The following is a 202,116-nucleotide window of genomic DNA, read 5'->3' as shown; positions in this document are numbered from 1 at the left end:
AATTAACCAGACTTCATCCCATGGGAGTTTCAAGCGTGAAACATCCAAATAAAATGATTTAGGACTGAAAGCTGAAGCTGAAAAGATGAAGAAAAGAAGATGAAAGAGAAGCCTTGGGGTAACCAGAGCTCCTGAGAAGAGGAGTGGCCCTGAGAGAAAGACCAGATTCTGAAGCTTTCAGTTCCCAATGGCCGGCCCATCAGCCAGTTGGTAGGTGAACACCTTGACTCAAAAGAGCCACACTAAAACCACCAGCTGCTGGAGACGGGACCATATACTGAGAGAGGCCTCAGAGGAATTGTTCCAGTATTGGTGTCAGCCATGAAGAGCAAACAACCAGCATGCTTCAAAGTACGCTACTGATGTGTAAAAGTCCGTGTCTACAGCTTAGGAAAGAATGTTCAAGAATGTGATGGTGAATGATGGGCGCTTTCTTCCCTTGAGCCAGGAGAGCTTCTTAGAACTGCAAAAACGCTTTCTAGTCAACACATTATCAAAACATTTATGGACGTTGTTATGTTGCTAATGTTCACATCTAACTAATCTATGTCTCACTCCTTTTCTATTGATGGGAAAGGTGACAGATAAACCCATTTTTAAGTATGCCGTATGGCACATTAAATAGCAAGCAGATTTTGGAACATTACTAAGAGGACTTTATGCATGTTTGAATTGAACAAAAAGATTGACATTGTTAGGAAACAAAGCACCTGCGAGAGGAAGAAAGTTTCATTTATACAAATAGCATCTTTTAGCCAAAGTCTCATAAAAACAACCCTAAATCAAACTCTTCTTCTGATGAACCGTCATGTAAAAATAAAAATTATCTTGCTTTTGTTTATCTGTCTGGCATTAACGAATCTCCAGAGTACTTCAGTAGTTTATAGAAACTATTTTAGGAATTATAAAGGGGTAACACATTACTTAATTACATATTCTCTAGGTATAGATTTTACAAGTGTTAGCATGCCCTGGAGCATAGGAGTGGTTACTCCTGGGCACCTTGGTGGCTCAGTCAGTTAGGCGTCTGACTTCAGCTCAGGTCATGATCTCATGGTCTGCGAGTTCAAGCCCCACATCAGGCTCTGTGCCCACAGCTGAGAGCCTGGAGACTGCTTCAGATTCTGTGTCTCCCTCTCTCTCTGCCCCTCCCCCACTTGCACTCTGTCTCCCTCTCTCTCAAAAATAAAATAAAAACATTTAAAAAATTTAAAAAAAAATAGGAGGGGTTACTCCTACACATGTTCATCGAGTACTTTCGACAGGCCAGGCACTGGGAAAAGCAGTGAACAGACATGGTCCCTGCCTTCGTGGAGTTTATAGACCAGAGAGGTCAAGCACTTAACTAACAAAACCAGGTGTATATTTACTTACATACTGAGGTGTCATGAAAGCCAAGTGAGAGAACATTTTGAGAAGGAGAGGAGGGCAAACGGTGTCCAAAGATACCAGATGTCACATAAAATTAAGGGCCAAAAAGTGCCCATAAGGTTAAGCAACAGAACATGGTTGGTGCCATTGGCCTGAGCTATTTCAGGGGTATTGAAAAAGGACTAGGAAGGGAGCACCTGGTTGGGTCAGTTAGAAGAGCAAGTGACTCTTAATCTCGGGGTTGTGAGTTTGAGCCCCATGTTGGGTATAGAGATTACTGAAATAAACAAACAAACAAACAAACAAACAAAAAACCGGGGCACCTGGGTGGTTCAGTCGATTGAGCATCTTGATTTCGGCTCAGGTCATGATCCCAGGGTCATAGTATTGAGCCCCGCATCAGGCTCCATGCTGAGTGTGGATCGTGCTTTAGATTCTCTCTCTCTCTCCCCACCCCTCATCCCTCTCCCAAGTGCTCTCTCTCTCTCTCTCTCTCAAAAAAAAAAAAAAAAAAGAGAGAAAGAAGAAAGAAGTGAAAGAGAAAGAGAGAGAGAAAGAAAGAAAGAAAGAAAAGAAAGAGAAAAAGAAAACCAAAAAGGACTAGGAAGTAAGGAGTTGGAGATATGGAACACAGACTCTTATTATCTAGGAGCAGTTTCCTACTCAGGTACAGAAGGTATCAGTTTGGAAGCTTTCAGCTGCAAGTATGAAAATAGCCCACGAACAGCAGTTTAAGCAATCAATTGTTTTAATAAATCGCATAGTGAGAAGTTTTTTTTGCACAGTAAGAAGATGAGAGGCAGGCTCAATGACACCATTAGATATCTCAGTTCTCTTTATTTCATTATGTCAAATCCTCTTCCCCCTAAAAATACTTTTTTAGGCTAAATCATTTGTTGTTGCAGTTATTGGTGTTTTGATGATCTATCTACTTCAAATCGGCGCAATTTTATTACTTATCTTTTTAAACATTGTGTTCCACATGGAAACTAATTTAGAGAAGCTCCAGTTACACCACTGGCCCTTACCGCTAACAGACTTAGCTGTGTGTGCTCATTCCAAGAGTAAGTTCTTTACTGCTGGAATCGTTCAAGCTCACTTCACGCACAGGTTGGGTCTTCATTCCCTGTGGACCTGGTTATCCCACGCTGAAACAGTGGAGCGCTTGTAAATACAAAGCAGCAGAAGTTGAGTTTTTTCCATTCTGTTATTCCATGTGATCACTTAGGGTTTCCATTGGTGTTTATTATGAAACAGAGGGCAAATTGTGAGGCACAATATCGTGTTGAGTGAGTGCAGATTTTAGTTCACACATGAAATACTTTAGTGGTTTTGAATACTATCTTTAAAATTCAAATTTCTTCTTTTTAAACTGTTAATCGTTAAAGTTAAAGACAGAACTAACAAAATATAGGGGCGCCTGGGGGGCTTAGTCCATTACGTGTCCGACTTCAGCTCAGGTCATGATCTCGCAGTCTGTGAGTTTGAGCCCTGCATTGGACTTTGTGCTGACAGCTCAGAGCCTGGAGCCTGCTTCAGATTCTGTGTCTTCCTCTTTCTCTGCCCCTCTGCTGCTCCTGCTCTGTCTCTCTCTCTGCCAAAAATAAATAAACATTAAAAAAACTAAAAAAAAAAAAAGAAAATATAATCATCAGTGGCATAGTTTATTAGTTACCTATGTTGTGACTTTTCAGTAACTTATTAGTTACTGGACAAATTATTTACATAAAATATTATTGTATCAGACTCTAATCAAAGCAGCAATACATAAAAATTGTGGATAAGGTAATTAACCATGCAGTAACAAAATCTCAGGAAATGGTCATTTATTCAGAATAAACAATCCAATTTCAAAGAACGTCAGGAGAAACAACAAAAGGTATTGGTCATACATTGCTGGAAGAAATCAGCCAAGCAGTATTTGAGTGCCTTGATCTTTTTCACCAATGATTGGGCTCTTCTTTTAAAGCTGCAGATCAAATAATGTCAAACTTTATTATCGTTCATCTGTTTGCTCTGATTTTAGCAGATGAAGAAAAACCATGTATAATACTTATATATACAATAGAATAGAAATATAATAATATATAATATATTTAAAAGAAATGTGTGATGAATTTTCTGAAGATATTTTAGTGGAAAATGTATAATATATATAATATATATAATAGAAATGTATGACGAATTTTCTGCTGAAAATATTTTAGTAGAAAATTTTTAATTGCAGGGATATTTGAAAACCTGTATTGTTGTCCTCAAAGAAACAGAGATAGTCCTGCCATTTCTGGAGTTTGCTGTGAAAGGGGATTTTTATGAATTTCTGTCAAACTTATTACGTTAAAGTCTTTTCCTAATTATTTGTACGTCTGTTGCTCATGTAAAACAAATGTTTGAAATTTAAAACCTTAAAATATGTCCTTCAATCAACTATGTGCAGAGTTAACTGGACAAATCTGGTTATACTGTCGATTAAACATTAATATATGAAGAAGATTAATTTCAGTGAAGTCACTGCAAAGTGTAAGGCTTAAAAAACAGAAAAGGTGACTTTATTATTCACAGATAGCAACCAGTTTATTATAACAGACCAATATGTTGGTATAAATACTTTCTTTTTTCAGGGGCATCTGGGTGGCTCAGTCGGTTAAGCATTTGACCCTTGACTTCGGCTCATGTCGTGATCTCACAGTTCGGTTCTTGAGTTTGTGCCCCTCACCCGCCTCTGTGCTGACAGCGCGGAGCTTGCTTGGCATTCTGTCTCTCTCTCTCTCTGCCCCTCCCCTGCTGGCTCTCTATCTTTCTCTCAAAATAAATAAAACTCAACTTGAAAAAAATACTTCCCATGGGGGCACCTGGGTGGCTCAGTTGGTTGAGCATCCAACTTCAGTTCAGGCCGTGATCTCATGGCTCGTGAGTTTGAGCTCCGTGTTGGATTCTGTGCTGACAGCTCAGAGCCTGGAGCCTACTTCACACTCTGTGTGCGTCTCTCTCTCTCTGCTCCTACCCCGCTCGTTGCTCTTTTTCTCTGTCTCTCAAAAATAAACAAACATTAAAAAAGGAAGAAAAAAACAACTTTCCTTTTCCAAAAATACATTAATATAATTTAAAAATATTACATTAATATACATTACTATAATTAATTATATATATAATTTAAAAATATTAATAAAAATATTATTTACTATAATATTTACTTAACTTCTATTTTTCCTATTACTTAACTTCTATTTTTCCTATTACTTTTATTGGCATGATGCAAAGTTTAATAGAAAATTCTCACTCTGCGTTTCTTTTCTGGTTAGTTTTTGTCTTATTTCATGATTATTACTAAAAAAATAACTGTGTCACATAAAAAGAGGCAGGGTTTTAAAATTTTTATTATTATTATTTTTAAATTTTTTAATGTTTATTTTTGAGAGAGAGTGCAAGCAGGAGAGGGTCAGAGAAAAAGACACAGAATTCAAAGCAGGGTCCAGGCTCTGGGGTGTCAGCACAGAGCCCGACGCGGGGCTCGAACTCACAAACTGTGAGATCATGACCTGAGCCAAAGTTGGACGCCTAACCGGTTGAGCCACCCAGGTGCCCCTTTTATTATTTTTTTAATGTTTATTTACTTTTGAGGGAGAGAGAGAGAGAGAGAGAGAATGAGTAAGGGAGATGCCAGAGAGAGAGGGAGAGGGCTGCCAGTGCAGAGCCCCACACATGGCTTGAACTCATGAAACTGCACGGTCATGACCTGAGCCCAAACTAAGAGTCGGACGCTCAACCAACTGAGCCACCCAGGTGCCCCAGAAAAACTTTTAATATTTAAATTTTATATATATTTTATTTATATATATTTATTTATATATATTTAAATTTTATATATATTTTATATATATACATACATATTTATGTATGTATAGACTATCTGTGGAAGGGTAACACTAATATCCCTGGACAGGGATTGAAACCTACTTCTCAATATATGCCCTTTTAATTTAACATATTAAAAATGATACGTGTTTCACTTAAAAAATTAATATAGGCCTATAAATTAGTTCCATTTTCTAATCTGGTAAGAGTAGGTTTTTATTTTTTTGTTGTTGTTGTCACACAACATGACTTTTTAATTTTTGAAGTGTTCACATTGGTTTGAGGTATTTAAGCATGGTTAGAAAGTACTGGTTTAGAACTACTTAATAAATTGATATGCAGTGTTCAGTACAGAAAAAGTGAATGCAATTCACTTGTTGTATACAGTAAATATTGTGCAAACATTAAGTCCCAGGCTGTATGAAAGGTAGAGGGAAGGAAAGAAGAAATGAGATAACATGCAATACCAACATCCTGTGTAGTGGTTACATGGGTGTTCACTTTGTGAGAATTCACTGACCTGTATACACTTCAGTGTGCTGTCTTAGTTTTTAAAAAAAAAAATTTTTTTTTCAACGTTTATTTATTTTTGGGACAGAGAGAGACAGAGCATGAACGGGGAAGAGGCAGAGAGAGAGGGAGACACAGAATCGGAAACAGGCTCCAGGCTCTGAGCCATCAGCCCAGAGCCTGACGCGGGGCTCGAACTCACGGACCGCGAGATGGTGACCTGACTGAAGTCGGACGCTTAACGGACTGCGCCACCCAGGCGCCCCTTAAAGATTAAAAAAAAAAATAATCTCTACACCCAACGTGGGGCTCCAACACACAACCCCAAAGTCAAAAGTTGCATGCTTTACTGACCGAACCAGCCAGGCACCCCTTAGTGTTATGCACAAAAAAATGCTATGCCAAAATCTTTTTTTAGGAGTGGCACTATTTTCCACTGTCTACTTTCATCTAGTCGGTTTTGAGGAGATAAGAGGTGATAAGCAATGGTAAAGATGAAGGAGTCAAGAGAGTTTCAATGTGAGTTGGCTATAGCTGTTCTTATCTAGACTATCAATTTCAGAAATCTGGAGCCATATATATATATATATATATATATATATAAAATTTATAAAATTTATAAAATATATATATAATATATAAAATATATATATTTTATATATATACAAAATATATAAAAAATATATATATATAATTATACTAGACCTAAGAGAAATCTTTCTTCTTTTTAAAATCTGACCCTTTTTCTTTCAATACATGTACATATATTAACACACCAAACAAAACCAACAATGAACGGAGGAGGCTTCTTATACGTAATTAGCTTCCTACATGCTTGATGATTCTTATTACAGTGATAGTAGTTAGCACTGATAAAAGTTAATATAACTTATAAATGTAAGTACTGGTGACTAGAAGAAGGGTGAAGACATATTAAAAACAGTCATCTGCTGGGTGCCTGGGTGGTTCAGTCGGTTGGGCATCTGACTTCGGCTCAGGTCATGATCTCCTGGTTCGTGGGTTCGGCCCCGCGTCGGGCTCTGTGCTGACATCTTGGAGCCTGGAGCCTGCTTTGGATTCTGTGTCTCCCTCTCTCTCTGCCCCTAACCCACTTACACTCTGTCTCTCTGTCTCTCTCAAAAATAAATAAAAAATTTAAAAAATTAAAAAAAAAGAAAAAACAGTCATCTGTAAGTCTGGTATATGACCTTACAGGCCTTCAAGAAGACCATCTCCCCCTCAATTAGATATGGTAGAAACAAAGTCATTCTAGATCAGTTTCCAAAACTAAATGTATTGCAAACATTATTTTTTATTTGAGACAGAGAGAGAGAGAGAGAGAGAGCACATGATGAGTGGGGGAGAGGGACAGAGGGAGGGGGAGAGAGAGAGAGAGAAAGAGAGAAAGAGAGAATCCTAAGCAGGCTCCATGCCTATGACCCTGGGATCATGACCTGAGCCAAAAGCAAGAGTCAGACACTCAAATGACTGAGCCACCCAGGCACCCCAAAGAGCTGACATCTAAAATAACAAAGTTTGGATATTCTTTCTGTTGTTCAAGTCTATCTCCTTCTGGACTATGTGGGGTATAAGGCGGCATTGAGTAATACCAACCACGGTTTACCACATTTAGTTAGTGAATTTCAGGTTTTCTATCTGAAGAAAGACTTCTTGGCATTCTTTACCTCAACCGTTACACATTTAGAGATAAAGTGTTTAGAAATGTTTAACCTTTGTATACAATGTTTATCATATTCAAAGATACTAAAATGAAACAGGTTGAAAGAAGGATCAAAACACAGGTATCCTGACTTCTCAGCATACCTTGTAGCCAGTTAGTACCATGCCAAGAACCTGGGGTCTGTAAACTGGAGAAATCGAGAGGCATGGCAAGAGCTTCTGTGTGACTTTCTTACTTCATGAGCTTGGAACTTTACAAACATGTTCATTGGGGAATATTTGTGCTTAGCACTCTGTTCTCAAAATGGATTTTACTTTTTGTTTAAATGTAAATTATGTTATTACCATTAATAATATTATTAGAAATAGATATATGTATAGAGTTAAAAATTTATAAGGCATAAAGGATATGTGGTGAAAAGTTAGTATTTCTCCTTTTCTGCAACCTGTGTACCCAAGGACAATCAAAATTATTATTTCTTCTGTTTCCTTGAGATACTCCATCAATGCATAAGCATCTCTCTCTCAATATATGAAAATACATGAATTTAGATACATATGCGCATCTATACATATATTTTTAAATGAAGGTGTACAAAGCATAATGTTTTTTTGCCTTTTAAAAATTAATGATATATCTTAGAGATTATTCCATATCATCCTTTTGAATGACTGCTTGGTATCCCATAATTAATTTGACTAAGCCTTCTTATTTGCCTTTTTTAAAAAAAAATTTTTAACGTTTATTTATTTTTGAGACAGAGAGAGACAGAGCATGAACGGGGGAGGGTCAGAGAGAGGGAGACACAGAATCTGAAACAGGCTCCGGGCTCTGAGCTGTCAGCACAGAGCCTGACACGGGGCTCTAACTCACGGACCGCGAGATCATGACCTGAGCCGAAGTCGGCCGCTTAACCGACTGAGCCACCCAGGCGCCCCCTTATTTGCCTTTTTCTAATAAAAGTAAAATTAAAATCACTATCTTCATGCATATGATATTTCTCACATTGGGTGTATCTGAAGGATAAATCCCTATAACTGGAATTGCTGAATTAAAGTGTATGTGCATTTTGAGAGATATGCAAGTAGATATTGTTCTCTTAGAGGTTATGCCAAATTTCACTTTTATGATGAATGCATTAGAGGGTTTGTTTCTTTTTTTTTTAATTTTTTTTAACGTTTATTTATTTTTGAGACAGAGAGAGACAGAGTATGAACGGGGGAGGAGCAGAGAGAGAGGGAGACACAGAATCGGAAGCAGGCTCCAGGCTCTGAGCCATCAGCCCAGAGCCCGAAGCGGGGCTCGAACTCACGGACTGCAAGATGGTGACCTGAGCTGAAGTGGGACGCTCAACCGACTGAGCCACCCACGCGCCCCGAGGGTTTGTTTCTTTATACCACACCCAAAGCAGTGAGTTATCACTAATACCAGTGCCTTATTATTGAAGTTCCAATTTGTATTTTTCCTCTTGAGCGAGGTTGAACATCTATTCATTTATTTAATGACCGCTTTTATTTCCTTTTCTGTAAGCTATTGTTATGTTTCTATATTTTGCCCATTTAAAAATTGATTGTTGGTCTTTTTCTTATTGACTTGAGGAATTAAGAGATTTAACTATGGGTTAAATAGGTTTTGTGTGGGATGGAATGCAAACCAGGTATTATGTATACTATCTTTTCTATGTAAAAAACATAGCCCAAGTTCCAAGTTCTCCACCTACCCCCAAATTAACTTTTATACCCATTGCTGAGTTGAGAGCTGCCTTTATTTCAGTCCTAATGTTTGCATCTTCTAACTGATTGGAATGGCTTTTATCAATATGATTATGTACTGGAAACACTCTTAAAAATCAATAATTAAACTCACACAAACAGTAAAATAATTCAGTATTTGGCAGAATATAAATTACCATGCAGTAACCTTCATGTCCACAAATAATAAGCAGTAAAAGGAGATAATGGTACAGAAAGCCCCATTTCAATAGCCACAGAGAAGATAAAATACTTGGGAATAAATTTAACAAGCAAAGCACAAAACTGGTATGAGGACAATTTTTAAAACTTCTACAAGACACAAAAATAGACTTAATAAATGGAAGATAACCTTTATTTTTAGATATGGCAACTTAATATTATAAATATTTCAGTTGTTCCTAATTTAACTTATGAATTTAATGCACTTCCAATAAAAATACCAACAAATTAAAAACATTTAAAAAAACTATTTATTTATTTTTGAGAGAGAGAGAGAGACAGAGTGCAAGTGGGGGAGGAGCAGAGAGAGAGGGAGACACAGAATCCAAAGCAGACCCCAGGCTCTGAGCTGTCAGCACAGAACCCGACACAGGGCTCAGACTCACGAATCACAAGATCATGAGATGAGCCGAAGTCAGATGCTCAACCGACTGAGCCACCCAGGCGCCCCCCAGCAAAATTTTTTTTAATGGAACTGGACATGTTGATGTTAAAGTTCATATGACAAAATAAGCATACAGGAATAACAAGGAAAACAGTAAAAATTAAGTTATGAGTCACTATTCGTATCATATGTTAAAACATATTGAAAAGCCTCTGTAACTGAAACAGTGTGGTACTGTTATCTGGACAGGAAACCAAGAAATAGACTCAAGTATATGAGAAAATTAAGCTTATAATAAATGTGGCATCTCATAGCAGTGGGGCAAAGATGGACTGCCTTTTTAAAAATATTTTTTTAATGCTTATTTTGAGAGAGAGCAAGAGACAGATTGCAAGCAGGGGAGGAGCAGAGAGAGAGAGGGAGACACAGAATCTGAAGCAGTCTCCAGTCTCTGAGCTGTCAGCACAGAGACTGATGTGGGGCTCAAACCCATGGACTGGGAGATCATGACCTGACCCGAAGGCAGCTTAACCAACTGAGCCACCCAGCTGCCCCAAGATGGACTTCTTTATTTTCTTTATGAACGGTGCTAGGATAACTGGGTAAGCATTTGGAAAAAGATAAAATTAGATCCATATTTCATATCATACACAAAAATAAATCCTAATGGATGAGGGATCTAAATGTGAAAAGTGAAGCCATACAAAAACTAGAAGAAAACATGGGTGAATTTAACTTTGGTATAAGGAAAGTCTAACCATGACTCAAAATCCAGATGCAATACAAAAAGAATTGATAAATTTGACTACATTAAAAAAAATGACGTTGGCATATCAAAAAACACCATAACAAAATATTTGACAGTTGGAAAACTGGGAGAAAATATTTGTGATACATATCATAGTATCATACTCTCTCAAAATGCACATACACTTTAATTCAGCAATTCCAGTTATAGGGATTTATCCTTCAGATAGACCCAATGTGAGAAATATCATATGCATGAAGATAGTTAAAGAGGTAACATCTCTAATATATAAAGAACTCTTAAAATTGAGGGGAAAAGGGGTGCTTGGGTGGCTCAGCTGGTTAAGCATGTGACTTGATTTGGCTCAGGTCATGGTCTCATGGTTTGTGAATTTGAGCCCTTTGTCAGGCTCTGTGCTCGCGGCACTGAACCTGCTTGGGATTCTCTTTCTCTCTGCCCCTCCCCCTCTCGAGTTCTCTCCCTCTCTCTCTCAAAAGAAACAAGTAAACTTAAATGAAAATTGAGAAAAAGACTGAACCTAGTCAAAAATGACACAATTCACAAAAATGATGTAAAAAATAGCTCTTCAAATCTCAAAAGATGTTTAAACTCATAAAGATGTTTACTCATAAATATGAAATGAAAAACTATCCTAAGATACCATTTCTCATATCAGATGGCAAAAAAATTTAGAGTATAGCACTTTAATGGCTGCTAACAATGAAAATTGGTACTACATATATGTGTGTGTGTATGTATATATATATATATATATATATATATATATATATACATACACACACACATATGGGGGAAAGCAGAAGAATTGGAGGTATTGACTATAAACTCATGGTTATATATCTGTACGTATGTGTCAATATGGTGTATATATACACTTATGTATGTGTGTGTGTGTGAATACATACATCTAGTTCCTATCTTTGTCTGATGAGAGATCCTAGAACTAATGACAGCCCAGAGGCAACCAGCATACCTATAACACAGACACTGGTTTCTAGATGTCATCCTCCACTAAAAGGAATCACAGTTCCTAGGAGAAATGTTAATTCCACAGTTAGGGAAGGAAAAATACAAGATGAATCTAGAATATCTCTTTGCACCAAAAAGTAAGAGAGTGCTCAGAGGTTAAAGAGGATATGCCAAAAGGACACAAGAGCTAGAATGAAGGGGCTCCCATTGGCTAAATCAGAGGAAATCGGAGGATTGAAATAATTATAGTAAAGTATTATAGCACAGTGATTAAAACAAGAAGCCATGATTTCGTAGTAATTTAAATAAGCAAATTAATGAGGGAGAAGGCAAACTTGGCAACTACTAAATATAGAAGGATGATGGAATTAGAAAATCACCGTTCAGCAACCATCCTAATAATAATAGATCAAAGCAAGAAGTATCACTGGGCACTAAAACTAATAAGCAAAACTTTTAGAAATAACAAAATATAAACATAGTTTCAAAGTATGTCCCCATAAAATAATGATCAGTTAAATATTAACTTTACAGCAGAGAAATGGCTACCTTAACAAAGTGATCAGGGTGCCTGGGTGGCTCAGTCGGTTAAGCGGCCGACTTCGGCTCAGGTCATGATCTCGCGGTCCGTGAGTTCGAGCCCCGCGTCAGGCTCTGTGCTGACAGCACAGAGCCTGGAGCCTGTTTCAGATTCTGTGTCTCCCTCTCTCTGACCCTCCCCCGTTCATGTTTTGTCTCTCTCTGTCTCAAAAATAAATAAACATTAAAAAAAATTTTTTTTTTTTTAAAAAACAAAGGGATCAAATAAGACATCAACATCATGTCCTTCTTAATATGAAGCAACAAGAAGATATATCACTGTTAGGATATTTTTGCACAAACCCATCACCTGAGTCTAATCATCAGGAAACATCAGACAAACTCCAACTGAGAGACTTCACAATCACCAACCTTTACTGCATATCATGTGTTCTATACATAGACAGAAAATCGAATTAGCTCTATTTGATTAACTCATTTGCACATTTCCAGAGCATGATTAGCATAGGTTTTTATTTGAAAATGCAGGCTATGAGAAATCTCAGTGCTAGTTTAGCTAGTTTCTGGAGCAGGTGGTCAATGGAGGGACTGTTTCTGCAGATTAGCAGCCATGTTTGGTCAATTTGATTTCTATCAGGAAGGGTAGAGAGAAACAGTTATGGGGAAGACATGCAAGGGTCATAGTGGAGAATTCTCAAGCCTTTAACATCTTGCAGGGTCTTTAAAGGAAAATTTCAAGTCTTCACATAAGAGTCAAACAACAATTAAAAATTATTCTTTTGAATTTAATGCTAAATTAAAATTTTTTCCTAAATTTCATTGACTCCACTAGAGATGAAAGTGGATGTGACAAACTAATCCACTTCATGCAAAGTAAAATAATTACATGCAAGAGGAACACAATCCATGTGTTAAAGGATAATTTTAAAAAATTTTTTAATTAATTTTTTTAATGTTTCTTTATTACAGAGAGAAGAGAGACACAGAGCGTGAGCAGGGGAGGGGTAGAGAGAGGGGGAGACACAGAATCTGAAGCAGGCTCCAGCCTGAGCTGTCAGTACAGAGCCCGAGGCTGGGCTCCAACTTATCAGCCTTGAGATCATGACCTGAGCGGAAGTCAGACGCTCAGCTCAACCGACTGAGCCACCCAGGCACCCCTAAAGGATAATTTTTAAAAAAGATAAAATCATGACTCTTGTACAAATATAAAAAAGAATACATGTTGAAGATTTTATTTCGTTCACTAATGAGGAAACTGGTAAGGTGTTAAAACGAATTCAAAGGACAATCCAAGGATCAGATCAGGAATATTACAATAAATATGCAAGTGGAGGCCGAACTGCTTTCATCCATGGTGGTTGGTGAGGATTGCCACTCCGCTGGACAGAATTCATCTGCATATGTATAAAGAATTGGTTTCCATTGTTATCAGTTATCCACAACTTAAAAAGCTGTGAAATAATTCCCATGGAATCAGACTCAGATAACCTGAAGGGATACAGTGCATAATTTCCCATATATAACTATAAATATAGTCTATCTCCAGACATGGAACAGGCAGAAAGTTTTGGATGGCAATGTACTAATCATAAGGCTAACTTCCCAATTCAATGAGCATGTGATTAAGGGTATTTTTTCCTTCCATCCACAGATGATTTCGGGCAAATAAGATACTTTACTTCTTTGGTTCACTAGTTGAGTGTCAGGGAGCCAGCCATGAAGGGGCTTCTACCTAGACAAACTAATGAGCTACTCAATGGTCATACGACACTCCAAACAATCCTCAGGCAGCCTCAGTAAAACGGCACCTTCAAAAGGGCACCCTGCAATCGGAGTGTGTATTTGGCTCCTTTCTGGGTAGTGAGGAGGAAGTGGCTTCACAGGCGTATACTATTCAAAATGAATCTGAAACATCACCTAGAGCTCTACATCTCTAACGACTTCTCACTTGCACAAGGCTGAGGTCTTTTGCCGGAAATGATTCCCCTAGGACCTTTAAAACATCACACAGCTCAGGATCTGAGTTCGGGTTAGGCTCAACCAACTAAAAGCTTCTTTATTGGGGGGAGTGAGGGAAGAAAGGTGCGTTAACTAAATTTCCAGTTGCCGAGGTTGTTGCGAAATTTAACGAAAGACTTCGTAAACTGCGAAGAGTTACTAAAAAGAACAAATCTGCTCCTCTTTGAGGATGCTACGATGCAATCGTGGCTCCTATCAAGCGAGTTTCCACGGAGCTGAGCTGCGGGAGCCCCGAGTGCTTCTCCGCTGGCTCCTCCCCCGTCATACCGGCCCGGGATCGGCGGGGGCTCGGGCGCCGGGTCTCTCCAGCCCGCAGTCGGCCGCGGGTGAAATCCCTTGCGGAGGCGGGGCAGGCCCCGGCCGCCCAGTTCCTGATTCTATAACCGGTGCCTGAGGCTGGCGGCGCCACAGGCTCGGGGACCGTGGGCCGCGAAGGATGGGCCGGCGCGGCGCTGCGAGCCTGCCCCGAGGCCCCAGCCCGCGGCGGCCGCTCCTCCCCGGCGTCCTCCCCTTGCTGCTGCGGCTGCTACTGCTGCCGTCCCGGCCGGGCGCAGGAGCCGGGGCCGACCGGCCGCCACATCTCGTCTTCGTGTTGGCGGACGACCTGGGCTGGAACGACGTGAGCTTCCACGGCTCGAATATCCGCACGCCGCACCTGGACGAGCTGGCAGCCGGCGGGGTGCTCCTGGACAACTACTACACGCAACCGCTGTGCACGCCATCGCGGAGCCAGCTGCTCACCGGCCGCTACCAGGTACGCAGCGCCCCCGGCGGCCAGCCAACCCTGCGCCGGCGCGGGGCTCCGCCCCTCCGGGAGCCGCCGCTATGCCTTCCTGCCCCAGCGCGCCAGACGGCCCCCGCAGCCTCTTGGAAGTGGGCCGGGAGGCCGGGGTGGGCGCTGGCTAGCCGGGGTCAGCTCCCCGAGCAGTGTCCAAGCGAGGGGACTGCTCACCCTGGCGGCGCCTTCTCCGCTTCTCCCAGGCCCGCAGGCCGCCGCGGCCTCTGCGCATGTCCGCTCCAAGGCCACCCGCAGCCCCGGCACCCCTCCTCCTCCGGTGCTTTTTCTGTCTTCCGTTTTCTAAAGGTCGAGGTGAAAGGGTGTCTGGCGTCTGGCGGAATGCTAGTTGCTGGGCCTGCGAGCCGGGAGCCGGTAGGCCGAAGGGTCAGAGTAGACTCTGCGGAGAGGTCCTGAAGAGGGCCGATGGAGAGGGAGCGGGCTGGGCTCCCCCGAGTGGAGCAGTGAGAGGAGAGGAGCGGGAAAGCAGTGACTGGGTGATGGGTTAAAGGAAAAGTGCCTGCAGTGGGTGCGATTCTGCTCCTTGTGAACGCTGCGGGCCTAGGTTAGGCCTGTCACCAGAGATTCATTTTTCCAAGTTCTCAGCACGATGAACTTACGCAGATTGATTTTTCTTGGGCTGCTGATAATTCCTTTCTAATTTAACTTGTGCTCAATGCCTCTGAGCATCTTTCTCTATTTATCATTAAAGTATAATTGACATATACTATCCTGTTAGTTTCAGGTGTACATGATAGTAATTAGATATTTTTATACATTATGAAATAATCCTCACAGTCTAGCTACCATTTGTCACCATACAAAATTAGGACAGTGTTATATTGGCTGTATTCCCAATGCTGTGCATTATATCTTCATGACTTACTTATTTTATACCTAGAAGTTTGTGCCTCTGAATCCTCTTCACCTTTTTTGCCTTCCTTCCAGCCCTTCTCCCTTTGGTAACCAACTGTTTCCTGTATCTATGAATCTGTTCCTGTTTTATTTTGTTTGTTCATTGTTTGGTTTTTTAGTATTCCACATATAAGTGAAATCGTATGGTATTTGTCTCTCTCTGACTTATTTCACTTAGCATTATACCTTCTAGGTCCATCCATGTGACAATGGTAAGATTTCATTCTTTTTTATGGCTGAATAGTATTCCATTGTATATATACTACATCTAATTTATCATTTCATCCATGAATGGACACTTAAGTTGCTTCCGTATGTTGGCTATTGTGAAGAATTCTGCAAAGATCATAGGGGTGCACAGATCGCCTCAGATTGGCTTACCATTTTCCTTAAAAATTTTGAAGTTTATTTTTTTTGAGAGAGAGAGCAAGCAAGAAAGTGCACATGAGCACACAAGTGGGGGAGGGGCAGAGAGAGCATTCCAAGCAGGCTCTGTCCTGTTAGTGCAGAGCCTGAGGCAGGGCTTGAGCCCACAAACCATGAGATCATGACCTGAGCCAAAATCAAGAGTCTGATACTTAACTGACTGAGCCACCCAGGCACCCCTGGCTGGCCATTTTCTTTGGGTAACTACCCAGAAGTGGAATTTCTGGGTTGTGTGATGCCTCTATTTTTAATTTTTTGAGGAGCTTTTGTACTATTTTCCATAGTGGCTGCATCAATGTACCGGATTACCAAAAGTGCAGGAGGGTTCCCTTTTCTCTGCATCCTTACCAACACTTGTTATTTCTTGTTCTCCTCATACTAGCCAGTCTGACAGGTGTAAAGTGTTATCTGACATTATCTCTTTAAAAGCTTTTCTTTAAAAACTTCTATGTAGTTAACAGAGATATTATACTTGTACAATGTGCACATATGTTAAATAACTAAGAATATCAAGAACATTTGCATGGTGCTTTACTGTTTTTAAAGTTAATTCTTGAAATAGCCCACGAGGTAGCTATAACTTCCAATCCCCCTTTACAGATGAGAAGTAAACTTGTAGAAGTTTGATAGTGTGTTAAGAATCACACAGCTAGAGGGACTCCTGGATGGCTCAGTTGGTTAAGGTCTGACTTTGGCTCTGGTCATGATCTCATGATTCGGGAGTTCGAGCCCCACATTGCTGAGCCTGCTTGGGTTTCTCTCTCTCCTCTCTCTCTGCCCTGCCCCACTCTTTCATTCTCTCTCTCTCTCTTTCTCCCCCTCAAAATAAATAAACTTAAAAAAAAAGAAATACACAGCTAGAAAGTATTTAAATTGGGTCTGTGCCTCTCCTGTATCCATTAGTCCTCTCAGGCCTATAAAATTATATCCTATTTGCCTAATCTGGATAAGATTGATGATTTTATAAGATCCTGATGTGATTATGACTATATTAAATACAATAAATGGTTACCATTTGAGAACACCAGCATACCTCCTTATATACGGACTGTTTATTCAACAAGCATATTTTGAGTCCTTACCATGCAAGTCATGGGATATGCTTGAAACTTCCCCTCTTAAGTCTATGTGCATGTAGCCTTTCAGATCAACTCTAGCCTCATGTTGTCCTGAGATCAAGAGAAGGGAGGGTTTATTTGCAATAACGATTTCCACAGTGATCTGAAGACTTGTAGAAACAGAAAAGATATAGTTAGACTACAGGCCTGAGAAGTAGCTGTAGCCAGGGTTTGCAATGGAGATAAAGGATGGTTGCCTTCACCATCAACCGTAAGTCCTTTCCACAGGTCTGGCTTGGGCTGCAAGGTATAATCAGGAAGCTCTGCTGTAAGGCAGATCTTATCCTGGACAGTTTGTAGTAAAGGAATGTTTGTGTAAAGAAGAAAGGAGAGAAGGCAAGGTCTGCCCAGAATAGTTCTGCATTTGCTCTGAAATAAGAGAACTGAACTCAAATTGCAGAAGAATGGGAGGGCCATTCATTTCTCTAACTTCCTCTCTTCCAACAGTCTTGAACAGGAAAGCAAATACCATACTTCAAAAAACTTGTTCATATAGGGGCACCTGGGTGGCTCAGTCGGCTAAGCATCAGACTTTAGCTCAGGTCGTGTTCTCATGGTCTGTGGGTTTGAGCCTGGAGTCGGGCTCTCTGCTGACAGCTTGGAGTCTGGAGCCCGCTTCTGATTCTGTGTCTCCTGCTCTCTCTGCCCCTCCTCTGCTCATGCTCTGCCTCTCTCACTCTCAAAAATGAATAAATGTTAAAAATTAAAAATAAAAACAAAACTTGTTCATATAATTGACTGCTTTTGTCCCCTAACATCCTCCTCTACCAGTCACCGCTCTCTGTCTTGGAGGAAAAAAGTACATGGAGTACCCTGTGGTTACGATGTGAAGGAAGGGTAGAAGCTGTGTACTCCAAAATAGTTTAGAGCCCACTCAGTGTAGCAAGCTAGCCTCCCCAGTTGACTTTTTTGCTTGACTTTTCTCCCGTTTTATTCTGGGTTCAGGAGACCCAATGGCAAATTACTTCAGATTAGCAAGCATCCTTTTTTAAAGGAGCCAACATTGGGGCACCTGGGTGGCTCAGTCAGTTGGACTCTTGATTTCGGTGCAGGTCATGATCTCTCAGTGGGTGAGTTCAAGTCCCCATATTGGGCTCTGTGCTGACAGTGTGTAGCCCCTTGGGATTCTCTCTCTCTACCTCTCTTTCTGCACCTCTCCTGCTTGCACGCGCGCGCTCTCTTTCTCTGTTTCAAAATAAATAAATAAACTTAAAAAAATAAATAAAGGAGCCAGCCTTTTGGGAACTAAGGAGCCTTATTGCTCTAAGACACAATATACTGACACCATTCTGAGCACTTTACATTAATTCATTTAATTGTCTCACAGTCTGATGAGGCGGCTACTACTTTTATCCCTATTTGATAACAAGGAAGACAAGGCTGTTTATTTATTTTTGAGAGAGAGAGAGAGAGAGAGAGAGAGAGAGAGGAGAGAGAGGACAGAGCCGGAGCGGGGGAGGGGCAGAGAGAGAGGGAGACACAGAATCCAAAGCAGGCTCCAGGCTCCGAGCTGTCAGCACAGAGCCCGACGTAGGACTCGAACCCACGAACTGTGAGATCATGACCTGAACTGAAGTCGGATGCTTAACCGACTCAGCCACCCAGGCGCCCCTTTAACTTCTTTCAATAATGTTTTGTAGTTTTCAGCTTACAAGTGTTGGAGTTGTTTGGTTATATTTATTCCTAAGTTTTTATGCATTTTGATATCATTATAAATAGAGTTGTTTTCTTAATTTCATTTTCAACTGTTCATCTCTAGTGTTTGGAATGCAACTGATGTTTGGTCTGTAGCCTGCAACCTTGCTGAACTTAACTAGTTCTGAAAGCGTGCGTGTGTGATATTTAGGATTTTTATATACACGATGCTGTCATTTGCAAATAGAAATAGTTTTGCTTTTTCCTTTCCAATCTGAATGCTTTTCATTTCGTTTTCTTGCCTAATTGCCCCGACTAGAAACTCCAGTACAATGTTGACTAGAAGTGGCAAGAGTGGACATCCTTTTCTTATTTGCGATCTGAGAGGAAAGCTTTCAGTCTATCACCATTTAGTATGATGCATTCGTTCATTCTTTCATCCAAGAAATATCTGTTGAGCAGCTATTTATGCCAGGCATTGTGCTATACCCTGGGGATCTCCTGGTGCTTATATTCTGTTGGAGGTGAGATGAGGAGATGAAATAAACATATAAACAAATGAGTAAGCGAGGTGAATTTATTTTATTTCTTTATTTTTAAAGTTTATTTTGAGACAGGGAGTGCGAGCAGGGGAGGGGCAGAGAGTGAGGGGGAGAGAAAAAATCCCAAGCAGGCTCCACACTGTCAGCGCAGAGTCCAATGCCGGGCTTGAATCACGAACCGGGAGATCATGACCTGAGCAGAGATCAGGAGTCAGGCGCTTAACTGACTGAGCCATCCAGGTGCCCCACTGGGTGACTTGAAATGGCCTGGTAATAAATGTAGAGAAGAAAATAAAGTAGGTCAAGTGTAAGTTGCTCAGGAAATTATCTCCACGCAGGTGTTGGGGACAGAGGCCAGAATGGAGAGGAATGAACCATTCAAAGATCCTGGGAAAGAGAATTTAACACAGTGGGAGGGACAGCCAGTTAAGGCTCAAGGCTGCAGTGAGTTCTTTTCAAAAAGGGGACGAGGCCTTTGCGATCGGAACTCAGTGTAGGTGGGTATGAAAAGCGCGGTAGGAGCTCACAGAGGGAGGCAGGGTCTCCCTGTGCTCATGCTGCCTGCTCAGGATAAAATATTAAATTTCAACTTACTTACTCAGGTTTTCATAATGATGTTACATTGAAGGCTACTGTATATTAAAGCATATTTCTTTTTGTTTTAATTAAAAAATGTTTGTTTATTTTTGAGAGAGAGAGCACTCCAGAGTCAGGGGACAGGCAGAGAGATAGGGGGACAGAGGATCCAAAGGGGATTCTGCACTGACAACAGTGAGCCTGACACGGGGCTCGAACTCATGAACCATGAAATCATGACCTGAGCCGAAGTCGGATGCTCTACTGACTGAGCCACTCAGGCGCCCCTATTAAAGCATATTTCTAATCTAACAGTGTTATAAGTAAATATATTTTAAGGAGCCACAATAAAGTGCTATGTGGCATTCTTTGTATACATGTTAGTCCAGTTAGAATTAAATTTTTTATCCTACTCCGCCTTTTTAAAGTAAGCTTATTTTTCATACAGAGAAAGACAGATACCATATGTTTTCACTCTTATGTGGATCCTGAGAAATTTAACAGAAACCCATGGGGGAGGGGAAGGAAAAAAAAAAAAGAGGTTAGAGTGGGAGAGAGCCAAAGCATAACAGACTCTTAAAAACTGAGAACAAACTGAGGGTTGATGGGGGGTGGGAGGGAGGGGAGGGTGGGTGATGGGTATTGAGGAGGGCACCTTTTGGGATGAGCACTGGGTGTTGTATGGAAACCAATTTGACAATAAACTTCATATATTGAAAAAAATAATAAAGTAAGCTTATTTTAAAAATTGTCTTTGGGAAATATATTCCAGGTTTCAAATATAAGACATTTAAATAGAGCTACATGTAAAAAAAACCCAAAAAACAAAAAAAAAATTTCTGTCTTGACTCTCAGCCTTCCTTTCTGTAGGGAGCCCCTATTTGTTATTTATTATTTACTAGTTTCTTAGTATCCTTCAGAGGCACATTGTGCATATAATGAAATAGATTTTATATTCATTTTCCCCTTGGTTGGAGTCTCAAGACTGAAATATTAATTTAAAAATCCTAGGGCGCCTGGATGGCTCAGTTGGTTAAGTGTCCAACTTCGGCTCAGGTCATGATCTCACAGTTCATGGGCTTGAACTGTCAGCACAGAGCCTGGAGCCTGCTTCGGATTCTGTGTCTCCTTCTCTCTCTGCCCCTACCCCCCTCAGAAATAAACATTAAAAATTTTTAAAAATATATTTAAAAATCCTTTAGAGGGTGGGAGGATAGGACATATTGTTTAAGGGTACAAACTTGCAACAAGTAGTAAATAAGACCTAGAAATCTAATTGTACAGTATCGTCAACCTAGTCAACAATACTGTATTAAAATCATCAAATTTGCAGGGCGCCTGGGTGGCTCAGTCGGTAAGCGTCTGACTTCAGCTCAGGTCATGATCTCACAGTTCTTGAGGTCAAGCCCCGCATCGGGCTCTGTGCTGACAGCTCAGAGCCTGGAGCCTGCTTCGGATTCTGTGTCTCCCTCTCTCTCTGCTCCTACCCCACTCACACTCTGTCTCTCTCTCAAAAATAAATAGCTAATAAAAATTAAAAAAATAATAATAAAAAAATAAAAATAAATAAAATCATCAAATTTGCTAAGAGACTAGAACTTCATGATTCCAACCACTAAAAAGAACATGGTAGACGTGTTAATTATTGCTACAATGGCAATGATATCACAGTGTATAAATGCGGCACACCTTAAAATTACACTGTTATATGTCAGATATATTTCAATACAAATACGTAATCAAGGTATTTGTAAAAGTGACCAGATAAATAAAAATGCATCAGCTTTTCTAATAGAATTTGTATAGTGCTTTTTAGTTCAAAAGAAGACCTGAAAATGCTGAGTTTCTGGGGTGCCTGGGTGGCCCAGTTGGTTGGGTGTCTGACTTCAGCTCAGGTCATGATCTCACAGTCCATGAGTTCGAGTCCCCCGTCTGGCTCTGTGCTGACAGCTCGGAGTCTGGATGGAGCCTGCTTCGGATCTGTGTCTTCCTCTGTCTCTCTGCCCCCCACCCCGGCTCGCACTCTGTCTCTCTCTCTCTCAGAAATAAACATTTAAAAAAAAATAAAAAAAAGAAAATGCTGAATTTCTTTATTCTTACACATTGACTCTTCAATATGAAATATTCATTTTACCTTTGCACTCTTAGTACACATTTTAAATGTGGTGGTTTGTTCTCTGTTGTGACTTCTCGGTAGGATTGTCCTGCTTGGTCCTGGCCCAGAGAAGCACTCAGTGTTGAATGTGAATGTGAAATGAACGAATGTGCTAAGAACTTAAACACCTGAGCATTTCCTGTGAGAGTTCACGATCTTCCCTGCTTATGGTATGGTTGGTCTGCCATTTCTAGTGCCCCCGCTTCCTTTTTAAGAATCTAAAAAGATTAAAGGGTAACTAAAGTCGTAGGCCTTAGTGGGAGCACTTCCTTCTAGGAAAAAATAAATAAATAAGAAAAGTAATTTTGGTCCTCAATTGGGAACATACTTACCTTGGGAACTGAGGGGGCCACTCCATTAAAACTCTGTAACCTTGGCAGAGAATAGAAGCAATGAAAGATGACTTCAAGGTTTTACTCTTAAGGGACCCAAGTCACATTTTTCTTAATCATGCTGATAAACAGACAGGACATCTCAGGGCTTTTCACTCACCCCTGAAGCAGAGCCTTGGACAGGAAATGTAGGACGGAGGCTGTGCAGGAGCATTGTGGGTGATTGTTGACTTTTGCTTTGAGTTTGCTTTAAGTTGCTGAGACCCATGGCTGCAGGTAGAATAGGGCACTGCATACTGGCATGGGAAGAGGAAGGGGTTCTGCCTGAGGATGCCCTCTCCTCCCTGCCTCTTTTCCTGCCTACCCATTCTTTATCATCTTGCCTACCAAGCATCCTGCCTACCCATTCTTTATCATCCCCCCACCTGCTTGCCTCTCAGTGGACTCTTGTCCCTGTTTGCCTCTCCCTGGGCTCTAAGACTAGAAGTAGGGCAAAGAGGAGTGAAGAGCTAGAAGTAGGTGGAGTGACTGGGGAAGGAAGGAGGTCACAAATTGGGAGGGTTAACAGGACCCTCTGGAAATGGCCTCCAAGGAGCGAGAGGCAAGAGGAGCATACAGTACGGGGGCCATAGGTGCCTCTGAAGAGAAAGCACTTATGAGCCTGTATTCTTGTGCTTCCTTAGGGGGAGAAACATAGGATGCTTTAGCTTCATAGTGACAAATAAGATGGCTCCCTACTAAAGCACATCATGGCTATAATGCAGGGAGCCACGGATGACCTGATCTCATGGATCTTTTGTTTTTGCTAAAGCCAGGTGTCTCTCCTAAGCCTAGCCAGAGCCAAGAGGCGTTTTCCCAGAAGGGTAGAGGCACCTGGAGGCCATATTCTGGACGTATGAAGATGTTTTAAAGAAACAGTTCCATATTTTACATGTTTTATTTCCCACGTAATTGGAAATGAGGCAATAAGGAAATAAGTTTGGGGCTCAGTGGAGTATGACCCATTGACTTACGGGATGTTTTTGCTGATTGATTTTTGAGGTTTGTTATTTCAAGAATCACCTTAAGTGTAAGTTGTTACTGTCTGGTAACTCTCTTTGTTTTTGTTTCTTTAATCTTATCATTTTGCTAAACATTTCTTTTCCTCCATATTTTCCTACCTTCTCATTGTGAGCTTTTGGTTGGCTTTATAATTTACACAGAGGAAGGCACTGAAACAGTTTTTGCCTTGTTTATTTTTACAAACAACATCCCTTTGTGGGTTTAGTCAGAGATTTACACTCTTTGCTAATCACCACCAAAATAAATAGACCCTTAAAACTGTCAGTGACACCAGCCAGTTCTGCAGCCCGAGTTCTGGAGGACCAGGCCAGATGGCAAAGTCAGGCCCCTAACACACATAATGTGTGTTCTGTAGCTCTTGGCTTCAACAGCATGGGCAGCTGACTGCATTTTACAAAGCTTAAGGGGGGAGGGAGCCGATTCTCCAGGATCCATTTGTTCTGTGGGGCAGCTCCAGGAATAAACCCTAAGGCGGCATGAGTGGTACTTGACCGTGGTTAAAACCTGTGGTGTACTGACTCAGACACAGGCTGGAAATTCTGAACTCCTGGCTGGCCACCAGCATGTTCTGTGATTGTGTTCCTGTCAGGAAGCGTCCGTCTTAGCTCTCTGGTGCATAAAGGGGAGGGTGGAGTTGCTCGTTTTTCTGAATTTTCAAGTACTGTAGCAGTACTTGAAATTCTGCAGCAGAATTTTCAAGTACTGTGTACAAATACTTGGGTACAGTGAGAATATGAGTTCATCTTGCACAGGTCAGATAGGACAGAATCTTCCTTCCATTCAACAGGATGTTATCCCAACGCTAATTACGTTAGGGGAGAAACCGCATTCATTGCCATACTGGTAGCAGTGGTTCACATAGCCTCTGGGAGAGTTTATTATCAGTTTGGTGGAAATATTGTGCTCTGAGCTTCCAGATCAGAGATAATAGAGTTCCTGGACCTCTTAAAGGGGGGATAAGTGAGAGGTTCTGATGTGGGAGCCGCCCTCCTCCCTCCCCCTTTTAAGTTCATGACACTCCACTGATAGTTCCTTCCATGTCTACACAGGACAGAATAACTCACTGGATCAAATACCTTTTTATATGCAACAAAATACACACACAAGGATTTTCATCACTTACCTCATGGAAGGAATCTAGAGACAAGCCAGGTCCTTTACTGATTATATAGACCCTTTGCCTTTGTGCAGGGAATGCTTGATGGTCCAGTAAAATCTTAGGAGAAGCTGTTTTTGGAGAGAGGATTTGGTTTAATGAAGAACGGATAGCCACACATGGTAGGTATAGAGTAACTCCTTTGGATTCTCATGTATTATCCGTATAACCCTCTCCATCTGTAATGCTCTCTGAAGACTGAAGATGGGTGCTAGGATGGAATTGTTTTACGTACTGTTGTGTTTACAAGGGGACACTTCTTTTTCTCTTGATTCCTATTGGTGCCCTGTTATCAGCCTGCCCCGTGATGCATGGTGTGGATCTGTAGTCCTGTGCTCTGTTGGAACCAGCTCCGCATTGGCCTGTTTACTGCTTCTCTACACATTACAGCTTCCTTACTTCCAATAGTGTTTGAACAGACTAAAAACATGTTTTTGGCTGTCATCCAGAGTTTGGCTTCCGCTTCCCCAGTAATGCCATAAAAATGCTCTGTCAAATAAATTCTCGGGAATTGAAGAGAACAAATTCTCTGCTCCATATGATTGTAGATAATAGAAACAGGCTTCAGCTGACCACCTGGCTTGATGCCCATGGTCTAGGAAAACCGAATCACACAGCATCCCTTGGCAGTGCTTTATAGCTATCAGAGTTAATTCTCTGCATGCGATGGATGAGCTTTCCACTTAAAGAAATCTGCACATAGCATTTATCTCCAATGAGTCTTTTGAATCCCATAAAATAATTACCTTTACTTTTCCTGCACCAGTGCCAATTCGTGTATATTATAAAATTTTGGAACCTAGGGTTTATTTTCTGTCGAGTAAATTTCAAGTGTTAACCATGGACAGTCTTTCTATGATTTGGGGTGTGTGTGTGTGTGTGTGTGTGTGTGTGTGTGTGTGTTTTGAGAGCAGTGTTTCTTGTTCCCTGCTGTTACAATAAGGATATTGTAACATCCTTATTATTCAGGATTCCAGCTGGAAGGAGCTGGCATAGCCAAATTAGGATATTTAGGGAAGTTTACTTATAAGGGGACTGTTTTCAAGAGTGTGAACTGGGGGAAGGGGACCCCAAGTAAAAGTGTATAACCCAGTGGAGCTGTTACTAGTCCTGGACTGGAGGGGAAGGAAGGAAAGAACCTAGAGACAGAGAGTGTCATGTAGAGAAGGCTGCCTTCAGGATGGCCTGCACAGAACTGGCCTGGTCTGGCAGTAAAGAACCACCTATCTCTTCTCTCCCTGTAATTTCGTGTCAGGGCTCCCCCTTGGCTGAACCCACTTAGAAGCCAGAAGGTGCAGAGTTCTTTGATTTGGTTCCCATAGGTCAGCTTCCCCAGGGCAGAGAGCAGGACAGAAGGCAGAATGTGGATTCAGAAAGCAAGTGGAAGGCATCTGGCACATATCCCAGTGGAGGTGTCCAGTGATTTCTAGGAAAGGCGTAGAAATCTTAATAGAAAACTTAAACTCACTTTTATTTTTAAATAGTTTTAGTGATGTGTGATTGACATACAATAAACCACATATTTAAAGTATAGAATTTGATTAAGTTTTGATATGTATCTACTTATCACCACAATCAAGAGAGTGAACGTATCCATCACCTTAAAAAGCAATCCGTTTTAATTTCATCTTAAAGATATTTTATATGGTTCTTTTAAAAGTGTATGGAAAGAGGGGCACCTGGGTGGCTTAGTCGGTTAAGCGTCTGACTTTGGCTCGGGTCACTATCTCACGGTCCGTGAGTTCGAGCCCCGCATTGGGTTCTGTGCTGACAGCTCAGAGCCTGGAGCCTGCTTCGGATTCTGTCTCCCTCTCACTCTCTGCCCCTCCCTGGCTCGCACTGTCTCTCTCTCAAAAATAAATAAAACATTAAAAAAAAACTTTAAAAGGGTATGGAAAGAGGAGTGCCTTGATAGCTCAGTGGTTAAGCGTCCGACTTCAGCTCAGGTCATGATCTTGCAGTCCATGGATTCGAACCCCGATGTCGGGCTCCGTGCTGACAGCTCGGAGTCTGGAGCCTGCTTCGGATTCTGTATCTCTCTCTTGCTCCCCTCCCCTGCTCACGCTCTATCTCCCTCTCAAAAACAGATAAAAATATTTTTAAAAAAGGGTATGGAAAATAGCAGGAAATGAAGCCATGGCAGGTGCAACTCAAAAAACATCAGTTCTGGAAAGAGACCCAAAAATGAAATTCAAATCAGTGTCAAAGCTTGCGAGAAAGCTTTTTTCAATAGTAGCTTATAATAAATGAGAAAAAAAAGATTGTGAGTGTGAATTTTTTTTTTTTGGCTTCGACTTTGTATCCGTTTATTGCCATGTATTTAAAATAAGATAAAAATAATATGACATAAAAATCTTTCTGGTCTGTGTAGTCAGTATTTGAATCTGAGAAAATCAGTGATTAATCAGTATTCAGTAGTGCCAATAAAACTGTAGATGTGAAGTTTCAGTGTACATTTTATCTGTTATTCACATGACCACAACATGCTTCTGGGGCAGGTCCAGGCTCAGGTGCGTATTCTCTATTATGCCACCCCATCTCTCAAGAAAGCGAATTGAAATGTAGTGGAGAAGGCATGAAATGTTATTGATAACAGGGTCACCTGCATGTTCAGTCGGTTAAGCATCTGACTTCGGCTCAGGTCATGATCTCACGGTTCATCAGTTCGAGCCCCACGTCGGACTCTGTGCTGACAGCTCAGAGCCTGGAGCCTGCTTCGGATTCTGTGTCTCCCTGTCTCTGCTCCTCACCCACTTGTGCTCTTTCTCTCTCTGTCTCTCAAAAATAAATAAAAGTTAAAAAAATTTTTTTTTAAAGAAATGTTATTGATAACAAAGCTTACAGTTATTACTGTGGCAGTTGAATGCTTAATATGCCCTTGGTGATAGAGCTGAGATGGGATTTAATTCCCTGAGCTTTATGCATTCTGCTTTAAATTATAAAAGCCAGTAAATCATTTGCAAACACATTTTTGCCATTTATTAATAGTTGCTTGCTACCCACCTGACAGCTAATGGAGGCCAGAGAGTTATGGCTTGGGTTGAGAACTGGCACTCTCAACCTTCTGTGTCCCCAGAGACCCATTTATGCTAGGGAAATCAGGAGTGGCTCGCCTTTTCTAGGGAAAGCTTGTGTCCAGTGCAGAGTTGAATGGGAGACCCCAGCCCCATTTCATATAAAGGAAAGTACCTCCCTGGCTAAGCTAGGAGCAGGAGAAGGGGTGTGAGGTTTAGTGGAAGGGAGGAGCTGGGCAGGGCAGAGCCCCCAGGGACTCCAGTCATGCCCCAGCAGGGGGCGCAGTGGCACTTATCAGCATAGGAACTGTGACGGGCCACAATGCTTCCATGCTGGCCTTCGGATTCTTCTAGCAAGTTCAGGGCTCAGGGTCTTTGCACTTTTTATCTCTTACGCCTAGATGATTCTTGTCTCAGCTTTTTCCAAGGCTCTGTCACTCTCTCCCTTGATTCAGATTACTGCTCAAATGTCTCCTTTTGAAGTTTCTTTTGCCACCCTCTCTAAAGAATCATCTCTGTCACCAGTGACCACTATTGGACATTATACATCACTTCTCAACCTTTTTGGTCTTAGGATCTCTGCATCTGCTTAAAAATTATTATGGAACCTAAAGAGCTTATGTTAGGTGGCTTACACCTTTCAAAATTCACCATATCAGAAATTAAAATGGAAGTTTAAAAATATTTTTGTTCACTGAAAAACAGCAATAATAATTCCATTATATGTTAACATAAATAACTGATGAAAAGTACCTATATTATCCCAAACAAGATAATTGCAAGAAGAGTGATATTGTTATGTATTTTTGTATGTGTCTTTTATTAATAGAAGATAGCTTATTACAATCTGTCATTGTTTTGGCAAAAGTTTATGAAGAAGATCTAGCCTTACAAAGGTGGGTGGAAAAGGAAGGGTAATTTTAATAGCCTTTTCATGTAATTGTGGATATTCTGTTTTAATATCACACCAAGACTCAATACGCGATCATTTCTTAACTGCTGATTATTGTGTGGTCCTTGTACCCTGGGCGTAATAGTGTGAGCTGCTCTTAACTTACAGGTCAGACGGCTGCTTTTTTTTCCCTTTCTTTTTTAATTTTTGTAAATGTTTACTCATTTTTGAGAGAAAGGGAGAGACAGAGAGGGAGAGATAAAGTGTGAGCAGGGGAGGGGCAGAGAAGGAGCAAGATACAGAATCTGAAGCAGGCTCCAGACTGCAAGCTGTCAGCACAGAGCCTGATGTGGGGCTCAAACTCATGAACTATGAGATCATGACCTGAGCCAAAGTTGAATGCTTAACCAACTAAGCCACCCAGGTGCCCTGGCTACTTTCTTTTTTTTCTTAAGAAAAGGTTGGTCCCTGACATTTGAAATTATCGTTTCCATAAAAGTAGAATAAGACATGCAAGTCATTATTTTCATTATATTTTCAATTAACCCTTAAAAAAAAATCACCTAATCTCAAAAGATTACAGAAGCTCCTTCTAAACCAAACACCAATTTCTCATGTGCCCAAAAATTGGAACACTTTTTCCTTGGTAGGTTCACACTTCATATTATGGTTACTTTTTTTGAGGTGGGAAGTGAAATGTTAGGTTAATGACTTCTAACATAATTCCTTGATAAATATTTATTGAAATATCTAATGTTATAGTGCTTTTATTCATTTTTTCCAATCCTGTTTATATGTTCACTACCTTATTTGAATAAGTGAGTAAAGAACCATGCAGAAATATCCTTGAGCTGGTACAGGAATTGAGTTAAACATTCAGGTCTACAGATATGTGCAGTACGTTAGGCATCCACTTTATCTACTTGTTCAGAATGTTTCAACATCATCGATCTATAATTTCGTGTTTATCTCTTTAAGATCCACACAGGTTTACAACACCAAATAATCTGGCCCTGTCAGCCCAGCTGCGTCCCTCTGGATGAAAAACTCCTGCCCCAGCTTCTAAAAGAAGCAGGCTACACTACCCATATGGTCGGAAAATGGCACCTGGGAATGTACCGGAAAGAATGTCTTCCAACCCGCCGAGGATTTGATACTTACTTTGGTAATGGAAATGCACATGTTTCTTTTACAACCTAGACTAGCTGCAGCCATCTCATAAAACACACCCAAGTGTAATCACATAGCTGGAAACTTGAACACAGAATGAATCATTCAGCATTGCCGTGGGGCAACTTTCTAATGCCACCTCCAGAAACCTGGCTCTCTGCTCAGCTCGTGGTGGGCAGCAGTCCACAGGGAGGCACTTACCTTTGCCAGAGTATTAAATGCCATGTTGGGGCCTTGAAAGAGTTTGCTACATCCACATCTGAGACCACTGTACTCTAGAGAACCTTATTACCAAAAGGGGATACACTTGCTTTTTAAAAAAATTCCAGGGGTGGCTGGGTGCCTCAGTTAAGCATCCGACTTCGGCTCTGCTCATGATCTCACGGTTTGTGAGTTTGAGCCCCACATCAGGCTCAGTGCTGACAGCTCAGAGCCTGGAGCCTGCTTCGGATTATGTGTCTCTCTCTCTTTGTGCCCATCTCCCACTCACGCTCTGTTTCTCTCTCTCAAAAATAAATAAGCATTAAAAATAATTAAAAATAAAACAATTCCAGGCAAAACCCAACACAAGAATATTTCCTTCACAAAGTTTCACACTATCTTTTTCTCTCCATGGGCTGTCCCAAAGATTTTTTTTCTGGCGACTGTGGAGGAGACTCCATTGGCATCCTTCTCCCCTTCTGTGAGGTCTGTTTTTGAAATCACTAGATTGGGGAAGACCAATCAAAAAAATAAATAACAAATAGTAATAGGAAGGTTAATAAGAAATCAGAAGTATTTTATGGACTGGATAGCTGATAAAAATGTGAAACCCAAAGTTAGTTTTAAAACTCACCCTCTTTTAACCTGTTACAAGCTGTGTCTTAATTAACAGCCTATTAATCTTACCAGTGGCTATGTATCTTTCTGACGAGTTCTTTTCATCTCGTGCTGTCTGGCGGTTTAGCTCCGTACTTCTCTCATTTGTCTCTTCGTTTATTTACAATCTATCACATCCAAAAAGGAACACACTGAACATAAAAAGTTTAAAAATAAATAGAATAGGGGTGCTTGGGTGCCTCAGTAAGTTGAGTGTCTGACTCTTGATTTCGGCTCAGGTCATGATCTCACTGTCTTGGTCGAGCCCCGTGTCAGGCTCCATGCTGAGTGTGAACTTGCTTGGGATTCTCCTTCTCTCCTTCTGCCCCTCTCCTCTGCTCATGTTCTCTCTCTCTCTCTTTCTAAAATAAGGTTAAAAATAGAATAAAATAAAATAAAATAAAATAAAATAAAATAAAATAAAAATGAGGGTGAGTAGAAAAAGATGGAATCGCAGCATGTCACCAACTCACAAAAAAACTTCCTGGCTGTAGGTGAACTTCACATTGAACTCTGCAACTTTAGATTTCTTATGTCTAAAAAAAAAAAAAATAATAAAGGAGATGGTTGTAAGAGTTGCATTATTTATAAGATAAATGGAAGCCAGATGTTCAGGAAGAGTAAAGCATTTTCTGGCTCTTAGACCTGAGAAATTTCTCCTTTGGGAAAAGGTGAGGTGGACAACATCGTCAAAAACAGCATTTTAGTAATATAGTGGTGGTTTTCTTGTACGTGTTTCTTGAAACATTCCTTTTTATTCAAGATAGGGCAAGAGTGCCAACCGTGCATTTTGATGATTATATAGAGCCCAAACAATGCAGTCGAAGCACACAGCTCTGTTGTGCCATGTTGGATCTGGGGTTAAAGTTGAGATGCAGGGATATCAGGCATGAGGCTGTATGCGCCTTGCTCCCATACAAGTTCTCTAGACATTGCTAATTAATCATGGCATTCTTTCTTGATGAAGCTGGATATATCCTCAGCATCCTGAAATAACGGTTAAAGTCAGACTTGGGTGTCAGACCTCTGTCATTTTCGAAATTCTAGAGGAAGAAACAGCCTGTATATCCTTTGACAATTTTTACTCAGGCCTTTGCTGAAAGATGGGTTAATACCTATACTCTGGCAAGAGAAAGGACTACAGGTTTTTAAATTTTTTTTTTACTAAAAGCCAAGTCATGTATTTAAAAATTCAATTGTACAGAAGAAAATCATATCCTTTTATGAGAATTGGGAAGCCTGAGGATTCAGATGAACAAATAGCCCACATTCATATGGATTTGTAGATAGGAGGGTTTAATGACTATACAGTTGTTATCACTGTTATGACTTTGATGTTAAGTTAAAAAACTAGTCAGATAATTGTGGGGCTGGTTGCACAACTCTGAATACCTTAAAAACCATTGAATTGTAAACTTTAAATGCGTGACTTAGATGGTATATGAATCATATTTCAATAAAACTGTTAAATAAAAAAGTCAGAGGGTTAGTTGTTCAAAATATATTTTCTGGGGCACCTGGGTGGCTACGTCAGTTAAGTGTTGGACTCTTGATTTTGGCTCAGGTCATGATTTCGTAGTTTGTAGGTTTGAGCCCCATATTGGGTTCTGCGCTGACAGCGTGGAGCCTGCTTGGGATTCTCTGTCTCCTTCTCTCTCTGCCCCTCCCTGCTCGCATTCTCTCTTCTCTCTCAAAAACAAATAAATATAAAGAAAAGTATTTTCTGATTTTTCCCAAAAAAGCATAGGTTGCCATCTTCTTTAGGCTCAGCATGTAAGTTCAAATCTGTGAATCACTGTTGTGATAAAAGCTGTATATGATTGTCATATGGTTGTTGGGTATCAGTCTGGCCAAGTATGTAAATAAATAGTTCTATTCCTGGAAATATCCTATTTGTAATATCTTTTTAATATTTATAGTTCATATATCTTTTAATCAAATATATGCTATGCTTATATTCTCCTAAGTAGTAGAAAACATTTAACGTTTACACAGAAATAACCTGAAGTGATTTCCTCAAGCTCTAATACCCAGGAGTTATTAAAAATCTCAGCTAGAACTCCAGTTTCCTGACCTCTCTAATTATCCATATAAGGGCTAAAATTTCTTTTGTGGATACATTTCTTTCTCTACTATATATTAATTAACAAACATATTGGATTTCCCTTTCTCTTACATACATCAGGAGAAAAGATTACTATTTAAAAGGTGTTCTTAACACCGAAGGTATTCATTGTATTCAGGACTTTGAATTTATTGAATCATGGAAAAGGAGGAAATTAATTAAAAATGAATTCATTTTTTAATGTAAAGTGTGTAAGGCTTTTGATTGTGATTATAGAGAATGTTCAGGACTGGGGAAAGGGCTAGACCAATTTTATCAACCTCATTTTAAGGTTAATAAGCATTGTTTGTTAGGAGATGGCTCAGAGCTTATTTCTTTTTAATGGTTGTATTGAAGTGTATTTCACACACCATATAATTCACCCAACTAAAACGTGTGCAATTTATTGATTTTTAATAAATTCACAGGTGGTGCCGCTGTCATCCAATCCAATTGCAGAATATTTTCATCACCCCAAACAGAAACCCCATCCCTATTAGCAGTCACTCCCCATTTTCCCCCACCAGCCCTAGGCAACTGCCGACACACTTTTTGCGTCTATAGATTTGCCTATTCTGGACATTTCATATAAATGGAATCATACAATATGCATGATTTTAATATTTTAGGAAAATAGAGAACATTTTCAGAAACAGCGATTCATTGAGAAAACCCATTTCTTTTCATGTTTAAATCCAAATCTTGAGATAGGCAGTTGGTACCATTCAAGTTTGGGGCAAAACTGAGATTGCTGTAGGTAGAAAAATCTACTTTCTTGCACCACATTAATTTGATCTTTTGGCTCTGTTAAATTATGTCTAGAGCTTCTGTTTGGAAAGGTTTGTATCATTCACCAGTGGGTGTCAGCATCTGACTAAAGATGATTCTGCCTAGAGCTGCTTCTATAAATAACCTTGAAGCCAGTCTCCCAAGGTCAATATCAACATTATTTGAATCCTGTGTTCATTTATGTGATCACCTCAGAGTACAAATTTGTAAGAAATCACATTAACCGTATGCTATTTTTGCCGTTAGATAGCTTTAAAAGATTAAGATTTTGTCACCTTTACTGAATTTGAGAGTTACATGACAGAGCCTTATGTTCTGAAGACTTGCCTGAAGAATGGTTTTGATTTTTTTTTTTGTAACATTTTAATGCCTCCTGCTAACACATATAGAGATGTTAAGAAGTGGTGCTCTGATTAGCCTTGTCATTTGATTAGCCTTGTCATGGGTAATCAATTGCACTAGGCAATTAAAGTCTGAAACATTAGTTTGTTTAACAAGTTTTATGCTATGCTGACTACTTTCATCTCCCATTCTTGTTGTAGGATATCTCTTAGGTAGTGAAGATTACTATTCCCATGAGCGCTGTGCATTAATTGACAGTCTGAATGTCACACGATGTGCTCTTGATTTTCGAGATGGGGAACAGGTTGCAACAGGATATAAAAATATGTATTCGACAAACATATTTACTGAAAGAGCTACAGCCCTCATAACTAGCCATCCACCCGAGAAGGTAAGTCTTGCTTCTTTGTTAATATCAAAATTGTGTTTAAGGTAGCATCTCTTCAGGTGAATATAGAAAAAGGCTGCTTGTTTAGGAAAAAAAATTCGTTCTAGGGATTTTTCAAATTTTGGAGTATACTGGAATCAGCCCGGGAAAGCTTGATAAAAATAGAAATTCCTAGAGCCCATCTCTAAGAGACTCATTCTTTGGGTCTGGGGAAAATCTGTACATCAGCATTTTAAAGAAACTCATCAAGGGTAATTCTGATGCCAAATGGGTCCCCAGATCACACTTTGAGGAACACTGTGTCTACAGTGTTTTAGTAGAAATATAGTTTTATTATTTTGGTGTATTTTGTGCATGTGCTATAAGCAATTAGTACATTGACTTTTTTTTAAATTTTTTTTTAACGTTTATTTATTTTTGAGACAGAGAGAGACAGAGCATGAACAGGGGAGGGGCAGAGAGAGAGGGAGACACAGAATCTGAAACAGGCTCCAGGCTCTGAGCTGTCAGCACAGAGCCCGACGCGGGGCTCGAACTCACGGACCGTGAGATCATGACCTGAGCCGAAGTCGGACGCTTAACCGACCAAGCCACCCAGGCGCCCTGACATTGACTTTTTTTAAGTGATAGGCTTGTGTACAAAGATGAGGCTATATTATGGCAAATTTCCTGTTGCGAGATCAACAAGCTTTAGGTTCAGGGCAAGTCCTCTTAACTTTGTATTTTAGGTATTCTAGATATTTTGCATTCCTATGTTAATTTTAGAATGAGCTGGTCAATTTCTACCAAAAAGTTCCTGCTTGGATTTGGATTTCATTGAATCTGTAGACCAACTTCATGAGAATGAGTATCTTAACAACATTAAATCTTTCATTCCCTAAACATGGTATACTGATGAGCCTGGTTTTTACATTTAATACACTGAAGTCACTGTGTATGTCACATAATAGAATCTTTTGATTTATTTAAAGGTAAAAATAGAGTCAGAATTGCCTTAAAAACTATTTTTGTTGTTGTTGTTGTTAATCTAGAGTTAGCTTCAGAAGCTAAATTCTCTGAATATACCTTTAAAATTGGGTCACATATTCGTGTTGTCAGATACTGGGCCCAAAATGTGGCTTCATTAAGAACTGCATTAGAGGGGCGCCTGGGTGGCGCAGTCGGTTAAGCGTCCGACTTCAGCCAGGTCACGATCTCGCGGTCCGTGAGTCCAAGCCCCGCGTCAGGTTCTGGGCTGATGGCTCGGAGCCTGGAGCCTGTTTCCGATTCTGTGTCTCCCTCTCTCTCTGCCCCTCCCCCGTTCATGCTCTGTCTCTCTCTGTCCCAAAAATAAATAAAAACGTTGAAAAAAAAATTAAAAAAAAAAAAGAACTGCATTAGGACACTGATGAAATTAGTCCTTCAATAAGACCCTGACGTAGCAAATTCCAGAATGTGCAGTATTATCTGGTGCTTCCAATTTTCTCCAGTTTTCCTCTTTGGCAACTGAATGTCCTCAGGGTAGATCACAATTTGGATTTCATTTTATATATCTGTTCAGATGTGGTACTTGGCCACTGACTCCCTTTTTGACATAGTTTCTTCTTGGCTAAACCTTTACCTATTCTAAGTGTTGGGGGTCTTACCTGGAAACTCTCCTCAGTTTTGCCCTGCTTGGGCTTTTTATCACTCTTACATGCTGACCAGTTTGGAGTGACTGTGCTAGCTATGGAACATGTAGGATCAGAACATTTGCTCCCATATGTGGACATATGTGAGTCCTAAATCTAGATCTGAACCAATATTCAGAGATGTGGAAAGATAACTGCTAGGTAATTGGCTTAGGTTCTCAGTTTTCCTCTGTATGCTTGGTGTTTTATTTTTTTAATTTATTTATTAAAAAAATTTTTTTTAACATTTATTTATTATTGAGAGACAGAGACAGAGTATGAGCATGGAAAGGACAGAGGGAGAGGAGGAGACACAGCATCTGAAGCAGGCTCCAGGCTCCGAGCTGCCAGCACAGAGCCCGACTCGGGGCTCAAACTCGCAGACCGTGAGATCATGACCTGAGTGGAAGTCTGACGCTTAACCAACTGAGCCACACAGGCGTCCCTGCTTGGTGTTTTATAGATAGTGCTAAAAACCCAAACAATAAGATAAAGTCTTAAGGGAATTATGGTTCTTACCTTGCCCTTTGAGGTAGGCACTGTTTTACAGATATAAGCAAACAAGTTAAGTTAACTTGTTCAAGGTCACAGAGCTACTGAGAGTCAGAATCAGAATTGAAACCTGCACTGACTCCAGAGCTAAATGCATTCAACAATCTTCCCTAGTTCACAGCTAATATCCAAGATCAAAGAATATTAACTCAACTGTGTGATTCAGCTTGGTGATTCCAGTCTTGACAGTGTATTGGGCTCATCTGGAAAGGTTGTAATAAACCCCAGTAACAAATATTATGATTTATTGGCGGTGGGGGGTGTGTGTGTACCACTGGTATTTAATTACCCCTCTGCTCCCACCTCCCACCAGTGATTCTGATGTGCAGTCACAATAATTGATTCCCTTCAAACACAGAGGGGCAAGCTCAAGCCAGCTGCCTTTTACAGGCTTACAATATAACACTGCCTTAATCATGCAACCACTATAATATGCCTACAGCAAAAATTAGTTCCCATTAGGCAACAATAGAGTATTCTCTCACAGTGCCCCTAACATTAAGCGGATAAGAGGAAGCAGCTGGGTGAAATAGTTCCTTGTGGGTGGCCTGCCTTATCTGGTGTGGCGTGGAAAGCACAGGAACTGAGGGAAATGAGGCCCGAAGAGCTCACAAGCTATCCAAACTTGTGTTATTAATATAGTGCTGCTCAGAGGTAGCATTACGGAAATTACCAGATGAGAGAATGCTCATTTTCCTACAGTGTCTGAAATATTCTGAAGCAGTGTCCAGCATTCCCAACATCCTCAAGATAAAGTTTCAAGCATGGACATAAATGAATGAAATAGTCAATACTGAGTGACAGTCCCAGAATGTTTGTTCGAGACAGCTAATGTGGATGTTTACATTTTCAATTCTCAGTAAAATGATGAATCACATAGTTCCAGGAGCTGCGCTTTTCATCATTTTATCCCAATGGTGAATCTAATTCTGTGCCAGTTTCTTAGGTGTTATATATAGACTGCAACATAGGCCACTTGTCCTAAGGTGGAAATCATTAAAGAAATACACATGAAGTATCCACAAGCCATCTTAAAAATGTGCCTATTTTAAAGAGCACTTGAGGGGAAAAGAGCATATGGAGCTGCTTTGTCACAGAAACACAGTTGGTGCTGGTTTCAGGGAGAGACTGCTAATAACCACTGCACATGTGTTGGGAAGGAATGTCTTTTTTTCTACAGGGTCATTCCTTTAGTACTAACACTGCAGTGTAAAAGTAACATGTCTATAAACTATCTTTCAGTTAAAAATAGCCCCCCTCAACACTTTGCAGAATAAAAATAAAAGTTTTCTCATAAATCTAACCTACTAGAAGCTTCTTAAAGAAAATGTGAATTTCTAGTGGTAGACACTTTTCCATGACACCAGTTGGACAGAAGTGTCTTAATTTGAAAGTCAACAATAGAATAACAATTGAAAAAAATTTTTTAACCTTTATTTATTTTTGAGAGAGAGAGAAACAGAACCTGAGAACGGGAGGGCAGAGAGAGAGACACACACACAGGATCGGGAGCAGGCACCAGGCTCTGAGCTGTCAGAACAGAGCCCGATGTGGGGCTCGAACTCACGAGCTGTAAGATCATGACCTGAGCCAAAGTCTGATGCTCAACTGACTTAACCACCCAGGAGCCCCAATAGAATAACAGTTTACAAGTGCATCATATTTTTTAAAATTTGTACTTTAGATTAGGAAAATCTACTAAAGAAATGAAAGTGAAGCTTTCTTCTTCACTGAAATCAGGTTTCTTAGCATGGTGAGGATATTTGGAGTATGTATCTTAGGAGTCGTATGGCATAATAAGAAAGGGAAAAGAACCCTCAGCATCTTATCAACATGCTAATAACTTTAGGTAATAATGTCATACTTTTATGTAATACTTAAACATTTGGTCATGATTCACATCTAGGATTTTGTTTTATATTCTTAAGAAGCCTGAAAGGGTTATAGTTAGGGTTGGTGTAAAGGTGACAGCTGTAACTGGCTTGGTCGGAGCAGAGATCAGGACCCAAGAAAGAGAAAGGGAGAGATCAAAACTCAGCTCCAGGACTACAGTGCTTTGAATCATGTCTTTAAGGTCAGAATGGGCCCATGGGTCTCCAAAGGCCCAGGCATGATGAGAACTCAAGTCAGTAGACGGCACAGTAAAACTGAGGCCATCCCCAGGATGGCGACTGCTTGCTTTAGGCTATCAGTGAGCTCAGCCCACATAGGCAGGTATGGGGAAATTGACTATGTCTGTTCACTGCCAGGGGTCTTCGAACAAGCGGCTGCAGGCAGGGTCCTGATTGTGATTGGACAACCCTAGAGCCCTAGTTAATTATCTTTTCCACTAGGCTATTGTGTAGTACAAAGAAGAGTACTCTATGAATTTTTTTTTTCATTTAAAAATAGTATTGAAATGTTACGCACCTAGCCTTTTGGGGGAATGAGTTGTTTCATGGATAAAGTTCACCTTGTGAGCACTGAAACTTTTTTTTTTGAATGTTTACAACATTGGCTGGAACTACTCTCAATTGTGTTGCATCTGGCCTCACCTTATTAAAGGAGTGGCCCTCTACACCATTTTGCCTCCTCCTGGTGAACCAGAGACATGTTGATGTGTGTGTATGTCTGCCCATACACTGTATGGCCCTAGATTACTGCTGGTGAAATGGGAAAAAAAAAAAGAGAACTTACTTTGTTCGAGGAACACTTTTATCTATACTTGTAAGTGATTAGGATGTGGTTGGGAGGTAGTGCGAGATCTTTGCCTGGCCTGTGACAGTCACAGGCCTCATCCTCAGAGGAAGTTTTTTACTCCCTCTTCTTAGCTTATGCTCCTTCTGTTTGAACTAACAGAAGCCTGACCACTGGAAAAATGGGGGAATTGCTGCCGTTTTATGACTTTGAGCCCTCAACGGTGATGGTCATATCTTTAGCCCCCTAAGGAATAATTGTGGGAAAGATTTTCAGGTGATGTTTTGCTGTGAGTAGAATGATTTCCATACTGAATATTTATAAGACTAATGATGGTCCAAGAATCGTTACTTCCGCCCCCTGATGTGTTCTTAAGAACTCTTCCCTACACCCTCCCTGGCTGTCACTTCTAGAGGTCACTTGCTGGCTGGGGATAACCTGCCCCCTGTCCTTTTTCCTTCCCAATGTGGATGGGTTGCCATGTTGCTGGTAACGACCTGATCGAGAGCATGGTCTCCTTGAGCAGTGAGCCCCTTCTCTCATCTCTCCAGCCCTGCCCAGAGAATCTAGACCAGGGTCACAAACTCTGGTGTTTACAGGGGCCAGGCTGCTAACCTGAATAAGTGAAGCCACTCAGAACAGTGGGGAAGCTGTAGAAATTGGAGCGCACTTGGGAGTAGGGCCTCTATTTCACGCTCCAGCCATTTGTTACCAGATGGAGCGTGGGCATGGAGTTGTTGGAGTTCTGATTTTTCAAGGAAATTTTTTTAAAAACCACAGAGTTTTATGTGATATTTCCTGATTTTAAAAACTTTATGTGGGCTGCAAATTGTTGTAGTCTTCCAATTTTAATCCTGTTCTCATCCAGACCATGGCTGATGGCTGGGGTTGGTCTGATCTAATGCTAAAGACCCAGACAGCTTTTCCAACAGCAGACCCTCATACCACACTGTGAGGTCATCGATGTCCCTGCACATCTGTTCCCCTCCAGACGTCTCAGCCCAGGCTCCTTCCTCACCACCTGGGCAGGGCATGTCCCGGGGTTCTCTTCACTGTGGTCTGGGAGAACTCAGAAGTTTCGGTGTATGTGTGCCTGGAGTAGAAAGTGTGCGTATTGAGGGGGAGTGGAGGCAGAGCTCAAGCAGTGTCAAAGATTTGAGCGTTGGCCTTTGGAGTTGCAATTTGGAATGTTTTTCCATAGAAGTAATGTACAAATGAAGCATAGGTTGTACATTATCATAGGCATCTTTCACTACCTCACTTCCTTCGTTAAATAGGTCTTAATGTGATGATTTCAGTATTTAACAGCTGTGTTTAACATTTTGACTTCGGGGAAAAGGTGTTTCTAAGTTCCAAGGATCTGAACTAAAAAATTTGGGTGTCTTTTTGAGTTCCATATGTGTATATTTCTTAGGCTATCCAGTAAGTTGTATAATATAGAATTTTTAAAAATTTATCAACAGTAATGAAGAATGAAATATGAGCCCCCTTCCCAGTCTGCTTTGTAACTTTTCCCCATTCATTTATGAGATTGAAATGCCTCAAATACTTTAACAGAATTGTATTATTATTCTTGGGTTGAACAGTTGTTGTCTCTTTGTTTTCAACTCATCAAGGAATTCTGTAGGAGCACAAAGAAGAGAGTGCTTTCAGAAAGGTTTATTAAAAAAGGAGAGGCTGACCTAGAATACCGCTAATGTCAAATGCTATAAATTGGTGTAAAAGGTAAACTAGAATGAGTGTATCACACTCCTTAGTTTCCAGGAATTAAATTGGCCGTATGTTTGATCTTAGATCAAAGACTAGCCAGGAATGGTGTTCACTTGTTTTCTCTTATGAAAAATCCTGAGCTCTCTCTTAAAAGGTGGGAACTTGTTTACTGGCTAAAGCAAAAAGCTAACGCATCTATTGATACATCTCTGCACCATAATAGTGGAGATTCCAATAGGAAATTGCTCTGCAATTAATATGAACATGGACAAATCATACAACCTTTCTGAGCCTCAGTTAACGTATCTGTGAAATGGGTGTAACATAGGCTGGATTTGAGTATTACATGAGACAGAATATGTAAATCAGTATCATAATGTCTAGCACATAGACAACATTTCATATATAGTTGTTATTATTGGTATTATTATTATTTGTTTAGATCAGAGTCTTCTAGGTCATTTTAGAACTCAAGCTTTTATTTTGAATTTTTTGTCTGGTGTCTTTTGTTGCATTTTTAACATCTTTATTGATGTTAATATTTCACATACCATAAAATTCACCCAATTAAAGTATACATTTCAATAGTAAATGCACAGAGATGTGCAAACATCATGACAATCTGAAGTTAAAACATTTTCATCATTCCAAAAAGAAACCTCATACCTATTAGCAATCACTCCCCATTCCTCTCCCCCCCACCCCCACTCCCTACAGCTCCTGGCATCTTTTGAGTATCTTTTCAGGTGCTTATTGGCCATTTGCATGTCTTCTTTGAAGAAATGTCCATTCATTTTTTGCCCATCTTCTAATAGGTTAATTGCCTTTTATTATTGAGTTGTAAGAGTTTTCTGTATATTCGGGGTACAAGTCCTTTATCAGATGTATGATTTACAAATATTTTCAAGCCATTCTGTGGGTTGTCTTAATATTACTTTTATTGACTGATAAATCTGGACTTCTGTCTCTGTATTTAATGTTTCCATGCCCTCTCAACTGATTTGCACAAACTTTCTTTCCAGCCTCTGTTTCTCTACCTTGCTCTTCAGTCTGTCCACGAACCCCTTCAGGTCCCTGAGGAGTACCTGAAACCCTACGACTTTATCCAAGATAAGAATAGGCATTACTATGCAGGAATGGTGTCTCTTATGGATGAAGCAGTGGGAAATGTCACAGCAGCCTTAAAAAGCCACGGGCTCTGGAACAACACGGTGTTCATCTTCTCCACAGGTAAGTCTGTCAATAGGAAAATCGTCTCTTGGCAAAGCCGAGGACATGGTGTTCGATAAATGGAATGAAGACAAATTGGAGCATTTAGCAGTACCTTATTAAAATAAATGTTAACTGCAAGAACGGAGACATGATAATAATGGGTAGAAAAATGGGTCTAAGGAAAGAATTATGGGTCTTCCCCCTCTTCCTTCAGATGTCAAAATATTCTGGGAGAATGCTTGAAAGCAAGCTCTCACCACCTGAGTAAGTATGAGCGGACATCACTCATATGCAGGGCAGCTGGGTACTGGATTCCTGGAGTGGCTTGTTCTCAGGCGGTCTCTCCAGCCTGGGCATCCTCTGTGAATAGAACTTCTGACAAGAGCAGTTCTGTATCAGTGTAGAGACAGATTGTGGCATTAAGAAGACAGATTAGAAATGGAGCCATTTAAATCTAGGCTAAAGTCTCCAAGTATGGATTTTTTTTTTTGTATTAAGATTGTTTTCTGACAATAAAATTCATACATGTTGATTGCAGAAAAAAAAAAGGTTTTTGAAAATAGTTTTCATTATGGCAATGCTTTTCTGATTCCTCATCTGCTATATATGTGATTTTTCCTCCCTCTTCTTAGACATGGTTTTCTAAAATTTCCCTACAATGTGCTATTGTAATAGATCTTGGTTTGTCCATCATGCTGAGTACTCAGAGAGCACTTTGTATCTGAAAGTGAAGATGCTTTTTTTATGGGAAGTTTTCTTGTATTATTTATTTCAGAATTTTTTGGCCCTTCAGCCTACCTTTCTCCTATTCTTTCTTTATAAAACTCCTGTTATTTCGATATTGGATCAATACTCTAATTTTCTTAGTTTTTTTTTCTCTGCTATTTTCTTTATTTTTCTTCTACTATTTGGGAAATTTCCTTATCATTATTTTGTAACCTTTTCTATTAAATGCGTTGCAGCCACCACATTTTTTAAATCATTAAGAACTCTTTCTTATTTTCTGATAATTCCTGTTTTATAAAGTTCTGTTTTTACTTTATATGTAATAATTTCCTTCACCAAAGCCTATGCTTTTAACTATTCATTTTATTTATTTATTTATTATTATTATTTTTTTAATATATGAAATTTATTGTCAAATTGGTTTCCATGCAACACCCAGTGCTCATCCCAAAAGGTGCCCTCCTCAATACCCATCACCCACCCTCCCCTCCCTCCCACCCCCCATCAACCCTCAGTTTGTTCTCAGTTTTTAACAGTCTCTTATGTTTTGGCTCTCTCCCACTCTAACCTCTTTTTTTTTTTTTCCTTCCTTTCCCCCATGGGTTTTATGTAGGTGTGAGTGTGTATGTAGATATGTGTATAAACCTACATATATTTGTATATGCGTATATATGTGAACCCGTACATATATTTTTAAGTTTGCTTGTACTCCCACCATTACATCTCTTCCTTCTAAGGTCATTTGTATCTTTTTTGGGCTGTCTTTCATGAAAGAGGCTTTGTTGAATCCCTGGTGATCCTTGGCTGAAACCTAAAAATTTGATTGGAAACTCCCAAGGGTGAGGACAGGACTTGTATTCTGGTGATTTTTTACTGTACAGTGACTATGTGAGGTGTGCAAAGTGACACGTTGAGGAATTAATCTGGGTATTCTATTCGCAGTTTTTTTTTTTTTACAGTTTTTTTAAAGAGCAGTTTTGTATTGCTTTTTTTTTTTTAAATCAGAGATTCCACCTTTTTTTTTTTTTTACGTTTTTATTTATTTTTGAGACAGACAGAGCATGAACGGGGGAGGGTCAGAGAGAGAGGGAGACACAGAATCTGAAACAGGCTCCAGGCTCTGAGCTGTCACCACAGAGCCCGATGCGGGGCTCGAACTGACGGACTGCGAGATCATGACCTGAGCCGAAGTCGGACGCCCAACCGACCGAGCCACCCAGGTGCCCGAGTTTTGTATTGCTTTTAACTAGGCATTGGTATTGAATCTGGCATTTATTGAGGGCTTACTATGTGTAGGACAGAGTTCAAAGTGCTTTATATGAGTTAGCTCAGTTAATCCTTACAATAGTTCTCTGGGGACTGTTATTATTCCATCATGCTGATGTGAGAACTGAAGCACAGAGAGGCCAAGTAACCTCCCCAAGGCCACACGGCCAGGCAGAGCCAGGCAGCAACCTTTTTGGCTCCACTGCAGGCTCCTGCCTCTGAGATGATGCAGATGATGACCTGGATGTTCTTATTGGACCTCATGATATAGCAGATCTTTCCCCATGGTTTGTTGCAGTATTGATCCGTTGAGGAAGCTGGGCATGGCCAGGAGTAGTGTTGTTCAGTTGCTTTAGTGCTATACAAATAGTACTCTCATTTTCGAAGTATGCCCTCCTGTGAAAAGGGTTGACCATAGGATAACATGTGTCGCCCCCTCAACCCCCCAAATTTACCCTTTTCAGAAAAAGGGGAGACATCTTATACTTGAGAGTGTTCTCAGTTTACTTTATTTTGAACAGCCTGGTAAAGCACTTTAATCAGCTCTGGAATTGAATGCTTATGGAGGTCACTAGAAAGAATCAATAAAAAAAGGAGGCCAAGGCATTTAATACCATTTAGTAATTATTCCCGGGAAATGACCTCACACTTGTAAGAACTGAAAGTTATAAGTTTATAAAACAAGCCTTTGTTGTAGAGATCTTAATTATACAATTTAAGGATAAATGATTTCTTGACATGAAAATATATATGGATTAATCTTATCATATGTAGAGAGAAAAGTGCTCAGACAGAAGTTTTCCTCTGGAAAACTTAAATATCTCAGAGTGGCTCCTGTGACAATGGATATTGCTGTCAAGTATTCATGGGAAGAGGTGTAATAATATTTTTTCATGATATGTGGCAGTTGGAAAAAGCAGTATTTGAAGATCTTTTATTATATGATTTCAAATGTGTTTACATAATTAAATTTTAAATAGTTGATCATTTCATAAACACCCACAACGTATTACTTATTCAAGTTGCCAAAAAATTTTTTTGGAAACTTTGTGATGAAATAATGGGGATTACCTTATAATAAGGCTGCCTTATATATATATTTTCAACGTTTATTTATTTTTGAGACAGAGAGAGACAGAGCATGAATGGGGGAGGGGCAGAGAGAGAGGGAGACACAGAATCGGAAGCAGGCTCCAGGCTCCGAGCCATCAGTCCAGAACCCGACGCGGGGCTCGAACTCACGGACCGTGAGATCGTGACCTGAGCTGAGGTCGGAGGCTTAACCGACTGAGCCACCCAGGCGCCCCGAGGCTGCCTTATATTTTAACACTATGGTATGTTAATGGATGAATTGATCTGGGGTCGTCTTTGCTTTTTGGGGCTAAATCCAATGTGATCATGTGTATATAAATTTTTATTAGACTGCTGAATTCAGTTTGCTAGGGTTTTATTTAGGACTTTTATATCAATTCAGAAGTGAAAGTGGGGTTGGTGGCTTCTTCTCTACCCTGTCAGTTTTGTTGTCTCAGTTGTGCTCACTTCACAAAATAATTTGGATGGTTTTTCCTTTATTTTTTTTTTTTTAATGCTCTGGAACAGGTTACAGATTGTTTGAAAGATCTCTCTGGTTCAGCTGGTCCCTGGAACCTTTTTTGGAGGATTTTTTTTTTTTTAATTTTCTCCATAGTTTAAATTTTTTGCTGAATTACATGTAGGTGTAGGTCTTTAAAATATTTAAAAATTAATTTTGCTTGAAATATATGAGCCCTTTGATCTGCATGCTGGGATTATTTTTCACTCTGGAAGTTTTCCTTGTGCATATTTTAGCTTATTGCTTTTGTTCTGCTAGATTTATTTGTCAAAAAATAGCTTCAATTAATAGGTTGAATCACTGATTCAGCTTTTTTGTCATTATTTTCAGTTTTCTGTCCCTTTTCTCAGTCTTCTGGATCTCCCCTGCAAACACCAGTTAGACATTGTTGCATCTCAGCTTCTGTTCTTTAGATTCCCCAATGTTGATTATTATTGGTTGTGTTTTTAGTTTCCTGTGGTCCTTTCTTTGCCTCAGTCACTTCCCTTTTCTTCAAAGCTCATTAGTAATAATAATGACTACTGTTTGTTAAATATTTACTGCATGCTCAGGCCCTGTTCTAGAGCCTTCCCTCTACTTTCTCATCGTTGGTCATGTTGTTAGCATTAAAGCTCAAAGCGACCTCGCAAAGTAGGTTTCTTTATCCCCATTTTGTAAGTGAAGAAACCAGAATTTAAAATGGATAAGTGATTTGTCCAAAGCTACTCTTATGGTCTGAATGTGTCTACCCAGAATTCACATGTGATGGTTAGAAGGTGGGCCTTTGGGAGGTGGTTGGGTTACAAGGAAGGGTAGAGCCCTCATGAATGGGATTTGTACTTTTATAGAAGCCACCCCAGAGAGGTCCCTAGCCTCTTCCTCCATGCGGAGACACAGCAAGAGGAAACCAGCTGTGAACCAGCAAGAGGGCCTTCACCAGGTGACCACACTGGTGCCTTGATCTTGGTCTTTCCAGCCTCCAGAACTGTGAGAAGGATATTTCTGTTTTTTCTATCTCCACACCTTCAGGACTTTACTTCAGGGGCATTTCCCAGGATACAGTGTGCCCCACTGTCAGACGCTTTTCTTCTCCTACTCATTGTTTTCTGGGACATGTGACCTGTAACTGCATATGAGAAAGGGAGGAAGTAATAATTCTCTGATCACATAAAAAATTAGTGCGGTCCCCTCCCAGGCTGCCTTCCTCCTCTTTTCAGGTAGGTGGACTGGCTCTGTGTCATGAGGCAGACAGGGTTTGCCAGCCCTCGTGTCTTCAGCCCAGCTTCTTTGGCCTTACTGATTGTGGAAATGTCTCCGAGATTCTCTTGGGTACAGCGGGTTGTCAGTCAGTCCTGGTTTCTCACATTGTGAGAAGTTTGCATCTTATTCTAACTCATCACAACATGCTATTACTCCTCGTGTTCTGTGTCTGTTATTTTAGTAGGATATCACTTAAGAGAAGCCGTGCTAGTGGCTGATAAGAAGATACCATTTTAACCTGGGCTTCTATCACCATGCTGATCTTTATAGTTGCTAAACTCCAGGAATCTTCACCGAAGTCTGACCCGGAGTAAAATGAGCTAAAATTAGAGTCAACTCTGGAGGGACTAGATCATGAGTTAAAACTAGGGAAACTGATTCTAAAGCCTTGAAGAGAAAGCGGTGATGGATCTTAACATCTTCATGCAACTATTATATATTTATATTAACTCTTAACAGAATAACCAGTTTCACTTACATATTGATGAGAGTTTGACTATAAGGAGAAACCTTACTGCACTTCTTCCTCTGGAGACTTTTTCTGTGTTCACTGACAGTTTCATTGCCTGAAGTAAAATTTAATATTGTGCTATAATAATGTGATTAAAACCCAAGGAAACAGGGCCTGGGTCTGGCTGATTTTAGAGTGGTGATTCATTTCTTCCAGATTTCCTACTTGACTTTGCTTAGCACTGCCCTACTTTGTAGGCATCAAAATACTGGGTACATCCAAACAAATAAACATTGAATCCATTAGTATAAGAAACCCTGAAATAGGGGTGCCTGGGTGGTGCAGTTGGTTAAGCATCTGACTCGTGATCTTGGCTCAGGTCATGATCTCATGGTTCGTGAGTTCAAGCCCCACATTGGGCTCTGCGCTGACAGCTCAGAGCCTGCAGCCTGCTTCTGATTCTGTGTCTCCTTCTATCTCTGTCCCTCCCCCACTTGTGCTCTGTCTCTGTCTGTCTCTCAAAAATAAATACATGTAAAAAAAAATTTTTTTTTAATAAAAAAAAGAAAAATCTTAGAGCAGACTAGGTACAGGGCAGGTGTCAAGAAGGAGACAGATAGGGAGGGGCGCCTGGGTGGCGCAGTCGGTTAAGCGTCCGACTTCAGCCAGGTCACGATCTCACGGTCCGTGAGTTCGAGCTCCGCATCAGGCTCTGGGCTGACGGCTCAGAGCCTGGAGCCTGCTTCCGATTCTGTGTCTCCCTCTCTCTCTGCCCCTCCCCCGTTCATGCTCTGTCTCTCTCTGTCCCAAAAATAAATAAACGTTGAAAAAAAAAATTAAAAAAAAAAAAAAAAAAAGAAGGAGACAGATAGGGAGAGACCAAAACAGAGAGAGAGACAGAGACAGAGACAGAGAGAGAGAGAGAGTTGATAAAAGGGAAGGGGTGTCTGGGTGGCTCAGTTGGTTAAGCGTCCAACTCTTGATCTTGGCTCAGGTCATGATCTCATGGTTGGTGAGTTCAAGCCCCACATTGGGCTCTGTGCTGATGGTGTAGAGCCTGTTTGGGATTCTGTCTTTTCTTCTCTCTGCCCCTCCCCTACTTGTGTGCTCTTGCTCTCTCTCTCTCTCAAAATAAAGAAATAAACTTAAAAAAAAAACACTGAAATAAACTAGCTTCATTTAGTGAAAGAGAGAGGCAAAGGCATATGTTTTTTAGGTTTAGATGTTTGGGAAAGCTAACTTTTTTTTCTTAAATCTCCTTTTATAATCTGAGGGTGATCCACAAAGCTTCTCATTCTTTATTGTCATTATCAGAACACTTGAGGTGGTTGTTCTTAGTTTGCCACCTGGGGACCACCTGAAGCAGTGGGGAGTTTGTTTAAAAATGCAATCTCTGAGGACATGGGTGCATGACATTGTGACTGTACTAAAATGTTGCTGAAATGGATATTTTATTTTAAGAAGAAAACATCTTTAAAAAAATTTTTTTTAATGTTTATTTATTTTTGAGAGACTGAGAGAGAGAGACAGAGGTAGAGTGTGAGCAGGGGAGGGGCAGAGAGAGAGGGAGACGCAGAATCCGAAGCAGGCTCCAGGCTCTGAGCTGTCAGCACAGAGCTCGACGTGGAACTCGAACTCCCGAGCCGGGAGATCATGACCTGTGCTGAAGTTGGATGCTTAACTGACTAAGCCACCCAGGCACTCCTGGACACTTTATTTTATTTTTTTTCCTTACCTACACATATTTTTAAACAATTTTTCAAAGTTTATTTTGAGAGAGAGACAGAGAGAGCGAGAGCGAGGCGCAGAGAGAGAGGGAGACACAGAATCCCAAGCAGGCTCTGTGTTGTCAGCGCAGAGCCTGATTCACTGCTTGAACTCATGAAATGTGAGATCATGACCTGAGCTGAAACCAAGAGTTGGTCACTCAACCAGCTGAGCCACCCAGGTGCACAATGGCCCCGTGCCCTTACTACATATAATTACAACCTTGATAGATTAATGCCACTCTTTTTACAATGTGTGATTATTCTTGCTGTTAACAAAACTGCTTGTCTCATTACAAACATAATACTCTGTTATCTTTGTACAAAGATGACCCTTCGAATCCCTCTCTGATAGGATATGATCAGCTTTCCTGCCAGTTAGTTACGTAGACTGTAGCCTCAGTTACATTATCTAGTGAATGCAGGTTGGCTGATCATTCATTTATTCACTCCGTCTCTTATTGTAGATAGAAAGATAAACAGGATGTAATGCCAGGCCTTGGGAAGCTCAGTCTAGCGAGGCAGACAAGCAAATGTATCATCATGATGCAGCGGAAGTGTGTTTTGATGCAGCCACAGTATTGTGTGTACAATGTAGGAGTGCCGACCAGAGCCAGGGATCTGGGAAGGCTTTCTGAGATTTAAAGGTTGGGAGTGAGTTGGCCCGATAAACAGTGTGCAGGTGGGAAAGGGATTGGACAGCATACTCAGCTCTGAAAGAGAAACATGAAGAAGGGCAGAGAGGAGAGAGCAGTTCTGTAGGAGGTTCAGTGGGGCTAGAGCCCAGAGTGCAGGATGGAGAACGGCCAGGGGTGAGGCTGGAGAACATGGCAGGGGAGTCCGTGCATCTGCAGGAAGGAATCTCAAAGGTACATTGAAAGCTGTAGGGAGGCATTGACAGGTTTGAAGCAGGATCAGATTTTCATTTTAAGATTGATGTGGAGCATAGTTGGAGGCAGGCATACCTTTTAGGAGGCTGTGACAGTGAAGGAGGTTGGAGGATTAGGAGGCGCTGAAGAAAGGCAGGGGAAATTGACAGTGATGAAAGGGCAGATTGAAGAAATACGCAGGAGAGCTTGGACCAGTTATCTTAAGAGTTCTTGTTACTGGGAGAGTCGATCGTTCTGTCATTCTGTGTTTTCAGACCTTTTGCCAGCGTCGGCAACAGCCTTGGATGGAGACGTCCCTTTTGTTGGCAGTGGGATGCATTTTCAGAGAGCTGGGGGAGTGGCCAGAGTGCCCACGTGGTCCCCATAGCAGTAGGTCTGTGGGTCACTTGAGACTGGGCTGGGGCTCTGCAACAGTGTTTAGAAATGTGCAGAGACGGTTGTGGTTGTCACCATGACTTGAAGGTGAAGTTGTCTGAAGGACAGGCCCCTGCGGTGCCGAGGCCAGCCACGCATGGTGGAGAAGTGTCCTGACACGGGCGTCAGCAGTGCCACCATTGAGGAACACTGCCGGGAGCCAGTTCAACAGAACGTTTCTACTTGAACAGCGCAACGTATTACAGAGCCTCAACTTTTAACATTTATTACCTGAGCTTTCACAAAATTCTATGGAATTTAGTATCTTAAACAGAGCAGTAAAGAATCTTAACGAATACCCATAAATCTCATGTCATCCTCATATATTGAATATTCTTAGAGACTGGTACTGGCAAATGGAGGACTCCTTCACAGTTCAAATGCGCTTATGCAGTTGGCACACTTATAAATATTATAGAAAGTCTGTGCCAGGAATAAAGTCATCTGACTGCTCGCATACCAATCTCACTAGGTTCTTTGAACACTTAAATCCATTTCTGACAAAGCGAACGAAAACCTGCTGAGGGGATAAGTCATACAGTGTGTCCACTCTGTCTTTCTCTTTGTAATTCTTTTTTTTTTTTTTTAAATTTTTTAATGTTTATTTATTTCTGAGACACAGACAGAGCATGAGTGAGGAGGGGCAGAGAGAGGGAGACACAGACTCCAAAGCAGGCTCCAGGCTCTGAGCTGTCAGCACAGAGCCTGACGCGGGGCTTGAACCCACAAACCGTGAGATCATGACCTGAGCCGAAATCGGTGACTCAACTGACTGAGCCACTCAGGCGCCCCTTTCTCTTTGTAATTATCCCTTTATTGAACACATCTACCACAGAGGGAAATAAGAACACATGGTTCAAAACTATGAGACTAGCATGATCTTTTCCCCAGCCAGAAGTCATTAATCCATTATACCTCTTTGGACTTGATATGTTAATGTCCATGTTCAAAGCGTGTTGGATCACCTGAAAGTATTATTAACAATAGTAATAATCATATAGATTTGTTGATTATTTTATTGAGAGAAAAATGATAACCAATACGTTTTAAAATTTATTTTTTTAACGTTTATTTATTTTTGGGACAGAGAGAGACAGAGCATGAACGGGGGAGGGGCAGAGAGAGAGGGAGACACAGAATCCGAAGCAGGCTCCAGGCTCTGAGCCATCAGCCCAGAGCCCGACGTGGGGCTTGAACTCACGGACCGTGAGATCGTGACCTGAGCTGAAGTCGGATGCTTAACCGACTGAGCCACCCAGGCGCCCCAACCAATACATTTTAAAGTCCCCCAGAACGATCTTGTGTTTGTATTCTCTGTGACAAACCATTAAACCCATAAGCTCAGAGTCTAAGGCAAAGATGCTTCTTATTCCCTAAGTTTATCGGATAGATATTCAAAGTTTTATTATACTGCTTATTATATGCTATAATATAATACTCTATTATTGACATTTGAGCTTTTTAGCTTGAAAAACATGAAGTAATCTTTATACTTAAAAAATGTTTTTTAAGTTTATTTATTTATTTTGAGAGAGGGAGAGAGAGCCAGCAAGCGTGCACAAGTGGGGGAGGGGTAGAGAGAAGGAGACACAGAATCCCAAGCAGGCTCCGCACCATCACTGCAGAGCCTGATGTGGGGCTCAGACTCACAAACTGTGAGATCATGATCTGAGCCAAGATTAAGAGTTGGAAGGCTAACCAGTTGCACCACCCAGGTGCCCCTATTTTCGTACTTCTACGAGAAGCTTTCTTTCCCTGAGTTTATGAGTAATGGAAGATGCATCGTGAACTGAGCATATTTATTGACTAAACTGCAAGAAGCTTTCCAATTGGTTTGGATTTACTTTCTCCTTATTTTTTTCATTCCATTTTTGGAGGCCACGTTTAAGATGGATCCATTTCTTATATGATACTCCTCTCCAAACTCGTTGGAGGCAAAACTCCCCGGGAAGGGGAGAGGAGTGTTAGGTGGACAGGCTGCTCTGGAGGATAAAGCAAGGTGAAAGCAGGCTCTGTATGGAAACAGTCATGTGGGAACCACAATCAGCAGGAGGAAGGGGCTGATATACAGTCAGGTCACCGCAAGCTGTGGAGACAAATACACAGCAGGCAGCTGGAGGGTGAAAGAGGGGACGGAATGGTTTAGGAATGATTAGTTTATGAATCCCCAGAAAGTAGATTGTATTTCTTTTCTTTTTTTTTTTAAGTTTTTTTTTTTTTTTTTAATGTTTATTTTTTGAGAGAGAGACAGAGCAGAAGTCGGGAGAGGGGCAGAGAGAGAGGGAGACACAGAATCTGAAGCAGGCTCCGGGATCTGAGCTGCCAGCACAGAGCCTGACACAGGGCTCGAACCCACAGACTATGAGATCACTACCTGAGTGGAAGTCAGACGCTTAACTGACCAAGCCACCCAGGCACCCCTAAAGTAGATTGCATTTCACATATTTTTGGTCTAGAATTTTTTTTAACCAATGTCGGTAATAATAGATGGAAGATACAAATTTAGGTTTCAGGGGCGGGCCAATAATTTCAGTTGAAAAACAAAAGCTGTGTAAGTTTTATATTTTGCATCTTCCAGAATATAAACGTGGGGGTTTACTCTGGAGGAGTTTAAGAAAACAACAACCAAAAGGAACGTGGCTAACTTTTCACTGCTAAAGAGCGCAAACAGTCTGATTCTTCCCCATTTTATTCTGCACGCGTGGGGTCTTCCGGGAGGCGGTGGAAACTGCTATGCGTGCGTGTGGACTGTATTTGAAAAGAGGCATTTACTCAAAATATGGGGAGCTCCGGGGCTTTTGCCTGTGCTCTGTCTCAGTTCCTCCCCACTCTGGCTTTATACAGTGACAGCTGTGCTTCTCTAACTTGGTCTGAGGGCCTTTCTTAGCGGAGGACAGTCTCTTGTCTTTCCTTCCCGGGGTTATGGAGACTTGCTTGTCTGCCAGGGCCTGGGAACCGGGGCCCAAGCTCTGTGTGGGAGATGGCCCCGCTGTGCTTGGCCTCAGACAGGCTGCATGGCCTCTGCTTTCAGAAGCATGAGATCCTCCTGCCAGGCCTAAAAACAATAATAAAAACATATTCGAACAAACCTCAATCACCTCTCTTGCTGACTTTGGCAGTTAGGTACAAAGCACCAACAAAGCGTGGTATACAGAAATTCTGCCTTCCAGGTTTGTTCCCTTCTTACAGAACAACCCTTAACCTTGTGGGGCTCTTTTTTCATGTTTTCTTAATGAGAAAATATTTCAGAGATTATTGGCACCACAGGTTTATTTCTTTCTGGCAGTTTTCACTCTTAACCAACTGTAATCTCTGGGATCTCTTCTCTATTTTTCTCTCACAGTATGGGCCACATCTAATCAACCTCCTCTAAGATGACTGTTTCAAGTACAGTGATTTTTTTTTTTATCATTTCCATCCCAGAGTACTTTCCTACTTGTGTGGATTTTTTAAAAAATAAAGATTGTCTCAAAAATTTGAACATGCCTTAAAAATGACATCCATGCCTATAGAGACTACCAAAAAAAAAAAAAAAAAAGCTGGACCTCTGTCCTCAAACACTTTGTGATCTGGTAACACATTCTGACAGACAGACACACACACAAATCAGTCAAAAGTGTAACAGAAATGGGGGTGAGGGGGAGAAGGGGGTACTGTGTTTGGACTGAGAATACCAGCTTTGTGGAGCCACTTTAAAATCCCACTTTGGTGTCGTATTTGATGTTAGAAAGTGCTTCTCAGATCTGCAGGTAATAGAACAGGCTGCATGGGGGGGCAGGGGGGGGGGCGGGGGGTTGGCATTGACAGTCCCATGTCCAGGAGTGCCCTATGTGCAGTACACAGAGTTCACATTGGTGAACTCCCTGAAGGAGTGGCATGAGTCGTGCCTGTGGCAGATTGTGGTCATCAGCAGGTCGACCAGGTGGAGAGATCAGGTTGCTTTTTGGTTACAAGAATTAGTCAATTAGAAAGCATGGTGACTATTTTTCATTTGAGACAATGTACTGGTCCTAGAGATAATGTACTGGAGACCTGAAGGTAAGATATGGTCTCTCTCTCTCTCTATTTTGTTTGATGTGAGCACAGAGCAGGGAAGGCACAGAGAGAGAGGGAGACATAGAATCTGAAGCAGGCTTGGAGCTGTCAGCAGAGCTTGACGCGGGGCCCGAACCTGTGAACCTTGAGATGGTGACCTGAACCAAAGTTGGATGGTTAACTGACTGAGCCACCCAGATGCCCCAAGATATGGTCTCTCTTTTTTTTTTTTTATAAAAATTTTTTTTTTCAACGTTTATTTATTTTTGGGACAGAGAGAGACAGAGCACGAACGGGGGAGGGGCAGAGAGAGAGGGAGACACAGAATCGGAAACAGGCTCCAGGCCCTGAGCCATCAGCCCAGAGCCTGACGCGGGGCTCAAACTCCCGGACCGCGAGATCGTGACCTGGCTGAAGTCGGACGCTTAACCGACTGCGCCACCCAGGCGCCCCGATATGGTCTCTCTTAAAGAACACCTACTGCGATGGGAATGGTCTTTAATTCAGATTCCCCTGGGATTGGGAATGGGGAGGGGGTCAGGCACCTACATGGTTTCAAAAAGCCCTTTCACACGTCCGCAGCTCTGACGCATCTCCTAGAAGGACTTGTGTTTATTCTGCGACCTCCAGGCTGGAAATCACTTCGTGTAGAAGAAATACGTAGCCTGTGGGTGGTCAGGAGGAGGACAACAAGTATGTGGAGCCACTAGTCCAGCTCAGTATCTAGCGTGGAACTCATGAAATGCTTGCAGGTGGAGACGTGTGCATGAGTTCTAGATATAACAGCACAGGCCATCTTTCTAGGTCATGTGGGTAGAACAGATAGAGAGATGAAGCTTGGAGGAGTGAGCCTCTGGATGGCAGTGGGGGAGGGAGTGTCAGGAGTGGCTTCATAGAAGAAATGGGATAAGAATTAAACGGTGCTTGAATGATCAGGGAATTATCAGTAGGTGAAAGGAAAGAGTGGGAAGGACATTTTGGGCACGGAGAGGCATGAGCAGACATGCAGGAAGAGGGGCGCCAAGATGTGTTGTGGGCTTGGTGACTAGGCCAGCCCAGGCTTACCATTGGTGTCCAAAGGGATACATAAAAACCATAGTGTAACAGGACATACCTTCTTGAAATGTTAATTTTGCTTGCATGTATGGAAGAAAAAATAAGCAACTTAATTGGTTAATAATTTAGAACACTTATTAAAACAAATAAGGGCAAATGTTGGAACAGAATACAATTTATGGAACTTTTAAAGTCCAAAATCTCAGGTTTCTACTCGTTTCTCCTGATCCTTTAATGGAAGAATTAAAAATTCTGTAAAGAATCAACTCCATTCATCCCCCCCCCCCCCAATATTGCCCAGTAATCCTTACTTAGAGCTTGAGGCAGGAGCTGGGGTTCCTCTTGAGTCATGTGGGAGGTAGGGCCACCCGGCTGAGGGTTCTGCTTAGCTGTTGAGAATGCCAGCTGGAGGCCCAGGCTCTCTGACACTGCATATCCGATGTGATGGCAACTCTTGATGGTGGTTAGCGCTAAGGGGGAGGGGAACCTTATAGGATTTGCCTCTGTCCCACACAACAGACATGAAATATCTCTGTGCTTAGGTCAGGGCGTGGAATCTGTACTCTTGCTGAGAACGCAGGGAGGCCTGGCTGCCTTGGTCTCCTAGGATAATAGATGGAATGAAGGGTCTTCAGAGGCACTTCCTGAGTCTTTGGTTTTCTTTTCTTCCTCACCTGCTGGTCCTAAGCCCTACCACATTCCAGTCTCTGCTTCTCCAGCCCCTCTGGCTCCCTGTGCTCCCCAGGCCTATGGCCCCATGCTAGTCCTTTGTTTTCAGTATGTTTGAGTTGTGAATCATTAGATAACTTAGATCGATCACGAGTTCTGCTTTTGCTAGGCAAAGGGCACCCCTCCCTTGCAAAGCTGTCTCTGGCTTTTCCCAGCTTTGAGAAAAGACCATATGTAGCCTGTCCAAGCTAGAATAGCGTCAGAGGCTAACCAGAGGCAGACTTGTTGGTGGATGAAAGAGCCTCTGGACCTGTGTTTACCATTTCTCTTTTAATTTCCATGTTTTCTGGCATCCATTGTTAGGAGATTTTCTTTCATACCAAACTCTGCCCAGGGTTATAAACATCTTTCTTGTATCATGGTCATCTACTCACAAGTTCAAGGGTTTAAGAAAAGTCAAGAAGCCTTCAGTTAATCCAGTACTCAATAGTGCACTGGCTTTCATTATTCGGGAGTCTAGATCTGTGCTGTCCAGCTGGTGGTCACTAGCCACAGGTGGTTATTGTGCCTGTAAAATGTGGCTAATTTGAATTGAGATGTGCTGTTAAGTGTAAAATACCAAATTTCAAAGACTTGGTAAGAAAAGGTTGTAAAATAATGTATTTTGTATATTGATGACATGTTGAAATGATAGTATTTTTGATATATTGAGTTGAATAAAATACTAAAATTAATTTTAACTGTTTCTTTTTAAAATGTGGCCACTAGAAAATCTTTGCCTATGTGGCTGAGATTATATTTCCATTGGACAGTGCCGCTCTAGACAGTAGCTTCATAATTATAGCAACTCCTACCTCTTGGGAGTATCCCAGGGATTGTTTATTGAAGGTCTTCTCTCTTAATGATCCGGCAAAGATGGGAAAGCACAGAGTAGACTGTCAGGTTCTACAAAGCAGGAGCTGGGGTCATTGTGCTAAGGAGACTCATCAACTGACTTTGAAGGAAATTCAGTAACAGTTTTGAGCATTGACAGCATCACTGAAATAAGGGTATTGCCTCCCAGTGACGCCTCTGAAAGAGATAACTTGGTTGCATAATCTGGGGTTGGAATGTTAAAAAGAAAAAAGAAAGAAGGTAGTTTCATTACTTGAAGTGTATACGTCGAGTGAGTTCAGCATGCAGAAGGGCACTGGGGCAAGAACATTGATCATATCTATTGTTATTTCATAAATGCAGAATGCAACATGACTGAGTTAGGAGGGAAAGAAAGCCTTTCCAACTATAGGGAAAACCCAAACTATCTTTGTTTGCTATGATATGATAGCACTTACTCCTCAGCGTCAGAAGAAGTATCGTTACAACACACAACAAACAGGATTGTGGGGATCCTGGATCAACATGTCCTTATTGCATAAATATTTTCCCTGAAATTTTCATCATTTGTATTTATATAGATCAAAGATACTCTCAAGACTGCTGTATCCATTTCCAGCAATCTTTTTCCTTTTTGAGATGATAAAGTTTATTTTGGACAAGTTCCCTATTAGTAAAGTATTTCTCCATAAAATAGAAATAATCTTTTCCTGAAAAGAAGCCTTTTTAAAAAAAAAAAGATTTTGTCATATTTTTGTAGAGCATTTTAGGTCGGCAGCAAAATTGAGAGGGAGGTACAGAAATTTCCCGTATACCGCCTACCCCTGTACTTGCGTAGCCTCCCCCATTACTAACGTCGTCTGTCAGGATGCTGTTGTTTCTAAGGTCTTTAAAAATATCCTTTGTTGTAGAGCTGTGCTATCTTCTCTAACTCTCTGAGGTAGATTAGAAGTAATCATCACCTTTTTGTAAATAGAGACATAATCACAGAGAGGTCATTTGTTGAGAAGCACAAGTGACGAGTAACTAAAATGGTTTGAAAATGTAGATCTTTTGCTTTCCACTCCAGCTACTGTATTCACCGTATCACATGGCTCTGTGAGTACAAAAGCATCTTTTGTTCACAGTAGAGCATGCTGTTCTGAAAAGTTTGGAGGTGTGTCTCATTTTTAGGAGTACTCCTTTTTGTTAAATTCTACACTGTGCTTTGTTTAATATTACAGTTATTTATGAAATGTTCAGAGAGCTAAGAGAGGTAAGGAAGAATTGAGGTCTCGATCTTGGTATTATTCCCTTCCTCCCAATACTGATAAAAAGGATTTAGGCATCCTTGCCAGCTTCTTGGAGGCAAAGTTGGTGGGAACCTTCATTATCACATTCTCTCTGCTTTGTCAGCTCATATTCTTAAGGAATTCAGTCAGACTTCTTGCAGTGTATGACTGAAAACCAATGGCATTTATTTCCTCTGCAGGAATTTATTTACTTTTTTCCTTGGGTGTCTGTCCCTTTGTTGATAATATTTTCTCAAGTCTTGAAGCACTAATTGGTTTTGGAGCTTCAGCAAGATCACTTGTTACACTGAATGCAGACACCGTGTTCCTGTGGATTTGTGCACAGTCTGTGTAACCATCAACGAGGGATCCTGCTGGGAATTGTAAAGGAGAAAGAAATGATGGATTATGTTAAAAAAAAAATGCTCCAACTCTAAGGGTTCAGAAAGGAGCAGACATCAACGGCCTCTTCCTGGGAGACCCCAGCCAGGCAGCCAGTGTTGGCTTTCTTAAGTAAGTCAGGAGTTGAATACGTTAATGTGTATGTAGAACCGTGAAAGTATGTTTGCAATGATCAGTGCATCCTTGTCCCTCTCATGTATGTACACAATATGTGAAGAGTAAGAAGTAAGAAACATATTTGGAAAAGAAGAGTCATTTTAAATATTGGTATTACGGGACAATGCTTTGCTTTGTTTTTTAACTTTATTTTTAAAAATATTTATCTGGTTTTGAGAGAGCTAGAGGCAGAGTGCAAGCAGGGAGGGGCAGGGAGAGGGAGACACCGAATCTGAAGCAGACTCCGAGCTGTCAGCACAGAGCTGACGCAGGGCTCAAACTCATGAACCGTGAGATCATGACCTGAGCCAAAGTTGGACGCTTAACCGACTGAGCCACCCAGGCGCCCCAATGGGACAATGCTTTGCTTTTAAAGTTACATGCTGTTATCTCAACTCCTATTCAGTCTGTTTTCTGAAGCACAATCTACTTCTTCCCCCTTGTTCTCTTTTACCATTCTTGGCATTGGGCGTCCATCTCTCACCATTGGAAGTTAGTAATGGCTCTTGATTTTCTCCTGACTCAAAGAACACACTAGAAATTGAGATTACATTTTAACTTCTGAAGGCTGCCCAAGTCACATGCCAGACAGAGTCCAGCTTCAGTCAATGCAGAATTCCCTGGAAAATTAATCTACTTGACATGCTGAGGACAAGGGGAGGATAGAAAACCATTTCCGGGTAAGGCTAGGAATAGAGGGCTGAGCTGGATATAGGACCTGCTCCAGAAGGTTGATGGCAAGGCTGGTCTATAAAGGCCCAGAATACCTAGCAAGTTTGAGACCCATCTTGAAGAGACAGTAGTTAAGACGGAGCCAGGGCTCTGATATCAGACAAACCTGAGCTCAGATTCTCATTCTTTCTACCACTTACTAACTGGGTGACTTTAGATAAATTTCTGAGCATCAGTTTGCTCAGAAATGGGGATAAAGCTTACTCACAGGACTACTGTGAGAATTAAAATAAAATTCATGTAAAGTATCTGATATCAGGCCTCGTGTAGGTGGGAATTTAATAATTACAGCTATTATTACTACCATCACTATTTGGACATTCACCATTTCGCATCGTTGAGGACACCAAAGCAGTAATCTCCAGACAATATGTTGTGCTATAAATATTATATCGTATTCAGGTTTCAAAGGTCCAGATTTCAGCAGGACCCCATTAAGCTGTGCTGCATGAGCAGAACCCTGTACCTGCTGAAAGAGGAGGTTCCCAGGGCTGGGTAGGCTGTGGGATGGGACCTTGTTTTCAGGAAACTGGAATGCACATTTGGAAACGAGGCAGAAGCCCACATATAACACTGCAGTTGGAGGTGATGTAAGGGTTAGAAGAGCTATATACACTCCGATATGAAGCTCTCAACAACCAGGACAGGCAAAAGCTGATGGCCCAAGAGTCCATTTCTAAATATCACTGAAGTTCTTAAACCACTGAATGGCAGGACTCTGGTTTTAAGCCTTTCCCTGAATACAAGGTAGGTATGTGATTCTCCACTTTTTAGATGAAGAGATGGGCCTAAGGGACCGTGATCCATAGTTAAAAGCAAAGCAATTGCCTCCTATGGCTATAGGCTTTTATTTAGAAACCACAATTATTCAGACAGTCTCTGTCATCCACACCTCAATGCATCATGGTGGCTCCTCATAGCCCCATGTCTTGCTCCAGCAGCTGCTCTGGTGACCAGTTCAGGGTAGGCGTTGGTCAGCTTCTCACAGGGCTACCACTGTGTCCTGCCCTGACCCCACATGTTGTCCAACACTGAGAGGCTTACGTGTACATACCCAGATGTGCTGAAGTTGATGCCCATGGGCCATGCTTACTCATTGGGAGCCAGTGCATAAATGTCTTCCCTCTAGCCTCCCCCCCCCCCCACCAGAGTGACAGTTATGAGATGAATTGCATCAGGATTCTCACAGGGGACCAGTGAGATTGAGCATGAGTCACCTGTGGCAGTGGCCAGCTTGATAACACAACAGTGTGTGGCTTCCTCTCATTCCCTGTTCAACAACTCCTGTCTCTCACTCCTGCTCCCTGGGATCATTTCCAAAATAAACTACTTGCACGCAAGTTGCTGGTTTTGGCTCAAGCACAGTGTCAGAAAGCGTTTATTCATAGCCCCATGTTCATACTGGCTTCCACTGTCTTCACCCAGTCATAGCATGTTGAAGTTAGAAAGGCTAAGAGCTTCATGTTATACATCGAGAAACTGAGCCCCAAATAGGTTAAGTTACATTCTGTGGTCACACAGCTGGATCGAGGCAGATGTGGGAGTAGGCCTCTGTTCGGATTTTTTTGGTTAATGATTTTTCTTTTGAGACTGTCACTCATTCTGTTTCTTCTGGTTATGTGCTAGTTCTCAAGTCATTTGGGCTTCTCATAGAAAGACAATTAGTGATGACAAAATTTGGCCAAGGAAACACTGATGCCACTGGTTTTTGGATACTTGACAGGCCATGGAAAGTTGAATTTAATGAGGTTGAATTTAATGAAAGGAGAGAAGGGCAAAGTTGTATAATGAAGAGAATATGAGGTACATGGGGGATGGGTGGAATAGGTAAAGGGGATTAAGAGTACACTTATCTTGATGCACACTAAGAAATGTATAGAATTGTCGAATTATTAGTATTATATGGATCACCTGAAACTAATATAGCGTTTTGTTAATTATACTTCAATTAAAAAATTTAAAACAAATGGGGTGCCTGGGTGGCTTAGGTAGTTGAGCTTCTGACTCTTGATTTCAGCTCAGGTCATGATCCCAGGGTCAGGGGATTGAGCCCCTTGTCAGGCTCTGCATTGAATGTAGAGTCTGCTTGAGATTCTCCCTCCCTCTCTCTCTCTCAGCCCATCTTCCCCTGCTTGTGCACTCTCCCCCTCTAAAAAAAAATTAAAACAACAAAAGAGGAGAGATTATAATGATGGACCATGCAGTATGAACTAGGTAAGGAGGGAAATTTAGGACTTGGTGGAGGGTTGTTAAGATGTGGTATAAAGGTGGTGTGATTGAAGGATTGTATATCCTGAGAGTGGCTGAAGAATTGTTGTAGTGATCAATGTCGTCTGATAGAAACATAATGCAAACCAGAAGGGTGAGTCACATCCGTATTTTAAATTGCTACATTTCAGGGGCGCCTGTGTAGCGTAGTCAGTTAAGCGTCTGACTCTTGATCTCGGCTCAGGTTATGATCTCACGGTTTGTGAGTTTGAGCTCCACATTAGGCTCTGTGCTGATGGTGCAGAGCCTGCTTGGGATTCTGTCTCTCTTCTTTCTGCCCCTCCCCAGCTTGTGCTCGCTCTTGCTCTCTCTCTCTCTCTCTCTCAAAATTAAATTGCTACATTCAAAAAACCTAAAAAGAAATAGGTAAATTTAATTTTAGTAGTATATTTTATCAACCTGATGATCTAGCCAAAATATTATCACTTCAATATGTAATAAAAATAAAAAATTATCCGTGGGTTATTTTACAATCTTTTTCAAAAATACAGTAAGTCTAGCGTGTATTTTATACTTGCAACATGTCTCAATTCGCACTAGCCACATTTGAAGTGCTCAATAGCCACATGTGCCTAATGGCTACCATTTGTTTTTTCCCCAGCTTGTTTGAGATGTCATTATCATATAACATTGTGTAAATTTAAGGTGTACAACATGATGATTTGATACTTGTATATATTGCAGAATGGTTAATGGTAAGGTTAGTTAACACATCTGTTACCTTATATAGTTACCTCTGTGTGTGTGTGTGTGTGTGTGTGTGTGTGTGTGTGTGTGTGGTAAGAACATAAAAGCTTTACTCTCTTAGCAATTTTCATGGATTCAATACTGTATTATTGATCACCATGCTATACATTAGGTCCTTAGAACTTATTCATCTTATACCCGGAAGTTTGTACCCTTTGATCACCTTCACTCATTGCCCCACCCCCAGCCCTGGCAGCCACCAGTCTACTTATTATGAGTTCGTTGTTTATAGATTTCACATGCATGTGGGATCATACAGTATTTGTCTTTTTCTGACTTGTTTTACTTACATACTGCCCTCAAGGTTCAAACATGTTGTCACAGATGGCAGGATTTTCTTCTTTTTTATGGCCTTTTTTCTTTCTTTTTCATTATATGTGTGTATCTAGACATACATACATATGTACATACACATACGTGTACATATATGTATACATATGTATACACACATATATCTATATACACATACATACACACACACACACACACACACACACACACACATATATATATATTCTTCACTAGCACTACATTTTCTTTATCCATTTATCCATCGGTGGACACTTAGGTTGTTTCCATGTCTTGGCTTCTGTAAATAATTCTACAGTGAACATGGGGATGAAGATAACTTTCAAAATAGTAATTTCATTTCCTTTGGCTATATACCCAGAGGTGATATTACTGGATTACATGATAATTCTATTTTTAATTTTTTGAGGATCCTCCATAGTGACTATATCAGTTTACATTCCCACCAAGAGTACATTAGGGCTCCCTTTTCTCCGCGTCCTTGCCAGCACTTACTTCTTGTCTTTTCAGTAATAGTCATTCTAATGGCTGTGAGGCGATAACTCAATGTGGTGTTGTTTCTTTTTTTTTTTTTTAAGTTTTTTTTTAATGTTTGTTTATTTTTGAGACAGAGGGAGACAGAGTGCAAGTGGGGGAGGGGCAGGGAGAGAGGGAGACACAGAATCTGAAACAGGCTGCAGGCTCTGAGCTGTCAGCCCAGAGCCTGATGCAGGGCTTGAACCCACAAACCGTGAGATCATGACCTGAGCCGAAGTCGGACGCTTAACCGACTGAGCCACCCAGGCGCCCCTGTGGTGTTTTTTCAAAAAAAAATTTTTTTTAAGTTTATTTATTTTTTGAGAGACATAGAGAGAGAGAGAGAGAGAGAGCACAAGTTGGGGAGCGGCAGAGAGAGAAGGAGACACAGAATCTGAAGCAGGCTCCAGGCTCCGAGCTGTCAACACAGAGCCCGATGTGGGGCTCGAACTCACAAACCATGAGATCATGACCTGAGCCGAAGTCGGACACTTAACCGACGGAGCCACCCAGGCGCCCTTCCATGTAGTTTTAATTCACATTTCCCTGTTGATTAGTGATGTTGAGCACCTTTTTGTGTACCCATTGGTTATTTGTATATCTTTCTTGGAAAAATGTCTATTCACTCAAATCTTTTGCCCATTTTATTTTATTTTTGCCATCAGATATATAGAAATATTATATATTCAGAGAGATATATGTATCTGAGTTCATATATATATATCTGAATATATAATACTTATTTGAATTTTTTTGAATATATAATATTAACATCAGATATATGGTTTGCAAATATTTTCTTCTATTCTGTAGGCTGCCTTTGAATTTTACTGATTGTTTCTTTTGCTGTGCAGGAGCTTTTTAGTTTGTTGTAGTCTCACTTGTTTCTTTTTCTTTTTGTTGCTTGTGCTTTCAGTGTCGTATCCAAAACATTATTGCCAAGACCGATGCCAAGGAGCTTTCCCCCCATGTTTTCTTCTAGGAGTTTCACGGTTTCAGGTCTTACATTTAAGTCTTTAGTCCATGTCGAGTTAATTTTTGTGAGTGCTATAAGATAGGGGTCCAGTTTTATTCTTTTACATATGAATATCTAATTTTCCAGTGGTTACCGTTTTGAACAGCTCAGTTCTACAGCAAGTGAACTGAGAAGATGGTCAGTGGTCACTGGAGAGTGTGATACTTGAAATTAAGATTGTGGAGGGTTTACAAATATTTGTACCTGCAAGGTCCAGAGTATGACTCTGGGAGTGAGTTGCTATAGCAGGGTAGAAGGGAAGATCATGGAAGGAGGGGAGATCAGGTCGCTGAGAGCCCAGATTTTTGGAAAGATCATCTGTATTGATATTGAAATTGTCAGTGGTTTGCAGAAAGTGATAGGAATAGTACTGGAGAGAGTGATAGGATGCTAGGTGTCGTAATTTTCGAGGAACATGGCAGGCGTGATCCAGAAGTCTATAAATACCTGCAGTAAAACAATTTAGTCCGCCGAACAGTCTGAGTGCATGAGCTTCCATCTGGGGGGGGAAAGGCGTGGCGATTAGAGAGAAGGGTGGGAAAAAGTTAGGAAGTGCAGTGATTAATGAACCATGAGGCTGCAGAGGAAGCAGTGTCCTTAGGGGAGAGCCAGGGGCTCCAGGAAGAAGGACTTTTGTTGATAGTGCTCTGCAAGGCACAGAAGCAGAGGGGAAGGGTTCAGAAGCTGGAAAGAGTTGGGCTTTGCAATCAGATCCCCAGATGTGCAGGACTCTTTGGAAATGAGAATCTAGGCGCTGAGGGATGATCCTCCCCCAGTGGTTTTGGAGGTATGGGTCCCTGCTGCTCACTCAGCCTTGTCACCAACTCATGTACTTGCTCAGGTGCCCACTCAGGCACTGCCCATGGCCAGCAGGTACTGCCTGTGAGACCTAAGTTCACAATGTATCTTTGGACCCCTCACTTCCATATTGCCTTCTGTTTGAGACATGTTCTGATTACTGCACAGTGATCTTATTCCAGATAAATGGCTTTACCCAGAGTCTATTTTTTAAATAATAATTTATTTTATTTTCTGAACACATGATGCATTGAGTACAAAGTTTTCAAATGTCCAAAAGTTTTTAACTGAAAAGTAGGTCCACCTGCCCCCCACTATGCTTCAGCCTCTCGGTTTCTTTTCCCAGAGAATACCACTGTTAACCAGTTCTAGAATTCATTTGTAGTAGGTGGCACCTCTGATCCTATTCCCTCCTTCTGCCTCCTGAGATGTGAAGGAGAACTTTCTCTGAAGATGTATTCAACATTCTCCAGGACACTGTCTTGCTAAGCAGGAGTCTGCGTGCTAAGAAGCAACTCTAGATCGGCTCGTTCTCCAAATTCAAATGTAGTCTTATGGTTGCCTTATTGGAAAGCCCTTGATTTCTGGACTCCAACAGCTACATATAACCCCAAATCTCTGTAATGCTTTTAGTGGTGAGTAAACTCCTTATTCCTTCATCTATCCAACAAGTATTCTTTCAGTGATTCCTCAGTGCAAGGCTTCATGCTAAGCACATAGAAGTGAAGCAAATTTGACCAAACTCCCCCAGGTATGTGGACCGTTCCCTAACCCTGCCTGAAGCCCAGGCCAAGCTAGCTATTAGCAGTGGCAGTCTCTGCTTGTACAGGAATGCAAATGTGCTGACATTTGTGACAAGTAGACATTGTATAGCCTAAGAGCTGTGTGGTCCCCGCAGTGTGTCCTGTCCTGACTACTCTCCAGTCTGGGCTGTGATAGGCTCACTGGCACCTCAGGACGCACCCTAACTGCTGAAGTTGTAGCAGAAATTCCCAAGAGAGCTATCAGGTATCATTATCCCCACCCCACGTCCCTTTCCTTCTCCCAGACTGGAGAATGGGGTTCCTAGTTTCTTGTATTGAAATTGTGCCCATATAGACATTGCACTCTTAAGAAAAATCTCAAAGTTAACTTGACTGTTGTTTCTCTTCTGCGACTGAACTGCAGCACTTGATATTGGTGTTGTCACGCAAAAGGTAAAGGGTTGATTTGGGTAACCAAATTAGGCTTCCTAGCCTAGCCAAGGAGTAAAACAAAACGAAACAAAAGTGCTTTAGCATTTCACACTTCTATGAAAACCCAATTAGCACCCTTTTATGGTTGTAATTTCCAATTCCTTTTCTGAGCTGAGAAAAAAATGTTTTTGCTAATTAGATAATTATTTGGTAGTGACCTTTTGATAAAAAAAATGCTTTGGATCTAAAAATGCTTGGAGAAGAATTACTTTATTTAATAAATTATTATTCTAACATTTAAAAAAAATTAGACATTAAGAAAAGGTTAAATTAAAGATTAAGGTTAAATTAAAGATTAAAATTTTCACACTAAACCACACAAGACACATACTATATTGGATTGAAAGTTCTTCAACTGTGTGTGTATGTGTGCACATGAAATTGAGATTGGGTGTTTTGGGCCCCAAAATGTGTAAGCCTAATTAATGTAAGATGTTAAACATAGGAGAAACTGAGTGTGGAGTATATGGGAACCCTGTGTATTATATTTGCAACTTTCTGTACACTTAAAACTATTCTAGGGGCGCCTGGGTGGCTCAGTCGGTTAAGCGTCCGACTTCAGCTCAGGTCACGATCTCGCAGTCCATGAGTTCAAGCCCCGCGTCGGGCTCTGTGCTGACAGCTCAGAGACTGGAGCCTGTTTCAGATTCTGTGTCTCCCTCTCTCTCTGACCCTCCCCTGTTCATGCTCTGGCTCTCTCTGTCTCAAAAATAAATAAACATTTAAAAAAATTTTTTTTAAATAAAAAAAAAACTATTCTAAAATAAAATGTCTTAGGTATACATGAAAGACCCTTAAAAATCAAATTCGATGCATTCTACTTTAAACTAAATGGGAACATCCCTGAAAAGTGTCCGTATGTGTAATTCCACTTCAAAACAAAACAAAACAAAACAAAACAAAAAACAAACTTCATTTTAAAAATTGATCATGTGTTGCCTCTATAAGGCTTCTGGCTACAGCTAATGGAAGTATTAAGAATGGTAGTTTTAGTAACATTAAAGTACCATCAGAACTTCCTGATGTACAAATATGTTAGCTGTGGAATGGCATTTCATGTATTTAGTTGCTACATAGAGGAGACACTTTTCCTAAGAGAAACAATAAATTACTGTTTACTAATAAATCTACTCTATACCTGAATCAAAGTTACAGTTAAAAATTATGAATAATTGTCTTTAGGGCTATCTCATGATGTGAGTGAGATGGGCCAACATGAGGAAGTGTGCTAACAGTTGGGATTGTGCCTGTCTCTTGGTTTGCTGCATTATAAGTCTCTACAAAATTAACTGATTTTGGCCAAATTTGATTAAAGAGTTTTGTTCAGTTTTCCTCAATTCCCCTTGAACCTGTGGTTTGATTTACCACCTTGAAACATAACCGCATTCAAACACATGTGAACATGTATCCTATCATATAATAAATTTCAGTGAAATTAATTTAAGTAGATGGATGGGGTACAGATAAGGGAAAAGTGATGATAATCACACAAGTTCCTTTGTGGTTTACTGCTAGATATCACTTATCTTAGGTTTTCTTGACAACAGAAAATTATCAGGAATATAGTTGATAGAGTCTTTAATTTAAAAGAAGCTTTGACACAATGTACCCTACAATCCTAATATTCTATTAGGGAAGGCCTTTGAACTTGAGTTCCTTTGTTGGGCATTCTCTTCTCTTGCCCTTCACAAGGCCACTGATGCCTTGTCATTTTAAGTAACAGCTCACAAGTCAGCCCCTCATCTGGTGTTGCCCCTCCCTGCCCCCCTCACTGTGTGTCACATCACAGTGTTTGGTTTTCTTCGTAGCACTTATCACAGTGAGAATTATCTCTCTGGTTGTTTTGGCTGTACTTCTTTGTCATCTGTCTTCCTCATCAGAATTAAGCTCCACGGGATCTGGGACCTTGTCATCTTATTTGTCACAGTGTCCCCTGAACACTGGCACACAGTAGGTTGATATTTTAATGTTTGATAACGCAAAACATATGTAGAGGCATAAATGCATTTATAGTTCCCCCCTTCCATGAATGAATAACTACCTCTAGTTACTAAGTTCTTTCCTAATTCCTTGCTCTGTTTCTGATTTCCTTGGACACTGACATTGCTTTTAGGGTATGATACATGATATAATTCAATAGGAAAATTATAAATCTCTAGGAGAAAACTTGGCATTAAGGTAACATTTCATCTGCAGAACAAATCAATGTTTTAGCTTCTTTCTTTTGGTTTTCATCAGTAAAAGAAGGATGACTTTGGGGATGGGAAGGAAACATAGGTAGTCTTGCGGGGAGGAGTCATTAGAGTCATTATCTCAGTGACCTCTTGTTCTACCTGAATATTCCTAGAAGACAGGCAAATTTAGTATTTGGCCACATTAACCCAGAAATTGGGTCATGTCTGCTCTTGGCTTTAGATAAAGAAAGCTTGTCCATTTGCCCGGGTCTATGTTCTTTGCTCTAGAGTAGAACAGGCCAGGGAGGCCCTTTCTCTTTTTCTCAATAATCATGGCACCTTGACATACCTTGGCCTCCACCTGTCTTAGAACCTTCATGGGAAGCCCTCACAGACCTGCTGAGAGCCTTAAAAGAAAATGTAGGATAGTGTGATTATTGTTAACTGTTTACCCATGCGATGTTCATACATTTCTGGAATATTTTAAATTTTATGGAAGTCGTGCCTTACTTGCTGCACGTTAACCTCATCTAAAACTTTAGTAATTTTACCATGAATCATTCATAATAGAGGATATTTGTAGTAATGCTAATCTCAAAGTGTAAATGAAGTTACAAAGGTTACATAAGGACTGTAGTACATAAGTAAACACCATTTAGATCTGACAGATGTCAGGCTTCATTTTACCTTCTATTTCACATCCTCTCCCTCCTTTTATTTCTTTCCCCCCAGTTAATATAGTCTTTGGGTTGAATAGGAAGCTCTTTAACCTTCCCTGTTTCTGCCTCTCGGGTATTTTTTCTCTTAGTGTGTAGTTAGCTCACCTCAGACTGACTTGAGAGTTGTATTAATCACGATCCTCAGTGTAGAAATTCTTGAAATCACCAGTTTTCTTTTAGTTACAGTATCAGTACAGCTCAGAAAAGCCCGTTATGCCATGACTGATGGAGTTCAAAAAAGGAAGCCAAGGGCCTAGGTAGGCCACCCAGATAAATTGTTTCAGCTGAGGTGGTAGCAGTAGTTAGTTGGTCAAGTAACGAATGATCAGATAAAAGTATCCAGGAAACGAATGGGCAACCGAAACCAATATGTGGTTGCACATTGTTAGGGAAGACCGGATCTTTGGACATAAGGGAATGTTTCCGCCAGAATTGAATTAGGCCTCTTCTAGTCAAAACTACACAAGTAAGGAATGAAAAGCAGCTCAGGAGCTGAAGAAAATAGTCTATTGGTTGGCAAATTACCTGGAAAATTAACAGGAACGTTTAATATCCATAAGAAGATGTTCAGGGGAACTGGGTGGCTCAGTTGGTTGAGCATTTGACTCTCGATTTCTGCTCAGGTCACGATCCCAGGGTTTTGGAATTGAGTCCCATGCTGGGCTCCATGCCAAGTGTGGCGCCTGCTTAAAATTCTCTGTCTCCCTCTGTTCCTCTCCCCTGCTTGTGTGCATACTTTCTCTCTCTCAAATTAAAAAAACAAAGAAGAAGAAAATGTTCATGAAGTATACTGAATATAAAGTATCTTGGTGCCATGTGGCTTCAAGTATTTGTGGGTCACGCCATTGTTCCACAAAATGTGGCGGTTGAAGGTTGCTGGAGACACTGAGGGCTTCTTTCATTTTATAGTTTTGAAATAATTTAGCTCTAAAATATTACTTTTCTCACTAAAAAAGTACTCCCTAGTTCATTTCTTTCTTTTTTTATAAATTAACATTTAAAATAATATTTTCTAACCTTTGGATTACCAGAGCAGTTATTATCCAATAAGCCACACTTATTTTGAATTTTAATATCAACTTTTGAAAGAAATCTGTAGTATCTTCATTAATTTTTAAAAAACACTTTAGTCATTCTTCTTTTTAAAAAAATTTTTTTTCAACGTTTTTATTTATTTTTGGGACAGAGAGAGACAGAGCATGAACGGGGGAGGGGCAGAGAGAGAGGGAGACACAGAATCGGAAACAGGCTCCAGGCTCCGAGCCATCTGCCCAGAGCATGACGCGGGGCTCGAACTCACGGACCGCGAGATCGTGACCTGGCTGAAGTCGGACGCTTAACCGACTGCGCCACCCAGGCGCCCCATTCTTCTTTTTTAAATTAATTAATTAATTAGTTTCTTAATATTATTGCTTTTTAATTTAAATCCAATTAGTTAGCATACGGTATAATAATGATTTCAGGACTAGACTTTAGTGATTCATCGCTTACATACAGCACCCAGTGCTCATCACAGCTTAATGCCCATAACCCATTTCCCACTCCCCCCCATCCACTTCCCTCCAGCAACCCTCAGTTTGTTCTCTGTATTTAAGAGTCTCTTATGGTTTGCCTCCCTCTGTATTTTTATCTTATTTCTGCTTCCTTTCCTCTATGTTCATCTGTTTTGTATCTTAAATTACACATATGAGTGAAGTCATATGATATTTGTCTTTCCCTGGCTGACCTTAGTCATGCTTCTGATAAAAAAAATAATACATGATCATGATAGAAAACTAGAAAACTACTGAACGATATAAAGAGAAAAATCTAAATTATTCATTATATTCAAGGTAAATACTTAACTTTCTATGGTAAATATTTCTCTAACATTAAAAATACTTCAAAACCCTAATTTTTAATAGTAGCAGTCATTTTAAGAAATCATGACCTGGGTGACTACAGCTAGAAAAGAGGTTTTTTGTCCTTTGGCTACCAATTTGGGTCCCTTTGATATTTTGGCATAAACACACAGTGGCGGGGAATAATTGTGGTGTATCTAACATGGCAAGTATGTAAACACACACGTGCAATGCTAAGTCTATGTTGAAGTGTGGATCAAGAGGCTCTAACTCACTGTTGTAAAATAAACTGATAAGAACCATGACATTTTTGTCTGATCATAGCGTGAGCAACTTGAGAATAAAATAAAATAGATTCCATCATACAATAGGATAGGAAAAATACTAACTCCACTCCAAACAGCTGCTTTTGCCATGACTCAGCTTACTCTATGATACTGAAAGTGAATTACAACTACATTTTAAAAGCCCAGCTCCCATCATGTTAGTGGCTGGTAGGAAAAGGTCTGGTGAGGGAGGCACTGCCCTGGCTGACCGGGAAATATTCCTGGAGGATCCCATTGACTCACTGAGGCCTGTCCCCCATGCTCAGCATGTGTTTAATAAGCATGAAAAAAAAGCTTTCAAGTGATCAAAACGATAACTGATTCTTCTCTCTAATGCCTTGAATATTCATTCTTTCAGCAAAGCTTCTTTAAAAATAATTTCTGACTGTATGTTTGCTTTTTTATCAAGAAGTGGGAATGAATAGCGGTATTGCGGATTGGTCCCAAGAGAGACAAGTTCCAATAAAATGTAAGTGCCTTAGTCAGGTATTTGGAGCAGCTCCTGTCTGACCTTCTTCTCTCTGGCCGTGTGATGTTGCATTGCCTGATTGAGTGAAATGTTGCTATTGCAATAATTTGGATCAGTGCAGTGCTTCCTGACATGCCTGTTGTGTTGGTAAACCCGAAACCATCATGGCAAATATGTTTATTTGCTTTTCCCTGAAATGTGCTGTCCCTTTTCTACCTCCTGCAGATAAAAGCCGACAGGTCCTTTTCCTGCCAGCCAAAAACGGTGATGGGAACCAGGTGGAAGATACAGCTTTTAAAATGTATTTTTAATTCATTTTGAGTCCCACAAAGTAGGCTGAGTCACAGACAAGCTGTGGGCCTCACCAAATCACTCCGTGACTTCACCTTCCCTCTGGCAAACCTCTCTAAGTGCCCTGTGGTGATATCGCTCTTGGAGTGTCCAGAGTGAGCTTGCTTGCGAGAAGTTCGCCTGTGAGCTGTTAGGGCTTCCAGACAGCATCGCCGCAGTCCATTTTACCTCTTTTTCCTTATTCTAAAAATTCATATGTCTCATGTACTACAAGAACGGTATTAGCCAACCTCACCGTGGCCCTGTGGGTTATAGATGGTGAAGGCCTGGTCACATCACCCCTCGTAGGCTCAGAATTGCTGAAAGCTTGTGTTGACTCCTCGGTTTTTAAAACAGATACTTTGAATGAAGCCATTGAAATCTCCGAGATGACCATTGACCTTACTGTTGGGTACTGAGATCTCTATTTTAGATTCTCCCCAATCACCTCCTTTTTCTGTCTTTGAATACCATTGCATTCAAATAACATGATAGAGATGGAGATGGGCTTCAGGGTACGAAGTTTAATTGTGGCTTTGCTTCCAACTAGCTGTGTAGCTTCTCACATATTATTTAATCTTTCTTAACCTTGTCATCTTCAAGTTGATTTCTAAGATACCATTTGAGATTCTGTAGTCCAATCATGGAAATTCAAATACCCTTTTCTTCTAGTCAGGTTCACAGTCTTCTCTGTATTTTCAAGTCACCTAGAAGGCCCCCTCCAAAGATTTGGATTCCCAAGTGGTTCTGCAGAGTAGTCAGGGTGAAAAACACTGGCATTGTATAGACCAAGAGACTCATTATTATAAAACCTTCTCCTTTGCCACATTTTTTTCATCCTTAAGAACAATCTTGCCTTTCAGAAAGTAACTGCCTTTATCATTTAATCCTCACAAAAGTTAAGGGTCAGCCATTTTCTCTTTGTGTGACTTTTTATGAATACTTGGCATTGATTCATGTACCCATTTGTATTCTTGCTTATTTTTCCACTCTCACTATTCAACCACACTTGACCAGTGATCCCAAAGAACACTAAAAGATACCGAGTAAAACTGGTTGACTTTAATGTGTCGGCCCTCACATCTCTCCCTGGAACAATGGTTCTCAAAGCATGGGCCTGGATCATTACCTGGGAACTTGTTCGAAATGCAGATTTTCAGGCCCCTCCTTGAACCAGAAGTTTTAGAGGTGGGACCCAGCAACAAACCTAGGAGATTCTGATACGTGCTATTGTTTAAGGGCTGTCTTAGAGAGATTTTAAATTTTCAGATCATTGGATTTTTAAATGTGCCCAATGTGGAGCTTGAACTCGAGACTGTGACATCATGATCTGAGCCGAAATAAGAGTCAGACGCTTAATTGACTGAGTCACCCAGGCGCCCCAAATGTGCTCAGATACTTTTGAAGCAATCATTGTCCAAACTTAGAAAATAGAAAGAATAGTACATAAATAGAAACAGAAAGGATATTGCCTTTCTAAAGGGTATAGTTCCCTGCCTTCTCATATTTTACCCTTTAGAAGTTTTTATATTCTTTTCTACTCTTACAAAACCTATCCAGGTGGTTGGGTATCTGACTCTTAATTTTGACTGAGGTCATGATTTCATGGCAGTGGGATTGAACCCCACATCAGGTATGGAGCCTGCTTAAGATTCTCCCTGTTTCTCTGCCTCTCTCTCATTCACTCTCTCTCTCTTTCAAAAAGGAAACCTATCCATGTCTCTCTGCCTTTTTGCATTCTGAAATTTTAGTCTTAAAACCCACTCTATTATGATGGAAATTTTAATAATCAATCTTTTGTGAAATATGATGGAGTAGTACATGGAACAGTGAATAATAAAATATTTAATTTCTACTTTTTCATTTGTATATTTTTTAATGGAAACTTCTAAATGGGATTCTTCTTCCTTTAGAACATAGACAAAGAGGGGCGCCTGGGTGGCGCAGTCGGTTAAGCGTCCGACTTCAGTCAGGTCACGATCTCGCGGTCCGGGAGTTCGAGCCCCGCGTCAGGCTCTGGGCTGATGGCTCGGAGCCTGGAGCCTGTTTCCGATTCTGTGTCTCCCTCTCTCTCTGCCCCTCCCCCGTTCATGCTCTGTCTCTCTCTGTCCCAAAAATAAATAAAAAAAACGCTGGGAAAAAAAAAAGAACATAGACAAAGATTATTTGTATGGCTCAGTTGGTTGAGCATTTGACTCTTGATTTCCACTCAGGTCATGATCTCATGGTTCGTGGGATTGAGCCCTGCATCAATCAGGCTATGTGCTGGCAGTGTGGAGCCTGCTTAGGATTCTCTCTCTCTCTCTCTCTCTCTCTCTCTCTCTCTGCCCCTCCCCTGCACTCTCTTTCTCTCTCAAAATAAATAAATATTTTAAAAATAATTTGATGGGGCGCCTGGGTGGCTCAGTCAGTTAAGTGTCCAACTTCGGCTCAGGTTATGATCTCATGGTTCATGAGTTCAAGCCCTGCATAGGCCTCTGTGCCGACAGCTCAGAGCCTGGAGCCTGCTTTGGATTCTGTGTCTCCCTCTCTCTCTGTTCCTCCCCCCACTCACACACTCTCTCTCTTTCTCTCAAAAATAAATAAACATTAAAGAAAACCTTTTTGGGGCTCCTGGGTGGCTCAGTCGGTTAAGCGTCCGACTTCGGCTCAGGTCATGATCTCACGGTTCATGAGTTCAAGCCCCGCGTCGGGCTCTGTGCTGACAGCTCGGAGCCTGGAGCCTGTTTCAGATTCTGTGCCTCCTGCTCTCTCTCTGACCCTCCCCTGTTCATGCTCTGTCTCTCTCTGTCTCAAAAATAAATAAACGTTAAAAAAAAAAAACAAACCTTTTTGATAAAGTTATCCCCAACCAAATAGAATTGTTCTATAATAGACCCAAAGGTTATTCTTATCAGAGGGACAGTTTTATGAAATTGAGCACTTGCGGAAAGGAAGGCGTGAGCTTGAACTAGCATTCCGAATTGAATGATGGAGGAGGATAAGGGTATTTCCCGAAGCAGAAGCAGACTTAGAGCCTAGGTTTCGGTGCTTCCAATTCAGCATTCTCTGCACAAAAATGGCACTGCCTCTAGGACTATACAGTTTACCTAATTGGTTGGATTTTTGTCAAGAGCTTGATCCAAGTGCGGTTTTTTGTTGTTGTTTTAATATATAAAGCATTTGCAAGTTCTTTCAAGGGCAGCACATAGCTTTATTTAACTCCCTCCAGCCCTCTCTCACCTCTGTCAAGTTGTACCAGGAAATTCAAGGTCTAGCCAGAGGCCCCCAAAGAGTTAAAAAGACAACCAGCCTGCAGAGCAGAAGAAACTGATGTCAAAAGCAGATGTTCCTGTGCAGGCTTTGCTGGCTTCATAAGTCAGGATGAAGCCAGCATGTATGCACGCACGTCAGAAAAAACTCTTGGCCGGTGTTGTGGAGAAATGAAGTGTTGTCCCCTCATCTGCAATTCCTCTTCAGCCCCCGCTGCCTGGGAGTTGTGCAAAGGGTTCCCAGGAGACTGGTGGCCCTGACACTTGAACCATCAACTCCGAACGCCCTCGAATCCCTTGTTTTCATTGTTGGTGTTCTGCCGAGCTGCCCGCACAGCCCCTGCCCGTTTTCATTGGCCTCGGGGACTGTTATTGGAGTGGCTGACAGCTGTCTGCCAGGCTGTCTGAAGCTGCCTTCCTGTGCTCCCCACCGCTGCCCAACTTCACAGCACTATTGTTCCTGTTGGGCCTTTTTCTTAAAATCTTTCCCAGCTGTATCCTGATATGGTAAACCACTTAAATTAGCTCCAGATTGCTCTGTTTATTTTGTGTTAGATAAGCGACAAAATACAGTCCCAGCAGCCTGCCCAGGAGGAGGGTGGAAGTGGGGGGATGGGGAGCAGGGGACACCAGCAAGGTCTTTTACAAAAGACAGAGTTCCCAGACAAAACCGGGAAACGGCGTGGATACGAAACAGTCGCTCGTCTTGCCGTTTGCACGTGACCATGACGGGCTGGCCAAGCAATAACTTTGGGTCTGAGCACACCTCATTCCAGAAAAGAAAATCAAGCCCCTGGCGTGAAGTCACACAAGAAGGAAGCTAATTTCCATTATTGGAAATGGATGCGGTATCTCTACTAACCACAGGTCTGGTTGCCCTGCCAGCTGTCCAGGTACTACGCCCGACGCCCTGATCGTGACAGGAATCCCTTCTTTCAAATTGCCCTTCTGTTTTGCAGTGCATGGTAGCCGACGGGCTCGAAACTAGCTGAAGTTTACCAGCTTCCCTATATGCTCAGCGTTGGCAAATGTTCTCTTGCCTGCTGTAATTTAAAGCGAGAAGTCCAAAGACATTGAGTCACCAGCATAGGTATTTTCCACACAGCTGCAAGTGAAAATTCACAGTGAACTTGGCCCCCATTTGCTCCTGCGGGCCGTCTGTGCAGCTGCTCTCTCCATAGTCTCTCCTTCCCTGTGCTCTCTGCTCACAGGGGCTCTCATGCAAAGCCTTTCTGAATACCTCTCAATAAATATTTTCGAATACAATAGATACTATCCTCGAATGAAGATACTGCCTTTGTGATTGTAGGAATAAACCCAAATAAAATATGAAAAGGAAACTTCCGAATGCTTCAAATGCACTGAAGCACATGAACAATGCCAGCGACCCGCTGAGTTACAACAGTTATTGAAAATTTTGTCTGTGGGTAACTCAAGACTCCCCGGGAAAGATCCCATGACTCACTCTGACGTGACTGGGCCTTCATCCTCACCCTGAACCAGAGTTCTGGAAATGCTTTCTACCAAGTTGAGAGGAGGGGAGGGAAGAACAGGGTCAGGAGTAATAAAATGTCCTTAGAAACTGCCTTTTAGTTTCCTTTGGGGCACATAAACTCAGTGTGTAATAAAAAGGTACAAAACCAACTTTGGAAGAATAATTACCCTGTCAAGCCCCCTTTCCCTCTGGTGGAATGTGCCTTTTCTTCACCAAATTCTAGCATGGGATTGAAGGGCCTCCAGAGTCACCTGCTCTAATTACCCAGTTCTCCTCTCTCTCTCTTTCTTGGTGTCCTTTTTTGTCCTAATTATGGACAGTTCTGTATTTTGCACATGGATGACCTATCCCTTGAGAGTAGAGACTGCGTATTGACCCTTTGTTGTCTTTTCTCACAATGCTGACAACAGTCATGGATACTTTGCAGGTGCTTAACTAAGGCCTTCAAAATTATTGTTTTCTTTATGCTTACCTAAGATGCGGTGACATTCATTCTGCTTCTGTATTACCCCAGGCAAACAATAAAACAGTAAAAACATCATCAACAACAACAACAACAACAACAACAACGACAAGGTCCCCATCACAAGTCTCATTGGCCCATTCACATTAAGGTGTTGCACATTCCCTTAGGGGCACCTCGGTGGCTCAGTTGGTTAAGTGTCCAACTTCGGCTCAGGTCATGATATCACAGTTCATGAGTTTGAGCCCCGCATCGGGCTCTGTGCTGACAGCTCAGAGCCTGGAACTTGCTTCAGATTCTGTATTTTCATCTCTCTCTGCCCCTCCCCTGTTCATGCTCTGTCTCTCTCTCAAAGATAAATTTTAAAACATTAATTTTTTTTTTTAATATTGCATATACCCTTCCAGTGATGGGCAGGATAGAGTAAGCCAACCAAAGCCTAACTTTCTCAGGGACGGCACCTGGAACTCTAGAAACTACAGAAAGTGACTCTCTGGGACAATGAAAAATAAACAATAGCAAGGCAATGGTGAATGGGAATGAAGTCAAAGCTTTATCAATCCTTTGTGCCAGGCATGAGTTTTGTGGGGCTTGTTTTCTCTCCTCAGCCTTGCAGCTTTGACCCAAGGCCTGATGGAAGTCTAGAACAACGCAATAGGCACTGGCAGAAGAATCTCTAGGTGAAACCCTCTATTTCTAAACAGTGGTTTGGGAAAGGAGTCCTTTGCTGGAGAATATAGGGGAATTATTATTTTGTTCCTTCTTTTCCTCCCTTGACTCTACCCAAAGGCCAACCCAAGTTGAAGATCTGCATTTACTTTTGTGTTGGGGGGTTGGACACCTGAAATTCCCAAAAGAAAGTTCTTTGTAACCAGAGGACCAGGGAAAAGGAGCCCCCTTTGTCCAAAAAGTGTGGGAGAATCTCATTGTTTTATCTCTTTTTTTATTTTGCTGCTTTGCTCCCAAAGGCAGCCTGAGTTGTATGGAAGCACATGACAGAATAAGGGACTAAAACCTGGGAGAAACCTGTCTTTCTGACCAGAGGAACAAGAAAAAGGGGACCCCTGGAGGCTAGAAAGTGTGTGGGGAATCTCAGAGAGGATAGAAGTGGAGAAGCTGGGATCCCCCAGTTCTGTGTAAGCCCCAGGCTCACCTCTAAGTGGTGCATGTGCCACACAGACCCAAAGAAGCAAAGCAAAGTTTCAAGAACTTAACTGCAATGTAAACCACTACCCAAGTCCCACACTAACTCCTGAATGTGGTGCTTATTGGGTAAAAACAAACAGTACGGCAAAGCCTTTGAAAATTAAACCACTGTTCACAGAAGGTGAGACAAAACTTGCAATCTGAATCTAACTGGATTGGTTGTCTGCTAAAACAAAGAAACATCAACATCCTTGAGAAGATTTTAATAGGACCTAGAGTCTCACAACTTGGTATGCCCAGGGAACAATCCAGAATTACTCATCCTACAAAGAACCAGGAGAATGTGACTAATACTCAAGGGAAAAGACTCAAGAGATGCAGCTCTGGGATCACCCAGATGTTGAAGTTGTCAGATTAAAATTTTAATGTAGCAATTATAACCATTCTCCATGAGATGCAGTTGAACACTCTTAGAATGCATGGAAAGGTAAAGTTCTCAGCAAAAGAAAGCACGCATGCAAGCAAGCAAGCCAAGCTGGAATTTTAGAACTAAAAAATATAATATCTGAAATTAAAATTAGCACTGTGGGCCCAGTAGCAGAATAGTAGAGGCAAGGGTCAGTGGACTTCAAGACAGATTAATAGACATTATATAATCTAAAAGACAGAAAAAAGAAAAAAAATTGAACCAGCTGTAGGGACCTGTGGAACAATATTAAAAGAGCTAACATTTATGTCATTGGAGTCCCAAGGAGAGGAGAAATATTATTGCCGAGAAAAAACATATGAAGGAATAATGTCTGAAAACTTCACAAATTTGATGAGGTCTACATGTGTAGATTCAAGGAGCTCAGTAAAATCCAGTCAGGATAAACCCAAAGAAAGCTACGCTCATATTGTAATCAAAATGCTGAAAACCAAAGATGAAGGAAAAAACATCTTGAAAGCAGCAATCTCCGTGGTGGGGATTTAACCTAGAGAAATGAAAACATGGTTATACAAAAACCTGTACCCACATGTTTACAGCAGCCTTATGGATAACCACTAAAGACTGGAGAAAACCCAGATTTCCTTCAGCTGGTGAACAGATAAGCAAAACTGTGGCCTACCTCTGCAGTGGATGGCTGTGCCACGCGGCAGCATAATGAGCCACGGATACATGCGCTAATGTGCATGTATCTCAACTGCATTGTGCTGCATGAGAGAAGCCAGACTCCAGAAGTTTCACACTGTTTGATTCTTTTTATATGGCCTTCTGGAAAAAAGCAGAACTTTAAAGATGGAGAAGCCATCACCAGTTGCCAGGGCTTAAGGGTGGAGTGGAGGGTTTGATTACAAAGGAGCAGCACAAGGGAGTGATTCTGGGATGACAGGGTTGTTTCGTGATTATGGCGCTGGTTATATGACTCCATTTGTCAAAATTCATAAAACTCCATACCAAAGCAAGTGACTTTTACTGTATGTAAATCAGAAAATAAAAAATAAAAGAAATCACTAGCATGCCATTTCATATCTGCTAGGGTTAATGTATCTTCATGACTGCATGAAGTATGGAAAAGATTCATGTAATCTCTTAAGTATTTTGAAGTCATTTTCCACTTGATTCCACATTAAACTTGCAGGAAACTAAAAATGGAATAAACAATGAAGCAGTCTCTTTGGGTACATAGGAGGAGCTTTCCAAAAAAGAATTTGGTGCCTCACATGCCAGGCAGATGTTTTATAGGGTCAGTTTACCACAAAAGGCCCTGATGAACAACTGAGGTCTGTAAAAGAGACACCTTGATTCCGGAAGAGATCTACTGGTTTTAAAAGAAGCCAAGTCAGTCTGGACTGGAGAAAACAAGAGCAAAGCCTTTGACATATCTTGGAAGCTCTGGGTTTTGATAATCGGGGTGGTATTGAGAATGCCCTCTCTGGAAGCATCACATCTGTTGTACTGAGCTCTCCCTCACTTGTGGTTCTAAAATATACATGGAGTAGGCTGGTTTGGACTATTTCCATGAAGCAGATTGTATACATTCCTGTAACACCAGGAAGAGTTTTCCTGAATGTAGAATTTTTTCTTTAGCCTACCTCTCATCCAAAGGGCAAAACGTTCAGGATGGATGTTTAATAGGAATGAGATCCCACTAGCTGAGCAGAGTGTCACTTTCTCCCTCTGCTTATTCTGCCTTTGAATTTTTATCATCACTTTGCATCCTTTTGCACCATCATGGGTCTGATCACTTTTGATACACAAATGTATAAGAACAGCTATTGGCTTTAAGAAACCTCTTCCCCAATTACAAAAAGATTCTCTTATGCCTTTCTATAATATTTTATGGCTTTAGCTTTTACATTTAGGTCTTTGATCTGTCTTTTTTTCCCCCATACAAGTTTATTTTGTTCAGATATGAGACACATTATCGTAAATTCACCCTTTTAAAATGGACGATTCAGTGGTTTTTAATATATTCACACAGTTGTGTGTGAATATTCACCATTAATTTCTTGTCACCCACTCCTCCGCAAAATCCTGTGTCCATTAGCGTCAACCCTTCCTTCCAGCCCACGGCAACCACTAATCTACTTTCTGTCTCCATAGATTTAGAATGTCTCTTCTGGACATTTCATGTAAGTGGAACCATACAATATGTGGCCTTTTGTATCTATCTAGCTTCTTTCATTAGCATACTGTTTTCCATATTGTAGCATGTATCCGTATTTCATTCCTTTTTATTATTGAATAATACTCCTTTTTTTTGCTGTACATCCCTGAAAATATATCACATTCTCTTTACTCTTTCATCAGTTAGTGGACATTGGGTGTTTCCACTTTTGGGGCCCATGATGAGTAATGCTGCTGTGAACATTCATACACAAGTTTTTGTGTGGACGTATGTTTTCATTTCTCTTAAGTATACACCTAGGAATGGGATTTCTCGGTTATGTAGTAACTCTATGTTCAACTTTTTGAGGAACTGCCAAACCATCTCCAAATCAGCAAAACAGTGTTATATTCCCACCAGCAATGTTTGAGGGTTCCAATTTCTCTGCATCCTCTCCAACACTTGTCATTGTCTGTCTTTTTAATTACAACCATCCTAGTGAATGTGAAGTGGTATCTCCTTGTGGTTTTGATTTGTAGCTTTCTGATGACTAATGATACTGAACATTTTTTCCTGTGCTCATCTTATTTGGAGAAATATCTGTTCAAATCTTTTGCCTACATTTTAAATGTTTTGTTTTATTGCCTTTTTTTTTTTTTACTATTGCATTGTAATATCCATTAGAAAAAAAATTTTTAGTACTTATTTCTTTTTGAGAGAGAGAGAGAGAGTGCAAGCGGTGGGGGAAGGGCGTAGGCAGAGAGAGAGAGAGAGAGAGAGAGAGAGAGAATCCAAAGCAGGGTTCAGGCTCTGAGCTGTCAGCACAGAGTCCAATGTGGGGCTCAAACCCACCAACTGAGAGATCATGACCTGAGCTGAAGTCACACGCCCACTGTCTGAACCACCCAGGTGCCATTTTTACACCCAGGTGTAATATGACCCATTTTTATTTCTTATGTATGCTGTGAAGTGGGATTTGTCAGGATTTGTTGTTGTTGTTGTTGTTTTTCTTATAGGTATACGGTTACTCTAAGAATCATTTGTTGGAAAGACATTTTTCTCAATTGGTTTGTTTTGCTAAGTATCAAACGATCATTTATTTAAAAAAATTTTTACTGTTTATTTATTTTTGAGAGAGAGAAAGAGCGTGCAAGTGGCGGAGGAGCAGAGACAGAGGGAGACACAGAATCTGAAGCAGGCTCTAGGCTTCATCAGCATAGAGCCTGATGAGGGTCTCGAAATCAGGAGCTGAGCCATGAGCTCATGACCTGAGTCGAAGTCTGACGTTTAACCGACTGAGCCACCCAGGCATCCCTCAAATGATCATTTAAATGTGGTTCTTTTACCAGGCTCCTCTTCTTGTACCATGCTGTCTTGATTACTATAGCTTTACATAGTAAGTCTTGAAGTTGGCTAGTGTAATTCTTTCAACTTTGTTCTTCTATTTGAAACTTGCTTGCAGTCCTAGAATAAACATCACCTGATCATCATGATGGTGGTAGGTGAAGTAATGGTCCCCTTTCTTCCTCCGAAGATATACACATTATAGAGCCGTGAACCAATGAATATATTTTGGACAAAGGAGAATTAAGGTTGCAGGCTGAATTAAGATTTCCAGTTAGCTGACCTTAAAATGGAGAGATTATCTTATAGGACCTAATGTGATCACTGAGATTTTTAAATGTAGAAGAGAGGGGCGCCTGGGTAGCTCAGTCATTTAAGCATTTGACTTTTGATTTTGGCTGAAGTCATGATCTCGTGGTTCGTGGGATCAAGCCCCGCATCGGACTCTGCTGACAGTGCAGAGCCTGCATGGGATTTTCTCTCTCTCTCTCTCTCTTTGCCCCTCTCCCCGCCTCCTCTCTCTCTCGCTAAATAAATAAACATTTTTTGAAAATAAACAAATGTGGAAGAGAGAAACAAAGAGGAGGACAAAGTAATACAATGAGAGAAAGACTCAACCAGCTATTACTGGATTTGAAGGTGGAGGAAGAAGGTCTTGAGCCCAGGAATTCCAGTGGCTTCCAGAAACTGGAAAAAGCAAAGAAACAGGTTTTTCCCTAGAGCCTCCAAAATTGAGTGCAAGCCTCCCAACACTTTGGTTTTTTCCCAATGAGACTTGCATCAGACTTTTAACCTATAGAACAAAAAGATGGTAAATCTGTGGTGTTTAAGCTCTTAAGTTTGTGGTAATCTTTCATAGCATTGATAGAAAACCAACACAATGATGTATTATAATTTTTGTATATAGCTGGATTTGATTTACTAAAATTTTGTTAAGGATTTTTGCACCTCTGTCCACTGTAGTTTTCTTTCTCTTCTTCTTCTTCTTCTTCTTCTTCTTCTTCTTCTTCTTCTCCTTCTCCTTCTCCTCCTCCTCCTCCTCCTCCTCCTCCTCCTCCTCCTCCTCCTCCTTCTTCTCCTCCTTCTCCTTCTCCTTCTTTTTCATAATGTCTTTGGGTTTGGAATCAGAGTAATGCTGCATTCAGTGAGGGATGCGTTCTGGAAGAGTTTGTGTAGAACTAGTAATATTTCTCCCTAAGTGCTTGGTAGAATTTACCAGTGAAGCCACTGAAGCCTAGAGTTTTCTTTTTTTATTTTATTTTTTAAAAAATTTTTTTTTCAACGTTTATTTATTTTTGGGACAGAGAGAGACAGAGCATGAATGGGGGAGAGGCAGAGAGAGAGGGAGACACAGAATCGGAAACAGGCTCCAGGCTCTGAGCCATCAGCCCAGAGCCTGACGCGGGGCTCGAACTCACGGACCGCGAGATGGTGACCTGGCTGAAGTCGGACGCTTAACCGACTGTGCCACCCAGGCGCCCCTAGAGTTTTCTTTATGGAAGTTTTTTAACTACAACTTTCAATTTCCTGAAAAGATACAGAGCTACGTAGGCTATCTGTTTTTGAGTATACTTTAGATTTGTGAGAACTTAATTGCTAAAAAAAAAATGGTTGAAACTTGGTTGATTTCCTTTTTCAAAGAAAGAGGCCTTCTTTCACCACCTTTTTGAATATTTATAGTGCAATTTAATATATTTTAGATCTAAAATATTTATTTTGAGGTTTTATTGTGAGATTGCATAAACGTAAGTACAAATATACTGTGTATTGGCAGTGAGACATAGTAAGTCTGTGAGTCCTTCTTCACCGGGAAATCTGATTCCCATTTAGCTTCCCACGCACTTAAGCCACTCACCTGGGGCGCGAACATGCCAGCGTCTGTGATACGTAAGTTTATATTGTAAATCAGTTGACGTTCTGATGTATATATCATCTGTAATAGTTTTGCTCCTGAGAGGTGGAGCCTCTCTCCGTGTGCTGGCAGAATTATTTATGAGCTTGCAGGGCTTTAGGCCAGATCCCCAACCATGGTAAATTTACAAAGTAACGAATGTCATCTGACAAGCCTCTTGACAGAGAGGCCACAATTTATCCCTGGCTGTATGTCCCAACTTGCCGTTGTGTAGGGCAGTGGTTCCTCCTGGAAACATTTTGGAAATTTGGTGGGGTGCTGCTAGCACTCAGTGGGCAGAGGCCCAGACGCAATGCCCCTAATAACCCCGTGCAGTGAGGAGCTTCCCTGAGTCTTAGATGCTCATGGATATCCGACTGCTTTGTCATAAAGATTAAAGAACATGCTTCGGGTTTTCTGACTTTAGAACCAAGTCTAGTTTTACATATAAGCACAAGGCACTTTTTGTGTGGTTTTAGATCCACTTAATATCCCAATTTTGATTTTAGCATTCATACCTACCCTCTTTGATTTTTCTGTGCCTCTAGTATAGAATGGTCTCCTTTAAGCCGAAAGTTATTAATATACAGCACATGGAATTATCTAATCACTTTGCTGTATCTTCTAGGACTGAGCCTGCACATTTTCAGGTGAAACACATGCTAATATATTATCAATTACCTATTCTCCTTTATATTACATTTAGAGTTGTTTTACAAAGTAGGTGGTTAAGTATAATATTGTGTTTGAATCCCATTACAGTACAGTATAGGGAGAACTATAAAATTTTAACTATAAAAAGGGGGTTTGGGGCTTGAAAGGCTTGAGAACCATGATATAGAAGCAAGCTTCCTTTTCTCCTCTATTTCAAAACTTCCCCAGTTATTATAGTTGCTGTTCGATTAAAAGGTACAATCTGTGAATGAGTCCACAGATGGGTCATGTGTTACCACATCCACAAGAAACACAAAACAACTACAACAATAAAAATGGATTCACCTTCTCTTTCGCCTGCAGAATAACCTAATATGACTATTTTATCCACCAAACACAGTGCACCCAGCCGTAATGCTCACATGTGTGTGCAGCGATCAGACTTCTGTCCACAAACTTTGACATGCAAGAAGTGTAACTTGCTTCATCTTTCCCTGCAGAAGTGAATGTAACACTGCTCGCTGGGGTTGCAGTCCTGCTGGGTGGAGGAAACCTGAGGTCAGTCAGTTCAGATCATCAGTTCAAGGTCCTTTTGTCTCATCCCTGGCTCCCCTCCAGGGAACCAGTACATTGCAGCCGAGGAGATTGTCTGGTCCATGGTCACTTTCTACAGAAACCCCCTTCATACGGGGCCTTTTCATGTCGTCCATCCATCTAGATCGTGCTGCAACCCCCTGGCCTGCAGAGACTCAGACCATCTCTTGCCCCATCTGTGCTCTTCTCCACAGCAAATGAAAACCGTCCATCACTGGGGCTGTAACCTCTTCTACATTGTGGTGTGAGGGCCTCTGAGCCTACGTTGTTCTCTGTTGCAGCCACACCACACTGGGCACAGGAAAATGCAAGGAGCCTTGCTGTCCCCTTCTTCTTACCTTAGTCTCAGAGTGGTCTCTGCAGAGACCATCTCCAGCAATTTGCACCTTTCTAATTTGCAGATTCTAGCCTGCTCTGAAATTAGGAAGCCAGACACCATTCATAAAATTAGAATCGTGTCTAAGACTAAATGGGCCCTGCATTAGGGTCTGATTGCAGGGACTTGTTGATGCCTATTATGGTTATTCAGGGGCATGTGTTCTGATTTATTTGTTTGATTTTGTTTTTTCGTCCTGTGTTCATGGCTGTTCAGAAGACCTTGAGTGTCCCAGATACTGGACCCCTTCCTTCTTTCCTTCCTCCCTCCCTCCCTCCCTTCCTCCCTTCCTTCCTTCCTTCCTTCCTTCCTTCCTTCCTTCCTTCCTCCCTTCCTCCCTCCCTCCCTTCCTTCCTTCCTTCCTTCCTTCCTTCCTTCCTTCCTCCCTCCCTCCCTCCCTCCCTCCCTTCCTCCCTCCCTTCCTCCCTTCCTTCCTTCCTTCCTGCTAATTTTTAAATTTAAGTGTAGTTGACATGCAGTGTTACATTAGTTTCAGGTGTACAACATAGTTATTCATCATCTCCATATGTTATGCTATACTCACCACTGGTGTAGGTCCCATTTGTCACAAAACATCACTATTACGGTACTGTTGACTATATTTCCTGCCTTTTATGCCCATGACTTCTTCATTCCATAACTGGAAGCCTATGTCTCCCACTCCCCTTGACCCATTGTACTCATCCTTCCATCCCAGCCCTGTGATAGCAACCAGTTTCCTCTCTGTATTTATGGGTCTGATGCCACTTTTTGTTTATTTGTTGTTTGGTTTTAGATTGCGCATATGAGGGAAATCACATCGTATTTGTCTTTCTCAGAACTCTCTCTTTCCACATCCCTTTGTCTCCTGGTGAAATGCCTTCATTTAACCTCTTGCTTCTCATTAAGCACAGGGACCTCACTGCTTCCCACGCTTCCTCTTCTTCAGCCGGCTTCCCTTCTGAGCACCTGCTTGGAATGTCCAGTGTTATTTGATTTCTCCTCACTCTCACTGTGTACCCCATCAGAAGGGGTTCTGCCACCTGTATGATCAGGAGGACTGATCAGTCTGAGGACTCACAGTTTGTTTTACTTTGGCTTTGGAACAAGTGTCATCTGCAAATCCAAGGGAATCTTGTTCTTGTATTTTTATTAAGTATGCATTCAATATTTGAATTATTTGTTAATTCTCGTAACAGACTTTGTAATATCTAGGTATATTAAGTTATTTTTGTTTCTGACGTTAAATGTTTCACTCTTACCTTGTTCTTCAAAGAGAATTGTGTTGATCAGTGTCCTCATGAGTTGTTTGTCTCTCTTCCGTAAGTGGACACCCATACCTCAGTGAGTTGCTTTAGCACTGAACAAACCTCAGAAAAGAGCGTTGGGCAAACAGGATCACCGGTTCACTCAGTTTGTTTTATTGTGTTTTTTGGGTAACCCTAAAAGCGTATCTTACTATCTCTGAAGTAGACATCCAAGAAAATGTTGCTTCTGCATCAAAGGTAAATTCAGAACATTTAACTTGTATCATATATTTGGAAACATAAAGACCAAGTAAAGTAGTTGATGCTTGCCCAAAAAGAATATTTGAGCCTTCTCTGGCATAATTCTCTCTGAAAAATCATTGACCTCAATTCCCATCTTTTCTTGGCATACGAGGAATTAATGTACTTATTCTTTCACAACTCTACTTCTACTTTTTTCTGTCTGCTGCTGTTATTTTCACTTCTCTCTTATTCTCAAACTTGCCAGACTCTGAAGCACTTCTGTGATACTTTTTCATCTATTACTTCTGAATTAGCATTACTGATGGATAAACAGATACCTAGTTAAAAAAAAAAAATCTGCCTTAAAGGAGTTTCAGGTCTGGAAAGGGAGCCGAATAATTTATGAGTAAACCATGTTTCTCCCTCAAGCTGCCAAATAACTTTAGTTTGCCCTGAAATTCATAACTTCATTAGTTAAAAGTATCAAGCATTCTTTCAAGATCAAACTGAAGGGAAAACAAGGAAGGCTTTAATGTAAAAAAGGGATAGAACAAACATGTGCTTTTGCTGGTTCCCAAATACTGTAGACATTGGGCTCCTGTGCTACTTGATAGGGATCAGGAATATGGAGCCCAAATCCATGCCTCCCGAATGGGAGTAACAACATTCTGTACTTACTTTTAAGGATCACTAAGATCTGTGACTACCTACACTTTAAATTATAGAAAAAGTTCAAATGTTTGCCTACCAATATATAATAAATTAGGACACTGTTTTCCAGTTTCCAGTTCCATTTTGTCATGTCTTTCTTTCTTTCTTTCTTTCTTTCTTTCTTTCTTTCTTTCTTTCTTTCTTTCTCTTTCTTTCTTTCTTTCGTGAATTGGCTCAAACTCATAACCCAGAGATCAAGAGTTGCATGCTCCACCGACTGATCCAGCCAGGTGCACCTCCCCCCCCGCCCGCCATTATAACTTTTAGAGACCAAATGTTTCAACTCTTTCAACAGACTTTTGAGTCTTCTCATCCTTAAATTTTAAAGGAGAGATAAAATCCCATTGACGTCTCATCATTATAAGCAATGACATTAGCCCCATGGAAAGGAAGAAATCTTTTACTATCACCCTGGATCATCTTCCTTTTAATCCTCATTTATTCCTGATTTTGCCTTTCCCTGCATCTCTATCCCTTTATCTTCAGCCCTTTTGGAGGCTGCATCAGTTATTTGGGGTCTGGTTGCCAGGCCCATTCCAGCAGCATCTTCCCAATGCTAGTTCAGCAGGAGCGCTCCCGTTGCTGGTCCTTTCATCCAGATGTAAGTCAGACTGTGTCTGGCTGGGACTGAGCTCACAGCATTGATCTGCCCTGAGTGCTGCAAACCATTTGAAACCCCTACAAATATTCAAGTGAATGACTGAATAAAGCTTCAGTTTCTGACATTTTATTTGAATCACAGGCTATGGCCATTGTTCCTGTTTCCTTGATAATTGATATGCTTTATTTAGACTCCTAGAAACAGGAAGGTGTCAGCTGGCTCTGTCCCCAAAATAACAGAAAAATCCCTCAAATGCATTGTGTTTTTATGACTCTCAAGAAATTACCTACAGAGAAGAGAATGTAATTGAGAAGGGCTCTGTGCATAAAATCTTTCCTTGTTAATGAAAGCATGGGGTTTTAGAGTGCACTTGTAATACCTAAATCTAGTATAAGTGTAATAAATACCTAGATAGGAGGCTTTTCTGCTAGTTGATGCTGCTGCTGGTTGTGATTACCATCAGTGAAGATGGTTAATATTTATTGAGCACTACTTTTGTGCCAAGCTCTATATTAAGATAGGCATTATTGTTATCCTCACTTTATGAATGAGGAAATTAGACGGCGAGCGATCTCTCCAAACTTACAGCACTTAACTCCAATTCTTTGAATCCATTTCAATGAACTTAGAAATGTGGCAGTGGGGATGATAGAGAAAAACGCTGACAGTCGGAAGCCAGCTAGACACGTTTTTGTTTATATCTAGTCATCATTCAGCTCAAGTTTTCCTTACGTTCTGGCAACAGAGTGTTCTTAAGAGTATAGTTAACTTAATCTGTAATTAAGGAGAAGCCTTGATGCAGAGCACACTACGATCCAATGTGTAACTGAGTAAGGCCCTGGAGCCTCCTTTTCTCAGTTGCTGGGCTCCCCCTCTCTGATGCTGCTCAGCCCTGTCCTGTCATTCTGGTTTCAGCTCCTCTGAGAGACCCATGAATGAAGAGATCACATCTCTTTTTCTACTCACTCCATGAGATAGCAAGCCTTGTCTGTCTTCCTGGCTCCCATTTCCCCAAAGCTGGAATGGTCCTTGGTACATGGTGAGCACTCCCAAAAGATTTGTTAAGGGGGTAAGCGAGGACTCTCTTCCTGGCCAGGACCACGCTCCCTCAAATGCTTCAAACAATCCCCTTTGACTTCAGTGTGGCTGATCAGGGGCCACATTGGACAAACAATTCCAGTATTGTGAGTTTGATTTGCTTAAATTCTCATGGGGACCGGGAGGCACCCCCCACCCCCAAATATCCTATTAAATAAGCAGCATCTTTGTACACAACGGTTTCTTAAAAGTCAAGATCATGGAATGGCTAGATGACGGCTCAGAAAACACTATCCAATAAGCAAAGTAAACTTTTAGTGCCTTCAGTCTCAATATTTCGTGGCCCTTTCTCCATTTGTTTATTTGTTCCATACTCTGCACCCCACCCCCATTCTTGAGCCCTTCTCTTCAGTGGGCCCTGAATGCAAAGGACCCACTAGGAATGCAAAGATGAATGAGACATTGTCCTTGTCCTTGGGAGGCAGAGTTCTGGAAGATGAACCCATGAACAACTAATTAACAATATATAGTGAACAACTAATTAACAAGATATAGAGATAAGTGTGATAGGAAAGGTGTATATAAAGTGCAGATGTACAGAGACACTGTCTAGGCAGGGGGGTGGTGGGAGCAGTATATGAAAAGTTAACAGACGATGTGACATTTATCCTGAGAGTTAAAATTTAAGTGAGGCAGGAAAGAAGAGGGAGAGCATTTTAGGGAGAGGAACCAACAGGTACAAAGGCAAAATGAGCACGAAAGGGCATGACATACCCTAACAACAGGGCAAAGTTAGTTCTCTGTGAATGAAGCACAGGGCACTTTTTCTTTTTTGTAAGATTTTATTATTTTTCTTAAAAGTTTATTTATTTATTTTGCGAGAGAGTGTGTGTGTGAGTGAGCAGGGGAGGCGCAGAGAGAGAAGGAGAGAAAGAGAATCCCAAGCAGGCTCTGAACTGTAACTGCAGAGCCCATCGTGGGGCTTGAATCCATGAACCATGAGATCATGACCTGAGCCAAAGCCAAGAATCGGACGCTTAACTGACTGAGCCACCAAGGCTCCCTAAGACTTTATTTTTAAATAATTTCTATACCCAGTGTGGGACTTGAACCTATAGCCTGGAGATCAAGAACCGCATGCTCCACTGACTGAGCCAGCCATGTGCCCCAGCACAGGGCACTTTCTTTGGGAAGGGCAGGAGTTGATGCCCAATAAGTAGATTGGGGCCAGATGTAAAGGATTCTATATGTGGGCTGAAGTTTGAACTTTTTCCTGATTAGAAACCAATTAGAGGTCTTTAAACATGAACATGGCTTGATTGGTTTGGGGTTTCACAGTGATACCTCTGACAACAAAGTGAAACAATCTGTAAGTCACCCCCATTCCAGGTGGGAGGAGTGCCAGACCCGAGGCTCTGGGATAGATGGGGGTGAATGGATTTGAAATCTATTTCAAAGATAGACTTGGCAGAAGGGAATGCACATTCAGTCAGAAATTGATGTACAGGGCTGCCTGGGTGGCTCAGTTGGTTGAGTGTCCAACTTATGCTCAGGTCATGATCTCGTGGTTGGTGAGTTTGAGCCCCACATGGGCCTTGCTGCTCTCTGCCTGTTAGCACAGAGCCTGCTTCAAATCCTCTGTCCCCCTCTCTCTCTGCCCCTCCTCCACTTACGCTCTTTCTGGAAAACTAAATAAAAAACATGAAGAAAAAAAAAAGAAATTGAATGTAGAACAAGAGGAACAGAGAAGAACATTAAACTGTAAATTCAGTGTCAGATAGGTATTTTCTCCAAGATCTTTTCATAGGAGGAAATTGAGTTTCCTTGATCCTCTAGATGAATTCAAAGACATATATTAACCCTCCAATTTGCATTTTAGTTAAAAAGTTTTGAAAAAAAATAGGCTGAAAAAAATCAACCATCAGCAAGCAGTCCTCTTTTTCAGAAAAGGAGGTGTCTTGGTACTTCTTGGTATTTGAAGTCATGTTGTCTACTCATTTGTCACAGTTATGTTACTGGCCCTGTTCAGAGGAAAGTCCAGGCCCTTTGAGGCTGTTGGAGCTTTTCTTGCTTTTTCTTTTAGGATCCCTGAGTCAGAGTGAGGAGGATGTCTTGGATAAGTCCAGATTGGGAGGCAGTGAGATGGAAATATACTGATATTCAGGGCAGCCTTCCACAGCCAAGCCACAGCATTATACTGTTTGGGAGTCGTCCTAAAAAGTAATGTTGTTGTCATGGTTCCATCTTAACTTTTATCAGCTGGGTAAGGATGAGGCTTCATGGTCATATACTTAATGCTTTGGCTCAGATCTTTGGCTAGCCGATATTTTTCCATGACCTTTTGACAGTTATTTTTGTTCAGTAAGGAATAATAAAGTGAAATTTACCATCTGTATATGACGACATTTATTTTTGACATTTCTTTTCTAGACAGCAAAGTGTTTATAATTAGGTTTTCCCTCTGCCAAAAACATTGCGGAAAAACTATTTCCCTGAAAAAAAAAATTCAGAGCTTCCTTTACTAGTTGGAATCATCTTATATTGATTTGGAAGATTTTTTGTAAGTCAGGAAATGAAACAAAATTTTCTCTTGAAAATTCTTAGCAAGAACAAAAGGTAACTTCTGCCCAAAAGAAAATTAGGACAGAAAGTGAAAAGAACCATGTTTGAAATGGTGATGGTGGGGCACCTGGGTGGCTCAGTTGGTTAAACATCCCATTTCAACTCAGGTCATGATCTCACGGCTTATGGGTTCGAGCCCACATTGGGCTCTGTGCTGACAGCTTAGAGCCTGGAACCTGCTTTGGATTCTGTGTCTTCCTCTCTCTCTGCCCTCCCCTACTCACTCCCTCTCTCTCTCTCTTTCAAAAATAAAAAGAAAGGAAAAAGAAAATAAATGGTGATGGTTCCATTGTCTTTTTCAGTTTTAATTTGTCAGATTTAAGTGAGCAATATTGGAAACCTTATTTCAAATGAGCTTATCGTATTCTTTTCTTTTTAAGGCTCATTTTCCATTTATTTATTTTTTTCAAATATAATTTATTGTCAAACTGGTTTCCATACAACACCCAGTGCTCATCCCAACAAGTGCCCTCCTCAGTGCCCATCGCCCACTTTCCCTGTCCCCCACCTCCGAGCTTATTGTATTCTTGCTGCAACTGTGATCAGGTTTTTTTTTTTAAGTTTATTCATTCATTTTGAGAGAGAGAGCACATGTGAGCAGGGGAGGGACAGAGAGAGAGGGAGAGAGAGAATCCCAAGCAGTGTCCACCCTCAGTGTGGAGCCTGACGAGGGGCTTGATCTCATCACCACGAGATCATGGTCTGAGCTGATACCAAGAATCGAATGCTTCACTGACCGAGCCACCCAGGCGCCCCTGTGATCAGGTTTTATGTCCAACTTCTTGAAATACCCAGGAGACTGTGCTAGAACTGATGCACAACGCTATTTCTGAAGAGCCCAACTGTGGATTCTACCCCTTAGCTGATAAGTGGCAGCCTTCAGGCAGGTGTCACCTGCAGAGATGCAGACCCCTGGCAAAGCCAAATCACCCTCTTTATGCTGCCACTTGTGCTGTTGGCTCGGTGATAGGGGAGTCCGAGAGACATTGCAGTGTGCCAGTTGACAGTGCTTTCTCTCTAGAGTGCTCTTGAAAACATGACTGATAACAGATGATAGAATCCCTTACCGTTGCCGATGGGAAGAACGGCCCAGTGAGCAGTGGCAAAAACAGCCCTACTCACTGCATCAGCACCCTCCCCTGCTAAGATGTAGAAACCCCTTCCAGCTCCCACAGTAGCCACAGTGGCCAAATTCTCTTTTACAGCACAGAGTATTTTCCTTTTGGAGTCAGACCTGCTCCTAGCGTCAGATCGCAGCCCCAGCCCCCCTCCTCCTCATCTCCATGTGCATTTCCTCCACCATCATCATCCAGTATTTTTGTATTGAGCACTGACAAGTGTGTGGAACTGGAAGAGATTATATGATCTCTCAAAGGAGTGAATCTATTTAAAATACAGACAACAGGCATCTGCTACAAGCCCTGAGCCAGTATCGTTTATGGCAGTCTAGACAACAGAGGGAAATAATAGTGCCAGCTCAGCCATTCTTGACCTCAGGGCACAGAGTGTAAACGTTTCTTTCCAGTGTATTTTTGTATAACACGAACAGTGCCTCCTTTTAAGTTTTGAAACGTTGGTTTTGGGTGACATACTCTGTGAGGTATAAGCAATACAGAGGAATTCCCTCTGTCAAAAGATGGCGACTTCTTGCTGGGAGTATACAGGTTTGCTCACGGGAAATAGAAAGTGTATTGAATAAACTGGCTTGGGTGACTGTTTGGGCCTTGACTTTTTGTCAAGAAGAGATGTAAGGTTTTAGGAAAGGTTCTTTTAAGTCTGTGATAGCAAATGATAAGACTAATTGTCACCCACCCATGTGCTGCAGAATTGTTATCTTCATGTAGTCTAGCTCCAGACTCTTCTCCCTCCCTTCGCAAAGCACACAGAAGATCCGGGGACCTAGTGTGTTAAGGATGAGCAGAAGCATCCTTAGAGGCAGAACCTTGAATTTCTTACCAGCAACAAAGGTTCCTCTAAAGGGAACTATAACCGCCTTGAGATACCATCACCTTCTGCTATATCAAGAGGAAGAGTATACACTTTGCTGAGATTTACTCTGCTTGTGGTTCTCCTAGGGAAGTGAAGCTTTATGTGGCCCGTAGGCATAAAACTCACTCTAGCCCAGGGACGTCAGGAACATGGCATTCTGAGGGCAGAAGGCACCTGGGGAGTCATGCAGACCTTGTTTGAAGCCTAGCTTTGCCACTTTTTAGCTATTTGGACTTGCCAAACTCCTTTTTTTTTTTTTTTAACAACAAAATGGATAATACTAGACTGAGTTGTTATAAATTATACTAGCTACCATTTATTGAACACTTAGGTTGTGCCAGGTACTCAGCCAAGCAGTGATCATAAGTGGTGTCATTTAATTTTCATCATAGTACCTGAGGTAGGAATCATTAGTTCCACATTACATATAAAGAAACCGAGTTAGGTATTGCCCTGAGTCACACAGCTACTGAGTGGTTAGCATGAGGCTTCGATTCCAGGCCGATCAGACTTTAGATTCTTTGAGAGATCATGTAAAATTAAAGTGCTGCCTGTTGCATAGTAGGTGCTTAACAAATGTTAGTTCTTTTTCCTCCCGTGTGTTTCCTGTGGCTTTGATCTTGATTTCTGCGTTAGATTTTTACATCACAGAGCAGGTCTGTCATACTGCCCTCATGTGGCTCCTTTGGATAATAGTGGTTTTCTAAAAAAAGATTTAATCGAAGTGTAATATGTATGCAAATGAGGGTTATTTCAAATGTGTCTCTAGAGTCACCTAAATGTATGGATACTTTTGGAGGTACTGATGATTCTCCAACCTCACTGTTAAAGCAATATCTCTCTTTTTCCCTACGGTCCAACTTAATTTCTAACTGAGCTGCAACCAGCTGGTAAGATACTTAATTTCAGTCACTCTCGTAACTTCTCCTCTGGCTTCAACTTCAGTTGTTTTGGAAGAATACCCCTCTTCCCTGGACACAGTGCATGACGAAGCTTTGTCTTGCCATCCTGTCAAGAAAGGAGGAACTTTACTTGCAATTATTTTTTCCACCCAACTGCTCTGTTTACAGAGACGTTGAGCCCACTGGAGAAATTTTCAACTTTCACACTTAAAAAAGAGTTCATACCACTAGGGAGTAGACGTTTAATTCAGTTACCAGTGTAAATGTTAGAAAGTTTTTCCAGGTGAGTAAAATGAAAAGGTCTTCTGTCCCCACTCGGTAGGACTAAGTGAAATTTCACTCAGAAGTTTCTTTTTTAAATTTTATTTTATTTTGGGGGGGGGGAGGTGGGCAGAGGGAGAAAGAATCTTAAGAAGGCTCCATACTCAGCAAGGAGCCCAATGAGGGACTCAGTCCCACAACCCTAGGGTCATGACCTGAGCTGAAATCCAGAGTCAGACACTAAATCAACTGAGCCACACAGGTGCCCTAAGGTTTCTTTCTGTGTACCGGGGGGAGCTCAGCTTACCTGGATTCATTCTCCTATGTGACACAAAATTGCCTGCATGCAATTGCAACCTCATCATTGATTATTAGTACAGGGCTGTGTCCCAAGCAGATATCTTCAGGGGGCTTCCTTGTTTTTCAGTGACCTTATCCAAGGGGATTTGAAGGTCTCATGTCAGAGTTGTGCCACACTGCCCTCTGGTTATGTCTGTGTAATGGAGAGAGTGTTGAGTGGAAAAAGGAGTGTTGAGTACCTCTTGGTACTGGAAGAGGTAAGGAGGAGGTATCTTTTTAGTTCTTAAGCACCATTTAAAAGCAACATAGAAGTCTTCTGTTCTTGAGGTGCCTGGGTGGCTCAGTCGGTTGGGTGTCTGACTGTCTGACTTAGCTAAGGTCGTGATCTCACGGTGCCCCGCGTCGGGCTCTGTGCTGACAGCTCAGAGCCTGGAGCCTACTTCGGATTTTGTGTCTCCCCCTCTCTCTGCCCCTCCCCCGCTTGCACTCTGTCTCTCCCTCAAAGATAAATAAACATGCACTCTTATGTGGATCCTGAGAAACTTAACAGAAGACCGTGGGGGAGGGGGAGGAAAAAAAGAGTTAGAGAGGGAGGGAGCCAAAACATAAGAGACTCTTAAAAACTGAGAACAAACTGAGGGTTGATGGGGGAGTGGGAGGGAGGGGCAGGTGGGTGATGGGTATTGAGGAGGGCACCTTTTGGGATGAGCACTGGGTGTTGTATGGAAACCAATTTGACAATAAATTTCATATTAAAAAAAAGGAATTCTTCAGTTTTCATGAAAATAAATTAAAAAGAGAATTTGTATTGTCAATTTCAGTGCCTTAAAATTTCACATGGAGAAAAAACTTCAAAATTATGTATGTCTTCTTTCTCCATAATTTTTTTATTTTGCATAAAATAATACCCACAAGAAAAAAAAAACACTTTTTAAATTTTTTTTTTTTTTAAAAAGAAGTTTTCTGTTCTTAAATGTGTCTAGCATTGTCCTCATGCAAAGACCTAACTGTATTTCAGATAATGGAGGACAGACATTGGCAGGGGGCAATAACTGGCCCCTTCGAGGAAGAAAATGGAGCCTGTGGGAAGGAGGCATTCGAGGAGTGGGCTTTGTGGCAAGCCCCTTGCTGAAGCAGAAGGGTGTGAAGAACCGGGAGCTCATCCACATTTCTGACTGGTTGCCGACTCTCGTGAAGCTGGCCAAGGGAAGCACAAAAGGCACCAAGCCTCTGGATGGCTTTGATGTGTGGAAAACCATCAGGTACTTGTACATCTTCCTTTTTTCCCTCCTAGGGAAGAAACGGCAAGAACAGCCTGACAGGATTGAGTGAGAATGATAGCTTTTGTGTGAAAAATGATAGTTCAGCTTACAAAGCTTAGAAGCTTCTCTAAGATGTAGGCTAGGGTATTGTTTGCTCCCTCAGGGGACCTACCCTGTTGTTTGCTGGGAGAGTAGAGAACCAAGCAGCGGGTAGAGCTGGAATGTGAGCCAGGGAGCATCTGTGCATAAGTATCTAATGAGCACCCATTATGAGCCAAGCCCTGTTTTAGGGGTGAAGGAATTAGGAATGAACAAGAGGCAAGATCTTGGCTCTCATGGAGCTTATATTCTAGTGGGGAAGGGCGGGGTGGGGGAGCAGGAAATAAACAAGTAAACACATAAATAAGCAAGGTGACTTCCAGCAGCAATAAACACTATGAAGGTAATAAAACAGTGCATTGTGATAGAGAGAACTGGCAGAATGTAAGGGGGGTAGAATCTGGGGAGCAGAACCGGGACTCCGCTTTGGAAGTGATGACAGTCCTTCTCCTGTTTACCGCCACAGTGTAGAAAAATGGCGTCCAAGGTGAGGACACGGTATACACCTTCGAGGGTGCTGAAAGAAAACTATCAACTTGTATTTGTATTTAATTTTATCTTACCCTTGTTTAAGAATAAGCCTTATAAGGTACATAATAGATGGGCACATATATCTAAATTATAATTACGTGTATATATATATATTGGAGGTATTGTTACTGATGGAATGGCATTTGTCTAGTGCAATAGTTTGCAACCTCTGTTGGTGTTACAGAAGGAGAAAACGTGGATGATTGGTCCCTAGTGACCAGAAGGAGACAACCTCCTCATACTCTCCTTCTTCATCCCACTTCAGAGGCCCCATCTCAAAAATAGTAGGGTTTCTGGGGCGCCTGGGTGGCGCAGTCGGTTAAGCGTCCAACTTCAGCCAGGTCACGATCTCGCGGTCCGTGAGTTTGAGCCCCGCGTCAGGCTCTGGGCTGATGGCTCAGAGCCTGGAGCCTGTTTCCGATTCTGTGTCTCCCTCTCTCTCTGCCCCTCCCCCGTTCATGCTCTGTCTCTCTCTGTCCCAAAAATAAATAAACGTTGAAAAAAAAAAATTTAAAAAAAAAAAAAAAATAGTAGGGTTTCTATTCTTAGGAAATATACAATGAAGTAGGAGTAAAAGGTCATGATGACACGTTAACCTACCCTCAAATGGTTTAGAAAAAATTGTGTGTATTTCAATACATATTTCAAGATACACGGAGAGATAAAGTGTACATATCTAGTAAAATATGAAAAATAGGATAATCTGGGTAAAGGGCATGGGTGTTCTTTTACCGTTTCTTATTTTTGCAACTCTCAAACCATCAGATCATGACCTGAGCTGGAATCAAGAGTCAGATGCTTAACCAACTGAGCCACCCAGGGGCCCCTATTATTTACCATTTAAACAGAACTCAGTCATATCCACGTCATCTAACAGCTAAGCCAAGAAGTAAACAACAAAACTTCTTCTTTCATTAGTTGTTTTGAAAGTTTATACTCATTATTTGCTCATTCATATAAGATGACGTTTTTCTTTTTCTTTAAAATATTTCTGTCCCTTGGGGCACCTGGGTGGCTCATTCAGTTGAGCGTCCGACTTCAGCTCAGGTCATGATCTCACAGCTCGTGAGTTTGAGACCCGCGTCAGGCTCTGTGCTGACAGCTCAGAGCCTGGAGCCTGCTTCTGCTTCTGTGTCTCCCTCTCTCTCTGCCCCTAACCCACTCGCATTCTGTCTCTGTCTCTGTCAAAAATAAACATTTAAAAAATATATATATTTCTGTCCCTTATCCATGATCTAAACTTGATATGTACACGTGTTCTGCAGTTACTCTATTTTTATTTAATTTTCCCGAGTGTGAGTAATATATACTCATTGTAGATAATTTGCAAAGTATCACAAAAGTAATTTGTGATAAAAATAATCACCCAAATCTTACCTGGAAACAGCTACCATAAATATGTGTCATATTTCCTTAAAATGTTTCTTAGTATTTTTTACTACCTTTTTTCCTCACTTAATACATCATCAATTTTGATCATGTCATCCAAAAAAACCATTACAAACATTATTTAAATGGCTGCATATTCTTTTTTTTTTTTTTAGTTTATTTATTTATTTTAAGAGAGAGCTTGCACAAGCAGGGCAGGGGCCGAGAGAGAGGGAGAGAGACTCCTAAGCAGGTTCCAAGCTATCAGCACAGAGCCTGATGTGGGGCTCAGTCTCATCAATCATGAGATCATGACCTGAGCCAAAATTAAGAGTCAGATGCTGAACCGACTGAGTCACCCAGGGACCCTGAATGCATATTCTATCATATACCTTGATATGTCAACTTAACTATTCCCTTAATATAGATTAATTTTTATTTTTTTATTAATAACACTAGAGTAAACAATTTATTCATAAAATCTCTATATTTTGGATTTTTTCCCACTAGATAGAAATTATTTGAAATTAAATTCTTAAACTAGAGAATGACTATTTTATTTATTTTTTAATGTCACTCAGTTTCATTGCATACACTAAATTTTTTTTTCTTGTATTGAACACAAACTTGAAAAAGTTTGCCTGATTTTGGATAGTGAAGAAAATAGATATTGAGTTAAATCTGGAGGTTGGGGCACCTGGGTGGCTCAGTCGGTTGAGCGTCCGACTTTGGCTCGGGTCATGATCTCACGGTTCCTGAGTTCGAGCCCTGCGTCGGGCTTTGTGCTGACGGATCAGAGTCTGGAGCCTGCTTCAGATTCTGTGTTTCCCGCTCTTTTCCCCTCCCCCGCTCATGTTCTGTTTCTCTCTGTCTCTCAAAAGTAAATAAATGTTAAACAAAATTTTGTTTAAAAATCTGGAGGTTAATTTTGTTAAAATGTCTATATATTTCATCATTCACCTGCAAGGCAAGAAGTAGCAATCAGAGATGTATAGTCAAGGAGCGCTGGGTGGTTAGGGTTCTATAGTCCAGTTGAATGGTGTCTGAAACCTTTTTCTTCTCTGACTCACTTAGGACTGGTGAATTCATAAGGTAAGGAAAAATGATATAGTTTAATTTCATTTTTCCAGCTTTATTGAGATATAATTGACATAAAGCATTGTGTGAATTTAAGGTACACATCGTGATCATTTGATATACATATATACTAGGAAGTGATTACCTCAATAAGGTTAGTTAACACATTCATCACCTCCCATAATTACTATTTTTTTGTGTGTGGTGAGAACATTTAAGATCTACTCTCTTAATAAATTTTAAGTATACAATAGTATTTTTTTTGAAAAATATTTATTTGTTATTTCTGAAAGAGAGAGAACACGAGCGGGGGTGGGGGGTGCACAGAGAGAGGGGGACAGAAGATCCAAAGTGGACCCGGCACTGGCAGCAGAGAGCCTGATGCGGGGCTTGAACTCATGAACCTGAGATCATGACCTGGGCCAAAGTCAGACGCTTAACAGACTGAATCACCTAGGTACCCTATAATACAGTATTGTTGACTATAGTCAGCATGCTGTACATTAGATCCACTGAACTTATTCATGTTATAGCTGGAGTTTGTACCCTTTGAGCAACATCTTCCTATTTCCCCTACCCTCCAGTCCCTGGCAACCACCATTCTATTCTAAGAGTTCAGCCACCCTCTTTTTTTTTAGATTCCAGGTATAAGAGATATCCTGCAGTATTTAGAGAATGACCATTTTGAAAACATTTGATAGACATTATAACATTGCTTTCCAACAAAGTACCACAGTACTTTTATTCCACTGGTGTATGAGAATTCTCACGTACTGTCACAACTTTTCCTTATACAGCTTAAAAAAAAAAACAAACCTCTGTTAATATCATAGGCAAATTGTCTCATTTTAACTTGAATTTCTTTGGTTATTAAAGAAATTAATTTTTAAATGTTTTATATTCCATTTGTATTTTCTCTTTTGGGAATGTTTGTGACTTTTTACATTTATGGAAGTTTGTGTTTTCTTGCTGAAATCAGTTTTTTGTTTGCTGTTTTGGTCAGAAGGCTCTTTTTCAGCCTGAAATGTGCTATGTATTTTTCTCTAAGTGTAGTGCTTTGATTTTCTTCCATATGATTCCTGAACTGTTGTGAGATTACTGTGTGTGTTATGTTATATCTAAATCAGAGGAGTGGGTTTCTATCCAGGTTTTTGATTCATGGACCTCTTTGAGATTCTGAGAACTATGAATTTACATATGCACAAAAATTTTGGAAGAATTAATTTTTATAATATTAGACACTGATTACACATTCTTTTTTATGTGATTACACATAGAAACATATTTGAGAAACATTCTTTACCAACCTGTGTCTCTCTCATTAATTTTTTAATGTTTTATTTAGTTTTGAGAGAGAGAAAGAGAACGAGCAAGGGAGGGACAGAGAGGGGGGGGACAGAGGATCCAAAGCGGGCTCTGCATTGACAGCAGTGAGCCCATGGCAGGGCTTGAACTCACAAACCATGTGATCATGACCTGAGTGGGACACTCAACCAACTGAGCCACCCAGGCACCCTGATCTGTCATTAATTTTTAATGTAAAAATTAATACCTACTTTATGATGAAAAGGAAATAGAACAAAAAATTCTAAGCAGAGCAAAATTTCAACTTCAACTCAGCATATCACTAATTTCAATGTGAAAACTGTTGTGGTTTGACTTATAGAAGTAGGAGAAAGTTTTGAGTGGTTTTTATATGACAATATATGGGTCATGCTTGATATCCAATCAGCTTTGATTTTTGTTTCGGTGGCAGAAGTGTTGTAAATCCTGGCTTGCAAAAGCACACCATAGCAAATGAAGTCAAAAGTCTGTAGTACACTTTGCCAAATGAGGGTAGTCTTGAGTTGAGACATAGTTGACTTCAGGGTGAATAATTTCCTCTGTCCCCAACTCACTGAGGCTATTATCTTTGGCAAAGTCAAAGACTTGGATGTTCATCCATATTGCCAGATTTTAGATTATTAAATCCACATTTCAATCTTAAGATTATATTGATTATGAATAACCTTTAAAAGTTTGGCATATGTTTGCTTCTGCCTGCCAAGAAGTTGGAAAAAGTTTGGGCACCCTTAACTCCGGATTGGGGAAAGTCTTTCTTTAGTGTTAGAAGGATACTGACCTCCTAATGACCCATCTCCCATAGAACAAGGGCGCTTCATTCTTCAGCAGCATACATAATATTGACTGTGGGGCTTTAGCCAAGAGATATGGCCAAAAATATTGTCCAAGTATGCTAAACTGTGATTGAGTGCGCTTTCCTGTCCTATTTGGAAAAAAAAAAAACAAAAAAACAACAGTAAAATTTCTTGCCCAAATTTAATCAAGCATTTCAAAACTTTCCTCTGGAAATCCAGCAAATTTCTATTCAGTAAATGAAGAACTACTTTCATTCTGCTCCTGTTCCTTGATGAAAGATCCTAACAAATGATTCAGCCCCTCTGGCCTTGAAATTGATGCTTCTCATAGCATTAGGCAAGCCATCATTTGGGATCAGTGATGCTACATTCGGCACCCATAACTGCTGGTAGAGAAAGTATCCAGTCACAGTGATATCTGGAGCTTCTTACCCAAAGCAGCAAAAACAAATGGACAGCCAAATGTCAGGGATACTTGGTCTGTGCCCAAGGTTCTGGAACTTTCTTCTAGTCAGATATTTACTTGGAATACCATTTTCAAGATAATGGTAGTTTTTGAAAATTTCAAGAGGGTCTTATGAACTAGGAATCCCAGTAAGAGAGGTGGCTGTGCTGAGAGCATCAGAGGCCTCACTAGCTAGCTGCAAAGTTATCAGTTCCTCTTGGACCTGCTTCAAAATATTAAAATTTTAGAAGAGATGGCAGTTATGGAGTGAGTGACATCATTTGCAATAGGAGCTCCTTCACCTGTTTCAGTTTTTCTTCATTCCAAACCACAAAGCACGTTATCATTTCTAGGGGACATGGCTTCTCCAAGTTCTTTCCCCTTCTGTATAGTTTTTCTGCATTTCAACTTGGTAAACAGCCTATAGGTTATTTTAAGACATTTCAAAGGATCAATATATCACAGCGTTTCTTCTTTTTTTTTACTTATTTTATATTTTATTACACTTAAGTAAACAAAAGCAGAACCCCTAGTCATAATGGTAGGAATGTTTTTTTTCTTTCTCATCAATGGGAAACCCTTCTGGATGTTAGAACAATAGTGACAATCAAGTATTATCTGATGATGTAAAATATTTTAAAAACTTAATAACTTTAAAACTTAAAACTTCTGCCCTATGGATTCAACTTCAAGAGGAAAGTTGAAGGGAAAACTCACTCTACACCCCACTTTCACAGATACCATGAAGGCCAATGGTCAATGAGCCAAAGATTAAGAACCTGTGATTTAAAATGATACTTTACCCCAAGTATTACCAAGACCACCCAGACTGATTATTGAATAATTATTATTGAATAATATTTATATTGTTATTATTATTAAATACTCTTTTCATTTTCACTTTATAGAACCACTTTAATTATTTTTTAAGTTCTTATTACTACTGTGATCTGTCTTGGTGCATCTGTTTTAGTCTCACTTAGCTGCTCTCATGTTAGCATCTCATTGTTGTAATGTGTAATGTGTTGTAAATATAAATTTTAGAGTATGTTTAAATACCTGGTAGAAATATTTATCCACCTGTCCATTCTATTTCCTTTGCAAAGTTTTCTTCACTGTCCCACCATTTAAATTTTTTTCTGAGCTCTAGAATTATTTTGTTAAATTAAAAAAAACTTTTTATAAATTAGATTGAATGAGATTAAATCCTAATATTAATTTGGGAAGAATGAAAGTATCCAGTCTTATTACTTGGATACTTAAAGTTGCCCTTAGCTTACTGATGCTTTTTCATTTTTTAAAAAATTACTTTTCTTCTTTATTTCATTTTGGATAGATTTTATTGCTATACCTGTAAGTTTATTATTTCTTTATCAGTGGCTAATCTTCCATTAATTCTATTCAGCATATTTTTCATCTCACCCTTTGTAGGTTTTCATTTTTAGAAGTTCATTTGGGTCTTTTTTATGTCCTCCATGTGTCTAGTCAACTTTATGAACATAAAGAATACAGTTAAAGTAACTTTTAATGACTTCTGCTAATTTCAACATCTATGTCAGTTCTTGGTTGGTTGTGACTAAATGATTATTCCCTTTACAATGGGGCATGTTTCCATGACTTTTAATCTTTGATTTGATGCCAGATATTATGCATTTTGCCTCATTAGGTGCTAGATATTTATGTATTATTATAAATCTTCTTGCTTCGTTCTGAGATGTAATTACTTAGAAATAGTTTGATCCTTCTGGGTATTGCTCTATAATTTATTAGGCAGGTCCAGACCTGTGCTGAGCCTAGGGCTAATTATTCTCCATGACTGAGTCAGAACCTCCCCAGTAATCTACATGGTGCTCTGTGAATCTGGCTGGAGGGAGCAGGTGCTATTTCCAACTCTGTGTGAAATGCTGGGCACTGTTCCCTCTCATCCTTTCTGATGGTTCCTTCCCCAGTTTGGGGTTGTTCCCTCACATACATCTGATTAGTGCTCAGCTAAGTACTTTATGGGACCCTCTGCAAATCTCCTTCTGTGCAGCTTTCTCTTCTCTGGTGCTCTGTCCTACGTACTTTAGTTCCCTCAGTCTCCCTAGACCCTCAGTTCTACCTTCTCAACTCAGAGATTCTGTTGGGCTATTACCTTCCCTTCTCTGCACCAGGGCCTGGAAACTCTCTCAAGGTAGTAAGCTAGGTTAATGACCAGACTCACCTCCTTTGTTTCCTACCCCTCAGGGATCACTGTCCTTTCCCTGGTATTCCGTGTTTTGAAAACTTTTGTTTCATTTATTCTTTCTGGTTTTCTTTAGGTTGTTTTAGGCAGGAGGGCAAGTCTACTCTGCCTGCTACTCCATCTTGGCTGCAAGCAGAAATACTCAAAGAAAATTTTATTGTGCCTTTACTTGCTTGATCAAGATTTTCCTGCTTATTTTCTATTTTCAAGGGCTTGTTAATTCAATCTGGTATTGTAGACCCAGCTTTCTGAAACATAATATTATGAATCTTATAACTCTTTTCAAAAAGTTTTTCTTCTGCATTCAACTTTGTAATCACCTATAGAGAAATTATATATGTTGATCTGTACGTTTAATTATCTTTAATGTTACCAACATTCCTTTTATTATATAGGTTCGCCATTCTTCAGTTCCTAATTTTAATTAATCTTTTGGTTGGTTGCTTAATATTTTAAAGTAATTTTCAGCAGAGGTACATAAATGATGAGTTTTTAAAAAAATCTTTGCATATGAAAGAGTATCAATTACCTTCAAGCATAGATAATAATTTCACAATTCTTGCCAAATCTCTTCTCCTCAAGATTCTATAGACATTGCTCTATTGTCTTCTGGTAAGTACCATTATAGCAAAGGTTTTCCTACAAACGGAAAAGAAGGCTGAGATTGCCATCCTGGTATCTGACAAGGCAGAATTTATGTCAAAATTTGTGGTAAATATAACAGTGGGGACAGTGCAAGTGATTTCTTCCTTGACCTAAGTCTCTAGAAGCGTGTTGCTTAATTTACAAATGTGTTAGGTTTTCTCTAGTTATTGATTTTTAGCTTAATTCTCTTGTGGTCAGAGGACATACTTTTATTACTGAGTCCTTTTAAATTTGAGCTTGGCTCCACATATGATCTTTTGTGGTGTCTGTGCCATGGAAACTTGAAAAGAATGTGTATTCTGTAGTTGTTAGGTACAGTGTTAGGTTTTTCGTGATGATCTAATCAGAAAATATTTTATTTTAGGAGGTGAGTTTATATATATTGCTATGACTGGTATTTTTATTCCTAGCTTCGTCGTATTGTTTTGTGTTATATTTACTAAGATCTTTGACCTTTGATTTTTTAGTTCTTTTAATATTTAGAATGAGTTACATTTTATTCTAGTGTTCATTATACTAATATCTTTACAGACAGTCCTTGGTTTATAATTTTTTGACTTCATGATGGTGCAAAAATGGTACACATTCAGTAGAAACCACACTTTAAATCTTGACTTTTGATCTTTTCCCCCACTAGTAATATGCGGTACGATGCTGCTGGCAAGCTCGCAGCCAGTCAAAGCAATCTTAAGAGTATGAACAACTGATACGTGGACAACCATTTTGTTTTTCACTTGCAGTACAGTATTTATTAAATTACATGATGTATTTAACACTTTGTTGTAAAATAGGCTTGTGTTCGATGATTTGCCCTATTGTAAGCTAATGTGAGTGTTCTGAGCGCGTTTAAGGCAGGCCAAGCTATGATGTTCCATAGGTTGGGTGTATTAAATGCATTTTCAGTTTATTCTATTTTCAACTTCAAATGGGTTTATTGGGACATATTCCCATTATAAGTCAAGGAGGATCTGTATATAATTTTCTTAGTCCTCCTCTTTTACTTAGGTTCTACTACCTGGCATCTTTGACTTCTGCTTAGTACCTTCGAGGAAACTAACTAGCGTATTGAACTTTCACCTCTCGTGTTTTACCCTTTCTTCCAGTTTTATTCTTAATTGTATTATTTCTACCTAATCAGAGCATGTAATATACATGATACTGTTCTTCTATCCTTACTCACGATTTTATTTTAGAACAATATATTCCCTGCTAACCCCTTGTCCTTTTCTAAAATGTTCTCAACTATCTCTTAGTTGAAGGAATTAATTCTTAAATAGATTTCTCAGGATTCTTTGAATTCTTGCATATTTATTGAAGCATTTTCTATAACCTTGATAATTGAAAAACAGTTCAACTGATATTAAATCCTTGTTACATACTTTCTTTGCTTGAGTTTCTTGAAAATGTTATCCCACTCTTTATTTGTTTTTTTTTATGCTGCTGTTGGTAAGCTTAATGTCAACCTGATTTCATTTCCTTTTCAAGTGATTTGGTCCTTTTGCCTGGAGGCTCAGAAGATTTTAATTATTACTATTATTATGATTTAAAGTCTAAGACATTTACTAGCTCTGTCTCAAAGTGATTGTGCTGGGTCAGTTTTCCTAAATGTACAGTGAGTTCTTTCAGTCTGTACATTCAGGTCTTTCATTTCAGAGAGCTGTGAATTACAGTTTTAAATGTTTTACTGCTTTGTGTTTCTTCTTCAGTGACTCCCATTATAGATATTATTGAATCTTATTTATATATCTTTTGTTTGTGTTTCTCTCTGGCCCTTTTTCTTTATTCTAATTATCTTCTCTCTCTTCACTTTTTATCCTTTACATGCCTTCACATACTTTCAGTTATGTATACTATCCCTTCATTTATGAGATTTTGTCTTTTCTTTTTTTAAAAAAATTTTTTTTTCAACATTTTTTATTTATTTTTGGGACAGAGAGAGACAGAGCATGAACGGGGGAGGGGCAGAGAGAGAGGGAGACACAGAATCGGAAACAGGCTCCAGGCTCTGAGCCATCAGCCCAGAGCCCGACGCGGGGCTCGAACTCACGGACCGCGAGATCGTGACCTGGCTGAAGTCAGAGGCTTAACCGACTGCGCCACCCAGGCGCCCCTAGATTTTGTCTTTTCTTTTAGTTTCTTCCCTTAGTTCGTTGTCAGAGTTTTAAAATTTTTGATTCATGGTATTTTTTTATATTGGCAGTTGCTGATTTAATTCTATTTAATTCATGTTGAAATATCATGTAACCATTTTTTTTCTGCTTTGTGGCTTTCTTTTCTTTCTTTTTCTTTTTCTTTCTTTTGTTTTTGTTGTTGTTGTTTGTTGTTTGCTGTAGTGGGGAGAATGCTTTCATTTGCCCAAAAGTTTTAATTCTCATCTCCTATTTTTTAAACTCCCATATTAACTTGGTTTAGATGCTGGGTTCTTTTTGTTGTTCACATGTACATAGGTCAGCCTTTCCTGGACATGATGGGCAGGCAGTCTGTGCAGATGGGATTTGGATAGTTTCATTTATTTCTTAGTTCAAGAGTATCTTCTTTTACTGCAAAATAAAATATACTTTTTTAAAAACAGAGAGGGACACACAGAGAGAGAGAGAGAGAGAGAGAGAGAGAGAGAGAGAGAGAGAATACCAAGCAGGCTCTGCACTTGTGAGTGTGGAGCCTGACGCTGGGTTTGAACTCACGAACCATGAGATCATGACCTGACCTGAAACCAAGAGTCAGATGTTTAACCGAATGAACCACCCAGGCACCCCAAGAAGTGCACTTTTAAAAATAAACGTTCCCATGGGGCGCCTGGATGGCTCAGTAGGTTGAGCGTCCAACTTCGGCTCAGGTCATGATCTCGCAGTTCGTGAGTTCAAGCCCCGTGTAGGGCTCTGTGCTGACAGCTCAGAGCCTGGAGCCTGCTTTGGATTCTATGTCTCCCTCTCTCTGCCCCTTCCCTGCTCATGCTCTTTGTCTCTCAAAAATGAATAAACGTTAAAATAAACAAACAAACAAACAAACAAACAAATGTTCCCTTGTCTTTCTGGTCCACCTTCTTGTGATTCTATGATGCTCGGTTGTTTCAGTAGGACCCTGATCTTTTGCCCTTCCTTCTTTCCCTTTACTATCCACCTTCCAACTGCTCCTGTCAGAATTGGTGCCTGCCTGAGAATGCCACTCTTGTCCTGCACACTGTCCAAGCCCTTCCTTTTGAACCCTCAGTAACCTGTTCTCTGATCCACTCGGTATCAGAACTGTATCTCAATCTTTTATCACTCCGGGTGGGGCCCTCTATTTCTGGGGTGTATATTTCCAAGCACAATGTGAGTCCTTCCCTCTTGTGCTCCCTGACCCTCTTTTGCATAATCCCAGCCTGACTCTCCTCTAGTTGACACTGGTGCTGACTCTTCAGGCCTCAGATGCTTATTTCCTCACAGCCATCCAGGGTTTAAGCACGTTCTATCTCCCGCGTGTGTTGTAGGCTTTAGCCATGGAGTGATTTTACTTTCTTTCCTCTTCAAGATGGTTTCTAGGGAGAATGTGTGGAGAGATTAAAATTTACATGGCCACCGTTATTCTGCAGAAATCTTGAAACTCACATGTTCTTAGGCTCTTGCTCCAGTTTAAGAAAACAGCCCTAGAAACTCTAGAAGAAGCATGTAAGTGTGCAACCATATCATAAGTATGATTGTAAGTATGGTCATGAAGATACTTCTGTCCAGTAACCCTGCGTTCAAAGACTGCCAAGGGAATATATATGTGTTTGTAAGTTAAAGCAAAATGTTTAAGAAATGATGTATTATTCTTTGATTCTCTACCGACGTTTTTAGTAAACCCGCTTCTACCCTAAGCCCACAGTATGTAGCGCTCTGAGGTTTGGTTCAGATTTTTTACCCCCTTTGGTCAGGTGGGTTCACATGCAAGGATGCTCCATACTATGTCTAGTTTCTTCTGTTTCCTCTCGTGGAGGCTAGTGTTTGCTGCCTTGGTGGACATGGGGCGGGGGGGGGGGGAATGTAACTGGGAGTGAGGGAGGAAAAACTGTGACGGGCTAGTTCTGAAGACAGCTAATGGGAGTTCATTGCCCTTTTTATCTGTAGTGTGATCTCTGAGTCCCATAGTTAGAGGTAGACAGAGCAAATCCATCTTTTTCTGTTTTCTTTGGGACCAGGTTTTGATTCTTATGGTAGAATTCAAGAATATGTTGTTCATGTCTTCAGCACTGGCATTAGTGAAAATCCCCTGGAGACTTTGGCATCTGGTCTTTAGTTTCCAGTGCGCTTGCCAGTTTTCATCTTTTTGTAATTCTTCATGGGTATTATCATGGAAATTGGAAGAAAGGCATATTAGGCCCTGCTGGTTTGCCCTGAGACTAACCCAGAAGTCCTACCAATTATTTTTCAGTAATGAATAGGAAAAGATGATATTTAGGGGACTGATGCAGTTATTCTTAGTAATATTACTTATTTCTTAAGTAGCCTACTTTAAAAATTTAATAAGATTTCTTAATAAAAATATACATGAAAACAGTCTCTCCATATATAACTTTATATCAAGTGAATTTAAGTTACATGTTTCCTCACCACATTTAGTCAAAATCTTGTAATTCCCATGCCTAAATTCTTTATTCATGGTTATGTATGCATGTTAAAATAACTTTTTAAGGAACATGGGATTTATGCAAACCCAGTCACCTGGACCCACATAACAAGGAAAAGAAGTCCCTCCAGGAATTTCACTGGTACAGTTGACCCTTGAATGGCACAGGTTTGAACCACATGGGTCCACTTAGACACAGGATTTTAAATATAAATACAGCACAGTACAGCAAATGTATTTTGTTTTTTCTAGTTTACTTGGTTATAAGAACATAGTATATACCACATATAACATAAAATACACGTGTTAATCGACCATTTATGTTATTGGCAAGGGTTCTGGTCAACAGTAGGCTAAGTTGTAAGTAATTAACTTTTGAGGGAGTCAAAAGTTGTACGTGGAGGTTGGACTTCACAGGGGTCAGCACCCCTAATCCTCAAATTGTTAAAGGGTCAACTGTATAACGGCTAAAAATGTGACCTTTGTGGTTAGATCTGATTTAGGTCTTATCTCTTCCATTTGTTATTTGTGTGACCTTGGGCAAGTTACTTACCATCTATAAGCGTCCGTTCCCTCGTGTGTAAAATGTAACATTAGGAGTACCTACCTCACAGGCACTTACGTGAGCATTTAGTGAAAGACTATGTATAAAACACCTAGCTAGCGTAGTGCCTGGAATACGGTCACAGCTCAGTTGCTCGAGATGAAGGTGGTAACGATGATGATGATGCTCATAAGGAGGTAACAGGACAGATATTACTATGCGGGTGTTTCTTGAGTTTTTTAATCAGTAACTTTTTTTTTTTTTCAAAATCTCATCTGCAAAAATACCATCATGCCTATTTCTATTCTAAATATTTGATACTGCTTTTCAGGGTGTGGCTTTTTATGACAGATGGTCAGCAGCTAGTGGCAAAATGAGTATGGAATTTAATAGCATTTCATTTATTTATGGGGAATGTTTTACTGCCCCACCCTTCAACTAGTTGGAAAATGAAAGTCAAACACTGGAAACTCTATTTATAAATGGACAGTGCTGTGATCTCAGTGTCTGAAACTGTAGACTTTTAGAAAATATTTATAGCATATTGGAAACTAGTCACTGATCAGTGTCCTGTTATTTTTAAAGCAAATCCGGAGAATATGAAATTTGAGATAAGTTAAAATTGAATACTAAAATGTCATCAAAGATACTTAACTGCATACCACATTATGTAAGTTTTTAAGAGAAGAGGGTGGAGGAAATGATTATCTCTTTTGTTAGTGGAGGCATTTGAAGTTAATAGAGATATTTGGTAATAGAGCCTTGAAAATAAGCTGAATGAATGGAAACGTAAGACATTCAAGGCGATAGTGAGGCCACGCCCACATCTTACTAAGGAGACAGTTTAGCATAGTGGTGAGAAGTTGGGAATTCAGGAGTTAATTTGCCTGAGTCTCAAACCCAATTCTATCACCTGTTCAAACCACATGATCTTGCAAATCATTTAGTTTCTCCGTGCCAAGGTTGTATCTATGTCCTAGTGTCAAGGATTAAATACAATAATACATGTAAAGCATCTAAAGTGATATGTGGCACATAATAAATGCTCTATTAATACTAGCTACCGTTATTCAAAGTAGCCTGGCCAAAACAAACTGCAACATAAAACTGCAACCAAACTCCAGTTTGGCTGTTACAGACATGGACGAAACATGCCCATTTCACTGGTTTAGAGATAGGTCTCTGTCATTAAGCGGTCAATATGAACAACATGCTACAGTTCTTTTTCTTCACAGAGTTCTTTGCCTACTTACTGCCATAATCATTAATGTAAGCTGGGGTGGGTAGTGAGCATTGCACAGCAAAGATCTTTGAACAGTCCTTTAGGTGCCTATCTTAAGAAGCTAATTAGAGAGCTCTGCTTTGTCCCTATCAGTCTGGAGCCCAAACATTTGCCATAGTAAAAACTTCCATTACCTTGCCATAATAAAATGAGGTCATTTACATGAACTTGTGTGATTATTGAAAACTCATTTCCTACAAACATCATCAGTCATTATTCAGAGATTTAAATTTCACAAATGGAATCAACAACCTAATGAAGATAGTGTTGCTTGTATAGCAAACTACACCATGTCCTTTAATCTGAAAAATAGAGAAAATCCCTAGATAACAGATGACATTATATCTTTTTTATATGCAGTTCATGATAAGTAGACTGTGCGACTTAGCTATTTTTGACACTGATACTTTTCTGAAACAAGAGTCTCACATGGGAGAGAATATGTTACACGTCTTAGAAACTGAAGTTATAGCTACACCAGTATATTTCATAAGGGGAATTCTTACCAGCAAGAAGAATGGTTGGGAATATAAATGTTCCACTGTTCCATATTATTCTTATATGCGTGTCTCAGGTTATAGTCTTGTATGCGTGGTTATATTCTTTCCATGTCCACAGAGTCACGATCCCATTCTGCAATAAAGGTGTTCTTGTTTTTAAGCTACCAGCTTATTTAACACATATTGTATCTCAAGTTTTATGTGTATGTTCTTTATGTAGGCTACCTCATTGAATTCTCAAAACAGTTCTGTAAGAAGGTACTTTTATCCACCCTCTGCTAGTGAATGGGAAAAAAAGGCTCTGGATTATAGAGCCTTGTGGACTTGAGATGAAGACCCTGAAAGGCTATGCCCTTACAGACTGTGCAGGACTGCATGTCAGAGAGTGAGGTCTTGAGAACTGGTCAGGAGGAAGACCACAAACTACTGAAGCAATTCACAGTCTACTTTCTAGTGCTTTGGTTGTGTGGAAATAAAACTTCCGAACAGTATAAGGTACAAAATTATCATGAAGTACTACAATATTTGTCACATTACCTATAAATACATAGATACATAAAGAAGATAGAAGCTAACACATGTTGTAATATAACAATAATCCATCCCCATAAGCATTTATGAGTTTGATGAAGCCACTATTTATGTATAAGATTGTGGTGATCACACATTTAATTTCACTGAAGACTGTGTCATGAACACACAAAACACTTTTTTTTCCATCTCACTTTGGTACACGTATCTCTGGGGAAGAAACTGCATCATATGCAAAACAATTGTGTTCAAGGTACTTATATCCCTATACAGGGGTGTTTTAAAGGGGCTGATGGTAGGGAGTTATCAGTGGGTTTCCTAAGGTACTTTCTGAGGACCTAGGATGTATTTTCAAGGGGAAGCCATTATCATTATACATGGGCTCATTACATAAGTGTCCTAGAAGCTAGTCACCCATCTTTTGCTCTATTGAAGAAAATCAAGAAGTTAGAACATATAATCACTTGTGACTTCCTGTAACAAGTCTCAAGATTAGTGATTCTCACCCTGAGCTGTGTGTTAGAATCAGCTGCATTTGTGACAAGGGTACCAAGATAGTTCACCTGGGAAAGAATAACCTTTTCAATAAATGGTACTGGGATAACTGGATATCCACATGTGAAAGGATGAAATTGGATCCCTACCTCACAGCATACACAAAAATTCACTTAAAATGGGTCAGAGACCTAAGTGTAAGAGCTAAAACTATAATGTTCTCAGAAGAAAATGTAGAAGTAAATCTCTGTGACCCTGGATTAAGCCCTGGTTTCATAGATAAAACACCAAAAGCAACAAAAGGAAAAATAGATAAGTTGGAACACATCAAAAATTTTGAACCTTTGTTCTGCAAATGATACTATCAAGAAAGCAAAAAACAAAAAACAAACAAACAAAAAAACCAAACAAAAAAACCCCCAGAGACTTGGAGAGAACATTAACAAATCATGTATCTGATAAGGGACTTGCATCCAGAATATATCCAGAATATATACAACCCAGCTACAAATTATAAAAAGACAAATAATCCAATTTAAAAATGAGCAAAGCGTCTGAATAGACATTTCTCCAAAGAAGCTATACAAATAGTCGATATCACATGAAAAGGAAAATGTAAATCAAAACCACAGTGAGATACCACTTCATACTAAGATGGCTATAATCAAAAAGACAGACATTAACAAGTGATACTGAGGATGTGGACAAATTGGAATGCTCATACCGGGCTGGTGAGAGTGTAAATGGCACAGCTGCTTTGGAAAACAGTTTGGCAGGTCTTTAAATGTTAAATATAGAACTACCATATGATCCAGCAAGTCCAGTCCTAGGTATATATGCAAGAGAAATGACAACAAGGGTCCATACAAAAACTTGTACATGAGCAGCCATAACAGGATTATTCATAATAGCCAAAAAGTGGACGAAATGTCCATCAACTGATGGGTGGATAAAGAAAACATGTTATATCCGTACAACGAAATATTATTCAGCCATTTAAAGGAGTGAAGTGCTTGATAAATGTTACAACATGGATGAACCTTGAAAACATTACACTTAGTTAAAGAAGCTAGTCACATAAGACCACATATTCTATGATCCCATTTCTATAAAATGTCTGGAATAGGCACATCTGAAGGAACGCTACAGATTAGTGATTGCCTAGGGCTTCTGCGAGGGTACATAATTTTTATTTAGTATGGGAAAAAAATAAAATTCGATTTTGTTTTATTGGATGTTATTTTATAATTCTGAATACTCTAAAAATATTTAACCGTACACTTTATTTTTTTTATGTTTATTTATTTTGAGAGAGAGAGAGAGAGCATGGGGAAGGACAGAGAGAGAGGAGAGAGAGAATGCCAAGCAGGCTCCGCCCTGTTAGCACAGAGCCTGTTGCAGGGCTCAAGCTCACAAACAGTGAGATCATGACCTGAGCTAAAATCAAGAGTGGGATGCTTAACCAACTGAGCCACCCAGGCACCCCCTAACTGAACACTTTAAATGGGTGAATTGTATGATTTGTAAATTATATTTTACTAAAGCTAATTTAAAACAAATTACTTTTATAAATCTGCATGCCCAGGCTGAAGCACATGGCAATGAGATCACGCTCTTTTGGTGGAACTCATGCATCAGTATGTTTTAAAGCTTCCCAGGTGATTGCATTGTGTAGCCAGGGTCAAGAACCATCGCTCTAGAATCAGGTCTAAACTAAATGAATTTCTAATTTAGGAAACGCTGAAGGAGTTCCAGTCCTGTGTAGCAGGGCTCCAAGGGACTTTCTCCAATCTCGCTACTCAAAGTGTGGTCCTCAGACCAGCAACAACCATACTACCCGGGAACCTGCTAGAAATGCAGATTCCTGGCCCCACCTGCTCAAATAAATCAGATCCACAGTTTAACAGGATCTCCTAGGGATCTGCATGTACATTAATGTTTGAATAGCTCTGTTCCAGAGCAGTGGTCGCAACCCAGTGCCTCTCGGTTGCACACTGGAATCAGCTAGGAGTTCAAAAAAGTACTGATGCCTGGGTTCTGCCCCACAGTGATCTTTCTGGTTACAAGATGTAGTCGGAGCATCTGGATGTGAAAGCTCCTCAGGTAATTCTTTATTTTTATTTATTTTTGAGAGAGAGAGAGAGAGACACAGGTAGAGCATGAGTTGGAGAGGGGCAGAGAGAGGGAGACACAGAATGAGAAGCAGCCCCAGGCTCTCAGCTGTCAGCACAGAGCCTGACATGGGGCTCAAACCCACGAACCACGAGTTCATGACCTGAGCGAAAGTCTGGCACTTTTCTGACTGAGCCACCCAGGTGCCCCGCTCCTCGGGTAATTCTAATGTGAGATAAAGTGAGAATAACTTCAGTTACAATACTGTTCGGAGGCATTTAATGGTGAAGAGAAGATATGATAGTTAAAGGTAAAATAAATACATAAATATGTGGAAAAACTGCAAAAAAAAGTAGAGGTTATTGGTGACAAAAATTTCCAGAGGCGCAGAGAAGAAAGGATGGCACTATGACGGCAGTGCAAGAGGTTTGCCCTAAAAATACACAGGAAGAGGAAGAGATAAAAAAAGAAAAGCCTAAGCATTTTTCTCTCCAGGTACAGGAGTGAGATCTTTTATATGATTATTAGAGACTACTCAACTTTAGATGATCAAGGATTTGTGAGCCTTTAAGAGTATTTTAAACTGCACTCAAAACAGGTGCCTGCTCATTGAACTTTCCTCTCTTTTAATCTGAAAAGAGAATGTCAGTTTATTAATCCAGTGGTAGAGATTTTTCTCCCAGTAACCAGAGCGCCGGAGTCCAGTTTCTTGGTTCTGGGGAAACCGAGTTCCTCCTGGGAGCTGAGCCGAGTCAGGGAGGTGTTTATTCTTCCTTCCAGGCATCGTCATTATTGGGCTACACCTCTATAGTGACCAGTAGTTCTCTGCCCTTTGCTGGTCACTTGAGAATCATGACTTTAAACTATTCCCTATGCAATACTATGGAGCTTGCAGGGCTGGTCTTTGAGATCCCCGTTTATCACCCGACTCCCCAACACCCCTCACCTGCCAGGTTCTCCTGTGTTCTCCGGAGGCTTGAGTCCCCTTCTCCCATCCAGCATCAGTGTGCTGTGCCCTGGTCTCCACTGCAGTGAGCCACACGGTTTCTGTGCCTTCCCGAGTGGATGTGTGTATGTGTATATGTGTGTGCATAATCACTTTCGTGAAACTGTACCGGTAACTTAGTGCAGCATAGCTGTTAAAGGAAACCCACAGTCCCTCCCTCTCTCCCTACCCCCTTGTTTCCTTCTCCCTCTTCTTCCTCCTCCCCCTCCACCCCCCCCACCCCCACCTTTTCTTCCTCCATCTTCTCTCCCTCCCTCCCCATCCTCCCCTCTCCTCCCCTCCTTCTCAGGCATTAAGACCCTGCACCCATTATTGAAACAAAGCCTTTAGTGTTGAGATTTGAGAACCCAGTGACTCTAAACCCATTATTGTGTTTTCTCCGTTTTGGTAAAAGCAATCCTGTTCTTAAATGTGCATGGGAATTCTCAGACTCCTGAGAGGGAATTACATCATCAATCGTTGTGATAACTACATTGTAAGTAGGTAGAATACAATCACATTCCAGAAGTTAACATGTTCAAATATTACATGTATGTCCTAGTTTGGATAGTTTTTCCTGTCTTTAAAATCCTGTAAAATATCTGAGTTTTCCCCCTTGTTATGCTTTTAGATGTGTTTGTGGGGCCTTAGAAATTTTTAGAAATTATATACTACTTTTAAAAAATCTTAAAAATGTCCCAATTATCATAATACATACTAGTTATAAAAATTAAAAGTTCTCATAACCTCACTCCACCCATCCATCCTCCCCCCCCAGTTAACAGTTTGGTGTATATTTTTTTTCATATTTCCATAATTACTTCCCATGTAGGTATGTATCTTTTTAAAAATCGACCTGGAGATATTTCTAAAATCCATCATTTCCCAAAAGGCTAGCCCCAGGGAATTAGTACATGAACTTGTCTGGGCTTTTAATTTATATTTTGAGGGGGAGTAACCCAAGATTTATGGTATTTTACTCAGTCCCTAAATGTACATTTGGTTTCTTTGGTTTATTTAATAAATTTCTTGGAGTGACTAAGGGTGTTTGATCACTGTTTTATTCACTGATCACATACTGTCTTCTTGCCTCATATCCGTAACCACATCCTTTTCAAAATATTCCAATGACTACATTTTAAAAAGTAGTATCATAACATGCTCAAGAGAATTGGTTGTTTTTTGTTTGGGTTTTGTTGTTGCTTTTGTTCCTATTTGCATCATGGTGATTCTGCCTGTGGAGATTTTTCCAGGACCTAATCCATCACCAGGATTACTCACAAACTCAGGTATTCCAAACGTCATCTCTTCTTTGTAGTTTCCTTATTTTGAAATATCTGTGACTCTTCTGAATAATGAAAAAAATATGAATGAGTAACATACAGAGAAACTTTTTTCTAAAAGTTATTAGAAAAATATCCTTTATTTAACTGTGCCTAATGCTTTGGGGTATTCCAGTGAACTTTGCTTTTAAAGACAAGTGGTTATGTACTAATATCTTGGCCCTGACGTTTTTGGATATTTTTTTGAATTGAATGAATTTTGTTTTGTTTTTAGGTAGTCCAGAAAAATTCTATCTTTATTTTTAAGTCACCTTAAAATTTTAACATGCAGATTTTACTTAGCTAACTGTAAATCTCATCAATAGTATTAACTTTTTCTGAATGATAAGACTTTATAAAATGCATCCATTCTGATTTCCCCTCCTGACTTACTTGCTATTATTATCATCCAGATTTTAACTCTATTTACTTTGAACCCACAAATTAGACATCATCATTATCATCATCATCATCATCATCATCATCATCATCCTGTTTAGATTTTCTCATGTTTACCATTTTCTTTGCTAATCGTGCTTACTTGCATTCAGAGTTTCTGGAATCAAACTCTAGTTCCTTTCATTTTGGACTGGTTGACAGTCTCCAGGACAATCAGATAGTTAGTTGCCTCAGGAAGAAAATGAGAAAAGTCCTGGGAAATAGCCCCCTCTCCCCAGTAACCCTGCCTCTGGTGCCTGCAGGACTAGAGACATCCCTGTGTATTTCCCTCTCAGTCTCTAATTGGTGTGTTTTATGGAGTAGGGAACAAGGAAATCTTAAAGAATACTAAAGTTAAAAGCACTCGCTTTGAAGAGCTGTCATTTATTCTGAGATCATATTCTTCCTACCTTTTTGGCTGTTAAAATAATCTTTATTTCATAAAATAATGCTGATGGTAGTTGAAGCTTGGGGTTTTCCTAATTAATTAAATTTTGCTAAAAAATATATATATTTTTTTTACTTGGCAAATACACAATTCTATCAGCCTTGAAATCCTAAGCCATTGCTGCTGATAGCTACCTGTGATTTTGGGGTGTGGCTATTGGCTGCCTGAAACTATGTCCTCTTGGTTACATCAGGGACCTTAATGATTATTCAGTTGTATACAAAGCCTACAGTGTTAACAAGTAGTACTTTGCAACCTTTTATTGGGTTCTCAAATAGTCCTCTCCCCACAGTTGAAATTGCATCTAACAACTTCTTACATAAGGCTGAGTACATACTAGCAAATGTCCTGGGTGCATCATGCACTCCCCACATACATCTGGTGGTGTTAATGCTCTCAATTTTTTGAGAACACCATTTTGAGAGTCACATCATCTACGATTTGACCAATAACTTTGTGCCTTCCTTACTTGTAACATAAGGGGTTGGTCTGTGATCCCCAAGTTTCTGTTCACCACTAATGTAGGTTGTGATAGTAGTATTGATGCTGCTATCCTGGCAGATGTTCTTTCCGCGTCTCCCTGTGAATGGTCAGCGTGAAACCTACACAGAACAACTTGGGTTCTCATTGCCCCTTTGTAAGGAATAGCCGCGTATAAATACAGCCACATCGTTCATTGCAAAGGGTCACAGGAGTCTTTAATTTTTTTTATCTTTTATTTTATTTTTGAGAGAGAGAGAGAGCAAGCAGGGGAGGTGCAGAGAGAGAGAGAGAGAGGGAGACACAGAATCCGAAGCAGGCTCCAGGCTCCCAGCTGTCAGCACGGAGCCCGATGCGGGCCTCGAACTCACGAACCGTGAGATCATGACCTGAGCCGAAGTTGGACGTTTAACTGACTGAGCCACCCAGGTGCCCCAAGGGTCACAGGACTCTTATTTTTTAATTGTCATAATACTTGACACTAAAAGTCTTATCAGATGTTCATCATTACTATCATGGAGACAAATGATGAATTGAAGACACACCAACTGCAGATTTTAGAGATCTCTGAATGCATGACAAAGTTGTTAATTGGCAGGTTTGTTATTTCCTGTAGTGCAAGAAAGGGAAATATTAAAAATCCTCATATTGATTTGGGAGAGGAAATTAATGTGTCCTAAAAAATTCTCTTCTAGTGAAGGAAGCCCATCCCCCAGAAAGGAGCTGCTGCATAATATCGACCCAAACTTTGTGGATATTTCACCGTGTGAGTACCTTGTTTATTGCTACTAAACTGAATCCCTTTGGCTCACGAACACAGTTTTACTGGCTGATGTGTCTCTAGCCTAACGTTCTCCTTTCCACTTGAGTTTGCTGACAGGGTAAACAGTTCTCCATAACACCTGCTGTACTGATCGCATCGTGGCTTCAGTGACCCAAGGGGTAAATTCTGTTCTTGGCTCTGCCTATTCATAGCTATGTGATCTTCCAGCCATTTCATCTCCCTGCCTCAGCTTTTCCAGAGGGTCCTAGAGGCTCCTGCTCACTGTGGGAGTCATGTTATTGTTGTTGCCTTCTTCTCACCTGAGAGTTCCAGAGCCTTCTTCCAGGAAACCCAAGGGCAAATAAGCTACCACATCATCCGATGGAGCTGGCCAGCTGCTACCCAGTACCTGCTGCATCACACAGGTGTGACTCACCCAGCAATCCTGGAAGTGATTTAGCTTGATTCTGGCTACTGCCTAGATTAAGGCATAGGTAGCCCCATTGATTCTGCAGGGAAGGAAGCCATTTGTGCTCTCTGATCACTACAGTTTGTAACAGTGCTGTGTAAATGCCATGCTAGTGGCCCTGAGGACCCGAGCCTAGTGAGTTTGGGCCTGGAAAGCCTTAACTCTTAGGCCCTTTGTCCAGCCTCCATCATAAAGCCTGGCGTCTTCAGAAAATAATGCTCCTCCGTTTCTTTCGTTCATTGTACATTCCCCTCCTTTCTAGGCATACTGCCACCCCCTTTATTCGTTCCTTCCTTCAGGCTCTCCTTACTTCTTTGTCCTCTCCAGTCTGTGTCACAGCCTGGCACAGGGTTTCCTTGCTTAGACAGCAACCCCACAGTAACTCTGTCCACGGGCATCCGCGGCCCCATTCTCCCACCTGCCACTCCTTGCCCTGCTAGACGCTTGCCTTTTCTAATGGAGGCAGATCGTCCTATTTTTGTCTTGAAAATGCTTTTCTCTGTGGCTGAAACACCTTACCCTGCCCTCCCACAGGTTCTCCTCATTCCTTAAAACTCAAAAGAAACATCCCATCTATGTGAACGCTCCTTGGAGCCCCAGAAAGTCCTTCCTCAGCATCCCTTTGTACGTATCTGTGTGTAAATCCTTCATCGAATTCTCTTATACTGTGCCTTCATTTCCCACTAAGCTGAGAGCTCGTGGAGGTCAAGCTCTGTGGCTGATTCATCTTTTCATCCTCATAAGTTAACATGAATACCCAGCACTGGGTAGGCCCTTGGTAATAATTACGTGATGACTAATGGAGGAGCGTTGGGATAGAAATAGGACCAGAGTAGAAGCATTAGACTTGGAAAGGAAAGGGCCTGAGGCGGTATGGAGAAATTGGAGTCACTTATGTCCCTGAGAGAGACAAGGGTACTTCTATGTCCATATGGTAACCACTAGCCATTTGTGGCCATTGAACATTTGAAATGTGGCTAATTGTGGATTGAGATGTGCTAAAGTATAAAATACACATCAGATTCTGAGGATTTAGTATAAAAAAATTGGAAATATATCATAAAATATATTTACTAGTTGAAATGGCAATATTTTGGATATGTTGAGTTAAGTACGTTATTATTAATTCCACCTCTTTCCTTTTCCTGTGGTTAATAGAGAATGTAGAATTACATATGAATTTGCATTATATTTCTGTTAGTCTACAAGGATTGTTCTAGAAGGTGCTAGGGAGTGATTTGATCAGCAGTGTGAGAGAAGCAGAGACTCCCGTGACTAGTTACTAAGAACCCAACATCCATGGTTTTTAACCTTTTCTCTGCCCCAGCACAGCAAAGGGGTGTGACACGTTATAGTCCATAACTGGCTCACAAGAGCAGTGATTCTTTTTTATTTATTTAAAAAAAATTTTTTTTAACGTTTATTTATTTTTGAGACAGAGAGAGACAGAGCATGAATGGGGGAGGGTCAGAGAGAGGGAGACACAGAATCTGAAACAGGCTCCAGGCTCTGAGCTGTCAGCACAGAGCCCGACGCGGGGCTCGAACTCACGGACCTCGAGATCATGACCTGAGCCGAAGTCGGCCGCTCAACTGACTGAGCCACCCGGGCGCCCCACGAGAGCAGTGATTCTTGACCAGTGAGATCAGAATCTCTCGCAAGAAGGGAAGAGAGGGGAGGCAGGAAGGGTTTTTAAGACTTGTAGGTAATTAAATGCACTGAGAAACCCAGTATGAAGACCAAGGATGTGCTGAGTATGCTGCACACATTGTAATAGTTGCCACTGTCCTTAACCAACTATGTTCCATCTACAGAAGAAAAGCCTTAAGCCCCCTCCACTCACCAAGCTGAATTTTTCTTAGCAGCAGAAATGGGGGCGTAGGTTGTATATTTCTGGGTAAGTCGGTTGTAATGCTGCCTGCTGCAGGTTCTTAGTACGTACAACCCGCTGTGGATCTGCTACCTCCCCTAAAGTGCCTCAGCTAAATCACAGCATGGCACAAGGTTTCTCCAGTGTAAAAGTTAAGAAGGCATGGAAATCAGAAGAGAGAATCATCTTAGTTTTGCCACCCATAGATTCTAGGGCCTTGAGCAAGTCCCTCCACTTTCCTGGACTCAGTTTCCCACATATTAAGTGATGGACTTACGAAGACCCTTTACTGCTGTCACAAAGTCAGGGACATTTTCTGGCCTTCTGCTGCTCCCACCCTCCCCCCCCTCCTTAAAGCTCCCTCCAGGCCTCCCTGTTGACCTGCCCTGCCAACTAGGAACTCCTGCCTGTCATGAGGGACATTGTCCGGTGCTGGCATCAACGTGGAACCACATTCACCGTTGGTCCACAGAAACGGGGTGCTCACTTCTGACTCTGCCTGCTGGTGGCCAAGTGCCACTCCTCCTCGTACATGGACAACACCATGGGCTTTTCTCCCCAGTTTTATATTCATTTCAATCTACCTTGCAGCAGACGTTGAAAAAAGGAGAGCTGTCTTTGGGGCCCTGCTCCTTTATGGGAGGATGAAACAAGCTCATTGCCTTTTCTATGCAACTAATTGGGGGGATTAAATCCATCTATAAGAAAATATGTATTTATAGGACAACCAAGTCTTCAAATTTACACATTCTTTTTTTCCAAAGTTTATTTATTTATTTTTGAGAGAGAGACAGCATGAGTGGGGGAGAGGCAGAGAGATAGAGAGAGACAGAGAGAGAGAGAGAGAGAGAGAGAGACAGAGAGAGAATCCCAAGCAGGATCCACACTGTCACCACAGAGCCCAGTGCGGGGCTCAAACTCACGAAACCATGAGATCATGACCTGAGCCCAAACCAAGAGTCGGACGCTTAACCGACTGAGCCACCCAGGCGCCCCAAATCCTATTTATAGGGTATATTTCATGACTATGTTCTAGAGGCTTTGTGGAATAAGATCATAGAGCAGCCGATCTAGAATTTATGTGAAAGGTTAACAATTGAGTCAATGTTATCACAGAACCATTTCTTTGGTTTCTAACCCCAGCACTTCCCAGATTGTTTGTCCTTCCTTATAGCACAAGAGGGTGGTGTTCTACCTCTCCTTCCCAAACGCCACTTAGTTCACCAGTCTCCTCACCTGTCAAGTGAACATTGAATTAAAATGTCTGAAGTTCCTTCCAGCTTCAACATTCTTCGGGTCTCTAAACAGGATCTCAAAGGGGCAAAACCCCTGACTCAGTCGGTCTCCTTTTCCACCCTGTGCTCATTGATAAGCAGCAACGTAGCCAAAGGCATGGTTGTAAAAGAGATGAATACAAGTGAAAATGGTAGAAACATTAGAAGCGCTGAAGTAATTTGTCGGCACCTGAGTGGCTCAGTCGGTTGAGCATCCAACTCTTGATTTTGGCTCCTCTGTCTTCCTCTGCCCCATCCCCCACTCATGCATGTGCTCTCTCGTCTCTAAAATAAAAAAACAAGGAAAGATGAGAAACAAAATCAGCGCTCGAGTAATTTGAATTATAGGATTTTGTTATTACCACATCCTGCCCACTTTTTTGATCCCTGTTGTAAAACATCACTGCATCAATTTACTTACTCATCTGCCTCTCCCCTTTAGTGGGTCTTGTTGGGGGTTGTGGACCAATATCCCCTCCTATGATGAATCAGAGAAACAGGCGTTAGACATTTCCCAGGGGAGCCCTGCCTTCTATGTAGTACCAGATCCCCTGAGAAGCTGGCCTGTTGGGGTTGAGCAGCCATACTCCCTCCCTCTTATTCTAAGGTGCCCCCAAGGCCCTTCCTACTGGTGGAGTTGGGGCACTTTTCATGGACACATACCCTTGGTACTTTTTGGGTTAGGTGTTAATAACAAAGATATTCCCAAAAGACTGGGACACAGACATAAACACATACTAGAGTTCATAGGATTTCTCATAGACCAGGAGATTCTGTGGTAAAGCATAAATAGTCTCAACGAACCACAGGTCACACTCATTAGGGTGGCTACTATCAAAAGAAAAAAAAAGGAAGGAAGAAAAATAACAAGTGTTGGTGAGGATGTGGAGAAATTCGAACACTTAGGCACTACTGGTGGGAATGTTGGGGATGTAAAATGCTGTTAAACACTTATGTACTGTTGGTGGGAATCTAAAATGGGAACACACAGTTGGTGGCATGAAAGGGTGAACAAAATGCAGGACACACATAAGCGGAATATCACTCAGCCTTAAAAAGGACAGAAATTCTGGCACATGCTACAACACGGATGAACCTTAAGAACATTTGTAGAATGAGCCAGTCACCAAAAGACAAATACCGCATGCTTCCACTTATATGAGGTACCTTACTGTCAAAATTATAGAGACAGAAAGTGGAGTGGTGGCTGCCAGGGGCTGGAGGAGGCGAGATGGGGCTTAGTGCCTAATGGGTGTAGTTTCAGTTTTGCAAGATGAAAAGAGTTGTGTGGTTGGGAGTGGGGTGATGGTGGCTCAACAACGTGAATGTCCTTAATGCCACTCAGCTGTCCATTTAAAAGTAGTTAAATGGTAAGTTTTATATATTTTTTAAAAATATATTTTTTAGTGTTTTTATTTATTTTTGAGAGAGAGAGAGCACACACAAGAGTGGGTTAGGGGCAGAGACAGAGGGGGACAGATGATCCGAAGCGGGCTCTGTGCTGACAGCAGCAAGCCCAACGTGGGGTTCGAGCTCATGAACCGTGAGATCGTGACCTGAGCCAAAGTCGGATGCCCCACTGACTGAGCCCCCCAGGCGCCCCCAGAGTTTATATATATATATATAATATATATATATATTTATATAATATATATATATATATATATATATTTTAACCACAATTAAAAATAAATAGAATGTAAAACAAACAAACAAAAGCATAGAAATTCATGAGGACAGGGTCTGTATCTTTTTCATTTACTGCCATATTCCCAGTGCATAGCATGGAATCTGCCATGATAGTGATTTCTCAATAAATACTTGTTAATGAGTGATCATAGATCAACAGGCTAAAGTCATTGTCTTACTGTCGTTTAGCATTTCCTGAACCTAAAAGTACCTCCAGATGGCAATTCACACCCGCCTTTTCATGCCTGAACTTGCATCCTACATTTTGTTCCTAAATAAAAATAGTTTAATTACCGTTAAGAAGTGGCTTGTGACCATTATAACATGATCATATACAGACGTCTGAAGCTACTTATCCAGTTTATAAATGTTCACCCTCACCCTTCCCCTGCATTGAAAATATCAGCCAGAAGAGAGATGATGTGGGATTTTCCCTGCCTTTCTTCAGTCCTTTCCCCAGACCTCCTTGCTAGACAAATACATATATTAATAAAGTCCCTGCCTCTGTGTGCAGCTCAGCCTGACTTCCCCTCTGAGTCCAGGGAGCTGCCTCTCCTGCTGTTCTCTTTGTGTTCCCTTTCTGGCAAGTTCCCTGTCATTGTTTCATTGACCACTGTCCTCTCAGTGCCCCAAATTTGGCTCTGCTTTTATCTCTACCTCGCCCCCCACCCCAGGGCCAGTATCGGACGTGTGGGCTGTATTCGCTTTCCTGTGTGCTTTGAGGAAACATTTTATTCATCTTTACAGGCTTTGTTCTAAGGTAACTTTGGACAGACCTGTGTTGGTCTCTATCCAGATAGTACCTTTTTATCCTCCCTCCTTCCTTTCTAGGAATAGATCCTAAGGATTACTTATTTCCCATCTTTAAAATATTTCTTTCTAGCAGGCTGACCAAGACTCAGGGTCCTTCTCAAGCAGTCAGGGTAGTCAGTGGGGGAAACCTGTGTGAGCTTGAGGGACAGGGATGATGCTGTTTAAGCTGACTTACGGAAAGCCCGGAAACATCCACAGTGCTAGGGAGCAGCCATGATTCCAAGTCAGGGCCTGAGCTCCTGCAGGTGCGAGCCCAGCTCTACGTGCTTGTGAGGAGCTCCACACTCCCTTAGGTTCCAGCCATAGTGCCCCAGACCACGAGGGGAAATAATTCAAAGGCATTCATTTGCCTGAGAGAGAATATATACACCCATCCTACAGGCACCAGGCTTGACATGGGCTGTTCTGAAGTTAATGAGCCCACCCCGTCTGAGACCACCAGCTCACCTGGGAAGTCAGACGTGGCTTCCCGCGCATCCTTAGAATTCTCACCTACATCTGGTCGTGCAGTGTATACCTATATACCTGACAGACGTGCACACGCATAAAGCCCTCAGATTCTTCTGGTAGAAGCTTGATTGTAGATGAAGGGCACTGACAGATGTTAGCGTTTTCCACACCACCAAAGGCCAAGTCTTCAAAGTGATTCCATACAGCTTTATTACTATTTCGTTTAAAAGGCCTCCTTTCTTTAAAGGTTATAATGAGATGTTATTTCTGCTCTTGATTACAGAGTGCAAGAACAGTCTTTCCCTCCCTCCCTCTCACACACTCATTTTCTGTGGTAAAATTGGCAAATCTATACTTGAGTTCTAAGAGTTGTCCAGGTTTGCCTGCCTCGAGCTGCTCCCCATGTCCTCCTTGGAGCAACCTTCAGTCCCTTTCTGAGATTATTTATTTAGCAGGTGTGACGAGCTAGGTACTGATGTACACACTGAAGGTCAGTTAGACTTTAAGTTTTGTTAGAAGCTGGTCTGGGAGAGGCCGTGGACACAGCTTCCGACTTCCCTGGTTGACGGCTGTCGGTGGTCTCCCACTGCCCACAGCCACGCGCAGACTCCTCAGCCTGCGGGCTGCAACCTCCATCATTCAGCTGACGTGACCCCTCAGGACCGTTGCCCTGTCTGCCTTCAGCCACTGTCGTCTTCCTGTGTTTTTCTGATGCTCCTCTAGGGACTAGTTCACATCCCTTCTCCTCCATGAAACTCTGTCTGACCCCTCCACACCTGAGTCCCTCGAGCTTCTCTGGAGCACCCTAGGACACTGAGCTCTCGCTCCCTCATCCCAGTTATTTGTGTGTGTGTCTTTTCCCCAATCAGAGCCGTGAGTTCCAAGGAGGACAAGATTTCACCTATAGCTCTCTCAGTCCGTTTTGTTGTGGAGATTTGTACACACTGAAACAATGCGTGCTAAGAAATTAACCAGTGAAGTTGATTATCACTCATTCATTTAAATAGAATAAATCTAGCAAGAGCAATAATATCATATGTTATTATCAAAGCAGTTTCATTCTTCCTGGTGTATTTGCGAAGTGGCAATCCAGAAGCAACCTTCTGCCTTTCAGGCTGAAATGTGATACTGAGCAGAGGAAGAAAAGTTAGGTGGGCTGCATGAGGCCCACCACCTCTCCCTTAGGAGAGTGTTCATCATTGCATAGGATACCAGAAATTAGAAGGCATTCAGTTCGCCCACCCTCTTTATAACTAGGAAGGAGACGCTGAGTCATTGGTCACACAGAGCGGATAAGTAACAGACCTGAAATGCACAGCGTTCCAGGTTCAGGCCTCACGCGACAGTCACGTCCTACTAATTTCAGGAGTCTCTTTGTTTTCTGTTTTGCACGGGATTTGGGGCAAAAGGATGCCCAGATCTGTGTTACAGTCATCTTACTCAAATAACAGCATGTCAGTGGAACATTACACACACAAGTGTGGCTAGAAAAATGGACACAACCGTGACACTAGTCTTGCACTTTCATGTACAACCAGCCTGTGTGCATGACACCAGCTTCTGTTTGTAAAGCTAGTTATGTAAGTGCTGCAGGGCCTTGTAGTAATTACACTGCAGGACGGTGGTGGGATGAGAGAGAGGGGTGTAGGGACAGGTGTGTAGCCTACTGGAACACACAGAGGTCCGAGGTGTCCAGAAGTCTGGGTTAGAATTCCAGCTTTGACTTAGTTCCCATAAGCCTGTGGATAAGTTCGTTGAGTTTCCCATTTCATCGCCTCTAAATTGAGGACAATTAAATCTGTGTCCTATAAATATGTCTTGAAAACAGTTAATAGCAATTATATTCTGGCTGCTGGGATTGGGAGGGGGCATATGTGTACTTTTTTTAGATGTATTTCTCCAGTTTCAAATTCTAGTAATGAGCACATATAACTTCCATAATCAGGAATAAAGCCATAAAGATTTACTTTTCTAAACCAGTCAGGAGGGTTCTTGTGAGACTGTCCTATCTGGAAAGCTGCTGGGTCTTCAGTGAGTGGGAATTGGGGCCACACCAGTGTCCGTGACCCCCATGCCCACCTGTACCATGGCGGGGAAGCTGGTATGTGACCCTTCTCCACCACCACCAGCCGCGAGCCCCTGACTGCCTCTGCTGGGATGCTTTCTGTCTGCTGAATACAGGAGCACATTTTGCAGCTTGACACAAAGTTGGCAAAATTTTGTGTCTTCTCTACACGCTACTATTTGTCTGTAGGGACTCATCAGATTTTCCTTGGTGTGGGTTGGTATATGCCCTCAGTCGCAGAGCCTAAACTCAGATGTCTTTGCTCCTTTTTAATTTTCAAAGACTTTTCTTCTGCCTCCTTCACTTTGGGGAGCATTAAAATGTGTTTGGATGCTGAAGGCAGTCCCACAAGCCTTGTATCCCATCCACCCCACTTCACACAGTGCATCTCAAGTAACATACATCAAACCTTTGCTGTTAACACTTGGTGCTGGCGTCCTGGCTTTCATCCTGAGAAAATAAATAAACCACACCAAACCCACAGCCCTTTAAAAACACTAATTAATCCTCACCACAGGCCTGGGCTACACAGCAATGGCAAATCCCACTGCCCCAATTTTATGTTTGGAGAAATCAGAGTAAGCAACTTTTTTTAAGGGTTCCCAGGGCTGGATAACAGAAGCTGACTTGAAGGGTTAGGGCTGGCCCTGCCTCCTGGGGAAGGGCATTGGCCAGGGCCAGCTGCCTCGCTGAATTCCCTCCTGCACAACACCATGTGGTTACTTGCCCAGAACTCTATTTACACATCAGCCTTTATTTTTTCCCCCGGGGTTACAATGATGCCAAATCCTCTCATTTCCAACTGACCACTTATTTATTTGCTTACTTTTCTTTAATTCTGGTAGCGCCTAGAAATTTTACTTACGGCTTCCAAGAGTAGCTGGATCAAAAGGGTTGATCAAAGGGCTAGGCTGATCTTGACACCCCACACAAAATAGACGACCCTTCACATAGTCCTTTTCAGATACGGCAGCTCTGCCCCCCACCCTCCACACTGAAACCTACTCAGTACCCAGGTCTGTTCAAGATTTGAGGATGTCCGGGGGCACTTGGGTGGCTCCCTTTGTTAAGTATCCGGCTTCGGCTCAGGTCATGATCTCACGGTGCATGAGTTCGAGCCCCGTGTCGGGCTCTGTGCTGACAGCTCAAAGCCCGGAGCCTGCTTTGGATTCTGTCTCTCTCTGTCTCTCTCCCTCTCCCTCTCTCTCTTTCTGCCCCTCCCCCTCTGGCACTTTCTCTCACTCTCTCTCTGTCTCAAAAATGAATAAGTATAAAATAGTTTTTTTAAATAAACACTAAAAATATATACTTTTTTAAAATTTGAGGACACCCTCTTTTCTCTCCCCGTCTAGACCTGACATCTTCCTACCTAACTTCCCTAATCTTACAATCTGTAAGGTAAATGTATATGCCTTTCTTCAAACCATGAAAGTTTGGAAAACCAAAACCTCACTAAATTTTGTGGGACATATCCAATGGACTTAAAGTGTAGTAAGTCCCTTTTCTAAATATTTACTAATCTGGTCTCTTTTTCATCTTTTGGTTAATATTCTCATGAGACATCTTTGTCAACCTTTTTACTTTCAATCTCTCTGAATTTTAAGTGTTTTAAGTATGTTCTTTTCTAAGGAGCATGCACCTATTTTCTTTTCTTTAATCCAGTCTAACAAACTTCAGCCCTGTATGAGTATATGAGAGTTTCAGGGCCTTTAGGGTGCTTTTGTATAAGCCTGAAATAAAACTTTTAAAAACATTTCTGGGAAGAAAGCTGAGTACCTGGTCTCCCTTAAGTAATCCATAATGTGAGATGTTGGTCATCAGGCATTTATAGACTGAGCCTGTTACCTCTGGCAGCAAAAACCTGGGGAAAGAATACATGGCCCCTGCTTCTGAAGAGCCTTAGGATGAGAGGAAAAACTGTATGCCCAGGAAATGATATTAACACAGTAGTAAAACAAAGTAGCAACAAATGATAAGTGATGTAAATTGAATACATAAGCACTCAGGAGAAAAAAAGAAATGATGAGAGGCATTTGGGGGTGATTAGGATAGATTTCCTCAAAAAGTATAGTTTAAGATTTCCCGTTATTTTAATAGCTTTGGTTTTATCTTTCTTAATTTAAATGTGAATGAAGGAAAATAATATTTAACACTGTATTAATTTTCTGTCGCTGCTGAAACAAGTTACCATAAACTCAGGGACTTAACGCCGCACACATTCACGTTACAGTCCTGTAGGTTCAAAGTCTGACATGGATCTCACGGGACAAAAATCCAGGGTGTTGGCAGGGCCGCATTCCTTCCTGGGGGATTCAAGGGAGAATCCATGTCCTTGCCTTTTCCAGCCTGGAGCGGCTGCCCACATTGTTTGGCCCATGCCTCCTTCCTCCGTCTTCAAAGCCAGCAATGGAGGGCTGAGTCCTTCTCGTAGCCTTGCTTCTGTTATCATGCCTCCTCTGACCTCTTCCACTTTTAATCTTTTAAATTTTTTTAAAGTTTACTTCTTTATTTAGAGCAAGTGGAGAGGGGCAGAGGAAGAGAGAGAGAGAGAGAGAGAGAGAGAGAGAGAGAGAGAGAGAGAGAATCCCAAGCAGGCTCCACACTGGCAGCACGGGGCTCCATGCGGGGCTCAAACCTACAAACCATGAGATCACGACCTGAGCCAAAATCAAGAGTTGGATGCTTAGCTGACCGAGCCACCCAGGTGCCCCATAATAGTTCTATTTTTAATTTTTTGAGGACCTTTCATGCTATTTTCCATAGTGGCTATGCCAATTCACATTACCAACAGGGCACAAGGGTTCCCTTTTCTCCACAGTGTCACCAACACTCTTTTCTTTTTGATCCTCTGCCTATTTTTTCATTGGATTTTTTTCTCTTGAGTGGTATGTGTTCCTTTTGGGTATTAACTCCTTATCAGATATATGGTTTGCAAATATTTTCTCCCATTCTATAGGTCTGTTGATTTTGTTTTCTTTTGCTGTACATAAGCTTTTTAGTATGATGTAGTTTCACTAGACTATTTTTGCCTTTGTGGCTTGTGTTTTGGTGTCATATCCAAAAAATCAATGCCAAGAAGTTTTTTGCCATTTCGAGTTGGGTTTTGTGTATGGTATAAGATAAGGGTACAATTTCATCTTTTGCATGCGGGTATTCAGTTTTTCCAACACCATTTGTTGAAGAGACTGTCCTTTCCCCCATGTGTGTTCTTGGGTTTATTTCTGGGCTTTTTGTTCCGTTGGCCATATGTCTGCTTTTATACTCGTAATTATTTACTTCCTTTGTTTTTTTCCTGCTCTTTTTCTAAGTTGAAATTCAAACTTTATGAACATTTTTCCAGAGCAAAGTGGTCTTTTTTTTTTAACTTAGATATTTTTTAATATTATTTTTTTGAGAGAGAGAGAGAAAGAGACAGAGCATGAGCAGGGGAGGGGCAAAGAGAGAGGGAGACACAGAATCCGAAGCAGGCTCCAGGCTCTGAGCTGTCACCACAGAGCCCGACGTGGGGCTTGAACCCATGAACCGTGAGATCATGACTTGAGCCGAAGTCAGACACTCCACCGACTGAACCACCCAGGAGCCCCATCACAGTAGTCTTTTTTTTAAAGTGTGTGATGGTAGTTTTTAAAATTTGCCTGAAAGCCCATTTTATCTGATTTAAATCTAGGAATACCAGCTCTCTTTTTCATCTTTTGGTTAATATTCTCATGATACATCTTTGTCAACCTTTTTACTTTCAATCTCTCTGAATTTTAAGTGTTTTAAGTATGTTCTTTTCTAAGGAGCATGCACCTATTTTCTTTTCTTTAATCCAGTCTAACAAACTTCAGCCCTGTTTGAGTATATGAGAGTTTCAGTTACTCTACTTTCTTACCAACACTTAACATTGGCAGTCTTTTTAATTTTAGCCATGCTATCAGGTATGCAGTGATATGTCATTGTGGTTTTATTTTGTATTTGTTAAATCCTTGAAAACCATTGCTGCTTATATTTTGTCCACTTTTCTAGGCGTTGATGATAGAAAGGTAAACGCAGCCCTTACCACTTGCTAAGTAGCATTCCTCACCTTGTAATTTTCAAAGTTAATTTTTTAACATATACCTAAGGCATTTGAAGAGTTTTTCTTTTAAAAATAAACTTATAGGGGTGCCTGGGTGGCTCAGTCGATTAAGTATCCAACTCTTGATCTCAGCTCAGGTCATGATCTCATGGTTGGTAATTTCAAGCCCTGCATTGGGCTACATTCTGGCAGTATGGAGCCTGCTTGGGATTCTCTCTCTCCCTCTCTCTCTGCCCTTCGTCCCTCCGCCCACCCCTCTCTCTCTAAATAAATAAATAAACATAAACAAACTTATATAGTTTGTTTTGCTGTTTTTGGAAGGAAGGTCTGTTGAGATTTCTTGTTCACCATACTGCCAGAAATGAGTGTTTACTATGTGGTATAAGTTAGAGAACTAAATTTTTTTAATTTAGTTAATCCCTATTTTCACCATCATGTATTAAATTACTCGTTCTTGCTCACTGTCTTAGTCTTAGTTCACAAAAAGTAAAGCATGAGACAAAGACTTGAATTTAGTTGGTTTACTTGGGAAATAATCCCAGGGTGCAGGAGTGAAGAAAAGATTTAACTGTATATAAATTACATTTAGGCTTCAGTACTTTACTTCCTTTTACTATAACTAATTTCATCTTGAGATACAAATTTTTACTTTGATTCTTTTTTGTTTGTTTGTTTCGTACATCTTTGAGTTATCTTCTTTTCATGGAAATTTCATGAGTAATATCCTTTCTGAAGCCTTGCATATTTGAGAATATGGCTTTCTGTTATTATTGCCCATAATGACGACTTTGTTGGGTAAATATTCGCGTGGTCATTTTTTTTTTCCTTCAAAATTCTGTAGACATTGCTCCTGGTCTCTGACATCTATTGTTGCAGACAAGTAATCTCCGTATAGCCTGATACTTACTTTGGAGGTATCCAGTTTTTCTTTTCTTGACTAGGTAATTATAGTGTTCTGTCTTTGGCATTGATAGTTAGAAAATAGATATAGATACAGATATCTAGATATCTATATGTCACCAGTATTTTGGATTTTATTTCATCAGTTTTTCTTGGTAGAGAGTGAGCACTGCACAATTCAAGATTTTTCATTCCAGGAAAGATTTAATCTGACAGATGTTGGGATTTTTATCTCTGTTAAATTTACTCCTGTCTTTTGGGCAGTAGCACCACTTACATGTATGTTAGATATCCTTTGTCCTTCATACGTTTCTTCTTAATCATTTTTATATCTTTGCCATCTTCCCCCCACATTTCAGGATGAGTTCCCCTTCACTGATCTTTATTTTTATTTATTTATTTATTTATTTATTTATTTATTTATTTATTTATTTTTACAGATCTCATTCTGTGTCCCTTTAATGCTTCCAGTGATATGGCAAATATTTTCCTCACTGCCTTTCTATAGGCTTTCCAGCTCTTTTCATTAAGAAAAAGTCAGTTTTATCATTGTATCTCTTGCCTCTTTTGTAGATTTAATATTTCATTGATTGTATTAAGTACATGAAGTTGAGGTCGACAGTTGATTCTTTTTCTTCAGTAAATAGTTCTTAAGTATGCAGTCCCTATACCTCTACAGTGATATGTTCATCTCCTTTTATGTTGTGAAATATTTTCATATTTAGGTGTATTTTATTATGTTCCATGCCCATAATATTTTATTACTGAGTGTAAATTAGGTGGGTTTTGCTAATAATTGCCTATATTAATTATTTGTGTTCCACCTTTCATGCCATCAGAATCATTTCAAATATAAAAGCAGGAGGACTCCTTTAGAAAAGATATATAGAACCAGTTCAGTGACCTAATGGCCAGTGGATAAGGAAGAGTGGTCCAATGCAGTGGGCTCTCCTCATAAGGGAAAATAGTGTCTAGATGGTTTCTTTGTATCTGACGGAGCCATTGATCGGGAGCCAATTTTATGGTCCTTTTGCAGTCAGCTGGATTCTGTTCCAGGTATGCAAGTGACTATGGCCATTTCCTGTCCTGGTGCTTTTGTACCTTGTGTTAGGATGGATCCTCCTGCGTGCAGCCTTTTTGTCTAGTGTGCTAGAGATGCTCTTGGACTTCCTGGCGTGGGTGACTCCTAATCTTTTATTTATTTATTTATTTATTTATTTATTTATTTATTTATTTATTTTAATATTAGAAGAGAAAGCACATGCATGAGGGGCAGAGGGAGAGAGAGAGAATCTTAAGCAGGCTCCATGCTCAATATGGGGCCCGATGCAGGACTGGATCCCACAGACCTGGGATCATGACCTGAGCCGAAATCAAGAGTCAGATGCTCAACTGACTGAGCCACCCAGGTGCCTGGGGTGACTCCTAATCCTCTTGACGCGCAGTAGTCAAAGAGGTTCTCGCCCCAAGGCTTCCTTTCTGTTCTGTCCTGCCCTGATTTCCAAATTATGAATGTTTGTGAAAGTCTGTTAGCAGATCTCTTATTTATTTCTTGGCGCCCATACTATTTTCTCAGGAAAGGAGTTTTTAGTCAGCTCTAGCTTCTCCCTTTAAAATGTCAGGGGTGTTCCATACCTGTGCTTATTAGTTGCCCTCTCACCTAAATAGGCAGTTTTAAAGAGGTTAAATACATGATACAGTAAAGGAGTTGAGAGCAATCACATGGAGAGATATAGAGAAGAAACTAATGTTGACAATGCACTGTATTCTAGCCACTGTCTAAGCAAACTCCCACCACTGACACTTAGCCCCTGCCTGCATTACTTTCTTTAGAGCACATATCACCATCTGTCATAATTATATTCTAAATATTTGTTTATCATCTTCCACTCCCATTAAAATAGAAGCTCCACAAGGGCAGACACTTTTGTCTTTTGTATTCATTACTGTACCCAAGTATCTAGAACATGGCATGACAAAAAGCAGTTGTTGAGTGTATGTCCTGTTTTTTTTGTGGTTTTTTTTTTTTTTGGATGTTTATTTATTTTTGAGAGATTTAGCAGGAGAGGGGCTGAGAGAGGAGGGGACAGAGGATCTGAGGCAGGCTCTGTGCTGTCAGCAGAGAGCCCAACACAGGACTTGAACTCACAAAACATGAGATCATAACCTGAGCCGAAGTCAGATCCTCAACCAACTGAGCCACCCAGGCACCCCAAATATATGTCCTTTATTTAAAGGAAAATGGGGGGTGCCTGGGTGGCTCAGTCGGTTGAGTGTCTGACTTTGGCTAAAGTCATGAGTTTGAACCCCACATCAGGCTCTGTGCTGACAGCTTGGAGCCTGGAGCCTGCTTCAGATTCTGTGTCTCCTCTCTCTGCCTCTCCCCTGCTTCTCTCTCTCTCTCTCTCTCTCTCTCTCTCTCTCTCAAAAATAAACATTAAAAAAACTAAAGGAAAATGAAAAAAATAAAAGACTCGGGAAGGCCTTTACCAGATATTTTTTTAATATTTATTTATTTTGAGAGAGAGAGAGTGTGCATGCACATGTGGGAGGGGCAGAGAGAAGAGAGAGAGAATCCCCGGCAGGTTCTGCACTGTCAGCACAGAGCCCAACAAGGGGCTCAATCCCATGAGGTCATGACGTGAGTCAAGGCCAAGAGTCAGCCACTTATCAGACTGAGCCACCCAGGGGCCCTAACACATCTTTTCGAAAGAGATCAGACAGATGTCAGAGGTACTTAATTTGTTTGTTTTCTCATTCTAGCACTTTATTGGAAATTGGCTATGTACATAAATGAAATCAGACCAAAGTAAAAGCATTACTTCCACACAATATTCTGATGTCTGTGCTGTTACATAATTTAATAAGTCCCAAGATGTTGCTGATTTTGGTCAAAAGCTTGAGCAGTCCAGAAATCTCTCTCTATAAATATAGATCATAGCATCTAAACAACCATCATTGTTTCAAGTTAGTTCCAAAACCCCCTGGAACATCTCTTAAAATCTGTAGCTTAGATTGGCTGCAGTGCTGGTGGGAGGGAATGAAGGGTGTGCACTTTATACCACAGAGCTGATATAGCAGGTACTGGGGTGGGGGGACAGAGCTCCTCAAGTGTGGGGCACACAAGGGGGTGAGGGCTGGAGATCGTGAAAGCTGGCCAGGGAACTCAGCCACCATGTGTTTTCCCACATTGCTCAACTATCAAAGCGATGAGACTCCAATGCAGAAAGAAGCCCATCACCCCAGGTCCCTTGCGTGGCCAAGAAATGGCAGAGCCCTCCTCCTGATTGTAGACATTCTGGCACAGAGGTCCTGGGAAGTTCTACCCATCTCCCTCCCCTGCCATGCGTAATTCCCTCCAAATTACATAACGTGAGGGAGGGGCACCGCAAAGAAAATAACTCTGAGCCCAAGTGCTGCCGGCCCCTTGGAATGAGGATAGGGTGCCTTTGCTTGGTTTGACCGCAGGGGCGCTGGCAAAGGCTGCTCTGCCCCCAGTGTCTCCCTCACCACCTTGAAGTCCACCATCAGTAATTAGGTTGTTTGGCTCTTCAAAGCTTCTCAGCATTCAGCAGTAACACCTGTGTATCTGCGGTGGGTTTGCTGCTCACAGTCGCAAACAGCTTTAACCTCCACCAAACCATTGGTTCTTACAACCCCATGAGGCAGGAGGGGCAGAGATCATGATCCCCATTTAAAAGGAACCCGGGGGGCGCCTGGGTGGCGCAGTCGGTTAAGTGTCCGACTTCAGCCAGGTCACGATCTCGCGGTCCGTGAGTTCGAGCCCCGCGTCGGCTCTGGGCTGATGGCTCAGAGCCTGGAGCCTGTTTCCGATTCTGTGTCTCCCTCTCTCTCTGCCCCTCCCCCGTTCATGCTCTGTCTCTCTCTGTCCCAAAAATAAATAAACGTTAAAAAAAAAAAAATTTAAAAAGGAACCCGGAACCCACAGAATTAGGTCCCTTGACTGAACTCACACAGCTGGCCAGTGGCAAAATCCAAACGAGCTCAGATCTCCTCTCACAAGCTCCCGAGTCCACACGGCAAAGCCTGTCCGTCGCTTTTCTGAGAAGGAAGAGGCTGGGGGAGGGGACACCACCCACATCCCTCACTGCCCCTCTTGGGAGATTCTCAGTCCCATTGAGGACAGAATAAGTTTGCATGTGACAGATAATGATCGCAGCGACCAGGCACAGCAATAAGGAGGTCATGATGACCATGATGGCCAGGATGATGAGGACAATGACCCAGATAGCCAGGATGTGCTTGGGGAGCACAGCCTCCATGGGGACCTGGCTGACGGCATCCATGCTACTTCACTCTGAAATGCGTCCTCCAGAATCCTTTCCTGCTGTAGTCTACACACGTGAAAGTCTAGCCGATGCGTTTGGGCTGAGGGGCCGGCACTCAGAGCTCTGCTTTGCGGTATACGTAGTTTAAGATCCATAACAAGCGGCTTCGCCAATTGAGGGTAGTAACACCTGTCCAGAGGTACTTGATTTGCAATAGCTAATGTTTGTTCGTAAAGTAAGATGTAAAAAACTTAGATTTGGTTTACTTGATGGCTAGTTTAAGAGATTCAAGGGTGCTCAAGTCCAACATGAGTATAAATTTACAGTGACTTATCAGGAAGTCATGATTATTTTGGCAACTTATAAAAATTCATTTCACAGCCTTTCTTTGATAGCATTTTGTAAAAATTTCTTCCATAATTTCTTCCAAAAAATTCGGTACTTACCTGATTTTTAACTCCTTTCTCAAAAGTGAAAATAAGAATAAAAGAGGAAAGAGAGAAACTCAACTCGGGTATCACTCTTGCTTATAATATTTTGCCTGAGATATAAGAGTTATTGGTTATATATCTATTTCATTTAAAGAAAGCTGAGAGTTGGGTTTGGGTTATTTCTTGGACAAGCTAGAATATAGTACTTGATTTCTAACTATTAACAACTAACGTTTAAACATTTTAATGTTAGAAACTGAAGAAAAAAGAAAAATCCACACTGTTCCCTTCTTCTAATTTTAACTATTTTCAAAGGCATATGAGTTTATTTTTTTCTTGATCTTTCCATGCATTATAAAGAGTAGCATTGGGGCGCCTGGGTGGCGCAGTCGGTTAAGCGTTCGACCTTCAGCCAGGTCATGATCTCGTGGTCCGTGAGTTCGAGCCCCGAGTCAGGCTCTGGGCTGATGGCTCAGAGCCTGGAGCCTGTTTCCGATTCTGTGTCTCCTTCTCTCTCTGCCCCGCCCCCGTTCATGCTCTGTCTCTCTCTGTCCCAAAAATAAATAAAAAACCTTGAAAAAAAAATTTAAAAAAAAAGAGTAGCATTTATCCTGCATTGAGCCGAAATGATTACACAATTTCTTTAAAATGAAAATGTTGACGGTGGAAACCAAATTTAAAAAGAATGGAAAGAGATACATGTAAATCACCAGACACTTGGAAGAGCACAGGCAAATCTAAGAACTACATGCTTTTTATAATCTTACATTTTCCCCCTTAAAAATCACTTTCCAAACGGTTGACAGTTTGGCAGCTCCTAGGATGACATCAACTCTTCTGTTGTGCAGTAAACTGCTTTCTTTTAGATAACTTGATGGCACTTCATCAAGTTTGGTGATTGCGTTGAATTAAAAACCAACTGGGGTTGAGTTTAAATTCCCCTAACTGATAAACCAAACACATTCCTGACCTTAGGCCTGCTTTTGAGCACTCAAACTTACCTTGTCTATCGGCTGCTTGACTTCTAGAAGAGAAGTAAGCTGGTGAGAGAAAACGCACGTTTTAAAGTCAATAATCAGTCAAAATAATCTGTCCAAATGCACTACATTATCAGTGCATTTCTCCAACCATTCAGATGCTTTCAGACCAATCATCCTCTTCTCTATCTTAACTTGACCCCAAATCAAGAGGATAATGACCTTGGCACTGTTTTTCCACTTCAGAAAATCAAGGATGGTTACTTGAGCTATAGTCTCTCTCAGCAGTCAGGGGCAGATTCTCACTACCAGGAAGGTGGTGAGGAAAAGAAAATTCTAGAAATTAGCCTGTTAATGGGGAAGAAAAAAAGCGGTCTGTGAACAGGGCTAACAGCTTTGCTGAATCTTCTAGGAACTTGCCTCTGATCACCAGGTGAAAATACTTGCATTGTAAAGTTCTGTCCCATCCCCTCACTCTAAACCAGAGCTTCTAGACTTGACTAACTCTAGGGAACACCTAATTCAGCGTTTCTGGCAAATTCCCAGGTGGTGCCAGTGCTGCTGGCTCTCTGACCACACTTCACTTGGAGCAGCCAGCCCCCTATCAAGAAAGTGCTTTTACCCAATTTGGAGTCCAAGATTTATAATTTAAAATATTTGTATGAAGATGTAATTTTTTTTTCAACGTTTATTTATTTTTTTTGGGACAGAGAGAGACAGAGCATGAACGGGGGAGGGGCAGAGAGAGAGGGAGACACAGAATCGGAAGCAGGCTCCAGGCTCTGAGCCATCAGCCCAGAGCCTGACTCGGGGCTCGAACTCACGGACCGCGAGATCGTGACCTGGCTGAAGTCGGACGCTTAACCGACTGTGCCACCCAGGCACCCCGAGTAATTTAATACTAAGTAAATATTTTGTGAGATATGCAGTTGAAGACAGAGATAGAAGACGTTAACTTTCAGAACTGTTTTATAATTGCTAATATATTAATTATATAATCAATTATGTAATTAATGTATTACTTGTCGTTAAAACTTTGTCATTTCCCCTGGAGCTCCTATTTAGACTAGCTGGATACCATTTTACATGATCTTTCTCATCACCTAAATACCAAATTGTTTTCTGATCCTAAAGTAATGTGGTGTTTGATGAAAAAAATTCACAATATGTTCAGTCCAGCAAGGCATGGAGATTTTAGACCTCAGCTCAGTAGCTCAGTTCCCTTTTCCTTTTGTTCCTGATGTTCTCATTCTATCAACATTCAGGAAGAAAATCTGAACTTCCAAAAAATGGCAGTGAACTTAACATCCACCCCTCCCCTCACCTCCCGCCCAGGAAGTGGTTACCAACTCAGTAATAAGGTACTATTTCTACCTAAAGATGAGGTAGACTCTGAGACTCCAAGTTGGATTGAGGTTTGACACCTTTCAAATACTTCTCAGATCTTGCAGAATATTGGGAATGGGTGTAGACAAACTAACAAGCTCCCAGAGAGAATAAGTAGACGAGCAAGGTGACTAAGGTTCTACTTCTGTGAAGAAGAAGGAGTCTTCCCCACGCTCATGCCCATGTAAATGGCAGAGAGGTTACTCTGGCGTGGGTGTTGACATCCATGCATCCGTCTGGCTGGGCAAAGCAGTAGCTGTGACACCTGTTGGTCAGTCACTGTATCTGAGAGACACAGAGCACCCTCACCTGGCATTCTTATGTGAGCTCACTTGGCATCCTGACTCAACAAGCTTGTTTTCTCTCCTCACCTTTCAAACATAAAGGCGTAAACATGTCTATAATGTCAGAGAATCTGAAAACTGAATCGCATGCACGAAGACAATGGGACAATCTGATGTTCCTAAAGTACTTCAAAGAAGATCTATTCCTTCTTTTTCCTCATGAATTGGGGCCTTTTTTTTAGAACATCCTCAAAGGACTCAGTGCAGTCTTTCTTTAAAGCATTTAGAGATCACAAACAAAACATCATATGTAATAGAAAAAAACCAAAGAACATAAAATTTTATATTCAGTATCATCTCAATTATAAATTATAGGCATATTAAACACAGGATTAGAATCATCCATTCTAATGGTCCATTACCTTTGGAGAATGAGATTATGGATGATTTCTTATTTTCTTTTTAGTTCTGTTCAGCATAGGCCAGATTTTCTATAAGCTTGAATTACTTTTGCAATTAAAAATAGAAGAAGGAGGAAAAGAAGAAAAGGGAAATAAAGCAACAGTATGATCAGGCTGGAAGTCTCTGAGCCTATACCCCTCCCACCAGTCTCTGTCCAGGGACTTAGGTCTGTAGTTAATTGTTTGATGTTTTTATGTGGTGTAGATCTGTCTACTGCCGCAGTGACAGAAATAAATTAGAGTGTCTCAGTAAAGACCAAACTCATCAATTTTTCCCAAATCTGTATTTGATTAATTCTGCAAAGGTCCAGGTCAAAGTTATTCCTCAAACCTTATTATTTCAATAAAGAAGCCCAAGGTTTCCAGGTTTGTCAGGAAATTCATTATCACCGTAAAATAGCAAAAGGTCACAAAATGTCTCCTTCCACAATCAAATAGCATATAAGAAAAATTTCTTTTTCTCAACAATTCATTACCCCAGCAGAACCAAGAGAAACTTCTGACATTTCAGATCCTTTTGCTTCAGGGGAAATAAATGTTCCATAGATCATGGAGAAAAATGACAAACAAATTAATGAAAAACAAATACACTCCTGCAGCATACTCAGCCATGCCAGACCAAACACAAGTCAAAGTGAGCTTTTATTCTCAGGTCTTTGCGACTCTGAAGAGTGACAGTTTCCATAATGGCATCAGCACTTCAGTTACAGAAAGCTGTACACACACCGAAGAAGAAGCACAAATTAAAGAAATATGCAGTGGAAAAACAGAAAGAGGAATTCTGTCATTTCATGCATATTTAACTGTAGTGGGAAAATCATTGCTGGCAAAGCAGCGTTGAAATTTTGAGCTAATACGTGGAAGCATTCTAGAAGTTATCCACCCCTCCCTTCATAATGCTTTATACAAAGTTGTAACTTGCCTGAATTTAGCTCAGTTTTCCCACATCCTAGAAATTCTTTCCTTTCATTCTGGCCACATTTCTCTTCCTCTCTAAACTTTGTCAGGGAGTAATTAACATGTACTTTCTCCGGATCTTCAGTTTCCATTCACTTACAGACTAATTTTCACAGCAAGTACATTTCCATTTTCTTTAAAAAAAAAAAAAAAAAAAAAAAAAAAAAACAACAACAACAAACAGACAAAACCACACAAACAGTACAAATAAAGCCAAAATTCACTCTGACTCCCAGCCCTAGTCTGCTGCTTAGAGATGGCTACCACTAATAGTTTTGTCCTTCCGGACACTGTAGTTGTACTTTCTTATATAATATGGAGTGTGTGTGTGTGTGTGTGTGTGTGTCTGTGGGTGAATGCATGTGTAAAATACTTCTTCCATATAAATGACGGCTTATTAACAACTTTTTTGTGACCTAAGTTTTCCACTCAATGATCTGACTTGCAGATCTTTCCCAGTCAGTACATATAGAGCAGTGGTTCTCAGCTGGGGGCACTTTTGCCCCTCACGGGACATTTGATAATTTCTGGAGACATTTTTGGTGGTCGCGGCCTGGGTGGTGGTGATGCTGCTGGCATCTTGTAGGCAGAGGCCAGGGTCAAGGATGCTGTTGCACGTCTTTCAGTGCACAAGACAGCCACCACAAAGAACTGTCCACCCAAAATATCAGTAATGCTGAGGTCAAGGAACCCTCCTATGGAGCTACTTTATTCTGTATAGTATTCTGTGGTTTATTTCACTAGTCATGCAACAATGTACATTTTGATGAATTTTTAAAAACGTTTCTTTGTGTCCATCATTGAGTGTTTCTTCCATTTACTTTTCACCCAACTGCAAACTACCCTCTTCCCCAAACATCCCCGTAGGTTACTAGTGGCCTCCTAATTTCCACATCCCTTGGCTCCTTTTCAGAATAAGCTGGCCTGGCCTTTCCATGACACTTGCCAGTGCTCTTTGTCCCCTTCTCCTGGAAGTATTTAGCCTCCTGGCCCCAAGCCTCTGCTCCTCTCTACATCTGCTGCCCCTTTTCAATCCCTGGTGCCCGCCGAGCACCATGGCCAGAGCTCTTGCTGTCCTCCAGGCACTGTGCTAGGCATTGGGGCATGAGGATGAACTGGGTATGGGTTGAGCTGTCGCAGGTCCCTGCCCTGGAGACCCTCTGGTTTAGAAGACAGGCATATCTGGGAGTTGTGCAAAATGAGACATGCCCCAATCACGGTGTATGCAGAGCTTGCTGAGTGATTCGGTGAGCGAATAGCTAAAGTAGAAAAGATTTTAAAAGACTGTAGAAAAACTCTTTCCTTCACGGTTCAGAATGTACTGCATATTTAATCTTCTTGCCTATTTCTCTCATAACATACATTTATAAAAATAAATCAAGGAAAATGCTTTCTTCACACACACCCCCCCCCCCTCCCCCAACTCTTCCTCCGCTTGGAAACAGCAACAGCATTGTTTCATTCTTGCTCTTTAGGGAGTATGCTCTGCCTTGGCCAAGGCAGACAAAAGATCAAATTAGAGAAGCAAGTCTGCTTGCTGCTGGCTGAGGGGTGGGAAGCAAGGCAGGCACTTACTCCTCTCCATCTGGGCTTCCTTCTCCTCCCCGTTCTTATCAACCTCCTGGGTTGGAGGACGCCAGGTCCCTGGAACAATGAATCTTAAGCCCCTGCCCCAAACCTGGCAGCAAAGGAAATCTCAACTCTAAGTCCAACTCGGTGCTCAGAGTGAACTCCTCAAACAAGTAATGAACGTCCACTGGGCAGGCCTGGGGAGGTACAAAGATACCTGGTGTGACCCCAGCCCCCACAAACTGGAGGGAGTTGGGGTGGTGGGTGGGGGGTACATATAAACAGCTAGTCAGTGCAAAGCACAAAGAATAAAGTTAGCCCTTAAATGAAGATTGAGCAAAGCTGCTTAAGGAGAAAGGTGGGAGGAGGGTGCAGGGGCAGGAGCTAGCCATGATAAGGGATCGAACAAAGCACTTGCAAATCATTTCCCGTCGCTCAGAAATAAGAGTGGTTTGGGGGTGCCTGGCTGGCTCAGTCAGTGGAGCGTGTGACTCTTGATCTTGGGGTTGAGTTCAAGCCCCACGTTGGGTGTAGAGAGGACTTAAAATCTTTAAAAAAGGAAAAAGAGCAGTTTTGCTTGATGGATTCATTCAATTTAAGCAAGGTAAGTAGGACTTCTGAAAGGAGGGATGCTCAAGTTGTGCAGCCGTGGTTGTGTGTCAAAGATCTTAATTTGACTCATTTCCGTTCAAGTCCATTTTGTGCGGGTCATGTTATCTAATTATTAAAGGTGCATCCGCTGATTACTCCAGGGCTGTGTGTGGGTGCTTTGCACGGTCTGTATTTATAGTTCTCATACTTATGTTAAAGCTGGGTGGGGTCCTGGAGTTTAAAGGATTCAGTTCAAGCCCAGAGGGCAGAAGGGAAGGGTTGGCGATGTGCAGGATTGGGGAGGGCAGCACAAACAGGGAGGTACGGAGCCGTTGGTCAAATGGGTTGGCGAACAAGAACACCAGTAGTAACCATTGCTACTATTTATTTCTGGTCTACCAAGGTCCTCCTTTGTCTCTCCAAGTAGAGAACTGATGCCACTGAGAGGCAGGTAGAAGACTGCTGTGGACATTCCCCAAGGGCTGCTGTATTCATCTATTGCTGTGTAGCAAATCACCACACACTTTACAACTTAATACAGCACCCCTCTATTATCTCAGGGTTCTCAAGGTCAAAAGTCTGGGCAGGCTCTTGCGTAGGCTCTCACAAGGCGACCATCAAGCTGGCGGTCAGGCTTGGCTCTCCCCTGGCAGCTCCAGGGCGGCTCTGCTGCCGGGCCCAGCCAGGTTGTTGGCAGGACGCAGTGGCTTGTGCTTATACGACTGAGATTCCTGTTACCTCTGCAGAGAGAGAGGCTGTTCGAGAGGCTGTTCTCAGGCCCTTGCTCAGCGATCCCCTCCATCTCAAAGACAGCAAGAACCTTCCTCTTGTTGAAATCCTTCTATAATCTCCCTGACTTTTGTGCTCTGAGCCAGAGAAAACTGTTTTTAAAAGGCTCAGGATTAGGGTAGGCAGCCCAGATAATCTCCCTATCTTGAGGTCACTGATAGTGACCATTGTATCCACAGAGCCCCTTTTGCTGTGTAAGTCACATAATCACGGGAGTAACACCAAGGGACAAAGGGCATGGGTTTAGAATTCAGCTAACCCCAGTTGCACAAAGTGTGGTTCCGTTTGACCTTGAAAAGACACCTGGAGATCCAGGGCCCAGAAAACTGTGCTCAGAGCAGGGGTAGAGTGGGGGTAGGCAGGACGGAGAGTGGCACAAGGAAGGGAAATGTTCTCAGGTAGCCAAACAGCGACTTTTGGAGGCATAATCAGAGGACTGTGCTGAAGAATTAAGCTCCTTTATTAGTTTTGTCAAGCTTCTTTGCAAGGTCCCATAAGCATTAGAATAATGAAGGGCACAGGGTCCCTGCCCTTTACCAATTCACAGTCTAATGAGATTATAAGGCATCTCCTAGACTGGAAATGTTGTCCTGATAAAAATGTATACCCTGAGACATCCACATATCTCCAGGAATATAATTGTATATATTTTAGGGACTGGCCTGATTACCTAGCACCTTTAGTTTTACATGTGATTTGTTGTTGTTGTTGTTGTTCGGTTTGTTTGTTTTTGTTGTAATCTTGGTTTGGCTTGCAGCTTTTTGTGTTCCTCTCTATATTCAACAAATACTTCCTGGGACTGATTACATTCACAGCACTCCCCTATTCTTGTATCTAGGGCTCCTCAGTCTTTATAGTGCCTAAGAATCACCTGGGCAGCATTTAAAAATGCAGCTTCCTGAGCCCTCCTTCCACACCCCTTGAGGATCTCTGAAGCTATCTTTCGATCAAACAATTTGGCAGTTCTAATGATACAGGGACCCTATTTTGAGGAAGGTTGCTATAGGGGCAGGAAGAGTATAACCCAGAGTTTCTTAGGTTTCTTCAAAGTTTCTTCAAAGAGCATATAAATGAATCAGGGAAATAAAATGTAGATCTATTTCACAAAAACTAATAATACACAACAGTGGATGCTGAAGAGCCACTGAGAACTAGAGAAAATAAAGAATAGGTGAGATATTACATAACGAGAGGAATATTCCTAAATAAAGTTCTCAGAAGATTTCAGAAGAGATTGGGTTTTAACTGGGCCTTAAAAGACGGGCTAGGTCATTTCTGGTGGGGAGAATATTTGAGTCAGGCATGATGGCCTTATGCAGTGGCAGATAGCTCAACGCCACTTAGGGGGACTGACTGGCTCGGTATCGCTTCACTGCTTCATCGAGGATCTGTCTTGAACCACAACCTCATTCTTCTTCCTTATTAGGTTGCTTTTAAGAATATTTCATAAGAGGGGCGCCTGGGTGGCGCAGTCGGTTGAGCGTCCGACTTCAGCCAGGTCACGATCTCGCGGTCCGTGAATTCGAGCCCCGCGTCGGGCTCTGGGCTGATGGCTCAGAGCCTGGAGCCTGTTTCCGATTCTGTGTCTCCCTCTCTCTCTCTGCCCCTCCCCCGTTCATGCTCTGTCTCTCTTTGTCCCAAAAATAAATAAACGTCGAAAAAAAAATTAAAAAAAAAAAAAGAATATTTCATAAGAGATTGCACATGTACATAGAAAAAGAACTTAATCACAGTTGAAATATATGCACGGAGTTATGTATAATTTCAGCCTGATTTGTTTAAGTGTCGATCATGCTGAAAACCTATATAGACTCCAAATGGAGATGGCATCCGGTTATTAAACTCAGATGCCAGCCCCTTTCATTAACAATGAACATTTTTGCTCTGTATCTTTTCCTTCAGAGGTGGCGGGCCTACAGACATCTCAGACAATGCTGCCAATCAGTGAAAGAGAGGAAGTGGTCATGAATTCAATGTGAGAACACTCTATCAACCTTTTGCAATGGGTAGCCTTTGTTTATTCATATAACCCATATTGGGAGCTCTTTCTATTTAAAGGGATTACTATCTGAGTGATTTATTGGAGACTGTTTGATACTTGCATTTTATAATTCTTTTTCCTCACTCAAGCGGTTTTGAATAGATATCCCCTGCTTTCCAAAATTCCTGTTTCGCTGCTTCACTTTTACCAATGACGTACTTTAGTGCCCGTTTTCAGTAGCCAGAAGAAGTCCGAAGAGGGTTTTCACTTTCACGAAGAAAGGTGAAAATCGAGAATAGCATTTGGCATTTGCTTTGCAGCGAGGTCTCCTACAGGCAGAACGCACCCTGGGCAGGGAGAGTGGGCCCGCCAAGCTCCTTCCCCGGGAACCACACTCAGCACCTCAGCATCAGGTTGCCGCCTAGCTTTGAGCTGCCTCTGTGAGCATCTGTGCTTTATTGTGATTTATTCTGTGCATCATTAGCAAGATGTGTCGTAAGGTATCAGAAAAGCCTGAGACGTTATATTTTGAGCTTGGAACACTCAAAAAATTTTCCAGGTAAATGAGTGGTAATTACTTCTTTGATTTATGCTACTTCAACTTGTGAAAGGTTTCACGGAATCGCTCTGCTTTTCAGTAGCAGGGGAAACCTGCATCAGAATGTGATGGCAGAAAATATATTCTACTTAGTGAAATCAGAAGAAGATAAACAGAACTCTCTCTTTTGCTGATATTCATAGTAAATACAAAATGAGAAACAGTAGAGATTCGTATGATACTGTATGATCCTATTATTGTAGAGTACAAATCACTGTTGTGGGGTTTTCTTAAGTGATAAATAAATGCCTGGGTGGCTTCAGGTAGAGGCTGTATCTAAAGGCTAATTTGCATAATTAAATAACACATAATTTTGTGTATCCCTGCAAGAGTAGAAAAAGTATTAGTGGAAATATGTTTACTTGTTTCTTCTAGGTACAGTCATAATTTATAAACTTATCACCATCATCAATTATTATTAAACTCATATGTGCCCTGGACAATCTTGAGCCCTCTAAGCTTCATCTAATGCTACATCTAATTGTGGGTGCTGGGCGTGTGCACCAGCATGTGTTTGAACAGAATGTTTCTTTGACTTTGTGTCTGGAGAATGTGATAACCACTACACTAGGGAAACTGACTTTGACTTTGTTTCTGTAATACGACCATATCAAATATTTGGGGTTACTTTAATCATTTCTACCAAGTTGATCTTGACTGTTTTTTACCATTCCCTGTCTGTCTATCTATCTATCTATCTATCTATCTGTATGGTTTTTGTTGTTGTTGTTGTTGTTTTTAACATGTACATCAAGTTTGAAGTTTTCTTCAACTACTTTCCCAGCCTGGTTTCAGACCCGTTGCTCCATGAGGAGCTTGTCTACTCTCCTCTCCTCTCCACTGTGAATACTCTTCTCTTAACATTAGGGAGGCCTGCCCTGCAGGACACTGTGTTTCCCTCCTCAGCTCAGTGCCTGTTCTCTTATCTTTGCTTCACTTGTGCACTTCCCAGGACCTAGCAGACAGCCAAGCACTTGCGTACCACTCTGTCAATACTGTAAATACCTCGCACCTTGAAGGGGGGACAGTCTTGGAGCACTTTCCTGTTTCCAAATTGATTTGCTTAGGGATTCCAATATGCAGCGCATATGCCTATGACCCTGGGGTACTCTTTACTGCTTACAAGGATGTGGCACTTTTTCCAATCACTTAAACAGTCAAATGGCTCTGCATTCATATCTTCCAGGCAGCATTTGGCCAAAAATTCTGGATATGTAATCTCTGGTGCAGGATTAGTTCAGGTGGCAGATACCCTTCCAGTGTAAAAAAGAAAAGAGAAAAAGAAACCATGGATGAAATGTGAATATACTGGGTTTTTTTTTGTCTGCTTTAATAATTAGTGTTTTTCAAATATTCAGTGTCTGCTTTTGATATTGAGTTTTCAGAGACATTGTATGGTCAAGATTGCATATTCACCGCTTCACACAATATATAGTTTTTGAGATAATGATATAATTCCAAATGCTGATACACCCAGAAGAGAGTGTGCTTTCTCACCTCACACATCTGTTTTGCTTTATGCAGGAGAAATTTCACATGCCAGAATGGCTTTCAGTGGATAGAGGCAATCTGCTTTATGTTGAGCCTCTGCAGTTCACAGATGCAAATGTTTAGAAAGCAGTGAGGTTAACATGGTTATTTCTTCATCTGAAATGTCCCCAGTCACTGCTTTTGTCCTTTAAAAAAAAAAAAAAACAAAAAAACCTTTGTTATAAATCTATTGTGTGTAATCCTTATAGCCTTGCCTCATAATTCTGTTATCAGAACTAAATTAACTCTTCAGTGGCCTCCTAGGATGAATTTCAGGGTCCTCCCAGTTTATACTGCTAGTTTGATTGTGTCCTCTTGATAGAATTGATGTTCTTGGGGAGGAAATGAGGGAAGCATTTTCACTACCCAGAACAGAATCCCACTGACAAAAAGAACAGCCCCCACCCCCAAAAAAGTTCCAGGCTATCAATGCGTGTCCTCAGTTATTTAATCAGCAAATATTACTGAGCATTGTTGTTTCACTCTGCTAGGAAATGTGGGCAAGGCAAGGATAATATACAGATGCTCACCTCAAAAAAGGTACAGTCTGGTTGGACAGATGCCATCTAAAATAATGTAGGTGGCAATGTGTAATACGTGTCAGATGGCACTTCCTTACTGTGCTCCTGCTGCTCCCACAAGGAGGTTTATCACCCTACAATTCCAGACATGTTTTTCGAGGTTGTTTTTTTCAACGATTATTTATTTTTGAGAGAGAGAGAAAGAGAGCACAAGCAGGGGAGGGACAGAGAAAGACAGAGGGAGACACAGAATCCGAAGCAGGCTCCAGGTTCTGAGCTGTCAGCACAGAGCCCAACGCGGGGCTCAAACCACAAACCATGAGATCATGACCTGAGCCGAAGTCGGACGCTTAACCGACAGAGCCACCCCAGCACCCCTCAAGTTTGTAACTGAACCCAACACTTGAGGACCTGAATCTTATGCAGAGATTTCCCTCACTCTTCTTGTATTGCTAAGTTGTTGTGCTGTGTGAAGCTGTCTGTGTGGGAAGAAGTTTATGCAAACAACACTATGTCAAAGGTTCAAGGCGTTTGAGAGCTTGGGAGAAGTCTAACCACAGTCATTTTCTGATACAACTGAACAGAGGAGTCGGCCACTGAAAGTTCCCGAAACTCCCGAAGCACAGGAAGGCCAAGCGCAGGTCCTGATTGAAGCGGTTTAACTAATATAGTCCCCGGTAGCACTCACTGCGGCAGGAAGGCCTTGTATTTTTCTGAAAACGTGTCCTAAATAAACCCGCAAAGCTGTGTGCTAATTACAGTTTCGTGATTGAAGGTGCAGCTCTGTTGGTGTCTAGAATTAGAACAGCGTAGAGTGTCACCCAGAAAATGAGCTCACGTGGCAAAAACAGACAAAACCCTGCTGTCAGCAGAAATCTGGTCTGCTTTTCTGCTATGGAATGTGGGCTTCCAGACTCTCTAGACCGTCTCTTTCCAAAGCAAATGAGAAACAAGTAACTCACAGGCACCGGCTTCATTTTTCCGTTCAAAGCACGGAGTTTTCACTATGCTGCTTCAACCTGTGTTTGCACGACCGAGTTCTCCAGGAAGTACTTACACCAGTGGTACTAGAAGTTCATGAGATCAGAATGCGGTTTGGGGTTTAAATGTAATTGCTTCCATTCCTATTTCCCCTCCTGTCCTGACTCCCTGCATGGCAGGCTCTGTCTGTGCTTGTCCCCAAAGGAGAAATGACAGTCCTACTCTGAGCACTTGAAGACAAGACAAATAAGCATTCTGCCTTGGCGGGAGATCTCAGGGGGTCAGTGAGGCATGAGGGTGACAGGGCGCTCGAGACGTGAATGGAGATTATAAGAGCTAAGTTTGCTAAGGATAAGCTAGGGAGCAGCGCCTTTTCTTCTGGGACAGCAGATGGGCCACTCTTTGCCACATCAAATGTCTGGTGGGGTGCTCACCATGCTGGGCCACCGGATCAAGGTTTGATGAGAAGGGTCCAAAGAAAGGCCCTTCTAATGCAGTCTATACCTTCTGCCAACATTCAGCTGCCTCTGATTCTTTTCTGAGACTGGGACTCCTGGGGACAGCTGAAATCAGTGGGCTAGGCAGGCAGGCAGCTTTGAGAAATGTGTCAATGGGATGGAGGTTAGGGCCAGGCCTGTAGGCCTGCTGTGGGGAGAGCAAGGCAGACCCCAAGTCTAATGGCAGGTTGCTAGGGCATAATTATCTGAGCAGGAACGCAGGGATAAAGGCAGATAGGCAGTGAGTGGCCAGATGGCCTGTACCAAACAGCTGCAGGGTCACTCCTGCCTGGTGTCAAGCCTGCTCCTGGGGCTCTGGCTGGCCTTAGCCTGACTGCAGCATGGATCTCTCAGCTCCAGCCAAAGGGCAAGATGTGCTTCTGATTGTGGGAGCTGAGCCAGACCTGACAGTCCCTACCCTCCTCCCTGAACATGCCCCAGAATTATCTGTCTCCCTGTTGTTCCTTACTCCTTCCAGCTCCTCCATGGGACTGGCCCTCAGTATAGACATACGAGAGAGTCACCCGTGATATATGTGAAAAATCTGGTACCAGATGCTTCCCCCTCTGGCTGGAGGTGGGCCTGAAATCCTCCCCCAGTGGACTCATTTGTCTGCTTAGCGTCCCTCATTGAGCCTCCAGTGCCCGCTCCAGAACAGAGCCAGACTCAAGTCCGCAGTGTGGGGGCCTTGCCCAGGGCTGCACAGCCACACTGTCCCACCCCGTTTCCTGCCCCTGCCCTGTACTGGCTTTCATGCTCGGCCATGCTGTGTTCTTCCTGTCCCCCCCTGTGCCACAGGCTTTCCTGCCTCCGTGCTTTTCCTCATGCGGCTCCCCTTGCCTCGACCGCCCATTCTTGCCTTCCTCTGCCTGGGGAAATCTGGCTTATCCTTTGAGATCCAGTTCAAACATAACCTTCCCCGGTAAGGCCATTCCAGCCAGTGCCTGCACCATCTTTCCTGGCAGTATTAAATACTAATTGCTTCTCCATTGGTGCCCACTCAGCATTTTATTTGCCCCTCTTGCCCATTATGACAGGCTTATGCATGCACATTTTTGTTAGATTCCACACCTCTCAAAGACAGGCACCTGGCCATCTGTCCATTCAGCTTTGTATCCCTCCCAGCCTAGTGCCTGCAATATAGTTTGTAATTTACACATGTCTGTGTTGCAAATCCGTTGCCTAAGATGGGAGCCTTTAGCGCTCATCAACATTTTAACTCTGACTAGTTGTGAAGGTCAAAAGCAGGGCACGTGGAATTGCTAACATTTATTGGTGACTTTCTGTGTGCCCCACCTTATTCACCATCCAATGGAAATGTCAGCTGGGACACCGTTGGCCCAAGCAGAGAGGGCCACGGGGGCTATCCTGGTTGCCTCCAGTGACATTGCAAACAGAGCGGAGGCGTCAGCTGATGCTGAGTGCTGAGTGGTCCTGGAGACTGCAGTGAGATTTGTCCCTTGTGGCCTTCAAAACTATTTGGCTTTCTGAAGTTGCCTGTGGCTCCGGAAATCGGGGAAATACTTTAATAGGAGTGCTTCTCTGTGCTGGGAGGTATAAACGCAACATGAAATGAATCTTACTCCACCCAGTACAGGATGTGCTCTGTGAGCATGCTGGGCTGCCCCGAGCCAGCTATGAGCACTAGGAGGTGTCCTTCCAGCCACCCCGGAGCCAAATGCAGGCCTCATTACAAAAGTGTCTTAAAAACCATGCGACAGCAGACATTTGAACACTGACTGGATATCTTTGTCTCTTCAGGCTGCTGTAACAAAATACCACAGTCTAGGTAGCTCATAAACAACAGAGATTTATTTCTCACAATTCTGGTGGCCAGGAAGTCCAAGTTCAAGGTACCAGCATGGTTACAGCCTACACTTCCTGATGCATAGCCATTATCTTCTTGCTGTGCCCTCACATGGTGGAAGGGGAAGGAATCTCTCTGGAACCTCTTTTATAAAGCACTAACCCATCCATGAGGACTCCACTCTCATGACTTAAGTGTGCCACCCCTTTCTTTAGGGGTTAGGATTTAGACATATGAATTTGGAGGGGATATAAACATTCAGACCATAGCCCTGGATATGTGAAGCCATTAGGGAATTTTTGTTAATATTCTAGGAAACATTGCTCATCTTTGCTCACTAAATCATTATTAATGTGATAATAGTATTGTGATTATGTTTTTTTTTTTTAAAGAATCCTTATCTTTTAGAGATATATATACTAAAATATTTACAGGTGAAATGTTATGATGGCTGGGATTTGCTTTGAAACGATGTGAGGAGGAGGGAAAGGCAGGGAAAGATAGAAGATTGGCCATAAGTGGATAATGGTTGGAGTTGGTGTTGGGTACCTTGGTATTAGGCTATTATATTATGCTATTCAGTCTACTTTTTGGTGTGTGCTTGGAATGTTTTATAATTAAGGTTTTTTTTTTTAAGTTTTAATTTTAATTCCAGTTAGTTAACATACAGTGTAATATTAGTTTCAGGAGTGCAATACAGTGACTCAACACATTCGTACAACACCTGGTGCTCATCACGACAAGTGCCCTCCATAATCCCCGTCACATCTTTAGCCCATCCTCCCTCCCACCTCCCCTCTGGTAACCCTCATTGTGTTTTCTATAATTAAGGGGCTATTTCTTGGTTTTTCTCTCTCTCTTTTTTCCCCTTTGCTCGTTTGTTTTGTTTCTTAAATTCCACATATGAGTGAAATCATAGGGTATTTGTCTTTCTCTGACTTATTTCACTTAGCATTATATTCTCCAGCTCCACTTATGTCATTGTAAATGGCAAGATTTCATTCTTTTTTAGGGCTGAATAATAATTAAGGTTTGGTTTTTTTTTTTAAGTATGTGGGAAAGAAAGTTATTTTGTTCTCCTCCCTTCAGTTCTTCGATTCACTTTATTATGTCTCTTTGCCTCACTCAAGGTCACCTTGACCTTCGGGAAGAGGGTCCAGATTATTGGCATCCTCGCCCCTTTAGCACTTTCACGTTCCTCAAATATATTTAAAGGACTCCTCCTCCTTCTAGAACCAGAAGGGTGGGGGTCAGCTGAAAGTCCTAGAACGGTCTACACTTCACAAACTCTGGGCTTAGGCTTCTTCTGGTTTGAAACACTTGCTTGTCCCCAATGAGAAGTCACTGCCTCCTTGATGATAAGTTATAGAAGAGAAACGTACCATTTTCACTGAGTCTGGACCCCAGGGAGCTGGCATGGGTTAGTTTTGTGGAAGGACACTTTCATGGGGCTGACTCTACTTGGAAGCCAACTGATGAAGATGTGTTATCTGAAAGAATCTAGGCACCACCAGCTGCTTAGGAACACAGTGTGGACAGCACGCTCAGCACTGAATTATTTAATCTCTCCAATATTTCTATTTTATCTCCCCCCACAGATTAGACGCTCTGAAGTCCATTAGCTTAATGCTTTCCAGAGTAGATTTTCTCTGGCCTCATTTCCACCACCCTCTTGTTCCCCACCGCACCCCCACCCCCACCACACCCCACCAGGAATGCTCTGTGCTCACTTTATTGTCCTCAACCACTGCCCGTCTTCATGGCCCTGCTTTCTGCCTGTGCACAGTTGCAAGAGACTCGAGGAAGAATAGCTGATTGGTAGTGACAGGGAGCGGGGGAGCAAGCATGGCAAGAGTGGGCCAGCTGGTGAAGTCTTACATGGAACGATTTAAGCCTTAAGAGTTGTCAGGGATGCCTACCCCTTTGAGTTAACATCTTGTCTAGCTTCCGATCCATGGCCCATTTTCTAGTGGTCTGACTTGGAGGAAGCTACCGAAGCCATACTTATCACATTCCAGATGCCACAAGAGCTCTGGGCGCTGGTGAATACGGCACATGATTAAGTCAGGATCCAGGAGAAGCTGACAGTCAAGAATAATGAGGCAAATCTCAGAGGCTGGAATGCAACAGCATAAAGGTAGAGGGCTATGCTGGCAGCCGTCTGCAGAGAACAGCATGAGGAGGAGTGGCTGCCTGGCAGCTTTCTGTGATGTGGCCACAAGCACCTACAGACAAATTTTGAAAAATCCAGTTACATGCATAAAAGAAGTTGGAAGCGTCAATAGTATAATGAATGCAGAGGAGGGGGGCCAACCCGGAAACCACGCTTTGTTTCCTGTAAGCTTCTGAAGGGGGGGCGGGCATCTCAACAGATGTTAGCTGTTAGTAAGATATTATTATTTCCCTGGTGGTGCCTGATTCAGTTTGTTGTATGCAGAAGTTGATCTGTAAACGTCTTGCCTATTAACAGCCTCCTGACATCCTTTGGATACAGAATTGCTGTGTATGTCGGGGGCGCTGTGACTCTGTTACTGCTTTCTGCTCCCTCCGAGCACCGGTTAGCTTTTTTGTTGTCGTCTCTTCTAAGTCCCTCAGTTACACAGTAGGGTCGTAGCGAGGAGGATAACTTCAGAGTAGATTTTACGATAAAAATAATAATGGTAGCCGCAATGGCCACCATATTTTCCCTCTATTTTGTGCCAGGCTCTGGCGTGGCACTTTGCATTGGGCCGTTTAGTCCTCACAGAAACCCCAAGAAGGTCGGTGGTAGCATTATTCCTATCTTACAGAGAAGTAAAGTGAGCTTTAGAAGAGTCATTTGCCCAAGGCTACACAGCTTGGAAGTGACGAGCTGGGATTCCAGAGTCCAGGCTCTTCACACCTATCCAGAGCTGCCCTTTGCCCAGCAGCAAAGAGCTGTTCTCTTGAAGGGCTCCTTGTGGGCGCTGCCTACAGGTCCCACAGGCTTCATGTGGAGGGGTGAACGCAGACCCGAGCCCCCAGAGCCTGGTGGTACCGCCAGTGATAGCCAAAACTTTATAATGTGCTTCAAATGGACTTTCCAGCTCACCTGGCTGCTTTCCTGATGAGAGGACACAGGCATGTTGACCCTATATATTTACCTGCACACACTGTCATTCTCCCTCTTTCCTACTTGGTTTGTCTGCGTATCGTTTTCCAGTGGTCTCTGGTCGGCAGGTGCAGGAATGTTGCAGAGAAAAATCAAGTCACTCAACCAATATGTATGGGGCTCTAAGTACTAAGTAATTTAAAAGGAACTTAAAGATACAGTCTCCACCCTCAAAGGGCCTTGATTTTATGGGAGATTTGACCTAGAGCTCTGAGGACACGTGGGACACTTGGCGGGTCTTCCCAGCTCAGAGAGAGACTGGGGATGGAGCCGGGAGTTGGGGAGGTGCGGACAGGCAGCTCTAGTCAGCCCCACCAAATCTGCCATCTGAAGGACCTGTCCTCACCCAGCCATCAGCATGGGCGCAAGCAGAAACCACCCATCTTTGCCTCTTCTCCAGGATCCACTCTTTAAAAGCATTTGGGTAATTACAGCTTCCATTTCTGCTTTGGTTGTTGGTTCTAGTGTATTAATCACCTGCCATGTCAAGAGATTTCCCTGACCCTCCATGCTCTCGCCCTTTCCTCTCAGCAGTTAGGGTGGCTCCGTGGTTTCCATCTCTTCTGAGCCACGTGAGAGTTAGGCACTTGCCAACCTCCCTGTCCTCGAATGTACCCACTGCTTTCTTCCTCACGAGAACCTGTGTGACTGCAATGACCAAGTCCTCTACCCTCAACGGTAGGTGGGCATGGAGGGGCTGGCAAGGGAAGAAAGGAGGAATGAACTAGCTTTGATTTAAAAAATTCTCCCAGAGTTGGAGTGAAACACTCTTTTGCTTTTCATTCCACATTTTGGTCACATCTACTTGAGCATTTACTAATCCTGAGACATAATCTCTCCCCTGTTTGTTTTTGCAAGATTCTAACTCTTCTTATATCTTGGGTGAGCTTCGTGAGACTAAAGGGTGTTTCTCGGGGCACCTTGGTAGCTCAGTCGGTTCAGCGTCTGACTTCAGCTCAGGTCATGATCTCACAGTTCGTGGGTTCGAGCCCCATGTCAGGCTCTTTGCTAACAGTCTGGAGCCTGCTTGGGATTGTGTCTCTCTTCCTCTCTCTCTCTCTCTGCCTCTCCCCCACTTGAATTCTCTCTCTCTCTCTCTGTCACTCTCTCTCAAAATAAACTTAAAAAAAAAGGGTATTTCTTTTTTATTCACCAAATGTTAGTGGCTAACGAGTCTTAGAGTCTTTCAGGCACTCTGCTTATACTCTTGACTCACCAGGAGTGCCAGGCGCCCTTTCTGGTTCTGCCCATTGCCCTCAGGTGGGAGAGTCAGGGCACTGAATCAATGAAGAGGCCCGTACTAGACCCAGTGCTCCTTCCCTGTCCGGAGTGGCCCCGCAGCAGTTTCCGGTACTTAGTAGGTGCTCAGTGAGCAGTCATTGAATGGAATGAAATCGGTTCCTGGTATGGCACCAGGTACAGAGCAGACACATATTTGTTGAAATAATGAATAAATTCCTCTATTCCATGGCGGAAGAATTCCAGTCTCCATAGAACTCACATCATTTGAACCTCTGGAAGGGATTTGGGCTGGATGAAGTAGGAAAGCGGCCATCAGCAGGGGAGCAGATGTCTGACCCAGGCCCTCCAGCCAAGGAGACCGGCACTGTGTCTGTGGGAACTTGGATGCTCTGACCTCCGGGAAGCTTGCAAGAGTGGAGGGGGCCGGGGGGAGTGCGAATCCAGCGGCTTTCTGGGCTCCTTCTGGCACTCTTACAGCAGCACATACTTTCTATGCCAGCCCCCAGCTCCAACAGCTTTAACAGCCTAGTAATTATCTCCTGATCAAGGGAGGCAAGGATGTGTGTGGAAATCACTTTTTAGTAGCAAATATGTCTTTTGGAAAAAGCCCCAGTAAGCTGCTGGCTTTCTCTCAAGCGTTCAAAGGATACCAGAGGACTGACAGGCTAATTTAATCACATTAATACAAGAAGTGTCCCCAGTGCAGAGGGAAATATATTGTGGTAAATTGTCAGTTTTGGAACTGGGCCTCCAGCTCCGATGTGTGAGTACAAATGCTCTCTGTGAGAGTAGAGGAGTCACGTCACACGGGGGAAGGGAAAATGCTTCTTTCCAGGTCCCCGGACGCCTGCTCCTTAACAGAGGAAGGCTCTTGGTCTCATCCAGATAAGTGTTTTAGAAGAACAAACACAGCTAAATAGGACCTGGATGTCCCATCCTCATGCTTGCAAACAGCTCCCCCCACCCCTCCTCTTTGACCACTCAGGAGAAAACACCCTGGAGTTAACACCTAAGGACACACAGGTTCATTTAAATCCATCATGAGACGCCTCTTGGATCCAGCAGTAGGACCACCGGTTTTTCCTAAATTAACTATAGTTTAGAATGATATTCCCTCACAGTTGTCAATGCAGTCAGAAGAGTCCAGACTTCTTTAGCATGGCCTGATAGGACACTGAATACCTCGGACACCAACTAGCTGGGTCAGGGAACTTGAGTTCTGTTTCCTCATCTACACGAACAGGAGCTTGGGTGACATGCTGTCCGAGGCCTCCCCACAAGCTCCAATATTCTTCATCCTACCACAACTGTCTCTTTAATTTTTCTTGTGTCATTTCCCCAAACCATGTTCTTCTGCAGTGACCCTGTCTGGTGAGATGTCGATGCTGTACCCAACTCCCACAGTTGAGTCTAGGCCTCTGTCTGCCCCTGTTCAGACCACGCTCAGGTCTAATCAGAACCTTGGAGCTCCAGGCATTCACTCAGGCAGCCCCATTTATCAGAGACCTGCACAGTGCAAGGTGCTGGGCATGCCATACAGCGGCGAACCAAACAGCTGTGATCCCTGCCTTTTGGGCATCTTATACTTCCCTAGAGAGACATAGTAAAGAAAGAAAGAAAATGGTAATATGGGTTATGAAGGATTAACAGGGGTTGACCTAATTTCTTTTGGGAGAGGATAAAAGGCTGCTCTAAGGAAGTAGTATTTGATCTGAAACCCGAAGAAGAAGTTAGCCAGGCAACAAGCCGTAGAAAGCGCCCCCCGTAGAGGGAGGAGCAAATGCAAAGACGTCTTTGCAGGGAAGGACCATACAGACCAACGGAGCTCAGTGTGTCCAAAGAACGGCATGTCCAGAACATAGGGAGGGAGGCTGGAGGAGGGATGGATTCGTTAAGATGATGCCAACTGCCGGAGCAAACCAAAACTGTGTGCCGAACCAAATCACATGGGCGTTTCTCATTCACGTAGAGCCACAGACAGCTCTTGTCCAAGCAGTGTTTGGGGGAACCACAGCTTCTTCCACCTCGCGGCCCTGCCATTTTTAGTGAGCTGCCAAGGCCGGAATGCTTGTTTGCATGGCGGGCTGTGCCCAGGAGACCTCTCAGGGCGCAGGCCCGTCTGGGAGTCTGCTGTCACGTTGTTCAGGTTCCTTTGGCACAAGGTGCCTGCAAGGTGAGACTGTGATGCGCAGGAGGGGATGCAGCAGATGAGGCAGGCCCTGTAGGCCGAGCTCCAGAAGTTAGGGTTCATTCCAGCCGCGCTGCGAAGAGCGAGGTGAGAACACATCCATGGCAAATCCAGTGCCACTTCTCAACCTACATGTTGGGTCGCGCATGTCACACGGCGTGTCTGAACCGAATTCACCACCACCCCCCTCCAGAAGCATCGCCCTCAGTTTCTTGTTTCGGCGGCGCCATTCCAGACCTAACAGTCCTGCTCTGTTGGCCGCCCGGGCTTGCCGTCTACCTCCCAGGCCTGGGCAGTTTCCGTGCCTGCCCAGGGAAGCTCTCTGATTGGTTTCCTGCTGTCCCGATACAGCGTGCTGATTTCCACTGTGGCCTGTCCTCTCCCAGCGACAGTTATTCCTAGCTGGGATGTTTTCCCAGTATCGAATCATCTGAGAAACGTAATAATCGCATCACAGTGAGCATGGAGATGAAGCTTTCGAAAATGTGCCTTTTTGTTTCTGCTCAAAAAGATATGACTGGTTGCCAATTATCTGCTGAAGAAAGTTTAAACTTCTGTAGTTTGGGGAAACCGACTCAACCCAGCCTTCCCGAACCATTCTTAATGTGTCCCCCTCCAGTCAGACTGTGCTCCAGACACGGCACGGATTTGGGGGCATCCTGCCCCAAGTTCTTCCCCTCTGCCTGGGACCACCTCTTCCTCTCTGTCCACCTCCCCAAATCCTACCAGTCCTTCAGTGCCAGCCCTCGTTCCCAAGTCTACCCTTTCCCAGGAAGCTTTCCCTTTCTCCACCAGCCATAAAAAAGCTTTCTGTCTCTGGCATTCTGTAACGCTCCGCAAAGCCCTTTGCTCAATGGCTTGCAAATACTAGGTGCTCAGTTAATGCTTAAATTATTTAAATTATATACCACACCTTTGGCATTTGTCATTGATTGCCTTTTACTGACATCTATGCTTCCTATTAATTTATAAACTTCTTAAGATACTCAATATCTAAGATTGTGCCCGGCACATCCTCAGAAAAAAACCTAATTAATGAATGCTTTTCTATCATTTCTGTGACACCTTGCACAGCTCCTTCAACACAGCAGATGTTCAAAACATCCTTGTTGTTTTAATACGTGATACCTTCGTAAATGCAAAGCTTTAGTCAGTTCAGGAGGAATAGTTTGGCTGAGAATTCGAGCCCCGAAGACAGACCTTTGGGCAAAGTGCTGGGTGGGGAGTAGACACTGCCAGTGACTGTCTAACCCTCTGTGGCCAGCTTCCTGTTTTGCTTCTTCTGCCCAGCTCTGGGTTTGTCATGGAGTGTTTAGTTACAAATACTCCCACTTTCCAATTTACAGTGTTCCTTCCCCCTCCCGTCCCCTCCCCACACACAAAAAGAGGTTGCAAGAGGGAAGGGTGATACCCTTGGTATCTTTTTAAAAATTTCCATGTTATCAAGATTCATGTGACAAACCATACTAGAGCCAGGAGAGAGCATCAGAGCAAAAAACCATGTTTTCAGAATTTACTGTAGCTCTGTGGGGTTTTGTTTGCCTAGAGTACAATCCTGCAGTAAAAGGAACCCCCCGCCATGATAGTGGGCCCCTCCATCCCATTTGCAAATCTACCTGCTTCTCAACATCTTTGAGTCAGATGGAAAATTCAGTTCTGTCTTCTTTTTCTCTGTATCTTAATTGGCTTTCCAGATGCAAGTCCCAGAAGTGGGATTTAGCTCTGCACATCATCCCTTAATGTGAGCAGGCTCACAGCCGATGGGGGAAAGGGAAAGGGTAGCCATATTGAGTGTCAAGTCCCTCCTACCTGCTTTGGGCCTCACATAAAGAGCAAATGGCTGGTCGGGAGAGAGTGTCTCTCCAGATTGGAATGGCCAGCTCAGGGTCAGATTCTGCCCCTTCTGTGAGTCACTTCCCGAATGTGTGGGGGCAGCGGGGGGGCCTGACAGCCAGCACTCTTCAGGAAGCACTCCGGGATCATGGATGTGACTGCTAACACCGGGTTTTTAGGCAGAACCCTGGGGCTTCGGGAATCTCTGGAACTCTGTCTGTTGGACTCCCTAATCAAACTGCCAGATACAAATCAGCATCTACAAATGCATGAGCGTCGAAGGGGGTTGCTCTCTGGAAGCGGATCTTCTCAAGTGGGTCTGAAGAAGTTGGTGGCGGGTCCCTAACACTTCATTCTCTCTCAGTCAGTCGCAGAGCAAAGACACCATCATTGCCTACCTCCTCACACGCGCTTCCAGTTTTCCTTGGAAACAGAGAGTGTGTTCTGGATCCTGGTTCGTGTGAGACCCTGGTAGTCCCCAAATTTAAAACATCCTTAGTTTCGAGCAGGCTGCTTCCAAGAACGAGGGTAGCTAGAGAGCGTCGTCTCAGATTTTCGCTTTTTTACCTTTGGCAAGCAGCACCTAGTGGTCCTCATTTCAGTGATTACAGGGTTCGTGTAACGGGCCGGGGTTTGGGCTGTGGGATAGCAGTTCTGTCCTTGGAAGAGTGCCAGCCAGCTTTAGCTTTCCGCACTGCAGTTGTTGGCACTGCTCACAGTGTGAGGCCTGGGGTCAGGAAGGACGGCATCACCAACCTGCCCGGGGAGGCCGGGCCCACCTGACAGCCATCGAGGGCTCATGCCACGGCCCCCTTTCCAGATTAAGTGTCAATTTACCTTTTTTTTCTCATCCTTATCCAAAAACGTGCTCAGAGCCTAGACACGTCCTTCACACGCACTGGAATCTGAACTGTACAACACAGGAAAAGTGAGGCCTTCAGCAAGGCGTTTTGGACCATGAGGCTTTGTGGTTGGGATTTCACTAAATGCCATGTTGGGGGGCGGGGGAGTCTTCTTTCATCCCCAGCCTGGTTCATGCTCATCATCTTAATCACAGGCTAAAGATGAATATTTCTGGTTAGTTTCGCCTTTTTTATATATACACAGTGCCTATTTATAGCTATTTGCTGACGGACTCTACCAATTACTTTAAAAGCTTGTATTTAGAGAGAAACAAACTAAAAATGTGAATCCACTGGATACCCATAGTTCTGCATTGAGTTAGCTTGTTGTGGGGCAGGGTCAGAACAGAGACGGCGGTTGGCACATGATGATGTCAGAACTGGAAATGATCGTCTGTTATGACTTTAATTGGAGGATGATTAGAGAAGAGACACACTCTTCTATCTGTCTTATCTTTGTTATTACAAGCTTACTGGATCCCTTGTGCATGTTTATTTGGGGTATTGTACGTTACAAGCCCAGTGAAATTGCTGTCTCCACAGTCATCACTGACATCCTATTTACGAAATCCACCGTTCTTCTTCCCTGCCTTCTCAGACTTTCCTTCTCTCTGGCAGTAACCATTTCCTCCGTGGAATATTTCCCCCAGCTTCAGAGGCATTCTTCCCGTCTAACTCCTCCTCCTCAGTCTTTTGGAGGCTCATTTCCTTCTGTATTGCCTTTCAAATGTTGGTTCTCTCCAGAGTTCCACACTCTACCCCTTTCTCTTCTCAGTGCAAATGTTTCTACCATGGTAACTACAAAAGGAAGATATGGAGACAGGGCACCCAGCTTGGGAGTCCCGGACTTGGCCGTGTGTAGGCTACATCAGAGAGGAGCTTCCTGTAGAAGCTTCTTATGGGGAGACATACAGGATTTCTCTGCCTGCCACCTCTACTCCTCACCCTGGGCACAGGCTGAAAAAAGGCCAAGTGGCTCATGGGGGCAGTGGAAAGGAGGTGGAGCCAGAGACAGTACATGTGCTATTGTCCGTGGAGGAGAGAGGAGGGACAAGCTAAAGTGGCTGAACCTGTTTTGATGGTTTAGGCTAGAATTGAAGATGGATGTCCAATTCCCTATCTACAAATGCAGGATTGGAACGTGGCTGAGGTACAATGTGTGTATGATGCCAGAAGGCCTGGCTCTGGCCACGTGGTGCCTGGCATCTAAGCCTGGGTTAGGGGCACTGGCAGTTGGACACAACAAAGAGTGATCTGGGTAGGAGATAAGATTTGAGGGCCTAGAATACCCAGGGGAATGTTGAGCACGAATCTGGGGAATGGAAACATTTAAGAGACGAACAGAGAAAGAAGAAAAAGCAAAGGAAACTAAAAAACAATCTCAAGCCGGGGCGCCTGGGTGGCTCAGTTGGTTGAACATCCGACTTCAGCTCAGGTCATGATCTCACAGTTCGAGAGTTCAAGCCCCACGTCGGGCTCTGTGCTGACAGCTCAAAGCCTGGAGCCTGCTTTGCATTGTGTGTGTCTCTCTTCTCTCTGCCCCTCTCCCCCTCCCACTCTGCCTCTCTTTCTCTCAAAAATAAACATTAAGAAGAAAAAACAAACAAAAAAACCTCAAGTAGAAACAATAACCACCCCTGATGGAGCATTTTCTCTGTGCCAGGCACTGTGATTAAGTGCTTTGCATGCATTTCCTCCTTTAGAGGCTGAAAAGGAGCAAGACATCACAGAGAGAAGAGAATTTCAAGAAGACAGACACTTCCCCTCCTTGGATCATTTTTGTCACACTTTCTTTATCTGCCACCTTCATCCTGTCCTTTAGAGCCCAGCTCAGTGAGCACCACTTTCCTGGATCCTCCCAGGCAGTTAGCTTCTCCTTTGGAATCATCTAGCACGTCACATGTCGCACATTTTATTCACTCAGCCAACAAATGATTGTTCCACTGGTTTAGAATTTATGGTGTTTTAATGCAATTATTATTATCTGCTGGGCCCTGGTTTACTCATTCTGAAGATTTAGACTCAAGCATGTACAGTGATCAACAAAATGAGGATTTGTTTAATAAGCAGATGAATGAGCAATATAAAATAGTACATTTAGTCAAGATTCAGTTTGAACCAAAGTATGAGAGGATCTCTGGACAGCCCATTTCAGATGTAAATTGCTAAACTTTCTAGGACAGTCATGAGTTGAGGATTCACTGAATGGTTGATTTCTGTTTTTTGGATTTTCAGTGCTCAATTGACACACCCCTGGTTAATGTCAGACATTAACCAAGTGTTGGAGTTCCCTGTGACACAGGCACACACATTCTCTGAATACTTATTATGCACAATTCAATAATGATTAACATTTGAACTCTGTCTAGGCTGAGCAAGCCACATCAAAGCTCTTTTTTCATTAGGACTTTTAAAATATCAAATATGGACTGAATGAGTAGGTGTTGGAGAAACTGACTTTGTAAACTAAAAATCATAAACCCAGATCTGTTTGAAATATGTCATGTGGAGTGCCTATATAAAAATTATGAGCGTTTTGATTTTTCCCTTGTAGGTAATAAATAACATCTGTAATATTCCTCCTCACCTTTTTCTGATTAGCTTTATGTCTGGTATATTTTCCCCAACACTCCTGTTTCGTGTAGCAAGGATTTCGCCAAGGAGAGACAGGATTCTAAAGCAGTGTGGGTGTAACAGAAAACCTACAGCAATCAAGGTTAAGTCCAGAAATAAGGGGCAGTATGAGTTTGGTGGGGAATTTTTAATGCTAGTCAGGCCTCTCTGTTTTACCTTTCTCAGGGGTACACACCAGCAGACCTCGTGGGCCCTAAGGGACGGGAGTACCCCTGAAGGGCAAAGGGCATGTGGCCCACAAACCAGCTGCACTGGACCCCAGTGCTGATATGGCTCTCCAGACCCCCTCACTTTGCACCTGAGCCCATGTGGGTGCATCCAGCAGAGTGCCCTGGGCCACTGGTGTTCACCCTGGGGTCCATGGGGCCCCGGGGTCCTCTGAGGATTGCTGGTGGTGAGCCCAGGTGGAGGTTGGACAACTCTTTTAGCTGTTATGTACGATGGGCAGCTGTGTGGCATTTGTCTGGAGGGAAGAGCTGTGTCAAGACCATTGCAAGCATAGTAGATGCTGCTGCTGAAGATGCTGATTTCAGGTCATTAAAGGTGACAGAAAGCCAGGCAGGGAAGTTGGGCCAGGCTAGGCTGCCAAGAAGCCAGTTGCTGAGCTTTGCTGAGCTCAGGGCACCATAGTTAAGTCCTAAGGTGACTGCGGGGTCAGGTGATCCTAATGCACAACCAGAATTGGGAATCCCTGATCTGTTTCACCCCGTTTTCCCAATTTTAACCATACCTCTGGGTTAGCATACATAATTTTGATGGTATTGACTTGTTGTTATTTTTCCACACAGTATTCTTTTTTCATTCATTTTAAAACCACTTTGTTCAGGTATGATTGACATAGAAAACGTTGTACATTTACAACTTAATATTTAAAAATATGTAAAAGCTTAATATTTACAACTTGATGACTTTTGAGATAAGTATACTTACATGAAACCATTGCCGCATTCTATGTCGTAAACATATCCATCACCTCCAGAAGTTTCTTCCCACCCTCTTATTATTTTCTTTGTGTGTGTGTGTGTGTGTGTGTGTGTGATAAGAATGCTTAACATAAGATCTTCCCTCTTAGCAAGTTTTTAAGGACATAATATAGTATTAATTGTGGGTACTGTGCTGTATAGTAGATCTCTAGGTAGGACTCATTCATCTTACATAACTGAGACTTTGTACCTTTTGACTTCCCCATTTCCCCCCATCCTCTCTTCCCCACAATTTTCTTTTTTTAAAGTTTATTTATCTATTTTGAGAGAGAACGTGACAGGGAGAGAGAGGATCCCAGGCAGGATCCCAGGTCATCAGCACAGAGCCCAATGCTAGGCTTGAGCTCACGAACCACGAGATCATGGCCTGAGCCGAAGCCAAGAGTCAGATGCTTAACCACCTGAGCCACCCAGGCACCGCTGTTCCCCACAATTTTCTAATAATATGTTGTTCCATTGGCACCTGGTTCAGATTTCACAGTTGTTATAGGTCTGGGCAGCTGACCACGCCTTGATTTTGATGGCTGTCAATCAAATGCCATAGGTTCAGCCTAAATTGAAGTGATTTCTTTCAGTTGGTCAATTAGTTTATCCATGTACCCTGCCCTATGGCAACTGCTGTGGAAATTCAAGAGACCTGTGACTGGGATTTTTATACTTACAATGCAAAGAACACTCACCACCCAAAGGATCTCATTCCGTCCTCACAATTATCCCATGAGGTAGGCATTATTTTTCTCCTCATCTCCTCCATCTCCTCATACAAGGAAATGGAAATTCAGAGTGGCTAAGTGACTTAATAGGTTATTCATTCTACAGGCTATGAAAATGTACAGTGGTTTCTCAGAATATTATGAGTGGTTTCTCAAAATAGCGAGTAAGGTATAGGGAATGCCACTGGTAAATCCCTAACTGTTCTGTAAATCCCAGCTTGCGAGCTGCCAGAGCCATACCTATGGCTAGTGGGGGCTTTTTCCATCCCTGAAAATTAAGCAGAAAGGGTCAATCAAGCATCAGCTCAGAGCGTGGGGTTCTAGCCCATGTTTTATTGGGAACTGTTTTTAGAGAAATACTTCTATTTTGAGGTCTAGAATGACTGTTGAAAAAACAAGAATCGAGACAACCATGAACACATTCGCATCTGGGTACGTCAGTCCTTACCACACAGCGAGATGAGAGGCAGCCAGGGCCTGGGCCTGCAGTTTCCCGGATGTGTCAAACCGTGAGCAGACTACAGATTTCATCCGCGTGTTCACTGAGAGCGCCCAGGCAGCTGTAGCCCAAATGCACCTTGGAGGGCACACCGTCTGTGGGCAGTGGGGCTAGCTGGCAGACTAGCTGGTACAGCAAGGCCTTAGTGACTTGAACTTCACTTTGATTTGGCGATCCTTTGAACTTTTCTGGGACTGAGCCATGAAGAAATTGGTCAGCCGGTCAAATGTTGAGTGTAAATAAAACTTTAGTGTTTTATTTAAGAGGCACATTTGACTCAAATAATCAGCTGACAAATTTGCCCGTTCCTTAAAAAACATACCTGACAGGACTCCATATTAAAAAATACCTTGATCACCAAAGATCTGGAAGAGCTGGGAGGTTTTCCCACTTAGGCCAAGTGAGCAAGTTTTGCTCTAAGTAAAACTACATATGCTTTGAAAGCATGAAGATGGCATCCCAGCAGAAGCAGGAAGAATAAAATGGGTGGCCAGAGGTAGAATAAACTTTTAAGCTGGTCTTTGCAAATTGTAAAAGTGATCAAAAACAGAAAGAGCTCAGTAGAAATGAAAAGGTACCAAACCCTGAAGTAGCAAATGAAAGCTTCACCATTAACGCTTTTCCCACCATCCCTGTTCAAACTCTGGAACATGTGTTGGGGAGCAAATACAGGTCCTCTCCAGACCCAGACCAGAGAAGTGGTTTGTCTGGTTTGGGTTTTGGTTTTTTATTTTGTTTTTGGTTTTGGTTTTTTTTTTTTTCTGCTTTAATAATGAGTTCTGCCTACTTTTCTCCTCTTTGTAAGGTCTTCAGAAAAGGAGGATATATAAGGAAAAAAACCTGTGTTATACTAATAGCTACCACTCAATGACAGTTTTTACCAGCAATTATTACCTACTTCATAGAGCTGGTGCAAGGATTAAATGAGCTAACATATATGGTACACTTAACACAACATTTTATGTTTATAAGCAAGTAGCAAGTGCTTTTAATATTAGCGTCATTATCTTTAATGTTGACAATGTTAATAATAGCCTTACGATAGACCAGATACTCTGTTAAGCACTCGATATGCCTTATCTCACTTGCTCTTATATTACTTTTATTATAGTAAATTGAGGCACGGGGAGTCAGGAAAGTTGCCCAAGATTGCACAACTGGCATCAAAATCATTTATTATGCACTTACGGTATTCTGGACATAGTACTAATGAACATTTTCTATGTGTCATCATATTTAGCCACACAACAGTCCTGTGAAATAGATGCCATTATCCTCCTTTTATAGATGAGGAAATGTAGGTCCAGAGAGTTCAGCTAACACCGAAGCTGACTCAGCCAGTGAATGATGGAGCTGAAATTCAAACCCAAGCAATCTTGCTCCAAAAGGGCGTGCTCTTTACTGCTGTGCACTGTGGCCTTCTGGGAGAGGGGACAGCAGGGACTTCAGTCACATGGCCCTCTCCTCATGCTGGTTACTATCCCTAGCAGCGCTTTCCTGCAGGGTCACAGCATTAACTCTTCCCAAGCCGCATTCTCCAGCCACACCCAATGCATTCTACATCCCAGAGAGGAAGAGACCCAGACCGTCCCCTTCAGCCCTGTGCTAATACTTGGGGCTCCTTATTACCCTGCCTGATTTTCTCTAGGCGTGAAAACTTTGTTTTCTATCAACTTTCCTCTTCTTATCTGCAAGTCAGCTAACATATTTATTTTACTTAAGCCTTGCATAGTTAAAAATCATCAGGGTTATACACCAAAATGTTTAACAGCAGCCAGTAAATTTAGCTAATTTTAATTTTCTTGTTCATGTGTTTTTGTGTTTCCAACTTACATACAATAAACATATAAATTACATAGAAAAAAATCAGAGACTGTATTAGACAGTGGTTTCCAAAGAGTCATGAGGATACATTGTCCAGTCAAAAGAATAAAGTTGCCTTTCACGAACACCAGGAGATCAGAAGCATCCCCTGGCAGCTCTCAGTCCCTTCCCATCACTAATTAGTGTCTTTCCAATTATAGTTTAGCTGCAGACCCCTTCTTCAAACAAAAACGTAGAGAAGTATAATATATTTAGCAAATACTACAAGTTCTTCCTTAAGGTTTAACCAGCACTGCATGAAATGAAGACAGGGAACCTGAACCCTGCCCAATAACTCGCCATCCCATTTAATGACAACTCCCAAGGTACTTCTGGAACCCCTGCTGGCTCTGGAGAACACATTCTCCCCTGAAACCATTGACCCGACCTCATTCTAGAAGCTTGGACTCCTTCAGATTTCCAGAAGTTGCCCAGATTAGGAGCTCTATAAATTTACTACATAATATGTAAGATAGTGATTTCCTTCAGTTGCCCTAAAATTTTTCACTAATGTCCAAAATCAGTACCCATGACTGGTCCATCTTATAACTGAGTATCTCTGTCTGTCCAGAGACCTTTATTTTGTCAGAGGTGGCCTTCACCTCAGAAGGAAAAGATAAAAGTTTTTGCTTCTCTGTGGACCCCTAGTTCCTGCCCAGGGGTTAACAAATCCAATGTCCTTTTCTCCCCCATCAGGCTACTTGTACAACTCTGTGAATATGCTAAAAAACATTGAATTTTACCTCTAAAGGAATGAATTGTATCATATGTGAATTACATCATAATAAAGCTATTAGAAAAAAAGTTTAATTAAAAATAATATTTAAATTCCTCTTGTGTCCCCCTGTTGATGAGAAGAAAAGTGACAGTTCTGGCTTTTCACACTCCCCGAAGCTGTCTCACCCCGTCCACCCAACCATCCCACCGAAGCCTCCAACAGCACCTCCCTCCCTGTCCTCCAGAGACCCTCCATCACCGAGACTTCTGTTCTCATTCTTCAGGCTAAAAATCCCTTCTTCACCTTCTGTTTATCCAGTTTTCGGTTATCTATTGTTTCAGTGATGTTTCTCATTGATATGGCTGGCCGTGGGGTAAGACTTTGGGGTTATAGAACTAAATCAGATCCAGGCCATTCCCCATATTAAAAAAAAAATTTTTTTTTTTATTTTTTTAAATTTTTTTTCAACTTTTTTTATTTATTTTTGGGACAGAGAGAGACAGAGCATGAACGGGGGAGGGGCAGAGAGAGAGGGAGACACAGAATCGGAAACAGGCTCCAGGCTCCGAGCCATCAGCCCAGAGCCATCAGCCCAGAGCCTGATGCAGGGCTCGAACTCACGGACCGCGAGATCGTGACCTGGCTGAAGTCGGATGCTTAACCGACTGCGCCACCCAGGCGCCCCCCAAAAAAATTTTTTTTTAATGTTTATTCATTTTTGAGAGAGACAGAGCATGAGTGGAGGAGGGGCAGAGAGAGAGGGAAACACAGAATCCAAAGCAGGCTCCAGGCCTGGAGCTGTCAGCACAGACCCCAGTGTGGGGCTCGAACCCATGAACTGTGAGATCATGACCTGAGCCGAAGTCAGACACTTAACCAAATGAGCCACCCAGGTGCCCCATATACCCTACATTTTTTTAATTTTTTTTTTCAACGTTTATTTATTTTTGGGACAGAGAGAGACAGAGCATGAACGGGGGAGGGGCAGAGAGAGAGGGAGACACAGAATCAGAAACAGGCTCCAGGCTCTGAGCCATCAGCCCAGAGCCTGACGCGGGGCTCGAACTCACGGACCGCGAGATCGTGATCTGGCTGAAGTCGGACGCTTAACCGACTGCGCCACCCAGGCGCCCCTACCCTACATTTTTTTAAAAAAGGTTTATTTATTTATTTTGAGAGAGAAAAAAATCGCCCATGCACGAGCAGGGGAGGGGCAGACAGAGAGAGAATCCCAGGCAGTCTCCAGCTGTCAGCAGAGCTGACAGAGCCAGACGTGGGGCTTGATCCCATGAACTATGAGATCGTGTCCTGAGCCAAAATCAAGAGTCAGACACTTAACCACCTGAGCCACCTAGGCGCCCCACTACCCTATATATTTTTCACACAGGAAGAGGGCAGGGTGGTAGGTAACGAAGAGGTATATCTTTCAGGTCTTACCGAAAGTCCCACTTTCTTCATCCATCCTTCCTGTGCACTTTCACCTGTATCATCTTCTTCCTACCATGATCTTTTATAATCTTTACTGTTTGACCTTAATTATATTCTGCCTGATGTTGTTTATTTGACCATTTCATATGTAATATCTTTCTAATTGCTTTGTAAGATTACAAATACACAGCTTCCTCGTGTGTGGTGTTCTATTGCTGCTGTAATAAATTATCACAAGCTCAGTGGTTCAAAAGAACACAGATGTCTTGTCTGACAGTTTTGTAGGTCAAAAGTGCGAGCAAGGCTAAGGTCAAGGTTTTAGCACTGCTGTACCCTTTCAGAGGGTACGGAATCCATTTCCTTGCCTTTTCCAGCCTCTGATGGCTGCCCGCATTCCTTAGCTCGTGGCCCCTCCTCCATCTTCAAAGTCAGCAACACGGTATCTCAGACTCTTCTGCTGTGGCCACATCTCCCTCTGACCAAAGTCAGGAAATTGTCCCTGCTTTTATGAACTCATAGTTAGATTGGGCCCACTCAGATAATCTGAGATAACCTCCACATCTCAAGGTCTTTATACTTAGACATATCTGCAAAGTCTCTTTTGTTATGTAAGGTAACATTTCCACAGGTTCCAGAGGGGTTAGGACATGGACACCTTTGGGAGCCACTATCCTGCCTATCACCCCATTTTATACTTCCTTGTATTGCATATGAGATGGATGGAAAGAAATAAAATATGCAAACACTAACAACGATGACAACTAATGCTAGGATATGTGTACATCAGATAAAGTAGACTAAAGGAAGAAGGTGCTGTTGGAGATGAAGAGAGGCTTTTCACAATTATACAAAAAGCAATCAGCCAGAAAATTATAATGCTTACAAATGGGTACTTAATAATATAGTCTCAAAAAATGACAAAACTTGGAGGAGAAATAAGCAAATTTTCAGTCACAGTGAGAAATTTTCAACATCACTCTCTCAGTAACTATTTGAACAATCAAACTATAGAATCAGTACAGATATAAAATATTTGAACAGCATAATTAACAAACTATAATATATATGGATCACGGCACCCAACAACTTGAGAATAGATGTTTTTTTCTTTTTTCAAGTGGGAATGAAACATACAGTTGACCACATACTGGGCCATAAAGCAAGTGGAAACACAGTGCTAAGGATTTAAATTATGTACTGTACATCTAACATGATTCTAAAGTTAGAAGTTTATTTCTAAAAAATCATAGATATATTTTGTAATCGTAACGGAATTAAACTGGAAATTCATAATGAAAGGATAATAGGAACTTCTCAAATGTTTGGGCATTAAGTGATACACTTTTGAACAATCCATGACTCAGAAAGGAAATCACAACGAAAAATAGAAAATATTTTGACCTGAATAACAAACGTGCATATTTAAAACTTGCAAGATAAAAATAAATTGGTGCTTTCCCACGTTTATAGCAGCACTATCAACAATAGTCAAAGTATGGAAAGAGCCCAAATGTCCATCGATGGATGAGTGGATAAAAAAGATGTGGTGTGTATATATATATATATATATATATATATATATATATATACAAGGAGTATTACTTGGCAATCAAAAAGAATGAAATCTTGCCATTTGCAACTACGTGGATGGAACTGGAGGGTATTATGCTAAGTGAAATTAGTCAGTCAGAGAAAGACAAAAATCATATGACTTCACTCATATGAGGACTTTAAGAGACAAAACAGATGAACATAAGGGAAGAGAAACAAAAATAATATAAAAACAGGGAGGGGGACAAAACAAAAGAGACTCATAAATGTGGAGAACAAAGGGTTGCTGGAGGGGTTGTGGAAGGGGGATGGGCTAAATGGGTAAGGGGCATTAAGGAATCTACTGAAATCATTGCTTCATTATATACTAACTAATTTGGATGTAAATTTTAAATAAAAAATAAAGTTAAATTAAAATATAAAAATAAAGTACACTCCATTCTTAAATAAATAAATAAATAGGTGCTTGGATGAAAACTTATAGTGTTAAATGTATATATCAGAAATGAAAAAGTGCTGAAAATTAATTACGCAGGAAGCTATGAATAGAAGAGCAAAGTGAGCCAAAAGGAAATGGAAGGAAATAATAAAGAGAAGAGGCAAAATTATGAAATAGAAAGCTAATATACTACAGAGAGGGACTACTAGGTAAGAAGTTTGAAAAAACCAATAAATACAATTAACCTTTAACAAAATTTATCATGGGAAAAAAAAGTGAAAAGCACACACTGCCAGCATCAGGAATGAAAAGATATTACTACAGATGCTACAGACATTAAAGGTAATACAGAAACGAAAATGTGTGTGATTAGACAAATTCCCAGTAAAATACAGTTTACCAAAACTAAGAAAAAGAGAAATAGAAGATCCAAATAGTTCTATATCTGTTAAAGAAATTAAATTAATAAATAACCTGCCCACAAAGAAAACTCGAGGCCCAGATACCTTTACAAATGAACTCTTCCAAGTATTTAGGAAATAACAACCATCTGACACAAACTCTTCAGGGAACACTTCCACTTCCTTTTATAGGACCAATATAACCTTGACTCAAAACGATGACAAGAATATTTTAAGAAAAAAATTAATAGAGAAATTGAAGCATAGGTGCAAAAGCTCTGAACAAAATGTGAATCCAGCAATAAATAAAAAGGACAAACATCATGACTGAAGGGGGTTTATTCTGTAAATGCAAGGTTGATTTGGCATTTAAGAATTAATAAGTAGAGGGGTGCCTGGGTGGCTCAGTCGGTTGGGCGTCTGACTTTGCCTCAGGTCATTATCTCACAGTTCGTGAGTTCGAGCCCCACGTCAGGCTCTGTGCTGACAGCTGGGAGCCTGAAGTCTGCTTCAGATTCTGTGTCTCCCTCTCTCTCTGCCCTTCCCCTGCTTGTGTGTGCTCTCTCCCTCTGTCTCTCTCAAAAATAAATGAATAAACATTGAAAGAAAAGGAATCAAGAAGTATAATTAATTGTGCTAAAATATAAATGAATAATTATGTGATATTTTCAGATGCCGAAAAAGCATATGGCAAAATTTAACACCCATTTATGATAAAAATAAAAACTTAGTAAACTGGGAGTAGAATGGATCTTCTTTTATCTGATAAAGTATAGCTACAAAGATTTTTATATTGATATCACGCTTAACAGTAAAATAGTAAAACCTTTTCCCCTGAAAACAGGAATGAGATAGAAATTCTCACTATCACTACTTTTATTCAAATTTATACTAGAGATTTTGTACAATATCATAAGGTAAGAAAAAGGAAACTGAAAGATCTATTATGGGGAGAAACCAATGTCAATATTTGCAGGTGACATTATAGCATGCATAGAAAATCCAAAGACTATAAACAAAGAATTAGAATTAATAAATGAATTTAGCAAAGTCACTAAAAACAAGGTCAATATGTAAAAGTGTCAATTGTGTTAATTCAGAGTATGAAATATGTATTTAAAAAATTTTTTTAGGGGCGCCTGAGTGGCGCAGTCGGTTAAGCGTCCGACTTCAGCCAGGTCACGATCTCGCGGTCCGGGAGTTCGAGCCCCGCGTCAGGCTCTGGGCTGATGGCTCAGAGCCTGGAGCCTGCTTCCCATTCTGTGTCTCCCTCTCTCTCTGCCCCTCCCCCATTCATGCTCTGTCTCTCTCTGTCTCAAAAATAAATAAACATTAAAAAAAATTTTTTTTTAATTTTTTTTACATGTTTATTTATTTTTGAGAGAGAGGGAGCAAGGGAGAGGTAGAGAGGGAGACATAGAATCCAAGGCAGGCTCCAGGCTCTGAGCTGTCAGCACAGAGCTCAACACAAGATCATGGCCTGAGCCGAAGTCGGACGCTTAACCTACTGAGCCACCCAGGTGCTCCTGTTTTAAAATATTGTTTATAACGGTTTATAACGGTTAAAACACATTAACCAACTGGGAGTAAACCTAAGAAAAGACATGTAAGACCTCTACACAGAAAATCATAGAATACGATGAAGAGAAATTATGGGGATCCACCACACGCATGAATTGTAAGTCTCAATATTTTAAGACAGCAATACCCCACAATTGATCCCTGGAGTTAATACCATCATAATCAATATCCCAGTAGCCAGTAGCTAGTTTGTGAAATTTAACAAGTTGCTCCTAGAATTTATATTGAAATTCAAAAGGCTGGGACCCATGGGTGGCTCAGTCAGTTGATTGTGGACTCTTGATTTCAGCTCAGACCATGATCCCAGGATCGAGGATCGAGCCCCGCATTTGGCTCCACACTGAGCACGGAGTCTGCTTAAGATTCTCTCTCCCCATCTGCCCCTCTCCCCTGCTAGCTTGCGCACTCTCTCTCTCTGTCCCTAAAATAAAATTAAAAAAAAAAATAAACACGGGTGCCTGGGTGGTTCAATCGGTTAAGCATCCGACTTCAGCTCAGGTCATGATCTCACAGTTCATGGGTTTGAGCCCCACGTTGGGCTCTGTGCTGACAGCTCCAAGCCTGGAGCCTGCTTCAGATTCTGTGTCTCCCTGTCTTTCTGCCCCTCCCCCACTCATATTCTCTCTCTCTCTCTCTCTCTCTCTCAAAAATAAATAAACATTAAAAAAAAAGAAAATGCAAAAGCCAATAATGGTGAAATCCATCTGGGAGAACAACAAATTTGGGGACTTAGATAGAAAAACATATGGTAAATCTACAGTAATTAAGATAGTGTAGTAATAGCCCAAGGATAGACATACAGACCAGTGGGACAGAATAAAAACTCTAGAGCTGGGCTGTCCAATGCAGTAGTCATTAGTCACATACGGCAATTAAGGTTCAAATTAATTTCCTCAGTTGCAGTAGCTGCATTTCTTTCTTTTTTTTTTTTTTAACACTTATTTATCTTTGAGAGAGAGACAGAGACAGAGACAGAGTGTGAGAGCAGTAGGGGCAGAGAGAGAGGGAGACACAGAATCTGAAGCAGGCTCCAGGCTCCAAGTCGTCAGCACAGAGCCCAATGCGGGGCTTGAACTCACAAGCTGTGAGATCATGACCTGAGCCAAAGTTGGACGCTCAACCGACTGAGCCACCCAGGCGTCCCAACACTAGCTGTATTTCATATGCTCAATACCCTCAGCACCCGGCTAGTGGTTGCTGCAGTGGACAACAGACATAAAACACTCCAGAAAGTTCTATTTGGACCATGCTGCTCTAGACACAGTCTCACCACATATGGAAATAAGATGTTTGACAAAGGTGTCACTGAAGATGAGTAGCAAAGAGCAGTCTTTTCAACAGTCTTGGTCAGATAATAGCCATCTTTGAAAAATGAATCTTGAGTCCCACCTTACTTCGTGCGCAGAAATCAGTTCCTGGTGGGTTCTATGCCTAAATGCAAGATGTGGAATTTTCATGGAACAGAATCACATCCAGCAGTCAAAATGAATGAAGTGCTGGGAACAGGCTGAACCTCAACACCAAGGGTGAGTCTCACAAACATTATGAAATCAGTTGGAGCCAGAAATAAAAGAGAACATGCTGTATGGTTTCCATTTGTACAAAGTTCAAAAGCAGGCAGAAAGAGTCTCTGCTGACGGATGGCAGTTACCTTGGAAGAGGAGGCTGGTAACTGGAGGCTGCTGACATGGGCTTCTGAAATCCTGGTAATATCCTGTTTCTTGAGTGGGCTGGTGTCCACAGGAGAGGGTCCAGTCTTCATCAGCACCATTAGTGCACTTTTCTCTATGGGTGTTATTTTAAAATGTTTTTTTAAACAACCCTTGGATTGACACGGAAAATGAAAGATAATTCTTGCTGATTGAGTGATAAAGGAAAGGTGAAGATTCTAAAAATTTTTAGATAGGCAACAACTTCAAGTCTGAAAGTATCAGGTATAGGATATGGAGAAAGGGAGACATCACTGGCACAAGGGCCAATTAGTATGTGTTGTAAAGTTCGAAACATGTGCCCCTTGCAAGTGGACAGTTTTGCTTCCAGACACAAACCTAAGAGAAATGCTTGCTCATGTGCACCAGGGGATGTGGGTAACAATGCTCGTTGCAGAATAGTGTACAACAGAAAAAAAAAAAAAAAGAATTGAAGTAACCTGATGCCTAACAGGGAAATGGGTAAATAAAATGTGAGTTTTTATATAGTGAACTACTAAACAGTTAAAAGGAATATAATATACACAAGCATAATCACAGACCTCTGAAAATACTGAAGTGGATTGAAAAAAGCAAGTTGCAGAGTATGTATGGCATAACATATACGTGTACGGTTTTTTTTTTTTTTAATTTTTTTTTCAACGTTTATTTATTTTTGGGACAGAGAGAGACAGAGCATGAAGGGGGAGGGGCAGAGAGAGAGGGAGACACAGAATCGGAAACAGGCTCCAGGCTCTGAGCCATCAGCCCAGAGCCTGACATGGGGCTCGAACTCACGGACCGCGAGATCGTGACCTGGCTGAAGTCGGATGCTTAACCGACTGCGCCACCTAGGCGCCCCTTTAAAGTATAAAACAGGACTATAGATTATTCTGTGGCACATGCATGTGTAACCGGACTGTTAAATCGCCACAGGATACACTGTACCCTTATCCATGATAGCAGCAGCCTCAGGGGCAGGGGGTGAAGGGACGGAGATTAAGGGTGGGGATAGACCATCACATGGGAACTGTCACTTCATTTTCATTGTTCTGTTTCCTTTTTTTTTTTTAATGGCAAATATAACAAAATGTTAACATCTGTCCCTTCTAGGTGTTGGCTCACAGAGTGTGAGTTCTCTTATTTCTTGTAATGTTCCCTTTGTTTAACTTCTCAATAAGAAAAAAAATAGAGTTGCGATAATAGCATCTTTCATCGTTTAGTCTTAGGCTTGTTTATTGTTTAGGTATTTTACGTTCCTGTTTGTTTTAAGAAAAAATGTATATAAATATGAGTATAGCTGAGATAGCTCAATTTCCTCTCTTTGTTTATGTTAGCAAAGCATACTTGTTTTATTTAACATCCTTTGGTATCAAAATGTGGCCTTTACACAAACTTGTGAGGAGTAAATCATGAGGGCTCACAGTCTGTGTTTTAAGAACACATTTCCTATGATAGACATCCTCTGCGCCTCGATCACAGCAAACATCCGCTTATATTGGAGCCGAAACATCCACAAGCAGGCAGAGAAAAAAAGTCAAAAAGATTTGCCGTTTGGTGCTAACGATCTGTCGGTACACGATTGTTAAGACTAAGGTCTGAAACCACCAACATTTATTGGCTCTGTCTCCAGTATGCGTCTCTAGGGTCATTTCCACAAGACCGACCAGAAGAACGGGACCCTGCCTTTTCCACCACTGCCATTGCTCCTGCAGGAAGCCCCGGGCAGTAGCACACAAGTCCCGCTCTAGCAGGAAGGAGGGCACTCCCAAAGTCCTGTATGACAGGATGGGGGACAGACGGGCCGGCCGCCATGATGGAGAGTGCACTGTTACAGACAGAGCACACACAAGGCTATTAGTCACTGGGCGGGCAGTCTGGCAGCCTTTGGAAACGCACCCTAGGTGATTGCTGTGACCGGGTTTGAAAAGTTGACAGGTAAATGTGGACTTGGAACAGACTAGCCATTTTATGGTTAGGCCCTAAACTGCAGGCTTTTAAACATGCTCAGGTATGAGTGATGTGGGGACCTGCATACCCTGCCCTCACAGATCCAGACTCAGGTCTCTCTTCTACACCTATTTCACTCCTCACAACCAGGCCAAGGAGGGAGTTACCCAAAAGAAGGAACTGAGCATGCTCATTTCAGACTCTTCTGTCTGTCTAATTTGGGGGCTTGCCTGCCCCTAGAATATATATAAGCACTCTGGTCTGCTCTCAGCTCTGAGGGAGCCCAGTGGGTGTCCAGCAGGATCAGGGATGAGTGATTTAGTCTTTCTAAGTCAAGAGTCAATTATTAGCAAGGCCTCTTGGCCACAGATCTGAAGCTATGTTCTCTCTAATCAACTTTATCAGTAACAAGGGCAATATCTTAGCTCCAACTGTCTGGCCTCTAACCTTTCAATTGATTCCAAATTCAAGAAGGTGAGGGAGATAATTGCTCCCCCTAAAACCTGATGATCAATTAGTATAAGACCCCAAGATGATAATGTAATCCGTGTTAATAACCAATAATTTGTATACCAATTTGTTCTTATACCCATAATTATCCTGTCTGAATAGTGAACTGAGCATTGCTCACTTTTATCTTTCATAACTGTGGTTAAAAAAGTAAATATAGTGCTGTATGTCATGGCATGATTGAACTCTCATAGCTTGAGATAGACTCCATTAAAATGTACACTTTATAATCTATTATCTACATATATCTACCTATAAGTATATATAGAAAATGTATTTATCTAATTCAATCATTTAGCAGCAAAAAGAAAAACTGCACACACGAAAAACAGCCTCTCCTGCTATTACAGAACACTGTTCTGCACACGGCCAGATGTACGTTCACAGAACACAGTAATTTTAAGGATGAATTCATGTTCTAATCTCTTTGGGATTACCTTATATTCGTGGTGGTTTATGACTGATGTTTAAAGTAACTATAGCTTTCTGTTTATATCTAATAGAAGATTCGTGTCTGTGGTGGGATACACATTTACACTCATGGGATAAAAGCTACTGTTCTACAGGAAGGATATTAAATGTTGATTTAGAACGACACATTTCAATAACAGTGATCTAAGTCTCCCAAACTGTTTCTTCCCAGGTCCTGGGAAAAGCCTGGCACCAGCAAAGGATGATTCTTCTCATCCAGCGTATTTAGCCTTCAACACATCTCTGCATGCTGCAATTAGACACGGGAACTGGAAACTCCTCACCGGCTACCCAGGTAGGGTGCTTGGCATTTCCCACCAGATCAAGGAGAACTTCACTAAACAACTGCCTTTTGCAGAACATACCTGTGGGGCCGCTGAATGAGGAAGAATGGTGTGATCTACCGTCCTGACCACAAAAAAAAATAAATTAATTAATTAAAAAAAATAAAAAAAATTAAAAGTTAAGAATTAACTGTAGGGGGCGGTGAAAGGAAGAAATGCCACTGTAATGTTTCATGGGAAATCAGATTTCAGAGATGCGTGGCTGGCAAGCACAGCACATGAGGCTAGGAGGGAGACTCTCTGAAAGCTATATCCTCAATCAAGTGTGTAGCTGAGGGACGTGGTTGCTTCCTCTGAGCACATTCTCTAAAAGTGGTATCTTTTATTTATTTATTTATTTTATTTTTTAATTTTTTTGATGTTTATTTTTGAGAGAGAGAGAGAGAGAGAGAGAGAGCGCACAAGGTGGGGAGGGGCAGAAAGGGAGTCACAGAATCCAAAGCAGGCTCCAGGCTCTGAGCTGTCACAGATCCCGACACGGGGCTTGAACCCATGAACTCTGAGATCATAGCCTGAGATGAAGTCGGCTACTTAACCCACTGAGCCACCCAGACGCCCCAAAAGTGACCTCTTTTAAATATTTTTAAAATATGTGGTGTGATGGTAAAGACTGTGATGCAATTAACCAATGTTTATAATGATGACATTTTGGGCATTTGGGGTAAGACAACTCTTCTTTGTTTGGTACCGTTCCATGTATTGCGAGATGTCTTAGCTTCCCTGGCCCATGACCATTACATGTTGATAGCAGCTTCCCTAAGTCACTGTGACAACTAAAACTCCCCCCACCCACACCCACACACGTGCACACGCATGCACACACATGCGTGCACATTCCTGGAGGCCCCTGGTTGTGAAGCAGTGAACCAGGAGTTAGAGTGAGAAAGATATAGATACAGCATCAAGGGCCACATCTTTTTTATGTGTCCACATCCACAACCCCTGAAATTAGAACCTGTCTACCATGCCTCTCCTGCAATAAACTATTGTATTTCTTTGCCAGGCTGTGGCTGTTGGTTTCCTCCGCCATCTCCATACAACGATTCTGCGATACCCTCATCAGACCCACCGACCAAGACCCTCTGGCTCTTTGATATTGATCAGGACCCAGAAGAAAGACATGACCTGTCAAGAGACTATCCCCATATTGTTGAGCAGCTCCTTTCCCGCCTCCAGTTCTACCACAAACATTCAGTGCCTGTGCATTTCCCGGCACAGGACCCCCGCTGTGACCCCAAGGGCACTGGGGCCTGGGGCCCGTGGGTATAGGACTTCTGGCAGCCTGGGGGAGCCAGACCACCTTTTCTGTCACAAGTTAGACTTCAGGGCTTTACTCCTGTATCTCGTGTCTCTCCCAGCCTGAGTTCGCCTGGTCCTTCTCTTGTTTCTGAACCACACTGAGGAATCTCATTTCAAACCCCAGTGTATATAAGAAGCTGATAAAAGCTGGAACAGTCCTGTTGTTGGCTGGGGTGTGTGTCTAGAGGAGAGGGGGGCTGAGTTCAACCCCTTTTTCCTGAGTGTGGGACAGCTGGGAACTTGACTTGAAATAGGAAGTTCTCGTTGAGTCCTAGAGGCTGGAGCAGCTGGCTCTTTTTGCCTCACAAGTCAGATGTTACATTTCCCCCTGCCAATAGCTGGGTTTTATTGGAGTGCCTCATGTTTCTTGTAACAAATGTGGGGAGCAGACAGTTTTTAATGGTCCTGTTGGCCAGGGGATCTCCCTGTCTGCGAGATATCATGTGCAGGCATTCCGTGTGAATAACCCCCCCGGCTCACCCCTCACTCCGTCACTCATCTCGTCATGGAGCATAAGGCCCATTTCATAGTTACGGTCAGCATGGCAATATGCCTGCTTCTTGGTTTGGGTTATTACAGTAAAGAAATGTGTTTTTATCCCCCAGTTTTCTTTTTTTTTTTTCCTAGCCACTACTCATTTCGTCTAGACTTCCTGCTACCCCCTCTCCCCTGTGGTTCTTTCCCTAACCTCCCTTTGACTCAGGCATCCTGTGCCCGGGAAGGCTGCCTTGCCTCTCCACGCTGAGCACCATTGGTTTGGGGGATCTCTGCTGGGGCCTGCCTTCCTCTTGCCTCCACTACCGGAGCTGGAGCCCTGCCCAGAGAAGGTGGTCACATCTGGCTCTGCATGCATGCTCGTGGTGGACACGAAGGGGCCGGGTGGGTGATGCGTGGCTCTGTGTCATCTGTTTGCTGAAGACTATTCTAAGTTGCATGGAATTAATTATGAATGTGGCTGTGTCTCATAATATATTAAGAGTTGCATGCTATTCCCTAGCTAGGAGGAGAAACCCCGGGAAACGGTCGTTTTGTCCCGGGGTGATAGAGGGGGGCAGTTTGAAAGGAAATGGCCAGCATCTGAGATCCTGGGCCTCAGTGAAGCAAAGGACGGCACGTCCACCTTTCCCTATTCTCAGTCTTACTGCTTGTATTGAGGTTCTGGGGTTGGGGAAACAGGATGAGGTTTTACTTACCGGCCCTTTCTCAGTCTCGCGAAAGTCCTGCTAATGCAGATCAGTACAGATGCGCTCTGAAGAATGTCAGACTCTGAAAAATATGTGCCAAAACTCTACTCTTTTTTCCATTAGCGGGACTCTTTGGTTCACTGGTGTCCCCACTGCTTGGACCGGTGCCTGTTACATAGAAGGCGGTCAATACTTTTTTTTTTTGTTTTTAATGAATGAATGGACAGTTGAACAAATGAGAGAGCGGCACACCGTTAAAAATCCAGTGAGCTAAATACAGGTTTAGAGTAAATATCCTCCAACGGTTGCTTTTCTGTTCCCAAGCTGCCCTCCTGGGGTAGGAGCATAGTCTGCAGATCTGGACAGTCAGAGGACGCTCCAAAGTGAAGCCATAATACCCTCTCCAGGAGGGAAACGGGGAAGCATGCCTGCCGAAGATACCCTTTTGGCAATAACCCTCAGTTCTGTTCTTCATAGGACACTAGAAACTAAAACCAGCAAATAATATGCTATAGGTCCTTGTATAGCCACCCTTCAATTCAATAGCAATATTTTCGGGTCACTACCAATTTGTATTGTATTAAAATAAGATGATTGGAAGGAAATGGTGCTAGAACTAAAAACACCTGTTACCAACCTTTACCCCACGCCCGGGTTGGCAAACAGCTGGCCCAAATGCCATCACCTACCACTCCCTCACCTGTGGCAGATACTCTGAACTAACTGAGCCCACGTGTTCTTCTGGATCCTTCTAATCCCAGTGTCTATTAATACCATGAGATTAGAGGCCATCACTATATGACAGCCATTCACCCTCCACGCCATGCTCCCAGGGCTGTCCCCAGTTCCAGTCCCTTGATTGCCAAGTACAACATGGTGTTCTGTACTCAGTGGATTTACAGGGAGTTGTCAAAACTAGTTGTTGTAAAACTTTTATTTGAGATTTTATTTTATCCATTATAGAATGCATCTCATTAGGTTTCTCTTTTCTGTATAAGAATGTGAACAGATTCACATTGAGGATGTTTCTTTCCAGGTTCATTTGCGTTTAAAGAAAAGGTTTATTAATTTAATTGCTCTTCTTTGCTACTACCTGATTATTTCATATCTGGGGAACAAAAAATTTTTTTTACCCTTTAAAATTTGCCAGCCGTGAATAGGGAGTTTCCGTTTGGGTGATGAAAAAGTTCTGAACCAGATAGTGGTGATGTTTGCACAACATATCTCTGAATTGTATGGCTTAAAATGGTTAAAATGATAACTTTTATGTGTTTCTTCCAACCGATTTTTAATGTGTTGGCCAGTTTTGTGGTATGTAAATTACATCTCAATAAAGAAACATCGCAAAAATATCAGAACTGAAACAAAGGCGTCAGTCATTGCCCCAAGAGTACAAACTGTAAAATAAGTCATTGGAGGGAGGTTGTGAGGGTAGGGGTGAATGTAAAGTGATAATAAGAGAGTGTATTTGTTCTCTGTTGCTGTATATCAAATTTCCCCCAAATTTAGCAGCTTTAAACAATAAACATTTATTACTTAACACGCTGTATGGGGGCCAGGACTCTGGGAGTGGCTTAGCTGGGTGGTTCTGGCTCAGGGCCTCCTGAGATGATAGTCAAGCTGGCAAGGGCTGCAATCATCTGAAGGCTTGCCTGGGGCCAGAGGATACACTTCCAAGGTGAGTCACTCACCAGGCTCTTGGTTGGAGGCCTCAGTTCCTTGCCCTGTGGGCTTCTCCACAGAGTGCTTAAATATCCTCACGCAGGGCAGTCAACTTCCAGCAGAGCAAATAATCTGGAGAGCAAGAGGAAGCCACAGTGCCCTAATTAGCTGGTACAGTGTCACTTCGACCTTTTTTCACTTCCTTAAAAATAAGTCACTAAGTCCAGCGGTTACACAAGAGAAGGAGAATTAGGTCCTGTCTTTTGAAGGAAGTGTCAGATTTGTGGACATATCTGATACCAGTGTGGACAATAGGAGAATGGGGAAATGTTGTCTCCTGGGGAAGAGACTGTCTAATCCAGTCCACATGCATTTATCAAGTTCAAATTCTGCTATTTGAAGACAGATGTTAGAAAAACATCCAATTTTGCCATATAGTGGTTAGAATGACCAGGGACTAATCATTTAGCTCTCTCTGTGCCTCCCTCTTTTTTTTTTTTTTTTTTTTTTTTACTGGTGATAGGTTGAACTGAGTAATCCCTAAAGTCTTAGACCCTTGTGTCCAGAACAATGCCTGACACATAGTCTATATTAAATAAATGGTCTTTGACTCTCAACTGCCTGAATTCCAGTGCAAGAGTGTAAAATAAAACTGTGCTAGAAATAGCCAGAGATTCTGCTCCATCTTAAAAAAGCATTCATTTCCTGAAAATATGATTTTAAAAACTAATTTTTTGAATGCTTACTATATTCCAAGCATTGTACAAGGTGCTTTAAAAGAATTATCTTGGGGAACCCGAGTGGCTCAGTTGGTTAAGTTTCCAACTTTTGATCTCAGCTCAGGTCTTGATCTCACCGTTGTGAGGTCAAGCCCCACAGTGAGCTCTGCACAGGGCATGAAGCCCACTTTAAAAAAAAAAAAAAAAAGGAATTATCTTGTTGCCTAAGGAAAATAAAAGCAATTTTCTTCTTAAAATTTTAATAAATAAATAAATAAATATCTTATTCAATATAATTTTAAACTAGCCAGAGGTAATGTTTATAAAATCTGTTCAATCTTTTTATTTTTTTAATGTTTACTTATTTTTGAGAGAGAGAGAGAATGCAAAGAGAGGAAGGGCAGAGAGAGAGGCACACACACAGAATCTGTAGCAGGCTCCAGGCTCTGAGCTGTCAGCACAGAGCTCGACGTGGGTTTTGAACTCATAAACCGTGAGATCATGACCTGAGCCAAAGTCAGGCGCTTAACCTGACGGACACACCTAGGCACCCCTAAAATCTGCTCAATCTTAATTATTAAAGGCATATTTGGTTTCACCCCTTACATTTTAAAAATATCTAACCTTTATCCAAACATATAGTTACTTAAATCAAGAAAATGAAAAGAATTATTTTGTCTTTTTAAAAAGTATACCAGAGGGATGCCTGGGTAGCTTAGCCAATTAAGCGCCCAACCTTGGCTCAGGTCACAGTCTCATAATGCATGGGTTCCAGCCCCACACCAGGCTGTGTGCTGACAGCTCAGAGCCTGGAGTCCGCTTCAGATTTTGTGTCTCCCGCTCTCTGCCCCTCTCCCACTCACACTCTGTCTTTTCTGTCTCAAAAAATATATGTGTTAAAAAAAATAGCAATAATAAAAAATAAAAATGAATAAAAAGCACACCAGAGAAATAACCCAAGTGTTGATCAACAAACAAATGGATGAACAAAATGTGCTATATCCACATAATGGAATATTATTCAGTAATAAAAAGGAATGGAGTTCTGATACATGCTACAGCATGGATGAACCTTGAAAATATCATGCTAAGAAGCCAGACACAGAAGAGTAGGTCTTGTGCGATTCCACTTACATGAAATGTCAAGAATAGGCAAATTAACAGAGACAGAAAGTAGGTTAGAGGTTTCCAGAGGCTAGAGGAAGGAATAGTGGCAGCCATTGTTCAACGAATAGAGTTCCTTTTGGGGTGATGTAAAAGTTTTAGAAATAGTGGTGATGATTGCCCAACAATGTGAATGTAATTAACACCATTAAATTGTATGCTTAAAATTGTTTGAAATGGCAAATTGTATGAGATATATATGTATCGAGAGAGAGATGGGGTCTAGATCCTTCCACCTACTTTAGTAACTGCACTTTTAGTTCTCTTATAGATGAATCTTCCATGTAAGACAAAAGTAATGGATGGTGGTAGAAGTCAACAAAATTCTTTCCTTGAGGGGAAGGAATATAGACTGGGAAGGGCCATGATGAAACCTTTTGGGGTTCAGAAAATGCTTTATATCCTGGTCTGTTAATGGGTGTATACATATGTAAAAATTCACTAAGCAGTATATTCAAGTTTTGTACTTTGTATGTTACAGCTCTCTCTCTCTCCTCTCTCTCTCTCTCTCATTAAAAAACACCTGCCCTTCGCTTGTACCCCAATGTTTATAGCAGCACTCTCAACAATAGCCAAATTATGGAAAGAGCCTAAATGTCCATCAACTGACGAATGGCTAAAGAAATTGTGGTTTATATACACAATGGAGTACTACGTGGCAATGAGAAAGAACGAAATATGGCCCTTTGTAGCAACGTGGATGGAACTGGAGAGTGTGATGCTAAGTGAAATAAGCCATACAGAGAAAGACAGATACCATATGGTTTCACTCTTATGTGGATCCTGAGAAACTTAACAGGAACCCATGGGGGAGGGGAAGGAAAAAAAAAAAAAGAGGTTAGAGTGGGAGAGAGCCAAAACATAAGAGACTGTTAAAAACTGAGAACAAACTGAGGGTTGATGGGGGGTGGGAGGGAGGGGAGGGTGGTGATGGGTATTGAGGAGGGCACCTTTTGGGATGAGCACAGGGTGTTGTATGGAAACCAACTTGACAATAAATTTCATATATTGAAAAAAATAAAAATGAAAATAAATAAAAATAAATAAAAATAAAAATAAAAAACACCTGCCCTTAGAGTACATACTTATCTCATATGTTACCCAAATGGGCTTGGAAACATCAAACAATTATAAACAAAACATTTTAAATGCTGCAAAGATATGCACTATTTGAAGAAGCCTTTTTGTGATTCCTTTCATAAACACAAATTTAGGGGTTTATTTTTACAAAACCTGAATACATTGATTTGGGGTTCCTCAATTGAGATTTTGCTATGCTGGCCTTCCTGAAGGATTCACACCCACCCACGTGTTGGTGCTGGGGGAGAGGTGCAAAGTCGAGGAAATGATAGGAATGAAACGGCAGGGGGGTCCTCTGCCCCAAGAGGCTTACCACCCAATTCTGTTGTACCAAGTTCTTTCCAACTAAACAGTTTTTAAGAACATTCCAGCCAATGCTAAACATACTGAAGTAGTTACTATCCTTCCCAGTCACCACTTAAACTTTAAAATCTAATTTTTTGTCCAAGTGGAGAATAGCCACAGCATATGCAGACTAGTTCATTTTCAGGCTGTCCAAAGACCAGACTGCTCACCTGGACATCTTCTTTCTTGATCGCCAAGAGCAGGTAGGTTTGAACGGCTGTAGGGGTGCCTACAACATCTCTTTCACCTTTGCCCCGTTGCCATGGGAGCCACCCACCGGATGGCACGAAGCAGAGCAGGTGATTTATTCTGCCTGGGGCCTGACTTCAGGGCTTTGTGACTATCAGGAAACTGGAAGGGCAATTTAATTCTCAAACTAATTCGCCCAAGTAACAAATCATTGAGCTTAGGATATTTCATTTAATAACCTTTATTATTTTTCTGACAATAAAAGCATATATCACTGTAATCATTTTTGGAAAATACAGAAAACACATAAAGAAAATTAACCCATAAAGCAGCCACCAACATATAGCCACCATTAACCTTTTACACCCCTTTAAGAGAGTAATTAGGTGGCCCAACTCCCAGATGGGTTTGCAAATCCCACTGTGCCCAGCTGAGCCTTCACTGGAGATTCAAGATGGCAGATAAATGAAATATCACCTCTTTTGGAACTCTTCATTTTAATCCCACTAATGAGGTATAGATCTTCCCAGATTTTCACTCCAAAGGAACTTGATTTCACACACACACACACACACACACACACACACACACATTATCTCTCTTTCTCTGCACCCCATCTTCTCCACAGGCCTCAAGAGGTGTGGGCCTCCACACACGTGGGATGTTGACCAACCAATCGAACCAGCAAGCAGGCACCTGCTTTGTAATTTTTGCTTTGTATCTATATACCCATGAAAGCAGTGAGTGCTTTCTGAATAAGCTATTTTTAAAATGAAAGCCTTTGATTAGAGGATCCTCTGGATCTGTTAGAGAAATAGCTGGCTGATTTGAAAAATGTTACTCTTCACAAGAGTATGCTGGGTTTTCTTGGTTCTTAAGCTAAAGCTTAAATGAAAGTGTTTGGGCTTAATACATACAGGGAGTGGAAAGATGTGGCTCCCACATCCAGGACTTCAGGACAAGGAGACGGGCCTGTCTCCCTGGGACCTGCATGTGTCCTGTCACTGAGGTCCACCTATTCCTTTCCCCCCAAAAGCGGCTTCAGCCAGGCCAGGAGGACACCCCAGGAAACCCCAAAGCTCCTCGAGGCCCCGCACAAGACTCTGTAACTCACATAAGGCCTTCCACTGCTGGGAGTCGTAACATGGTGCTTCTTCTTAAATGTACACTCTTTACTAAAATAAGTAATGTAAAGTGATGTTTTTTTGTGACTATGGTAAAGAGAAAACTAGTGTCATTGGTAATCATACAAATACATACGATGAATACGAATTATTCTTAAACCCGAGCTTGGAACTATTTCTGGCCTGGAGGGAAAGCACTGAATAACTGAAGAGTGAATAACTTCTTCACTACGTGACGCAAGGTCATCACTGCCAGGTCTGTGACTTGGCAACACTGGTGTGGAGACAGGGAAACTCCCTGAGGGCAGGCATGTGCGTGCCCAGGCCCAGTGGGGGTGCTGAGTGCCACTCCACCGTGACTGGTAACTTCCTGAATTGTTACTGTCCCCTCCATTTGCCCTTTCCTCCAAGAAGGATCTCAGCTGCACTTGGCTTCTAACAGTTTGTTTTGCTCGTGTGCCTGGAGACCCCGAAGCAAGGGAAGCATTCTAAATGAGTTAATGTATAAACACAAAATGAAACCAACATACACATCCTCTGCAATACAGTAGAAAAGTCACAGAGGATCCAGCAAAGGAAGAGGCCAAGAAAGTCAATAAACAAGTTGGTGGAGACGCGACATACAGAGATGAAATATTAGGAAGAAATAAACATTGAGAAGAGGGAAAAAAGAGACAACACAGACGTTTCTTGAGCTAAGAAGTTCCTTGAGCCTTCATTTCCAGGACTATAATCTCTGGCGTCTGGTCACAAAGCCTGGGAGGGAGACTCAGTGTCACAAACGCTTAGAAATGCCTGCTCTGCCCTACCAGCCACTTCACATCCCCTGGGTGTCCACGTGGCATCATCTGGCCCAAATTCACACAGCCTGTTTGGATACTGTAATTTAGCCCATGAAGTATGCCATATTTTGCCAATTGTAGAGGCAAGGCAAGGAATTAACCTTTATTGAGGACATTCTATACAGCAGACACATTTGACTTTTGCAGTGGCTACCAAACTCCACGCAATAATACCTAATCCTTAGGTAAAGGTTTTTCCAATTTAAAAATTACCTTGCAGGAAGTCATACAGCCAGTAGAATTGGGATCAGGAGCCCAGATTGCTCTTAAAAAGCCCCTGCTGACTACTACGTTCCCTAGCAACCTCCAGCCCTGCCTGCCTTCCCTTCCCTTTGTCTTGCACTTTAAGGACAGAGGAGCAATTGTAGGAAGTCCTGTTCTTACAGCTCAGGACTTGGGGAGCCTTCAGGCTGGCAGAGGGCCTGGGATGAGCAGAAGGCAGGGAAGCCGGTGAGAAGGCCAGTGCAACAGTTTAGCCAAGAATTAACCGCAGCTACAGAGGTATGAAAGTAGGGGGATAAAACACTAAACGGAGGCTTAGAAAATAAAACACATTTGAAAGGAGCTTGAATTATTCAGCCTGGAAAGGAAGTTTATGAATGTTTTGCATACATTTCATAGGAAAGCCGCATTTCCACACGGAGGTGACGGAGGCTGGTAACCATCGTCCCAGCGAACGCACAGAGGTTACCCCCAGCACAGTGCTGATGTGAGGAAGGGATGCGAGGTTGACAGGTTAGTTCTTAAAGATTGCTGCAGCTTCTGATGCATGGAAAATAGAATCTAATGTTCTATCTTGTTCTATGACCAGCCAGCATCAACCAGTCTTTCATCTTTAGTTACAACCAGTTCCCATCTTGCTGAATTCTGGAGGTGGTTTCTACCAGCAACATGGATTACTCTCTTATATATAACGTCAATAGGACCTCATTCTCCCTCTGTGTTTAAGGCTCTGAGATGAAGAGTAACAATTCAGATACACTGGTATTTCTTAAAGTTCCATTTGTAATGATTTCTCTCCGGGGGGATTGGGATGAAACAAAATGATCCAGAGGCTATGAGGAATATTGCCTTGTGAGGGTCTCTCCTTGAAATGGGACAAATAATGACTGTGTTTAGATTCAAATACTGTACTATGTTTTGGTTTAAAATGTTATAAATTAGGGGCACCTGGGTGGCTCAGTTAAGCGTCCAACTTCGGCTCAGGTCATGATCTTGTGGTTCGTGAGTTCAAGCCCCACATTGACCTCTGTGCTGAGAGCTCAGAGCCTGGAGCCTGTTTCAGATTCTCTGTCTCCCTCTCTCTCTCTGCCCCTCCCTTGCTTGTGGCTCTGTGTTTCTGTCCCCAAAATAAATAAACATCAACAAAATTTAAAAAAAAATTAATGTTTATTTATTTTGAGGGAGAGAGAGACAGACAGAGTGTGGGCAGGGGAGGGGCAAAGAGAGGAGGAGACACAGAATCCAAAGAAGGTTCCAGGCTCTGAGCAGTCAGCACAGAACCCGACACAGGGCTCGAACCCATAAACTATCAGATCACCACCTGAGCCTAAGTCGGGTACTTAACCAACTGGGCCACCCAGGCGCCCCCATCAACAAAAGTTTTTAAAAAATAAATAAAATGTTATAAATTAGAGAGCTCTGTATTGGTGAACAGGACCCAGGCTTTTTCTTGACTTCTCTTAGTTTAAGAAATGCTTTGATCTCTGTAGTTAGCTAAACATTGTTGCTTTAAGTAACAAGTTATGTGCCTGGGCCATAAGGAATTATGCCCACAACTCCTCTTACCGGTTACTGGTTAGAAGGATAAATGTCAGCGAGAGAGAATGCCCTGCTTCTCACGCAGGTCTGGGGTGTCTGGTCTGGTGCTGCACATGGGCTGGGCCACTGAAGGGCATCTGCTGGCTTTCAGGATAAGCCACGGCAGTGATTTCCCTCTCCTGTCCCTGCTGCAAGCCCACCTAGTCACCAAGTGGAGCCATGCCAGGGGGTAGCTAATCCTTCCCCAGTAGGGGAGAAACGGCCTGTCTTTGCACAGGGATGGTGGAACAGAGAAGTGAGAAGGTGGTGCCATTAATCGCTCCCCTTTTTTACGTGTAACTTTCAATAACTAGAACTTGCCCTTACTTTCACTAGTCCTTATTATCATCCAATTGGCTTGACAGGCTTTAAAATGTTACATGATTTTGTGTTTCGTTCAGTACCAGGAGATTGGACTTTTCCATATTTTTATTGGCCCCTATGGCTCTTTTTTGAGCATCCTGATCACCATCCTTCCTCCCCAGTTCTACTGGTTCGGCCCAGAGGGAGCAGGAGCGGGAGGGGTGGAACGGGAGCCCCAGCTAAAGGGGGGCGTTAGTTCCCACTGCAGCCACCATCTCAGCTAGAGCAGCTAATGCCTCCCGCAGGTGGTGCATTTGGAGTGCTCAGCTGTCTCTGCTTTATGCTGAGTCTTTGGGACGTTGTCGGCAGGCAGGGAAAAGGAAAGAGGAGAAAGAACGGGCAAGATCCTTCTCCTTTCTTATAGACAGAGTCAAACTGACACTTGTGAGAAACGCAAAAAAATGGTGGTCCTTCAAAGTGATGTTCTTTTAATATGGGAATGGGGGTACCGTGGTGGGGGGCAGGGTGGAGAGGGAAGGCCTCTGGCAGTTACCCCAGGACTCCCCTGTGATCCCAAACTCAGCAAGCCTGGTCCCAACCTGCAGGCGCACTTGGCAACACAAAAGCCCTGTGGGTAACAGACTCACCCTGAGAGTCTGTGGGACAACCACTTGCTTCTTCCTAAGCATTCCCCTGGGGTTGATCCTACCCCACCCCACACACGAGAGAAGTTCTGGGGACCACCTGTTCCTCCCTGGTGACAGTGCTGTTGTACCTTCAGGCTCTTATACATGGGCTGACCCACCTGAGTGGGGTTCCTGAAGCCCCTTTCACCCCCGAGTGAGACTCAGTGGGGGAGGTCAGTGAGCGTCCTCTGTGTAAACAACTTATGATTGAAAACTTTCGTTCCACTTGTAGCCTTTTCTTTTTAGTGTGAATAATCCTGATGGTTTCATCTCACTTTCTGCCCTTCTGTCAAATCTTCCAACTACCAGCCCTCTGGTGATTCTGGGCCTTAACACAGGCTCGTCCCTTCACACAGTTCCTTCTGCTCTTTTCTGGACGACCTAGCTCCTCCTCGGGTCTAAACATCAACGGTTCCTTCCCTCGGGAAGCTTTCCTTAGTGCAGCTGAACCGGAATGTTTTCCTATGAGAGTGGACATCACACTGAGCTGTTATTCGTGTAGAAACGTCTGTCTCCCCACCAGGCGGAAGTCTCATGTCTGATGTGTTTAATGGAATATTTTTGTCTCGTGGAGCCGTGCTTGACACTTAGACAATAGGAGTTGAATGAATGTTCCTTTCGTTGAATTCATAGGACTCAATCATCTTTTAGTTTTAGGACGCCATTATCGTCCCTGACTTCAAATTCTGGTCCTTGTTCCTGACCTGCAGCCCCAGTTTCCACCCGACCTGCAGACCCTGTGTACCCAGCCTGATGGTAACCCCGCCCTGTGGCCTGCTCTGTGTCTGGAATGTTGGCTATCTTCAAAGGCTTTGTCTGTATCAGCTGGAAGGACTTCAGCGCCTTCCTCAAGTCAGGGTGAACATTACACTATCCAGACTCCGCAGGCAGGTTTTGTTTATCCTGGGATCTCCTCCAAGATACCAGCTGATGGCTTCAAACACTTTTTATGGCCTCAGATTTGGACAGACTCAGATTTTCCTCCTTCATCTTCCAATCCTTCCCTAAGATTTTCCTCCTTTCATTTGTTCAAGCTGTATTACAAATGCTTTTCCATGTGTGGCTTTCCCTGCAGAAAACTGGCTTCATAGCTTACATTTGGTGCTGAGATTAGCCTTGCAAATGCCAAAGGCTAGCTGGAAGGGGCAGATGGCCTATTTCCTGATGCTCTTTTGTTATCGATCCATATTTACTCAGGCTTTCTTCCTTCCACAGGGTGGGAGTGGGTGGTTTTTTTGGTGTAGAGACGGTGGAAATAAACCAGTGGTCTCCTTCAGGAAAGTGGAGTTGAACACATTTTTAAAGGCAGGGGTTGGGGACAGTAGAGGTGTAAGCTTGGTCCCCTAGGTGCAGACGAGGATAGCATGAATCTTGGTGAAAAGTGTAAGGCACAAACGTATTTAAGACCACATATATTCACATTTGTTAAGCATCTCCTATGTATGCCAACATCTGGCCCGGCAGGTAACTAACATAAATAAGGCACGGTCTTTCCATTCAAGGAGCCCACAGTTAGGTAAGGTAGTAGCACCAAGTAGAGCTGGGAGACCATGACAGGAAGAGCAGAGCCATTTGAGTTACACATATGTCCCTTGACCTGACTGTGGCAATGGAAGCTAGAGAGCCATTTCTGAAAAAAATCAAACTCCTGGGGCCCAGGATCACAGGTGTCTTCCATGGTAATGAAGACTGTTTGGAGATTCTGATATTTTCCTCTCACCTGGACTCAGAATTCAGGGAAACAACCCCTACACAATCCCCCCTGCCCTGTGCATTGTTTATTGCTGGGTAACAAATTATCACAAAATTACATCTGGAGACAAAAAAATATAACCTCCTCCAACTCTACAAGCATCATAAAGGCAATAAATTCATATCTTTCAGTGCTCGCTCTAAATGTCAATGGACTCAATGCTCCAATCAAAAGACATCGGGTAACAGAATGGATAAGAGAAAAGATCCATCTATATGCTGTTTACAAGAGACCCACTTTAGATCGAAAGACACCTTCAGATTGAAAATAAGGGGATGGAGAACCATCTATCATGCTAACGGTCAACAAAAAATATAACCTCCTCCAGTTTCTAAGGATCAGGAATCTGAGTCCATCTTAGCTGGGTGGCTCTGACTAAAGGCTCTCGTGGGGTGGGCATCTCAGCTGAAGTCTTGATTTGGAGGAGGGTGAGTAGGATTCAAGAGAGAGCATGAGTACCATGATGGAAGGCACAGCCATTCATAACTAATCTCTCAGAAATGACACCCATTATGTCTGCCATATTCTTTCTATTTGTTAGAAGCCAGGCACTAAATCCAGCCCACGTTAGGGGAGGAGGTTACTCAAGGCTGTGGATACCAGAGGCAGCAATCTCTGGGCACCATCTCAGATGCCCACTGTGTCCCTCCACCCAGTCCCATTCTCCTTTCTGTCTCCCTGCTTCCTTCCTAGTTCAGGAAGTGCTCATGGAAAGGACCAGTGATGGCTTCCCTCCTTCCTCTGTGCCGCCAAGACTGGGGAATGGTCTTAAGTCAAAACAGGACATTAGGCTGAATATTCTGCTTTTACACATAGTGGACCCAGAAGGACTTCTGCTGGCAGAGCCTCAGCTATAGAGGCCAAGTACTGGGTGGGAGGCAGCAGATTTAGGAAAAAGCCGTTTCTTGAAGTGCTTGGCTAGAGAGGGGAGCCATTTTTCAAATTATGACTTGAAGCTCCAGGCTTTCCCTTGGTGCTGCTAAGTAGTCTGCTATCTTATAAAGATGCTTACAGTCCTGTTGATGGCTCAGGACTGAAAAGCTGTCTTGCCAAACTGGATAGTTTCTGTGCCATCTCAGGGCTGAGCCTCACCCATTTGGTCACAGAAGCCAAAATGGTCTTGGAGCTCCCTTACCTTCTCTCAGACCCTTCCAATCCTTTCCTGGTTCTGCGGCTCAGCCTAGCCATCCTCAGCCCTGACCATCCGTGTCTCCTGTGAGCTCTCCACTGGCTCCAATCAGTCCCTGCCTCCTAATCTTCGCTAAGAAGCACTTAAGGTACAACTCCTTCCTGGGGGCTGGCAGAGACCCCTGGTTATCCCACAGTTCAGTATCTAAGCCCAAAGTCATAAGGTGGCAAGGGAAAGCAAAAGTTGTTACAACCCAGTGGTGACTGGGGAATTTAGCACTCATAAAATGTGTCCATATGCAAGTACCTTGATCCTAATTAAAGCAGCCTCCTTCCTAGCCAGCTGCTTCATCCTCCTGGCCAGCCATCCTCCGGCTGTTTCCAATGTTGTGCATATGCAGAAATAAGATGCAAATCAAATGCACTTTCAGGAAGTGGGCAGTGAAGTTGGAGAATTACTCGCTCATGGGTAAACTTAACAAAGAAGAATCTGGCAGAGGAACTAGCTCAGTTAGCAGAGGAGAGAAAATTGACAAGGAAACTGACACATCAGGCTCTTCAAAGGAAGGTGATTTGAATATCAAAGGCCGAAGAGGGGCCCTCAGGAAACCGATGAAACTCTTGAATATTTTTTTGCAAAATTATTCCTCTTTATCTTCCTGTCCTTGAATGTACAATGGAGGAAGACATACTGTGCTGTCTTATAATTTTATCAAACAGCTAATGCCAGAAAAAAAAAAAAAATGAACTCTTTCTTTTTTCATTCTACGAATTAGTGTACAATCCTACAACATCCATTTTATAAAAGAGACAGAATATGTTTTTGTGATGTTTTTGTTTTGTTTGAAGATAAAGTTCCAGTAGAACCCTTTTTTACTCACTATTTACTATGATATTTTAGATGAAGTTGATGGGGCAGTGATGTGAGGCTGAAGGCAGGTTCAAGGAAGGAGAAAGAATGTTTTAAGCAGAGGCAATAGCTGACAGGATGTGCGATGGCACTTTTCCTGTTGTCGCAGGTGTTGGCCACAGCTTTAAAGCTGAAGTCGGTGGTGATAAGGACCCCCACGTTCTGAAGATGCTAAAGAAATCCCACAGGACTTGCTAAGGAAAGACTAGAGGTTCAGGAGAGAAAGTGCTTTGAAGGGAATTCATAAGACATGCCAGCTTTGCTTTTTCCTCTGTTCCCCGCTGGAAAGGAGAATCCTTCACCCAAAGGAAGCAAAGAGTGGGGGCAAGAGAGCCTCAGGCTTGGGAGACAGGTCGTGCAAGAAGAGGAGACAAACTGGTCTCTTACTCTGTGGACAGAAGCTTGTTGAGTGGCAAAAACATTTCAGACTGTGGAGTGCTCTTACCACAGCGGAGAATGGAAGTGTCTTGGGAGAAGTTACCATGTGTCTCTTGGAGTCTGGGGGCATGAGGCCTGGCACCTGGCTCTCAGGGAGCTGTGAGTGCAGCCAGCCAGCTGGAGCTGGGTGGTGGGGTAAGGTGAGAGAGGGCAGCAGGGATAGCAAGATGTGATTCTGCCATTTGGAAGGTTAAGAGTAAGGGTACCTGGGTGGCTCAGTCAGGCATCCAACTCTTGATTTTGGAAGGCTGAGAGTGAATTGATTCCCATGGGCCAAGTGATAGCCAGAGAGCTGCCTTGCAAGGGTCTCAGCAGAGAGAGACCCAGATCAGCCAGATAGTGCATCACTTGTGGTGCACTGTGGGAAGACTCCGTGGTGGGAGTAGTGGAGGGCATCTCAAAAGTCCTAGCGTGCCCTATAAAAGAGTTGGGCTTGGAATGAAGAAGACTTCAGGCCCTCAGGCGATAGCTACAAACTGCACCTGTTCAACATAATGGCCTCATCAATTCCTCTCATTTTTCTCATCTGCTCAGCCCTAGTGGATCCTGAAGAAGACTGGGAGACTGGGAGGCTGGGCGGGTGGTGGGGGTGCAGTAAGTGAAAAAGGCAAATCTGGAAGAATGAAAGAACAGACATACCACCTTCCCCACTGGAGACTCTTAACACTTATGTAAGAGCTAGGCTGAATAGTGGAAAGGAACTAAACCAGATATGAGACTCAAGTGTGGGTTTAGATTGGAGCTTTTAATATCCCCAGATAGGAATGTTCTAGTACCTGAATGAGACTGAAGTTTTGGACTCAGCCTGGAGAAATCACTAAAGAGTAAGAAAGGAGACACAGAGTTCATTTGAAGGCAATGGTGGAAGAAAAACAATGTTACAAATTCAGCTAGCTCAATGAACTGATGGCTTGTGTTTGAGGAAGGCTAGTGTTTCAATCTGCAACAGGACAGTTTTTCCATTTTACCTGTGTACTTATTCTTGGACTTTCACATCCAAGATAGCATTCCTGCCCTGGAAGAAAGCGTTGTAGTAGGAACACTGGAAAGGGAACAAGTGGTTATAATGCAATTTCATATTGGGAAAGTGCAGGTCACTGTACGAACATAGTGGAAGGCCAACCCAATCTTAGGGGCCAGGGAAACCTTCCAGTGAAGTGATATCCTGGTTTGGCTCATTTTTATGAAGAAGTAGCATCTAACCATACAGAAAGGGAGGGGGGAGGCAGGTAAAGACAGAATGGGGAGAAGGAAATGAAGGGAGGCGTTTGGGGACTGCTAATGAATTAACTTTTACATGTGTTGATCCTGTAATTAGATATGGGCGTGAAAGTCAGGAACACTGTCTCTGTGTTAGAGATGGTGATTTGGCATCATCACCCACGTGCAATATTTGGATCCCTGTGGATAGGTCAGATCTCTCAGGACAAGTGTATATAGAGAAGAAAAAGGCTATGGCTACAAATCGTGAGATAAAGATGGACCTCAACCCCTAAATCCTGTTCTGGGACTCTGGGACAGATAAGTTTATAAAGAACCTACCTATGCAGGGTTGATGTTTGATGGCTTTAGCCCCTGCCTTCAGGGACTGGCCCCTGGCCCTGGTGTGCTGGGTCTAACTCAGGAAGCCACAGATTCTCTGGCCTGCAGTGGACACATCTAAGATCCAACAGACTGAATGGCCACGTGTCTTCATAAACCCAGATGCAAGTCTCCACTCTGTCTTATCCTTTTTATAGAGCATAAAGGTGAATCCTAGAAAAGGCATGATGAAAAAAGGGTAAGGAAACAAAAAGGGGTTCATTTTGGTGTCTAGAGCCTTGTTGGTGAAACTGTGCCTTTATAAGATGTGCTTTCCCAGCAGCAAGTGGCCACAGGCTGACTCACTAAACCAGATATCTGGAAGATAAGAGCCCCCAAAAGAGGGAGAAAGCACCAACTCCAGACCCTTTGGCTCAAGATGGGGCCTTGACTGTGAACTAACTGTTTGTCAATGAGCTTCCTCCTAAGAGCTGAAGAAATATCAGTGCCCTTAGAGGCCAAGAACGATCCCCAATGTTTGAGGAATGAGTGGAGGAAGAAAGATGAAATGGAACAGTTGGGAAAATGGGAGAAACACTAGGAGAGTGTGTTCCCATAGACACTGAGGGAAGCGAGTCGAGAAAGTGGATTAATGGCGGGGGGGGGGGAGGGGATGTCCATTGGATTTGGTGGAGGTAGTCACTTGACAAAACCATTTTCAGTGAAGTGATGGATTCAGGAACCAGACTTGCTGTGAGCTCGAGTATGAATGGGATGTAAGCAATTGGAGGTGGTGAGTAGAGTGTTCCCTTTCCAGAAGGCTGACTATAAGCAAACAAACAAAAACCATGATAGTGTGAGAAACAAGAAGTACCTCTAAGCATGGAATGGCATGAGAGAGTGTTTCTCCCTTTGTTAGGAGATCTTAGAGCATATTTGAATGATGATGGGGAAGAGGGAGAGAGAGATTGATGAGGTGAATGGGTGGGGCATAATGGGTGGAACAGGAACTCAGGAAGCAGGAAGCAATGGATTTAGAAGAGAACAGATGTTGCACGGGTTATTAGTCCGGGATGGATAAGAACAGGAACAGATAAGGAAAGAGCAAAGAGCAAAGGAGATAGGGGTGAATGTGCCTAAGTGATAACTGGGAGGACGGAAAGGTTGAAGCTTGTTTGCTTTCATGGTGGGTAATAACATATCAACAAAAGCATTTTATGGTTTTAAAACAATCACATAATGTTTAATAATCAAAACAAGCCAACCAGGTTTTCTGGCTAGTTCCAAATCTTGACACACCCCAGGTTCTTTATTACCCTTGGCTACCTGAGCTGGTGTTCTCTCCTATAGCTCCACACAACTAGAACTCTCACAAATTAATCTTCCCTAAATACTGGCCCAGGACAAGTCTCGTAAGTCTCTCTTAGATCTGCTGCCATTGAGGGGATTCAAACAACAATTGATTCTTTTTTACCTTACCTCTGAGCCTCAAACTTCCCCAACATCCAGTGGCAACCAGCTCCAGCATGGCTGGTCAGTGCTCATGTTCTGGCTTGTTGCAGAAAAGGATTTTGACCAAATCAAGGTCTGCATTGGATGCATGGTGGTACCTCTTGGCTATAACCAAGGAATATTCTCTGGCTTAATGGAGGTTCAACTTGATTTGAGTTGAGGACACTTTGGCCACTTAACCACTTACATTTCTTCTTTTTTTTTTTTTAAGTTTATTTGTTTATTTTGAAAGAGAGGACACAAGCAGGGAGAGGCAGAGACAGAATCCCAAGCAGGCTCTGCACTGTCAGCACAGAGCCCGAAGTGGGCCTTGATCCCATGAAGCGTGAGATCATGACCTGAGCTGAAATCGAAAGTCAAACGCTTAACTGACTGAGCCTTCCAGGCACCCCCACTACATTTGTTACAGTCTTTATAGATTTGGGTCAGTGGCCATGCCCCTTGGTCTCTGAGATTACAGGCTGCAGTTGGCTGCTCTTTTTGCTGGACATTTCCATTCTCAGCACTATTAAAACACATCTGTTGGGATCTCTTAGTTATTAGTTCATGATGTGAAAGAGGGGAGATGGGCTGGGACAAAGTTGCAAATAGTGTGAAAGACAGAAAATTGCATTGGCTCAAAGAAGCAAACCTGGGACCCTCAAGTCAGGTGACATTGTTTTGCTTTTATGCTAGTTGTTGTTGTTTTATGTGCTGATTTATCTGAAGGCTACTTTGAAAGAGAGAGTCTGAATTTCTAGCAATAATGGCATCATTTGAGTAAAAAGATGGTTTCAAGAAAAACATTTATTTAGGTATATATAACATATTTGTGTTATACATTGTAATGTATTTGGGTTTTTTTATGGCCATTTAAAGATCATTTAAAAGGTTCATAATTTAATGGTCATAGTTTATCAGTCCTTCAGGCAGTGCTGTGACTATTAAAATAAAGCTCTTCTAGCTGAGATAAAAGATTTTTTTTTAAGTTTCAAGTTTATTTATTTCGAGAGAGCAAGCGAGCAAGAGAGGGGCAGAGAGAGAAGGACAGAGAGAACCCCAGCATGCTTTACACTGTCAGTGTGGAGCCCAATGTGGGGCTAGAACCCACAAACCATGACCCAAGCCAAAATCAAGAGTCAGAAGCTCAACCGCTCAGCCACCCAGGTGCTCCGAGATATTTTTAAAATGTAGATCCAGTATCCAACTCTGTGCTAAGTATCTTTAACCTGTTCAGTGCAAAATAAGAGCCTTTTGACATTGTGAATTAATAGCATGGTTAGAAGTCATAGGTTCAAAAAAAGTTGACACAGGTTAGCTTTGACTTGTACACACAAGGGGCAGATCTTTTTGCTCCCAAGTGAAGGAGAAACTGCTAGCGTTATTAAGTCAGCTCCAGAAGGCAAAACCATCTTGTTTTGAAGGCAGCTGTTTTATTTGGTGCCATACTTTCATGTAAACCAAATAGACTCACCATCCATGCACCAAGCAAGCAATTAAATACAAGCCTGGATGCTATTTCTGCTCAGGGAAACTGTCCTGATTACCCAGGACAATTCAGAAGGTTGTCCTGGCCTCTCCCCATCATCTCCTATCCCTTCTTTTACTGTCCATCCATTTCTGCAGTCAACCCAGTGGGTTTTTTGTACTTGTTTTGGGCACCATGTTAAGTACACCGAACACAGAACTGCGCTTCCCCAGGCTTCCCCTGGTGCACCCCAGGCAGCTGGACATACTTGCTCTGGCCTTCTTGATCTTGGCTTTTGCGGGAACTCCCTCTCAGCACCTCCACC

General features: G+C 41.9%; 1 protein-coding gene across 1 annotated transcript; it reads left to right on the top strand.

The window, feature by feature from the left end:
* The first annotated feature begins 14,125 nt into the window (after positions 1-14,125).
* On the top strand, positions 14,126-184,520 carry ARSB (arylsulfatase B). Its single transcript, XM_047868110.1, has 8 exons — positions 14,126-14,826; positions 29,649-29,835; positions 34,134-34,324; positions 41,931-42,138; positions 97,121-97,364; positions 120,311-120,381; positions 180,514-180,636; positions 181,689-184,520. The coding sequence occupies exons 1-8, from the start codon at positions 14,509-14,511 to the stop codon at positions 181,952-181,954; spliced, it is 1,608 nt and encodes a 535-aa protein (XP_047724066.1). The 5' UTR covers positions 14,126-14,508; the 3' UTR covers positions 181,955-184,520.
* Positions 184,521-202,116: the final 17,596 nt, after the last annotated feature.

Source organism: Prionailurus viverrinus, chromosome A1 (genome assembly GCF_022837055.1).
Source record: "Prionailurus viverrinus isolate Anna chromosome A1, UM_Priviv_1.0, whole genome shotgun sequence".
Classification (NCBI taxonomy): domain Eukaryota; kingdom Metazoa; phylum Chordata; class Mammalia; order Carnivora; family Felidae; genus Prionailurus; species Prionailurus viverrinus.
This window is presented reverse-complemented; position numbering and strand designations above follow the sequence as displayed.

Coding starts and splice junctions, on each gene's coding strand:
- ARSB (XM_047868110.1), top strand. CDS start 14,509: ATGGGCCGGCGCGGCGCTGCGAGCCTGCCCCGAGGCCCCAGCCCGCGG. Junction 14,827..29,648: donor TGCTCACCGGCCGCTACCAG/GTACGCAGCGCC, acceptor TATCTCTTTAAG/ATCCACACAGGTTTACAACA. Junction 34,325..41,930: donor CTAGCCATCCACCCGAGAAG/GTAAGTCTTGCT, acceptor CTTTCTTTCCAG/CCTCTGTTTCTCTACCTTGC.